Below are 288,358 nucleotides of genomic sequence, written 5' to 3'. Positions count from 1 at the left end.
GTGGATAGGAGATGCTGGAAGCAAAATACAGCAGTGCACTCAATTGGCAAACCCAGGCCTCTCTGTACTGCAGAAGCCTGTTCCTCAGGAGGAAGGCTGCCAACTCCTTTGCCTGTGCTTTGAGGACCCAGTGCCCTGTGGAGTTTATAGGGACTCTTAGCAGCTATTCAGAGTCCAACAAACAAGAACAAATCAAGCCCCTGCCCTGGAGCATTCATCCAGCCTGGCACCTTCCCCAGGCCGGCACCCAGCCAGCTCCCTGAGCACACATTTTCCTACATGTCCAAGGTGTGAGAAAAGTAACACATTTGTTGTTGATCTTGTTGGAAAAGGCCTGGTTTTAAAAAGCAGTGTGTTTTGAATTTGTTATGAAGTACATTTTGTAATTCCTGACCAAAATACCAACTGATGTAAAAGAAGCTCCTTCACAGAAAAAAATATTTTGCTTGGAGATGGACCTCTGTATGTGCATGAGGACGAAGTGCCTCTTCCCCAAGCTGAAGCTGAGGGATATTCATCCTCCCACAGCCATGGAGTCAGCCTTGATTGCCTGGGCTACCGCCTCAGAAGGGGACAGGAGCAAAATGTCCAAAGAAAGCCACGGGGTATAAAACTCTTCCAAGCAAAAACAGAATTCAGTTTAGTGGCCAGTTAAAAAACAAATATACAAAACCTTGTGGTTTGCCAAACTTCCCAAAATAACTAACAAAATATATTGGGAAAAAGCTCCCATTCACAATTCAAAAAGAAATTAACAATCCTAGGAATAAACCAAACAAGGAAACACACAAGCACAGGAGACAGCAACTCTTAACTGGGAAATACAACTTATTTAGTCACTGGAAATATGTGACGTGCCTCTGGGTAGAAAGACATCCTATTGTCAAAAATGTGCATTTTCTAGCAAGAAATATTTGAAAAGAAAAACAGGTGGGTGGGGAAATGGGATTATCAGATATGAAAGCTAAAATCTTTTAAACATTGAATTCCTAATGCAAAAATGGAATGGAAAAGAATAGAAAATCTACATGTCAATCTGAAGTTATATAAACATTTCATATGTGAAAAGATGACCTTTCAAGTGAGTGGAGAAAACATGAACTTCTTTTCATAAACAGTTTAGGCAAATGGCCAACCCCTTGATATTAAATAAAGTTAGACTCCTATTTCTTGTTCTAGATGGATTAAAGATTCAAATGTAAAATGAAACCATAAAAACACTAGAAGCATATTTCAGTGAATACTTATGTAATATTAGGGTAAGGGAAAACTTAATAAACATGAAACCAAAGATTAAAACAATAGGAAAAGGTAAACAGATTTGACCAGGAAAGAAATTAAAACTTCACTGTGTCAATAAATGCAAATCTTCTCTTTAGATCCTCACATAAATAATTACAAATAAATGTGTGATTTCAAATGGTGATAGGAAGAAAATTTCCTGATTATAGGTGTCCTTGGAGAAGTCTTTTAAATTTTAATGATTTTCTGCCCTAGCTGGTGTGGCTCAGTTGATTGAGTGCTGACCTGTGAACCAAAGGGTCGCTGGTTCAATTCCCAGTATAGGGCACATGCCTGGGTTGCAGGCCAGGTCCCCAGGAGAGGATGCACAAAATGCAACCGCACATCAATGTTTCTCTCCCTCTCTCTCTCCCTCCTTTCCCCTCTCTAAAAATAAATAAATAAAATCTTCTAAAAATTAAATCAATTTTAATGGTTTTCTATTTATTTTAAGGCCTATTTGAAAAGCACCAGTTTTCCATTTATGGGAGGGCTGTGATATTTCCTTTTAAATAAACACATTTAAGTAAGTAGCTGATTTGAAGAGCAAGGTTGATGACATACTAATACAGCTAGTTCAAGTACATGGCAAAAATCATGACCTTGACCAGGGAAATGACTATAATTTGGGAGATGCTATTGTAGACAAGGGACAGCCATGGAGGGCTTTGTTGGGCTACATTTCAGCACTACCAGTGGAAAACATTAAGAGATTAAGGAATGCCCGTGAAGAGATGAACAAAATGGCAAGGCTTGAGCTGGGACAGGAGAGAAAATTGGTCACTCTGGAGGGACTGAGGGCTATCAAGGGAGTGGAAGTAGAGGATAAGAATGAAGACATCCAGGCTATGGAGAAAATCTTTAAAGGGAACCTCTTGGCCCCTAATTGGGCTTGAACAGGGCAGCAATTAGAGGCACAGGCTCTGATGCAGATGTGGGTTCAAATCCCTGCTCATCTTCCTAGAAAGGCACTGAATCTCTCTGTGCCTTTATTTGCCCAGGTATACAACAAGGATGATGGGAGTGCTCATCTCATAGGGCACTGACTATACTTCAACTTCCTCCCCTATGAAATAAAGTTACAAATAGCCCACACTCACAGGGGTGTGTAAGCATTGAGTGAATTCATAATGCGAAGTACACGTATTCCTGACACAGAGTCAGCACTTCATAGACATAAACTGTCATTCTTCCCATGCTTCCTATCCTGACTGCTATCCCATATGAGTATGGTGCATAAATACATTAGGTTGGTTATTCTGCATTTGCCCCTTTTTTCTGCCCCCACTCTGACCCTCTGGGTTCCAAGAGGTTACCTCTAAAACTCCATAGTCCTTCCACCAGGATTTGAGACACTGAAGCAGTGAGAAAACTGTACCAATGCCCTGCTCCTCTTACCACTCCTATGGGGGGAATGGCAACCACTCTCCAATGGACTGGTTAGATGTTGTCCAATAGTAAAGTAGAATTTACTTCACTGTGGGGTAAAACCAGACAGGAAGAACTTGAATGCTATGTTAACCCTGGAAGTAATGGGAAGTGCAGAAAGTATTTGAGCAAGGAAGGGTCAGGATGACCCTAAAGACAGGAGCCTGGTGACACATATAGTGTTTTTAAAAAGATCCATAGCCTGGTCACCCAATCTTTCTGTTCCCAACCAACCTCTGCCTAATCCTTTCCTTTTCTTTCCCTACCCTTTCTTCTCTCCTTCTCTCTCCCATCCTTCCTTGCTTCATTCTCTCCCTTCCTTCTCTTCCTTCCTTCCCTCCTTCCTTCCTTCCTTCCCCCCTTCCTTCTTTTCTGGATGTAATATGCTAGTGTTTTCTGTTTTAAAATAAATACAGTTTAATGCTACTATTAACTTCAGCAACTCATGACACAATCTCCCTACCCAGACATTGCAGAAGCAATGCTGTGAAACAAAGGAAAGTTTCAACAGTGCTGTAAATTAGAACTGTTGCTCAATGGCCCATCAGAACCTCTACAAGCCCCACTGTGTGAGTGCAGCTTGTAGGAGAGCCAGCTATATCTTTCCTTTCTCTTCCCCTACACCTATGCTCCATCCCCAGCACTAGCCAACATATGGAAGAGTCTTTTGACAAGTGTCATATGATATACCCATGAGAGCCAGGACATACAGAAACTTTGTGTCTTGGATTATAGTTGTCCTCCTGGCAAAAGAAGTCCTACAGATTGCTGAAAGCTGCAAACATACACTCATTCTTTTATAGGACAGCTAGACTACAGGATCAGAAAGCTCCACACTCTGGACAGCAGAGATCCACATAAGTAAAGCCTATATATAGGCCACCAGGAAGCTGGCAAGAAAGATTTTACTCAAGTAACCCTCCTCCGAGGAGTCAGAGAAAGAAGGAGGAGAGCCCATTCACTCTGTGTGCCAACAAGCACCAGACCAGATGGCTCTCTCTTCATTTAAGTGATAAATGGGGAGAAAGAGGCTTTTGCAAAGAGCAGAGAAGACTGAATATTGAAGAAATTAAGAAAGTTGTCAAAGAACTACACTCACAGGGGAAGATCATTTGTTGAAATGACCTACAAAAACAAAATATAAATTTCAGAAATGATTAGTGAAGCAATCTCAATAAAATTCTAGGAAGCTTGGGAATCCATGGAACAAGACATAAATGATAATAAGACAATAAACTGAGATTAAATGGGAGATTCTGAAGGACAGGCAGGGAAAAAAAGTACATAGATGGACATCTATGTAGAAATAATTTCAAAATTATAGAAAAAATTACAAGAATAAGAATAGCCCAATAAATAAGCATTTATTCTTTACCCAGAGTTACCTATTGTTAACACTTTGTCACATGTTAACACTTGGTTTGTCATTCTCTTTCTCTACTTCTCTTTCTCTCTAAACAGTAAGTGACAGAGTCTATAAAATGTGACATTGAATTCATGTGCTTCTCTCTCAAAAGAAAAAAATCATTCCACCCAAGATCACTGGGACATGGGGAAAAGGACTGCTGGCAGACAAGAGATGGCAACCTTTTAGAAGATGGAAGCAGGTACACCTGAGATCACTGAAGCCAGATTATTTCTGAATTTAGATTATGTCTTGTTTTAGATGGTATGATGATGCATATACCCTAAATTGTGTAGCTCCGTCCAGGGTTTGATGAGGCCCCTAATAATCAAGTGCATTAACATTCCTATGGTCATGATCATGAATAATCATACCAAATAGGATAAATCAAAATAAATAAATGGCTTCAGTCAGTTTCCATCAAGTTTGGCCACTAAATAAATTCAGGTCAGTTGAGGGTTTTCTGGAAAATAGTTATGAGCAGAATTTCCATTTTCAGAACTTTGTGGACATCAGAGATGAATTCAGGGGACTACAGCTTATCCTTGACAGAGCTAAAATTCCATGCTGAAATTAAGCATGAGGAAGAGAGCAAAGGGTGCTAACTTGCCCCCATAGAACCAGGCAGCCCAGCGGTGGGAGCGACCAGCACTCCCAGGGGGGAGTGTACTTCCTGGGCTAGAAACTAAAGGATTTCTTAAAAAGTTTCAGGCATCTCCGCTAGAGACATTTGTTGCCCTACTCCTCACTCCCATTGTGTAGTACTCCACCTGGAACATCTGGTTCTTATTCCTGGAAGAAAATGGAGGAACAACATTAAGGCATTAACCTGCTATCCAAGGGCCAGGTGGGAAGGGGGAAGCAAAGAACAGTGTGGCCCAAATGTAGATACCAGGTAGTGAGCAGGGTCATTTTAAAGATTCAGCGGGACTGTCCTCTGACTGTAAAAGTGTAATGAAAGCTGTTAGGATGTTTAGGTCCCAGAGTACCCTGATCTGACTTGCATTTTAAAGAGCTCACCCTTGGCCACTGTGTGGAAAGTGGAATGTGGGGGCCAGAGGGCTATCAGAAATCAGCTGGTGATTCCTGAAGCCAGTCAGGACAAGGGTGATCACTGAGGCCCCCAGGACCAGCTGGATGCACTCCAAGTGTCTGCTTCAGGTAACAGACATCACTCCTATCATAGAATGGTTCAGAGTCGGCCTCTGGTGTAGACTCACTGAGTTTGAGTCTACTTTTACTACCTGATGCTTAATCAAATAAGACAGTGTTTAAAAGAACCTGAAAAGGTCTTGACTAATGTGCCTCCGTGGGTTAGGCATCTTTCTGCAAACCAAAAGGTCGATCAGTTCGATTCTAGTTCCTGGTCAGGGCACATGCCTAGGTTGCAGGCCAGGTCCCTGGTTGGGGGCGTGGGAGAATCAATCTATCGTCTCTCTCTCTCTCTCTCTCTCTCCCCCCCCTCCTCTTTCCATTTCTCTAAAGATAAATAAATAAAAACCTTTAAATAAATAAATAAATTTCAAAAACCTGAAACCAATCCATATCTAAGAACCTCCTGTCCTCATAGGGCTAAAAGATTCTCCTCTGCTGAGATCCCTTGCCATGAGCATTCACGTGGGCCCCATATCTTCACATTCTGTACCAAAGTAAACAGTATATGCCTGCTGAAAATCCTTCAAAATTATTTTTTTTAAATCCCATGATGACAAAGATATCATTTTTACATAGATGATATTTGAAGGGTATTTTTTTTCCTATGGAATTTAAGACCACTTTATATATTCCAGATCTTAAAATACCTGCGTATGTCAAAATTATTTAACTATTTTTCACTTCAACATTTAACTTTTTTGTGAGGCCTTTTGCCATGTGGAAATTTTAGTTTTTATGTGGACATATCCATTCAACATCTTCTTTTCAGCTGGCTGAGAATAGCCTTCCCCAGCCAAGTTTGTAGAATTACTTTCCTATGTTTTCTTCCAATTACTTTGGGTTTTATTTTCACATCTTAATATTTAATTCTTTTGGAAGAAGTCTAAGTTTTAGGATTTCATCATTGAGCCCAATATTACTGACTAAATAATCAATTTAATTGACTTGCAATGCTATATTTATCATCTACTACAGGCCCAGGAATGCACAGGCTGGTTCTTGTTTCCATGTTTTCATTCATTTTTTTCTATCTGCCTTTTCCTGCATCTGGCAGGTGCTTTTAATCCCTGTATTTTTCAAATAGATTATTATATCTGACAGATAATTCCTATTGCCCTTTTTTATTTCACAAATATCAAGGCCATTCTCAAACATTTATTCCTTCTGAAGAAATTTAGAATCAATTTTTTAAATCTGAAAAAATACCACTAGCATTTTGAATGTGGCTGAAATGTCTTGGTAGATCAACTTAAAAGAAATTGCTATCTCCAAAATATTGTCTCCTTTTCTAGAAAAATCACTGCTTTTTGAGGTTTTTTATGTCCTTTGTTGACTTTTATTGTTATTGTTTTCTTCAAACGGGTCTTTGTAAACTTGATTTATTTTCATGGTAACAGCTTTATTGAGATATAATTTATGTATCATGCAATTCACTAATTTCAAGTGTACAATTATGTGGTTTTTAGTATAGTCACAAAGTTGTGCAGCTATTACCACATTCAATTTGAAAACATTTTCATCTCCTCAATAAGAAACTCTGTACCCTTTAGCCATTATCTACACTCTTTACCATCTATTATCCACCCCCCAGCCCTAGACAATAACTAATCTGCTTTCTGTATACATATTTACTAATTCTGGACATTTCATATAAATTAAATCATATAATATTTGGTCTTTTGTGATTAGTTTCTTTAACTTAGCATAATATTTTCAAAGTTCAATCTTGTCATAGAATATATCAGTACTTCATTCTTTTTCATCGTCAAATAAAATTTCATTCCACATTTTGTTTATTCATCTATCTTCATTTGATTGGCATTTAAGTTGTTCTTGCCATTTGGCTATTATAAATAATGCTTCTAAGAGCATTTGTATAGAAGTTTTTATGTGAACATATTTCAAGTCTCTTGAAAATGGAATTGCTGAGCCAAATGTTAAGCTGTGTTTAATCTTTTGACTTAATTTTTTGTTAAACTGTCAGACTGTTTTCAAAAGTGGCTGCTCCATATGACATTCTCACCAGCAGTATATGATGATTTCAATTTCTCCATATCTTTGCTAACACTTGTTATTATCTGACTTTTATTTGAGATATTCTAATAGATATTCTAATATGAAGTGGTATCTCATTGTGATGTCGATTTTCATTCCACTGAAGACCAATAAGGTTGAACATTTTTTCATGTGCTTATGAACCCTTCATACATCTTCTTTGGAGAAATATTCAGATCCTTTGCCCATTTTTTAATTGTGTTATTTGTCTCTTTGTTATTGAGTTGTAACTGTTCTTTATATATTCTACAAACAATTCCTTTATCAAATACATGATTTTCTAAATATTTTCTCCCATTCTGTAGGTTGTATTTTCACTTTCTTAAGAGTGTCCTTTGGCCAATCAAGATGGCAATGTAGATAAACACAGCTCGCCTCCTTGCACAACCACATCAAAATTACAACTAAATTGTAAAACAACCATCAATCAAAACCATTAGAAATTGAGCAGAATGAAAGTCCTACAACTACAGAATTAAAGAAGAAACCACATGGAGACTGGAAGGATGGTGGAGACACAGAACATGCTGGTCACACACCCACATGTGGTAGATAAAAATCAGGAGGGATACCTCAGGAGAGAAGGCTCCCAGACCCACACCAGGCCCTCCAGCTCAGGATTCCAGTGCCAGGAAGATAAATCCTCCTAACTTCTGGCTATAAAAACCAACAGGGATTAAGTCTGTGGAAGACAGAAACTTCTGGAGTCCCAGGCAGTGTTTTTTAAAGGGCCCATGCACTGACTTACCCAGACTCACTTCATCTGAGCTCCAGCTTGGAAGCATCAGATTGAAAAACATAAAGGAAGGAACTGAATTGTATGACATCAGGACAAGAGCTGGGGTGCAGTTTTCTTCCAGACAGAAGTGCTAGGAGAGGCCATTACTCCTTTTCTGAACCCTCCCCCAACAGAGTCACAGAGCTGGCAGGTAGGTACCACATCTGAGGCTTCATCAACCTGGTTCACACTGTTTTCCCCACCCTGGCAATTCCCTGAGGCCCTGCCTCACCCAACTTTCAGGCCCACTCAAGCTAATTCCAGTAGATTTTCTATATGAATGGCTTGTCTTGGCCCATGCTTCAGATTTTCCTAAAATATCTCAAATAAGCAACATCTAGCTTCAGTGAGCCCCATACTTCTTATTAAGTTTTCCCAGTCTTGGCACTAGCAGCAGCTGGCCTTGGTTAATAGCTTGGCCTTGCCAGGGCACAACCAAGCCCTGCATAAGTAGCAGCCATCTGCAGATTACTTTGTAGCTTATGCTGGGTGGCCCCAGAAAGAACACATGTAGTGGCTGCCCTTGATGCACCAACAGCAATCAAGGCTTAACTATAAGAGGAGGGTGTACACAGTCCACATGGTGGGTTCATTTTGAGTACCCTGCCTGGGTAATAGGGGAGGTTGTGCTACTGGACTCCACAGGACATCTACTACATTAGGCCACTCTACTAAGCCTGGGAAGTGTAGCAGATTTACCTAATACATATAAACAAAAACAGGGAGGCTGCTAAAATGAGAAGATAACGAAACATGACCCAAATTAAAGAACAGAACAAAATTCCAGGGGAAAAAAAAAAGAAGACAAGCAGTCTACTATATGCAGAATTCAAAGCACTTGTTATAAGGATGCTCAGTGAATTTGGTGAGAACCTCAACAGGATAAAAAAGATCCATTCAGAAATGAAGGATACACTAACTGAAATAAAGAACAATTTACAGGAATCAACAGAAGAGTGGGTGAAGGTAAGAATCAAATCAATGATTTGGAACATATGGAAGCAAAAAACAACCAATCAAGAAGATCGAGAAGAAAAAATAATTTCCAAAAATGAGGATAGTGAAAGGAACCTCAAGGACAACTTCAAGAGTACGAACATTTACATTATGGGGATGCTTGAAAGAGAAGAGAGAAAGCAAGGAACTGGAAACATATTGGAAGATATAATGACAGAAAATTTCCCTAACTTAGTGAAGGAAATAGATATACAGGTCCAGGATGTGAAGAGAATCCCAAACATGATGAACCCAAACAGGCCCATACCAAAACACATCATAATTAAAATGCCAAAGGTTAAATACAAAGAAAGAATCTTAAAAGCAACAAGAGAAAATCAATTAGTTACCTACAAGGGAGCTCCCATAAGAATGTCAGGTGATTTCTCAAAAGAAACTTTGCAGTCTAGAAGGGGTTGGCAGGAATATTTAAAGTAATAAAAAAGAAGGACCTACAACCAAAATTACTCTACCTAGCAAAGTTATAATTTAGAATCAAAAAAGAGTTAAAGAGCTTCCCAGACAAGAAAAGTCTAAAGGAGTTCATCACCACCAAACCAGTACTATGCAAAATGTTAAAGGGTCTTCTGAAGGAGGAAGAGGAGGAGGAGGAGAAAAAGAAGGAAGTCAAAAATATGAACAATAAAATGATGAAAAATATGTATCTATCAACAACTGATTCTAAAAAACAAAATAAAGATATTGAAATAACAAACTGATGGTAACCAGAGGAAAGGGAGAGGGGGATAGCAGGGAAAAGAAGGGGAAGGGTGGTCAAGAAACACACATAAAAGACCCATGGCAAAGCCAAAAGGCGTTAGGATTGAGGGTGGGAGGTGGGAGTCGGGAAGAGTGTTAGGTTGAAAAGGGAGAACTTGAACAACAATTTTTTTTAATGGTAAGTTAAACAAACAAGCAGAACAGAAACAGAACCATAGATACAGAGAGTTTTCTGATGGTTGCCAGATGGGAGGGGTTTAGGGAGATGAGTGAAAAAGATGAAGAGAGTAAATACAAATAGGTAGTTACAGAATAGTCATGGGGATGTAAAGTGCAATATAAGGAATTGAGTAGTCAAAGAACATATATGCCTGACCTATGGACATGGATAGTGGTGTGGGGATTGCCTGAGGGAGTGTAGGGTAAGGGACGGGAAACGGAAAAAAGGAAAAAATCAAGACTACTTTAATAACATAAATAATAAAATATAATTTTTTAAAAGTGTGTCATTTGAAGCACAAATATTTTTTTAATTTTGATGACGTACAATTTATATATTTTGTTGTCATTATTGCTTTTGGTGTTATATCTGAAAATCCACTGTCAAATCTAAGGTCATGAAGATTTACTCCTATTTTCTTCTAAGGGTTTCATAGTTTTGGCACTTACATTTAGGTCTTTGATCCATCTATAATTAATTAATATTGCATGATGTAAAGTACTAACTGCATTTTTTTGCATGAAGCTATCTAGCTGTCCCAGCATCATTTGTTGAACATATTGTTCTTCCCATTGAACTGACTTGGTACTCTTGTTGAAAATTAGGTAACCATAGATACACAGATTTGTTTCTAAACTCTTGATTCTGTTTCATTTGTATATGTATTTGTCCTCATGGCAGTACTACACAGTCTAACTTACTGTAGGTTTGTAAGTTTTTAAGTCAGGAAGTGCGTGTGAGTCCTCTAACTTTGTTCTTCTTTTTCAACATTGTTTTGCCTATTCTGAGCCACTTGAGTTCCACATTAATTTTAGGATCAGCTTGTCAATTTCTACAAAGAATCCAGGGACTGGCTTAAATCAGTAGACCAATGTGGAGAGTATTGCTATCTTAACTATATGAAATCTTCTAATCCATGACCATGGAATATCTTCCTATATATTTAGATCTTTAATTTCAATAGACCTTTGTAGTCTTCAGACTGTAAGCTTCACATTCTTTTTGTTAAATGTTGGCCTAAATATTTTATTCTTTTTGATGTTATTATAAATGGAATTATTTTCACAATTTTGTTTTCTTATTCTTCATTGAAGATATAGAGAAACATAATAAATTTTTGTGTATTCATCTTGCATTCTGCAACATTGTGGAACTTGTGTATTAGTTCTAATAGTTTTTTTTTTTTTTTGCAAACTTCTTAAGATTTTCTATGTATAATATCATGTTATATGCAAAAAAAGATAGTTTTACTTCTTCTCTGATCTGGATTTGAATCCAGAACTGAATGTATAACTCATGTGTTTACCCGGCTAAACCCCTTGTAATTTAGGGACCTTAAACCAAGGTCCATAGATAACCAAAGGCACACATATATGCTTTAGTATCTTTATACTAAAGATGATATTAAGTTGTATGTAATACTCCTTGGGCATCTTTTTGAGGTAATAAATGCTCATTTGGCCTAATAATCCAATGAATTACTTTAATGGATTCTGTAATGTTGCTTCATATCTACATTCCTTGGATAAATGCTTTTCTTTTGTCATGGTGGATTCTTTTCATGTTCTGCTACATTTGCTTTGCTAATTTTTCAATTGAAACTTCCATCTAAGTGAGATTTCTTCTCCTATGCTATCTTTTGTACATCTTGAATCACTTTTGTTACTTAAAATTTTCTTAGAAAATGATTCCTTGCTTCATAAGATTTTTAAGTGCATTAATTTAGCATTCTATAATTTATGTCTCACATTTTAAAAATTTATCTCTGGCCTAGTTTTTGTGGTACCTATGGCATATTTCCAATAGTATTAAGTTCCCTCATATGTTTATGACAGTGACCACTGTCAATTTGGAGTACTGGAGTAGGCCTTGGTTGGTGGTAGGAGACTGTGGTTGAAATCCTGGGTTCCAAGCCCAGAGTTGGAGGACCAGGAGGGTCTGAGCCTCTTGCTGGCTATGTGATTCTAACTAGTCTCCCTCCTTATTAGGTGCCTCTTTTCTCTTCTTAGTGTGAAGGAAAGAGTCTGAATGAGCACCCAACTCACTCACTTCCTTACCTTGAGGCTAGATCTCAAGATTAGGCCTGGGGGGAGAAAAAATCCCTATGAACTCAGGCTGACAGGCAGGGGTGTTAGAGTCCCATGCTCCCCAGGGGTCCAAGGAGGAAATGTTCTGAAGAGTCTCAACCCCTCCTAGACCACAATTCAGCAACAAAGGATCCCTGTTTTGGTGAGACAGGTCTAATTTCTCAACCAGCAAGCTGCTGTGTATGCATTCTACTTTACCTCAACCTTCATTTGGCTTAGCTCCTTCCCAGCTGTCCAGTATGGACACCCAGGAGCAACAAAAATAAGGACATTCCTGATTCAGAACCAAAGTGAACCCCAGCCCACTCTAGAACCCAGATTTTGCACTTAAGTCTCCATCACCAGGAGAATCTGTGGATGAGAATCTGCTGAAAAGGAACCCACAGGTCCCTAGACAAGATGGAATGAATTATTGCCCTAACAATTGCAGCACTGTGTTGGCTTGTTATTTTCACAAGAGGAGAATGACACCTCAAGGCTGAAATTCCTTCCTCTATCATTCTAGAGGTTGAGGCAAAACCAGGGCAAACACCAAAGCCTGTGGTCCCTGGCATCTCTCTGCCAGTATCTGACCAATACTGTCAGCTTCCTGCCAGTATTTTGCCCACCAATGGTAGACAAAAATGATTTGAGGTGGCAAATGAATAAGCCTGTCATATTTCAATAGTTATTTTCTAATATAATGTATATAGAAACACAGCTGAGATGTCAAAGCCATGCTTTCATAGGTATGATTGCTTAAAATGAGGCTAAAAAGAATATTTGAATGGTTAAAAGTAAGTTGATTGAAATAAATATTAAGAAATCAATCTATAGACAGATTCAGAAAGATGGTGGAGGAGTAAATGGAAATCACACTAATCTCCTCCCAGGACCAATCTGGAATTACAACTAGATTGTGGAGAAATCACCTGGAACAAACAACTGAAAAATAAGTGTGAGAGAAGCCTTGAACCTAGGGCAGACAGAAGAATCAGCTTCAGCACATGGTTGGTAAGGACTGTGATGAAACTTGAGAAGACTGGCTGGGCACCCATAGATGGAAGCACCAGAGAGATAATTAGGTGGCCAGTTGGATCGCCCTGGAAAGAATGAGGTCTGAACCCTAAACTGGGATCCCCTGCCTGGAGCACTGGAGCCCAAAAAAGACACAGATAGCAACCAGGGGTGAAAGGTGACATGGTTGCTCTCTGCCAGAGACTGAGGGCTGGATATGCAGAGCTGTTTGCAGGGCCAATGCACAAATTTTCAGTTGCAGCCACTTACCCTGCACTCCAGAAAATGTCGGGTCAGAGTGGACTACAGATGCCTAAGGAGAGACTGTGGGCAGAAGCTTTGGGGAGAGAACTGAGAGAGTAGACATTGGGATCCCAGTGCTGAGTCATCCCCCACACTGCAACAGCCATTTTTTTTTGCCAAACCATCCCTCTTTGAGTGGCAGCAGCCTGAGGGGAAACAATAGCTCAGACCCCAGAAGAGATCCTGCCCTGCCCTATGGTGTTTAGGCCTGACTTCTGAGTGCAGAGTGACTAGATTAACAACAGAAAGAGATAGCCACAGACAGTAGATCCCTGGGAGTCTCAAACAGGCTGCCTAAGGTCAGATGACATCAATATCTGACATCACCAGAGGCAGATCCAGAAAGGAAAAACTGGTGAATACTAGAGGCTACCAAAACAAACTCCACTGTGGTTTGCTCCATGATTTGTGATATTTTCTTAACTGCATAACTTTTAAACATTCATTTCTTGTCCATCAAGTTTGTGCTTATTCCACCTTCTTCATTCCCCTTTTTATTCACGATATAAACATTACTTTCTTTCTTTGCATTACTCCAACTCCCAACTCTTATTAGTACTCTTCCTTCTGCCTTCTGAAAATCATTTTCCTTTCAGTAGGTCATCTAATATTTGCTATCCTTTCTTATAATAGTCATAATCTCTTTACACCCTTATTAATACCGGTTCATTTGCTGTTGATAGTGGGATTGCTGGGGGGAGTTGTTTTGTGGTGTGGGTTTGTTCCCTGGGCTTTGTGATTTTGTTCTGGCACCAGCTTCACAACAGCATAAAAGGTGTGGTGGGCACAATAAACCTCAGTCAACCAGCTGGAGGGTAGGACCCACAAAAGAATGACCCAACAATCAAAACCCAACTACACCAAGAAAGCCAACATAAATGGCATAAAGGGCATTATAAAAGCATCAAGTTCAGGAGATCAAGGAGACTGCACCACTAAATCTCACAGGTATCCTCCCATAGAAGTTAACACCACAAAGTCAGGGAGTCAAACAGATCAATTCAAGAAGCAGAAGCAAACAACAAGAGTCTCACAAATAATGGAAGGACAAATATACAATTCCCAATCAAAAGGGAAAGAGGTATCCTCAGAAAGAGGGCTAAATGAAATAGAGGCAAGTAAACTATCAGATATTGAATTCAAAACAATGGTTTAAGGAAGCTCAGTGAGCTCAGTGAGAATTACCAAAAACCAGAGGGAAGCTTTGCGGAACTTACTGAAAACTATATCAGCGTGAAAAAGGACATAGAAACTATCAGCAAGATCTAAGAGGAAGTAAAGAATACAATTTCTGAATTGAAGAACACAGCAGAAAGAATCAAAAGCAGACTATGTGAAGCTGAGGATTGAATCAGTGAGCTGGAGGAAAAAGTAGAAAAAAGTTCCCAGAAAGGGAAAGAAAGGAAAAAAAGACTCACATATAACAAAGAAGGGTTAAGGGAAATGAATGACAACATGAAATGTAGTAATATCCTGGTATAATAGGAATACCAGAAGGAGAAGAAGAGGACAAAGGGATAGAAAACCTCTTTGAAAAAGAAATGATGGAAAACTTCCATAATTTGATGACAGAAAACATCATACAAGTCAAGGAAACACAGAGGGTTCCAATCAAGAGGTACCCAAAGAGGCACACTCCAAGACACATTATAATTGAAAAGGCAAATATCAAAGACCAAGAGAGAATCTTAAAGGCCACAAGGGAGAAAGAGGAAGTAATATACAAGGGACCCCCAGTAAGCCTAGCAGCTGACTTTTCAACAGAAACACTACAAGCCAGTAGGGAAGGGCAAGAAATATTCCATGTAATGAAAAACAAAGGCCTGCATCCAAGACTACTCTACCCAGCAAGGGTTTCAGTTAAAATGGAAGGCAAAATAAGGAGTTCGCAAGACAAAAGAAAGCTGAGAGAATACACCTCCACCAAACCAGCATTGAAAGATATGCACTGCTCTAAGAAGAGAAAGAAAAAGAGTGAGAGAGAGGATCACAGGTACAAAGGGGGTACAATGGAAATGAATAAGTACCTCTCAATAGTAACCGTAAATGGATTAAATGCTCCAATCAAAAGACATAGAGAAGCTGAATGGATAAGAAAACATGACCCGCATATATGCTGCCTACAAGAGACTCACCTCAGAACAAAAGACCTACACAGACTAAAAGTGAAGGATTGGAACAAATACTCCAAGCAAATGGACAGGAGAAAAAGATAAGGTAGCAATATTTATATCAGACACAATACACTTCAAAACAAAGGCCATAAAAAAGGGCCCAGAAGGACACTTAATAATACTCAAGGGAAGAAACCATCAAGAAGAGATAAATATTGTGAACACATCTGCACTCAACATAAGAAAAACCAACTACATAAGAAAGATCTTGGAGGACTTAAAAAAGATATAGACAGCAACACAATTATAGTAGAGGATTTTAACACCCCACTGTCAACAATGGATATATCTTTCAAACAAAATATCAACAAGGTTATTGTGGAACTTAATGACACACTAGATCACATGGACTTAACTGATATATATAGAACCTTCCATCTCAAAGAGGCAAAATACATATTCTTTTCAGATGTATATGGAACATTTTCAAAGATAGACCACATGATAGGCCACAAAACAAGCATCAACAAGTTGAAATATTGAAATCATATCAAGGATTTTCTCAGACCACAGGAGCTTGAAACTAGAAACCAACATCAAGGAAAAAACTCAAAAACATTCAAACTCATGGAGACTGAATAGCATGCTATTAAACAATGAATAAGTTAATAATGAGATCAAGGAAGGAATCAAAATATTTCTGGAAACAAATTAAAATGAACACACAACTGTCGAAGGCATTCCTGAGAGGGAAATTCATAGCAATACAGACCTACCTAAGAAAGACAGAAATCTTTCAAATAAACAACGTAACCCTATATCTACAAGAACTGGAGGAACAACAACAAGCAAAGTCCAGAGTAAATAGAAGAAATGAAATAATCAAGATCAGAGCAGAATTAAATGACTAGAGGCTAAATAGAACAATTTATATTGAATAAATAGAGGCTAAAAGAACAATTCAAAAGATCAATAAATCCAGGAGCTGGTTCTTTGAAAAGATAAACAAAATCAACAAGCCTTTAACCAGACTCATCAAGAAAGAAAAGAGGATCCAAATAAATAAAATCAGAAATGAAAGTGAATTACAACTGATACCACAGAAATACAAGATTGTAAGAAATTACTACAAATGACTATATGCCAAGAAATTTTAAAGCCTGGGTGAAAGGATAAATTTCTAGTAAAATAAAAACTCCCCAAACTGAATTAAGAAGAAGGAGGAGACCTGAACAGACCAATAGCAGCTGGTGAAATTGAAGCAGTAAACAAAAAAACTCCCAGCACAAAAAAGCCATGGAATGAACGGTTTCATAGGAGAATTTTAGAAAACATTTAACAAAGAGCTAACCCCTAACCTTCTCAGAATATTTGAAAAAATCAAAGAGGGAAGACTCCCAAATTTTTTTTTATGAGGCCAGCATCATCCTAATCCCAAAACCAGATAAAGACACAACCAAGAAATAAAACTTCAGGCCAAAATCATTGATGAACATAAATGCTAAAAATCCTCAACAAAATATTGGCAAACCATATCTGGCAATACATTAAAAAGATCATCCACCATAAACAAGTGGGATTCGTCCACAGGATAAAAAGATAGTACAATATTCACAAATCAATAAACATAATGCATAAACAAAAGGAAAGACAAAAGTCATATCATCATATCAATAGATACAGAAAAAACATTGATAATACCCATTTATGATAAAAGCACTCAGCAAAGTGAGAGTAAATAAGGCATACCTCAATATAATAAAGGCCATATATGAGAACCCTACAACAAACATCATACTCATCATAATGGGCAAAAACTAAAAACTTTCTCACTAAGATCAGGAACAAGACAAGGATGTCTGCTTTCACCACTTCCAGTCAACATAGTATTGAAAGTCCTAGCCACAGCAATCAGAGAAGAAAAAGAAATAAAAGGCATCCAAATGGGAAAGGAGGAAGTAAAACTGTCATGGTTTGCAGATGACATGATAGTGTACATAGAAAACTCTATAGACTCCACCCAAAAACTACTCGACCTAATAAATGAATTTTGCAAAACAGGGGGATACAAGGTCAATATTCACAAATTGAGGGCATTTTTGGACACCAACGATCAAATGTCAGAAACCAAAATCAGGGGAAAAAGTCACATTTGCAATAGCAACAGGAAAAATAAAGTACCTAGAAATAAACTTAACCAAGGAGGTAAAATACCTGTACTCAGAAAACTGCATAATACTGAAGAAAGAAATTAAGGAAGACACAAATAAATGGAAGCATATACTGTGTTCATGGATTGGAAGAATTAACATCATCAAAATGTCCATACTATCCAAAGCAATCTATAGATTCAATGCAATCCCTATCAAAAGACCAATATGTATTTCACAGATATAGAACAAACATTTACAAAATTTATATGGAACCATAAATACCCTGAATGGCTACAGCAATTTTTAGAAAGAAAAACAAAGCAGTTATCACAATACCAGATATAAAACTGCATTACAGGGCCACAGTAATCAAAACAGTCTGGTACTGGCATAAGAACAGATACATTTGATCAATGGAACAGAATGGAGAGCCCAGGAATAAACCCATGTCTCTACAGTCAATTAATATTTGACAGAGTGGGCAGAAGCATAAAATGAAGTAAAAATAGCCTCTTCAGAAAATGGTGTTGGGAGATCTGGACTGCTACATGCAAATAAATGAAACTTGACTACCAACTTACACCATTAAACTCAAGATGCATGAAAGACTTAAATATAAGTCGTGACACCATTAAAGTCCTGAAGGAGAACATAGGCAGGAAACTCTCAGATATCCCACGCAGCAATATTTTCACTGATATATCCCCTAGAGCAAGGGTCATAAAGGAAAGAATAAACAAATGGAACTTCATCAAAATGAGAAGCTTCTGCACAGCTAAAGAAAACATCAGCAAAATGAAAAGAGAACCAACCATATGGGAAAATATATTTGCCAATGATACCTCAGAAAGAGGTTTGATCTCCAAAATATATAAAGAACTCACACAACTCCACTCCAGGAAGACAAACAATCCAATTAAAAAATGGACAAAAGACCTGAACAGACACTTCTCCAAGGAGGACATACACAGGGCCCAGAGATGCATGAAAGGATGCTCAGCATCACTAGCCACCAGAGAGATGTAAATTAAAATCACAAAGAGATACCACTTCACACCTGTCAGAATGGCCATCATAAACAAATCATCAAACAGTAAGCACTGGCAAGTATGTGGAGAAAAGGGATTCCTAGTACATTGCTGGTGGGAATGCAGACTGGGGCAGCCACTGTGGAAAACAGTAGGGAATTTCTTCAGAAAACTGAAAATGGAGCTGTCTTTGACCTGGCAATTCCACTGCTGGGATTATACCCTATGAATCTTGAAACACCAATTCAAAACAACCTATACACCCCAATGTTCCTAGCAGCACAATTTACAATAGCCAAGTGCTAGAAGCAACCTAAGTATCCATTAGTAAATGAGTGGATCAAAAAACTATGGTACATTTACACTGGAATATTACACTGCAGAAAGAAAGAAAGAAGGGGCTCCTACCCTTCACTACAGTATGGAGGTAACTGGAGAGCATTAAGCTAAGTGAAATAAGGCAGGTGGTGAAAGACAAATACCATTTGATATCACCTATAGGTGGAACTTAATCAACAAAACAAACAAGCAAGCAAAATAGAGCCAGAGACAAGGAAATAAAGAAAAAACTGACAGTAACCAGAGGGGAGGCAAGAGGGGTATAACAGGGGAAAGAAAGGGATGGGTTGTCAAGGAATATGCAAAGGACCCATGGACAAAGCCAAATTTATGCCAGTAGGATTGAGGGTAGGAGATAGGGGTGGCTGGGACAGGAGAAAGTGGTGACAGGAAAATGGAGACAACTATACTTAAAAACAATAAAAAAAGAAAGAAGTAAATGAAAAAATGAAAAGGATTAAAAAATACTAAAGTAAACAAAGACCTAAACTGTAGAGAAGAAACCCAGAAAAAAGAAAGAAACCTAACAGAATAAGAAAAAAAAATTAATCTATAGAGACATAGCAAATGATGAAAAGGTAACATGAGAGCAACTGCTCTTCAAGTAGGTGGGTTTGAATTTATATGTGTACATGTAAAGACATAAGTAAACATTTCTTCAATAAACAAGACTAACTCAAGTCAATTATTGGCTGTGGGCAGATACCAAGGCTGAGTAGTATGCACACTTGTGCATCCTCTCCTTCCTCAGCCCTGCATGCACAGGGAAGACCAAGAGATTGGACTGAGAACTTGATTGGAAGCTATGCAGAGAGAGGAATCCAGAGGTCCAGCCACAGTGGCTCTTCCATTGGTCAACCCTCCCTCCCCAGCAATGCCCACACTAACCCCACCCACACCCAGCCCTTTCCACTTGCTACAGTTTGTCATTGTTCTCCATCATACTGGTGAGCATTGGAGGTTCCATTGTGCATGTAGTCTCCTCCCTGCTGGACAGAGCTAGAGGCTCACGGTACTGGACCAGTAGTCAATGCTAAACCAGCAAACCAATCATGCTGCTAACACTCCCCCAGCTTGACCCAAAGGCCTATGGACCTGACATCTTTGCATGGAGGAATATCTTGACACAATCTAAAAACAAACTGTTTAAAACTTTTTGCCCAAAATTAAAATGGCTTTTTTTTCTGCTTGAAAAATCTATAAATTCAGTACATTTTCAACCAAAGTTCCAACAGGACAATGAGACTTGAGGAGCTGATTTGAAAGTACATCTAAATAAGCCCTGGCTGGCATGGCTCAGAGTATTGAGTGCCAGCCTGAGAACCAGCAAACCAAAGGGTAGCTGGTTCAATTCTCAGTCAGGACACATGCCTGGGTTGTGGACCAGGTCCTAGTAGGGGGGCACTGGAGACGCAACCACACATTGAAGTTTCTCCTTTTTCTCCTTCTCTTCCCTTTTCTCTAAAAATAAATAAATAAAATCTTTTTTAAAAAAAGAAAATACATCTGAATGAGAAAATACTTAAGAATACATCAGGCATTTTGAAAAGCCTTCCAAAGACTTTGGTATTAATGCATAAAATTTAAAAACAGATTAATGTTTATGTGGAAATGTATTATGCTACAGGAGCAGCATTTCAACCAAAGCTGAAAGGATGAAGGGTCAACAAATGCTTTGGGTAAAACTCTCTAGCTTTTTAATTTAAATTACATTTGACATTCTATATTATTTTATATTAGCTTCAGGTTTTCAGCATACTGGTTAGACATTCATATAATTTCTGAAATAATCCACCAATAAGTCTAACATGCACCTGGCACCATACACAGTTATTACCTTATTGACTATATTCCCTACACTTCACCTTATATCCAGTGACTGTTTTCTAACTACAAATTTGTAGGTCTGAATCTCTTCACCTTTTTCACCCAGCCCCTGAACCCCCTCCCACCTGACAGCCCTCAGTTTTTTCTCTATATTTCAGTCTCTTTCTGTTTGTTTATGTCTTTATTTTGTACTTTAGATTCCACATATAAGTGAAATCATATGTTATTTGTCTTTCTATGTCTGACTAATTTCACTTAGCATAATAACCTCTAGGTTGATCCATGTTGTTGCAAATGGTAAGATTTCACTCCTTTTAATGGCTGAGTAATATTCCATTGCATATATGTACTACATCTTCTTTATCCAGTCATCCATTGATGGGCACTTAAGTTACTTCCATATATTGGCTATTGTAAATAACACTGCAATGAACATAGGGGCGCATATATCTTTTTAAATTAGTGTTTTGAATTTTTTCAGATAGATACCCAAAATTGGTTTTGCTGGGTCAGAAGGCAATTCCATTTTTAATTGTTTGAAAAACATCCATACTGTTTGCCATAGTGGCTGCACCAATGTGCAATCCCATCAACACTGCACAAGGGTTCTCTTTTCTCCACAGCCTCACCAACACTTATTTGTTGTTGATTTTTTGATGACTGTCGTTTTGACAGGTGTGAGGTGATATCTCATTGTAATTTTAATTTGTCTTTTTGTAATGATTAGTGATAATGATCATCTTCTCATACATCTATTTGCTATCTTTATGTTCTCTTTGGAGAATTGTCCTTTCAGGTTGTCTGCCCAGTTTTTAACAGGATTGCCTTTTTTTTGGGGGGGCGGTATTAAGTTGTATGAGTTCTTTATAAATTTTGGATATTAACCCCTTATGAGATGTATTGTTAGCAAATAACTTCTTCCATTCAGTAGACTGTCTTTTTGTTTTGTTGATGGTTTCCTTTCCTGTACAAAAATGTTTAGGTTGATAGAGTCCCATCTATTTATTTTTTTTCCTTTGTCCAAGAATATATGTAAAAAATATATTACTAAAAGAAATGTCAGAAACTTTACTACCTGTGTTCTCTTCTAGGGGTTCTATAGTTTGGGTCTTTAAAAAAATATATTTTATTTATTTATTTTTAGAGGAAGGTATGGAGAAAGAGAGGGAGAGAAACATCAATGTGTGATTGCCTTTTGAGTGCCCCCATCTGGGAACCTGGCCCACAACCCAGGCATGTGCCCTGATTGGAAATCAAACCAACAACCCTTTGGCTCATAGGTCGGCTCTCAATTCACTGAGCCACACCAGCCAGGGCTGGTTTTGGGTCTTACATATAAGTCTTTAATTCATTTTGAGTTTATTCTTGTATATGGTGTAAGAAAGTGTTCTAGTTTCATTTTTTGTATGTATCTCTTTAGTTTTCCCAGCGCCATTTATTGAAGAGATTGTCTTTATCCTATTGTATATTTTTACCTCCTTTGTCATAAATTAATTGACCATATTGGTATGGTTTAATTCTGGGATCTCTATTCTATTCCATTGATCAATGAGTCTGTTTTTATGCCAGTATCATGCCATTTTGACTTCTGTAACCTTGTAACATAGTTTGACATCAGGTAGCATAATACCTCTTATTTTGTCCTTCTTTCTCAAGATTGCTGAGACTATTCAGGGTTTTGAATGCATATAAATTTTAGGAGCATTTGTTCTAGCCCTGTGAAAAATGTCACTGGTATTTTGATAGTGATTGCATTGAATCTATAGATTGCTTTGGTTACGGACATTTTAACAATGTTAATTCTTCCTATCCATGAACACAATATGTGATCAGACACATAGACAGTCAGAACACTGGAGAGTCTTCCGCATTGGCGAGGATGGTGGCAGGGAGAGGTTCTTACACTGAGCACCCCAAATGCTAGAAGTATAAATGGATGAGCCTCCAAGCACACCAAAGGCCAGACAAATAATTGGATAGGAAAGAAAGCCCTCCCCTCTCTATCCCTATAAGAACCTCGCACTTGAGCAGTGAGATGACATGGTCTTTGAGATGGAAATCCACCATTCTCCTATGTTGCACAACACCTGAATAAAACTTCTTTGCTTTTGCACCAGCACCTGCTTCACAAGTATGGTTTTTGTTGTGGCAGGCAGCCAAACCTCTGTTTTGTTTGGTTACAGAAATGCTTCCTTTATTTAAATCTTCAATTTCTTCCTTTAATGTCTTATAATTTTCCTACTACATCCTTACTTAAGTTAATTCCTAGGCATTTTATTTTGACATATTTGTAAATGGCATTGTTTTCTTAATTTCTCTTTCTGATAGTTCACTATTGGTATATAAAAATGCAACTTATTTCTGAATATTTTGTACCCTGCTACTTTACTGAATTCACTTATCAGTTCTAATAGTTTTTTGGTAGAATCTTTAAGGTTCTTTTATATCACGTCATCTGCAAATAGTGACAGTTTTAGTTCTTCCTTCCCAGTCTGGATGCCTTTTATACCTTTTTCTTGTCTGATAGCTGTGGCTAGGATTTCTAATACAATGTTGAGTAAAAGTGGTGAGAGAAGACATCCTTACTCTTTCCTGATCTTAAGAAAAACACATTTAGCTTTTTCCAATTGAGTATGATGTTAGCTGTGGATGTGTCATATAAGCTCTTTATTATGTTGAGGTGTGTTCCCTCTAGCCCTATATTTGCTGAGAGTTTTAGTGATAAATGCATGCTGAATTTTATCAAATGCTTCTTCTGTTAATATGATCATATAATTTTTATTCTTTATCTTTTTATGTGGCATATCGTGGTAATTAATTTGTGGTAATTAAACCAACTTGCATCCAAGAAATAAACCTCACTCGATCATGGAATGTGATCTTTTTTATGTATTGCTGAATACGGTTAGCCAATATTTTGTTGGAGATATTTTGCATCTATGTTCATCAGGGATATTGGTCTTTAATTTTCCTCTCTTGTGATACCTGTCAACCAGTAGTCATTGGCACTAATTCAACACCAACAGGAAACTCTATTTAGGGTGCAGTGAAGAAAGAAACTTTATTCAGTACAAAGCAGCTCAATTGTGATACAGCACAGCTGTGAAAACAACACATCTGTGAGGCAGCCCTGGGGCCAGGTCCCTCTTCTGCTAGACAACTCTGCTATACTCCTCAGTGGTCTTCTCTTCAATGCTGTGCTTTGGTTTGCTCCATTATATGCCAGTCTACTCTGGACTGCACTGGTCTGCTCTGGCAATATGTCTGCTGTGTTTCACCTCAGCCAGGAAAACACAGTCTTCAGTCTTCAGTGGATAGGGAAGGTTCACTCCCAGAGCCAGAGGGGATCTGGCATATATAGACAGAAGTTCCCACACTAGGTCCCTTATTGGACTGTTTTATGCAAATAAAGACTCCAGATGCTTATAGTTTGATTGGTGCAAAAGACACTGCCCTGACTGGTCAGAATAGAGCTGGACTTGTTGTTCAGAATTCCACAGCTCCAACTGGATGGGAGAAAGCCTCAGTCTTATGAGTTGAAATAGGATTCTCTGAACTCCTTTGTAAGATCTGGCTGTGATGGTAGAAACACAGTGCAAGCAAGCAGTTTAGTGTGGAAACAGGCTGTTCAGTGCAGGTTTCTCCTTCAAGTGTAGTTTGGGTGAGAGGTCCCTGTGTAAAAATGGCTGGTAGGCTCTGTATTTTTGCTTTGTTTTGTTTTGTTGTTGTTGTTGTTGTTTTTAATTTGAACCCAGTTAGCCACCAGGAACCCTTCATAGTAGGTGTCTTCTTTTTCAGGGTTCATATGTCTTTGGTTTTAAAATCAAGGTAATACTGACCTAGTAAAATGACTTTCCCATATATTTGGGTTTTCATTTTCATTTGTCTTAGGGTATCTTTTTATTTCTTTCTTGATTGCATTGTTAATCCATTCATTGATAAGTAGCATGTTATTTAGCCTCTCTGTGTTTCTGTGCTTTTCGGTTTTCTTCTTGCAATTGATTTCTGGAATCATACCATTGTGATTGAATAAGATGCTTGATATGACTTCATTCTTCCTAAATTTAGTAAGACATTTTTTGTGGCCTAGCCTGTGGTCTACCCTGGAAAATGTGCCATTTGTAAACAATGTATATTTTGCTGCTTTGATGTGAAATGTCTTAAAAATATTAATTAAATCCACCTGGTTTAATATGTCATTTAAGACTACAGTTTCCCTGTTGATTTTCTATCTGAATGATCTATCCATTGATGTCAATGGAGTACTAAAGTCCCCTACTAATAATGTATTACTGTCAATCTCTCCCTTTATGTCCATCAATATTTGTTTTATAAATTTATATGCTCCTACATTGGATGCATAAATGTTATCAATGGTTATATATTTGGAGGGGCTGACCCTTTTATCTTTATGTAGTGTCCTTCTTTATCTTGTTATAGCCCTTGTTTTAAAGTCTATTTTGTCTGATATCTCACTAGTACCTCAGCTTTTTTGTCTCCATTTCTATGAAATATTTTTTCCATCTCTTTACTTTCAGTCTGTGTGTATCTCTTTCAATCTGAAGTGGGTCTCTTGTAGACAGCACATGTATAGGTCTTGTATTCTTCTCCATTCAGCCACCCTATGTCTGTTGACTGAAGCATTTAATCCACTTACATTAGAAATGATTATTAATAAACATATAGTTATTATTTTATTATTTATATTTATGTTATTTTTCCCTTCTCAAAGGAGTCCCTTTAACATTTTTTATGATACTGGTTTGGTAGTGATGAACTCCTTTTAGCTTTTCTCTGGGAAGCTCTTTATCTCTCCTTTGATTTTAAATGATAGCCTTTCTGGGTAGAGTAGTCTTGGTTGTAGGTCCTTGTTTTTCATCACTTTGAATATTTTCTGCCAATCCCTTCTGTCCTGAAATGTTTCTATTGACAAATCAGATGACAATCTTATGGGAGCACCCTTGAGAGTAACTAACTTCTTTTTTCTTGTTGCTTTTAAGATTCTCCCCTTGTCCTCAGCCTGTGGCATTTTATCCTGATGTGTCTAGGTGTGGGCCTCTTTGGGTTCAGCTTGTTTGGGACTCTTTTTGCTTCCTGAACTTGTATGTCTTTTTCCTTTACCAGGTTAGGAAATTTTCCAGTCATTATTTCTTCAAATAGTTTCTCAATCCCTTACTCTTTCTCTTGTCCTTCTGGTACCCCTGTGATACAAATATTGTTATACTTGATGTTGTCCCAGACGTCCATTTTTAAACTGTTCTAATTTTTAAAAAATTTTGCTGCTCTGATGTGTGTTTTTTGCTACATAGTCTTCTAAATCACTTATGCAGTCCTCTGCTTCATCTAATCTACTGTTGATTCCTTCTAGCATAGTCTTCATTTCAGTTATTGTATTCTTCATTTCTAACTGGGTATTTTTAAGGTTTCTGTGTCCTTCTTATGTTTCCAATATCTTTGTGAGAGTTCTAACTGAGTTGGTCTATTCTTCACCTAAATTCACTGAGCATCCTTATAACCAGTGTTTTGAAATCTGCATCTCATACATTGCTTGCCCCCATTTTGTTTATAGTTTTTTTTTCTGGAGTTTTCTCCTGTTCTTTAATTTAGGACATGTTTCTTTGTCTATTCATTTTGGCTGCCTCACTGTGTTTGTTTCTATGTATTAGGTCGGTCTGTTATATCTCCCAGTCTTGGTAGGGTGGCCTTATGTAGCCAGTGTCTGGTGAAGCCGCGTGGTGCAGTCTACCTGGTTACCTGAACTGAATGTTCCAAGAATGTCTTTGTGTGGGTTGTGTGTGCCCTCCTATTGTAACTGAGCATTGTTTCTTGTTGGCATGTCAGTCAGTTGACTTGACCCTCAGGCTGACTGGCTGTGAGGACTGGTCACAACCATAGTGGGCACTGACCCCATCGAGTGATATTTGCCCCCATGGGGCTTTGGTGCCTGCTGAGACTATCTTTTGGGTGTGCAATTTGTGGATCTAATAGGGTGGTGCTCTGTTGTATTCTACAGCAGGCCACCAGATGTTGGTTCTAGTTCCCTTTGGGAGGTGTTTTCATGAAGGCTCAGTTTAGCCACTGCTTGTACCCAACTCAAGGCAACCTAGTAGGGGCTACAAATCAATCTGCAGCTGGTGGTTGCCCCTGCTTGACCCAAAAGTGCATGAGAAAAACGATGCTGTGATGAGAGTCCACACTGTTACCCGAGTCCGACTGTCACCAGCACCGGGCCAGGGGCCGCTTAGCAAGAGACACAGGGCACTCTGAGGCCAGCTGTCACCTGCCTGGTGCTTGGAGAGTTTTTAAAAAAGTTCACATCAAGTGCTAAGTCTGTCTGTCCATGAGTCATAGCCACTGAAACAGCCAGGAGCAGTGTGCAAATTAGGTGGAACAAACCTCAGGGGTTCACCAGGGTGGGGTAAGCAGTGTTTACCAGGTTAATTCAGATTCATATTTGTAGTCTGCCTGCACCTACAGGCTGTTTGGGGAGTAGGGAGGGGGAGGGGTCAGCTTCACAAAGAGACCGTGGCAGCACTTGTCCTAAAGCCACATATTTCCATTCCTCCTGTGTATCTCAGGTAACTTTTGGTTTGCTGTCCCTTTGCTGGTGCTTAGGGTAAATGTTTGTGAATGATGAGTCTGTGCATGAGCCCTTTAAGAGGATGCCTGTATTTTCAGAAGCCCTCCTGTCACCCAGATATAGTCCCCATTGAGTTTGGTGGAGCAAGCCTCAAGGGGTCATCAGCGTGGGACAGGCAGAATTCCCAGGTTAATGCAGGTTCAGATTTGGCACCAGTCTACATCTGTAGGCTAGGAGAAAGGCGGACTCAACATAAAGACAATGGTGGCCCTTGTTCTGAAGCCACAAGATTCAATTCCTCCCCATATGTCTCTGGCACTTTTCAAGCTGCTGTTCCTGTGCTGGTGCTTAGGGTGAGTGATCATGAGTGAGTGAGTCTGTTTGCAGGCCCTTTAAAATGATGTCTGGGTTTTCAGCAGCCCTTTGTCTCATCTTGATGAAATCCCTCCTGATATTCACAGCCAGTTATTGTGAGGACGCCTCTCCCCAGCACTGGAGACCTGGTCTGGGGAGCTGGGTATTGGGGCTGGGACCTTTCACTCCTCAGGGGGAACCTCTGTAGCTGAGATATCCTTCTTGATTGTCAAATGTCATACAGTAGGTATAAGACTAGCCAGTTTCACACCTCCACCCCTCCTTCTGGTCTCAGTGCAGCTTCTTCTTTATATTCTTAGTCATGGGAATTCCACTCAGCTAGTCTCTATATGTTTCTCCAGGTTGATTGTTCTATAATTTGGTTGTAGTTTTGCTGTGGTCATGGAAGGAGGTAAACACAGCATTTACCTACTCTGCCATTTTAACTGGAAGCTTCTTTAGCCTTTTTGAAACAAATGTTTCACGCTTCTTCACACCATTTGGAAGAATAAATTCCAGATGTATTTAAGAGCTAAACATGAAAAAGTTTATAAAAGTTTTAGAAACAAATATTTTAAAAATTACATAGTGAAGGAGGCTTTAGTAAACAAGAAAGCAAGACTGGAAACAGAAGAAAAATGACTGACAGATTTTATATGTAACAATTAAATGAATGATGCCTTAAACAAATTAAAAAGCTAATTGTAAACAAAGGAATTGTTTACTATAGATTTAACGTGCAAATGGTTAATACTTATGTTGCATATGCATACCTTACAAATCAATAAGGAAACAGGTAATTGGGAAATGGGTAAAAGTCAGACAGGCAATTCACAGGGGAAAAAGTAAATGGGGTAACTAAACATGAAAATATGTTGAATCATTTGTCATCAAGAAAATAAATTTAATAGAAGATACTAGTTCTCACTTACTTGTTTCATTATGGTCATATTCTACTTGTGGTTTTACAGCCTGCATTTTTCAAATAACACAAGTACTGATTAATGATATCAGATGTATAGCATGTTAAAATCTTCTTTCTATGGATGTATAAGTAACTTCATTATTCCCTTCGTGACTGAAATTTGAATTTCTTTCTGCTTTATTTTTCTAAGCTCTGCTGCTGTGAGCTTCCCTATAACACAGCCTCAGACTAAACTCTCTCCTAGGGCAGAGGCTAGGCTACAGGGAAAGTACATGAGCATTTTGATGCACAAGGACAACCCCATTCTCCATGGGCCTGCACAGATAAAACTGCCACTTATATCCCAACCCCAACCCTGGAACTAAGAAAGCTTATCTGTCCCTTCTTGGTCCATTAGAGCTCTTCATTCTCCCCCTCCCACCCCAACCCCCCAGATTTAGTATTTAAACTAAATACTATGTTTACTATGTTTACTATGTATGTGGTATCAGTTGAGTGTCTATATGTAACTTTTTTTTTATTGTTGTTCAATAACTGTTGTCCCCGTCTTTTCCCCATTACTCTCCCCTGCCTTACTCATCTCCCACCTTCCACATTCAATTCTCCCCTCCATTGTCTTTCTCCATGGATCCTTTATACAAGTTCCTTGACTTGACCTTTCCCTTTCTTTCCCCCATTAACACCCTCCTCCATCTACTCTGGTGACTTTCATTCTCTTCCGTGTTTCCATGCTTCAGGTTTTGTTTTATTCGTTACTTTATTTTGTTCATTAGATTCCTCCTATAGGTGAAATCATATGGTATTTGTCTTTCACGGCCTGGCTTATTTCACTTAGCATAATACTCTCCAGTTCTGTCCATGCTGTTTCAAGGGTAGAAGTTCCTTCTTTCTTTCTGCTGTGTAGTACTCCATTGTATAAATGTACCAGTTTTTTGAGCCACTCATTTCCTGATGGGCACTTAGGCTGTTTCCAGAACTTGGCTATTGTAAGTAAAGCTGCTATAAATATTGTGGTGCATAGGTTCTTTTGAGTTAGTGTTTCAGGATTCTTAGGGTATAATCCCAGCAGTGTAATTGCCATGTCAAAAGACAATTCCATTTTTAGTTTTCTTAGGAAGTTCTATACTGTTTTCCACAGTGACTGCACCAGTCTGCATTCCTACCAACAGTATATTAGGTTCTCTTTTCTCTACAACCTGGCCGGCGCTCATTATTTGTTGATTTTCTTATGATGGCCATTCTGACCAGAGTGAAGTGGTATCTCATTGTGCTTTTAATACATTTCATTCTTTTAAAATTATTTCTTTTTTTTAATTTATTGATTATGCTATTTCAGTTGTTCCATTTTTTCCTTCACTTTATTCCCCTCCACCCTGCACTGCCCCTCCCTCCAGCATTCCGCCCCATCTTAGTTCCTGTCCATGGGTCATACATATAAATTCTTTAGCTTCTCCATTTCCTATATTATTCTTAACCTCCCCTTGCCTATTTTGTACCTACTATTTATGCTTCATATTCCTTGAACCTTTTCCCCATTCTTCCTTCTCCCTCTCCCCTCTGATCTCCGTTTCTGTGATTGTGTTCATGTTCTAGTTGTTTGCTTAGTTTATTTTTGTTTCTGTTTTAGGTTCAGTTGTTGATAGTTGTGAGTTTGTTGTCATTTTATTGTTCATCGTTTCTGATCTTCTTCTTTTTCTTAGATAAGTCCCTTTAACATTTCATATAATAAGGGCTTGGTGATGATGAACTCCTTTAACTTGACCTTATCTGGGAAGCACTTTATCTGCCTTTCCATTCTAAATGACAGCTTTACTGGATAGAGTAATCTTGGATGTAGGTCCTTGTCTTTCATGACTTTGAATACTTCTTGCCAGCCCCTTCTTGCCTGCAAGGTTTCTTTTGAGAAATCAGCTGGCTGTCATATGGGAACTCCTTTGTAGGTAACTGCCTCCTTTTCTCTTGCTGCTTTTAAGATTCTCTCCTTATCCTTAATCTTGGGTAACTTACTTATGATGTGCCTTGCTGTGTGCTTCCTTGGGTCCAACTTCTTTGGGACTCTCTGAGCTTCCTGGATCTCCTGGAAGTCTATTTCCTTGGCCAGATTGGGGGAGTTCTCCTTCATTATTTTTTCAAATAAGTTTTCAATTTCTTGCTCTTCCGCTTCTCCTTCTGGCACCCCTATGATTCGGATCTTGGAATGTTTAAAGTTGTCCCAGAGGTTCCTAAACCTCTCCTCACTTTTTTGAATTCTTGTTTCTTCATTCTGTTCTGGTTGAATGTTTATCTCTTCCTTCTGCTCCCAATCATTGATTTGAGTCCCAGTTTCCCACCCTTCACTGTTGGTTCCCTGTATATTTTTCTTTACTTCACTTTGCATAGCCTTTACTTTTTCCTCCATTCTGCCACCATACTCAACCAATTCAGTGAGTATCCACATTACCAGTGTTTTGAACTGTGCATCTGATAGGTTGGCTCTCTCTCTCTCTCTCTCTCTCTCTATCTTTATAGCTTAGTTCTATTTTTGGAGCTTTGATCTGTTCTTTTATTTGGGCCGTATTTCTTTGTCTCAGCATGCCTGTTATGTTGGAAGGGGTGGAGCCTTAGGTATTCACCAGGGTGGGGCAATCCAGGTTGCTGTGTTGTGACACTGTGTGTGGGGGAATGGTCCGAGAGAGAAAAATGCTGCTTGCTTGGCTCTTGGCTGGCTTTCAGTCACTTCCCCCACTTCCCACAAGCAAATTAGGCCTTTCTAGTGCTGATTCCTGGGTGGGTGGGTTTGTGTACATTCTAGGACCCCGTGGGTCTCTCCAACAGACTTTCCGGTGGGGCTGGGATTTTCTCCCTCTGCCAAAACTCCCATAGGTTTTTACCTCCAGTGGTCTTGAGGCTTTCCTTTCCAGCACTGGAACCCTGGATTGCACGGTCTGTCTCACACCCCAGCTGTTCTTCATGGTTTATCCGCACACAAATGTGGGACTGCCTGGTCTTCCAGCCGCCATCTTGCCTTCCTGATCCTCCATGCACTGCCCTGCTGCATATCCTCTCCACCCCAGCTGCCCATCTCCAACCCTCCTAACAGTCTGGATGAATGTTCCTTCTTTAGCTCCTTGTTTGTCTGACTTCCATACAGTTCAATTTTTTGGCAGTTCTGGTTATGTTTTGTTTTTAAATTTGTTGTTGTCCTTTTGAATGGGTGGAGAGGCAAAGTGTATCTACCTACACCTCCATGATGGCTGGAAATTCCCTTTTAAAATTATTTCTAATCACTTTGTAGCATATACAAATATTGAATCATTATGTTATGTACATGGAACGAATATGTTATATGTCAATTATATCTCAATAAAAATGATTTCTAAGCTGTACATACTGTTAGCTCATTTTTATATTAAGGTGCTGCTTTTTTTTTCTTTTGCTTATTTTTACTGACTTTAAGAATTGTTTTTAGCTTACCATTTGCCATTTTATGTAGTTGTGTCTATCAAACTTCTGCTTTATTTGTTTCTGCATTGTACTTAGGAAGTACTTCTTCCTTCTAAGGCTATGGCAAGCTATGGCAACATCCACCTAACTTTTATCTTGATGTGTCACAGGCCATGGTACTTTCCACTTTGGAAAAAGAATCACCAGGTTAGCTCAAAGCAGCTCTTCCTGCCCAGGTGTGGCACAGGGGTTTCTGGAAGGAAGGGGTAGTGATGTCTCCCAATATTGCTTGGTAATTTAAAAATATACACTATTTTTATATTTTAATATAGCCATTTTATAGAACTGCTTAAAAATTGTTATATAAAATTGGCCTCATCACATTCTTATAGTTCTCCCATTCTGTAGCTCTACAATTTTTTTAAAACAAGAACAAAACTTTACTTTTCTTCTTCCCCAGTTTCACCTGGTTAAGGGCCAGTTACTTCAGGGAGAATAAGATTGCTGTATCTGAAACATTTTTCCCACAACCCCAAAAATCTTAGCAATAACTACAAAGGAAAAGAAATTCAATTAAAATGTTCTAAATAAATGGAAGGATGGGTTGCTTCTCACCCTGGCAAAGCTTCCCCAAGAAAAAGAGCAGTGCTTGCAGCTCCTTCTGGTGGCTTCCCTACTCAGAGCACCAGGAGAGTTTGGCAGATGGCTAAAACCTACCATAGAAGAAATAAAGGAAGTTTTGAAACAAGACCAGGCCATGGTTTTTTAAAATGAGGGCATAAATATGAAACCTGTAAAAGATTCATTTATGTGGATAATCCCCAGAAACTGTAAATATTGAATTTACACCACCAAAGGAAGAAACACTTGAGACACATTTAGAACAAAGTAGGAAAAGAAGATAAAGGGGGAAAAAAGAGGAAAAAAACAGAGGAGACTACACAGAATAAATTATGAGGGGTAGAATTGGAAAGAAGTTTGCCAGTATCAAAAAGAACAGAAACAGGGTCTTGAGATAAATTAAAGAGTATTATTTTAACTTGTCAAAGCTTATAAGTAAACTGCATATGCATATTCCAAACCATAGCAGAAATACTGCGCACAGGATGGAAGGAAGCCCATGTCCACAGCTCTCCCAGGCAGTTGTTTCTTTTTCAGACTGTCATGACCATGGTCAAACCAGGTCCAAAGTCAGCTGATAGCTCACCATGCCTGGCTCCCTGGGAGTGCAGGGCTGAGATTTCTGCTCCAACATTAAGCTTTTCATTACAGGCAGTAAGAGTTCTGCTGTAGAAGGATTAAGGGGCTCCCAGGTGACCCCATGTAAGATGCATGTAGTTTCCCCTATATATTAGCAACAGGGTCAGTACATTGCTTCTAGAATCTTCCTACTCCAAAAACCCACTGGGGACTGCATCCCTTGCCAGACTGCTGCTGTGCCCTACGAGAAGGGAGAATCAAAGAAAGAAAGCAGCTAAGTGACTAATTGATTCAATGGGTGTGTCCTGAACCCCTACTGCAAGCCAGGTCTTATTTTAGATTTGGGAGATGACAAGAGAAAACATAAAGATTCATGCAGCCTGTCCTGTCATAGAGTAGATGTTCTAGAAGACCAAGGTTGGTAACTTCAGGAATCAATGAACAAGACAATTTCAAGCAGCCTTCAGATTAAAGACTATAAGGAAATAAGATGAGACAATGAGAGAAACAGCCTGAGCAAAGAGTGGGTTCTTTTGGACCACGCAGTGGGGGCGGCATCTCTGAAGAAGTACCCAGGGGTGGACACACAAAGGGAGGGGAATTTGTCTGTAAGGAAGAAGTTAACTCACTTTTCAACATCAATAATTAAGCCACACTGCAGTTGAAAGAGCATGGAACAGGAGGAAAAGCAAAGCCTGCGAGGACAAATGGTGGCCTGGGTCACTATTTAACTTAGCCATTCTCTCTGCTCACCTTGTGATCTTTTGTTGCTTTTATCCCCACCCCCACCCTGGCTGTGACTTATCTCTGCTGCTGAGTGTGAATGCTGTATGTACTTTGGCAGGGTCTCTCCACACAGCAAGATCTGCTTTCTTCTTTCATCTTCCAGATATCCTGCCCCTTTGAGGAAACCTCCCTTTCAGAGCCTCCTTTCTCTCACAGTCAAGAATACTGCCAGTGACTCCCTTTTGTAAACACACAGGTACATGCACACACATACACATGCATACATGAATACACATACAAATGAATACACACATCCATGAACATACATACATACATACATATGTATGTATATGTTCTGATTATAAATGTTGGATCATTTTTTTTAAAACAAAGAAAAGTAACGCAAGTGTCCATGAGTAGATGACTGGATAAAACAACTCTGGGATATTTGCACAATGGAATACTACTTGGCCATAAAAAAGAAGAAAATTTTACCCTTGTGATAGTATGGATGGACCTGGAAAACATTATGCTAACTGAAATAAGCCAGTCAGAGAAAGACAAATACCATATGATGTTACACATATGTGGAATCTAATGAACAAAGAGAACTAACAAGGAAAATAGAGACAGACTCATAGAGAGCAGGATGACAGCTTGAGGGGAGGTTAGGGGGTGGGGGTATTGAGCAAAAAGGAAAAAGACTCATGGATAGGGACAACAGGGTGGTGATTGCAGAAGGAGGGGATATAAGGGAGATAAGTGGTAATAGGAAAAATACAATAAAAAAATGAAGCAAGGGGGAAAAAAGACAATAACAATAGCTTTTTTTCCTACGGCTTTTTCTATAGCTCAGTTAGTTCTTAGAACTTTAAGAGCAGATGCTATTTTTTTGAAGAGATATATTTTTTATTGACTTTAGAGAGAAAGAGAAAGGGAGATGGAGCACGGAAGAGAGAAAAACATCAATTTGTTGTTCTACTTGTTTATGCATTCTAGGAACTTTAACCAGGAGTCAAACCCACAACCTGGGGGTATAAGGATGATGCTCTAACCAGCTCAGGTACCCAGCCAGGGCAAGAGCAGATACTATTATTATCTTACTAAAGGGTTAAAAAACAGGTAAAGAAACTGCAGCTTCTGTAGCCCAAGGCCACATTTCTAGTGAGTGGTAAGTCTGGGAGCCAAATACAGGCCTTTTGACCCAAGGTCTATGCCCTGCTCTGAAAATTAATCCTGGAGTAGGTTTGGTCAAAAGTTGTCCATCTATGTGTTTCTGATGCCCGTGGGCTGATCAGTACCTACTTCTCCCCACTCTCTCTCCTCCCATCCAAAAAGCTTGTCAGCTTCACATGGTCACCAACAGTAATTGAGGCTGCCTTTTCTCACAGCTTTATCACTCTTGTGTTTGTCAGCCTGATGGGCTTTAAAGATCTTAGCATTTTTTAAATGCATGTTAAATTTGTATAAATTCACACTTAATTTGCACTGAATATCAAAGTTTCTAATTTCTTAGCAATTTAGATATTTGCTCTTGACTTTCCATGTATAACTTGCAGCATAGAGGTTAGTGCTCTGCAGATCGGAGGCTGATACTTTGGTTCCACCATCTCTGAGGGTGACTTTGGTGGTCCTGAGGGAGATTAATTATATTCTATAAACTTCTTAATTTCCAAACCATAGAAAATGTAGCACCTACTCCAAAACCTTGTTCTGAGGAGAATACAGATTAATCCATTAAGGGAGTTGACACCTCAAATAGTAAAAGTTGGTTGTCTTTATTGCCCATTATTTTCAGGGGGTGTTCATCTTTTTTCTTACTGGTTTGTAAAAACTCTTTATGTACTATGGGTATAAACTTTCTGAACAAACATTTAGTTTTTCTGATTGATTATCTACTTTTTTTGTGGTGATTAATCTTAAAATTAATTTCTAAAAATTTTTATTGTATTTTTGCCATTACCATTTAGTCCCCTTAAATACCCCTTTCCCTCTGTAGTCACTACACTGTTGCCCACATCCATGAGTCCTTTTTCTTTTTTGCTCAATCCCTCTACCCTCTAAACTTCCCCTGCCCTTAGCTGTCATTCTGCTCTCTATACATAAGTCTATCTCTATTTTCCTTGTTAGTTCAGTTTGTTCATTAGATTCCACATATGAATGAAATGATGTGGTATTTGTCTTTCTCTGAATGACTTATTTCACTTAGCATAATTAGTCATAGTAATGTTTTCTTTTTGGTTTCTGACTTTTATGTTATGCTTATAAAGCTTTGCCCTGTTTTATATTTATTAAAAGAGTCACTTAATTGTTTTTTATAGATTTTATTTATTTATTTTAGACAGAAGGGAAGGGAAGAAGAAAGAGAAAGAAAGACGTATCAATGTGTGGTTGCTTCATGTGTGCCTCCTACTGGGGACCTGGCCCACAACCCAGGCATGTGCCCGGACTGGAAATTGAACAAGTGGCCCTTTGGTTGACAGGCCGGCACTCAATCCACTGAGCCACACCAGCCAGGGCTTGCTTCTTCTTCTTTCTTTCTTTCTTTTTTTTTTTTTTTTTTCAGTAAAAATGTCCTTTATGACATTTTTTCCAGAATAGGGAACTTCTATCTGAATTAAAAATTTGTTCAGACAAATTGCCTTTCTTCTCAATGATTTTCTTAATGGCATCTAGAAACGCATCTCTTGGTCAGCAGAAGCTGCTTCTCCGGTTATCTTGACATTTTTAAGCCAAACTCTTTCTAAAATGATCAAACTATTCTTTACTGTCATTGAATTCTCCAGCTTCAAATCCTTCACCTTCCTTTTGTTTTTAGGTTGTCATATAGTGACTTCACATTTTCTTGAATCACATTAGAATCTAGGGTTATACATTTCTTATAGCAATCTTGCACCCACATAAAAGCTGCATTTTCAATATGAGATTTAAAAAACCCAGTATTTTATAGAGTATAAGTTCTTTTCACCTGGTAGTATAGTTATAGTGACAGCTTCATCAATTTTCTTTTCCTTTTTTACTGTGGTCCTTCCCCTGGATTCACGTATCTTGAAATGGAGGGCAACCACAGCTGCAGACTCCAGTCTACTGTGCATACCAAGGAATGCAACCTTTGCTCACAATATCATGACTTTTCTCTGATTCCAGCACCACTGGTTGCATTTTGTATGGGTCCTATAGTATTATTCAAGGTTTACAGTATTGCACTAAACATGATGAAAAATATGTGAGAACCACCAGAGATCACTTTTTACTTCCATATCAAATTTACTAGAGAAATGAACTGCTCTTACAGAGATGATTAGTGTCATGCAATGTTTTAAAGGGATTCTCACAACACTTGAGCTCACTGTAATAGCAAAAGAAAGTGACTGCACAATTACTTCAGTAGTACAGATTGTATTTTTATGTAGTTATGATTGAAAACTATCTTTACATCTATTTACATTTCTCTCAACTATATGGCCCCATGTATGGTCTATAAGTGTCTGTGTGCATAGTTTTAATAAATTCGAACTTTCACAACACAGCAACCTGGATTGCCCCACCCTGGTGAATACCTAAGGCTCCACCCCTTCCAACATAACAGGCATGCTGAGACAAAGAAATACGGCCCAAATAAAAGAACAGATCAAAGCTCCAAAAATAGAACTAAGCTATAAAGATAGAGAGAGAGAGAGAGAGAGAGAGCCAACCTATCAGATGCACAGTTCAAAACACTGGTAATGTGGATACTCACTGAATTGGTTGAGTATGGTGGCAGAATGGAGGAAAAAGTAAAGGCTATGCAAAGTGAAGTAAAGAAAAATATACAGGGAACCAACAGTGAAGGGTGGGAAACTGGGACTCAAATCAATGATTGGGAGCAGAAGGAAGAGATAAACATTCAACCAGAACAGAATGAAGAAACAAGAATTCAAAAAAGTGAGGAGAGGTTTAGGAACCTCCGGGACAACTTTAAACATTCCAAGATCCGAATCATAGGGGTGCCAGAAGGAGAAGCGGAAGAGCAAGAAATTGAAAACTTATTTGAAAAAATAATGAAGGAGAACTCCCCCAATCTGGCCAAGGAAATAGACTTCCAGGAGATCCAGGAAGCTCAGAGAGTCCCAAAGAAGTTGGACCCAAGGAAGCACACAGCAAGGCACATCATAAGTAAGTTACCCAAGATTAAGGATAAGGAGAGAATCTTAAAAGCAGCAAGAGAAAAGGAGGCAGTTACCTACAAAGGAGTTCCCATATGACAGCCAGCTGATTTCTCAAAAGAAACCTTGCAGGCAAGAAGGGGCTGGCAAGAAGTATTCAAAGTCATGAAAGACAAGGACCTACATCCAAGATTACTCTATCCAGTAAAGCTGTCATTTAGAATGGAAAGGCAGATAAAGTGCTTCCCAGATAAGGTCAAGTTAAAGGAGTTCATCATCACCAAGCCCTTATTATATGAAATGTTAAAGGGACTTATCTAAGAAAAAGAAGAAGATCAGAAACGATGAACAATAAAATGACAACAAACTCACAACTATCAACAACTGAACCTAAAACAGAAACAAAAATAAACTAAGCAAACAACTAGAACATGAACACAATCACAGAAACGGAGATCAGAGGGGAGAGGGAGAAGGAAGAATGGGGAAAAGGTTCAAGGAATATGAAGCATAAATAGTAGGTACAAATAAATAAATAAACAAATTTTAACTTTTTAGTATCGGTTTGTTTATATTTATGGTAGCAAATGATAAAATAGACGTATTTACATATATTTTATGCATTCATGACATACCTTTTTCTTTTTCTTTTATAAATGCATTTCTAGTTTAACAGTTTATCTGCAAGTTTTTTCAAATTTTCACAAATTTCCAAAAATTTTTCCGAATATTTATTGAAAAAAGTCCAATTATAAGTGGCCTTGCCCAGTTCAAACCCATATTGTTAAAAGGTCAACTGTATAATTGTTTTAATGCCCTGGCCTGATCATTTTAATATTTTTGTCAGATCTAGATTGATTTTGATTTGCCAATAGTTTTTTTCTTTTTTAAATGCCTGATAATCTTTTATTGGGTACCAGACACCATGAATTTTTTCATGTTATTGCTGGCTATCATTGTATTCTAAAATTTTTCTTAAACTTTGTTCTATTATTGAGTTAATTTACTTGGAAACAGTTTGATCATTTCAGATTTGTGAAGTGGAACAAAAGCAGCATTTACTTTACTGTAGCAAGACCACCCTGGGTATGGCAGCTAGTGCTCCATGAATTATTAGGCTTTCCAGTCTGGTTGGTAGAAATAGGCACTAATCCCAGATCTTTAGGAGCACCAGGCACTGTTCCCTCTACTCCTTTCTTTTGGTTCTCCCCCTACCTTTAGTTTCCTAACATGAATGCACTGACAAATTTATTACTGAGCACTGGCAAAGACCCTCCGCCAGTCCTCAGGGTTCTCCTCTTTGTGGCCCTCTGTCGGAGTGCTTCCTTTCAGCATTGCTGCTCAGAAACTCTCTCAAGTCAGTAAACTGTCCTTATTTCATTTGTCTCTCATCTTTTAGGAATTACTGTCTTTAGTGACTTGATATTCAGTGTCTTGAATACCATTGTATTTTTATATTTTGTCTGTGTTTGTTAATCATTTCATGTAGAAGGATAAATTAGGTCCCTGTTACTCCATCTTGGTTGGACAAGAAGTCTGAGAAATGTTTTTAAAATGTCTGTCCTTCCATTTATTGAGTATAAGCTAAGAATACTAGTAGCTGTAAAAATGTGATTATGCCTAAACCATTTACTGTTTACCCATGAGATAGAATTGCTAGTCATTCCCCAATATCTTTTTCTCCCTTCCCTTCTCAGTGTGGAACTCACTGAGTTCTATAGTTGAACATATTACTTTTCTCAGTCCCCCAGGTACTATGTTTGGTCATGTGACTAAGTTCTGACAAATTTACTGAAATGAAAGTGGTGTTTATTGCACTCATAACATTTATACATCTAGAATCAAGTCAAATTCTATTAAAAGTAATCCACTTAGGATTTGTTCTGGAACTGCATTGAATTCTACAGACTAATATGACAAAAAGTGGAATCTTTACAATGCTGAGACTCCTGTGTAGGAAAAATGGTAGGCAACTCTTCTCAGCTCACTTATTTAGTCTTTTTCATGTTTTCCGTTAAAGTTTTATCATATTCTTATATATTTTTAATGTTTACTGCCATGTTGCCTGTGATTTTTCTTGCTGTCATGAAGAACTGTGTTTACTGTTACAGCTTTTTTATGGCATTTTTGGCCCCAGTGATGGCCCCTCCATTTATCCATGCCATGTGACTTTACAGTGCTCTCACTGAGGTAGGATAACCTATCCCACCCAAACCCAACACTGTGCTTGGTCATGTGACTTGCTTTGGCCACTGGGCTTGGTTATATGACCTGCTTTGGCCAATGGGACAGACAAAATGCAAGCAGAGGTTCAAAATAGGCTTGCACAGGTGCTTGTTTTCCTACCCTCACTGTAGTTAGTAGCCACCATGGTTAAGAGTCACCATGTGGGATTCAGCTCTGTCATTATTATGATATGCCCCAGCTGTCCCAAGTTAGAGCAGAACCCCCAGCTGAGTCACAGATATATGGTGAATCCAGCCTAGATCAGCAACTCCCAGTCAGTCCACAGATGCATAAGCTAAAATATTAAATTATTATTGCTTTAGAACACTGAGTTTTGAGGTGGGCCATTATGCAGCAACTGCTGACACAATAATATGTAAATAACCCAATTCCAAATGCTTACCTTGTACCTGCCCATTGACTGAGCAGAGATAAATTCTGATAAATTTTCAGTTGATCTTTTCTGACTTTCTGGATAGTCACATCACAAACACTAAAGGTCATTTTGTCCCTTTCTTTCCTGTGGTTGTCCCTCATTTTTTTCCTGTTGCATTAAATTGGCAAAAGCTTCACAAACAATACCAAGGCTATATTTATGTCTGTGTGTGTGCCAGCAGTGTGCTGCTGTTTGTGGATATATGTGCACTTGTGGGACCCAGTGTTTCCAGCCGCCGGAAAACATCTCTCTGGACACAATGAATTTGTCCAGAATCCCTCTTAGGAGCAGCAGGGAGGTGAGGCAGCGCTGGTAGTAGAAGTCAGATGTGAATTGACATTGATGGACTTCAGGAGGCAATGTGCCCCTACCCACAGGAGACCAATGGCAACACGGTGGCAGTGGTAGCAGGGAAAGAAAACAGGCTCATAAGATATCCCCTCACCTTTAAGTTCATGGGCACAAACTCAGGTGTCACCAACACCTACCATGGGGTACTCAGGGTATCCACTTGGCATTTTTAAGTGAGACTCAAATGTCCAGTTGATCAAGGGTACAATCGTGTGCACGCGCGCGCACACACACACACACTCACTCACTCACTCACTCACTGAGACAGGTGCCTGATCTCAGGCCTTTGACTCCTCAAGACTGGGGCATATACAAGTATTTTGGTGTCATTTTTACGGCCACAAGGGCTGTGACTCTTGGAAGTATGTGGAAACAGTGACAGTGTTAACAAATTCAGTCTCAAATAGAATTCCCAAGTGTCAGGTATTAAATGGGACAGTCCAATGGGTAGCTTCCTAGCTAGGAAATAATGCAAATAAAACTTGTGAGGCATACATAGCCTTTTAAAACCATTATAGTTTCCAACTCAGTTTATCTTGTTTTTTGCCTGACACTTAATCAACAGTGGCTTGAACATACTGGGTGGGGCAAAAATACATTTACAGTTGTTTATATGGAAAATAACACAATAATAAATAACACAAAAATAAACTCTGTTTTGTGTAATCACAACTGTAAACCTACTTTTGTCCCACCTTGTATTGGCTTCTAGTTCTCCTTACTGATAAGTATTTAATGATCTGTGAATGAACACTGAGAAGATGTTTCAATCCTTTCGTAGAAGGAATGGGTTTGCCCTTGAAGAGAATCGTCTGCCAGCAATATGTCCAGGTATGGAGAGTGTTTGACCCCATAAAGTGTGTGTTGGAAGAGTACTGTGTTCATATAGCAGAAATGTCTTGTTATACCTCTTGCGATGAAAGGGGTGGGGAAACTGAGGTAGTGCTCAAGTAACAATGGGTAGTAATAAAAATACCACCAACAATAACAGCTTTTACTACCTGCCACACATTGTTTTAAGAGTATTTCATATGTTCATTCATTTAATCCACATACTGACCTTATGAGGAAAGTACCATTATCATCCTGTACAAATGAGGAAATCGATGCAGGGAGAGGTTATGTCAACCCATGGAGTCTGACTTTAATTTTCCTGTGTATTGAAAACGTCAGGGAATTTGAAGTTCCAAGAAGAAGAGGAAAATGCTTGCAAGGTGACAGAGGGGACAGACACAAAAAGTAAGTCCCTGAATGACTCACAGAGAAGGTAGTGGTTAGATGTAGTTATAATCTTTACTTATAGAATATATAATATAGTTCTATTATTTAAATTATAAATAACAGACTTGACCAATGTTGCTCAGTTGGTTGGGCATCATCCTGCAAAGCAAAATGTCATGGGTTTGATTCCCAGACATGGCACATAGCTGGGTTGTGGGTTAGGTCCCTGGTCAGGGCACTTAGGAGAGGCAACCAATGGATGTTTCTCTCACACACTGATGTTTCTCTCCATCTCTCCCTCCCTTCCCCTCTCTTTAAAAATTAATAAATAAAATCTTTTTAAAAATAAACAAAGTATAAATAACAGTATGTAACATAGATGTGTAATTTAAACTCTATATGTGTGTATGTAGTTTATGTTATTTAGCTATAGTTATATATTATATTATTGTATTATAATTAGTATATGTTACATATTTTATGTTCTGTCTAGTATAGGTGTATGTTATATTATGTAAATATTAGCTCAGCTCAGAGTTGAGGTCCAGTTCAAGAACCAGATATTGGAAACAGATGGAGACAGCAATACTGATGTGTCCTCACATCTTCAAGGCTCCCAGAATTGGAGCAGATGAGCCAAGATGAGAAAGGGCCAATGGTGGTTGAAAGTTTACATGTTCTCAGTCTAGACCCCACTCCATGAGGGGTTCCTTCTTGCAAGGTCCCCAGGTGTCCCTTCCCACCTAGGCCTGACCTTTGGAGGTGTGAGCTGCCCTTGAGCTTTCATGTCTTTATCGTAGATGTGGTTCTCTAGCAGGAGGCTCTTCTTTAGTTTTCACATTTTCCTCCTTTCTGCCTCATCACTGTGGCCTCTTATTCTTCATGCAATGGGTTTGCTATTTTAAATATGCTAACTTACTTCCTCTTCACAAGGCCTGGGGAATCAGCGTAGTCACACTGGTTTCACATAAGTGCTCTGAAGTTCAGAGAGGCCAACAGAGCTCATGTGCGCTCAGTTCCAAGCTTCTGCCTCCAGGACCCATCTGCTATGTTCTCCTGCACTGATAGGGTATTTTCCCAGTCCTCTACTTACATCATGTGTGTATATGGTTATATATTATTTAATTATATATAGTTATAATTGTATTTGTATATGTTTTCTATTAATAGGTTATATTACATATTAGTATATATGTTACATACTCATATATTTTATGTTACATATTAGCATGTTATATGTTAAATACTGGTGTGTTGTGTGTTGGTATGATATATGTTACATATTAACATATTTTTATATGTTACATATTAGTATGTTATATATAATCTGCAATATTAGTACATATGCTATTTTTTCTGGAGTCTGATCCAGAACCCGCAGTATCTAGCCCTTGGTTTTATGTTTCCAGCCCTCCATACCTATCTGTCCCATTTTCATCCTTCCTTCCTCGCTGGGTTCTGGGATCCACATGAATTGGTACACCACGGCAGCCCTCAGAAGCCTGCCTTACCTCCCCCCTGTTGCTCTCTCCAAGGCATATTTTAATTCTGCTGTTGCAATTTTTGTTCCCTTGTGATACTCCCTCATCCCTTCCAACTCTCTCTGTTCCCCATCCTGTTTCTCATCTATTTCAGCCATGGCTCCTCTGTGGCCTCCCAGGAGCTTTAACCTGTTGAAAATAACAGGAAATTTCCAAAGATGCTTTTCTGGGTCCTGTAGTGGACCTATGAGTTGTACACTTTCTTTGCATCTTCTGCATGCTGCTCCTTTTGCCTCCACCTTCAATCTTTTAACAGGCCCTGTGGTATTAGTCATCTTTGCCTAACGTCAAATAAAGCAAGGTCTGTTCAGACTTGGTGTTCATTACAGAAACAACTAACTTTGTCCCCATGATTGGTCCTCTTGTGTGATGTTCCAAGACCCTCATCAAGAGCAGCATAACATGCCCATTCCCAGCAGTTTCTCCCTATACCCGCTGCCTAAGTCTTTGATGCTTTGAACAAATGAAGCATTAAAAATAGGTGGTTTCCAGCCTTGGCTGGTATGGTTCAGTGGATTGAATGATAGTCTGTGAATCAAAGGGTTGCTGGTTTGATTCCCAGTCAGGGCACATGCCTAGGTTGTGGGCCAGGTCCCCAGTTGGGGTTATGTGAGAGGAAACTGACTGGTGTTTCTTTCCCTCTCTTTCTTACTCCCTTCCCCTCTCTATAAAAGTAAATAAATATTAAAAAAAAAAAAAAAAAAGAAGTTACAGTTCTCTAGAAGCCCTCTGTCCCCTTAACCTCTATGACACTTTAGAGATTCTGGAACCTATTGAATGGTAGACACTGGTGACTTTCTAAGGGTTTTTCTGGGGGTTTACTTTTGTCCCTATGAGTCAGGATTCTATCATTTGCAGTCTTTGCTTGTCAACCAAAGCACCGGAGTTCCTCTGTTCCCACAGGATTTCCCTTCATGACACACTGCTTGATAGTTGGCTCCATACCTGCTGGTAACACCTATTCTGAGAATGTGGACAAAGCCATGGGTGGGCTGAACCCACGCACTCTACTACGCCTTATGCATGCTGCAGGGAAGGGTTTTGAGAGGTGAACAGAATGCTGTGTGCATGGCACCAGGCTCAACACCAAACCACGGCAGTTGTGTTTGCAGTGAAAACTCAACACCTACTCTCCCCTCCTTTCTACTGTAATAGAACACCCAAATTTTAGCTGTGCCCATAATAACCTCCATATTGAGACTACATTTTCCAGCTTTCCTTGCAGCAGATGAGGCTGTGTGACTAAGTTCTGGCAAATGGGACATGAGTGATCAGGACTGTGCAAATACCAGCCTTTGACCTTGCAGGAAAAGAGGGGACACATAGCCCCTTGCTGGCTTTCTGCAGGCTGGCCCAGTACCCCAGTGAGCCATCTTGTACCAATACCATAGGTCCAAGCATGGAAGGCAACCAGATAGAGGCCAAGTGCCCCACACTGGAACTGCCACCATATTAGCCTGGACTGCTTACTTTCAGAATGTTTACAGAGAGAAAAATAAACTTCTGCATTATGTAAGTGACAATGTTTGGAGTAGGGCTTCTTTGTTATAGCAGGCTAACCAGTAAAGTTGACCAGTGCTCAATAAATAGTATTTCCTCCACTCTGTGTACCTTTGGGAAGTAATATCGTGCAAGGTGGGGTACCAGGGGGTTAAAGCTTCCAGACTGCTCCGCTATTACAAACCAATTGTGGGCACATTGGCTCACATCTCCATCTGCTTCTTGGCTGGCAGACCAAGACAAATACTCCTCTTCCAGTGGCAAAAGTGGTGGCATGGGAGTCTCCCAGGGGCAGGAGACAAGCTAGGTGCCTCAACAGAACTCCCAATGCTCCCATGCGTCATGCTGCAGTGGCATTGGCTGCAGTACAAGACCAGAGCCCTGCCTCCCCAGGCTCTCCATGTGATCTGAGGTAGGCTCACAACCTAGAAAGGGTCCTTGTTACTGTTCAAAGTCACACATGCACTCTCCTTTACCCCTCCCCACCATGCTGTGACCTGAGGACTTTCATCCCCTTTCTGCAGGGTGAAGAAGCTGAAACCTAGAGAAGTTTAAGAAACCCACCCAAAGTAGGGGGAGTGAAGATCAAGAAGCAGTCCCCTTCCCTCCGTGCCCAGTTCACACTGCTGTGCTGCCCACCCACGGTGCATGACATGGGTGCAAACCCACACATTGTATGAGTCTGGAGCCAGACTGAGGATGATGGCTTGGACCATCCCAGCACACATGACCCACCTAGCTTTGGAGTAAGCAGGCAGTTGGGGACATCCAGTGAGATGAGAGGAGTGAGGTCCTGGGTCAATGCCCCACATCATGGATTCATGTGTACACAGACTGCTCCAAAGTGACTGTCCTGCCCTCTGGTGTCCCTCCTATCCGGGCTGCATTGCTTGTTATGGATGAAGAAAGGCTATGTTAATGTGCCTGGACAGCAATGCCTCACTTCCCCAGAGCATGTTTGTCCACAGAGGGTATATCTGGTCAGGAGCCAAGGGCAAAAGTCATAGATTGAGTCCTTTCCCCAGGCACAGGGTTAGTCTCTGGGGACGTCACTGAGACACACTTCCCCTGACTTGCATCAGTGTCCTGGGTAGACGTCACCTCTGGAAGGTCCTCACCTCCTGATTCACATGACAGAAGAACTGTGGCCAGAGTCTGGTCTTTCCTACCTACCTCACTAGCTCATGGCCTTTCCTTCTTCCTCGGTCCCTATCATCGCTGACCCCAGCCTGCCAGCATGTGTCCAAACCCCAACTGTGCATGTGCTCAAAGAGACCTGAAGCATCTAGAGGAGTTTGGGAAGTTTAGTCTCCTCAGAGCTCTAAGCGGCTGGGGAGGATGGAGGTGGTGGCTGAACTCCATACACCAGCCCTCTGTCTGGTCAAGTCTCCTAATCCATTCACTGTCACCCATGTGTGTGAGAATATGCTATTTCCTAGGGGAGTCCAGGAGGGGAAATGATCCGCCACCCACTTTTGCCCAGTATATACAGTAGGTGCCCAATAAATGTTTCATGGACTTCACAGTGCATAGAAAGTATAAAGTGCCAAGCAAGAGTCTCCAATAGTAAATAAGAGGAGTAGTGACCCCTGTGGGCCTGGCCTGGCCTGCAGTGGCTTCCCATGTGTGACACATGGAGAGGATTTGGATTTGAGGTTGTACAGAGAAGAGGAGAGGCAGCTCCTGGCCCTCTGGGTAACTGCAATAAGCAAAAAACAAACAGCCAGCTCAAAAGTGGAGCTGTGTGGAAACTCTGCACCATTGGACCAGGGGCTTGACCCCAAAGGTGCCTTTGTATACTTTTTGGGTACAAACCTCAAGGTACCCTGAGACTTGGCCCCTGGAATCACCCCCCATTTCCTGGCAGACCAGAAACAGTGCATGAATATCATCAAGTTACTTGTTACTGAGTTCCTTTTTCTTTTTATTGGCAAAGTAAATATATTTTTATGAAGGACCAAAGAAAATATACATAATTGTAACATATATACACTAGCTTTATAGATTTTTAAAATTCCAAATTTACACAAATGCTGATGTTATTAAAACATATTTTATGTAGATGTACCTATATACAGTTTATTTACATACATTCATAGGATGTGAAATAAACCTGTCAAAACAAGCTAGTTCATTTGATATTAATTTCTAGACAAAATAAGGAATGCATTTCTAATTCAGGATTGGGGGCTCTATCTGCTTCTTCTACATGCTATGGAGCCTGTTCCCCTCTCCTTCTGAAAGGTGACCCTAGAGGCTGCTGTCCAGAAACAGGATGAGGGAACGAGCCACACTGGGTACAGATGCTCTGGGGCTAGCCTGCATCTGTCTGCCTGCCCTGCACATTTAACTGAAGCACATGCACTGTCAGCCCACCCCCAAAAAGGGGCCTTATCACTCCAATCCCACAGCCACCAGGAGGCCAGGTCCTTCACCCCTAACAGCCTCACCCATACTTTGTGGTGGTCAGGCTGAGCGAAGGATCTTGGATAAAGCCACCTGCACGCCACAGTGCAACCCAGGACTTTTGGCCTACTTCCTTTTTCCCAGTGTGGCTCCCTGTGGGAACTGACATTTCAAAACTGAGCATTTCATCTTCCTGGGCAATAAAGTGTTGGCCCTGGCCCAGGCAGAGAGCCCAGTGGGAGAAGGGCCAGGCCCCCAAACACTGCAGCTGAGGCCTGTGCAGCAGCGCAGGAAGGCACGAAGGCACAAAGGCACAAAGGCCGGCCTCCAGGTCAGGGGCTGGGTCTCCCCAGGAAAGGCAGCAGGTGGGGGACTCCGGGTTCCTGCCTCCCCGGCCAACCCTCTCTTCCCATACCAACCCTAGCTCCTGGGTTGGTAACATGGTCATGTCCCTCTGAAGAAGGCAAATAAATTATTGCTACAAAATATCTGGGCAATCCCAGTGATGGGGAGCGGTGGACGGCAGTGGTAATGGTTGTGTGGGTGGGTGGGGATGGGGGCGGGGGTCAGTTGGCGGCGCGTACTGAGCGGCTGCTCCGAGGGAAGCGGTGCACCTTGATGTGCTTGGACAGGTGGTCACTCCGCGCAAACTTCTTCTCACACACGGGGCACTGGTAGGGTTTCACGCCTGAATGTGAACGCCGGTGGCGAGACAGTTCATCTGAGCGGGAGAACCTACAGGGAAACAGCAGTCAGCAAGGCAGGCTGGCCCGCACCTGACCCCGTAAACACACACACACACACACACACACACACACACGCACGCACGCACGCACGCGCGCGCGCCCCTCCCCCCCAGCCCGCCGCAGTCCCCCCAATCCAGGCCAGCAGGGGTTCCCCAGGGCTCCACCAGCTGGGCAGGGCAGCCCCCCCACAGTGTTTCAGCAAGCCAAGTGCTTTGGAATTCACTGGCAAAAATCCACTGTCCCAAGTCCATCTCCCCAGGTCCCTGTAGGCCCTCCAGGATGGCAAGAGTTGCGAACAAAAGGCTCTACCAGCACAGCAGGCCATTCTCAAGAATCTGGGCCTGAGAGGGGCTATTAAATATTAGCAATAGCACATGCTTTCAAGCCTACCAGAGACCTGACTTACTCCACACTCCCAACCTAAATCACCACCCCACCCCCAGTGTGCTGTGGGATCACCTTGCCCTGACTAGGCTGTGCCTCATACTCTCCCCTTACACCAGAACTTGGGGCTTCTGTGGAGGTCTGCACCAGGAAGCACATCTAGAGGAGAAAGTGAGGCTGGGGAGAGATGTCTCTTTACCCAGCTCAGTAGGGAGATCTTGGCTCCTTTCTCTAGCCTCTATTAAAGAGCCCTGCCCCACTTCTAGACCCTTCTTTCCTGAAAGCTGAGCCCCCTAAGGTGCCCCCAAACAAAATGGCACCCCTGCAAGACACTTCTTAAATAGTTTAAATGATTCCCCTTCCACTTCCCTCTCTTGGCCCCAACCTGCCCAGGAGTAAGTGCTCCCACAGCCCACAGGCCCACATGGGAAGGAGCAGTTGCTAATGGGAGAGGACTGAGCTGGACCACACAGCTGTCACTGACTTCAGGGATTTGATATTCTCTCCTGGTCCTGGCAATGAGACCCCATTCCCCAAACACACATATTCTCTTCCCCTGTGCTCCACTTACATTGACCTGTCCTTGTTCCCTTGCCATAGGTCAAGTACACATACTGCTTTCTCTATCCAAAATACTTGTCCTTCCCTTCTTGCTCCTTCTCACCCGTCCCTTAGAGCCCAGTTCAAATGTCACTTCCTCAGGAAAGCCCTCCAGGACTACATCATTTTAGGCTCTCACAGCACAATGTACCTCTCATTCCTAGCACCTGCCACAGTTGTTGCAATTTTAAATTAATTTTCAACTTTTTGACTAATGTCAGTCTGTGCCACTAGACCATCAGCTAGCTCCATGAGGAAAGACATGTCTACATAGTTGCATGGTAGCTGCTCCATACGTGCATTTACATGAAAGAGTAGACACAATGGGCACCCACAGGAGGATGGAGAACTATCATAAGGACAGTCCTCTCAAGCCCTAGTGCATCCATGCACCCACATGCATGCACATACCACACACATGTGCATGAACATTATGTGCATGTGTATGCCACAGACCTGGATGCACTGCACAGATGTGCACTCACACATACATGCATGTCACCAACTCCACACCTGTGTGCACAGGTATGCACATACACACATCACACATAGGGATGTGTGTGTACCTACATGAACACATACATGCACACACACAGGAGTGCCACGCCAAACATCCCCATTCCTAGACCTGGGGCCACAAACTGAGAGGTAGGTTAGGTGGTAACCCTGGAACAGCTGTCCTCAGCCTTGCTTATGAGTAGGTGGTGATGACCCACCTCTGGTCTAACCCTGTGGGTGGAAGTCTTGATTCCATAGCCTGCCAAGCTGAAGGAGGACCCAGCAGGACAAGTCCTGGAGAAGGCTCAAGTGGGCAGCAGGAGGGCTTGAGAAGAGATGGGGAGTCAGGCCCAGATGCAGGGAAGACAAGTGCCTCAGCCTGGCTCAGCCACCCCTTGGTGCACAGGGCCCTGCCCCTAGAGCCTGACCAGGTTTCTTCTACCCTCATCCCAAAGCACCAATTGTTGCAGGCACACAGCAGTGCTTTCTATGTGTTTTCAGAATAAAGGAAGACCACCTGGCCCGTTTGCCAGGTGAGGAAACTGAGACTCAAAAGTGATGAGGGCCTGATCCAGGGTCACAGGAAAGGACAAAGCTGCCAAGGCCTGAGCAAAGGTCCTGGTACAGGTCTCTGTTGTATCCTGCCCATCCTGGTGGCCACAGAGGGCCTGACCACATCCACAAAGCCTGGCTGGGCAGTATGTGCCACTAGTGCCCTGTGCCAGGGAGGAAGCATTATCAACAGGCCCTGACAGTCAGAGGCTGGACCTGTGCTTCTGGGCCAGGGCCATGTGGCCCCAGCTGGAGTTGGACACACAGCTTCTGAGCAAGTGGGCCAGTCCAAGGCATAGGCTAGCAGAAAGCTTCAGGAAATGCCATTGACAGAGCTAGAGCCTTCCCAGGCACCAGGCACTGGGAGCACCTGCACCTTCCAGGGAGCCAGGATCAGCCCCATCAGACTGACAATACCACAGTAAAGGCCCAAAGAGGACAAGAGACGTGCCAGGGTCACACAGCAGCAGAAGAGCAGGATCTGCTCAGGTCTCCTTCTGACTGGGAGCCCTGCATGGTCCTGAGCAAACTTAAGAACCATCTTAGACCTCAGTTTTCTCATTCATCCAGTGAAAACCTTGGTATTCTTGTCCACCTTCCAGAACTTGTCTTAGAGGCCAAAGGCAGTGACACAGGGCCACAGGGCCCCCATCATCATGGGGACACCAAAGGAAAGTCAGGCCTGAGAAGAAGCTGTTCCCACCTGCAAGCCCTCTCTCTACTGCCTAAAAGGGTCCTATGTTCTGATGAGTCCCGTCCCTGGGAATTGAACACTCAGGAGATCCCTGCCTAACAGCCTTACCCACAATGTCCCAAAGAGCAGCACCGGTGAGACCTGGGGGCTACAGAGAGGGAGGGATCAGGGGGCTGAGATGCAGCTTTTGTAGGCACATACTGACTAGCAATCTGGGTAAATTGGCAAGCTCCCCTAGGCTCAGTTTCCCCACCTAAAAACAGGTAGTGACATGGACAGATCTGCCTCAGAGGACTGTAAAAGACAACAAGTGTTTACAGCAGTGCTTGGCAGATGGCAATCATCCAACAATTGTGAACTCTTGTTACTAGCAAGGAGCTTAGCACAGGGCGTGGACTCTGGTAAGGCCCTGGAGTGTGGGGGTGGTTACTCTTGATTTGTGTTGCTGAGGTGCAGGTCAGGGAAGCAGAGAGGTCCAGGTGGCTCTCCTGAGCAGCTTGTAACATCAACACCACCACTGGTACACAGAGCACCTTTATGTGAAGGCACCCCTTCCATCAGCCAGAAAGCCATGACTGGAAAGTCAGGTCTCAAGGATCCCAGTAAGAATGGCACCCCCTAGAGTTGTGCAGTGCACAACCTGTCCAACCACACTTGGGCACTCTGCTGACTGCAGGGATGGGGTCAGAAAATGCCTCATCAAGTAGGGTCAGCAGCGACACAGACCAAGAGAGCAGGCCAGCAGCCAGACCACTGGGCTTGACTCCTGTCCCTGTTACCTCCTGGCTCTGTGGCCTCAGGCCTGCAGCTCCCCTTTTCTGGGCCTGCTGTATCTGCTGGGGATGACAATAGTACCTATCACATAGGGCTGCTGAAAGTTATTAATATTCATATTCGCTGTAGCAGGAAGGGATTCTTTCTGGACAGAACTGCTTGACCGTGCTGGAACAGGATGTTCTACTGCAGGGAACAAAGAAGACCTGTGTTTGAGAGTGAAGCAAGGAAACTTCTAGGAAGGCAGGCAAGCAGCCACTTCCCAGACAGCTAGCTCAGAATAGGGAAAGTCTGGTTTCAGCCCTGTCAAGGGTGCCAGCCAGAACCATGACACAAGAGGAAAAGGGACAGGGAACACTGGATTCAGGACCAAGGGTAGAAGGAAGTAGGCAAGTGACAATAGGGAGGGGGTTGCAGGGAGAGACACTGTTCATCACACAAAGGTGCAAAGGGTAGGGCACAGGACAGAGTGCCAGGGTCATAACCAGCCTGGTAGGAGGAAGAGGTCTGCTCACCAGGACCAGCAGGAACAAGAGAGGCAACGTTGAGATTGCAGTGATCCCTACATGGGGAGGCAAGCAAGAGTGCAGGGGTGCCACCCTGAAGACCAGCTGCAGGTGGAGGTCCTCTCAACACTCTAGCAGGCCACACCCACCTGGAAGCTTGCAAAAGGGGCTGCAGAGAGGTTCTTATTTGGGATGTGGGGAGTTGGGGGGCAGAAAGCCCAAGGTGAACTCTTGACTCTGCCACTCACTAGTTGTGTAACGCGGAGAACTTACTTAAATGTTCTGTGCCTCATATCCTCCTCTGTAAAATGGGGACAACATATTGATGCACATCTCATGGACTTTTTTGGAGCATTACATGAGTTACTGCATTTGGTGCATTCAGAGCAGTGCCTAGCACACATGAGGAGCTACTTCTATCATTATTGCTGCTGTTGTTCGCTCTTTTCCCCTCACCCATGACATCTGAAAAGGCTGATGGCACTGTGGTGAAGAGAAGACACTAGCCATTATAGTACCAGGTGCACAGAGAGAGAAGATGAGGGAAAAGTCAGTTCATGGCTCCAAGTGTCTCCAGGTGGGAGAAGCATACCTGCCATACCACTTGAAGGCCAGGGTGGGGCTGAGGCACTGCCTGGGTGTACACCCAGAACCACACTCACTAGCTCTGTCCCTGCAGGCTTTTTGGGCCTCCATTTCCCCTCTGTAAAATGCAGGTTGGTGCTTTATATGTCCCAAGGCTATTGTGAGGACTTAGTGAGCTAATGATTGTGACATATGCTGAACAAAGCAGAGACCGTCATAAGACCAACTATAGCTACCTCTGTGAGAAAAGCATTGCAGACAGAGGGCACAGAGAGGGCCAATGCCCAAGTGGGAGCCTGCGGGGAGGTCAGCAAGCAGATTATGTAGGCCTGTGGGCCAGAATGAGAAGTTTGGATAGAAGCTTAAATGTACCAAAATATGCAAAAAGGCTAGAGTAGCCTCATGAGGTAATGAGTTCCCCATGGCAAGAGGTATGCAAGCAAGGTTACCTTGAGGAGGGGACTCCAGTTCTTAGAACTTTAGAATAGTGTCTAGCATACAGTAAGTGGTCAGCAAATATGACACCTCATCATCATCATCATTTCTCCTGTTCTGTCCAGACCAAGCTGCCTCAAAGCCAGGTCTGTTCTCCTACCTAACTGCTACAAGGGCTCTCTCTACCCTTGACCCTCTGTTGAAGGCTATGACCACATATAAGGGACATGCATGTGGGACATGCATGGGGATTTGAGAGTCCCCAGTTGGTCTTCAGGGATTCTGATTTCCCCAAGGGATCAGAATCCCTGAAGGCCAACTGGGGACTCTCAAATCCTCAGAGACACAGCCCTCGCAAGAGGTGGGCACCCTAGCCTCCCAATGCTTCTGCCATGTGTGAATCTACCAAGGCCAGACCCCGCTTTGGGAAACCTTTGGAGAAGCTGAAAATGCCCTTTGAAGTTCTAGGAGTGGCTGGAGGCAGGGATGGCTCCAGGGTCAACTCTGCAGGGACCTCACCATGCCAGGCACCCACCATGCCTTTCCCTGTCAAGTGAATCCTGAGCAAGATGACCAATGCCAAGGCTTAGACAGAGCTGAATTCCCTCCATAATTCCCACTCTTGTTTGCACACCTCCTGCCATGGATAACTTACTATCCCCTAAGGATACCATGCTGGGGCTGAGATCTGCCTCTCTAAGATGCACTTTGGGCTAAGGGTCCATTCTGCTTTCTGAGACAGGCTGGAAGAAGGCAGATTCCGCTTCCTGGGGGAGTGGGCCAATTGGGCAGCCTTGACCAAAGACCACACCCTTCCTCTCTGTGGCCCCACCTAGTCCTATCCCAACTGGAGGGGCCACTTGCAAACACTCATCAGCAGCCAGGGGACGATTCCTAGGAAGATAAGCCCAACGTGAGAGTCAGAGCAGTGCTCTGCCAAGCTAACTACCTAACCTCTCTCTAGCCCTGCTCCTCACCAACAGAAAAATGCATCCAAGAGGAGTTCCTGTGAGTCTGGGGGTGCCACTGAGCTGCAGTACCTCCTGCATTGAAGGCCAGGCAGCAAACCTGCCCTTCTCAGGCTCTGACCCTGTATGAGTGTGACACCACCACTGATAAGGGTGCTTCTGAGCACCCCTGCATCCAAGGTAGTAAGTAGACCCTCCACTTTACAAATGAGGAAACTGAGGCTTGGGCAGGGGGACTACCCCAAAGGCATAAAGCAAGTTGGAGACTGACCAGGGCTGGGGCTTCCAACCACTGCAGCCAGCTGTCTCCCACCCAAGGCATCTCAATGCCTTTCCCTTCTGCAGTAGAGCACCTGCTTCTGAAGCCCCATGTCTCTGACCTCTTCCCTGCCCTAAGCTCTAACTACCCAACGCTCCCTACAAGCTGCCTCACCAGGCCTCACAAGCTGCCCTGAACATACACCTGTTACCCAAGGGCCTACTTGGTAAACTGCAGTACAAGGCTCAGAGAGGCATGCAACACCAGCACTGACATTCAGAGCTGAGGGGTTGGAGCACGGCCTCCCACTGAAGCTCTGTGGGTCTGCTGATTGGCACCTTTGGGGTATTGGGGGTTGGGGATGCCTACACCCAGGAAGGGCCTCCATAACCCAAGATGCTGTTGGGACAAATCCCTTCCCTGGTCAGTTCTGGGCTCCCATGGAAAGGGGTTGCCAGCATCACAGCAAACATTCCAGCCATAGCTCCTGTCCTGGGCTAGCCAGGACTCCAGAAGTGGCACCTTCCACCTTGGGACTGACTCTCACAAGCTCTCAGACAAGAGACTGGTCAAACAAACAAAAGCTGCAAACTGTTTCCTGTGAGCCACACCAGCATGGATGCACACAGCACAGACAGGGTGCACAGATATATATGGTCATGGAGCACACAGAGACACACAAAAGCCAAGACGCATACACACATGTTCACTTATAAGATCCTATTCTGGACAAAAATGAGTGTGCCACAGCGCTCTCATACACTCACACATGTAGCATGAGGCACAGCAGTAAAGCCCAGGAATGGGCCAGTAGCACAGCCGCCTTCCCAAGTAGGCCAGATACCAGTGGACTGGTCATCCTAAACGGGGGAAAGCCCAGCTGTGGCGCCCCTAAGCATTCAAGCTCCAGGCTGAGCTCCTGGCCAAGCTCCTGGCTATCTACTTTTAAGGAAAGGTGGACATGCCCTCCCAAAGAAGGTGAGTGGCACCTGGGGCCCAGGGGGGGAGATCCATGGGGTCCCATCCAGCGAAGCTGCCTAAGTGCTGGATAACCCTGAAAAGAGCCCTGTCCTTTAAGAGTTTGTTTCTCCCACTGTGCCACACACACTTTAGCCTGGAAATGGTCTTCTACCTTTGGGTCAGGACACCCAGCTGGGTCCTCCCTTGTGGTTGTCCTTTGTGGCTTCTCCAACACACCTCTAGGTCCCCCAGGGAAGCATGGGCTGGGCCCAGCCCATGTGCCCAGAGATGGCTATAAGGGAAGCTGTTCCCTCTGGTTGGGAAACAGCATTTTCAGGATGTGACTACTCTGATAATAACCTCTTGGATTCAAACCCCATTTACAAAGCTGCGTGACCTTGGGCAAGTTATGTAGCTGATCCGATCCTCAGTGTGCTCAACAGTAAGATGGGAGTAAGGGTGGTACTTACTTTTTGGCATGCTGTGAGGCAGAGGGAGCCATGCACACACAGTTGAAGCCCCTCTGGCACATAACCCTTGCCCCATCACTCTCAACTGTCCATGTTATGACTATGAAAGCCCTCCTTCCCTGGCTCAGCCTCCTCACTCTAAGCGCAAGGTCCAGCAACCTTACCCGGAGACCGGTTGTTTCCTGGCTTTAGTGGTCAGGAGGAATAAGGAAACCTCTGAGCAGCCATGCTAGCTCTGGCCCTGCCCCCTGCCTACCCTTAGCCCCTTCCTAGACAGTCTTATCTAATGGTGAACAACTCAGCCTTGCCTGCACACTCAAAGGAACAAAGATAAGGGGCAGTGTTCACCACCAGCCTGTCACCTAACATACTGACCTCCAGCCACAGCCCGGCCAGGTGCAGGCAAAGGGCTTCTCGCCTGTGTGCCGTCGCAAGTGGGCCTTGAGGTGGCTGCTTTTGGTGTACATCTTGCTGCAGCCAGGGAAAGTACATTTGTGCATTTTGATGAGTTCTGCTGCTGGGTTCTTGGGAAACTTCTGGCCCATGAGGAGGCCAGTGGGACCAGGCCCCAGGGATCCGGATCCAATGGGCTTGGCAGCAATGGGCACAGGGGCGATGCGCACGAACTTGGAGGACATGTTCAAGTTCGAGGAGGGCACCACCTGGGGCAGGAGCGCAAAGGTCTGCCCCTGGATGTTGACCAGGAGCTGCGCTACCTTGACGCTCTCCAAGGTCTGCCCAGGGGAGGAGGGCTCTGTGCCTGATTCCTGCTTCACCTGCACAGGCTGAATCTGCAGCAGCAAGGGGATAGGGCCATCAGGTGCAGGACCCCCACCTGGGCCCTGAGTGTCACCCACACCGGCACCACCTGGTTGGGGAGCACAGCGTTCTCTCCCACCAGACCCAGGATGGAGGTGGCTCCTGTGTGGCCCAGCTGAGAGCTGACCGCAGGCCTCCAAGTCCTTGTTGTTCTCTGGGGCCTCCTTCACCCCCAGCTCCATATTCTCCTCCAGAAATTCTTCAATCTCCTCCAGGGTGGGCTGGAAGGGCCTTGGGACATCATCGGGGTCACCTACAGGAAACTCCGGGAAACAGAAATGGTCTCCCTTCACAGGTGCTGGTGCTCTTCGCCAGGTCTCCCAGGCCACAGGACCATTGCTGGCCCCAATGCCACCACTGGCACCACTGCCCAGAGTAGCCTGCGATAGCAGGAAGTCCAAGATGTTGTCCTGGCCTTCAGTGCCCAGGCCACTGCTGTAGCAGGAGCAGAGAGCTTGCGAGTCAGGGCTGGCACAGGAGCAGAGGCTAGAGGCGTCACTGTCGTCTTCTGAGAGGGGTGAGGGCAGCATGTGGTACCCCCTCCCACCTACCAGCCTATCTCCCAGATAACCAACTGGGCACTTTGGCGACGAGAAGTTCTCGTCCACTGGAAGCAAGTGGTCCACCATGCTGGCCTGGCCGTGCCACTGGTGGCTGTGGAGAGGAACAACGAAGGGCCAATCAGGAGGACATCACATTCACCTGCCACCTCGTGGGCCTGTGCCTCACCACCACCACCACCACCTACCCATCATCTCCCATTGCCAAATGCCTGGACCCTGCCGCCATCCATACCCTGGGATAACTTTCTCTCCAAGAGTGTTTTCCGAAATTGCACCACCTGTTTGCAAGAGTGCTCTCCAAGCCCATTGCACAACCTGGGGCACTTTTGCTTTCAAACAGATTTTCCAGAACAATTCTGGGAAAGAACATGTGTGTCTGTGAATGAGTATGAGTGCATGTGAGCAAGAAAGTCGGTATGTGAAGGGGTTCTCTGCACCTCGGAACAGCCAAGTTTGGGAAACCCTGTCCAGTTAATCAGAGTTGCTACTTTTCTAGGGACATCTGACCTCACCTTCATTCCTGCTGAGTCACTAGAGGGGGGAGAAAAATAGTCTTTTGCCCTTTGACCCTTGTGTTGTTGGGGTTTGGGTAGGGTTGCCAGATTGAGCAAATAAAAATACAAGCTGCCAAGTTAAATTTGAATTTCAGATTTTAAAAAATTACCAACTTTGAAATTTTAATATAAGTATATCCCAAATATTGGATAGGGCTTAATTAAAATATTATATGTGAAATTCAAATTTAATTGGACAGTGTGTAATTTAATTAGTTTGTGGCAAAAAAACATAAATAAATAAACACCCATTGCACCAGCCCTCACCGGCCCTGTTTCCTCTTCTGAACGGGCAGTTCATCCACCCTCCAGCTTCCGGACACTTCTGAGCTTGCTACCTCCTCTATGAAAGGAGGGAAGAGGGACAAGCCTGAAAAATCAGATGTTTTACTGAGGCCCTACCACTAAGAGGACAAGGCCCTAGTCACTGGGAGAACTCACAGGAGCAGAGGTGGACCCAAAGCACTGGGACAGATCTTACCTCATGTGACTTCACAACACCTAATGGGCCCATAGAGAAAACACCCTTGGCCTGCACCCATAGAGCACTCACAACCTCGAAGAGATCCAGCTAACTCCTGTCTCCCGACTAGACCTCACTCTCCATGATAGCAGGCTGGGTTGTAGGGTAGCTGCTGTGTCCCCAGTTCCCAGTGTGGCAGCTGGTGCCCAGGAGGAGCTCAGAGAATGTCAACAGAGAGGAGAGGGGAAAGTTGTGTCCTCTGAAGGCCATGCTAGGTCCGGTGTCCAAGGAGAGTCAACAGTGTCAGTCTGTGACAGGGCCAGTTCTGAGGACCTTTGTTCCCACCCAGTGACCACGACTAGGTGTTTATTGAGGTTGGGGATATTCTGCACCTGAAGCCAGAGATTCCCTGCTGCCTGGCATTGCCTCTGCACCCACACCCATGCTCTATCTCCAGGACCACAACTGGGACTGGCACCTAGACTGCCCAAAGCTCAAGAGGCCCAGTCCTGGGCAGAGAAATTGCAGGGCCAGTCATCATTAGTTGTGACCTTGAGCAAGTCCTGGCTTTCCCCAAATCTCAGGGTCCCCATCTGTTCCATGCCCCCAGTAACCCCAGGACCTTTGACCTCAGTTCTCCACTCATCTGGGAAGCTTCACAGAGCTCCAGGAAACAAGGCAAGGTGGATGCCCTTGGCAAGTCTGTACTCCTGGGCAATTTTGCCAGGACATTTGGCTTTTGGTTAAAATACTCAGCTTAGAACTTAAAACTGCGTGTTTTAAAATACATACTATTCACCAAATCACATGCTAAGAAGGAATAAAAGCACCAAATAATGTAAAGGACAATGAGGCTGGGCAAAACCCACACCTGATCCTAGGCTTCCCTTACCCATTACCCACTGTCTGAGCAGAGGGCTCAGCTCCTACCTCTGCAGCTATCAGCTGGGTGGATGATCTCGGGCAGGTGGCACAATGTCTCTCTGTCTGTCTTAGTCTATTGGGGATGCTGCCAACAGTGCTTAGTTCCCAGGTTGTTTTGAATCCAATGAGCTAATATATGCTGAGCAGTTACTATAGGGGTGGCACACACACAGGGCTGGTCAGTACCAGCCGTTAGGATTAGCCTCCAAATAGGGGAGCATATGGTCTTTCTACCCCTCTGCTGTGATGGTAAGGAATCCAGAGGACTCCAGCCTTCCTGGAACCTGGAATGAGGCCATCACTGGTGGGAACGAGCAGATCAGACCATCTTCCTGACCACTTAAAATTCTCCCCAAAATGTGATCACCAGCTGAATATTCCATAATATCAAGGAATTACAGCTAATATTTTTAAGTGTGATGATGGTATTATAATTGGTACATTCTTTTTAAAGGAGACCCTCCTTTTCCAGATATAAACTGAGATATTCACAGATGAAATGATATAAAAAGAAAAAGTAAGGGAAATAACTAAGTACAGTAGGGTAAGGTGGGAGGAAACCTTCAACAGTTTCCCAAGGAAATGTGACTCAGCCTCCTCCCAGCACCCAGCACCTGGGCCCTGCTCATCTCTCCCATATCTCACCTCCATCTGCTTCACTCCACACTAGCTGTGCACCAAACTCACCAGCTTCATGGGCCTCAGGACACTACCCCCTGGCTGCCCTCTCTGTGGATTCCTCCTCCCACAGCACCCAAGTAGGAGTACCTTACTTATTTCCAAGTCAGCTCAGAAGTCACTCCCAGCAGGGGACTCCCCTGACCATTCACTATTACATCATCCCATACTATATTCTTATTAACAGTTGCCATGATGGGAAGCTATCTTAGTTATGTGTTTGTGTACTTTATTTTCTGTCTACCTCCCCACCAGAATATAAGCTGCTCTGACTGTTCATTCTACCTCTGTATCCCAGAGTCTAAAACAGGACCTGACAAACTTTGCTGATGGAGTGACTGAAAGGCGCTGCTGTGGGAAGTCAGAAAGTGGTCGAAGTGGGGTTCTGGGGGATAGAATGAGATCTGTTGCAGAACCGCCAGGGTCAAGCAGCAGCGTTGCAAATGAAGGGCTGAGCAGCCTGGGCTGGACGCTGAGGCACTTACAGACTAGAAGGGACTCTGGATTTGCCCTGGGCTATGTTGTTTGAGAGGGCGCACGCCAGGGTGGGGCTCCAGCCACTAAAACACAGCAGCACGTGGCATGGCCAGGGAGGCCAGGGGCGCAGGCCGCGTGCAGGGGGAGGGGACGCACTGTTCCGGGCACCGTCCAGGCAGGCAACACGGACTCCGGCCCCCCCACCCCCGCCACTACTCCCCCCCTGCCCCGCCAGGCCTGCTGTTTATCCTCCCGGGGACACAGTGGCTGCAGGAACAACATGTAATTGATAACAAGCCCAGCGCTGGCCAAGGGCTTGCCATTGGGTCAGCGTGCAAATCACGGGGGTGGCAGGAGGGGGCCGCTCTTCAAAATAAGAGTCTCTGCTACCCGCGCAGCCAGCAGGACCAAAAGTCGCCGAGCCCTCCCCACCCCCATCGCCACACCAACCCTCCCCCCACCTGTAGGGTGGCCCCACCAGCTACGTCCTTAGCCCAGGTGGTGATTTGAGGGCTTTGGGCATTTGGTAGTTTTGTCATCCCCCCCACACACACCCCGGGATTGGGCGAGAAACAGTTCTTTGCTCAAGAGTGCTGGCGGGGAGAGGGCAGGGGTTCCATAGGGAATACAACAGTGAGGAGGGAAAAGGGAACATGGCCCAGGAAGGGTAGGGGTGACCTCATATCTGCCCCCGTCACCGCCATTCCTCGGGGATTGTTCTGCAAATGTTCAGTTGAACTGGCCAGGAGACTGAGTGGGTAGTCGGAGTTAAGAGGTGTTCGATCAGTGAGTGTACACGATGGGGTGTTAAGTTCATGTCTTGTGACTGTGCGTGTGCGGGCGTGGTGCATGGCAGCCGGTGTGCCTATGTACGAGTGTGTCCGCGACGTACTCGCGCGTGGAGACAGCGTGGGTGCCCGCGCGTGCGCGCGCGCCCGTGTGTGTCTGTGTGTGTGTGTGAACGCGTGTGGGAAAGGGAGGGGTTGGGGAGCCCGCTTAGACCCCTCGACGGAGCCTCAGAGCGTTGCCTGCTGGGCACCATGCCCTCGGCCTGAGCCCCCACCCTACCAGGCCCCGGCTGCTGACCGACAGTAACCCCTCCGCCACAAGCCCCTCCGTCTCCCATCCCCCCAGGCCCGGGTTGTCCGGTATGTCCGCCTACCCGGTCCTCTCGCCAGGCTCCGCCGAGTGCCCGCCATATGGAAGGGCAGGCCTGCAAGGCGAGCGCAGACAGGAGGGGCCAGGCGCTGTGGCGGTGACCCGGACCTCCGCCGGAAAATTGCCAGTGGGCAACTGAGAGTCACTCTCCCACCGGATTGTCAGACCCCCACAGACCAAGCGGAGGGCCAGCCCGCTCCTCCGACATTTCCTGGGACGCTCTCGCGGAGCCTGGGACAAGGGCGCGGGCGCCCGGCCATACGCCCACAAGCGAGCCAGGGCCCACCCCCTCCGCGTCCCGGTCAGCACCCTGAACGCCTGGGGCCGCGTCCACGCGGCCGTCCGGCCTCGCCGCGCCTCTCCCACCTGAACTTGGCTCACGCCCGGCCGGTGGCCCGGCCCCGGCAGTCCTGAGGCCCAGCGAGCTAGGCTGTGGGCAGCGGTCTGGCTCCGGGTCCGGCGGCGGCCGCGGGCCGAGCCGCCGATCGGACTCTCACTCACTCGCCCGCTGACCCGCGAGTAGCTGCGGCGGACCACTAGTCAGCCGCTGCTCGCTGGACGCTCACTCCCCTCGGCTCACGTGACGCCGCGAGTGCTGAGAAGGCTCGCAGGAGGCTCGGCCTCGGGCGCGCGCGCCATTGGCCCGCGTCGCGCGTCACGCGCTCCGGCCCCGCCTCCGGCCCCACCCCTGGCTTCACGGCACCCAGCGCAGCCTGCGCGCTTTGCGTTCTCGAGCCCTCCGCTCCGCGCGCTCCGCAATTGCGTGGTAGGGCCCTGGTATCCATCCCCACCGCCACGTCCTGGCTCCCCATCCCTGGTGGTGGACTAGCAGAGCTTCTAAAGTTCAGTCCCCAAGCGAGAAGGTGAGACAGGCCTCGGGACCTGCGAAAACCCTGATAAAGCCCGGAAGTGCAGGAAGAGCGGGGTTGGACGCCGGGAGGGGAGTACTGGGAGAGGGGGTAACCATGAACCCTGGCCAGGTCTGCCCTCCACCCAACTCCCACCAGCAGCCCAGGACTGGCCGCATTGTCTCCCTGTTGAACGCCGGTAAAGAAGGGCATCTGCCTTTGGGGAGTGTATTGTTGGAGAAATACGGTACAGGCTTTCCGCTGAGGAATCACAGTTACCCCGGAAAAGTGTGCGCTCGCTGCGCTACCTCTGGAATGGTCTGAGAAATTTGAGGAGGTCCGCTGGTCCCTGCGTCAAATCTATGACACCCGACTCTGGGGCACTTTCCTGAAGACAGAGCAGTTCTCCACGGTCTTCTGTACTCCGCAGCAATCCCGGGACGCGTTCGCATTCAATTCAGAGATAGGAAGACGGAGGCTCAGGGTGACTTGCCCCAGAGAAACACATGAACTGAAGGTGCCAAGCACCCTGCTATGCACTTTAACCCACACTACTGTTGGATCCTCAGCGAAGCATTTTACAAATGAAGAAACAGACTCTCAGAAACCAAAATATCATCCCAGGTCACACAGCTGGTAAGGAGAGAAGAGACGGTGAGGCAGGGAGGGCATCTTCCAGACAACCCAGCGACTGGCAGAGAGCTCACATCCTGTCCCCTTCTGGCCTGGAAGGTGGAGAGCCTTTCCCCTGCTGCTCTTTGAGGACCCTGCTAGAGCTGGAACTCATACCTAGGACTCTCTGGAATGCTGTGGGTCTTGGCTCCTAAGTCCATGCCCCTGCTGGTCCCCTGGATCCTGGGGCCATCCCTGTGCACCCTCTCAGTGCCAGGGATGCAGCTCCTACTGGCACCAGGACCCAGACCCAGGCTTGGCCCGGATTTAGAGGAGACTTGTCTTGAGGATGAAGATGGTGATGAGATGCTCTGCACTGTCTGAACCTATGTGACAACTCTGACCAGCATTGGCAAAACAGGTGGACTTCAACAGTTTTTATACACAGGTCTGGAGGGTTCAGTGACTCATCGTCTTCTCTCTGTGAATATGGGAGCCCAGCACATTCATAGCATTTATCCATCTGTCTGCATATTATCCATCCTTTCACTCCTCACACACTCCAGCCCAATGTTCCCCATCCTCTGAGTGAAAACCACACCAAAATGTCAGAAGCAGCTCCAAAACAAAGATACATCCATAGCAGCTTCAGCACACAAGGAAGCTTTGGCACACAGCTGGTCCAAAACTAGTGATCAAAGAAAGATAAATACTGAATTATCTTACTTATATGTGGAATCTAAAAAAACAACAATAAACTCATAAGGAAAAAACAGATCATATTTGTGGCTACCACAAGTGGGAGATGGCGGATGGTGGGGGGGCCGGGGGGTGGGGGGAATTAGAGGAAATTGGCCAAAAGATACAAACTTCCAGATATAAGATACGTAAGTACTAGGGATGTAATGAACAACAAAGGATGGCTACAGCTAACACTGCTGTATGGTATATAGGAATGTTGTTAAATCCTAAGAGTTTTTATCACAAAGAAAAAATTGTTTTGTTTTTGCTTTTTATTTTTTCTATGTGAGATGATGAATGCTAACTTATTGTGGTAATCATTTAATGATATACATAAGTCAAGTCGTTATATACTTTAAAATGATACAAGGGTATGTGTTAAATATACCTTAATGAAACTGGGGCCGGGGCGGGGGGTGCCTGAAGAACAGCCAAGATGCTCCTTTACAACCTGAATCAGATCATGTCCCTTCTTGACTCAGATTTCACTGGCTCCCACCTCACCACAGCCTGCAATGCCCTACCTACAGGCTCTGGTCCCCCATTATTACATCTCTGAACTTAACCTCCATTCCTCTACCCCTTTGTTCACATCCTTTCAGTCACACTGGCCACTTTGTGGCTCTTTGGACATACCAGGCACAATCTCACCTCAGGGTCTTTGCACTAGTTCTTCCTGGCTATATAATCTCTTCCCTGCAAATTACATGGCTCCATCACCTCCTTCAGGGTTTTATTAAATGTTAAATTAACTGTTAAAATTTATGACAGAGACCTTACCTGGACAGAAATCAGGAAGAGCTGTGAGAAGAGCTATCACACCTATGTCATTGTGAGAGCCATACAGGAAGAACTCTATGTTTACAACAGAGCTCTATGGTTGTTAACAAACTCTCCCCTAAACTCCCTCTTCCTCTCTATAAAGTAATTCTTCTATTTTTGTACACATGGCTTATCATGTATGCATGTACCAGTTTGCAATCCTTTTTTTTCCTGAATAAATCCTTTTGGTGACAGAGTACCTAGTCAACTTTGTTTCATGGTCAACCTTTTGGAGGCCCATAGGGATTCTAGAGAATTAACTTTAGGAGCTTCAGGGAAGGTGAACAACCAGGAGCTGGTGCCCCACAGAGCCACTTCAGCTCACTGCTTTCTACCTTGGAGGCTTAGGCTTGGTCTTCTGGGACCTGGCTTCTGATGTTGTGTTCTAGGGCTCTCTGGGCTTTATTCAGGAACTCTTCAGAGCACTGTTGTTGTTGTTGTTAAAGGGCTTTGTTTGTTTGTTTGTTTTGTCCATTTATGAACTCAGTTGACACTTTGGCCTGACAGCCTAGAGGCAACAGCCTGCTTCCCGGAACTGCACTAGCTTTCTGACAGATTCCATCTGAAACTGGGTTGTTTCCACAGAAACTGAGGCTAGGCTCTGGTCTGATTCTGTCTGGACCCAGACTGCTCCAATGAAAGCTGTGTCTCATCAGTCTTTGACTTATCTCTTGAGATCAAACTGTTCTACTACAACTGGCTTTTTAATTTTGGCCTGATGCCTCGGTGATCAAGGTGTTCTAGTGTTAGACTGGCCAGTATCTAACCTGCAGGTTGGTCAAGCTATTCAAGCTGTTTGGGGCCCTTACTGTAGAGAAAGGTCTCTGGAAAATGGGATCTCAGTTATTTAAATATTACAAGACTGTCCCTCCTCCAGGGACTTCTGTTGAAATCATGTTTAAAAGCCATGGTCATTCTTCATGTGCACATCTAACTAACAAGCATATCTGACCAAATGTCATTTACAGTATCAATGGCCACCATGAACAACCTTTGAGATTGCCACACTTACTTTTCTTAAAACCTAATTACACAATATTAACATTAAAACTGGCAAAGATGAATGGAATACCTATTTCAAGTGATATTTTGAGGCTTCCAGATGGTACCAAGAATCAGAGGTTACCTCTTTGCAAAATAAACTTGTAGAACTAACTGGAACTACTAAACTTTTAAAGAGAGAAAAGATGGTTTCCAAAGCCATCTTCACCTCCATGACCTTCACCTCCAGTGCTGTCTTGCCCTTCCCCTCAGCTCCTTTGTTTCAAGCTCCACCTCTAAAGCCCTCCAGCTTGGCTTTCTGCAGACTGGCTTTCCTGCTGTGCCTCTGGTGTTATCTTCCTCTGAACTTTCTCATTTCCTCTTCCTCTAAACATATCAGTACCTGTCCTTTTAAAGTTAAGCCCTGTGAGGATCCTAATATACCTCAAGTTACGTGTGTCCCCTGAACGAAATCTGAATTACAAGCCATTGTTAAAAGAATTACGTAAGGGAACTGAGAATCCTTACAGATTTGTTGAAGAGTTAGATTCGGTTATTCAGACCAATCAGCCTGGGTTTTCTGATTTATAGCAGCTAATTCATATGCTAGTTGGTGAAGGCCAGCCTTGATACTGGATAGGAATTGTCCAATGGAAACATCCTGGGAGGGATTTAGAATAACAAACCTCTGAGTTTTGGAAAGAAGCTACAGGACTCACTCAAGAATTTGCCAAGCAGTTACAGTAGCTTTTTAAAAGTCTGTTGATTGGAGCAAAATTCAGACTTGCCCACAAAAATCTGACAAATGTGTTCATGATTATTGTACTTGACTTCAGATCATTTATAACAAAACTTCTGGTCTCCCTTGAGATGTTGATTTCACTTAAGTACCTTTAAAAAGCCTTTGTTTGTGAAGGGACTGAACTAATACTTTTCCCTTTTAGATCGAAAAGTAAGATTGGCAGGATGTTTAATTTTTTGACCTGGCATATGAAGGCTCCTATATGAAATCAAAGTCTCATAGCTTCTGCTATCACTGCAAAAAGCAATAACATTGGGAAAGGGATTATGGCAAATTTCAGCACTTCAGACATTTTCAGTCTTCTCACCAGCCTTCCTACGATCTCCTAATCCCCAGTGATGGATCTTCATGGAACAACGGGCTTTTCCCAACACTCTCTCTTAATCCAATTTGGATACCAACCAGATTCTCAAATTGGTAATGAGTCTGTCTCTGTCCTTATGACACCAGCCTCTGCCTTGGAGTACTAAAACAGTTCAAATAGTAGGGATTTGAAATAAACTTTGACAGGTTTCTGTCTCTGAAACTATCCCTCTTTGCTTAGGCCCTTTGAGAGACTCTTTCTCCTTAGTTTTTCTGCCCTAGTCATTTATTAGGCCAAGATTTCCTACAGAAGTATTGTCCCTGAATTTCTTTCTCCAAAAAGGAGGAAATAACCCTAGAATTTGACAGTAGCTATGAAAATAGACACTCAAGTGAACTAAATAACTTCTCAACATCTTTTATTTGTTCCATCTTTGAAGACATTATAGCTGAATTTGAGAACGCCAATCAGCTGTCCCTACTGGATCAACTGTTATCCTTTTTCTGGACAAAATCTTCAACCTATATTGCCAAAATCCATAGTGTACCACCACCTCCAATCAATATTCAAATAGATTTTTCAAAATCCTTTCTCACAATTGATTGTTATTCCATAAGTAAAGAGACTCTTCCAGGTATAAAACCTATAATATATTAATTCAGTCCCTCTAACACTCTCCTTTTATGTGTGAGAAAGCCAAAGAGAGGTGGGTGGAGGTTTCTTTCAGAGCAATAAAGCACATTATTATGCTTCAAAACCCTGTTTTTCCTAACCCTTATATACTAGCATCCATTCCAACTGGAAGTAAGTTTTTACTGTAACTGATTCATGCAGTGCATTCTTTAATACTCCAGTTGACGAAGCTAGCCAATACCTTTTTTGTCTTTTCTTGGGAATGAAAATGATTCACCTAGACAGTAATGCCTCAGGTCTTTACTGAGAGCCTTTCTTAATTGCTCACAAATTCTGAAGACTGATTTAGATCATATAATTTCCCCTAACGTTTCTACTTTGCTGCAATAAGTGGACAACCTGCTTCTCTGCTCTTCCTCCAAGGTCTCCTCACAGGAAGACAGCCTCTACCTGTTAGAACTTTTGGCTTTCAAGGAGCATAAAGTCTCTTAAAGAAAAATTGTAGTTTGTCCAAACTCAGGTTTAATATTTGGGACATCTGATATTGGAACAAGGACTGCAACTGGATCCAGAAACTTAGGCTTTGTGTGTCCTAAGTTTCCCAAGGCCTAAAATTAAGTGTCAGCTCCAAGGCTTTCCTGGGCTAGTTGCCTATAGCCAAAATTGGACCCCAAATCTCTCTCCTATTAAAAACCTCTAGATGTTTTACTAAAGAATGACAGGCCTGACCCAACTATATTGGAAGAATAGGACAGCATAACCTTTAAAGTCTTAAAGGAGAGTTTAACAAGTCTACCTGTTTGGGGGCATCTCAATTATCAGATTCATTCTCTCTCTCTCTACACACACTCACACACACACACATACAACTAATTTATAAAGAAAAGGAAGGGGATGCCCTTGGGTTACTCACCCAAAAACATGAGGACCACCATAGTCCCTTACGGTACTACAGTCAACAACTGGAACATGCGGCATGGGGATACACCCTTTGCCCAAAGAGCCATTACTGCCACTGTCCTCTGTGGTCAAGGCCACAAAGGAAATATTTGCAGGATCCTCTTTAATCATCTGTGCACCCCATGCAGTACAAAGAATTTCTCCTGAATTTCTTATCACACAGGATCTTCAGTTAGTTTTCTGCCTTCCTATAAAGTCCTTTTGTTAACTGCTTCTCACATCACTCTTTAATGTTGTAATTACTACTATTTTCCCCTGTGATACTCACAAAGCTCCTCATGACTACTTGATGCTGATGGATCACCTACTGCCCACTTGTCATGATCTGCAAGAGACTCCTCTGAGTGAAGCTGATTTCTTGTGGTTTACAGATAGTTCAGATTTTAAAAATAAAATGGAAAGTGCTGTGCTGGTTATGCTGTTCTATCCCCTCTTGAAGTCATCAAGGCAGCATCTTTACCTTTGGCTACTTCAGCCCAGCAGGCTGAATTATATACTTTCAGCCTGGCTTGTATATAGCCAAGGGCAAAACTGCCATTGTTTGTAATGACAGTAGATATACCTTTATGTAGTTCATGACTTTGTAATGTTATAGAACAACATAGCTTTCTTGCATCCAGTGGAAATTAAATATAAAATTGCCTGGACATTCAGGAGTTATTCATGCTATACTTTTACCTGCTGCTGTAGCTATTATTAAGACCCCAGAGCATTCTAGCCTGACCCTCTGGGAGCTAAAGGAAACCACCCTGCTGACATTTCTGCAAGAAATGCTGCCTTTAGAGGAACAAGCAGCAGTCAAAAATTTCATGGTCCAAAGTGATATTTCACCAGCTGATAAATTAGAAAAACTGGTCAGTGAAGCCCAACAATTTCACCAGCTGATAACTTAGAAAAACTGGTCAGGAAAGGACTGGGTTGTTGTTTGGCCTTTCTCTTTTTATGAAACCAACAATTGACTCAAGAAAAAAAAGCAAGATTGAAAATCCAACAATTGTTGTTTTCATAAAAAGAGAAAGGCCAAATAACAGCCCAGTCCTACCTAAGACTCTAAAGTGTCTACACCTAACTACTGTACATGCATTAAACCATTGGTCTACTGACAAAATAATAGCATTTGTGAAAGAATATTGGTGGGGAAATATTAATAAGGCTATGAAAAGTGCCTACCTCACTTGTCCCACTTGTCCAAAGGACAATCCAGGGAAGTCTATTTGCATGGCACCAAGACACTTTAAATTGCCTAACGGACCATTCAAATTGATAAAGAAGTTTTATACAGCTTCTTCCATCTCATGGAAATAAATGTTTTAGTCATGACCTGTGTGTTTTCTCACTGGACTAAAGATGTCCCTTGTACACAGGCTACTGCCTATTCTGTGACTAAAGTCCTGTTAGAAAATATTCCCCTCAGAGGAGCCCCTCTCAAACTCCATAGCAACGGAAGAACCCATTTTACTGGTCAGCTTTGACAAGTCTGTGCTGTTTGGCCAGTTTTACATTTTCACTGTGCTAATGACCCTCAATTCTCAGATTTAGTCAAGCACACTAACTGCATTATTAAGATTTAATTGGCAAAATTTATAGAGATCCTCTAAATACCATGGCTGAAAGCATTGCAACTGGTCGTTTTGAATCTCAGATTCACCTCTTTTGAGTGGAAGAGATAATAATAATAATAATTCCCTCTAGCTGTGCTGGAAGGGCCCCTGTTAGGTACTGTTGATGAACCCCTGTGCTACAAAACTTCAGGGGGTAGACTCTTGATACATGTGTCACATTTAAATAAGGCACCAAAACCTCATTGAAATTGAACACAGACTTGTGATCTGAAATTAAAGCTGTCAAAAATTGAAGGAAATGGTCACCTGAAATTAAAACTGTCAAAAATTGAAGCAAATGTTTCCCAGAACAACTAGATGACATCTGTAAAAATCTTTTCTTTACTGTTGCTTCTTACTTTAGTTCTCTCTTTCTTGGAAGGAAAATATCCTTGTTTACATTTCCTCAACTAATGTGAAAGGGAAAACTTCTTGTTATTGGATATGACATCAAGAACTTTAATCCATTCAAAACAAGAATGACCTTTATTTTATTACATACAGGTCTGAGCTCCTGATTTAGAATCACCATTTAGTCTGTTTATTATGTTCTTTTAAATTTTGTGTTGTATAGCCCCACTCCCAGGAGGACTCAGCCCTGGCCTGGTAGTGCTAAAGCCTGACTGCTGAGTACAGAGTGGCAGCCACAGATAGTAGATCCTTAGCTAAAGGGCGTGCATAGTGGTCTACAGACATGAGGAGTAACTGGAGATGGAGGCTTTAGGGAGAGAAAAAGAGAGTAGCTGGCGAGATCCTGGTGCTGACTCCTCCCCCATGCAGCAACAGCCATCTTGCTCAGGCTGACCACTCCCCTGAGTGGCAGCAGCATGAGAGGACTCAATAACCACACCCTCAGGAGGGACTCTGCCCTGCCCTGTGGTGTCTAAGCTGGCCTGCTGAGTGCAGAGTGACTAGATTAACAACTGAAGGATACAGCCACAGACAGTAGATTCCTGAAAGTCTCCAACAGACTGCCTAAGGTCAGACAGGGTCAACATCTGATGTCATCAGAGGCAGATCCAGAAAGAAAAAAACAGTGGTCTCCTTCCATAGAAGCTCACACTACAAAGTCAGGAAATCAAGACAGATCAATTTAAGAAGCAGAAGCAAAACAGAAGTCTCACAAAAAACAGGAAGACAAAGAAACACCCCCTAGTCAAAGGGAAAGGGGGATTCCCCAGAAAGAGAACTAAATGAAAAAGAGGCAAGTAAACTGTCAAATATAGAGTTCCAAACAACGGTTCGAAGGAAGCTCAATGAGCTCAATGAGCTCAGAGAGAATTATTAAAAACTACAGGGAAAACTACAAGGAACTTACTGCAAAATATATAAGCTTGAAAAAGGACATAGAAACTATCAATAAGAGACAAGAGAAAAAGAAGAATACAATTTCTGAATTGAAGATCACAGTAGAAGGAATCAAAAGCAGGCTACATGAAGCAGAGGATCAAATCAGCGAGCTGGAGGATAGGGTAGAAAAAGCTCCCAAAAAGAGTAAGAAAGGAAAAAAGACTCAAAAAGAATGAAGAGACATCTAGGGAAATTCAGGACAACCTGAAACATAAGAATACCCATATAATAGGGATACCAGAAGGAGAAGAAGAGGAGGAAGGGATAGAGAACCTGTTTGAAAAAATAATGATGGAAAACTTCCCTCATTTGAGGAGAGAGAAGTCTCACAAGTCCAGACCAGAAAGTACAGAGTATCCCATTCAAGAGGACCCCAATGAGGTCCACTCCAAGACACATCATAATTAAAAGGGCAAATATCAAAGACAAACAGAGAATCCTAAAGGAAGCAAGGGGGAAATAGGTAGTAACATACAAGGGAGCCCCAGTATGGCTCGCAGCTGACTTCTCAATAAAAACACTACAAGCCAGAAGAGAGTGGCAAGAACTATTCCAAGCCATGTAAATCAAAGACCTGCAACCAAGGTTACTGTGCTCTGCAAGGCTCTCAATAACATGGAAGATGAAACAAGGAGTTTCCCAGACAAAAGAAAGCTAAAAAATATACACCTCCACCAAACCAGCATTGCAAGATATGCTAAAGGGACTGATTTAAGAAGATAAAGAAAAAAAGTATATGAATACCCAGTTCCTTTCAGAGTTGCCAATACTTGATATTACCAATATTTTTAATACTTATTAATCTGATCATGACAATGATGTGTTATTTTAATTGTTACTTTATTATTTGTTGAAACTAAATGTTTTGTATATTTCTTGCCTATTTCTATTATTTTTAAAAAGCTTTAAATGACTTTTTAGTATTCTTTATCCATTTTTGGATTAAAGGTTTGTAGAATTTTTTCCCTACCAAAACAAAAAAACTATTAACCCTTTTTTAGATGTGTTGCAAATACTTTCCTATTGTATTACTTGTCCTTTAACTATTTTATATGTATATTACTATATAGTCTTAAATGTTTAATATAGTCATATTGTCAACATTTTACTTTATAGCTTCTTGGTTTGAATATTTTACTTCAAGATAAGAAAAATATATTAGTTTGTATTTTCTCCTAACACTCCTTAGATTCTACATATTGATTTTTAACTTACCTGAATTTTTTTTGTATAATGTGTGAAATAGGGTTCTATATTTGTTTTATTTCAAATAATAGTGGTCCATGCAGCTTTTGTAGAATAAGCCTTATTTTCCCCCATTGATCTGAAGTATCAGTTTTATTATATATTACATTGTTAGATAGATATATATCTTTGTTTCTAGGATGCTCATTTTATTTCATTGATCTACTTGATTATTTCTGTGCTGGTGTCATGTTGTTTTAATTGCTGAGACTTTAAAATGGTTTTAAATTTTTTAATACTTTATAATGGATCTTGACATTCTAAAAAATAAATAAATAAAATAAATCTTAATTAAAAAAAAGAAATAAGGAAGGAACTCCTACCTTTTGAGACACCGTGGATGGAACCGGAGAATATTATGCTAAGTGAAATAAGCCAGTCGGTGAAAGGCAAATATCATATGATCTCACCTATAAGTGGAATCTATTCAACAAAATAAACTAACGAACACAATAAACTACAGACATGGAAACATAGAATGGACTGAAAGTGACCAGAGGGAATGGGGAAAGAGGACAATAGTGGAAAGAAGGGGAAGGGACTAGACAAAGAACATGTATGAATGACCATGGACATGGACAACAGAGTGGGAATTGACTGTGGGAGCAGGGGGTGGGAGTGGGGTGGGAGAAGGGGGGAAGGGGGGAAAATTGAGACAACTGTAATAGAATAATCATGATTTTTAAATTAAAAAAATAAATAAATATTATAGAAGAAAAATAAATAAATAAATAAATTTTCTGTTGTATTCTTCTTGTTATTAAGCTTTGTACCTGTTGTTCATTAATCCTGGAAATGGGCTGTTTTCAATTAATGTACCGTCCCCTCTGACATAAGACATGACACCCAGAGGAGGTCCTTCTGGACATGGGACAAAAGGCTACTAAAATTGGAAGATCTGACTGTTGACCAGCGATACTTTCAGAGAAATATTTAATCAAAAAGGGAGAAATTAATACAGAGACTTTCACCTGGACAGAAATCAGGAAGAGCTGTGAGACGAGCTATCACATCTATGTCATTGTGAGAGCCGTACAGGAAGAACTCTATGTTTACAACAGAGCTCTATGGTTGTAACAGCCTCTCCCATAAACTCCCTCTTCCCCTCTATAAAGTAATTCCTCCATTGTTGTACATGTGGCTCATCATGTCTGCATGTACCAGATTGCAATCCTTTCTTTTTCCTGAATAAATCCTTTTGGTGACAGAATATCTAGTTGAAATTTGTTTAATAGTAGATATCACCTTCTCAGGGAGCTCTGCTTTAATCATGCAATTGAAATGTTAACACTTTCACAAATATTTCCTCTTTCCCTAACCTGTTTATTTTTTCTTCTTTGTGCTTATTCTCTGCTAATGTATTATATATTTTATATTTTAATTTATTTGATTTTTGTCTCATCCAATAGGATGTAAGCTCCACCACAGCAGTTATTTCTGTTCGTTTGCTCCCTTCAACCTCCACTAACAAGCAAGCAGTTAAGTGCTCACTTTTTACATTAATGAATTTCTGAGACTTGAAGCAAACAGAGTCCACTTAAGAGAAATTAAGACTTTAAGCAAACAGAGTTCACTTAAGGGCTGAGGAACCTACCCCAAACAGATAAAGGGATTAGTCACTGGAGAAAATAGAAGATCAGTTTTCCCAAAAAAGATCCAGAACACTCCCAAGCTAGTCCCAGAGACTGCCTTTGTACAGGGTGCCACCTGATTCATTTTCCTTCTCCCTCCATTACCCATGTTGGCCTGGTTAACTGTTGGGGATCACTTTGAGTGGTATCAGAAGATGCAGTCCCATACAAGCTGGGACCTGAGAGAGTCTCCGTATGTTCTTGGCCAGAAAACCAGTAATGTAGTTGATAGACAGCAACTGATAATAGCTCCAAGGGCCCTCGGTGGAAATCAGGCCTAGAAGTAAATTACACTCCTTGAAGCATGCTTTGTTTCTCCCTCAAGCTGTGATAACTGGCTCACTCTGGGAAGGAAATTTACATTATTCATGGACCCTGACCCTAAACCATTCGTGCTCTTCTGTTTACTCATCTCAGACCCATGCAAATCGGTGTGTTCCTGCCATTTGTCTTCTTCAAACATCACCTACTCTCTGTAAACGTAAAATACTGATGTAATTAGATTACCTATACATTCCTGCTATCTAGTCCCCCACTCAATAGAAGCCATTGAGCACAGGGCTAGGGCCATTCCCCACTAAAGGAAATTGCCATCGCCTGTCCTTGACAGGCAACCAGTGCCTGAAACGATTCTTCCATCCACAACAAATCTGGAAACTTCATGGGCCAAAGTCCCCCTCAGTTAACTCCACTCATCCTTCATAAATCATCTCATACTTGACTTTTCTGGGGACATAGTCTCATATGAACCTTATTTCCCCCCTCCAGGATAGACAGATCAGGCTTCACATGCCTGTCCATGCATAGTGCCTGAGCTATAGCAGGGACTCCATATACTCGTGTTGAGTAAATAAATAAGTGAAGACACTGGCAGCCTAAGTAGATGAAGGTGCACCTGAGCATCTAGACACAGCATTTACCCAGGCCATACCCACAGAGAAAAAACACTCCAATATAGTGGAGAGAATCTTTTAATGGAATTCCTTGCCAAGAAGAGAAAGAGGACAGGTGGTGCTCTTCAAAACAGAGATCACAAAGAAAATGAAACATTTCTTTTTAGTGGTAAAAACTTCTAACATACTTTACTTTCAAATTAATTTCTTCCCTGCTTCTATGATGCCATGCATAGAAAAGAGCCTTAAAAGTTCCAGACAAGAGCACTGAAGGAGTTCACCACCACCAAACCAGTATTACAAGAAATGATAAAGGGACTTCTTGAAGAAGGAGGAGGAAGAAGAGGAAGAGATGAAAAAGAAGAAGAAAACGGAGAAGGAGAAGAAGAAAACGGAGAAGGAGAGGAAGGAGGAGGAAGAAGAGAGGATGAGGGGAAGGAAGGAGCAGGGGGAGAGAAAGGAAGTGGGAGGCAAGAAAAGGAAGAAAAAGAAATAAAAAATATGAATAATAAAATGGTGATAACTACCGACCTGTCAATAATTACTTTAAATTCAAATGGATTATGCTTCAGTCAAAAGGCAGGGTGGCTGAATGGATAAGAAAACCAGATCCATACATATACTGCCTACAAGAGAGGCACTGCAGACCAAAAGACACACACGAATGAGAGTAAAAAAATGAAAAATGATTTTATGCAAATTGAAATCAAAAGAAATATGAAGTAGCAATATTTATATCAGACGTATAGACTTTAAAATAAAGGCTATAACTAGAGACAAAGAAGGACCCAGCAATTCTATTTCTGGGTATTTATCCAAAGAAACCCAAAACACTAATGTGATAAGACATTCCTTTTTTTTTTTTTTTTTGCAGCATCATTTACAATATCCAAGATATGTAAGAAACCTAAATGTCCATTGATAGGTGATTGGATAAAGAATATGTGGTACATACATATAATGCAACATCATTTAGCCATAAAAAAATAAAGTAAAATCTTTCCATTTTAAACAATGTGAATGGACCTAGAGTGTATTCTGCATGAAATAAGTTAGAAAGAGAAACTCAAATACCATATGATTTTACTTATATCTGGAATCTAAAAAACCAAATGAACAAACAAAATAGAAACAGACTTGTAAATACAAAAAATATTATGATGGTTGTCAGATGGGAAAGGTAGTTGGGGAATGGGTGAAGAGGGGTAAGGGAGTAAGATGTCCAAATTGACAGTTGTACAAAACAGGTACGAAGACAAAAAGTACAGCATAGGGAATATAGTCAATAATATTGTAATAACTACATATGGTGTCATGTGGGTACTAGACTTAGCAGGTTGATCATTTGTAGATTATATAAATGTCTAACCACTATGTTGTACACCTGAAACTAATATAATATTGAATTTAAACTATAATGGAAAAGTAGAAAATTATTTTTAAAAAAAAGAAAGAATAGAGCCTTGTAAGGATATGTTGTTTAAATATTTATGACATTCCCTTTAAGACCATTTGGGCCCTTATTTCCCACATTTTACCACAATGCTTCTAACTCTGGGCTTGTCTCTGCCTTATTTCTGCTTTATGCTTGATATATCCTTTTAATCTGAAAACTCAAGTCTTTCTTCAGTTAAGGGAAATTTTCTTCCATCATTTCTTCTCCTTTGCCCCTAGATATCTGCATGGCTTGCTCAGTCACTTAATCAGGCCTCTGTTCAAATGCCACCTTACCATAGATGCCCTCCTGGACCACCCCATTTAAAACAGCACTTCCACCACTGTCTGTTCCCTGGTCTTGTTTAATTTTATTTTGTGGTCCTGATTTTATATTCTTCACTTACTTGTTTGTTTATTGCCTATGTCTCCTATTAGCTGACAAGCCCCTTAAGAATATGGGCTTGGATTTTTTTCTTCACTGCTATATCCCCAGAACACAGGACACTCAAGAAGTACCTTTCCAGTGAACAAAGAGATTGTTTCTGCTCTCCCCATTGATAATGAATGTTTAAAGAAGTTCCTGGAGGACTGTCATTGTCCCACAGCACTGTAGTAAGCAATTTTGGTCTCATTGTATCCCAAACCCATACTCACACCCTCCCAACTGCCCCTGGTAACCTGAGTCCTTCAAGTCACACCTGGCCCAAGATCTGAGCATAGGCTGCCCTCAGGGCCCCATTCAGTGGTTCAGTGGTCTGGGCAAAAAGGAACCACCTGAGACTATTCAGCTATGTTGACCTACTGCAGTAACAGAATTCTCCTGCCCCTTCCAGGTAGGAAGCAACAAATCCTTCCACCTTCAGCTCCTGTGTCTCTCACCTGAACCTCAGGAGTTGCTGGCCAGTGTCTGTATCTTCTGATCAGTGATGGTCTAGGATGTTGAGGAGACCCCATTGGTTGTGGACTCAGGAACTAGGTTTGAGGTATGAGCTAGGAGTGAATAGGCACAAAGAGAAGGCCATGGAGGTGGTCTTGCTGGGTAAAAAATACACTGCAGCAGGGTCCACAGGCGCAGGCCTAAACACTTTCTCCATCAAGCAAGACTTTGGAGTTTATGTTCAGGCAGAGGCCAGTTTTGTCCCTGCTTTGGAGAGAGCAGCTAATGCCCAGGTCCTAGGCCCCTACCCTGGGCACACAGCTCTGAGGGACATTAGCCCAAAGCCATGGGGACCTGACTGTCAATAAGAAAACAGAGCAGGGCCTGAGTCCAGGAAGCCTGTCTCCCCAGCCCAGACTAGTGGCAAAGACCCCAGGGACAGAAGTATGGCTAACTCTGGGGCAAGAACACCAGCATTCCCTGCTTCCAAGCTATGCACACAGGAGCAGCTCCAGGGGAAGAGGGCCCTCAGCTTTCCTCTTTATCTCTGCCATGAATGGTGGTCTCTGGCACCTGCCAGAATTTTTGGACAGAGGGAAGCCTGATTCCCGGCCCAGTGGGGTTATGTGTATGGCAGCCTGGACTCTGGTCCTTGGTCCCTCTAGCCAGCAGAGTAGCATTGAGCAAGTCAGTTTGCCTGCCAGAGCCTCAGTTTCCTCATCATAAAATGAGTGCCAAGATCCCTGTCCTACTTGCCTCATAAGGCTGTTTGAGGATCAAATAAAGTAATAGATAGGAGAAGGCACTGGAAAATACAGAGACTTTGGGAGAGGTTATTATCACTCTTTCCAGAATTTATTCAGCACTCCTTGACCCTACCCTGCCCTGGCCTGGTGCTGGGCAATGCTGAGGAATGGGAACCCTGGCACACAGCACTGGGGGCAACAGAATGGTGGTAGTGCAGGGGGCAAATAACTCAGATGAGGCAACTAGTGGGAAAATGCAAGAAGCCCAGGAAATGATGACTACTTTGTCCTCCATGGGACCAAAGGTATCTTTGTCTCCTGCAGGTTCAAGCCCAAGCCTCTCAGAGGCCATTAATTTGAGTAATTCCTTTAAAAATAACACCTCTACATTGTTGTAAAGTTCAAACACTACAGAAAGTTATGGAATGAAAAGTAATTTAGTCCCACTCAGCATTTGTGGGGTTTTTTTCCTATTACGAAATTCTAAATAACATGCTTATCTCTTTGGTGTCTATAGAGGAGTTGTACGGCCCCCACTCTGTGTGCTGCGTTCTGTATTTGCCCCTGAATCTCTCTCTCCACCTTTCTTCACCTGTTCTGCGCTCCCAAAGGCCCATCTGCAGAGGCCACAAACAATGGGTTTGCACAATGGAAGGCAACAGACTGGTAACAGACTAGAGGATGTGAGGAATGTGAAGTTCAATGTGTCCCCTGCAGGTCACTGATAGCTGGTTGTGTCCCTCTAACCAATGGCCAGAGGTCCTATCAAGCCCCTTAGCAGGACTTTCTGATACTCCTCCTTTCTTTGTTCTTTGCCTAGAATGACGCTACCTTGTAATGTCCCCACCCTTGTGCCAAATAATCCCTCCACAGGCCCATCGGGGCAACCCTTCTCTGTGCATCTCCAACTTTCAGGTTCATAATAATGGGAGCACCCTTAATACACTTCACAGATACTCTCTCTTATCTTCACAACAGCCTGAGAGGTCAGCATTATAGATAAGGAGATGCTTCTCAGAAAAAGAATGTCATTCTGAGGGACCATATATAGGGTCCAATGACATGATTATGGTGGGGCCTGGAAGGTTTTGTCCCTCAGACATGTACCAGCACTGCCCTGGTGGGCTCCTGAGGCCTGGGTGACAGGCCTTAAACACACAGCTAGGCCCACAGCAGGGCCCAAGGACACCCACAGACAGGCTGGCTTGGACAAGACACATGTTTGTGCAGGGCCTGTCCTGAGTGTGTTCACAGACATCAGCAATTCTGCCACTGCTGCTCCACCAGCTGGGCCCTATTAGTTGCTGCATAAACTGTATCCATGAGCCACAGTGTGTCTGCAGCCCTGATGCCCAACCCCGCCCAGCCCCAACCTCTGACTCTTCCCCAGACAACCCCCCTTGAGCATCTCACAGGCACCGCAAAGCAGAAGTGTTCCAAGTTGAACTCATCAAGACTGCCCCCCTCTGCCCTGGTGTATTAGTCAGCTTGGGCTACCATAAGAAATACCATGGACAGAGCCACTTAAACAGCAGATATATTTCCTCAAAGTTTTGGAGGTCAGGAGTCAGAGATCAAGGTGTCAGCAGGGTGGGTTTCTTCTAGGGATGGCTGTCTTCTCACAGTGTCTTCACATGGTCATCCCTTCGTATGTCTGTGTCCTAATATCTTCTTATAAGGACACCAGCCCTATTAGATGAGGGCCACCCGAGTGACCTCATTTCACCTTTATTGCCTCTTTTAAGGCCCTACTCCAAACACAGTCACATTTGAAATACTGGATTTAGGACTTCAGCATATGAATTTGGGGTTGGGGCACAATGACGTCATAACACCCTGAAGTGTCTCGGCTCAGTCAACAACACCTTACACCTGCCTCATCCAGAGTCACGCCCAGAAGCAACCACCTAGTTATCTGTGGGATCACTTGGTGGTGCCCATCTCACTGCATTGTCCTTACTCTATCTCCTTTGCCCTCCCACGGTGGGATGCAGGTGGCCAGCCAGAAAGGTCTCCTGGCTGGACGCCCACTGTAGCTCCTTGTGGCCACAGTAAAAGGCCCATGCCCTAACTTACCCTGGCATTAAAGGCTCTGGATGACAGGCCCTTGCCAACTGTCGTCTTGCTCCTAATTTTCCTATCCCAAGAGGGACACTTATCTTGGACAACTCCATATCTGTCAGAGCAAGGACTCTGAACCAATCTGCCTATACTCAAATACTGCTTTTGTCACTTCTCAAGCCATTCAATACTAGGCAAGTTATCTCCCCTTTTTTACCACTGTTCCCCATCTATAAAATGGCACAATAAACATAATGCTTCTTCAAGTGTTGTTGTGGGGAGCACTGCTGGCTGAAAGCCTCCAAAAGCCACATCTCCAGATCCAGGCCAAGAACCAAGCTCAGTGGGTACTGGCCCTGCCACTCTAGCTCAACCTAGGCCCCCCAAAAGCTTTCTGGACTCTGGGCTCCCCATGAGCATGACCAAGGTGTCTCCGGGATGCACTGTAGTCTGAAGCTTTTCCTCCCAACCCTCCCTCCCTCCCCCTCTCCTTTTCCAGGTGTCAGCCCTGCAACCCAGCCAGAAACTCTCCCACTACTCCTGCTCCCACTTCTTCTCCTCATCCTCCATGGGCATTTCCCCTCTAAGCCTCTTGCATGTCCCATTCCACCTGCTTCTCTGAAGACAAGATCTGGCACAGGCAGCTACCTCCTAGGTTGTTCAAAGATTAAATGAATTAATACATACAGAACCTTAGAAAAGTGCCAAGAATAGAATATACATCTTTGACTCACAGTCTCATGGGGCTCCTTCCTTCAGGTTATCCTCAGGTGAGTCACCGGCCTATCCTGGGGAAGACTCCTGGGTTTTTGTGTATGCAATGCTCCCTCTGACCACAGAGCATTGCACCCCTTTGCTGAGGACAGCCTCACCATTCTTTCCCATCAGTTCCTACTCATTCTCTATATCACATCCCAAATGTCACTTCAGGGGAGTTTTCTCAGCCTCCTTTGCATGTTCTCCTAACACCATGTAACCGTCCTCCAAAATATTCCCCAGAATTACCCATTTACATGTATGTTCACTCCCCTCATGTTTGTCTCTCCATGGCAAAGATTGCTAGTCTTCAGATATGCTTTCTCCCCTTCCCAGAACTCCCAGTTTTTAGCAGAGCACAGAGATGTTCTGAAGAAAGCTTACATTTCCCTTGTAGCTGGCCAACGGGAAGTGTGCAGAAGTGCTGGCTATGGGTGCTGAATTCCTGGTGAAGGGAGGGCAATTCCCTCCTGTACTTGTTGCACTGCAAGCAAGAGGACAGAGGGTAGTGCTATCAGGATGGGAGAGAGGGAGACAAGGTAGAAGGAACACAGATGCAGACAGCCTCCCAGAGCAAAACTGCCTCACCAGCATGCACCATCCAGGACAGGAAAAATATATATATAGGGTGTTTAAACCAATATTGCTTTGAGCCTATGCTATGGCAGAGGATTCTCCATCTACTGGACAGGAAGTTCTGTAATGACAGGGAGCATGTCTGTCTTGGTTTCACAACATCCTACATGATTGAGATCTTTGGGGTCTGGGCTATTTCTTAGCCATCTTTGTAATTCCTGCAACACCCAGCCTGTGGAGTGAAGAAGGGTTGACTAAAATTCTGCAGAAGCGCTGTCCAGTAGAACTTCCTGCGATGAAGGAAATGTCTCCTATATCCCTGCACCCATACTGGACAGTGCCTGTCAGAGCAAGAATACAGTTTAGGGAGGATGTGATGCAATGTTACCCTCTCCTCCAACAGAGGAATTAGCAGTCCACTGAGATAAGATGGATGTTTGCTCCATCCCTGACACATAAGCCAGGCTGCCGAGCAGAAGAGGGATTTGAGCCTCTGCTTGCAGCCTCCTCAGTGAGGTTCACATTAGGGAATCATGTTATAACAATGCCAATCACAGTGTCAGCTCTTTCTAGACATCACTTCCTGCTAATGCCCACCACCACAGGTAAGGGAAGAAGACCATATCTGCTTCATAGTAGGCATCTTGAGCAGCTTGTCCAGTCTTCAGTTGCTGAAAAGATAGGCATAAAAAGGTGTTAGACTCAATATGTGCCAAGCCTATGGCTGGGCATCTCACAGCCACACACCCTGAGACAGAAGAAGGGCAGGGCCCATTGTGTGTCATGCCCAGCACCATGGCATGCCAGACAGCCAGGTACGCCTTGACCCTTTCCACTTTACAGAAAAGAAAACTGAGGCCAGAGAGGTGAAGTGACTCGCCCAAGCTCACATAGCAAATGCAGTAGCAAAATCATAACTAGAACTCAGACCTCTTTACTTCAGGGGTCATTCTCTTCCCTTATTACCTGGCTGCTGAACTCAGCTCCAGACATGGCACCCACTCCTGCTCCACCCCTCAGATCCTCCCAATCAAACTGCACCCATGTCACCCACAGATGACCTCCCCCTAAAGAGTAAGGATAGAGCTGGGAAAGTTGGATGCAGTAAAGATGGAGCCCCACTCTAGCCTCATCCCTCCTGTAGTTCTGATCAGACCACCAGAACAACTATATCACAGGAAGAGGGAGTATTGAGTGTCATTGTCAAAAACTATCTACTAGCCCTGCAAGTTACTAGAAGAGGAAGGATTCTTCTTGGGAACACTCTGCAATTTTGTGTCAGAAAGAACTTGAGGATTGGGAAGAACAGGAGCCTCCGGGCAAAGGTTAAGTGGGCAAGAGGAGGGCTGGGAAGTATGCCCAGTGTTTTGTTAAGATCTTTAAACAGAGAAGTCTATTTAATCTCCATAACTCCTCTCCTACTGTGTCCATGTGGGAACAGAAACATGGAGAGGCCACTTCCTCAGAATCAGCCAGCAGGAGGTGTTGCTGGGGTTCCAACCCAGAGAACAACAAAGTAATATGAATTTGGGAGGTATTTGCTGCTTCCTCGAGAAGGCTGTGAAAGACTGGAAGGGAATGATCTAGAGAAAGGTCCTCCACAAAGTGGAGGTGGAAACTTGTAGGGGAAGGATTGGGGCATGTGGGCACCAAATAATTCCTGGGGCAGGAAATGGCTGAAGCACAGCTAGGGCAGTGCGTCTGGCATTCCTCTGTCCAGTATCTCCTGTCACTTGGTCCTTACCTTTACACCCACACCTCTGGAAGACTCTGTTGCACCCCAGCCTGGAGGACCAAAGAACAAATGTCACAGCTCTGGAGGTCCAAGCAGTGACCAACAGCCTAGTGGGCACAAGTGGGATTGAGCCAAGCATGCCAGCCCACTGTGAGGGGTCAGGACAAAGATGTCAGTGCTGGTTCAGACTCACAATAACAGTATCGTAAATAAGAGAGGAGTCTGTCACATACCTGCCTGCCAGTCCAAGCCGCTGACTCTCAGGCTGCTATGGTGCATCCCAATGCCCAGAGCCCAGACTCCTTCCATGCTGAACACTGCCTGCTTCCACTTGACAACTCATAGCCACATACAGGCCCCAGCCCTATGGCTAGGGGAAAGAGGATGAAAGCATGTGCCCCCACCCTTCATGAAACCACCATAACTGTGAGAAAACAAGAGTTTGGGCATGAGGTTTGTGGCCAGGTTTGTGTCTCTTTGCCAGTGGATCTGGGGACCCAGATACCTGGTGTCTGGTTCCATCTCTAACTGGCTGCAGAAATCAGAGCAAGTCTCCACATTCCATGCGTCTTTTTTCTCCTCTGCACCAACAGTTTAGCTAAAAAAGCCCCTGACGGTCCTGAGTGGAAGACTGAACCACAGGCCTTCAGAGGCAGTTGAGGCAAAGCCTTGGGGAAGGAAAGGATGCAATCAGACTATGTGCTCCTCCCTCAACTGTGTAGTGAGGCCGAGGCAAGCAAGGCGTCCCAGGTCTTTGGCACAGTCCCAGAGCTTCCAAGCTTTCTTGGAAAAACTTCTGTGAACTACTGGCTAGTACAGTAGATAACTGTATTAAGTGCTGAGCTGCATATGAGACATGGAGCTAAGACTAACATTTATGAGTATTTACTACATGCCAGGCATTGTTTTAGGTGCTTTATAATGTTCACATCCTTGAACCACACAATTCCCCTGTGATGTAGGCCCTTTTGTGATCACCATAGGGATAGGAATCCATAAAACCAACCACTATAAAAAAGGAGCACTTAGAGAACAAGAAAGAATTCTTGAAAACTTAATACTGAATAATATTCACGAAACCCAACTAAGACTGAATAAGCAGAATAGATATACTTGAGAACAAAATCAAAATGACAGATGGAAATCATAGGAGAAAAAATTTACGACATCTACTGGAAGAAACTGAATTCACATTCAGAAATGAAGACTGATCAAAATCTCTCTGTGAAAGTGAAATCTAGCCCTTCCTCAGCTTGAGCAGATCGGTGTTGATGGGTGACAGGGAGTTAATGAGTCACTCCTACCTGGTTAAAGTCCTCAAAGTTTAACACATATTTTTCAGACCCACCTCAAGCCTAAAGTTTCCATCCCTTTTCCCCAAGGAGCCTATCCTGTGAGTTGGGGAATTGCTGGCTGTCACTTGGCTCTGAGCAAACCTCAAGGAACCAGGGTAGGTGGGAAGTCACTGTTGATCACACACGCAGGGCAGGCTTTACACATAATCAATGGTCTGTTCAGGAGTCCTAGACATATTGGAAGTCATGAGGCACACTGTACTGGCACCACCTCCCCAGCCTGACACTAACCACTTGCCAGATTCAAGGAGGAATCCCTCATTGCTTCAAAACGGAGTAAGGAAAACACTGACCCAGGTGGAAAAAAAGATGCAAATAGAACATGCAAAAGGCCAGTGCATGCACTAACCTTGCCACTAATCAAAGAAATACAAATTAAAACATGATATCCTTCTCATCCAGTTGACAAGAATATTTTAATGTTATAACGCTGTTGGAAAGTGGTTAAACTGGTACATTTCCAGAAGGCAGCCTTGTAATATATCCATTGTTTTTGAGTTGGTAAGTCTGCTCTTAGAAACTGATCACAAAAAAATGATCAGATTTGCAGTCAGGTTTATATATAAATTTGTTCTAATATTATTTATTAGAAAATTAGAAACCAATTGTGGTCCAACAAAAAGAAAACTGATAATGAATTATGTCCCATCTGTGCAGTGAAATATCATTTATCTACTTAAGTCAACTTTTGAAAAGACTTTTTGATGAAAGTTAAAGTGAAAAAAGCAGGGTGCAAAACTCTATATAGGAATTATTCTACATATAAGTAGGTAAAAATATTCATAGAAATATTAGCAATATAGAAGTATTTATATTGATATTTTAAAGTGTCTGCTTTTAAAGTGTCTGCTGTAATGGAATCACAAGTGATCTCTTTTTTAGCATTAAATTTTTCACTTCTCCAGATTTTCTACAATGAATATATATTTCTTTAATATCCAGAAAAAGTACGGTTTTGTATTATGTCTGTTTTGACTGTGAAAATTAGTGTTATTTTTGAGATAGTTTTTTATTAATATAAATGTAAATGTTCTCACTGCACAAAATATCAGGATATACAGACTAGTATAAAAAAGAAAAAACTCACTTTAATTACATCACAGTTAACATTTCCTTGTTATTTTACAAAGTTAGAAAATTATATATATATTGCTTTGGCATCTTTTTTAAACAAAAAGATGGCTTCATTTTACCATCTTAATCATTTAAGTACACAGTTCAATAGTGTTAAGTATGTTCACATTGTTGTGCAACCATCACCATTGTCTATTTCCAAAATTTTCATCTTCCTAAATGGAAACTCTATACTCATTCAACACTAATTCCCTATCCCCTGGAAACCACCATCCTACTGTCTTTATGATTTTGACTCCTCTAGGCATCTCATATAAGTGAAATCATATGATATTTCAAGAGGACAAGTATTGTCCTCTTGAAAGTGGCTTATTTCACTTACAGAATGCCCTCAAGATTCATCCATGCTGTAAAATGACTCAGAATTTCCTTCCTCTTAAAAGCTGAATTACATTCCATTGTATGGATAGACCACATTTTGTTTATCTATCCACCAATCAATAGACATGGGGTGCTTCTGGAGCCTTTTTTTTTTAATTTTTATTGTTGTTCAATTACAGTTGTCCCCAGTTTTTCCCTATTGCTCTCCCCTGCCCTGCCCATTCCCCATCTCCCAAGGTCAATCCTCCCCTCCCCCCATCATCCTTGTCCATGGGCCTTTTATAAATGTTCTTTGACCACCCTTCCCTTTCTTTCCCTCATTAATGCCCTCTGCCCTCTCCTCTGATCACTGTTAATTTGCTTTTTATTTCCATGTCTCTGGTTCTGTTTTGCTCATTTGCTTGTTTTATTGATTAGGTTACGCTTATAGGTGAGATCATATGGTATTTGTCTTTCACTGACTGGCTTATTTCATTTAGCATAATGCTCTCCAGTTCCATCCATGGTGTCATGAAGGGTAGGAGTCCCTTCTTTCTTTCTTTCTGCTGTGTCATATTCCATTGTGTAAATGTACCACACTTTTTTGATCCCCTCATTGACTGATGGGGACTTAGGCTGTTTCCAGAACTTAGCTATTGTAAGTTGTGCTGCTATGAACATTGGGGTGCATAGGTTCTTTTGAATTAGTGTTTTGGAATTCTTAGGGTATAATCCCAGCAGTGGAATCTCTGGGTCAAAAGGCAGTTCCATTTTTAGTTTTTTGAGGAAATTCCATACTGTTTTCTACAGTGGCTGCCCCAGTCTGCATTCCCACCAACAGTGTACAAGGGTTCCCTTTTCTCCACAACCTCGCCAGCACTTGTTGTTTGTTGATTTGTTTATGATGGCCATTCTGACAGGTGTGAAGTGGTATCTCATTGTGGTTTTAATGTGCATCTATCTCTCTGATGGCTAGTGATGCTGAGCATCCTTTCCTATGTGTCTGGGCCCTCTGTATGTCCTCCTTGGGGAAGTGTTCGTTTAAGTCCTTTGCCCATTTTTTCATTGGATTGTTTGTCTTCCTGATGTGGAGTCATGTGAGTTCTTTATATATTTTGGATATCAAACTCTTGTCCAAGGTATCATTGGCAAATATAGTTTCCCATTCAACTGGTTCCTATTTCATTTTGCTGATGCAGAAGAATGTATTGTGGACTTTTTCTATGCCAATAATAATAGATTGATAGCAGTCATTGTTAGAAGCTGCCTAGTATTCCACAGAGGGAGTCGCATCATAATCTCTTTAGCGAATCCATTCTTGAGAGACATTTATGCTGTTTCCAACTTTTCACTTTCATATACAAACTGCAATAAACCTCCCCAGTGCACACGTCTTTGTATGCCTATCCTACTATTTCTAAAAGACAAATTTGAAAAGTGAAATTTCTGACTCAAGGGATTTATAGAATTGTTGTTTGTAACCAACCCATCCTTCAGAAATTATATTAACTTAGGTCCCTGCCATCAATATATCCCAATCCCCATTTCCCATGTCCTCGTCAACACTGAGGATTGTCACTTTATAAAAAGTGACCTTTTTGTCAGTTTTTGCCAGTGCAACAGGTTAAAAAAAAAGTGCCATTGTTACAACTTGTATCTCTTGGATTATTGATGCAGTTGAATGTTTTTTCATGCTTGTTTATATTTTACCAGTGGTTGTTTCTTTTGTGGAGTGCCTGTTTACAATGTCTGCTTGGTGTAGTGATGTCTTCCTGACCTTCTCCTTCCTGATGTGTCTGAACTCCTACAGAAGAAGAAGACTTGAATGTGGGACATCCCAGATATGTTTTTTGAGTTTCAAGATTCATTTATGTTTATGTAGCCAAATGCAGTTATGGATTCTGCCTTTGGTGTCATGTTTATAAAACTCCCTTCTTTCAGGATTATCTATGGATTTAGTCACATTTTTATGCCATTGCATAGATTACACACCACCTTCTAGAATTATCATAGTTCAGTGTTTTCATTACTGTCTTTCATCCAGCTGGAATTTATTCTGATGGGTGTGTGTTGAGATGAGGACCTCATCTATATCTAAAGGCTAAGGCTGGACCAGCCATGGATGCCTGTCCTTTCCTTCCCCCATCACTTTCTCCTATAATATGTTGGCTTTCTACATGACCCTCACCAGCAAGAACACAAAAACTCTCCTGCTCCAAAGGTTGAGCCCTATTGCACAGACTTTCCCAGATGCATTTACTGTTCAGAAGAGGATTTGGGAGAGGCTATCAGGTGAAGGAGTCCAGACAGTGGTATTTTGGGTACTGCTACCATCCCACACAATGGACAAGCCATTGTGGAACAAAGAGCTTCTCTCACTGGTCAACCAGTATGTATGCACTCTGTCCAGGATTAGGATGGTTGATTATCAGTGTCAACTGCGTATCAGCCTTTCAGTAGGTTGACTGCATAGAACATGGCCTCATTCAATCCTCACAATAGATACTATTATCTTGATTTCTCAGCTGAGGGGCTGAGCTACAAAGACAGATGAGTCTGATGACAATCCACAAATGGCAGAGGCAGAAGGCTGTCCTGGTGCTCATTTGCAAGCTTTCTGCTAGTGAACAGACCTGTCATCTGGAGCAGGGAGTTGGAGGGACCTCTAACTGTCAAATCAGGCAAAGTTGGACCCTACAAGCTGTAGGGGCTGACAAGGGTGGAGGGACAGGTAGGACACACACAGGACCAAGGGCAGGTAGGGGCCCTCAGCTGTCCCCACTCCAACATACTCCTCTGCATCCCAGCCCTTACCCAGGGTTGCCAAGTGTGCAAGGCACCCTGAGAAAGTTCTTTCCTGAAATCAATGTGCTCCCAGCAAAAGAGTTTATTCACTCATTCACTCAACAGGCATTTATTGAGCACTTACTCTGTGCAGGATAGTGGTCAGCAATTAACAAGAGAGGTGAGGGCCTACCTTCTGGGAGCGTCTACTCTAGGGAGGATAAACAAGGAGAAAAGTAAGTGAACATGATAACTACTAATGATAATGAGTGCTAAGAATAAGTGCTAATACTCTTCATCCAGCCACTCTTTATTTTCTCTTGGGGATACTAATAAAACAATGTCCCATGGAAGAGAATAGAAAGATGGAGAGAAGCTGCTTCAGGTAGGCCAACAAGGAGGGCCTCTCTGAGGAGGTGATATTGGAGTAAGAAGGAGTCTTGAGGGAAGACCAGGGGGAATGGAAATCTAGGCCTAGGGAACAGCAAGTACAAAAACTCCAAGGTGGGAAATAGCCAGCATACTTGAGGCACTGACAGGAGGCTAAGGCTGCAAGTCAGATGGATGTAGAGGGTAATGGGGGAGCTGTGAAGATGGTCAAGGGGAGGCCAGGGATTCCCAGCATTTGGTACCACAGCCCACAGTGAGATATCACCTCTGACTCAGCCACACAGCCCCTTAACCCAGGCTCTGGCAGTAAGCACTGATGCTCTCTATTCCTTCCCCTTCTACTCTGCTCAAGTGTCCTTGGAAGAAGGAGGGGAAACAAAGAAAGGAAAGAAATACAACCCATCAATTAGCCTCCTGATCTCTTAAAGGAATGCAATTGGCAATGTAACCAACACTATTATAGATGGTAATAAAGATTTTTGTTTGTATTATCAGAGCAATAGGAGTCCACTGAAGTGTTAAGTCAAGGGAAAGACTGATTTAGATTTTTATGAAGACTGTTCTGCTATTGTATGCAAAAAGGGTTGTCAGGGAACATCAGTCAGCCAGCATCCCATAAGGAGAAGACAATGCACTCAATTGGGCTGGAAAATGAATTAAAAACAGCTCTTGACAGAGGTGGGGCAGGTGAGGGGCAATGCAGCAACAAGTTACTCCCACCAGAGACAAGAAGAAGCTGGGAATTGGAGTGTGGAGATGGGATACCAGTAACAATGCCAGAACCTTGGCAGGAGTGGGGGAGATCCTGACCTCTCTCTGTTCCCACCGCTCCCCCATTGTTTGCCTTCCAGGACCTCCTATTGGTCAAACAAAACCAGACACCCAGATTGAGACCAAAGCAGCCTCCAGGACACAGCAGAAGACAGAGAAGGGAATGGCAACTGGAAATGTAAGTGGCCTTGACAATATGGTCGGCAGAAGCTCAGAACTAGCCAGTGGCTTGGACATGAGTGAGGAAAAGATTTTTACTCCCTCCATGTCGGGTGGCTCTTTGGAAAAAACAAGATGCAAAGCTGTGGTGAAGAAAAAGACAAGATGGGGATATCAGGTTCCAAGATACCCAGGTCTGGAGCCAAACTTTGATCCAGTACAGATGTGTGGGCAGGAATGACATTCAAAATACCTACACATTAGAAGGGTACAGTCCCCTCCGATCAGACCAATGAAGCAGGGCTGGCAGTGTGAGGTGCCCCCTTCCATTACTGGGTTTCAGGGCTGGGCCCAGAGCAGTGGAATGGTTGGAAATAGGGGGCCCTTAGGTGGGGGCTGGGGAACAATGGGACAGGGCTCTTTACCCAGAGTTGAATATTTCCCTAGCTGGTCCATCTGTGCCAGGTCATCGTGGGTTTGTCACCTCTCAGATGTGTCATTTGGGATGATGTTGGAATATTCTGAAGACAAAAGCAGAAAACCAGAGCTCAGCCTGGGATGGCATTTGGGGTGAGAGACCAGCTCAACCCAGCAGGATGGAGAAAGGCATGCGAGACTTGTCTCCTCGCCAGCCCCAGCATGCTCAGGGAAGGGATGTGGGGCAGGGGCTCTGCCAGTCCTGGATGACACACTTTCATAACAGTCATTTGCCAGATCTCTTTACTGATATTGTGAGCTGCAAGTTTTAACTTAGTAGTGGGTCCTGGAATCCTTTTAATAAACTACAATCATCATTGTTTTAAAAAATCAAAGGAAAGGATAAAATCAAAAAGGAAAGGAACTATCAGAATCATAGCAGATGGCAAGGTAAGTACTCTTCTGTGAAACTTTCCTTTCAGACTTGCCCTAGACAATGGATTCCTTAACTTTGGTTACACACAAGAGAATCAGGGAGTCAGTGTGTTTGCCAGCTAGTATCCTTGCTTCTCTTCTCCACTTGCATATCACAGCCCAGATGGACAGCTCCTTTGGCTGTCTGGTCCCATCCCCTGGGACCTGTGCAAACTTTCCTCCCTCTCTCACTTTTCCCATCCTCTGGCTCAATGCATCATCTTTGCCTGTTTTTTCCTCCATTTTACTGATAAGGATCCTGAAGTCCAGGAGTGGATAATGGCCTGCCCAGGGTCACCTGGCAGGACATCAAAGCCCCTTGCACTGCCTGAGCACATAGGCATGGTCCCCAGGGACACCTCTGTGCACCAGAGTCAGAGGGAGGAAGGAGCATTATGAAGGAGGCATACTCTTGGGGAAGTGAGAGTGGATCAGAGCCTTGAGAGGACTTACACCACCCCTTGGGCTCTGGAGCCATGAGGACAAGTGTAAAAGGGCAAGGAAGGGCATCAAGAAGACACCAAGTATTACCAAGACTCTGTTCTGGGTCCTGGGCAGAGGGCCATGAGCAAAATCAACAAAGTCCCTGCTACCTGACAGTGTATAAATAACTTTCAGGAAGAGAACTTTCTTGTAACATGAATGGAGAAAACCAGTCTGAGAATAAGAGGGGGAAGCTGGATGCATAATTAGACTGGAATGTCAAGACAGGTATCTTTCAGGAGGACATTTGAGTGGAGGCCTGAAGAATGATAGGGCCTAGCAAGACCAAGAGTCACAGGAGAACATTCCTGGCTGAGAGCTGGGCATGAGCAAAGGCCCTGAGATGAGACAGACTGAGAAAAGGCCAGTATGTCCAAAGCATAGTCTGTCAAATGGCCGAGAGTGCAGTGGAGGTCATCAGGTCAAAGGAAGAAGAGCTTGCTTCCAGCTAAGGGGGAGATTGTGCAAGGCTCTTTGCTATACCCTGCCATCAACCCCAGATCCACGGTCCTGGACCCACCGTGGTCCAGGGCAGCCATGCTCTCTCACATTCTGCTTCCCAGTGGCTCATAGGTCAGCTCTACCCAATTAGAAACAGACTACACTATGTACGCCAGCCCTGTGCAGAGCCCTGGGGGTCGGGGGGCAGAAGGGTGGCACTAAGAGAATAAGAGTCTGCTCTGTGTATGAACACCCCACCAGTATGCCCACTGCTGGAGCAGTGACCATATGGATTTGTTTACAGTGTAACAGGCTTTTCTGTATAATTTGTGCACATAGCAAATAAGCCAAGTGGTAAGAAAGGACATTCAATGAAGAGCCAGTGTCCCTCCTACTGAGCACCACTTCCCACAACACCCATTCCCTGTGGTCACTTCCATAGATACGCTAAGCAAAACAAAGCATCTCACTCTTAAAACACAAAATGGATTCCAAATGCACACGCACACTTACTCCCTCTGAGGAGACCATATGGGTACTGGAGACCTTCCCTGACCCCTCAGGAAGTTCCATTTTGCAGAACATTCATCATTCATGCCCTTCCAAAGAAGATTCCCTCTGCCACCACAACTGCAGCAATTGCCCCTGTGACTGCCTTTGCTCACCAGGGTAGTCTGTCTGTAGTATAATAAAGGTGGGGTGGGAGGGAGTGGACAGGAGGATTAGATCAAGAATATTTGCATTTTTAAAGTTGGAATGGATGTGAGGATCCACAGAGGCAGGGTTGGTAATTGACTCCCAGCCCCTTTGCCCCAGTAGTGCCTGGCATACGTGCGGCCTTGCTCCAGCCCCCATTCCTCTGGCAGGGCTGGAGAGATCATTGTCTAGCCTCTGCAGGCCCCCTTTTCTGCTTGGGGTAACTGAAGGCCTCCTCTGAGGCAAGGCTCACCCTCATTCTCTGGGCCTGCCCAGTTCTATGGATCTTGTTGCTTCTTCTTCTCTCCCTTTCCCCCACCCAGCCTCTGGCTCTTCTCCTTCTTCAAGGCTAAGACCTCTTCAGCTGCCTAGAAATGGGCTTTATCTGGTCCTGGTCCTGGTTGGGACTTTTAGCCATGCTTCTGGCAAAGGAAAATGTTTCTCATACAGCAATGGGCATATTGCCAGTGTCAGAGAGGCCAGGAAAATTCAGGAGCTTGATCAGCTAGGGCCCAAGAGTCAGATGTGGTCTGCAGTCTGAGCCCTGGACCCTGGGGCATGGGGCAGTCAGCCAGCTCAGGGTCTGAGGTGCAGGCTTCCTGCTTCCATGCAGTGACTCTCCAACATGGGCCTGCATCAGATCCAACATGGGGGAGGTTGGGAAGGGAAGTGACTGGCACAGGACCTGGAGCCCCACCTCCAGAGAGGCTGATTTTGGGCCCAGGAATCTGCAGTTACAGGGACCTCCCAGATGATTACAAAATCCACAGTTCAGTCAGCATTACTCAGAGCCACTGCTACATGTTAGGAGCTGTTTAGGCATTTAAGTCCCAGCAAAGAATATTCAGTACAGGCAAATATATCTGCCCTCGAGGTCTTATAGTGTATCAAGGGAAGATGGAAAACCAATAATAGACAGATTCAGACAGCAAATGATAAGGAAGGTCAGAAGGGAGGTACACTCTAGAGAAATGGGAAGTGAAGCAGAGCAATGACGCTCTGGAGTCCCAGGCAAGAGACAAGAAGCAGGCCTCATCAAGAAGTTGATAGCCTCTTAAAGTTGAAAGGAAGAAGAAACAGACAATGCAAAGGTTCTGGCACAGCTAGCCTGGTGTAGTTGAGAAATAAAGGATGCCAGAGTGGCCGCAGCAGCACATAGAGAGTCAAAGGACAGGGGCAGGACTGGGTAAGAGAGAAGCCAAGAGGCCAGTTAAAGACTCTGTCAGTAATCTGGGTGAGGGTGTCTGAGGCAGAGTGGCAGCTGCCAGGAGAATCCTTAACAGGACTCTCTGCAAAACCAACAGCTTAGCCCAGGCCTGGCTTTGTTGCAAGTACTTTGTCAGTATTAACTCATTTAATGCTCACACAGCCCTATGGAGCAGGTAACCTTATGGTCCTACTGTCTAAAGAAGGCTACTGAGACACAGAGGACTGAAAGAACTCACTCTAGGTCACATAGTTTGAAGGTGGCAGAGCCTAAGTTTGAACCCAGGTTATCTGAAGCCAGAGCCCAGGCTCTTGAAGACCACGCTTTTGGACAGAAAATTCACAATCCCCACCCTGAGGGAAGTGGTTTGTAAAAAAAACAGAACTGGGCCCTCATTAGAGAGATGGGCCAACAGAGAAAAACCATCAGGCTCCTGTCTGACCACTAGGTAGTCCTGCTGCACCTTGTCTGGAAGTGGGAGATCAAGCAAGCCCCTCAAGCTCCCCAAATCTCCATTTCATCTTGCGGGAAATTGGGGGCCAGACAATAGTACCTGCCAGGATGCTGCAGAGGTTCAAACATTAAGAGATATTACGTTGACATCCACAAGGGATTGCAAAAATAGCATAACCGAGTGGGCAGGTTGGGCTAGGGATGGTATTACAGTCAGGAGAAGTCTGGGCAGCAGGACCTGGGAGCAGCCCTTGGCAAGCAGGAGCCCAAAATAATGGTCACAAGCGGGATTCTTGATGACAGATATGGACCTGCCTTAAGGGTCTCTAAGGGATACTGACCAGAGTGAAGCAGGAAATGATGCCCCAGACACACAGACCCAGCTCAGAGTCTCACCAGCAGTGTACCCTCAATATGTTTGACTTCTCTGGGCCCCAGTTTCCTCGTTGTAAAACGGAGAAGAAAAACACCAGCTCCACTAGAAACCCTCTTGGTTGGCATGCTCTCAACAACTATAAATCTGAGGAGCTCATTCAGCGGATTGTGAAATCCTTTTGTCTTATTCTTTCCTTACCCCTGAGGGTTTCTGTCACTCTGAGGCTATTTCTTGAGGATAAATCTAAGCTCAATTCTTTCAAAATAATTTCTATTTCTGCCAGAAGCTTTTGGGGGTTCAGTGATTTATTTCGAAATATAGAAAAATCAGCAGCTATACACTGGGGGTGAGTTTTCATGTTCATTTTACTTAGATCATTGGTGGGTGTATTCTAATCCATTCTTTCTTCTTTCTTCTTTCTTTTCTAACTTTTCCCCACTCTGGGACCTTGGCTTATAAATTACAACCATTTCTTTTGCCCTGAAAAGGAACCTGTATTAACTGTAACTGGCTGACCATCTTTTCATCCAGTGGACCATTCTCGTCTGCACTCTGGATTCTTGTCAAGTTCATCACCCAGTTTCCGAGGTCCAATCATTATTCCAATATTATGGCTCAACTTTGATCTTCCCTGCCATGTGTTATAGATTTGAGACCTTTTCAAAAAGCTCAGTAAGTAATGAAATCAGCTATTTTCTGATATTTACTTCTGTTTCAAGTAGCATATATATTCAAAGGGGAAAATTTACTTCCCTTGCTGCCATTGAATCATTTATTCAACAAACACTCACATACTGGTACTGTATTATGCTCTGGGACAGGGCTTTTCCAAGTTATTTCAACAGTGTTTGTGCCTTCTCTTCTATTGTTTTGCCAGTGACTTCCAAATTTCTGTCTCCTGCCCTGAATCCCAATCTTTTGCATTCAGCTACCTGTCTGTCATCTCTATGTGGGTGCCTCTCAGACACAGCAAAACCTCAGGTACTAGTCCCCCCAACCCCAGCAGCTCACCCTTAATACTTGTGGAATCCAGAGCACCTCCTCTCACTCCACCCTGGCTTTATCCAGAGCTGTGGGGCCTCACTCAAACATGCATGACATTCAGGGCCAAGTCCAAGCTCTGTAACACCTCCCCTTGCAAACAGCACACATCCATGGCACAGACTCCCTTGGGAGGGTCAGGCCTGGGGGCAGGCTCCCAGTTATCTGGGAAGGGAACTCTGAGGTGCAGAAACCTAAGAAGTCACCCCCAACAATAACTCCTCATGGCTCCAGCAGCAGCCTGGAGGCCTATTGCCTAGACCAGCAGATTTTTTTTCTGCCTTTCCCCTCTCCAGTCCCTGGGGCGCGGTCCAAGTCACCACCCTCTCATCCTAGGACAGAGCAGCACCTCCTCCCACACCTACTCCTATCTACTTCAATCTCTCCAGTTTTTGAAAATGTTTAATTAGAGAAGTCTTTCCCACTTAAGCAGTTTCCCCTTGCATTTGGAACCATATGAAGACTCCAACCCCTACAGCCACATCACACCCCTCCTACCTCTCAGCTCCAGCCCACTGGCCACAGTGGATTCAGCACTGCTACCATCCCCGCAATTCCTCCTGTCCAAACATGGAGACTGCTCCTTCCTCCCTTGAGTCTGGGTTGGCCTGTGACTCACCTTGGTCCACAGAAAGCAGCAGCAATGACATTGTGCTGCTCTGAGCCTGGGGCTCACCAGGTCTTGCAGCTTCCTCTCCCTGCCCTGTTCAGCTGCTGTGGGACAGGCTCAGGCTAGCTCTCAGGGAGCAGAGACAAACCCTCTAATCCAAGGCCTCCAGGGAACCCCAGCTCCGGCCCACCTGTCCATTGACTTCAGGCATGCCAGTGCACTTAGCCAGGCCCAGCCAGAGAACCACTTGGCAGAACAAAGCCCAAACTGTTGATCCACAAAATTTTGAGCAAAACCAGTAGTCATAGTTTTAAGCACTTCATTTTGGGGTGGTCTGTTACAGAGTAACAACTGACTGACACTGTGGTGTAGTTCCTCAAGCTGGCCAAGGTCTTCCCAACCTCTGGGCCGTCACACAGGCTTTGCTCACCTGGGTCCAGCTTCACATTGATCATGTCAGGTCAGTTCAGCTCAGCCTTTACACCTTTGTAAAAATGCCTCTCTGACCTCCCTCTGTGTAAGCTCCCTGTTGTCCCTGTCCTTGCCCTTTCTGTTCCTTTGCAGCCCCATCTTCCCTGTTACTGCACACACCTCTACCTTCTCGTCCTTGTCCTTTCCAGGCCCATACTGACTGTAGGTGAAATATGGAGAGACTCCCGCCTGGTGCCGCCTATTTCCTCCACAGTAAGGGCAAAGCCAACAAATCCAGAAAAGCCAGGTCCCCAGTTAGGGGAGTGTGAGGGCCTCCACTGTGTTTCATTCATTTGTCAGATTAACCTCCCTCTCCCCTGTTGGGCTATAGCTCTTTAGGGACAGAGACCATGTCACATCCCCAGTTCCTGTCATATGTCTGGCACATAGTAGGAGCTGAATAAACATATGCTAAGTGAATAAATGACTGAACAAATGCTCTAGATCTGAGTCCTCAACATGGGAACACATGGGTGAGCTGGAGTCCTGCTGAGCGACAAGCAGGCCCTGGTGGCCTGGAAACGAGAGTGTTCTCATCACATTCTCTGTTCTTTCCTATGTGCTCAGGCCAAAATCTCCAAGGCCCTCAGAGGCTCCACTGCCTCATGACCTACACCCAGCGAGTCACTCACGATGTAGCTAGGACTTGTTCATTTTTTACCACATACACTGCTACCATCCTGCTTCAAGGTCATTATCCTCTTTCTCCTGAACCGTAGCCTCCTAAAGGCCACCCAAGAAAAGTTCCATGTGCCTTGGCTGGTGTTGCTCAGTGGATTGAGTGCATGTCTGCAAGCCAAAAGGTCACCAGTTCAATTTCCAGTCAGGCTCATGCCTGGGTTGTGGACCAGGTCCCCAGTTAGGGGCATGTGAGAGGCAACCAGTCAATGTTTCTCTCTCTCTCAGTCTCTCTCTCTTCCTCTCTCTCTAAAAATAAATAAATAAAATCTTTAAAAAAAAAAAAGAAGTTTCATGACATGGCATTGTCTAAATAGCAGGTCACAGGAAAGTGTGGAGCAGATGATCCAATTAGTGAAAAAATGCAAGTCCAGCTGCAAAGCTGAGGGTTGTGGAGAGAGAGTGGGCAGATGGACACAGTGGTTGGCAAAGGGGGACATCCGTGTTTGACCACCTTCAATTGTCATTGGAATTTTTATACCCACAAAGTGACTATGAGTTCATGGTTGGATGTGGAGTTGGTTCAGATTAGGGTTGGGTTAGGTTTTATTGCTATTAGTTTAAGAGATACTATGACTAGAGTTAGAAGATTGGGGTTCAGGGTTAGGAAAAGCATTTGCACTAAAAGGCCCAGCAGAGTAAGAGTAAAGATGCCTTGAGTTGGTTAGTGTTTGGGGAGGATGGGGTTCAAAACGTGAGCCTGAGTTAAGATTTTAAATAAATTCAAATTCTGATGGAGCCAATGCTTGGAAAGGGTGGGATGGGGTTGGATTTTGAGATAGGATGTAGATTTCTCAATTAAATTTTAAAATCAGGCAGGTTAGGGTGTGAGGGTATATGCCTTTGGCCAAAGGACTGTAGTCTTTGAGACACTCCCACCCTTAACCCCACCAACATCTCCCTGTGGCTTTGGGCCTTAGTTCAAGGGAGAGGACTTCGGAATCCACTGACAGGACACTGGTGACTGAGTCTTTGCCTCCAGTCGGGCAGGAGCAGCGACAAGGACTCCTGACACCGCCTCCGTGTGTCCCCCAACAGACGCCGGCAAGCTAGGAACGGCGGAACACTGGCCGCTGGCGAACAGAGCTAAGGTCGTGGCAACGCTGTTTGCGCAGTCTCGCATTGACGTGGGATAACTGCGTAGCGTCTTTTCAACTTGTTTACAAGTCTGCGTCACCGGGGAACATTTCACCGCTGCCTAGGACAAAAGGTTCCTCTTTTTAAGTCCATTTTGGTCAGAAAGGGCATTCACCAGAGCCCAGTACTCAAACTAGTGCAGGGCGACACCCCGTGGTGGATTCAAACAGTGCGGACCCACCCACTCACTCCTCCCATTCCTGCATCTGTACTCTACCCACACCTATAACCTACCCACCATACATCATCTAAGCATAACATCCTTTGCACACTGACACATCCATCCACCACATATAACTCAGCCATACATAGATTTTCTCTCCATCCATTCATCCCTCTACTGGAATTTTCATCCTTTTATGTAAATATTTATCTTCCCAGTCACTATTGATTCACCATCCACTATCCATTGACTCATTTAACAAAGTATCTATGGAACACCTTCTGTGTGCTAGGCCCCTGAAAAACACTGGGGTCAAGGAATTAGAGGACATTTCCTGTCCTTATGGGACTTGCAAGGCAGCAGAGGAGGCATACCCACAAAGGCCCCTATGAAATGGCCCATAGTGCTCACAGAGCATTCTGTGGACGCATCAGCCCAGACTTGGGGGCCAAGGATGACTAAGTGAGAAATATCCAAGTTGAGATTTAAAGAGTCACTGGGATGAGCCAGACAAAGAGGAGGAGGCCAGAGGCCAGAGGCCAGTCCCCTCCCAGAGTTCACCTCAGAGTGGACTCAGAGCAGAGTATGTGAAGGAGCCAAGGGAAGAGAGGGCAGACCCTATCAGCCTCTTAGAGGCCACTATCAGACTCTCAGAGGGCTTTGGTGTCACCCCAGGAAGCTATGCCACAGGTGTTTTTCCTGCTTTTAAACTATTTTATTTTTTACAGAAATAATACAGTTCTATAATTTGTTGTACCAAATAGAGATCAGTAGGGAAAAAATAATAACTCATAATCATACCATGCAGAGCTAAAATTTGGTGTATGTGCATATATAGAGATCTACTGTGCATTGATGGGGCAGCCTGTGCTGTGCTCCTCAGTGCTAGATGGTAGGGTGACAATGAGCAAGGCCACAGCCCCTGCCTCAAGGCCTTACAGACACCCCACTATGAGGATGCCTTGAAGTGGAGAGGTATGCGTATAGCAGACGCCATTGGAGACCAATACATTGTGTCCATTCAAATCACCCCATCACCTTGTTAACACAATTGATGGTGCCCAAGCACCTGCCCTTGTCCTTGGGGCCATATTCTCTAAGGCATGGTCTCCCACAGAGCTCCCATCTCCATGTCTGCATTAGTTTAGGCCTGCATAAAAAATATTTTTGCTAAGCAAACATGACAAGAAGTGCTCTAAGGGGTTTCTCATTATATGAGGTGATATTGCCTTATCATTTAAGTCAGCTTTGTATATCTACTAAGCTTTTTTGCCAAATGACTGGATTATTTGCGTTTTCATTGCTGAGTTGTAGAAATTAATTATATATTCTAGGTACAAGTCCCTTATTAGATATATATCTTGCAAATATTTTCTCCCCTTCTTTTCACTTTCTTGATGGTACTTTTTACAGCACAAATGATTTTAATTGTGTTGGAAGCCTGATAGATCTTTTTCATTTGTCACTTGTGCTTTTGATGTCAGTGCTGCAGGAGCAACCTGAGACCTGGTGCAGGGGAGAACAGACACGAGCTACTTGTCCTACTGGTAGACCACCTGCACTTCTGAATAAGTTTCCTGGGTTTGGAGGAATCACCACTCCCACTGTAGAAGCTCTGTTTCCTACCTCCCTTGCAGTGAGAATGGAGGCAAGGACTCTTAAGCTCCTAACTATAAAACATAAGGTGCAGGCAGGTGACCCATGTTCTGACATTCAGAATTACACAGCCAGACCAAGAATCACAGCCACAGTGTCTCTACAAGGACACACATGCAGCTGACTTCAGGATCAACTCCTGGCTACACCATCTCCCAACCTGATTTCCCATCCCCCTGCAGATTCTGTGAGCCTCCATATCCTTTCTTCCTTTAACTAGCTGTATCTGATTTCTGCTGTCTGTTCCCAACAACCCCAAATGATATACCTTCTTCAAGGAGGAAAATAAGAAATCATAAAAACAAATTTCCCCCTTTAAGAAAATCCTCAGCATTTCTTCCAAACATTTTATTATGAAATTTTTTAAACTTCAAACATACAGAAATATTGAAAGAATTTTGTAGTGAATACCCACATTCCCACTGTTTGGATTCTACAATTAGCACATCACACAGCTACCCATCTATCTATGTATTCATCAAGCCATCTTTTGTCAAAAATTAGCTTTTAATCTGTAAATTGTGTTGCTAATTAGATTTGTTAGGCTAAGATTACAAGTTCCAAAGTAGGACACATTTTCTAGACAGGTTTCTTTCTAACCCTCTAAATTACTGACAGCCAAAACAAAGACAAAAGCACAAACATGGACCAGAGAACTTATTATGAAGTACACCTTTGGACTTCTTGGGCTTTTTTCAGAGTGTAGGCATAAAATCAAAGAACAATTCCTGGTGAGAGGCAGTATGTATATGGTTAAGAACAAAAATGAACTCCCCTTCCTGCAAGTCCTGTCTATGGCATCCCTGGCTCTTCTGGGCATATTTGCCAACTTCACAGAGACCCTGTCTCCTCCTTCATGTGAAGGCTGGGGTAATAACAGGACCTACTTCCTTAGGTGGTCTGCATTAAATGAGCACAGAGAACAGTGCCTGGCATGCAGAAACACTCTGTAAAGTTTCACAGAAAATTCATGATGGTCCATAAACTCCCTGTTGTTAACAGTAAGTTGGAAGTATGTCCGCTAGCTTTTCTCTCCTTGGGTCCCCTATTTTCTAGATTCCTAAAAGTCTATTTAAAACCCCTGGTGCTTAAGATAAATCATTTCAAAACTGTTTGCTTTCCTACCTGAGTCACTAGTTAACAAAATGCTTGCTGAAACCTAACCCCAGTGCACAGCTTTCTGTTCTGCTAGTCTGTGACAGTTAGTAAGGAGGTAAGGCTGCAGAGACAGGAAGAGACTAGATCACTTAGAACTTTGAGTGACAATGTAAGGGGCTTCTGTCTTGGGGGTAGGGGAGCCACTTGTCTGTTTAGGGTATTTAACGCTGGCTGCTGTAACAAACACTCCCCAACACACATATGCATGCACGAGTGCACATGCACAAATCACATATATGGCTTAACACGATAAAAACTTCCTTCCCTCGTGTACACAGCCCATTATGGAACTGTCAGTGGAATGCTGTCGCTGCCAGTAGGATACTGTCCTCCAGTGGTGATTCAGACATCCCTCTGCTCCTTCCACCTCCAGAAGCCCCTCCATACTCCTACTCTTGGCTCTCCCAGAGTTCCTGAAGTGGGACTGGTCTCCCCACCCGCTACACCCTCAAGCAGAGCTAGGAGCTGCTAGCATTCTCGCTGGCACCATATTACTAGCCTGCAGAGCGTTCCAGAATCCCTAAATGTCCTCGAAAAGACAAAGCCCTGACTGTGTCCCCAACTCCAAACAGCCTTTGTCTATCCATAAATCCCCTAGATGCATGGGAAAATCTGGTGACCCTGGTCAAAACTCAAGAAGAGGTCTCCTGCTGCTCTGTGGGGCATGGGCCCAGAGTTTCCAGGAAAGAAGGCAGACTAGTGCCTGTGGCCACAACAGCTGGTGAATTTGGGTGATATAAACTGGATCCCAGCTCTTTTTCTGCTCACCCCTCAGCCCCTCAGCTCTGCTTATTGATAGAATGTGTTTCTCTGCCTTTATTCTTTTTCTTATGCACCCTCTGGAGCAGTAGTTCTCAGCCTCAACCAGCATGGGAACCATAGGGAAGGCTAGCTGCAACTCAGATTGTCGGCTCTGCCACCGCAGAGTTTCTGCTATAGGAGCAGGCAGAACGTTTGCTTTTCTAATGAGTTCCCAAGCATATCTGAAGCTCCAGGTCCCGGGACTACACTTGAAAAACTGCTCCTCCCAGAAACCGAGGTCCACTCTGCAGAAAGGACCAACCACATGCAATCGAAGTCACACTTTAAATCAATGAATTAGGGACTGAAAAAGAGTTAGAAGAGAGTGAATAAAATGAATGAGGGAGGAAGGAAATTCTTGTTGACCAGACCCCCTTCTGGGCGGACTCTGGGCGGGTCGCTGTTGAGTGGCGCTCCTGGAATTGAAGTAGTGGAATTCTGGGCCTCCAGCCACTCCACCCAGCTGCCCCTAGGCCCCACCCCAAAGCGGCTTTTGTGACGTCACGGCCCTGGAAGTCAGGAGAATGGTTGCCATGGCGACGTAAAACAAAGGCCCTGGCGCGTTGAGCCTGGAACAGCGGTACCGAAGCTTCGGAGCAAGCCCAGGTGCGCGGGACTGGAAGGTGCACAGGGCTGGAGGGCGTGCACGAGGTTGTGGCGAGAAGGGAGGGGGGCGCTGGGCAGGCGAGGTCGGGGTGCGCTCTGGGCTGAAGTGCGAGGCCCTTTTGCAAAGCTCCCTGCCCTCCCTCTCGTGTCACTATACTTGCTTTATCACTCACCCAGCCTGTAACAAGGCCCCGACCGCTTGTCCCGCCTAGCCGGGGATGAGGAGGCCAGACCCTGCTAACCTGCGTACCTCTGGTACCCAGATCCCTGTCCGTGGGACTGTAGCAGGAATGTGTCTGGAAGGACGCGCAAGCTGTGGAGTCAAGGAATTTTAGGCTGGAATCCCAGTTTGGTCTCCCCTGGTTGTGTGACTTTGTACATCTCCCTGAATCTCTTTCTTTCGTCCTTTGCAAAGTGAAAAGACACTAAATGTTAAAGATGAGCCAGACTCTTCGATAAGTGCATGAGCTACAAACCAGAAAAGACCCCTGTTCTCATGGAGCTTATATTCAAGGAGGAAATAGACAATAAACTGATTTTTTTCAAACTATAATTAGACAGTGGCTAATTGCAGAGAGGAAAATAAAGTGAAGTCATTGGAGTGGGGGTAAAGAACCCACTTTAGATGGGGTGATAAGGGAAGGCTTCTCTGAAGGGATGACCACTGAGTTCATATCTAAAGAGAGAGTGTGGGAACTGGGTATGGGAGAACATTTTTGTCTGAGGAGGAAGCAAATGCAAAGGCCCTGAAGCAGACCATAGTTGATGTGACCTAGCAACAGATTAGACAGGGAATCTAGAACCAAGTCAGGGAGGCGAGAGAGAATGGGGTTCAGGACAGGGGAAAGGCAGGGAGCTGCAGGTGTTGGCCGCATGATGAACCCTCAGGAAATTCCAGCTGTTCTCAGCCACTCAAGGGGAGGGGAGCTGTGGGCCTGCAGACCATCTGGCTCAAGCACTATATCACTCCCCAGGTTGGAACCTCCTTTAACCGAAGTCAAGTTTTGCAGCAATTTCCTCTGCCAGGATATCAAAGATCCTATCTACTATGACCTCCAAGAACATGATGCGCAAGAGTAAGTATCCAGCTGGTGTGGGCTCTTTCGAAGATCAAAGACAACATTGGGAGCCAGGGACAGTGAGGTCTAGACTTAATCCAGGATTCAGATGACTCTAAATCAAGCCACGAGGCAGAAATCACATTCTGCCAGGCTTCCTAGAAACCCCATGTATTAGTGTCCTAAGGTTGCTAGAACAAAGTATCACCACCGACTGGTGTTCTAAACAACAGAGATTCATTGTTTCATGGTTTGGGAGCTGGAAGTCCAAGATCAAAGTGGTAGGAGAATCTATTCCATGCCTCTCTCCTAGCTTCTGTTCACATGGTATGGTATTCTGTCTGGATGTGTGTATGTTACAAAGTCCTGAATTAGGCACCCACGCTACTCCAGCATGACCACATTTTAGTTACATCTGCAATCACCCTATTTCCAATAAAGGTCACATTCTGAGGTGCTAGCAGTTAGGATGTCAAATATTTTAAAAAATTAATTTGAGGAGTGACACAATTCACCGTATAACAGACCTTGAGGAAGGTGCCATAGTGGAAGTGAGTCTCTCTCAGCTTTCCTACAGCCATGGACACTGGACTGAGCCCAGAGAAGGTACCAGCTGGCCCCAGGGCCTTGTGTGAAACATCTGCCTCCCCAGACTCATACACGGGCTGCCTGGCATTCCCCACTTGTAGAGTGGGCCACAGAGAGAGACTGCTCAGGCACACCTGGGGCTGCCTGGGTTGAGGTGGGCAGACCAGGCAATACCCAATCTACTGTCATGTACTCTAAATCACCTTCAGCTTTTAATTTAATTTGGTTTTGAATAGGTAAAATATTACTATAGTTCAAAATTCAGAAGTGTGTTCAAAACCCTGTCTTGCAAAAAGTCTGGCCCCACCTGTCCCCCAGGGTCCCCTCCTCAAAGATGGCCAGTGTCAGCAATGTCTCTCACTTCTGTCCAAGTGAGCTCCATGTACGTGCTCTGTGCACATACAGCTAAAGGTTTCCTTATCCTGTTATTGTTTTGAGCAGAATAGCAATCCTGTAGTGTGAATGTATCCTAATTTGTTTAGCTAGCCCTCTGTTCATTATTTCAAAAAGTGTGTTACTATTAACAGTTGTCCCCACCAACAGACTTAGGTGCTCACTCAGTCTCACTCATGCTGCTCCACAGGAAACTGAAAAATGAAGAAAGGCTGACATAGGGTTACCCCCCACCAAAAAAAAGATAGTTTTGGAATTTACAGATAAAAAACTAATTCTAAAACACACACACACACAGTCCTGGCTGGTGTGGCTCAGTGGATTGAGTGCTGGCCTGTGAACCAAAGAGTTGCTGGTTTGATTCCCAGTCAGTGCATGTGCCTAGGTTGCAGGCCAGGTCCCCACTGAGGGGCGCGCAAGATACAACCACACACTGATGTTTTTCTCCCTCTTTCTCCCTCCCTTACCCCCTCTAAAAATAAATAAATAAATTCTTTTTAAAAGATCACACACAAAACAATGCAACATGATGGCACTATCACAAGACAATTGAAGGCTCTATAAACTATATTGATCATCCAGTGGTATCAAGGGGCGGTGATAGGGGGTACCCTGTGACTCTCAAGATTGGGTATATCACCTTAGGAGGTGACATGTAAAGAGGAAGCTTCTCTGAGCTGAGTAGCCTGGTCTGAGTTGAGGGTCTGTGCATTTGAGAGGAAACCAGTCCAGCACTACTAAGCTGTGGTCATACACAGAGTTTTGACAGACCAGGCCAGGCAAGGCCACCAAACTAGGCAGCCAGGTGAAGTCCACCTGTAGGGGGGAGCACACCAACCAGGGTCTTAAGCCAGGAGGATTGCTGAGCCTGATGTTCTGGGTTCAGCCACAGGTGCTGGGGACAAAGGTGGGGACCGGTAGACTCCTAACCTCTGTGGGATGAGGGACTTGTAGACACTGAGCTCTAAGTCTGGGCCAGGAACAGATAGGGTGTCTGGACTGCGGTCTCAGACAGAGGGCCAAGGGCAGAGGGGTGGATCTGGGCAAAGACTTAGCTTAAATTTGACTCAGAGGGAGAGCTCTGGGTTTGTTCTTTATTCACAAATACTTAAGTGCAAGCTGTATGCAGGCATGTGTTCTAGGCACTGGAGGTTCAAGGGTGAGTAAAATGGATGGAAATCCTCCTGATGGGAGTTAAAAAAACATACACACACACACGATCAGTTTATATTTACAACAGCCAAAAGGTGGAGAAAGGAAAAACAACTGGAAGCTTTGAACAGGTGACAGGGATAATTTAAAAGGGGAAAGGTGATGGGGAAGGCCTCTGGGAAGGGGTGACATTTCATACCTATCATTAACAACCCTAAAGGATGAAAGAGAAGAGTAGCTCTGCTGAGATAACTGGAATGGTTTAAGCAGGGAGAATGCCCAGTTTCTGGTTTTTATGAATTTTATGACTAAAGGAACCATTCCCTATGACACAGGCAGTGGGGCTTGTTTGCCCTCAACCTCCCTCAAGACACCTTGGCAAGGCCTTGTCCCTGATGCATAAAACAGAGGACACTTGATAGAGACTTTGACCAGGCAGAAGAGCCAGGGAAAGCCCAGAGCAGATCCTAAGGCTTCCCAGTCAGAGCTGGTGTGTGCAGGGGCTACAGGACATGCCCCCAACTCTGGCCCCCATACCCTCCATACCCTACCCCAATTCAGAACCACTTCAGGAAGACTCTGCCTGCAGCTGGCCCCTCCATCTCTGGGGTTCCTGACATTTAGGCTGGAACCCACTCTGAGCCTCACAGGGGCAGAGTGGGGAGTGGTCTTCATTAAGTGGCTGAGACCAGGCTATGGATATTGGAGTGGGGATGTGGTTAAGGGTCATCCCTGCTTAAAAGGACTCTCTCATCAGGTGCAGATGCTGAACAGACATATGTGCTGCCCCTCAAGTGCACATTCCCCATGCTGGAAGCATCTACAAAGAATGTAGGGTCTAGAGAGACTTCTTTAACCATAGAGATGCTCAGGCCTTCCCTCTGTGTGACTGTAGTGATGGGGGAGGGCTAGATACAGAAGTTATAATTGGCAATTTTAATAATTATGGTTTTAAGTAATCCAAACTTTTAGTGGGAGAGCTGCAGCACTGGGCTAGCTGAAGCCCACGCTGGTGGACCACATGAACTATGTGTTAGACACTGTTGCCAGGCCACTGTTATTTACTCATTTGACTGATGTTAATTGAGCATCTACGATGTTTCTGACACTGTATTATGCTGGGGATGAAGAGGTCAATGAGACAGAGGAAGCGGTCGGAGAGAGAGGTGGCCTGCTCTCAGAGTTAGCAGAGATGAACAATAAACAGCTCTCTCCACTGTGCTCACTCCACTCTTGTCACTCTGGTCACCTGTGTTCCTTGGACAGTCCAAGCATACTCCCCTCAGCATGTTGGCACTTCTGTTCTCTCTGCCAAGAATGCCCTATCCCTGGATTTCCTTGTGGCTCCATCCTTCTTTCTCTTCCCTTGGGAGTTTATTCAAAAATCACCTTTTGGTGAGGCCTTCCCTGAATATCCTCTTTAAAACCTGAAGTATCCCACACCCTTTCTTTACTTCCCTTGGCTCTTCCCTGATTTACTTTTCTGATCAGCCTTTTCCACTGTCAACCTACCTCACCTTTCCTTGCTTTCCTTGTTTCTCTATCCCAGTAGAATGTAAACTCCCTAGGGCAGGAGTATTTGTCTTGTGTGCTGCTATCTCCCCAGAACCTGGCACATAATAAGCCTTCAGTAGAATTCTGTTAGCATGAAAGCCTTCTCTAGAGATCAGGAATAAGAGACAGAAGTCTGCTATTCAACACTGTGCTGGGAGTAGTAGCCAGAGCATTTAGACAAGGAAAAGACATAAAAGGCATCCAAACTGGAAAGGAAAAAGTGACACTATCTCTGACCACAGGTGGCATGATCCTATAGACAAATATCCCAAAGGATTCACAAGAAAGCTACTAGAGCTAATAAATGAATTCAGCAAAGTTGTGGAGTACAAGATCAACACGCAAAGATTAGTTTTCTTTCTATATACCAGCAATAAACAGTCCAAAATGGAAATTAAGAAAACAATTCTACTTACAATTGCATCTAAAAGAGTATATCAAGGGTGACATCATGGGAGATGGGAGAGTAGTAAGATTCAGGAATCAGTCTCCCCCGCAAAACAAATATTGAGCTGTCAGGAACTCTCAGAATACAAAATAGGAACTCTAGAGTTTAGTTAACACTCAGTTTCCAGCGGAGAGTTGATGAAGAGACTGGGAGATTTTGGTGAATTTTGGCATTTTGTGAAGAGGGTACTAGCCTCTAGACCATCTTCAGTGGTGAGGGTGACCACATTCCTCGTGTGGCTTGCTGGTGCCTTGTCCTCCCCAAATTGGGGCTATATGTTTGATTGCTGAGGGATCTGCACCAAAAACTGCATTGACTACCATGCCACATCTGTCAACAGGGATTTAAAGAGATAGGAACTTCCCTCCCCACCCTTTTGGGAGCCAGACATTTAAAAAAATCTTTTGTAAGATACCAACATCCAGAATATATAAAGAACACCTCAAACTCAACAACAATCAAAACCAAACACCTCAACTCAAAAATGGGCAAAGAATTTAAATAGACATTTTTCCAAAAATATACACTAGTCAATAAGTGCATGACAAGATGCTTAATATCGAGGACTTCTGGCCAAGATAAAGGCATAGGTAGATGCGCTTTGCTTCCTCACACAACCAAAAGAAGAACAACAACAAATTTAAAAACAAAAAGCAGCCAGAACTGCAAGAAAATTGAACTGTATGGAAGTCCAACAACCAAGGAGTTAAAGAAGAAACATTCATCCAGACTGGAAGGAGGGGCAGAGATTGGCAGCTGGGGCAGAGAAGAAGTGCAGCAAAGGAGGGGGCCTGGCAATCCAACATTCACATGCAGACAAGGTGGGAGGTACGCTGGGGAGCGAGAGACCACGCAGCCCAAAGTTCTAGTGCAGGAAACCAAAGCCTCAAAACCTCTGGCAGTAAAAACCTGTGGTGGTAGCAGTGGCAGAAGAAACTCCCAGTCTCGCAGGAGAGTTCATTGGAAAGACCCACGGTATCCTAGAATGTATCCAAATCCACCCACCCAGGAATAAGCACCAAAAGGGCCCAATTTGTTTGCGAGAAGCAGGAGAAAGGACTGAAAGCAAGGTGAGAGCCGAGCAAGTGGCATTGTTTCCTCTCTGACCCCTCCCCTCCATACAGCTCCACAATGCAACAACATTGGTTGCCTCCCCACCCCCCCGGAGAATACATAAGGCTCTGCCTTTCACAATGTAACAGGTGCACTGAGGCAAAGAAATACGGCCCAAGTGAAAGAACAAATCAAAACTCCAGAAAAAGAACTAAGCAATGAGGAGATAGCCAACCTATCAGATGCAGAGTTCAAAACACTGGTAATCAGGATGCTAACAGAAATGATTGAGTATGGACACAAAATGAAGGAAGAAGTGAAGGCTATGCAAAATGAAATAAAGAAAAATATACAGGGAACCAACAGTGAAGGGACAGAAACCAGGACTCAAATCAACAATTTGGAACAGAAGGAAGAAATAAATATTCAACCGGAACAGAATGAAGAAACAAGAATCAAAAAAATTAGGGGAGGCTTAGGAACCTCTGGGACAAGTTTAAATGATCCAACATCCAAATCATAGGTGTGCCAGAAGGAGAAGAGGAAGAGCAAGAAATTGAAAACTTATTTGAAAAAATAATGAAGGAGAACTTCTCCAATCTGCCCAAAGAAATAGACTTCCAGGAGATGCAGGAAGCTCAGAAAGTCCCAAAGAAGTTGGACCCAAGGAAGCACACACCAAGACACAACATAATTACATTACCCAAGATTAAAGACAAAGAATCTTAAAAGCAGCAAGAGAAAAGGAGGCAGTTCTCTACAGAGGAGTTCCCATTAGACTATCAGCTGATTTCTCTAAAGAAAGCTTGCAGGCTAAAAGGGGCTAGAAAGAAATATTCAAAGTCATGAAAGGAAGGGACCTAGACTCAAGATTACTCGATCCAGCAAAGCTATAATTTTGAATGGATGGGCAGATAAAGTGCTTCCCAGAGAAGGTCAAGTTAAAGGAGTTCATCATCACCAAACCCTTATTTCATGAAATGTTAAAGGGACTTATCTAAGAAAAAGAAGACCAAAACTATGAACAGTAAAATGACAACAAAAACAACTATCAATAACTGAACCTAAAATAATAATAATAATAATAATTAATAAATTAATAATAAAAAACAAACTAGAACAAGAAGATAATCACAGAAATGGAGATCACACAGGAGGTTATCAGTGAGGAGGGAGAGGGGGAAGAATAGGGGAAAAGGTACAGGAAATGAGAAGCATAATTTGATAGGTACAAAATAGACAGGGAGAGGTTAAGAATAGCATAGGAAATTGAGAAGCCAAAGAACTTAAATGTACAACCCATGAACATGAACTAAGGAGGGGGAATGCTGGTGGGAGGTGGGGTACAGGGCAGAGGGAAATAAAGGGGAGAAAAAAATGGGACAACTGTAATAACATAATAAAATATACTTAAAAATTTTTTAAAGATGCTTAATATAATTAGTTATTAGAGAGATGCAAATCAAAACCATGATGATATATCACTTCACAACTACTAGGATGGTTATAACAAAAGAGAGAAAAACAAGTATTAGTGAGAATGTAGAAAATCTGGAACTCTTCCCGCATGGCTCATGAGAATGTAAAATGGTGTGGCTGCTGTGGTAAACAGCAGTTCTCAAAAAATTATACATAGAATTACCATATATATAATCCCGCAATTCTACTTCTATACTGAAAGCAGAAGCTCAAACAGACATTTGCACATCCATGCCTATAGCAGCATTCTTCACAATGGGCAAAATGTGGAAACAACTCAAATACCTATTAACAGATGAACTGATAGACAAATGTGGCATATCCATATAATGGAACACTATTTTGCCCTTAAAAAGAAGGAAATTTTTCTGACACATGCTACAACATGCTTGATCTTGAGAACAGAACTCTGAGGGGCATGGGATGGGTGCATTTGTCCATCACAAGCCACCAAGAGTACCAAGCAGAAGAATAGGCTTATATCACCAGCAGTGCTTAGGTGGAGCCACACAAATACAAGCAGAAGATGTGAGTGGGGTGGCTGTGGGCACACATATGTGTGTATGTGTATATACAAATGTCTGTGTGATCTGTATGTCATGGTGTGGTTTATGGTGGGCGGTAGTATCTCCTCTCTCCATACTCACCCAAGAAAGAAGACAGCATAGTGTTTCTGAGACTCTGAGGGAGATTTACCAGAGAGGCTCAGAAAGGGAGGAAGAGAGGCCAGTGTTTGGCTTTGAGGAGGTCAGGTTCCCCGAGTAGGAGGGAAGGGAAGGGGAGGGCAGAGGGAACAAAGGGGAGGGGTGCCATGCCCAGCTCCTCACTCCTGGCTAGCTTCCTGCTTCCTTCCATTTATGCAAATAGGCATTGCTGGAATTTCAGCAGCAAGCAGCATGATTCAAGCCCTGCTCCCACCTTATGCTAAGCCCAAGATTGAGGGGAAGTTAAGGGACTGGGATTGAGCTGCCTGCAGGTATAGGGTAGGCATCCAAGCATAGACATAAAGGCTTGTGACATTTCCTGCACCCAAGGGCTGTGAAGGAATATTCACACCATTCCCTGTACATGTTCGTTTTTGCCAAATCATCAAGTTTTTCAAATCGGTACCAGGGACGCTGTTGGCATGGCTATGAACAAAAGTACTCTCATGAGGTTTAGATTCTAGGGGTAGGAGACAGAAAATGAGCAATGCCCAGATGATTCAGATACCTTCAGATAAAGTGATATGAGAAGTGAAATAAAGTGTTTATTTCACTTCTCATATCACTTTATCTGAAGGTATGGGGGTGTCTTCATTGGGTGTCAGGTAAGACTCTTCTGTGCATGCAGCAAATAAGAGTGACAAAGCCCTCTGTGCAAATGGCCTGAAGGAAGTGCCCTGGCAGAGCAGCCAATGGAAAGGTCCTGGGCAGGATTTGTGGGGCCTGTGTGAGGACCTCAAGGAGGCTGAGTGGCCAGAGCAGAGGGAGGGAGGAGAAGGTGATAGAGGAGATGGCAGAGAGATCTCAGCAAGTACATCTTGTAGGGCGTCCGGGCCCTGGGGAGAGTCAGGTTTAATCTGTGCCAATGCCCTCATGTGTTGTGAGGACAAGTTTCTTTGTTTAATTCTAGGTATTGGAGATCATTTACTGTCCGCACACATTCATACTCCATGCTTTTCAAAGATTGCAGAGATGCCCATTTTGTGACATAGCAGCATTCACTTTGTTTCAGAAACAAACCCCCCACTCCAGGGTCTTTTTGCCATGTGGTTCATCTTTGCCTGCTGCCATGTTAGGAATTGTGGCTCTCAATGCCAGAGTTTGGTTAAAAGGAAAGGAACTATTTGTTTAAAAGTTATACAGGTTCAGATTAATGGCAGAATGTCACCATTAAATCCCAAAGTCCGTTTAAAACATCCACAAACACATGCACAGTCCTGCCTCCCCTTGCCCACCCAGGCCAGTCAGCGGTACTGTATTTCAGGAAAAGAAAATAGAAGTCCGTAGCTCAGCTAGGCTCCCATTCTTAATCCAAAACCATATCCTCATGGCGAGAAGGATTCCCTAATCCTTCTCCATCCTTTCAAACCATTAAGAGAGAGCTCTACATGGCTGCTACCTCTTGCTTTCCTGCTTCCTAAGCCATGTGGTCAAGAGAGCCCCCTCTCTGCTCCCAAAACTGTGATTAAGCCCCAGCGTGGCTGCTGCACCTGAGTTTAAATCCCAAAGTGGATCTTCCTCCATAACCGCATTTCTGATTCCTCCCACAATCTGCTACACATGTCAGTAATCTGGTTTCTTCTGCCGTTCTCAGCTGCCTTTGTTAGTCTGGGCAGGAGTGGCCCCATGGCATAAAAACCACCTCCAAGCTTCCAAGCTGCTCTCACAGGTGCAGGAAGCCCCTCTGGCTACATTGCATCATAGGTTAGACTCACACCCATCTCCCTGGCTCTGTGCAGGCACAGATTTTAATATTATTAAAACACTGACCAAGTTACCTTGTTACAACTGGACCTCCCTCTGCTGTGGGCTAATTCTGGCTTCAGTATTTGCTTTTCCCAACAGTCCTACAGTAGACACCCTGTACAAGCTTTTCCCCCTACCCCCACTCCACGTTTCTGGGATGAAACACAAGAGGTATCACTGGGCCAAAGGATCTCGAAGTCTTTTATTTGCACAGTTGCTGTCTAGTGAGACTGTGCATCAGAACTAAGGCCAGCTACTCAGAACAGTGCCCAGAAAGCAGGACTTACACAGAGCTCAGGGTGGCAGCCAAGACTGGTCTGTCATTCTGCTGCTCTGCTGACCTTATGGTGCTCTCCTTAAGGACCTCTGCCCATCTCCAGACTTAGTCACATGGGCAAACAGAGTTGGAGGAGTCCAGGAATGCAGTCCTTACATCCCTGTTGTGTCAGAAGGGAAAGGATGGAAATGGCTCTCTGAGGCCAAACCCTGGTGGTGCCTGCTCCCTGCAGAGCCCCATCCTAAGGCCAGACCCAAACCTTTCTCTTCTGATACCTACAACACCTGGTTTCCAGGGCAGCACTCCCAGTGGTTAGGGACAGTCAGGGTGCTGGATCCCAGCTCCACCTCAGGTAACACTGAACACTTTGAGTCTCAATTTTCTCATTTTTCTCTGTTCCTGAGACGGGAGGAGGATGCAGCACGTATAGAACTTAGCACATGGTAGTGTGAGCTCCTGTTGTCCTGCAGGAGGGCTTTCCTGTGGAGCCAGGCTGACAGCTAGATTTGAGCTGGTGGAGAGGGGAAGAGATACTCTGGGAAGAACTTCAGGCAAACAGACAAAGGTTGGCTTGTGGGGGAGGGACACACTGTTAGATAGAAAGGTAAGTTGAGGACAATAACAGAGGGCCCAGGCTGTGCCTCAGTGGGCAGTGAGCAAGGCACTGAAGGTTTGCAAGCAAAGCATTGCCGTGATTGGTGAGAGGAGGGCAAGTAGATGAAGATCCAAAGCAGCTGCCACGGGGGAGGCTAGTGAGGGGCTGGAGGTGAGGGGCAGCAGGGAGGCTCTCTGGGGATGGTGGAGCAGGTTTGGGCATAGCTTACAGCACCATTATGCCTGCTGGACCATTGGTGCTTCAGGGGAACTCTGCAACACTGATTTGAGAGTCATCTAAATACGAAAATGACCAACTTGTGACAGCCACGCCACCTCCACCTACTCAAGGTGCTTCTACCCCTCATCTTTCAAGCAGCCACACTTCCTACCTGCCTCTGCTCTCTACCCGTTCTCAGCCTTCCCTACAGACTCCTGCACAGCTAACTGATCCTAACCCACAAATTCCCTAGTGCTGAGTCTTAAGACTCTAAATGACCTGCATTATTTTATAGGTCACTAGAAACGAAAAATGTGACCAAACAGTGATTCAGTACTGCCTTAGAATTTTAGACTTACTTAGACAGGGGTTTATAGCATATATCACACATGTGTATACATAAAAAAATAACTCATTTCTATTGGTTAAAGTATTCCAGAAGCTTCTTTGCATGCCTATTCAAACATTCAGGAGTCACCTGTGACCTCAGGTGTGAGATTTAACATGTAAGTGCCCTCTGGTCCATTGAGCCCTCTGGTCAAAGGGCAGGGATGTTCAGCCCAGACACCCACTCTGTACATTTGATACATGTGCACAGCACAACCAACTACATCCCAGCTCAACCTGACCCAAAGTGGCTTTAGGAGGCTTCCCAATCTCAGTAATTCAAAAATGTTGATGCCCCAGTTCCAATATCCAACCTGACCCCTCCCTTGAACTCCACACTCATACCTGGCTGCCTACTTTACTACCCCCTGAGTGTTCAGAGGCAGAGCGAACTTACCACAAACTTCTATCCCTCCCTGCCCCATCACCAGGCACCCATCACAAACTGTTACTCAAGTGTTCAAGTCAATAACTTGGAGTCTTCCTTCTTCCTCTTTGGAGTCTTCCTTCCTCCTCTCTGTCCCCTTCTACATCCAAGGCCCAGAAATCTACATCCCCATCAACTGCTACCAGCCTATCCCAGCTATGACTGCTTCCAGGCTCTTAAAAATCACACCTTGAGTCTTGTCATTCCCCTGCTCAAACCCTTTATGTGACTTCACATTGCTCTTACAATGAAATCCAAGGTTCCTCCATAGCTCATGGGGCCCCAGCCACCTCTCTAACCTCATCTCCCCACCCTTTCTAAGCTCACACCACACCATCCAGAAAAGGGATGACCACACCACCCCATCTGTTTTCTTTGGCCTCAGTTACCCCATGCCAACATCCCTCAGGTCTCTATGGAAATGTCGCACCTCTCTGAAGCTCCCTGACTACCCTATTTACTGGAACATCTCTCTCACTTGCCTTTTACCCTACTTTATTTTTCTGTATAACGTATCACTGCCCAGCTCTCTATCTTATTTTTGTCTGTTACCTGTTTTGAATTTTGGCTCCCAGAGACATCACAGCATCTGCATCAGCACAGTCACTTAGAAAGTGACTATAAACATTGGCTGGGTGGAGGCTGAGTGAGCTATTGCCATACCCTGTCCCATTAGAGTTGGCCAGAGTCCCTCAGCAGCACACTCCACAGGGAGAGTGCACAAAGGGCTGACTGGCCTCTTGATATAACTGGTCAGGTGCTGGGAGATCATAATGGAAGAAATAAGTGTGGTTCCTATTGTTTTAACATGTAGATTTCATTACTATTCAGGTTTAAGGAGGCCAACAGGTCAGGAAGACAGAGTGGGGCACACCACACAGGGCCATGCAGAGAAGCACCAGGGTGCTCAAGAAGCAGAGGGGGTAGGAAACTCAGGACAGAGACTTGATTGTGTTTTTCCTGGTAAGGAATGAATGAGGCAGGATGAGCCAGTTTAGGATTGGCTGGTTTAAAGGATGTTGGAGCTCTGGGGCATAAGACTCTCCCTCGTAGAGAACCATCTGACACGATAGCTACCACAAGGGATGCAAACATGTGATTAGATTTGTGAATTGTGTTTTTAAATGATTTTCCTGGAGTGGGGGGGTCAAGACTTGATGTGGAATTGGCTGAGGAGAGGAAATCACAGAAAACGACAGTGGCTTAGATAAAGGCTGGAGTAGTTGAGGTGGGAGGGATGCGGATAGGATGGAATCCGTCCTTTTTATAAGAGAGTCCCAGGACTGGGTGCCTTATTAAATAGGAGCATGGGAGAGAAGGGAGTGTCAAAGTGACACCATTTCTTAGGTAAGAATATTTGTGTATCATGTGCTTTTTGCTGAGATAGCAGAGAGTAGGGGAGGACTGGGTCTATGGATAGCTCAAATGGATGTGTTCAGTTCAGGCACCTGTGGGAATAACCAAGTGGAAACTCAGAAGAAGCTGCTGTTGATGGAAGCCTGAGGGTTAGAATAATAGAGGTGAGGTGTGTCAGTGTTGTCAGCAAATAGACGGAAACTGAAGCTGTGGTCCTGAGAGAGAGAGAAAGAATGGCCTGGACGTAGCCTGAAGAACCCTGACATTCGGAGAAAATTTCAATGAAGGCAAAGAGAGTTGGACAGGCCAGAGGAAAGCCAGAGCCAGGGAAGGAGGAGGAGCATGTTGGAGGGGCAAGTACCCTAGGAGGTAACCTCTTTTGCTGCCTACTGCACAGTGAGTGGAGTAGATGAGGTGAGGGGTGGTAACAAACAGACCAGAAGCCAGAATTCCTGGCATGGGGGTCGGTATCAAAAGGAGACTAGTGGAGATGGTGAGCTTGGACAGCCCTTAGAGGGTGGCTATGAATGAGGAGTGACACAGTTGTCAGAAAGGGTCCACACAGCTGGAGAAAAGCCATCACCAAAATGCCAGCAGGACACAGGAGGTCCACATAAGTGGAGTAATTTAATGTTCATAGCAGCACAATTTACAATAGCCAAGTGTTGGAAGCAACCTCAATGCCCATCAGTAGATGATTGGATCAAAAAATAATGGTACATATACACAATGGAATATGACGCAGCAGAAAGGAAAAAAGAACTACTAAACTTCGCAACAGCATGGATGGAACTGGAGAGCATTATGCTAAGCGAAATAAGCCAGGGGGCGAAAGACAAATACCATATGATCTCACCTATAAGCGGAACCCAACCAACAATACAAAGATGCAAGGAAAATAAGACCAGCAACACTGAAAAGAAAAGAAATCAACAGAGACAAAGAGGAAGAAGGGGAGGGGGGAAGGAAGGGAAGGGGAAAGTCAAGGAACATATGGCAAGGACTCATGGACAAAACCAAAGGGGAAGAGCTGAGGGAGGGAAGGAGGGAGGGGGCAAGGGAAAGTGGTGGGGGGGGAGGCAGAGACAAATGTATTTGAAAAAATAAATTTAAATAAAAATAAAATAAAATAAAATTTGAAGAAAAAAAAAAGAAAGAAAGAAAGAAATGCTGTGTGCCGGTCTCAGCTATTGATCATGTTAACCTAAAAACAAAACCTAAAAACTTTCAAAGTGAGAGGCCACAAGCCTTCATTGAGATGAATAAGAATATCTCTTCAGGTTTACCAATTCAGGCAGAAGCTGAAACAGTTTCAATGAGGAGACAAAAGCAATGGATATTCATGACAAAGGGAAGGGTAATAATAACACCAATATGAGGAAGGCATTTCTATTGGCGCAGATAACATAATACGCTGATATTAATTCTAAACAGTTTTTAATATTCAGTCCGGTAGTTATACTATCTGCTTTCTTGTTATCTTTGAAAATAGTTTTTTGGGCACAATGTTGCTTAGCCCCAGCCCAAAGTTAATCTGCCCTGTTTTTAACATTCCAAAGTTTTGAGGTGTAAAACATGCGACGCATTTCCTCTGGGATGGCAGGTCTGACTTCATTTTAAAGTGGCTTTGTTTATTTATTTATTTATTTATTTTACAATAATTAATGTTTTTGACAATGGATCAGCTTTTGTGATTCTTCTGTTGCAAGACGCCCTTCAGAAATAACCATCAGGAAACTTTGGAGAAAAAAAGTTTTATTACTTAGAGGACCTGAAAATCACACTGCACACCTGGGACCACAGAGCCACAACAAGGAGAGAAAGAAGGAGGAGGAAAGAGAGCATGCCTAGCACTTTCCCATAAAGGCCTGCGATTTTGCTTTCTTTGGGGTTGAGGGTGAAAGCCTAAGGTTTGAGAGCTCAATCTTTAAAGGTCAATTTAAAAGATAAGAGCAGGAATTTAAAGGGATGGAAGATAAACAAGTAGCCTAAATTGTCAGTTATTAAAATCAACCAAAATCTCTGAGGAGCCTCAGTGGGGAAGGCGCCTGGCTCTAGTCTTGTTGCCTGCAAAGTGTTTGGGATATAGCCATCTATGAAGGGGATGCCTCTTTGAAATTGATACCTAGACAAAAAGGAAAAAACAACTGTCAGCACTTATGTTACAGGAGCCCTAAGGAAGGGGCTATTGAGGGGCAAGGAAGCACTGAGGGGTAGGCTTGCTCAGAGAGCTGGCAGTCTTTGGTTTCCTCTGTGAGCAGCAGAACCCACATTGTGCTGTGCTGGTGATTCGGGAGGTGTGAGGACCTTCAGATACCCAGAGCTCACACCAGATCTCCCATTGTGCAGAGTGTGTGTGTGTTTTATAACTTTTTATGAGGACATTTTTCACCCAGTTCACCTTTTCCTGTTTCTCCTGGAGAATTATTCTAAAAGTAGGCTTATGTTTTTAGAACTTTTTAACTTAAAAATTTTAATTTTGTTAAAGCACTAGAAAAAACACAGGAATATTTTACAACATATTTTACCTTCAGATTCAGAATGCCTTTTTAAGCAGGACACAACACTCTAAAGCATTTCACTAAGCAAACATTAACATGTCCTGTAAAGAAAAGATATGATAAACAGTCCAAAGATAATTGACAAATCATCTAAAGGGAAAATATTTTCAGCAGCTCTGACAAACAAATGAGCTACTGTCCTTTAGTAGATACAAGTTCTCAAGAATCATTTAAAAACTACAACAACCAATAGAAAAATGGGCAAAGGATACTAACAGAGAGAAGCAAATGGATAATTAACATCTGAAAAGACAACACAGTCTCATTCGTAACTGAAAAATGGAAATTAAAACTGAGATGACATTTTATTAGATTGACAAAGTTCCAGGTGTTTAGGAAATAGTCCAGCTCAGCTTAGTAATGGAGAGTGACTATTGCAGAAATTTGGAAATAACCTCAGGGTCCACTAGGGGTAGCAATGAGGCTTGTGCATGAGCAGATGTATTTTTTTTAACTTTCTAAAATTGTGGTAAGATACACTTAAAATTTAAGCATTTTTATATTTAAACATTTAAAGCTTTTTCACACATCCAGCACATTAAGCACATTCACATTGTTGTATAACCATCACCACCACCACCTCAAGAATTATCTTTATCTTGACTCCACATCCATTAAACATTAACTCCCCCTCCCCCTTTCCCCAGCCCCTGCCACCCACTATTCTAATTTCTGTCTCTATGAATTTGATTCCTTTAGTGACCTTATATAAGTGGAGTCATACAGTAGTTGCCCTTTTGTGATTTCTTTCACTTCATATGATGTCCTCAAGGTTTATCAATATCTTAGCATGTAAGCAGATGCCTTTTTAGTGAAAGAGCAAGTAACATCTAAGTAAGCTTATGCATAAAATACCTCTGTGTAGATATACAAAAAAGTAAGGGTTTTTAGGTAGTGATTTATCATCATAGAAACACACCATATCAATACATCATTATGGCAATACATCAAACCTGCGTTGTTAGAAAACTTGCTATGTATGTGCATTGCTTTTTCAATTAATAAAAAATTAAATTTCATTAAGATTTTGGCTTGCTTTTGGTTTGAGTCTATTTAAATTACAGTAGTATCTTCTGATTTTTATGATATGGTTAGATAAAGTTTACTACCTGGACATTTAATCACATAGTCACTAAGAAAGACTGTTAGAAAATAATAAAGATTCAGCAACCTGTACCCTTGAGTTCTTCACAGGTCTCACCACTCCCTACAGCCTCCTTCCTCTTTACCACTATATATGCTGCATGTTCCTGGAAACATTTATGTTTTCAGCCCCAGGTCCTGACCTTTCTGCCAGTCCCACAATACTATTCTCTTCTTCAGTCTTCCCATATCTTGTGACACATCTGCTCAGGGTATGGCCCTTGGAAGTATACCCCCTCAGCTCCAGGCCTTCACTTTTCCTTCCTCATCCCAGGTCACCCTTCCCCACACTGGTCCAAGAGGATCAGCTCCTTGAGCTTTCCACCAAAGCACACCTCCATGCTCTCCAGCAGCCCCCACCCCATGTGCCCTTTAAGCTGGCTGCCCTCTCAGGCTGGCAGAGACTGGGATCTCCAAGCTACAAAAGATTCTTGAGTTGGAGCTGGAGGAGGTATGGGGCCAAATGCCTGCTCCCCTGTGGGTATCAGTTGAAGAAAGAGCAAGGAAATGGAAGTCTCTGAGTCTGTGGGTCCAACCCTGATGGAAGAACCTGGGAAGCTGGCAGCAAAAGTGCTGGCAGGGCAGGAGGAAGAAGCTTAGTGCCCATGACCTCCCTGTATAATCCTGCACTGCTCTTCAGGAATAAATTGAAGAATATGAAAGAGAAGGCACAAAAAAAAAAAAACCCCACTTTGTGTGCCAGGTACATGTGCTAGGACATTTTGTGGCCATTTTCTTGAACAATCCTTACAACTTCCTGGCAAAGTCATCATGATTATCTCAGATGTGGAAACTGAGGCTCAGAGGAGTTGAGTGACTTGCCAAACCCACTCAGCAGGCAGGTGAGAGGACTGGGGCCAGAGCCCTATAATGTGTCTGAGTCTCTCCCCAACCTCACACTGCCTTCACAGCTCTTACAAAATAAGTCATTTGCTGTGGCCCTCACTTTTGTATCTCCACAGAGAACAGCCTGGAATCCTCAGACGACCATTCTCCTTCAATCATGGAAGAAAAAAAGAAACATAGGAAAAAAGGCAAAGGTATCTACAGAGCAGGGAGCTGAAGTCCCAGGTAGTGGAGACTTTCACTTTCTCTCTCAGCTCCAGATGCCTTCAGACCTAGTCTCCAGTGCGAAAAGCAGGGGGAAATGTTTCTGTTTCCATTAGGAAATGAGTTACTGAAACCTGAAATAACAGGAACATAAACAAAGTAGGATCTCTTTCCTTCAATAATGGGAAATGTGGGAGGCAGCCCATGACTTCATGAGGCTCCACCAATAGCAATTCTACAAAATCATCCAGGTGACCATATTCTAAGTCTTTCTCTTCTACTACCTTTAACTGTGGGACTTTCAAACACAAAGGTGCCATATGGTCACAAAATGGCTGTTGCAGCTCCAGCTATCACATCTCATTACAGACAGGGAGAAAAGCCAAAGAGAGGAGCAAAACTGCCCACCTGCCTGGAAAAATATCCTTTCCATAAGCTCCACCCAATAATTTCTGATTATATTTTATTTGTCACAGGGTCATCAGTGTCTGCAAGGCAGGCTGAGAACTATAGCTTTTCAGCTAGGCATGTGGCAGCCACCTATTAGGAAGAAGAAGGGTAGGCAGATAGCTGCATGGAGTTCATCCTCTGCGCTCCTGTTGCGTCACTCCACATCCTGGCTTCCTGGACTTCCTCCTGGTTTCTGCACTGCCCCGAAACACTCCCAACACCCCTGGGCTTACAGGCCAGCCTGGTCCTTCTGCGGAGGTGTGGAGATGTGAGAATATTCCCTGTGCCTGTCCTTCACAAGCCAAGCTCCTTCCTCTCAGCCTACCCTGCCCCCCATTCCCATTTCTTTTGATTATTAAAATTCAAACCTGCCCAGAGGTAGAGACTAAAGTCCAGTGAACTCACATGAACTGAAACGCCTAGTACCAGACTGGACAGTAAACAAGATTTTGCCCCATTCACTTCATCTATCCCTTTTCTCTTTGGTTTTTACCAAAATATTTTAAAGTTAATTCCAGAAGTGTCATTTCATCCCTATATACATCAATGTGCATTTTTAAAAATAGGGACATTTTCTTACAAGCCCACAATGAAGTTAACTAGATCATCATCAGAATTACTTAATTAGGAAATGTCTTCCTCCAAGAAGATCTGTTTTAATCAAGATTCAAAGGAGATAGAAACATCTCCTGTCTCTATTAATATAGCACAGCCACATCCCCACATCCTTTCATCTTCTGTGCCTTGAGTTTTTAGAAAAATGGTGTTAATTATCCTGTAGAATGTCCTTTGTGATGTTTCTGCTTCCTGGTGTTGTCATTATAACCGTTTCTCTGTTCTCCATATTTCCTCTACTTGGACACTAGATGTTTGATAGAATGGATCCATGTTCTGCTTTCAGTGTGCTTCCTACTACCTTTCATAAGAAGCTCACACATCCAGCTGCCTCAATGTTGGCCATGCTGCAATGGTAGTTCAAATGGTAGCCACCTTCCTTACCCTCCATCACAAATCCTCATCAGCCATTCACCCAATACTTTCTTCTACCCATAGGTGCTTGTGCTGAGCTGATTGTTAAACTAAGCACATGGGATCTGGGTTTTGGATTTGTTTTGTTTCTTCTGCTTTCAGTGTGCTTCCTACTACCTTTCATAAGAAGCTCACACATCCAGCTGCCTCAATGTTGGCCATGCTGCAATGGTAGTTCAAATGGTAGCCACCTTCCTTACCCTCCATCACAAATCCTCATCAGCCATTCACCCAATACATTCTTCTACCCATAGGTGCTTGTGCTGAGCTGATTGTAAACTAAGCACATGGGATCTGGGTTTTGGATTTGTTTTGTTTCTTCACTAGACATGCCATATACAATGAAAAGAACAAATCTCAAGTATACAATTTTGACAAGTGAATAAAACTTATCCTCCATCCATTCACCATCTAGAACATTTCTATCTGCTCAGAAGTTCTCTTTCCCCAAAAGATGGTCAATGTTCTGCTATCATAGAATCATTTCATTCATTCTTGAACCTATGTAATCACTTCGTGCTCTTTTGATCTGGCTTCCTTCACTTGACATCACATCTGTGAGATACATGTAACAGGAGTCCTCTCTCTGTTGTTGATGAATATTTGGGTTGTTTCTGGTTGCTAGCTATCACAAATAACAGTGCTATGGATACTCTTGCACATGCTATTTTGGAGACATGAGCACTCATTTCCCCAGATATATATGAAAGAGAGGAATTTCTGGTCATATGTTTAACTTCAGGAGATACAGCTGGACAGTTTTCCAGGGCAATCATACCAATTCACAATTCCACTAACAGGTGTGAATTCTAATTGTTCCACATCCTCTCCAACACTTGGCACTTTGTTGATCCTTTTAATATTATCCGGTCATGGGGCTATGTATTAATATCTTATACTCCCTGGTTATCAACTAGGGTGACTACCTGTTTATGGGCCATTGATGATTCTGTGTTGTGATATGCCTGTTTCTGTTTACTGCCCACTTTTCTATGGGGTTGTCTGTCTTATTTTAATGACTTCTAGGAGCTCTTTACATATTTTGAATATAAGTCATTCACTAGTTCTAGGCATCGCCAATGACTTTCCCTACTCTATGTCTTGTGCTTTCACTCTCTTGATGGTGCCTTTTAGTGAACAAGAGTTACTAACTTTAATGTAGTTCAATTTAATATTTTCTCATGGTTAGTACTTTTTGTGTTCTGTTATAAAGGCATAAAGATCTCTACTTATTATATCTTCTATAAGTTTTAATTCCATAATTAAGATCTACAAATCATTCTAATTGATCTAATTGTAAACATTTTGTTTGTAGATTTTTTTATTTTCTGCTATACAATTATGTCACTTTGAATTACATGATTTTCCCTTCCTTTCCAATCCTATACCTTTTATTGTTTGTTCTAACCTTGCTGCAACATTGAGTAGAAAGAAATGCAAAGATAGGCATCCATGCCTTATTCCTGATCTTGGGGTGGTGGGGACACTCAATATTTCACCGAGGGCTTTCTTATACATACCTATATTTATTTCCTATTGCTGCTGTAACAAATTACCACAAATTCAATAGCTTAAAACAACACAAATATATTATCTAACAACTTTGAAGGTCAGAAGTCGGAAAGGAATCTTACAGGGTTAACAGTATGTCCCAGGGCTGCGTTTCTACTGGAGATTCTGAGGGAGAATCCCTTTTCTTGCCTTTTCCAGCTGTCTGCACTCCTTAGCTTGTGGCCCCTTTCTACATCTCCAAAGCCAGCAGTGTAGGTAGCATCTTCCAATCTCCATGACATCACTTCAACCTCTGTTTCTCTTGCCACACCTCCTCCTCTTGCTTCTGACCCTCCTGCCTCCATCTTATAAGGACCCTTGTGTTTATATTGAGCATGTCATCTGGATAATCCTAGATCATCTCCCCATCTCCAGGTCCTTAATCACATCTGCAAAGTTCCCTTTACCATATAAGGGAACATAGTCACAGGCTCAGGAATTCAGATACAGACGCATCTGGGGGCCACTCCACTTCCCTATATCAGACTGAGGAGGTCTCTACTCCTAGTTTTCTAAGACTTTTATTCAAAATAAGTTTTTAATTTTATGAAATACTTGTCCTGCCTCTATTGAAATTATCATATAATTTTCTCTTTCTTCCTGTTATGGGGTATCCTACATTGATTGGTTTATAAATGTTAAACTAACTTTGCACTTCTGAGAGGACTTGCTTCAAATGATTGCCATTCTTGGTTGAGAGTTTATCTTCACAATAATACACTGATTGTCTTCACCTTAATACTAAACATTCCCCTATTCATTTAACTGCAAATGCAAACTCTGTTTTCAGAGGCAGTCTCCATATAGTATATAGCTACATAGCTCTGGGTGAGCTTCTTACCTTTCTGTGCCTCAGTTTCCTCATTACGGGTAACAATAATTACCATCTCATAGGTTGTTATGAAAGTTAAGTCAGGTAACATCCTCATTCTGGCCAAGGGTAATGCTCAGTGCTTGTTAACTATCATAATAGTCTCTCTGATGGAGACTGGGAGGCGCAGCCCATATGTGCTGCTACTGAATTTGGGAATACAAAGACTCTTAGTTGCCCCCCGACTATGACCCAAGATCAGTCTTTACTGTCCTGAATTTAGGGCAAATGCCTCTGCCTTGGGTTCCTGGCCAGGAATGGGGCTGGGGAGGGGAGAGAGAGATTGAGATTGGGGTGCAGGCTGAGGAAGAGAATGGCTGTGGCAATTCCGTTCAGGCCCCTCTTACCCCTTTCTGCTGCCAAGAGCCATTCTACCCTCCATGCCCTCCTCCTGGGGCTGTATTGGACTGCACTTCCTCCTACTTAACCCCACCCTATTTGCCTTCCATTCCTCTAAGCTCCCTATTAGCTTTTGCTCCCCAGTGTCACCTTCTTGTTGTCCAAAGCTGTCTACCATTTCTAAATTTGTTATGGCATTTCTGGGGGTTCAGAGGGGCCTACTGTGGGGGGAAGTCAAGTGCATGGTTCACCATCTCCATCTACCTTCCTAGACTCCTCAGGCTGACAGGCCCTTTGGAAGTCTCTCTTGGAGTCTGTCAGAATCAGTCAGTGTACAAAAGAAAGTCACGAATAGACATGGAACAGGAACCACACTTCAAGCCAAATCTGCACAAGCTCCTATAATGGTCTCCTGTCCTCCATAATTCCCCCCATCCCACCCTGTCTTTCATGAGTCTCTGTCCCATTTCTGTGCCTCCTGTTCAGAGGTCCCTGATCGGCCTCCAGCCAACACTCTGCTCCTGTGCCCCTTCCTGTTGTAGGCCATCTTCTGCCACAGTAAAGGCTCTGCTCCCTCCTCACCAGCCACATCAAGAACTGCCTGGAGGCCCTTCCTTCCAACTTCCTCCCAGCTGCTGGGCCAAGGAAGAGATAATCTTCATTCTTCTCATTCTGAGCATAACTCAATTTTTTAAACTTGTGTTTTGACAGGGTTTAAATCTTACAGAAAAGGTGAAAGAATAGCACAAAGATACTGTAGAATGCCTATTACTTTGGGCTTCTCCAACCCCTCCTCAGGATGAACTACAGATGAAGCATCCCAGGCAGGAATGTCTGAGTGATGCACTGGGTTCCCCTTGGAGATAGTGACAACTTTTCTCTCTCCAATGTCCACTTTGGTTGCTTGAGTGACACAGAGTCTGCCAGCCTTCTCCACTGTAAAGCTCCTTTTATCTTGGTAAATAATAAGTATCTTGTGCACAGGTATTTTGAGGTCATCATAACTTTGAATCCCTTTAACAGTGCCCTCTTTCTGCTCATGAGACAGACCTCTGGAAGGCAGGTCAGCAAGTCTCTGAAGCCTGGAAACTGCCCACAGCCCTTGGCCTCTAGTCTCCCTTTGGAAAATCAGTTCCCAAAAACCAGTCAGTAGTAGCTGGCAGTGTCCTCAGGATGTCCAAGTACTATGGACTGCTATCCACATCATGGTGAATGCACCCTGATGACATAGTGTGTCGCTGCAGCCCTTAATGTTTGCGTACAAGGTCCACAAAGGATTAGTCATTTCAGAAGGAACTGCTGATGGTAAAGTATCTTTTTAAGGAATATATGGAATTAATTAAAAGGTGTGTTGAAAAGTACTAGAAGAAAATATCCCCAAAAATGTTACCAGCAAATGATTCAAAGCAAAGACTTTTTTTTAAATCACATTCTCTCACTTTCAATAATTCTTTGTTTTGCTTTATTTTGTTTCCAATGAACCTTGTGTCTTTTAAATCAAGGATAGGGGGGGAAAGCAACCATATTTTTAAGCCCTTAATTGGTGCTTTTTGGCTTCAGTCTTCTCTGACACCTGAGCTGTGGGAATCTCTCTCCAAGCCCTAGGGGTGGGAGGTAGCAAAATTGGGGTCCTGGGTAGTCCCCACCTCCCAAATTCTTGCGCTGCCTCCCCAGGCCTCAGGCATATTGCCCTCACCCATCCCCAAGCTCAGTCTTTTCCTTGGGAGGCTGGTAGAGACTCCTGCAAAAACAAGGCATATTCACATAAAGTGCCTACTTCCCACTTTCAGGAAAGCCCCTCACCTCTGGAGTCAGCAAGCTCTCCCTTCATTCCTCTACAGAGCAAGGGTTCATGAGGCTTTATTTTTTTTTTTATTGAAGTTACTAGAATGACATTGGTTAACAAAACATCATCTGCATACTGCATTGTGTGCTCATCACCCAAAGCAAAATCTCTTCCTGTCCCTTTTTGTCCACCTCCACCTATCCACACACTCCGCAGAGCCTTTAAATAGGAGGAGACAGAGGGCCTGAGACTTAGCAGATGTCTGAGACACTGGATGGGCCGTGTTCACAGTCTCTTTTAGAAGTCTGGGGCAAACACCCAACTCCAAATAGGTTAAACGACACAGGTCAGTTTATGGAGTTGGAAGGTCCAGGGGTGGACTTTAGGCACAGCTAGACCCAAGAGAACATTTACCAGTTGCGCATGCTTTCACACAATGCTGTGCTGGGCTAGGAGGGCCCCAGGACCCCAGGGGCACAGACCGCAGCTTGAAAAATCTGGCTTGTCTCTCCAATGAGGTATATCCTTCCACAGAGTCTGTGATTGCTCCTGACTGTTCAGCTAATCCTTTCCACGTGTCTGGGGACGAAGATTTCTTCCTGCTCAGAAATCAGGAGAGGAGTAAGTCTCGCTCAGTGAGTACCCAGGACCAAGATCTGCCCCAGCTTTTTTTTCCTTCACAAGCAGCAGCCAGATTTCCAAAGAGCACTTTCCTCCTTCGCATCCCGAAGCCTGCCCAGGCTAAGTGCACACCACCTCAAGTCCCAGCGCAACCCTAGAACCTGGCAACGTAGAGGGGAGGGGATTGGATAGGGCCGGGGTGGAGTGTGGTGGGCTGGCCTTGGGGGACCCCCGCCTGACCTGTGCCACAGGAGCAGCAGCAGAAGACAACGCTGAGGGTGCATGAGAAGATGACCTACTCGTCCAAAGAGTCGGCCAAGCACAACAGCTTGCGGCGCGAACTGCAGCTGGAGGACGAGATCGAGGACCAGGAGGTGCGTGCTGAGGCCGAGCAGCTGCGTTTCTTCCACGACCACACCGCCTGGAAGCTTTCTGTGACCAAAGGTGCTGCTTCAACCTGCCAAAGTTGGATTTGAGTCCCGTGAGAGGGCGGTGTTTTAAAAGCGCTTTGAGAGGTGGGGCTTCAGTGCAGTGGGAAAGAATTCCAGGGATCAACTCCAGGTGGAGTCAAGCCTAAAGCCTTGCAATCCCAGTATTCCTTGCATTCTGAGTGTTGACTATTCACAGTGAACGCAGGCTGTATCTTACCCTGGCCAGGTGCCTCAGTTAGTTAGAGCATCGTTCCATACACGAAAAGATTATTGGGTTCTATTCCCAGTCAGAGCACATACCTGGGTTGCAGGATCGATTCCAGTCAGGGTGATACGGGAAGCAGCCAATCGATGTTTCTCTCACATTTGATGTTTTTCTCCAGCTCTTTTTCTCTGCCTTCCTCTATTTAAAAATAAATAAAAAATAAAAATAAAAAATATGTCCTCAGGCCAGGATACATGTATATGCACTTAACGCAGAGATAAAGAGAGTCAATGTAGAACTAGATTGCCTGGGATCAGATCTCAGCTTCAGCTTTTAATGGCTGCATCATGTTGGGCAAGTTAACTAACTTCTTTGCACAGTAGGGCAGTTTCCTCTCCTGGCTGATGATATTAACCATATCGTGGTTGTGGGATTCAGTGCTGCCAGGCATTGCATGTAATGAGAAAGAGCTGTGTGTGTGCACTCGTACTGCTATTTTTCTGGCCCAGTAGGAAATGTTAAGTAATGAAAATGCATTAATATTCTACCAACCCAGATGATAAAGTATGTCACTAAACTAGAAAGAAGTAGCTTGGGATCAGAGAATCCTGGAACCCCCAGTGACTACAAGTGTACTGAATGTGAATATAAACATAAGGAGATTCCCAGCCTCCACCCTGATGCCTGTGGCTTGTTCTTTTTAATAAGAAGCCTTGACCTTGCGTTGACAGTTGTGTGCCAAGCTCTGCATGGGGGAAGCAGCACAACATGTGTTTCCTTTCTGCCTCTATCCTCCATTCCTAAGACCTAGAAGAGGTAGATGACACTTTAATAGGGAAGGTTGGACCCAGCAAGTTTAGACACAAGACTCATCAATGTTACAGCTTTGGTTTCCAGTGAAAAGCTGGGTTTCCTTGAGGCCAGAGACTTCCCCCAGGGTAGACCAGGGAGACAGTGGCCTAGTGGACTCACTGCCAGGCATCTAGACTTAATATAGGACTGCTGCACCAGCTTCTTCTGGAAAAGAGAAGATTTGAGAGGCAAGACAGAGAGTCACATAGTTCTGCAGTCATTTCCACAGTCTCTGAGGCCTCCAAAGCTGGGGAGTATCTAGGTCTTCATTTGCAGAAAGGCCAGGAAAGAGGCTCCCACATCCTTGGTCCCACTGTGCTGCCTCTGTGCTTATGTTCTGGAAGGCCATCCAGATGCCCACCTTAACATCCTCTTGCCTAGCTTAAACTTTGGCAGTGTAGACTTAGCTGCTGCTCAAATTGGGCCCTTGGGGACTTAGGGTACACCAAGTAGAGATCATGGTGCCCCATTTTTCTCTCTCAGGTCCTGGGCAATAGACCATTTGCTATGAAGTCCAGCTGGGTGAGACTTCCTGGGCAGGGTGTTCAGAGTCTCATTCCAGGTGAGAGGAGTGCAAGAGAGGCTCTCCTACCTGGACCTGTCTCTAGGCATGGAGATATATCAGCAGAGCCTTCTCTCCTTTTGCTGGAGAAAGGGCTTGCTGTCCCACAGTCCCCGTAATAACCTGGACCTTGCAGCACAGCACTGCACCAGTAGCAGCTGACTGGCTCTCCACTTCTGTCTGTGTACCCATCCTTCAGCCAAGAACCTGGGTCTCTCTTCCACTACCCGCCCCATCCCCCAGATGCCTCCCTTCTCTTATTGCAGAAAAGAAAGGGGAATCTGATAACATCAACAAGTACATCAACCAGAAACGACAAATGTTCCTCATCCAGGTAGGACCATCTCCTCCTCTGAAGGGGACCCGGGTGGGCTGTCGCATTGAGGAACATGATTCTTGCTCTGGTGGCCCTCAGTATGCCCTGGATATGAAGCGGAGTGAGATCCAGCGGCTGGAGATGCTGGCAACTAAGGAGGAGGCAGAGCTGGAGCAGGCTGAGAAGTCCCTGGAGAAGGATTCAGCCCTGTTCGATGAGTTCCTCAGGGAGAATGACCGCAGTTCGGTGCAGGCCCTGAGAGTGTGAGCCTGTGGCCAGAGGGGCTGGCTGGCCATGCACCATCCCTCCAGAGTCCCCTAGTCTTGTGCACACCAACCTAACTTTGCCAGGACCCAGCCCCAGCCCCTGTCTCCACCCCATCCCTGCCCTCTGACCCCTCCTCAACCCTGACCCCAACCCAACCCCCTGGTAGCACCCTCACCTCCAGCCCTGCCTGAGGGCAGTGTGGATACCCCTCTTTAACAGTCTGAGATTGCCTCTCTGCCCCAATCCCATCCTCCAGAGCAGAGAAGGAAACCAAAGTAAAGATGGAGAAGATCACTGAAATCCGAGATCTGACCACCCAGATCATGAACATCAAAAGGTGAGGTCAGAGGCAAACTGGGCTTGGGCTGGCCTGCCCACATTTTCCTCCATCACTTCTCCTCTAACCAAAGAGAGCCCTCTGCAATGCAAACCTCATCATTTTAACACTGAACTCTAAACATGTCAGGAATTTGAAGCCCTGCAGGCTGCTATCCATCTTACAGATGAGGTGACTGAGGCCAGGAGAGGTTCAGTGACTTTCCACACCACCAGGACACAGGGCCCACATGGCTCTGAGGCCCTCAGGTTCCACCCTGAGAGGGCAGGCAGAGTCTCTGAGGACTGTCGCTCTGGGAGGTATAACCCACATTGGCCTGCAGGGTGGATGTCCTCTCCCTGGCACAACACTGTTTCTGTGCCTGCCTTTCTTGACCAGGAAGCAAAAAAAAAAAAAAAAAAAGCTCCTTTGGGGGAGCTTCCCAGTAGGCAGAGCCTGACCTCACCTGTTCCCTTCCCTGGTTTAGTGAAATCTCCAAATTTGAAGACACTCTGCAACATTACAAGGTCTACAAGGATTTCCTGTATAAACTGTCACCCAAGGAGTGGTTGGAAGAACAAGAGAAGAAGCACTTGGCTCTCAAACAGGCTGAGGAGGTTGAGGTCGCTGAGACCTCCAAAGAGAACACTCTGTTCTCCACACAAGGGGACAAAGGTAACAGTAAAGAGAATACCAGGCCCTGGGTCTACTTACACCCTATGTCCAGCCAACAGAGGCCTTGGAGGTGTACGGGCCACGGACTTGGCTCTCTCCATACTCTACAGAGCTCCAGTTGGAGCAGCAGCCTCCCCTTACCTACTGGTGGCTCAACCCAAGCACTTGCTTGGGGAAGTAGGGCTGGATCTCAACTCAAACCTAAGGGGCTTTCTTCCTATGCACCTTCCTCCTTCTGCTACTGAGGGATCCCAGGGAACCTTGTGCCCCCAAGCAGTGTTCCTGCTAGCCTGATTCTAGCCAAGGCCATCTGGGACTCCTCCCTTGCTTCCTGTAGGACCAGGGATCAAGGGCAAGACAGGCTCCAGAGGTATGTGGCTGCCCCAGGCTGGAGGGCCCGCATACTGGGTTGGGGGCACATAGAAACTATTCCTGTTTCCTCCAGAAGGGCAGGGTGCAAGGAAGCCCCGGAAAGTGCTGCAGGTGGTGCAGGCAAGGCAGATCCTGTCCAGCACCATCAGCCTCCAGCAGGACAGTCAGCCCAGTATGAGTGGTGGGCTGGACCCCAAAGGGTAAGTGGACTTGGGGGAGCTGCAAAGGTGGCTGAGGCCTGATGGGGGGTGCTCCCCAATGGTTATAGGCCAGGGGTACCCTGGATGGGCCCAGACTCCCTGAAGGAGAGAATGTGAGGAGGGGCTCTTTCCAAACCAGAGGGTATAAAAGTATAGTCTGATTTAAGCCGGGAAATCAAGAGGTTTTCTCAAGAAAGGTTTGCTTCTGCTTGATTCAGTAAACTAGAGCCTGGGGTGGCCCACTCAGGTGCTAGTAGACTAGTCAAGTGTGAACAGATGAGGGCAGCCAGGTGGGCAGAATGAACAGGATGGCACTTGCCCCCTGCTGGCCCTCTGTGACCTGGGCGTGCTGGCTTAAGGGACAGAGCTCCAGAGCTGATCAAGAGAAGCCAGAAGACTAGGCTTTATAAAATCACCCAGATTTAAGTGTGACAGTTACTTTCAAATCTTCTAAAAGGCACGATGATGGACAGATGGTAACCCCAAACAGGTCCATGGGTCAGTGCAAATCTGTCCCTCCACTCCTTCACCTCCAAGGCCAGAGCTGAACTCCACCCACCCCACCTGATTCACAGGATGGGCCTATGTTTAGTTGTTGGGTCACCCAGTCACTCCTCTCTCACTGAAACATTCACAAAAATCATAACTCTATAGAAGGTGTAAAAGCTGAAAAGTCTTAAACCCTCAGTCCCTGTGTACCTCCTTCCAGGCTGTTGGCCCAGGAGGCCACAGGCAGTGCTGCAATGAGTTTTATTAGTTCCTGCATGTCCTTTCTGCCAATTTTGAACAGATAGTACATTGAACCATACGTAGGTCAAGAAAGTACTGGCATGTCCTTATTCAACCTAAATACAAGCAAAAATGATTTTCTTATGCCCACCCTTCCTTTCACAAGGGAGCTGACTTGCACATCTATTTCTCCATTAGCGATATTGCCAAGGTAGGTTCAAAGGCAGTCCTTTTTAGGCGGGGTTCAAGCTTCCCTGGTGGCCTGTCTTGTCCCTGGTATCTTGATGCTGGCTAAAATAAAGTTCACAAGATGTGACTGCGGTGTGGGGCACTGGCCACAGCATCAAATGCCTGACCGGCATTTACCTTCACAGTGCCAGGGCCACTGCCAGGATGCTCACCTCTCCCATGGATTCTGGGCCACTTTGGGTCAGAGAGATGAGGGCCTGGAGAGCCATGTGGGGAGCCTGAACAAGTGACCCGTATGCCTGGAGCCAGGGAAAAGAGAATTTAATTGGCTGATACAATTGAGGAGCTGGCAAGTCCACACTCTGCAGGCAGGCCAGCAGGCTACAAACCTAAGGAAGCAGAGCTGCTGCTATCGCTTGGGTCCAAAGGCATTGGGGTGGCAGAATTCTTTTTTTTTGGAGGTCAGTCTTCTTCTATTGAAGCCTTCAACTGACTGGGTGAGGCTCACCTATATCATAGGGCATTAGCTGCTTTACTCAATCTACTGATTCAATGATGGAGAGCAGGATGACAGCTGGGGGCGGGAGGGATGAGGAGATGGAGGAATTGAGCAAAAGGGAAAAACGACCCATGGGCATGGACAACAGTATGGTGACTACTGGGGGGAGGGGAGTATAAGGGGACTAAAGGGTAATGGGAAAAAAATGAAGATTAAATTTTTAAAAACACAAAATATAAAACATTGTTCATATTGATAAAAATATAGCAAATGTATCGAGACAATTTAAAGGTTATAAAAATTATCTCTTCTAAAAAACACCTCCACAGATACATCTAGAATAATGTTTGACCTAGCCAAACTGACACATAAAATCATCACGGGGGCTCAAAGCTGGGTCTGCTAACCAAGCAGAATCATGCTCATGTCTGACGGCTTCATCAGTTATCCAGGAGGTTCCAGTTGAAGGCCAGGCCTCCTCCTGGGGAAGTTCCAGTTCCAGTGACTCTGTCTTGTATGTAGTTCCTCCAGCTCCCACCTCTAGGACTGCCAAGCGCCTCTCAGAAACCTCCTGGACTTCTTCCTGCTGTGCTCTCCAGCAGTGACCAGTGATCACAGGATAGATCTCCTCCTGCCCCACTCCCAACCTCCTCCCTCCCCAACCAGCCCTTACACATCCTCACACTACCCCATCCTCACACCACCCCCCCGCAAGGTGCCCCTGTCCCCTTGTTTCTACAGCTCAGCTGTTCCAAACTCTAGTACCTTCTGGAGAGCCACCCACATGAAAGGTGAGGAAACTGAGGCACAGAGCTGCCAGATAGAATTGGAACCCTGGGCTCCATAGTCCACCTTTGGGTCCAGGGCCTGCAGACACCATAAAGTTTCTGCAAAGCAGTGACATGATCAGATTTCGGTCTTTACTTTTCCTTTTATATTGAAGTGTTATTGACATCACAAAATGAACAAATCTTAAGTGAACATTTGGCTTTTTACCCATGTGACCATACCCAGATCCAGATAGAAAACAATCCCACTGCTGGTAACTCCCTGGTGCACTCTCCTGGTGAGAACCCACACCAGAAATTAACCAGTTTTGATGTCCATCACTCTGGGTCACTTTCCGTTCTTGAACTTGATGCACGTGGAACACCGCTGCTCTCTGGGTGTGGCTCTTTTGATTCCACACTCACCTAGCTTTGTGCAGTCACAGGGTGCTCTTCACTCCTGCTGGTTTGTATCTCACTGTGGGGGGTAGGGGACAAAAAAAAAAAGGCCCTTCTGTCTTGGTCTACTCTTCCACTGGTGGCCAACTGGGTTATCATCAATCCTCGACTGCTTTGATTAAAGCTACTATAAACATTCTTGCACTCTTCCATCCGAGGACTATTCTATACATGAGCAATACTTCTGTGGAAATACGGGTGGAATTGTTGGTTCATAGGGTGGACATGTGCTTAGCTTTAGTAGCTTCTGCTTGCACGCGTGAATTTCAGCTTCCCCACTTCCTCATCAAATTGTTGTATTGTCAGTCCTTCTCATTCTACGTATTCTGGCAGGGTTGTTTTAAAATAGAGTGTATTGAGAGGAAATTTGAAGTTCCGTAAGGCCAACAGATCAGGAGGTGATTACCACTGTAAAGATAGTTTGTTACTCAACAGTTCCCAGAGGTGGCGCATGCCAAGCCCTGGGAGCCACCTGGGGAAGCACCAGGGTGGTCAGGAGGCAAAGGGAGCAAACTGCAAATAGTAGCCTTTATTGTGGTTTCAGCAGGCAGGAATGGGTGAGGCAGGGTAAGCAAGTTTAAACTGGCTGCTTTGAATAAATTCAGGGCTCTCAGGCATACTGACTGTCCCTGGTTTTCTGGTACCTGGCCCTGGTAATGAGGCAGGGATATAATGCCTCCAGTGTGAGAGCCCAGGATATGGGCACTGGATTGGTTGCTTTGTATTTGAAAAGCACATTCCAGGGTGTTCATCCTTCAGTCAACATGGTCTCAGATATCAAAATATCAGAACACAGAAAATCAAAGAGTTAATACAGGGGTCAGGTATTATATATCAGGTGATATATAATACAGGGGTTTGAATATTTTTATGATGAGAATCATGATAGCCATTCAGATATTCTTTGTGAAAAGTGTTCAATTTTTGTACATTTTTATTGGATTTCTGGCCTCTCTTCTAGTTTTCTATTATTACTTTGTATATTCTGCATGCCAGTCCTTTATGTAGTAAGTCTACTATAAGTATCTTCATCTAGTCTCTCTTGCCTTATTAATGTTATCTTTTGAGTCCAGTTTACCAATCTCTGCTTTTATAATTGGTGCATGTTGTGTCCTACTTAAGAAATCTTTGCCAACCCCACAATCACTAAAATAGCCTCCTATGCTTTCTTGTGGAAGCTTCATGGTTTATCAGTTTGGATGAAGGTGGTGGTAGTGGGGATAGGGAGAATGGGGCTCAAGGACCTCTCCTTCACTCTGCTTCTTGGGGTATCTTCTGCTCATCCATTTATATGCTGTCCTCTGTCCCTCCTTCTCTACAGTAGCCTGGTCACCCCCCCTCATGGTTGTCCTCCCCTTAGCTATTTCCTACACTCAACCTCCCATATCCCAAACTGATACTTCTCCAGCGGGAAGGTGACCCAAGTGCTACCAATTTGCAAGCTCACATTCATCTTTATGAATCATGGTCATGCCTTATGGAGAAGAGTAGCCACCATTGGTGGGCCAGGTGCATGCCCTGGTTTACTCTGATCCCTGTAACCCCTGCTGGTGGGGGCTGTTATTTACAGTTCAGTGTTGAATGGAAGCTCCAAGAGGTTAGATATGTATGTTTCCTCTGACTAGGTTGCCCCTCAGCCCCAAAGCTACCACTGTAAGGTCCTGTATTGGGGCAGTCCCTGAGAATAGAGGTCTGGGATTACTCTGTCCTGATTTGCATCTGGGCCTATCCATGTATTAGCCATGTGGCCAGGCCTCTGACTACAGCTGGGCAGGGTGTGACTGCACAAGGTGTTTAGCCAAGAGGTTGAGTGGATACAAGTCTGGCCCACACCTCAGGCTGTTTCCAGATTTTTTTTTTTTTTCTAGCATTTTATACAACTCTAAAAGTAAGGAATTTTTAACATGCCAGTAGAGGTTGCCTACATTGTATCCGGATTCTTAAAAACGTACCTTATGGGCCAGAAATGTCCTGCAGGTGACCTTGGGCAGGTGACTAGATCTCTGAGCTTCATGTTCCTCATTTGCCAAATGGGCATTGATGTGTACACAATGAGGCACAGGCCCAGTGAGTGCTTAGTAACTCTCCCACAGGGCCTTGCGTTTTTCACCTTTCCACTGTAAGCAGGTCAGGGCCTGGTGTCTCAGTCCTCAGCCCAGGTTTCTCTGGCCATTCTTCAGCCAGCAGAACCTGCAAATCCTTGGTGGGGGCCAAGGCTGGAGCAGGTGAGAAGGGTGATAAAAGCAGGTCTAGGTGTCGGGTGAGATTGGAAAGCCTTCCAGGGCCCCACACTGAGTGCTCCCAGCCCACACAGCCTTTCCTGCACTCCTGTGGGCTGACCCCGATGGTCTCCGCCTCTGTGGGGTGCTCAGGGTCAGCTGAAGGCGGCTCTGTCACAGGACAGTTATGAGGGCCATCAAGGCCAAATCTAGATAAGGGAGATGGGCAGAAAAGGCCCTGAAAGTGGCTTTTAAAAAAAGGATGGTAAATAGAGAGGAGCAGCTCCCACAGTGGGAGCTGCAGGTGCTAAGGCCCTGAGGCAAGGTTGGCTCCTGAAGAGACAGGAAGGGAGCTTGCAGGGCAGGAGCAGAATGACCTTGGGCAATGGGGGAGGCAAGGGTTGGGAGGGCAGCACAGCTCCCACAGGTCCTTGATGGAGGCCAAGTTTTATCTAACTGGAGTGAGATGAGTTAACTGAATTTTAAAACTATAGTCCCCCTGGTTGCTGTGTGACAGTTGAGGGACCAAGAGGGAACTGATGCCACCACCTGGGCAGCTTGTGCAGTCGACAAGGAGGACAAGGGGATTGTGCGTGGAGAGATGCTGTGTAAATGTCAGGAGTCTACACCACTGGGGTGGGGCACAATATCATAGGTTGGGCCCTGGTGCCCTGAACCCACATTTCTCCACAGGTCCTGCTCTGCCCTCCCGGTGCAAGAGGACCCAGACAGTGATGGGGAGGTCAGTGGTCCCACTCCTGGCAGGGCCTGAGGAAACCAGCACCCCCCCCCCCACACACACGCACACGCGCGCGCACACACACACACACACACACTTGTTGCAGGAGCTGGAGCTGTTCTTCACGGAGCCCCAGCAGCTCCTGGACGTCTTCACAAAGCTGGAGGAGCAGAACCTCTCGCTGATCCAGAACACACAGGAGATGGAGGAGACCTTGGAGGAGCTGAGCTTCACCCTGAAAAACACCCAGATCCGCATGTAAGTCTCAAGTGGGGCTTCCCAGGCCAGTGAGGGGTGAGCTCTGTCACTGGCTGTCATCTTGGGACCCCCATAGCCACTGGGAGCTTGTCTGTATGCACCTCCCTCGTACCCTACCTGTCCATAGCCCTGGCCCTTCGCTGACTTGTTTTTTGGAAAGCTCCATTTGAAGGCTGTGACTGGCTCTGGTGAGATGTGTCATACTGGGCAGGGAAGCCGAGGGTCATGGCGATCCACGAGTGTTCTGGGATTAAGTCATGTGGATGGGGCTGCACCAGACTGGTCCATCACCACTCTAGAGGGGGGACAGCCGAAGGACCTTTCACCCCAGGTACATTCTGCTGATGCCAGGCCCAGGAAGGTGGGCTGGGCAGGGTCAGGCTGGGGCACTAGGTAAAGTCTGTTGGGAGCAAGGAATTCACTCCCAAATACACACTGAGCACCTATTCTGGGTCAAGCCTGGATCTAGGCCATCCAAGGATAAGGTAAGGCCCTGACTCATGGAGATGACATTCCATGGGGGCAGACAACACACAGGCCCACATATTTTATTTGTAGATACTGACGCATCCTAGGAAGAAAATTAAAAGAATGATATGAGGGCTAAAGTGGAGACTGGCACAGACTGATGAGGGCAGTGGAGGCTTCCAGGGGAAGATGTCGTTTGAGCCAGGCACTTCTTGAGTGATAGGAAGCCAAATGGTTATCTGGGAAGAGGGTGCCAGGCAGAGGGAAAGTAAGTGCAAAGGCCTTGAGGTGGGAGCCAGCCCAAGGCTTCAATGTCCCACAGGGAAAATATGTTCCTGAATATCCGTATCTTGTTGGCCCATGTCCTGCCATGGGGAATCTCCTGCTGGGAATCTCCAGTTATGTGAAATCACCAGCTTTCAGGCAAGACTGTGTTTTCTAGAAAGCTGAGAGGTAGCAGAGACACACAAAAACAGATGAGCTGGGGAGAGGCAGGCAGCCTACCAGATTCCAAGAACCTGGTGAAAGGACAGACACATGCACATATACACCTCATAGAATCCAGGAAGTGTTGTCCAGTAACTGGGCTTAAGCCAGCTGAGCCACTTCAACATCTGAGCCATACTAAGAGCACCAACACTTTGTTTCCAGGGGAGTCACAGCCCACATATATTTAACTTCCATGAACTCAACTACCCTTCCTCAGGAAAAAAACAAAAAGCAAACAAACAAAAAATACAACAAATAAACCATATGAACAAGCCTATCTATTAAGGAAGTTTTATATCTATTAAAAATGCTGTTTCTGCATATGAGAACAAAAATTCTCAATAAATTAGGAATAGAGGGGAACTGTCTGAGCATGATAAAGGACATCTACAAAAAACCTTACAGTTAACATCATACTTAAAGCTTTCCTTCTATGATCAGAAACAAGGAAAGGATGTCCTTTCTTTACATTCCCTTTTGACATAATACTGGGTGTCCTGGCTAATGCAATAAGACAAGTAAATGAAATAAAAGGTATACAGGTTGGGAAGGAAGAAATAAAGTTGTCTTTGTTTGCAGATGACATGATTATCTATAGAAAATCTGAAAGAATCAACAACAAAAACCCCTCCTAAAACTACTAAGCCACTGCAGCAAGATTACAGAATTCAAAGTTAATATACAAAATCATTCACTTTCCTATATATCAGCAATGAACAACTGAGATTTGAAGTTGAAAATAAAATGACATTTACATTAGCACCCCAGAAAATGAATTAGGTATAAATCTAACAAAAATGGGTAAGAGATCTATATGAGGCAAACTACAAAATCCTGATGAATGCTATCAAAGAACTAAATATATAAAGAGCTATTCCATGTTCATGGATAGGAAGACTTAATATTGTCAAGATATTAGTTCTTTCCAAATTGATCTATACATTCTATGCAATCCCAGTCAAAATCCCAGCGAGTTATTTTGTAGATATTGACAAAATGATTTTAAAGTTTATATGGAGAGGCAGAACACCCAGAACAACCAACACTATACTTACTGAAGGAGAAGAACAAAGTTGGAGGACTGACACTACTCAACCTGAAGGCTTATTATAAAGTTACAGTAATCATGATGTGTAGTATTGGTAAAAAGAATAGACAAATAGATCAGTGCAACAGAACGGAAGCCCAGAAAAAGACTCACACAAATATAGTCAATGAGCTTTGACAAAAGAGCAAAGGTAATACAGGTATGCCCGCTTTCTAAAAGTTCGAGTTATACCACTTTGCTTTTATGAAAGTCCTACATTATTACCTGTGGTTTTCTCTGAATGAAACCTAAAGAAGATTTTCACTTTTATGAAAAAAGCTGTTACTATACTAACATAGATGTTTCATAAAAGAGAAGTGGCAGACCGCAAACTTTAGGAAAGCGGAGTATACTCCTTGCTTTGTGTTATTTTAGCTTACATTCCTGTGAAAAGGTTTCACAGGAATGCTCTATTTTCAGATAACAAGGAAAACCTGTATAATGAAAACCTTTTTAAGAAACACTGCTGGAACAACTGGACATCCACATAAAAAAAAAAAAAAATCTAGACACAGACTTTAAATCCTTCACAAAACTAACTCAAGCCCTGACCAGTGTGGCTTGGTTGGTTGGGCATCATCCCTCAAAGTCATTGGTCGCTGGTTCAGTTCTCAGTCAGGGCACATGCCTGGGTTGTAGGTTCAATCCCCTGTCGGGGCGTATAGAAGAGGCAGTTGATCAGTGTTTCCCCCTTGCATCGATGTTTCTCTCTCTTTCTCCCTCCCTTCCTCTCTTTCTAAAAATAATAAAATCTTTTAAAAAAAAACACCCTCAAAATGGATCATAGACCTAAATGTACAATGCAAAACTATAAAACTCCTAGAAGACAGCACAGAAGAAAATCTAGACCTTAGGTGTGGTGATGACTTTTTAGCTATAGCTCCAAAGCAAAATTCACTAAAGAAAGAATTGATAAGCTGGACTTCATTAAGATTAAAAACTTCTTCTCTTTAAAAAGCAGTGACAAGAAAATGAGAAAATAGCCACAGGCTGGGAGAAAAATATTTGCAAAACATATATCTGATAAAGATATGTGTTATCCAAAATAAACAGACAACTCTTAAAATTCAACAAGAAAATGAACAATACAATTGAAAAAAGGGCCAAAAACCGTAACAGACACCTCATCAAAGAACACATACATATGGATGGCAAATAAGCAAAGGAAGAGATGTTCAACAGCAGATGTCATGAGGGAACTGCAAATTAAAATGAGATAATACTACTACACACATACTAAAGTGGCCAAAGTCCAAAACTGACACCAACACATGGTGGTAAGGATATGGAACAACAGGAATTCTTATTTATCACTGGGGGAAATGCAAACTGGCAGTCACTTTGGAAAAGTTTGGCAGTTTCTTAGAAAATGAAACATACTCTAACCATATGATCCAGTAATCGTGTTCCTTGGTATTTACCTAAAGGAATAGAAAACTTATGTCTACTCAAAAACCTGCACATGGCCCTGGCTAGTGTGGCTTAGCGGATTGAGTGCTGGCCTGTGAAACAAAGGGTTGCTGATTGATTTCCTTGTCTAGGGCACAGGCCTGGTTTGCATCCCACGTCCCCAGTAGGGGGCGCGCAAGAGGCAACAACCACATATTGGTGTTTCTCTACTTTCTTTCATCCTTCCCCTCTCTGGTAACATCTTTAACAAAAGAAAAGGGAAAAAAAAAAAAAAGGACCTGCACATGGATGTTTATGGCAGCTTTAATCATACTTGCCAAAATTTTGAAGCAACCAAGATGTCCTTCCATGGGGGAATAGATAAACTGTGGTATATCCAGATAAAATATTAGTCATCACTAAAAAAGAAATGAATTCTCATGGCATGAAAAGACATGATGGGGGAACTTTAAATGTATATTGCTAAGTGAAAGAAACCAATCTGAAAAGGCTACATACTATATTGATTTGAACTATTGGACTATCCTGCAAAAGGCATAAATTATGGAAACAGTATAAGGATCAGTGGTTGTCAAGAGTTATGGCAAAGTACATATGAATAGGTGACAGACAGGATTTTTAGGGCAGTGAAACTATTCTCTATAATATGTAACTGTGGATATATGTTATTACATATTTTTCAAAACCCATAGAACGTACACCACCAATAGCGAACCTCAAGTACACTATGGACTTCGGGTGATAATGACGTATCAGTGTAGGTTTATCGATTGCCATGAGTGCACCTCTTTGATACAGGATGTTAATAGTGGGAGAGGTTGGGGGGGGTGCAGAGGATAGTTGGGAAATCTCTGTATCTTCTGCTTTTAATTTTGTTTTGAACCAAAAACTGCTTTAAAAATAAAGTCTCTGTTTAAATAATATGTACAACAGTAAATGATTAGTCTATTCCAACAATGGAACAAAGGGTGGCTGTTACAGTGTACCAAAAAAAAAAAAAATCTCAGGAATGTTCACAGCAGTTATTTCTAATAGCCAAGAACTGAAAACAATCCACATGTCCATCAGTAGGTGAGTGGATAAACAAAATGTGGTCTATCCATACCATGCCCATTAAATTTTTCTAAACATAATATACAGGGTCCAGGAGAAGTAGCACCTGCTTGAGTGTGGCTGGTAGGGTAATAATATGGGTGTAATAATTTATAGTTTTAATTTGAACATTTCACCTAAAATGTCATACTGTGTGTTGGGGTGTGATATTGTTTTGTTACAGAATTATATGCTTATGATTTTGTAATAAAAGATTTTATAATTAAAAGGGGCATTTTTTGTGTGCCAGACCCTGTATATTTTTATTTTTAAATTACAGTTCAGGTGTACAACATAGTGATTAAGTCATATTTATAACTTACAAAGTGACCACCCCAATAAATCTAGTATTCATCTGCCATCATACATAGTTATTACAATATTGACTACATTCCTTATGCTGTACTTTACATCCCCATGACTCTTTTTGTAACTGGCAATTTGTACATCTTAATCCCTTTCCCTTTTTCACCCAATCCCCACCCCCTCCCACCTAGCAGGCAATCATCAAAATATTCTCTGTATCTATGAGTTTGTTTTTGATCTGTTTGTCCACTTATTTTTTAAGATTCTACATATAAATGAAATCACATGGTATATGTTTCTGACTTATTTCACTTCGCATAATACCCTAGAGGTCCATCCACGGTGTTGCAGATGGCAAAATTTCACCTACTATGGCTGAGTAATATTCCACTCATCTACTCATGGGCACTTAGGTTGCTTCTGTATCTTGGCTATTATAAATATGCTGCAATGAACATAGGGATGCATGGTTCTTTTCAAACTAGTGTTTTGGGTTTCTTTTGATAAATACTCAGATGTGGAATTGCTAGATCCTTCTTTGTCTCTTGTTATAGCCTTTGTTTTAAAGTCTGTATTTTCTAATATAAGTATTGCCATTCTACTTTTCTTCTTTTCCATGTTTTAAAGCCTATATTGTCTAACATAAGTATTGCCATTCCATTTTCATTTCCATTTCCATTCGCATGAAATATCTTTTCCCATACATTTCCTTTCAGTTTTTCAATCTGAAGTGGGTCTCTTGTAGGCATGTAATACATGATCTTGTTTTCTTATCCATTCAGCCACTGTCATTTGATAAAAGCATACAATCCTTTAAAGTATTGATAATTATGTCGTTATTGCCATTTTTTATTTGTATTTTTATTTTTCCCCCTTCTTACAGTCCCCTTTAACATTTCTTGTAATACTGGTTTCATAATGATGAAGTCCTTTATATCTTTTTTTCTTTTTTCTGGGAAGTATTTTCTTCTTTTTGATGTTATAAATGTAATGGTTTTTGTTTTCCTTTTAGGATTGTTCATTATTTGTGTATAAAAATGAACTGTTATCCTTGTATCCTGCTATTTTGCTGAGTTAATTAATTCTAACAGATTTGTTGTGGAGTCTTTTTTTAATGAAAGCATTTTTTAAAGATTTCATTTATTATTTTCCAGAGGAGGGAAGCAGGGGAGAGAGGGAAACATTGATGTCCAAGAGTAACATCAACCAGTCACCCCTTCGCACACCCCTGACTGGGGACCTGGCCCAAAACTCAAGCACATGCCCTGAAGGGGAAATCAAACCTGCGACCTTTCTGTTCACAGGGAAGCACCCAACTGACTGAGCCACACCAGCTAGGGCTGTTGTGGAGTCTTTAGTGTTTTCTATATGTAAGATCATTATATTGGATAAGCAGAGACAATTTTATTTCTTCTTTTCCAATTTAGATGCTTTTTTTTTCTCCTTACCTAATTGCTCTGGATAGACTTCCAGTGCTATCGAATAGAAGTGGTAAAAGTGAGCATCCTTACCTGTTCCTGATCCAGGTGACCTACTTGTACCCAAGCTGAATGTGGCCTCTCAGTCTTTCACTACTGAGTATGTTTACAGTAGGTTTCTCATATACAGCTTTTATTATGTGGAGGTAGTTTCCTCCTATTCCTATTTTGTTGTGTTTTTTCATGAAATGACATTAAATTTTGTCCTTTCTGCATCAATTGGGATGATCTTGTGGTATTTTCCCTTCATTCTGTTAATGTGGTATACTACAATTATTGGTTTTCATATTTTGAACGATCCTTGCATTCCAGGAGTAAGTCCCACTTAGTTGTACTTGTATAATCCTCTTAATATACTGAATTCTGTATGCTAATATTTTGTTGAAGTTTTTGAATGCATGTTCATAAGGCATATTAGTTCGTAGTTTATTTTCTGGTAGTGTCTTTGACTTTGGCATTATAGTTATTCTGGTGTCATAGTCAGGAGGTTGTTCCCTTCTCTCAACTCTTTGAAAGTGTTTAAGAAGGACTGGAATTAGATTTAGGTTACTGATTCAATCTCCTCATTAATTATAGGTCTATTCAGATTTTCTATTTCTACACTATTTAGACTGTAGATTTTGTTTCTAGTGATTTATCAATTTAAGTTATCCAATTTGGGGGTATACAATTGTTCATAGTACCCTTATCCTTTTCATTTCTGTAGAATCAGTAATGTCCACTTTCATTTCCGATTTTAGTAATTTTTGTGTTTTTCCTCAGTCTATCTAAGGTAAAATTTTGATCTTTTTAAAGAACCAATTGTTTTCCTATTCCTTTTGTTTTTCTTCCAATCCTTATTATTCCCTCTGCTAGCTTTAAGTTTAGAATGTGTTTAAATAAGTTATTTAAGTTGTAAAGTTAGACTGATTTCAGATCTTTCTTGGGTTTTTAAAATGTGTTTATAGCTATAAATTTCCCCCTAAGCACCACTTCTGTGCCCCATAAATTTTGGTATGGTTGCATTTTTTTTTAATTTCTAAATTTTTTATTTCCCTCCACTTTTGTTTATCTGGGAATGTCTTAACTTCTCCCTCACTTTTAAAGGACAACTTTGCCAGATACAGAATTCTTCGTTGACATTTTTTCCCCCCTTTGAGTAGTTTGAATATATTGGCCTACTGTCTTCCGGCCTCCAAAGTTTCTGATGAGCAACCTGCAGGTAACTTATTGAAGACCTTTTATTGTGAGGATTTGCTTTTCTCTTGCTGCTTTCCAGATGCTTTGGCTTTTAATTATCCTGTGATAGTCTGATTATAACATGTCTCAGTGTGGGTCACTGATTTCCTTTTATGTGGGAGTTCTCTGTGCTTCTTGGATATTTATATTCATGTCTTTTATCTAATTTGGGAAGTTTGCAGCCATTATTTCTTCAAATATTTTCTCTGTACTTTCCTCTCTCCTCCTTCAACAATCAAGATGCATATATTGGTCTTCTTCATGGTGTTCCAATTCCTTAGGTTCTGTTCTCAATTTTTTTCTTTCTGTTCCTCAGCCTTGATAGTTTCCATTGTCCTCTCTAAAAGATTGCTGATTCTTTTTTCTCCCTATCAAATCTGCCTTTGGATCACTCTAGTGAATTTTTCATTTCAATTACTGTACATTTAGTCTCTAGAATTTTAAAGGCTATTTCTTTATTAATATTTCCATTTTACATTGTTTTCTTGACTTCCTCCACATCTTCCTTTAGTTATTTGATCCTCTTTTTAAGTCAATTGTTTTCTTGACTTCCTCCACATCTTCCTTTAGTTATTTGATCCTCTTTTTAAGTCAATTGTTTTAGTCTTTGTAGTATATCTGCCATCAGGTTTTCTTAGAAACAAGTTCTGTTGGGGTTTTTTCCCCATCTGAGTAGACCATACTTTGTGCTTTTGTGTGCCTTGTGATTTTTGTTTTTGAACACTTAACATTTGAATCTAATAATGTGGTAACCCTGGAAATCAGATTCTCTCCCCACCCCAGGGATTTTGTTGTTACTGTTTTTATTTGTAGATTGCAGGCTGCCTCCTTGCTGAGCCTGAGGTGTAAACTTAAGGTCTTTTAGGTCTTCTCTGAGCCTTTCCCTGGGCATGCACTGTCACTTTCTAGTTTTCCCTATATAATTGCCTTGAATGTCCTTGCTCTTTAGTGTCTGTCTTTGAAAGGGGAAAAAGCAAAAAACTGAAAGGAGGGAGGTGCCCTAACCCTTTAAATCCCTCAGAAGTCACTTCAGCCAAGAATGAGGAACTTGTAACAATGCCAGGAGGAGCACAAAAATGGCTGTATGTCTGTCCCTCTGTGATCAGAAGCACCAATCAGTAATCAGGGCACAAATAACCAATATTTGGAGGACAGAGTCCTTTTTGCCCACACTAGCCTCCACAGGCTATTCAAGCTGCCCCAAGAAACTTACTTAGCTGTCTGCCACTTGGCTGGGAGTGGTGACTGGGTAGCTGTTATGTCAGAGTTGAAATTGACTGAAATTAACTGTAATTACTATCCAGGCTTCCCCTGGAAGTTGTCAGCTTCAATACTCCAGAATTCCAAAATAGTTTTATTCAGACACATTCTGCCAGTGCAATTATTGTCTAGGTGGGGAGACAGATTCCTAGGGCTTCCTACTGTGCCATCTTCCTCTATTTTAAAATATTTTATTGTGTTTTTATTCTTTTTTCACTGCTATTTCTGCAGAAATATGGTAACTCTCTTTTGTTTGGTCTTTTCAATGATTTATTTACATCTGTTGGTGCTTGGTGTTTTTTTTTTATTTACTACCTGTCTAGTCAACTGTCTGGTTATATGTCCCCAGGTATTTATAAAGGAATCCTCTTTTTTGTTACCTTAACAAAAAAAAACAAAATCCATAACCAACTTCTTGTAACTCCTCCAACTCAGCACAGTAATTCTAAGAAAATTTCAAATATACAAACATATATATGAGAGAATAGTATAACAAGTCTCCAGTCCCATCGCCAGCTTCAATAGTGCTCAACTCATAGCCAATATCCTTTTACCTAGACCCCACCCACATTCCCATCTTCCTTATTATTTATAAGCAAATTGCAAGCATTGTATCATTTCACCTATAAATATTAGAGAAGCTATTTCTTACACAATAGGGCTCTTTAACATAACCTGAATAACATCATCCTATCTTTAAAAAACCAGCAATCGTTATTTAATCTCCATAATCCACACGACTGCATCTTAAACTGTGAGATTGAATTAGAATCCAAATTAAGATAACACTCCTCAATGGGCTGTCTTTAAATCCATTTTGATCTATAGGTTCCCTTACCATTTTATAGTCTCCCTCCAGTCCAGTTGTTGAAGAAACCGAGTAACTTCTGGCAGCAAAGTGCTCCTCAGACTGTGTGTGCATTGGACTCCCCATGGAAATCTTGTAAAATGAATTCTCACTCGGTAGGTCCTGATCAAGGCCTACACTCTGCATTTTTGACAAACACACAGGTGACACACATGCCAGTCTGAGGACCAACAAAGGGCAGTGAGTCCCTTGTGCCTCTGCATTTCCTATAAATTGGAGGTGGGATCCAGTTAAGAAAAAAATATCGTGACCCAACAATTTTACATTTAAAGAGAACGAGTAGGGGCCAATGATCCCAATCACCTGAAGAAAACCAACAAACCACCACCATCACCACCACCACCACATCCACATAACAAATGAGAGCAGAGGTGAAGCAGCACAGTGCCAGCTACAGGATATGTAGGATAGTACACCGGCCAGTTAAGGGATGGGGAAGTGAAAGAAGCAAAAGAAACCAGATTAAAGCCAAATGCAATCATGTGTCCTTTAGGAGACATATCACTGGTCCCCAAAGCACCTCCTCCTACAAGGGGTGCTCATAGATGGAGGGAAATAGGGACTGATGTCAGGAGGTACTGGGGTCACCCCAGGAGTTTGCTTGCACCTAAGCTGTATGTGGTCTCTCTGGCCACCACCTCTGAGACTCAGCCCAGAACAAGCCAGACCAGCTCAATACCCTTCAGTCATAGTCTTCTGGACTCAGTCCTTGGCCCCACAGCTGGAATGCAGCCTCGGGGGCTGCTATGGAGCTGTGGCCCTGTGGTGATGCATGTGACAGAGCATGGGACCCCTGGTGGGCAAAAGACATTTTGCTTAATATGGGAGAAAATGTCAGAAAGTTTTATCAACAGAGAGACAGCCATGAAATCATCATGGCATAGGGGGTCACCCCTGGGCCTCCCAGGCACTGCTGGGGGAGTGGCCTAATGTGCATGCAGTCACTCTGACCAGGACTTGCATGTAGCTGCCTGAACTGGTGAAGCCATGGCGGCCATAAGAGCTGAGATTCCAGCTTGGGAAACACACCAACATATAAGGGTCAGTGCCTGCCATGCTTGTGAAATATTTTCATAATTTTTTAAAAAATTGTATCATTTAAAAGTTGATGGTTGCAATTCCATTCTTAAATATATACCCAAGAGAGCTGAAGGCAGTCCTCACAAAAACCTGTCTGTGAATGTTCACAGCAGCTTTATTCCCAAGAGTCAAGAGGCGGAAAGCCACATGTACTTCAACGGATCAGTGGGTCAGCAAAGTTCAGTCCGTCCACACAATGGGCTATTATGTGGTCATAGGAACAAAGTTCTGACACATGCCAGATGTGGATGAACCTTGAAAACACTGAACTGAATGAAAGAGCCAGACACAAAAGACTGCATGTACATGGGTTCACGTTTTTAAAATGTCAAGAAGAGACATAAAGAATGGCAAGTGACTACAAATGGGTACTGGGTTTCTCTCTGGGTGACGAAAATGTTCTAAAATTGGATTATGGCAATAATTTTACAACTGTGTGAATACATTAAAAACTTTTTTTAACATGCCAATTGTTAAAAATTTTTTAAATTTTACTCCTGCATCTCACAGCTCCTCTGACCCCTAAACAGGCAGATACTTTGCAGTCATGGTCCCTGAGCCCCCGGGACAGCAGAGAAAGCAGTTAGGCTCCAAGAGATGAAGTGCCCAAGGGTCACACACTGAGTGAGCAGGGCCCTGTTGGTCACCCATTCAGGGATAAGGAGGTCAACCAGCTGAAGCAGTGGATCACCACATTGATGATGGCCATTACCAAGGAGGAGGAGACAGCTGCTGAGCTGGAGCTCAAAGCCCGAGTCTTCCATTTCGGCGAGTACAAGGGCGCTCAGGAGGTAGGCCTCTGGATGGCAACCAGCAGGCGGTAGGCAAGGAAGGAGTTCAGGTGACCACAGGCTGGCAGTAGGGGGCAGGGATCCTAAGGATTCCAGGCACCTCAGGAGGGGGTCCGGTGCCTGGAGCTATAACAGCAGGAAAGCAACGCCCAAGGTTCAGCTGCATTCTTGGGCTGCCATGGCCCCTTGCCATTCTCTAAGCTCAGTGGTCCGGGCCAAGGGGCACTGGCTTGAGAAGGCTCTTGGTTTCCAAACCCAAAGCACCCTGTGTGATTCTGTTCCATGGCTGTTCGGCTTCTCAAACCACCTCCTCCATGCCTTCTTTTATCCAACAAATACAGCTGCTTCTTAAACTTGTACCCTGTACCCAGAAGGTGACCCTGCTGGGAGGAAGTCAGGCACTTACAAAGGCCAAGCTATGTGAGAATTCTGAAGGCACAGAAGGCCAGGAATGTTCCAGGAAGCAGGACCAGGATTTGACACACACCTTTCTTGATAACACCCCCAGTTTCCTAATTCTTCCAAATTCCTACTGCAGGCACTGGGCCGGGTACACTGGATGCCACAATGAGCAGGCCAGTGGATCTCCCGCCTCCTGCTAGTTGTCACTGGGTACCAGCTGTGCCCTGTGCCTGGCTTAAGGTTTTCTACCTGCTGTTAATCATTTAGTCTTCAGGCCCACTTGTGTCAGAGGAGTGGTTAACTTTTTTCTGAATGTCAGAACAAGCTCAGAGATTGGGGGGTCGGGGATGTTCATTGGGCCAGGGCCTCACAGAAAGTAGATCATAGGATGTGGTCCTGAGGGGAGCTGAGGTCAGTGTAGGGGCAGTAGAGAGAGGGCTCTCAGAAGGAGGGGACTGGCCCTTGGTGGACACAATGAGGCAGCTGAGGAAGGGGCTGAGGCACAGGCAGCCCCATTGGGGACTGGAACCCAAGATTTGGCTGACTACAAAAGAGCAAGGGGATCACAGCTCTGGCCAAGGTAAATCCAGGTGTCCGAGTTCTGTCTTCCCAAGTGCTCGCCCCTGCCAAACAGGGCCCTGGGAGGTCCACCATGCCAGTGAGGGCAGACGATGAGGTGGCGGGCAGACACAAGCCAGAGTGACCTCGCTGATGGACTGCCCACCTCACAGGACAGGCTGTTGGAGAGCCTCAACCACAAGGTTCTGGATGTGTACCAGCACTGTGTCGGTGTCCAGCAGGAGTCCAACCTGGGCACTGTGCAGATGCTGACCATCATCGAGCACCAGATGGATGAACTGCTCGAGAACCTGGAACATGTGCCCCAGGTCAAGGTTGAACGGGCTGAGAAGGCCAAGGAGAAGGAGCGGCGCCAGAGGTGAGAGCCTAACTGCCCTCCTGGGCTGGCCCTGTTGTCCTGCCTCCAAGAACTCCCAAACCAAGGGGACAGGGCCTTGGTTCTCCATGCTAGGAGAGCCAGCAGCCAGAGCTCGGGGAGGGGGGCGGGGGGAGGAAATGGAGGGGACACCAAGCTCAACCCCAGTGAGGAAAGCCCTTTTTGTGGAGAGCGGGACATTGTGGAATCAGGGAGCCAAAGGGAGGTTTGGCTAGCATAGCCTTGCTTCTGAGGACAAGGGACATTTTCCTGGCTGGATTGGAGAAGAGGCTGGCACTGCCAGAGCCCAGGTGAGGAAATGAGAAGGGACTCCAGCAGCAGCTAGGAGGAAGCCCAGGATTTATAGTGTCAGGGGCAGAAAGGTGGAGTTGGCGCTGTCAGAACACTGGATACAGGTGGCATGGGCCAGTCCTCCGAGGGGAGGTCTGGGGAACTCCCCAAAGGCCTAGTGGGGTGCAGCTGAGTTCTGGAGGCCATTACTCCATTGGATGTGGGCTCCTGGTTCATTCACTCCTATGCAGAGCCCTTAGACACAGCCATGTGCGCCTCCCATGAGCACAGGGGCTCTTTCTCTGGTACCCTGCTCAGGGTAGACACTGGGCAAAGGTCTGAGAAGTACAAACAGGAAGGAGACAAGGCTACTAACTTTGCTGGGTTCTGGGCCTTCAAGAGTGATAACGGGGAAGACCTTGACACATGAATCAGTGACCAGGGTATGAGGATCTAGGAACCTGGGCTTCCTGAGGGTACGAGATGATGGCCCTTAGATTATCTCCCTGAGCTGGGATGGCCCTGGAGGAGCAAGAGCAGAACCAAGGCCCTGCCCTAGAAGCAAAGGGTAGACAGGAGTGGGAATTCTTCTCAGAAGGCGGGCCATGGCCTGAGGGATGTGTATGAAGGAACTGGGAAGGGAATTTGGCAGCTTCCTCTGGCCCCTCTAGTCTTTAATCCATTTCTTGCTGTCACTACCACCCAGACTCCGGGAAGAGAAAGCTAAGATGCAGAAGCAGCTTCAAGAGGAGCGTCTGCAACGAGCCCAAGCCAGGGCCCAGGCTGAGATCAAGAAGAAGGTGGGCAGGGTGGCCCTGGGGAGCTACTGCTGGGAAAGGGTCCCTCAGCCAGGTACAGTGGGGCTGGGAGGAAAAGAGGGCCTGCATCTAAGCCAGATTCACCAAACCCTTTGCAGATGCTATTGCAGGGATCCTGGGGGCGTAAGAGCAAGACATGAGTAGAGTAGGGTCTCCCATTCCTGGGCCTACTACCCCTCAGGGCTGCCGTCCCCTTCCTCCAGAAGCCTTCCCCAGGACACACTCCTGGTCCATGACTGGCCTGGTCATGCCCTCCCGGCCATGCCCAGGTGTAGGCCCTAAGCTCAGAGATCTAGCACAAGATCTCAGCTGTCCAGAGTCCCACTACACAACCTACACCTCAGGCCAAGCTCATCACTTGTCACTAGGGTCCCTCTGATGCTGTGTCCCAAGGTCTTCAACCCCACAGGGAATGGGTAGAACTAGCCACATGCCTCTGGCCCTAGCACAGGGGGCATGGTCTCTAATGCAAACCCAAACCTGAACATGGCCAATAACAGACAAACAAGGCTGATGGGCTTTCCCTGGAATACACCAGCACTCTCCACTCTCTCCCATGGAGAATGGCAGACACTACAGGGTTCCCCCCATAACCCCCACAGCACGCTACTTCCCATCTGTGTTTCCAGGTATCTCCCCCTCAACCACCCCCACATATCTAGGGTCTGGCAACCCAGGGATTAGGCTTTAGTGCCAGACGGACACACTCCTGAGCCAGCTCAATTACTGCAGCCCCTGGCCTGCAGCTGACCAGGAGTGGCCAGAGGCTGGGACAGCTCACAGGGCCCCACAGCCCCAGCTCCCCAGCCTCCTGGCAGGGATGTGACCTCTCAGCATCTAGATAGCACCTCTGGTGTACTGAAGCCACCAGAAGAGGGTCACTGAGTCTGCTACTTCTGCAGAGAGGCAGAAGGCTGGTGTGCCGCTCCCAGCCCCCGGTCCTGAAAACCAAGGAAGAGCCCGAGCATGAGCTGCTGGACAAGGAAAAGGAGGAGCAACTGTTCTTCTTCACCTAGCCTTTGAGGGCGCTGGTCTGGCTGACAGCACAGGAAAGATGGCAGCAGGAAGTAAACAAGTCTGTGTCACAGCCTGGATGCAGCCATTGCTGAGCCCCTTGTGGTCTCCTCCTGTACGTTTCCTTACTCATATGAAATAAATCCCAAGACTCTTTGGTGTCTAAGATCTGTTTAAGGAGGTAGACCCTATTTCCAAATGCCAGTGTTTTAATCATTTAACCCTAAGCAAATGCTTGAGGGAAGGAGCTCATCTTGGCTTCCGTCTAAAACAAATGCTTTGAAAGACAAGAGCCAATTCCATGCCGGGCTGTAGTGTGAGGCTAGCCCCGACACAAAGACAAGAAAAAGCAGCAAGCTGGGCAGACGGAAAGGTTATTACTACTGACTGGAGGAACAAGTGATTTCAACACTACACACACAATTTCTTAATTTAAGCCAGGTGAAACCTTCAGTGTGTAACTATACAAAAACTTTTATTCATTTGTACTGGGAGTTAGGTCCATTGCCAACAGGGAAGCTCAGTGCCCTGAATACCGACAGCCAGTACCAGTTACTTTGTAGTGGACATTCACTGGGGACGTGCGGAAGGAAAGGTCCAGCAATACATGCTCTTTTGGGAAACCAGTGCAGTGTGACTACCCTTGGCAGACAGGCCTGGCTCCTTGGAGAGGGAGGGGATTTCTGGAGGACCTGGAAGCTGAGCCTAATGGGCACAGAACTTTAGTTTGTGACGCAGCACAGAGTTCTGTATGAACCATTTATAAATAGGGCCTAAATTCCTTTGGGTGGGGAAGCACTGAGCAGGCGCAGATGGCACCTCAGAACCGGACAGAGAGAAATCACATTGGGTCACTCCCAAAAGTCCAAGTCCAAATACTCAAGAAACAAAGAAAACAAAGAATGTGCAGAGCTTGGATGATTCCAAGTCTGAGAACCAAAATAGCATCTGAAAAAACACACAGTTCAAAAGGCACAAGGCAAACACAGCATTTCTGAGTGACCATGTCCAGTATACTAACTGATTAACAAATAAGTATGTGCAAGGTTATCCGTTCGTCTCCTCCTGCAATACAGAACTTACTCTATAAAAATATACGATGACATATGATAGCACATCTTCAATCTCAACAAAAACATGTACATGCCATCATTACAATCCTGCACATAATTTATAGTATTCAGAACAATACTTTATAAACCATTGTCAAATTACTATTAAATGCGAGTACCCAAATACAGAATTTAGAAAAATTATTTTGAATGTTCCAACTCTACCATTCCCAAACTATGAGCTCAAAATTCAGGCTACACAGAGGGCTCGCTAACAGAGGCCCCAATGTGCCCACTTCACCCTCAATATTTTCCTCTCACACGAGCAGCCTGCCTGGTCTGCCAGAACATGGATTAAAATTTGGCTTCCTGTAACAGCAAGCCTACTTTTGCCTCAGTGTGACAAAACCCACCTAGGAACACTGTCCAAGAGGTTGGGAAACAGCCTGTTACACAGCTCTGAGAGAGGGAAAAATGGGTTTTTTAGATCTCTCTCAGGCAAATGCTGAAACACCAAAGCTGAAAGACCCCATCTGGTTTTACTACAGATAAGCTGTATTTGACTAGGGAACTTGTACACAATTTCCTGCACAAGTCTTTTTTTTAAATGCAACTGGTGCTCCATGGCTCAGATCAAATAGGACAAGGGATGTGCACACATAGACAAGTACAGAAGAGGTGCATGCTTTGCCAGGAAGGCAATCCTTGCATCACTGAAGCACTCTGTTTGGACAAGGCAGTTTCAAATGGTATGCCTCAAACTGGTTCTTGATAGATGTAATAAAAACATTTTCAATAAATGTACCCAAAAGTCTCTGAAGAACTAGGCTGGCCTTCTAAGCATAAAGCAAGTGGGTTCTCACCCAGGCCTGCAAGACCACGTAACAAGAGTCTTGCAGGGACACAGACTGGAGGCGTCGCCCGTGGGTCCCCCAGGTAGTGGGCTGCTTTCACTGCAGGTCCTGCAGATTGATTGTGCTGCCTGTGCAGTGCGTATCCTCAGGCCCAGCAGCCCCTCCGGCTGCAGGAAGCACCTCCTGCAAAACCAAGCAGAGTAATGAGGGAGACAGAGCAGAGAGCTGAGGTGGTGCAGGACCACCTCATAGAAGGCAACCTCACTGCCGCTCACTGACTGGCAGCATAACCTGCAGGGCCAACCAGTAGGGTGCTCCTGACTTCTCTCAATTAAAAAGAACTTGTTTTCCCCTTATGTTTAAATACATGTTCCTTGAAGAAATTTAAATATAAACAAAAATAAGGATAAATAAAACTCAATACTGTGTTATAGGTTTTCTCAAAAATAAGACTGTCCTTATTGAACCTATAACCTTCTTTCCCCTACTTAATATGTGGGAAGCACCTTGCTAGTTACTAGGTGTCCATCTGTGTCATCAGTGGCTGACCAGACCTCCAGCTGCACCATCATCACCCATCTAATACACGTCTTCTTGCTAGAGAAACATTCCTACATCACTAGGGAGGCCACGATGACCAGCTTTTGGCTACTTGTATCCTACCTGATTTCTTTAGGAGTGATCTCATGAGTAGGCTTACCAGGCAGAAGGCAGTAGACACTAATGAGGCTTTCTGGATAAATGGTACCAAACCACCCTCCAATTTACCCCCACTCTAGTACTCTGGGAACTCCCACCCCCATCACCACCTCATACCAGCACTTTATTCACTATTTATTTTTGACATTAAGGAAAATGTTTAATAGGCCAATTTGAATAAAACAAAACTAAAATTACTATTTGTATGGACTTTTAAATATATATATTTAAGCTTAATATTAGAAATTTAATAAGCTGGATACTTTCATTATTTTATATCCAAATTATCCACAGCCACCTATACCCAGCTTACCCACTTACTTAAGGAAACTCTATAATTGGTCTGGGTATATTTCCCACAGGTTAAAAACTAACTCCCCACAGAAGAAAGTAACTAGAATTTCTATATATGGGTATTTTCACCTTATTTACAAGTAGGAGCCACAATGACAGCAAATTTGAGCTTTAGTCTTACTTTGTCTTTACTTCTTGGCCATTTACCACCTTTTCTAGAAAGCTGGCAACCAACTCAATGAATCTCTACCCAAAGCCCACTGCCATGACCAGCCTCAGAAGCTGGACACTTCATGGTAGTCTTACTAACAAACCCAAAGAGCTGTAAGGCATCAGACCTGGAGGACATAGACAGGCAAACCAATGGTGAACAGGGGCTGGCATGTAGAAGGCTGTGGGCTGAGCACCAACGGCAAGACTGCTTCACCTGAGGGGTCATCCTGGGGAGGCAAGAGCACATGTTTTATTAACCAGGCATGACAGCATTTCTTCCCTCAGCCTGAGATCTCTCAGTATGGTATGTAGAAGAACCAATCCCACCCACTGTATTCTAAGTAAGGCACCACCTGGACCCAGGTGAAGCCTTGAGAACTCAGCAATAATTGGCACTGGGGCTGGGAGCTGCTTGCCCCTCCTGCTGGTCCTCATTGTCTCACCTGGATCCCAGCACAAAGCCCAGTGGGTAAGTAGGGCCTGAACCATCTGCCAATTGGCTGCTCCTTCCCAGACCCAAGCCCTTCTGGAACTTTCCCGTACTCTCCCACACTCAAATTCCTCCCCTCAGTCCAAATGCCAATTTGTCTCTTGTGGATTGTTCTTGAACTCTAGCAGACTACTGGCATCCCTCCCTGTGTCTCACTGCTCCCTGGCAGCCTTCTCAGACCACACAGGTAGGTGCATCTCTGCCCTGAATCCAGCCCTCAATCAGGCTGGAAAGGGACTAGAGAGATGGAAGGTCTTTTCAAGATGGGGAGGTTACCAGGCCCCTAATCGCCCAATTCACAAAATGGACACTGCTTAACACTTCACCTTTCATCTGTACATTCAGCCCACAGCCATCCATAGCCCTCACCACTCAATTCCTGGCCCACCACCATTATTAGCATCTCTCATTCTTTCCACAGCCTCAAGAACCTTTTGTGTCAAGCGCTGAGCACTATTGTTCCCATTTTACATATGATAAAACAGAGTCCCGAAGTGCTTAACTTGCCTAAGACTACACTAGCCACTAAGGGAAAAATAAAGAATTAAAAAACCCAGGTTTCTCTACCTCAAAGCTGACATCTTTATTTGGGTGTCTCTTAGAAAAATAGCTACTGCTTTCCACAGTGCTGCACCAATCGGCCACAAAAAAAGAAGAAAATTTTACCCTTTGCAACAGCATGAATGAACCTGGAGAATATTATGCTAAGTGAAATAAGCCAGCCAGAGAAAGACAAACACCATATGACTTTACTCATCTGTGGAATCTATTTGGCAAAAAAGCAAAACAGAAACTGACTCATAGAGAGCAAGCTGGCAGACAACTGTGGGGGACAGTGTCAGAGAGTGGAGGGATTGAGCAAAAAGGAAAAAGTACTAATGGGCATGGACAACAGTGTGGTGACTGCAGTGGGGATGGGATATAAGGGGGATATATGGTAACAGAAAAAATACAACTAAAAAAAAATTTTTTTTTTAAACAAAAATAGCCACTACTTTTCCAACTAGCTCCTGTTCTGCCAGTGGTACCAGCTTCTCTGCAGTTTCTGTTTCAGAAACTTGAGTCGTGCCTTCTTCACTTCTGACCTACCAGCCTTGACTAGGCTCAGAAGGTTAGGGCCAGTCCCCCCTCACACACCCAACTTCCACTACCTCCATCTTGGGAGAATCTTTCATCTCTCCACAGACAAGTCCCACCCCACAAAGTTCTCAACGTCAGCGTCTGGTTTATGACAGCATGGCCATTCACTGGACCCATCTTCCAAGCCCTCCCCAGGCTCTGCCCAGGCTGTTCCTGTCCTCATTTATCTGAACCCTACAGACTCTTCACAGCCAAAGTAGTCCTATCTCCTTCATGAACCTGTCCCAGAACTACAGACCCCACAGATGGTACTATTTTCCTCCCTCTTCCAGATCAGCTCAGGACGCAGATGTCCTGACATCTCTTAATTGTGCCACCCTGGCCACATGGCACTCTTTGGCACCAGAGTACCCAGGACACAGAAGATTGCTCAGTGAAGAGGCAGCATGTGATCAGGTCAGGTCAGAGTGAGGTATCCTCATCTTTTTAAATCTCTGCTGTCCTAAAACCCAAATTACCTTACCTCCCTATTCTGGCCTCTCATATGTAAGACTGGAGCCCTGGCTGGTGTGGCCCAGTGGACTGAGTGCCAGCCTGCGAATCGAAGGGTCGCTGGTTCAATTCCCAGTCTAGGGCTCATGCCTTGGTTGCAGGTCAAGTACCCAGTATGGGGCAGGTAAGGGGCAACCACACATTGATGTTTCTCTCCCTCCTTCTCTCCCTTCCCCTAAAAATGAATAAATAAAATCTTTTAAAAAAAAAACTGGAAGTAAAAGTGTACGCAGAAGTATGGAGGTAAATGTGTCCAGTGAGTGTTCATGGAGTGGCTGTCAGCTGCAGACAATCTACTGGACCCTGGGCACAATCTAACAGGTAGCTGGTCCTGTACTTGAGAGGCTTAATTTTGGTAAAAATAAGAAAACAAGAAAAAAAAACTAGCAAGTTTAATATATAGAGGCTATATCCTCTGGTGTGCTACACGTAGTCCCCAGAGATGGGGGTGACAATGCAGCCTAAAGAATCCCCTTCACCCCAGCCCTGAAAAGAGAAGTAGGGCCTGGGAAAGGGCAGGCAACACAAGGAGCCAGGTACCATAAGGCATCTGCAGCAATGTAGTGCCTGAGTGGGGCCAGCCTTAAGCAGCCCAAGCAGCTGCAAGACAGCTACAGGGGCCCTTGGGATGGAGCAGGCACATTTCTATATCCCACAGGACTCCCAACAAAGTAAGGAAGACGGATCACATGGGGAATGGGGAGGACCAGACACATAAGGAAAGTTTTGACACTGATGCATCGATCTTAATGAAGACAAAAGCTTGAACAAATGTAGTATGATGGATGGGAAGAAATGAGAAGCTGGGGTTATGAATATTTAGGATATAAAACAGGACTTGAAACAATTCAGAAGCAGGGGGGGCTGGGAGGGCCACTGAGAGGAAAGTGCACTCAGAGACATAAGGCCTGAGGCCTTGCTCACGGCTCTTATCTGGACACCTCTGTTGCCTGTTTCTTCCCAGCTTGATGGCACTTACCTGCAGTAATTGGGCCTGAACACACTGCACTCCAGCTGCTGGAGCTGGTCCTGGTAAACCTCCACCAGGCACCACCAGGTTCCCACACAACCAACCACTCTGGCTTGCGTACAAGTGAGTAGGGCTGACTTTGCCACCTTTCATTTTCTTCTGAGTAGACCCTGAGGCTCCTAAAATGACACAAACCAACAATGCACTGTACATTGTACTGTCCAGGCCCCTGCCTTCATGGAGGCCACATGCTGGTGGAGACAGCCTTCCCATTACCTGTCACTCTGCATAGACCTATAGAATTAAAATTACTGAACAGGGACTGCCACGAGGTAAGAGGTGAAAAAAAAATACTGATCATGTGTGTCTTTTGGACAGACAGCAATCATATCCCAATTGCCCATTTCTTAGGGCAGAAACTGCCTTACCCTCCAACTCCAACAGCTCCAGGCATGCAGATCTCTGGGCAAAACCAACCACTCGGAGCAACAGAATCACAGAAAAAGGAGGAAAGAATGCAGGTCATTGCATCCTCGCCTTGGGCACCTTGGCACCTGCTAAATGGCTGCCATATCCTTCAGGTTATTCCTGTCCAGCTTCCTTTCCAAAACTCATCACTTAATTGGTTTCATAAAGGCTTTTTAAAAAATGAAGTACAAAGAAGAAAGAAAAATCCTGACACTCAGAAAGGGTTTTTTTTTCTTTTCAGACATTCATATGGTTTATGAGCAGTAGGAAATCCCAGAAGCAGAAACCAACAGTCTATATTCAATGTCTGGCTCCACAACTAACCTGACATTGGACAAGTAACCTAAGCTCTAGTCTCAGTGTTTTGTACCTATAAAATGGGAATAACAGCCCCTACCTCAAAATAAATAAATATGTGTAAGAGTTTAAAACTGTGCTTGGTTCATAATGAGTGCCAAGGAATTTTAGGTGCTATTACTGCTGTGTCCAGACATAGCTGGACACAAGTACATGGATGGCTTCATAAAGACAATTTTATAATGAATAGCATACAAGTTCTGAATAAAAATATTCGATTTAATTTTGTTGAATTTAACAAAATGAAAAGAAACAAAAACTGAAGGACTTGCTAAACTTCTAGAAAACTATTTCTTCATGGAAATTTAATCTAAATTTAAAGAAAAAAATGGAAAATAGGAGAGGCTGCACTTTTTCTGGAACTTTCGTTTCTGTTTTAAACAGCAATGGTTGACTCTGCGATACAGGATGAACTGTCTTTGTTACAGCAGATTTTACCTTAAGGTTTTGATGTCACATGAGTCCATGGGTCCCAGGTCCAGAGCTGCACTATCTCCTCTCCGTAAGCATGGTGCCTGCTGCTTCCTGAACCTGCTCCTCTCCTGAGTGTCTGGATCTCATTCCAATTGTTTCCCATATCTCTCATGGTCCCACATGTCCTAAGAGCTTTCCTGCCCTCTGTATTTGCCAGCCACCATGGCTGGTATGAAACTCCTGGATCACATCTTCCTGCCCTCAGTGCTTAGTACTCATAGCTCCGGGGTGAGGGGCAGTGCTAACTGCAGCACATCTTCCTGCACACAGTCTACTATTTTCTTCCTGGGTGCCAGAGGAATGTCTGCAAGTGCAATTAATAAGGACTTCAGATGGCAAGTCTCATTATTCAGGAAGCAGATTCAGTGCCTCTTTTGCTACAGGAAAATACAATTCCATTATACCTTTGAGCACTTCCTTTTCTGTTCTCTGCTTCAGTTTACCAAATAACCCCCACTGGATGAGCTCTGGCTAATCTCCCTGTTTCTCTAAATTGCTCTTCTGGCTTTCAGACAACAGAGCAGGGCTGGGACTAGGGTGAGGAAGTGAGGTGACGTGTTAGAGAATAAAATTCACTCACTCTTCTGTAATAGTCAGAACTTCTAATCACTCCCTATTCTTCTGGAATGTGTATGTTAATTCTACTCACCTCTGGAATTTTACCTGAATGTGTTGTTTGAAGCCTTTTATCACCCTGCCATTATTTCCTTACAGTAAAAATCTGTACATTAATTTAAATTTTATTTATTTTTAAAATGTATTTAAGTATATTTTCAAGAGTTAAAGTTCTTCATATGAAAAACTGAATTCCCACTGAAATTCTTAGTAATGCAAACTAAATCCAAGTAACATATAAAAACTCTGATAATTATAAAAATAAAAGCAAAACTGTACTGAAAATGCATCAAGAAGGTGAGTCTGACTGCTTGTTTTGCACACAGACTTTCACTGGGCATCACCAGGTTCCCACACAACCAACCACTCCATCTAGGGTACATGTGTCTGTGTGTTAACTATTACTTATTGCTAGACTGAGACATGGTCAGCATGTATTTTTGTCAATTAAAAAAATATTTTTAAGCCCTAGCTGGTGTGACTCAGTGGACTGAGCACCAGCCTGTGTCACTGATTTGATTCCCAGAGTAGGGCACATGCCTAGGTTGCAGGCCAGGTCCCCAGCAGGGGGCACACATTGATGTTTCTCTTCCTCTTTTTCCCTCCCTTCCCTTGTCTAAAAATAAATAAAATCTTTAAAAAATATATTTTTAAAAATAAAATGCTAGTGTGCATTAAATACTATTTCATTAGCCCTGGCTGATATGGCTTAAGTGGACTGAGCACTCGTCTACGAACCAACAGGTGGCCAGCTTGATTTCCAGTCAGGGCACATGCCTGGGTTGCGGACCACATCCCCAGATGGGGATGAGAAGCAACCAACTGATGTTTCTCTCCCTTTCTGTCTCCCTCCCTTCCCACTCTCTAAATATAAATAAGTAAAATCTTTAAAAATAAATAAACATAATTTCATCATAACTTTGCAGCTGCAGACTCAGCTCATTCAATGTAGGGGTATGGTGTGTCACAAAGCCCAAGCAATGTAGTTAAGTCATCACTATCAGGACAGTTGGCCTATTTCTGATAAAAGGTCCAACTTCATTTTTTAACTCAAATAAACATATTAAAACATGTTTCAAGGAATGTTATGGGATAAATTAAAAGAAGACATCAAATAATGTACTTTCAACTTATTTTTAGAAGCAGGCAAAATTTACATGATTCATATGTAATTATCCTCTAGTTCTGTAACAAAAAAACAAAATAAACCTTATCCATTTCTCATTTATTTTGTAATGATTCAATGCTAACTGCATGGGTCACAGTCTAAGTCTATGAAGCATGAGACAATGATCAATGCCTGCATTCCTTCACTAAATGTGTGCTACCATGTATGCTATTCAACTATGAGGAAATTTAGTAAAAAAATCATGTGTACAAAACCAGAAATAAGTTCCACTAATTTTGCTAGACACCATGATTAAACATTTCCTTTATATTTAATGAAAGCCAAATGTGCACTGCTAAAAAACTAGTAACTAGAATATGATTGTAAAGGCATTAATTTTATAAAGGCAGTAGGACTGACTGTAACTAGAATATTTTATGATATATCAAAAGCTAAATTGATTTTAATTACTGTCAATATGCAATCTGAAAATCATAGAAATTCTCTTTTCAGAATGTACCTTCAATCCAGTGTCTGAAAATCTGGTAATCCTGCAGACACCATAGGGACATTTAAAAGAATCACTGCCACTAACTTAAACTGTTCAAGTACCAGGTTACTTTTCTTTCCAGTAAATAACTCATTCCAGGAATGAAGTATAAATAGCTGAAAAATGTGAATAGCTGAATGCTGTTGCTTTCATGGGACTTTCTCCTTAAAAAGCAGTTCATTTTATGACAACAGTAGAGGATTAGAAATGGTAAGGGCTTTAAATGAAAGTTGCTCACCCCGCCCAAGACCCCCTATACAATATATCTCCATTCAGAACATCTCCACATTCATTCCTAAAAAACTCTCCGCACAAGAAAGGGCAAGCTGGACCTAAAATCAGCATTCTGAGGCATCCTGGGTTTGGTGCTCTGGGAAATTATTCTATTTTTATCCACACCCTACATCATGTACACTTGTAAAAGCCTGGTTGAGACGTGCCTAATTTTTTGGAAAGCAGAAGGGCAATTGTAAAAGGAAAGGTGGACAAGAGAACCTATAGAACTCCTGGGCTCAAATGCACTCTCTCTCAGGCAATTCAATTTTAGGTACAATTACATTTGGAAGATGACAATCTGAAAGCTGATTCCTTTAAAACTATCCATGCCTGCCTCCCCCTGGAAAGTGCCCCTATACACCCAAGGTCCTGGAAACCAGGGTGAACACTGCCCATCAGCTCCCATGTGAGGCTGCAAGGAAAGAAGACAGGGCAAGGAGAAGGGGAATCTGATCCCCATGGCGCACCAAGCATCCATCTGCCCAGCAGGCGGCTTCTAGTCTCCCTGCTCAAGAGAAGAAAAAACACTTTTATTGTGGAAGCCATCAGGGCAGGGTATTTTGTTACGTGATTGCAAATGATACACCTTGCCATCTGGAATCGCGTCATCAACATTTAAGATGAGTAAAAGTTAATTATACACTTCCTGAGTTAGTTAAGCAAGCCCCTCTATCTATGGATGCTTGAAGGCATGCTAAAGCAAACAGGTAGTCCCTACATGGAACCCCACTTATGACCACACAGCAGAGTCATGATACTAAATGCAACATGACCCAGCTAATTAATAAACCAATCACAAGAAAAATTAAAAAGTCCTTTCTTATGGTGGAAATTCCCAGACCTATATAGAGCAATGTAATCTTAACACTGAAATGAATTCTGCTTTTATGTTAACATTTCTCCAAAACGTTGATTTGTGCTAGATAACTTTAAAAGGTAGGGAAAGAAGTACAAATCATACCACCAAGGAAATTTCTGTTAAGTAGATCAAAAAAGATAATCCAATGGATATTAAATAGCAAAGTTAGCTGGACCATGCAGCTATGTGATCTGAGCTTCCACAGACTCCTCCAGGAATGTATGTATGGCAGGGTATCACCTCACAGAGCCATATTATAAGAATTAAGTGAGACCAGTGGGACAGAGTCTGGCTCAGATGAAGTGCTGCACGGACACCAGCCCAACCGCTGTGGAGACCTCCTGAAGATGCCCCTATGCTGACAACTACAGGGGAATTCAGTGCCAACGCAATTACTCATTATCCTCACCCTCAGGGAGAGATGTGTACGGAAGATGGTTCAGGCCTCAAAAGCACTTAGTCAGCCCTCTACCCTACACACCACTGGTTCAGATGCATCCCTTTCTCTGATCTGGTGTCAGGGTGGAGAAGGCAGTGTCTGATAACTTTGCCATTATGCACAGTTTCTCTACTGGGCTCCTCATTGAACTACGGAACACAGCAAACTACTTGAATAACTCCCCAATTCTGAGGATGGGAGATTTGACTCATTACATATCATGGATGGCAGAGTACTGAGGCTTAATTCTCTCAGTTTCTGATGCATTCGGTCCTACACAGTTATTTTATTTTTTATTTATTGATTTTAGAGAGAGGAAGAGCAGGATGGGAGGGGGGATGAGAGGGGGAGTGAGAAACAGAGAGAAATGGAGGGAAGGATGGATTTGTTGTTCTATTTATTTACGCATTCACTGATTGATTCTTGTATGTGCCCACACCAGGGATCAAACCCACAATATTGGCACGTCAGGACGACACTCTAACCAACTGAGCTACCTGATCAGGAGTAGCTACACAGCTATTAAAAAGATGTACTATCAAATATATTTATTCACATTGAAAAATATTCATATTAATAGTAAAAAGCAGAAAAAAACGTGTGTCATTTCTTCAAAATTAAGTAACAGGTATAGTTTATATACATAGTAAAATGTTTAACATCAATACATTGCAAGTGGTTTTCTCTAGGTGGTGGAGCTATGGGAGAAAGTGTGTAAAAAATGAACCTTTATTTTCTCCAAACAGTAAACCAACATCCTAAGAACCATTTACCGAACACTGGTCCTCTGCTTAATGACTTATCCACCCCACTCCAGCTGTCTGTGTTTGTCCTGCTGACCAGCTCTCCTCCAGGGCACCAGCCAGGCTTTCATCACCAACACTCCTCGGCATGCCTAGATCACAGCACAGCAGTCTTGCCACCTCACCGTTTCTCTTTTTCAAAGCCTGCATGGAGATTCTCACTACATTATTCTTCCAGATGAACTTAAAACTGACAGGTTTTTTTTTTAGTTCCTTTTGGATTTTAAAGGAATTGAACAAAGATGTAAATTAATAAGAACTGAGTATTTCCATCCAACGTACATGGTAGGCCTTAAGCAGGACATCATCCAGGTCCAGTATACATTTGTCACTGGTGATCTCAAGCAGCTTTATTTTTATTGCCATTATGGGATCTATTTTTCATTTCTTTTCCTGATTAAGAGAAAAGCTACTGATGTGATACTTGCAAATATTCATTATACAATTAGCTGCCTATTTATCTTTATTTATACTTGAGTCAATTCCCTTAGGTTTTCTAAGCCTGATCATTGTCACTGATAATCACTGCTTCCTTTCTATTTGATTCCCTATTTTTCTCTAACCTTTCTATAAAAGTGTCGAATATTAGAGCATTGTTCGTTTGGTCGCCCCTTCTCCAGACTGTAATGTAAACACTTCTCCCCACGGACACTATTAGTCTGACTTGCTCTCCATTATTAGGGAAATGTTTTTGGTTCGTGGTTGGTTAAGGTTTATGATTTTAAAAAATCAGCAGTGATGAGATTTATTGGCTGTTTTTGGTATTGGGGAAGAGAATGTGGTTCTCTTCTGGTTTTCTGATGTGGTAGATCATGCTGATAGCTGTCTAACCCCACCCACCCAGAACCCTGGACAAGCCCTAATGACCCAGAGTCCAACTGCTAGTTTATTTACTTGGGGGCTCCATGTCCACTTCATTTGAAGGTGACAGTTTCCATGTGTGTTGCACAGCTAACAACTCTAAGCCAGTCTGCCCGGCGTCCAACTGCTGATCTGGACAGCCACTAGCTATGCAGTTCCCATCAAGTTAATCTCTCTGTGCCTCAGGTTCCTCATCCAAACAATGGGGTACTGGCATTTTGAGGACTACAGATGCTAAGAGATGGAAGGAACTCAGAACAATACTGGATACAATGATCTAAGGTTTAGCACTGGAGTGTGCCAACTGAATGGCTTTTATTTGAATGTGTCCAGTTACCTGTTAATGTTCTTTCTTTATAAATACTGACTGAATATTCACTACATCATATACTGTGCTAATAGTGATGAGCCTTACCATGGAGCTTCCAATGGCTAGTGTGTTCTAGGTGCAGATATGTATGTTTTTCAGGAAAATAAAGAAAAACTCGCAATCGAAATACAATGATGATGGAATACAGGGTACACTAGGAACCCTGAAGGGGTTACTGCCAAGAGACCTGAGCAAGGTTTGGGGATACTGTAGTGCCATAATGTAATCAACTGCCCTTGATAAACTGTTCTAGTTAGGGTACCCATTAGGGTCCCATCAGGATCCCAGGAACACTCTAGTTTATTGCACCCAGGGGGACTTCAGGCACACAGTGGGGTACATCAGTGATAGTGTACTAAGGAGCAAGTGAATAGCCAGATGGGCACAGCAGGAAGGCAACACCATACCAGAGTCCAGAAAGAGGGACAGTACACAAGATCTAGAATTACATCAGGGGTATTCCAGCAAGAAATGAAATCACAGGCGACATGGGCATTATCACAAAAGTCCTACCAAAGCAGAGCACGAACAAGGGCCTGGTTCCCCGTCTTCCCTCTGCTTAGTCCCCTGTCAATGTTCTCACTGGTCAACCCTGGCTGAGAGCCTGTGGAGGAGTCTCCAAGGATGGGAAAGTCAAACGGCACATAGAAAGGCTTAACAGGAGCTCCGAGAGTGACAGAGAAACTGAGGCAGGCTGCAGGATCAAGTGTGTCTGAGCACTGTCAGCAGCTCAGGAACACCAGAGCTCATGACAGGCAGAGAATGGCCAGGCTCCAGGGAGCAAGGAGGGCATGCCTACACGGAGTAGGGAGAACTGCCCAAGGTCACAGTACCTAATTTTGTCAGCTGAGCTCTTAGGGCCGGGACCTAAAAGCACATACACACAAAGCCCTGCCACTCTCTTCCTTGTTCTGCTCCAAAAAAAATGTTAAATGTATGTATAGAAATGAATGTAAGGAAGGAGATGTGATAAGTAAAATATATATTTAATTAAAGCTATCGCTGGGGCTCTCATCAGTCCTAGATCGAATGTTTTGCAAGAATCCTTGCATATGACTCTCACAACCACTTGGAATGGCAGCTCCCATATTGTCCCTCTTTCACAGAGAAGGATGCTGCAGCCAGAGGCTGAACACTTGCCCAAGGCCACTGCAACCAGGAACAGACCTCAGCCCCCATTCCTAACTCCAGATTTAGTGCTCTGAATTCCTAGACACTGCCACTTGGCACAGCCATCATGAGTCATATCACCAGATCGACCTTGAGAGCATAGTTCTTATATGTGTAGCAAAGCTGATCGCATTTTTTGGTTAAACAGAGGCCTCCTCTGTACAAGAGTTAAAGATCTGCTAAAGAGGGCTTTTGACTAGACACCTCGACTCAGCCCGTTCCAGAGGAGCCACAATTCTCCACTTCCACAACAGGAAGGTCACTGCCACCAAACCCTTTCACCATGCTTTGTGAAATCTCCAGCTATGCCAGCCTTCAAAACCACAGCTCTAGTCCAGGGACAGAACAAACCTTGGCCCCGGGGGAGCAATGACCAGAGAGGAATGTGGTCTTGCCCATGAGCATACCACAAGAGGCTCATTCTCTGAGTAGCTTTCCAAAGCACACATGTGTGCTTACCTAACCTGAAGGGCTCCAAGCTCAGGAAAGTGAAGTCAGCACAGGGAACTACTATGGACAGGTGGAGCAAACACATCCCTAATCTAAAGAAAAGTCCAGAGCAGAAGCCCCTCACCTATGTTAGAAACAGTCCGAAATCCACTTTCCTCCCCTATCATAGACTGCATCTGTCCTAGGGTGCCTAAATGGGGCCCACAGGGTGTGAAAAGCCCCCTGAGCGATCCTGACACATTTCGCTCCACACCACCAGGGCACTGTTTCTTGAGCTGTAATGAAGATTCCTCACCCATACCCACGGGGAGGGTGGGGGAGGGTTGCTTCATGACACTACTCATGTTCACAAACCACACTGGCCTTTAGGTCCAATGTCCATATGAAGGTTACTAGAATTCTCTTTTGGAAAAAAGTCACAATTGCTTGTTGTGTCCATGTGAAGGTTACTAGAATTCTCTTTTGGAAAAAAGTCACAAGTGCTTGTAACTCCCTAGTTAACTGACAGCTGCACCAAGACATTTCTCCTGTCCTCCTCAGTGTGGCCCTGCTCTCATCACAGTAGCAACAGCAGAAAGAAAAGGAGCAACTTTGTAACTCATGTGTGCCCAAAGGTTTCTGTTTGGATGTGAAAAAATCACATGTATATATTTTAAAAATTAGATCACTAACTTAATTTCAGGGCTCATTTCAACCCAACTATTCACTCCAATATCCCAGCTATGTGGACTGACCAGTGGCACCAAGCACAGCAGTCTCACCTTGCCCTCTGTCCATCTTCCAGCATAGGAAAAGCTGACCTGTGCTAAAGTCAAGGAGCCACAGGGCTGCCCCGACCCACAATGCCAGACCCTTGCCTGTTCCTACTATTCTCACCCCCACTCCCTTCTAGGAAGGGAAACTGATTCTAGACCACACATCTCAGTTTATAGGTGAGACATCTGGGGAGGCCCTCTAAGTGCCCCAAGTACAACTTAAGAAATTTCCACTGTGTGCTTCACTTGGGGCACGGATGTTCTAGTTCTCAGTATTTAAATGGAGCAGGGGGATTAATACTCATTTTTAAATTACATAATTACTATATTTTTAAGTAAAATTAAAATGATTTGAAAACCCATAAACTTGAGTCAAAAAACCACTATCCCTGCACTAACATTAATTCTACCATTTTTATTTCATACAAATACATATACCAACATGTCTATCAACATACCCAGCTTTTCTTACAAACGTGGGCTTAGCAAAAATATACACAAAGTGTGCAGCTTTACTGGACATTTGAGTTAAAATATTTAATGCACAGTTCTGCACAGAGCTGCAGCTGACCCATGTATGGTACAATTACCTGAATATTTCCTTGAAATAAATTACAAAAATGCTATTCCAAGACTGAACATTATGCATTATTCTCTGACTCTTGAAAACATTATAAAGTGACCCCCCCCCAGCACAGTAATGTCACACTGTATCCCGAATTAGGCTCTCACCAGCAAAGTATGAGAATTTGCTTCCTGCACACCTGTGCAAACTCTGGGTTTCCTCCCTCACCTCTGAGGGCCAAGCACCCTCTGCTGACTTATGGATGAGACATTTCCATTTGTCAGCAGCATTCTGCACAGCACTAGCTCATATCCTCTACCGGTTTTTCACAGGAGCGGTTATCTTTCTTATCAGTTCAGTTTCTGTTCATTTAGAAACCTTTCATGTTAATTGATCTTCAAGGCCCATGCCTCTGCTTCCCTATGGACATCTGTACCCTCTGAGCACTGAGTGAGCTGCGGAGAGTGGCCTTGGTGGCCAATTTCAGAAAGGTCCAGTAATAATAGTCTTAACTTGTAAGATTATATTTGAGGATTCAATATGAGCTAATACACATAAAGCACATAGAAGAGAACAAAGTGTTGGCTATTATTACAGCTTTCCATGTTTTTTTTAAAAAAAAAAAAAAAAACCTTACACTTTTCATTTTCATTCATCTTGTAAAGAATTTTCATATTTTTTTCCCAGAAGATCATCCACATTTGTTAATAATTGGAAGAGGCACCTTTATACACACAAAGAGGTGTGTGGTCTTAGGCCTGTGTCTCAGTGTGTCACTCTGGTGTCCTGTCTGCCAACAGGGCACCAGCACCACCAGTTTTAATTGTTGTAGCTTGTGAGATGCCCTAACAAGCACAGTTCAAATTCTCTAGGCTCGTTTCTCCATGTTTCCTTAGGAATCCTTGCCTACAGTTTCTTATACAATTGTTCTGAAACCTCTCAGGAATTTCAAATGGAATTACATTAAAATGCCATGGAAAGAGTTAGCATGTCTGCAATGACTTTTCTCGCAAAGCCCACAGCTGTCAGCACAACACTGATCTCAGCTGCCCTCATTTCTTGCTGGAGGGCTACAAGAAACCTCTACCTGCTCTGCCTTTATTTTCCCCCCAGAAGAGCAGCCAAACGATACCTTAAAAAATATCATGCCACTTTCCTAATTATGCCTCTGTTTTCCCATCTGACTCTGAGTGAGAGCCCAAGTTCATACAATGACCTTGAGGCCCTAAACAGCCTCCCACCAGCTCTCTGACCACTTCCCAAAAACTCTCCCCTGGGCTGACTGGCTCTGCCAACAAAGGCCTGTCCACTGACAGCACCCTTCAGCCTCAGGTGCTCACCAGGAGTCCTTCACGCAGATCTGTCCACGCGCTCCCTTCCTCACCTCCTCCATGTGTCACCTTCTGCAAGGCCTGTCTACCTTTTTAAAACTGGAAACCATCACAGACCTCTTTTCTTGTTTTATTCACATTTACCATCTGATTTACTGTTTTTCTTATCAAATGCTCCAACCCCACCCCCCAATCAGAATGCAAGCAGTGGTATCTGTGTTGTTTCAGGCCCCCAAGAGGAATATGTATCAGAAGGAAGGAGTTGCCCTGTCTCCTTTTCTCAGTCAAGTTTTATGTCTTCTCCACTCAGGTCCTGCTCACTTGTGAAATTTCCTCCTAGTTATTTTGTAATTTTTGTTGCTATTGTGCATGAGGTATCTTCCCCATTGTATATCCTAATTAGCTCCTGGTGCCAGAGAGGACACTCCAGATGTTTACTCATTTATTTTATAACTGGCCACTTAAATTTATCTTTTAAGTTCTAATCATTTTTTGAGTTGATTCTTTTGAATTTTCTAATAAACAATCAAATAATATCCAAATATTGTATGTCTCCTCCTTATGTTTTTATTTCTCTTTCTTGCTTTATTTCAATGGCAAGAACCTCCAGAACAAAATTAAGTAACAAGGGTAATAATGGTAACAAAAGTAATTCTTGCATGCATGTAGAATGCCTGTTAACTCACCATCAAGTATGGCTCTTGGTTTGGGATTTAGAATTTTTATTACATTCTATTTTTATCAGTAATGGATATCCATTTTTAAAATACATACAGAATCTATTGAGAAAAATAATAAAGTTCTTCACCCACTTACTGTGATAAACTGAGTGACAACATTTAAATCCTCCTCAAGCTATGGATCTAAACTCCACTCATCAGAATATTAGATAAAATTTATTGCCAGATCCTATGTGTGTTTTGAGAACATTTCCATCAATTTCCATAACTATCAATTGCAGCTCTCCTTTCACGGGGTATCCCTTGCCAGGCTTTGTACCCAAATCATGGGGAGTTTCCTATTTTCCACAAAAGTACCAGAGGAGCAGCTACTACACATACACCATGGACAAACAGAAGCTGTATAACCAAAAGGTAAGCATGAGGCTCTGAAACACTAACTTCATCCACAGTTGTTAATTATTTTTAAATAATAATAATTTCTGTTTTCCTGGAAAATGTGCATTTTGTTGCAAGCATTCCAATTTATTATAGAGTTTCAATGATACTTATTTTCTTTTGAATCTATGAAATTCACTTATGCTTTTCTTTTTTCTTAGTGAAATTGTTCAGAGGTAGAAACTGACAAGCTAGGGGCTATATCCACATACAGATGTTTTGTTTGGCCCACACTGAATAGGCTGTCACACTTCAGGATCAAAATCCAGATTTCTGATACTTCTTAGATTTGTTATTCCACCTTGAAATAAGTTTATCCCACTTAACTTCCTCTCTCTAACTTATTAGGAAGGCATGCATTGCATAAACTTGTCTCTGGCTTTAGCTACATCCCCTACCTTTCATCCTTAACTGTAAGTAGCTGAGATCTGGAGTGCTTGTAAGCACTTTACCTGTATTATCTCATTAACCCCCTCAAGAATCCAATATAGCTGCTTTTATTGCTGTTTTACAAAAGAGACAACTGAAGTATATAGAAGCTGCTTGCTCAAGAGTTCAAAATTGTAACCACATGGCTACCCACTTCCTCTATAAGCATTTGGAATTAGCTTTTACTTCTTCTTTTATCCTAGAATTTGGTAGGTTTTCTTTTGTTTTCCAAGTAATTTTTACTTTCTATTTTGTCAAATTATGGTCAAATATATACACCATCACGCTGGGGGTTTTTTGCCTGAGGACTTTGTAATGTTTTTCCTGATGGCCTAATTTGTTCAGTTTAATATTAAATAATCCATAGTCATGGAATAGGATCTGCTGAATCAATTTTATTTATACCATTGTAAACATCTTTTATATCTTTTTCTGCTTGATTTGCAAATGAGTTATTTAACCACCTCGGATACTGCTAGGTTTTTATTTAGCTAACCCTAGATTTCCATCAGTTTTACTTTCTATTGTTTGATAGTATAAGCCTTCATATAAATATTCACATAAATGGTCACAAGTATTATAGTTATGCTGTTTTGATTACATGTGAACAGCAACCAAAAAACAGGGAAAGTCTTCCCTCCCCAAGTTATCTTGTTTAAATTGTATGCTTTTAATGCTAGTAGTATTGCCCTCACTGGTGTGGCTCAGTTGGCTGGAGCACTGTCCCACAAACCAGCCGTGGCCAGCAGTTTGTGGTCACAGGTTCAATTCGTGGTCATGGCACATGCCTACGTTTCAGGTTCAGTCCCAGTCGTGAAGCATACAACAGGCAACCAAACAATGTTTCTCTCCCTCTCTTTCTTTCTTCCTTCCTTCTTCCCCTCTATCTAAAATCAATAAGCATATCATCAGGTGAGGATAAAAAAAAAGTAATACTAATAGTATGAACCCCTGCTTTGTGATTTTGGTTTGTTTTTCTTTTGTTTTCTTACCTTAAATTTTAACATTCCTAAATATTTACATCCAAAATGTGTCTCTTCTGGACAACACAGAGTTGGGATTTTGCTCTTTGACTCAGTCAAAAAAATAAAATCAGAGGACTCATACTTGTTTATACTTTTACTGTATGACTCACCTAACGTGTTTTGCTGTTTACTGTCTCTTCCAGTAAGCACTGTATTTTCTTTCCTTTCCCCTACCGTTAGCAGGAAAATAGACATCAGTTTATAGTTCTGAAATTGGCTACATTTTTTTTTAAAGCTTATTGTGCTATCAGCTTCAAGAATAAAAATTTCTCTTTACATTTTACACTGAGAAAATATTCTTGATTTATTTTGGGGGGGGCCCCTCAATATTGAAGACAAAGAAATGGCACAATTTTATTTTCTACACTCATCAGCAACCCAATGGGAAGGGTCTTAGGCTTTAGACCCTATACCTTATTTTTAAAATCATTCAGACTGCATATTATTCTAAGAATCAGCATGTGCATTTTGGACTTCACTACAATGACAATGTGAAGTCCTGACTATGTTTAAATTACTTCTATTAATAATCCTGTTAACATGCAACCTCATTCTTCTTGGACTTACTACATCAAAATCCCAAGACCCAGAAAGCTCCAAAATCTACATTTCCCCTCTTAAACTTGATGCCAAAAAATAATTTAGCAGTAATACCTGTGAAGCTATTTATAGTCTTAGTTGATCCCATTTTAGTGAATATATTTTACTAAAGTGCCAATGTAGTAACTAGGCATGTTAACAAATACAGAACCTATGTACCATATTTCCATTCTAAAATGCGAATACTCTGTTAAAGCACAGCTAAGTGTAGGTTAATATCCTCTATTGATATACATAACATAATAATACTGGGTTGGCCAAAAAGTCCATTTAGTTTTTTTCCATAACTAAAGTTTATGGAAAACTTTAAGTTTTCCATAAAAGACACATTTTTCATTTTCACAAATAACAATTGATTTGGATATTTTGAGTATGTTGGCTATCTCCTGCTATTGCCTTCTAGTGGGTAGAGGCCAGGGGTGCTGCTAAACATCTTCCAATGCATAAGACAGCTCCCAGCAAAGAATTATTTGGCCAAAATGTCAGTACTACCAAGAACTTTGCGAACCACTTTTGACACATTTGATCGGTCAACAGCACTTTCTCCATACACTGCACAAAGCTTTTTTTGCATTTCAGTTGTATTTTTACCTTTCTTGAATAAAGAAGATGTCAAAAATGTTCTGTATTTTCTTCCATCTTCAATTAAAATGGATGCACAAAAATGCATCAATTTTGGTAATTTTTTTAAAATGAACACTACTACAACACAATACAATCTAACAAAATTGTTTGGAATGAAGTTAAAGACAACTAAGCACTATCAGAGCCATTGTATGGAAAAATTAAAAGAACTTTTTGGCCAACCCAATGTAAAATATAAATACACTTTCTAGCAGTGTCTGCTGAGAGCTTAGTTGCAATGATGCCCTGGTAGCAGAGATCAACTAGCACACCCAGAGCCGGGACTTCAGTTTTGGGTATCACTCTCCACTAAAAGGGACAGGGCTCCTTAGAGTGTGACAGACTCCCAGGCTAAGCCAGGGATAATAAGAGACAAGTCTGGTGGTACCAGAAAGTAAGGAAGTGTCCCCTGAAAACAGCAGGAAGGGACTTGTCAAAAGGACACAAGAATCCAACCAAAATTGCTCCCGGTGGCCAAAGCTGGAACAATTTTAGCATCAAAATAAATACTGATAATATTAATTATAATATAATATTAATTATAATAACCTAAAGGATAAAATAAATACTTTTGTATCCATATTGATATAACTGAATAAATAAATGGGAGGAAAAGGACAGCTTTTCCTTACAGGAGAATTCTAATTAATAAATGTGTAAGAAATGAAGGAAACGGAAAATCACCTTTAGAATACCACAGTAATAATACCACAGACAAATCCACCCTTTAGTGTTGACTTAGTGAGAGGCTGAAGGAGAAACAAGGTATCTGCACAACATGTGGGAATGGATTAAACTTGCCCAAGGTAATGTATAGCCTTCACTCCAGGTTCCTGGGAATGAATCTCATGGTCCTTGGAACGTCCTTTCTGCTAGGTGTGCTTGTTTATCTGGGGGCCCTGAGCCACTCCAGATGGTCTAACAGTGTGAGTTATGGTGGAGGCCTTGGGGCACTGAAGAACAGCTGTAGAGCAAGACTCAGGTGAATTCCCCTGGCTGGCAATACCCTATGTGCTGACACAGTGGGAAAAGTTAGCACTGCCCACAACTCCAAGGAGATGTCAACTGGAAGCTTTACTCTAGGAACTGTCCTACACCCTGCCCTATGCCCCTATTTCCTTGGCTGACTTTATCCTGTGTTCTTTCACTGCAATAAACCCTAACTGTGAGTTCTGAGCCCTTCTAGAAAATTACGGAACCTAAGAGTGGCCTTGCAGCTTGTTCAACTTGCAGTAGGGTATGAGAAATGAGGGTGATCTTACAGACCCTTGAGATCTGCACACCATCTCAAAGTATCTACCTCAAAATAAATATTAATTACAAGGGTAAATGGTAACTTCACAATGGGAAAACCTGGCAGGTAATACCTTAACCCAGTGATCAAGGTTAGTATCATCTATTATATGTTGATTATATGTACTTTCATATGATGCAATGAGGACACCTCACTTTGGCTTCAAAAGGTCCATAACTTCAGTCAAATCAAAAGAAAGCATCAGACCCAATGGAGGGACATTCCAGACTACAAGATTCAGCACTCTTCACAGGCACCATGAAATGCAAGGAAGGGTTGAGGAAAACAGACAGACTGGAGGAGGCTAAGGTATCATGACAAACAAATGCAATGCAGGATCCCAAAAGGGATCTTGGAACAGAAAAGACACTAGTGGGAAAACTGGTCAAATCCAAATAAAGCCTGCAGTCCATGTAATGGAATGACAGCCATGATCATGAGTTAGGTACACACACTGTGATCATGGGATATGTTAATATGAGGGGAGGCTGGGTGAAGGACACCACAGATGGAGGACACAAATAGGTGACAATACATGTGGAATATTGCCAACAAGGAAAGCATTTAACAGCAGGGGTGGGGGTGGGGTGGAAACACAGCTAGTCCCAAGGGTTTTGGAAAAGGAACTGTGGGCCTACATTTTCATTCCTCTATCTCTCAGCTGGTTATACTACTTCAAGAGGACTTTTCAAGGATGGTACATGGATGGCACTTACAGGAAAGTTCTTCTGCTTTCAACATATGAAGCCTGAACACTGGGCAGGTTTCAGATTTGTTTCCCATAAAAATCTGTAAAATGTTTATCAACGAGTGCATAAAAAATTTTGACCACTACTGGAAGGTGCTAAGAAACTAACTCATTCTTTTGCAAGGAATGATAGAATATCATTTTTCTGAAACCCCTAATCAATCCAGTCACTACTGGTAATCAATGGCTGCTAACAATGCAGGACAGACATCAGGGACCCCTGGAAGAGCCTCACACCACCTGCAAAACAGTTTTGCTAACCCCTGCCTCCAACAATCCAATTTCAATCAAATCGAGCCTATAGATGTAATTACTAATTTATAGGAAACATAGAAGACAGGAACATGTTCAACTACACCACAGTGACACAATCAGCAAAATCCACACTGGCCAGGTTCTCTAACAAACACACAGAAGAGAGATGGAAGGAGAAGCCTACGGATGTAAAAGAAACTTAAGAAATGTGTCAACCCATAGTCATAAATGAGCCTTATTGGGATACTGATTCAAACAGTTACAAAAAACATTTATGGGATTTGAAACAATCAAAATTCGAACACTTGCTACATATTGACATTAAGAAAATGGTGTTAATTTTTAATGAAGTAATGCTAGTATAATTAATATGTACCTATGTATTTTCAATGTCCCGATTTTTAAAAAACAATGCTGAGATATTAAAAAAACAATAATATAAAACCACATCTACAGATGCAACTCCAAAGCAATGCAATGGATATAACATGTGCTATATACCTGAATGTTCATAGTATTTTTTTCTTCCTTCAAGCTGAGATTACTATCAGGTTAAATAAAGGCATTTGGTTTCCTTCATCAACTTTGCATAATATGTGCTGAATTTCATTCTATAGATCACCAGCACCACACTTTCTTTTATTATTACCGTCTCTAAAAGTCCTATCTGGGCATTCTGTGAACTGTAGAGGCAAGCCTTCCTCAGTCACAATGAGCACTGACATGTACAACATTCCTTATAGGGCAGTATTTGCGTTAAGAACTGATCAACAGAAAAAAAGGAGTTAATATTATTATTTTAAAGAAAAAGCCCTACACAATTACGAACAGAAAGATACTAAAATTGGTAATCCTCCATACCCTCTGAAATTTTAAAAACACATTTTAGATAAATATAAAAGGCAAATAAAATGTACAAAATAACATTAAAAATGATTCAATGTTACCTTTACAAAAGAATTTACCGTAGTGTCCTGTAAACACTGTGTCCCATTATTCCATTTTCAGGATGGATGGATGGACAGACACATAAGGCCATAAATTAGCAGGTCTTGCTGTATCTACTTAGTGTTTTTTAAAAAATCAAAAAAGTTGCTAACATTTTAAAATTATATTTCAACATTACTCTGAACTAGGTACCCATAATGCCTCATGTCACCTAAGGGCTGGCTCTGCGGACAGCAGCAGCTGTCATCAGGGTCTTCCCAAAAGCCAAGCTCAAGGGTCAGCAGCCATTTATCATCAGATTTCCACCTCTACTTTTCTGACTCCTGGTCTCCTTTGCTCTCTACCTTGCAGCCTACCAGGTAACAAACACTGAAATTTGCAATCACTGACTTTCACTCAGCTTTTTTTTTTAGTTAAATAAAACATGTCCACACTGATGGTAGGAATTTTGTAACTTTTTTTCTTTAAATTCATATAAAAACTAAGGAGTTTATAAAAGGGCATTCTGAACATAAAAGTAACACAAAGAACATAAAAAAATACCCATTCGATGTCTTTCTTCTGTCCCTATTTAAGCCCCAAGCTAACTATCAGAACCCTCACTCCCCCAGCACTGCAGCACCCACAGCCTCACCTGCATTGCTCCCAGTTCCTTTCTGCTTTTTTTTCTTGACTAGTTGAATGGCTCGGGAATCAGTTCTTGCTGAGCCCCCACTTTCCTGAGATCAAAGAAAAGTGTGTCAGTCACTTGACCCAAACAGCAAAGGGAGGGTAGCACGGGAACTACCGAAATGTAATAAGCCTGCTTCCTGAACAGGGTGGAGTCCAATACTCTTTGAGAATCTCCAGCAAAGGCTCACTGAGAATCACATACTACATACAATTATAGCGATAGCTAAACGAAATCAGAGTTGGAACCATATACATAATTTTATTACCCAGAGATTCAAAGTTTATTCCTCCAAAGTCTAAAACATTAAAATATTTTATACAGAAACTGTTAAAAAATGAATTACATACTTCTCTGCTGTCTGAAACAAATAATCAGTCTTCCCTCAATGATTCAGGATTAATTTACTGCAGCACTTCCCAACATTTTTCAGAGCATGCCACATAATACTTATACGACAGACCTGTGGAGGTCCTATTTCATATGCCCACTGCAGAGGCCACGCTGGTGGCAGGTGCTCAACTCCAGTGTCTTACAGACCAAAACAATAATTGGTTATGAATTCAGGAAGTTTACTGAGGGAGTCAAATGGTATTACAGCATTTAAATAAGACTTCAACTGAATTTGTGAATGTTTTATAACAAATATATTTTAATACTTATCACTGCAAAAAGAAAAAGAACCACCCTAAACAGCTCATGGCATACCTGTAACCCATTCACCACACACCATCTGTGCTCAGAAAATCGAGGCAGCCCAACGTCACTCAGCTAGCGAGAAAATGAACAAGGAGTCAGGATCAAGGTCATGGTGGCTCCTCCTGCCTGCACCCACAGTTAGGCCTCTGATGATGCAATGGCACCAGAGAACTACTGTTTCCCAAGGCACCCAGGCCCTGCACTCAGGCAGTGACACACCACAAATCTGAGCCTCAGCCATGCTCCCCTTCAGGCCCAGGCACCTGCACACCTGGCAAGTGCTGCAGCTGCCAAAGCAGAGATTAGCACATATAGAGATGCCTCACAACAAACAAGACACCAGAAGAGGCTAGACAGAGACAGAGCTTCTCTCTAAGGCTTAAAAGCTGGCTCCATGGTGGATGAGTTATCACGTCCCTCAAAATTGATCCTAATTCATCAAAGAATTAAACTTATTTTAGGAGTTATGGTAAGATTTAACATTTTGATCAATATCACTATCAAATTTAACCTGTGCCACAAAGGAAAAAACCTATTTAATCATTCCCACCTGAACCTGATGAAAAAAATCAAATCAGGTTTCTCCATGAATCTTTAATTATTTTTAAATTATATTAAATGTAAAACTGATATAAAGTATATTAACTCTGAAGCCTCAAACTTGGAGAACTACTCATAACCCTCCAGAAACAAAGGTTCACAAACCACTCCCATTTTCCCCCTTAATACTAATGCTTCAAAATAAAAGTTGTTTTGCATGATTTTAAAGTTTCCATTAAAACTCTAAAAGCTGATAACGAGATTCCTTTCTCTGGTTATTAGTAAGTCTAAGAACTTGTTATTATGTGAAAAGCACAAAGGTAGACTATTTCAACATTATGAAATACTACCAACTTTTTTCAAGAAAAGTAACACATTATCAAGCAATCACAGCACTAAAAAGGACTTTAGAAATCATCTAGGCAATCCCCCTCATTTTAGCAATGAGACTTTAAGGCTCAGACAAGTTAAGTGATTTGCTCAAGGTTGTAAAACCTAATCAGTTCAGGCTCAGGATCAGAATTCAGATTCCCAATCTTGTCCAGGACTCCATTCTTTCACAAAAAGTAAGAAATGTGTGCACATAAATGATTAATCTAGAACAACCTCAAAATTGAGTGTAACAGAAGTGAGCTACGTGGTAGTGACTGAATATAGCACTTCATACCAAATAAAAGTTGCCAGTCCCTGCACTGAGCCCTGTGTCTTTCTGAGGACTGTGCTTTTCTGAAGGGCTGGAGAACACAGGCGGGGGCACCTCTCTGCTTTGTTCTTGCTGCATGACAGCTTCAGGGCCAGGAGGTAAGTCTGGTTCCACTTTGATTGAAGCCAGAAGTTCCGGGACACTGGAGTTTCCTGGGGGGTTGCTTGAAGAGGTTAGAGTGGTGGTGTTCACTGCTATACTGCTGCTGGAGGTCAAAGCCTGTGGGTCCTGACTCAAGTTCTTGACAGGCAGAGCTACCAGACAGCCTAATCCTCCTGCATTTACAGTCTGCACATCATCCATATTGAAGCTGTTTTGCTGAAGAACTGTGGCTGTTGTCCCAAGAACAAGAGGGCTGTCCAGGCTTGGAGGAATGTCATTGTGGGCCACCAAGACCAGCGGGTCCACTGGCCCTAAGGAACTGTTATTAGGGAGGTTCCCTCCAAGAGAAGAGCTCACAGAAGTTACATCAATAGTCAGGATTCCAGGGGTCAGCGCCTCGTCCGAGGCCCCTGGTGCACTACCACCATCAGCAGGTACATCAGAGAAGAGCACTGCCAGATCTATATTGTTGAGCTCACTTTGGCCTGGACTGCCAAGTTCACTGAGTGGGAGGGAACTTGGAGCTCCTAGCTGAGGGAAGAGATCTGAAAAGGAATAAACACTCCAGTTATTTTATGTCCTTAAAAGACTAAGAAGTTTTATTTATACACAAGATGTTACGCAAGCCATCAAGGCAACACCTACTGCCTACTTCCTGACCATGCTGCCTGGCACATCAAAAGTGGCCACACACTGAACAAAGGAAGCCTGATGACATGTCAGGCATTTTACGTAAGTTGTCTCAAATCCTAGTGCTGACAGGGATTTCTCCACATGGAGGAAATAACTCAAGAGTCCAAATAATATTTTCTGAAATCACATTAACAGGTGACAGAACTTGAAGCCATGTCTTTCTGGCTTTAAACCCTGTATTCTTTCTGCTGTACCACAACAGCTGCCCCTGAGAAAACTGTAAAACTTTCCATAGTACCCAAATCTTCTGAAGTCAGACCTAAGGTAAACTCTGGTTCTGAGAATATTTTTGGAATTAGCCTGTATCAGCTCATGTCTCATCAAACTCTATGCCTCACTCTCACAACTAGCTGCCATACCAAAATAGAGCTCAGTCACCTGGAGATGTTCAATGGGAAAAAAATTGGACTGTGGGCCCCAGCTCTAGGGACCTGCAGAGAACTCAAAGGTCTGGTCCCTCAGGGACTCTAGAGGTGGAATCCCTTCCCCTTACTACCTTTGTACCCTCAGCCTCTAATACTCCACCTGCCACCTGCTACAATCATCTGGAGCATGCAGTCTGTCTGAGCATCTCTGTGCCTCAGCACCAGGCAGAATGCCTGCTGGCCTTTAAGCAGGATTTAATAATTACACATAGAAACAATTCTAGTAGATTCCTCTTCATTCAGTATTACTGGTCCCAATACTCTAATCATTTGGTTATTTGTTATCCAATTAAGTAACCTAAATAATCAGAACACCCCTGGAGAAACAACAAACACTGGCATAATTTTTTAAAATTTCAATGAACATTCAAGTTAGGGGTTTATACACAAGTACACTCAACCATCCCAAATCTGGAGCCAGACAGGGACCTGATGTTATTCTTAAGAAATTCCTACCTGCATCTTCTAGAATGTGCCAGGGCCCAGCCAGAAGAAAAAGGGTCTCAGTTCTAGGCTCTATTCCTCCCATACCAACCACTAGCTAATCCCAAACTCACACTTTCTGGTTGTGGACACCAGGTCAGAGTCCCTGTTATATTTCTCATGCAAACCTATGAACAAATCTACTCTAGACAGCCCCCAAAATAAATTTTAAAATAACCAAATTCAGAATATATCTTCTTTGTCATATTACTTCAAAGTTCAAAAGTAGGATCAATATACCATTGCTTAAGTATCTCTTATTACCAATGAAACATTCTGAAAGAAAATGGCAGTGATTCTTTGAAGAAATTAAAAGTGAAAACTATCTTTTTTTCAAAACTTCCCCAAACTTCCCTTGACAATTTTGAGGAATCAGTTCCCTATGTAAAGATTAAGAATAATAATCTTAGTACAGATTGTCCAAAAATTTCCTATTTAGCAATTCTACTTTTACTGGAGACCTTCTATGTACAGAACCAGGTATTCAAAAATCATTAAATGTTAATTAACAGAGCATCTAGCATAAGATTACAATCATGGCCTTACTCCAGCCCTTCTTTGTCTATATGACCTCCAGGAAATCCTTCTCGTTTCCATCTCAATTTTTTTGTCAGTGACAGAGTGGTAAGGACCCCCCTATCCTAGAACCACTGTGAGGAGAAATTAAAAAAGCTAATCTGGGGCAGCCCCTGGCAAAGTCGGTCCACAATAAATGGATGTTCCCAAGCACCTATTTCTCATGAGGCAAGCACTGGGCCGACACCTGGTCATCTACCCACCTGTAACTTGTGGCAGGGGAGAATGACATGAGTAAGTCAATGTCACGTCAGAAATGCAGAGCCTGGAAAATAGGCATTACAGAAGCACCTGAGTAGGTCTCACATCCAGAGAATAAGCAGTGCTGTTGCTGACTTTTGAATTAACCAGGTTAGGAAAAGGGAAGGAGCAGAGAGGCCAGGTGCATGATATCACAGACCACCAGCTCACAGCTGCGCAGATAAGTTTTTGAGACAGAGGCAGGAACCTGATCAATCACTGAGGGCCTCTGAACACCAGAGTAAAGCACTTGACTGGCCTCTGTGAACCAAGGTAACAGCCTCTAACATGAGTCCTCAAGACACCTACCTAGTGTCTAGAAGGGCAGCATCATTAAATATAAAGCTGAAAAGCAGTCATTGTTACAGCCAAAGGAAGGAAGAAGTGACCACACTAAATGGGATCAGAGAAAGCTACAAGAAGAGCAACATTCACTGAACTAAATTACTCATCAAGCCCTGCTCTAGGTACTTTAAGAAGACACTTCATTCTGAGAACCACTCAAATTCCATGTCTGAAAGATGGACAAACAAGGGCTGGCAGACCTGTTCCCTGCCCAAGATCACACAGCTGGGAAGTGGCTGCACCCCAAGGCTGGTGTTGCCTATCATACAAGTGGCAATGAGCAGGACCTGGTTAGCAACATGCTCAGGTAACTCGATAGCTAGCCAGGATTTCACCAGCTAGGACCCGCCTGGTGCAACAACCCCACCATGCCCCAGAGAGAACAGTGATGTGAGTGCTCTAGGGGAGGCAGCCACGTGGCCACCCAGACCCCTCAACTTCCTGACAACAGAACTGTACATGTGGCTTCAAGAGGCAAGATTATAAGTTCCATGCCACCATGTGACATGATGGCCCTCTTGTGTCCAGAAACATCCCCTGGAGAACTTTCATGGTTCCCTCTCTGCGCTCACATCCCTGTCCCCATCCACATCCTGAAACACGACTCTGTTCTCATCTTCAAGGACTTTCCTCAGCAGTGGGATGGAGGAGACAGAAGGTTGCACTCAGAAAGAACCAATGGGACTTAGAAAGATGAGCTGAAGATGACAGAAATGGTAGAGGAGCAGTCTCAGAATTTAGGTCACAAGGGGGATACAAATTTAGGAGGCATATGCTAGAAAAGCCAACAAAGTGGAAGACTGAATGTTCTTCCAGGTAAGCACTTCAGACAAGGAAGGATCAGAGAAGCAGAGGCATGAAGTGGCAGGAGAATCCAAAAGAGGCCACCAGGCTTGGAAGCCATGGTCCCTAGACTGGTAAGACCTCACTGCACTAGATTAACTTAACTGAGATTCAGCCAGCATCTGAGAGGAGCTAAGGAAGAAATGACATGCTTTTGCTTCTCTGACACAGGTTGACCTTACACATCTTTGTAGTCCTTTAAGAGGGACAAAAATCAAGCAGACCTGGGTGCTGGCTGTGCTGCCTGACCACATGTGCCTTCATGCTGTGCTTGGAGGTGAACAGTCTATTACAGCTGGAGACTGGGCAACGGCTTTTTGGAACACCCACGTCCTGAAGGTGTTTCTTGGAGTGAATGTAGAGACTGCTACGAGCAGAGAACCTGGCACAGCACCCTGGAACAAAAACAATGGTGAGTGTTAAACCTGTGCATTACCAAGGAACCAATGCTGACATTTTCTCATCCTATCAGAATCATGTCCATGCTTTGCCTACTGGCAAGAGATATACACTGAAGACTTCTTGGAGCAGCAGCGTAAGAAATTAAATATGAAAACTACTTTTAAAAGGAGATTTGAACCCCACATTATTTATGTAAAAGATGTGTGACCTTGGACAAGTTAACTCTGAGCCCATTTCTTCACCCATTACACAGGGCTGCTGGAAAGATTAAGTTAAATTAAATGTTAAACAATTCCTTAAACATTCAATTGTTAAAAATTTATACTAATCATCTCTATTAAGCTATGACTATATAACCATAATCATATGACATTTAAAGTTAGAAGCTATCTCAACAGATCACCAAGGCCAATTCTTCTCACTTTACCACCGAGAAACTAATGTCCAGCAGGACCAAACAAATGGCCCTAAGTCAGGGGCATGAGCAGAGTCTGGAGCTGGCACTGCCCTGCTGACGACTCAATTGCTTAGCCAGTCAGTAAGACCGCAGACTTGCACACAGGTCAGAGGGAAAACGAGAGAGATTAAAAAATACAGCCACCTTCCTTCATGCCCTGATTTTCTACTGTGGGAGGTCTGCACCACAGGGACAGAAGGGGAAAAAGGGTTCTTGGAGCTTGTGACCTTGTGGGGACTTGTAAACAATCAGGTGTCATAACAAACAGCAGAATAAAACCAGCTCTAGTGCCATGATGTATGCTGGAAGCAAAGGAAACAGCACACCTCAAGAGGACAGAAAACAGGCTTCAGAAGGCAGCTACCATCTAAGGTGACTGGGCCCCCAAAAGTGGCAGGGGCCAGCCAGAGCAGAGCAAGGGCATCCAGGCCAAGGGATCTGCCCAGCTAAGGCATGGACACCATGAAGGACAGCAAGGCTAGGTGGGCAGATCCTGCTCTGGAGCTAACATGACTGGATGCCAACTCTAGCTCAGCTCTCTAGAGTGTATGGCTTTTTTTATCCTTTTGGAATCTCCTTTCTTCCCCTGTAAAGTAGAAATGACACCAACCTCACAAGAATTATGAGGACTACAGTGTACAATTCCAACCTACAGAGTGCCTAACCAAGTAGAAATGAGCATCTTTACACTGCGACAAATTTTGGGGTAGTAAGGTGAAGCTGCTGGAGTCCAAGGCCAGGAGAAGGGCTATTTTAGGAAAAGAGGCTATAAAGATAGGATATGGCCAGATGAGTAAAGATTTTGGCTGCCTCTGAGGAGTTGTGGACTTATTTCATTTTCAAACAAAGCTTCAAACTTGTTTACCAGTCAGACTGATAACAGTACGTTTTGAAAACACCACAGAGAGAACAAACACTGTAGGTCTCACCCTCAGGCAGCTTGTCTATGATTCATGCTGTGTTCCCCCAGTACATGGCAAAGCCCACCATCTTCCATGTTTCTGACCCCTTTTTCCAGCTGGGAGTACTCAGCACAAACTTCTAGAGGCAGCTCACAGAGCAGAGGTGCTGAATACACTTTTTAATCAAGCTGCTTTCCCAAAGAAAAAGATGAATCACAATAGGGAGGTCTGCTACACACACTTTGCCAGCAAGGAGTTTCCATTTTTTTAAATATTTGCTAATTCAACAGGAAACAAAATATATTTCATTTTAATTTTTATTTCCTTTGATGGCCAGGAGTATGATCATTTTTTCATGTGTTAACAGTGTTCTTTTCTAATTACAACATTGTATGTTAAGACTTGTGTCATTTCTTTACAAATCAAAGATATTAATAAACAGCAACCCAACTTTATACCAAGTCACCACACCCAGGGGAAGGGCAAAGCAATCCCTCAATGACAAGCTTCCCTCCAAATCCCTAACTCCACGGACATCTGCTCAGCTTGCATCCTCATCTGCAGAGTGACCACGCAAACATCTACCAAGCTTGACTCCCTGTGAGACATTCTGCAACATACTAGAGAAACCATCACATGTGCCCTGGAGAAGCTCCCATCCAATACATGCTGTTCTCAGTCCCCCATCTATCCTTCCTTACACATGCTCCCTGATGATGGGCCTCTATTCTCTCCTCCTCCTCCAGCCACTATGGAAAAGGCAGGTAGTGGTTGTTTTTAACTTTTTACTGTGGAATATCTACAAAAGCAGAGAAAATGGCATAATCACCCAGACCCAAGAATGAGCAACTCTTTTCCAATTCGACAACAGGCTCTGAGATCCCTCCACCACGCTCCTACCTTCACCACCACTCCTGACAGTCAAGAAGAGCACTTTCAACCAGCCAATGCTTTATCACCCCTCTCTCCATTATCTGCATCCAACTCTACCGTAGCTAGCAACTGCCCTTTCCTCTTTCCTTTACAACGTCTAGAAGCATCTCCAGCCCCACCTTAGCCCTCCTCTCAGGTACTAGAGCAGAGTTCTGCCCCACCTACTCCAATGAACCTCAAACCTCGCTTAGTAAACGAGGAGACCCAATGACCCTGCCTTGCAGAGGAGCCCCTGCACATTCTTCACCAACCCACCTCAGGACTCCCCTCCTTTCCCAAACATCCTCCTCTTGGCCTCAGTGCCACAAACTCTACCACTCCCACCGTTCCTTCTTAGGCTTCCCTCAAAGGTCCCTTCTACTTTTTCACCTGAATTTGTGGCAGTCCCCAGGGTTTTGTCCTAGGCATTCTTGTTAATAGAAATTTTAACAACAGCAGTTAAGTGACCTTTTCTGATGGTTTATATGTGGCTTAATTAAACTTATTAACTAATCAAACCCTCAGAATAACCCTATGAGGTTTTATTTACCACTTTACAGATGATGAAAAGCAGCACAGAAAGCCTGAGCTGCTTAACCAAGGTCACAGAGCTACTTAAGGGCAGACCTGGGATTTGAATCCAGGCAGTCTGACTCTAGCATTTACGCTCTTAACCACTACACTGCCTCTCTTCAATTTACAGTTAACCCTTAAACAATGCAGGAGTTAGGTGGGCTGATGTCTTGCTGTCAAAAATCTATGTATGACTACAGTCAGCCCTCCAAGTACTCCTATTTCCAACCACAGAGTTGACCCTTGAACAACATGGGTTTGAACTGTGTTGATCAACTGAACTGCAGTCAATTGAAAAAATGTGCATGTAAGTGGACTCACACAGTTCAAATCCATGTTGCTCAAAGGTCAACTGTATGCTGTTCCTTGAGAATTAGTCCATTTCCATGGCTTAAATATTTACTGGTGTGCTGCCTGCCTCACTCCAGCACACCTACTCATCAAGCCCCAGCAATACAGCTCCCTGCCCTCTACACATCTCAATTTGGAAAGTCCATGGGTACCTAAAAATGCAGCATGTCCAAACCAAACTCCTCTTCCTCCAAATACTGCCCTGTGTCCCCCTCCAAACTGAGATACTGACCCCCAACTACTGCCTCTCCCACAACCCCAGTCTTCCAAATCGGTCACCAAGCACTGTTAATTTTAACTGCTACCTCTTCTGCCTATGCCTTCTCTCCCTTCCCACTACCAAACCTCAGTCCAGGCACTGGACTGTCTCCCCAGGAAACCAGACTGAGCCTCAACTCAAATATGATCCCACTGCTCCCCTGCCCCAAGCACTCAAGAGCCTGCTCTTCTTACAGCACTGGAAGACCTCCCTACTCCAGCCTTTCTGCTACCCCAACACCTGGCTAGCTTTTCCTCACTCTTTAGCTGACTGGGAGGCCATTCCCATGCCCTAGAAACAGTTTGGGTGACCTTCTTTGTGCCTCCAGAGCACTCTGCATGTTACCTGTCTATATGTCATATCCAAACTGAGCTCCAGTGATGAGAACTGAGTGTTGGTTATATCATCTGTATTACATTCATGACCTTGTAGGAAATGGCCTTAGTTTAAGTGGGACTTTTTTAACCACAGAAGCTTGCCTGAGGTCACCAAGTTAGAGGAAGGTAGAGCAAGGATTCAAGTTCACAACTGTAGAATGACCTGGCTCTGCCACCCCCCAGTGCCTCTGCAGCACTAGAATAAAGCCAGCACAGCCAAATCACACTTCTGGTGAATGAATTATACCTTCAGTGTTTTAGAGGGAAAAAAAAATCCCTAGCATCTTTCTAAAAAGCCAGTCTAGTTTTACTGCTGTCCAGTCACAGCATGAGCAGCATCCATTTACTGAGTCCATGATATGCGCCAAATGCCAAATCTGGCATTTTTCACATTATTTCACTTAATCGCCACGACCACCAAATAAAGCAGGTAACTAACTAGAGTCATAGATCTAGTGAGTGAACTGCAGGGCCAAAAGTCAAACCAGGTCTTATTCTGAAGTCTGTTCTTTCCAATACATTCCTCCCAAGATAGAGCAATTAACTAAAAACCAAGTAAACCTAATGCTATAACTTACACTCACCTGGCTTTAAGCAATTAAAACTTACCTTTCAACAGCTAAAAATTACAACATCAGTGTGGACATGGTGCTAGTTTACAGCTAAAGTAACATGAAACTCTACCTTCCACGGGACACTCAAATGGTTTTGTGCCCAAGTGGGTGATACTGTGGCCTTTCAGATGCTCTGCTCTCGTGAATGACTTCCCACAGCCTTCAACAGAGCAGGTAAACCTCCGGTCGTCATCGTGTTTCCTGCCAGAACAGAAAAACAGGACACTTATTATTCATACAACCTGGAGGCACCAAGCCTCAGAGATGATCTTTTGTTTAAAATTCTGCAAAATATACCAAATGACAAACACTTTGCATTTTTAAAAAAATAACCAGTACATTTCAGAAAATCTTAATTGTCTCTAGCCCACATGGGCATATTTGCAGTTTAGCCACCCTGTAATGAGAAATTCTACTTTAATGACCTAGCTGAGCCCAGAATCAGTCACAAAACAATCAATGCTGCTTTAATCTAGAAACAGCTGAGTCCCCAGCGTATTGATAGCGCTACTTCCACTGTTAAAGAATCTCGATAATAAACAAGCTTTTCAACCCACAGAGGGCAATGGTAATTGCACAGAAAATCCACCGTAATGCTAAAATGACCTTCTCAAGACCCTGCATAAATACTCTTTTCAAGAAATATTTTTATATCAAACGCTCAAACCCTAACTGTGCAAGCTTGGACAAACCACCCAACCTCTTGAGTCCCAATGCAAAACAGGGAGAATAAGAACATCAGAGTCAGAGTTATGAAGACTAAAAGGGATAGACATGCAAAGTGCTAAACATCACCTTCATGTAGGCTAAGCCCTCCAAGGTCATCATTACCACCATGGAAAGTTTGTACTGTACGTGGAAAGCTTATTCCACATGTTAATTTTCTTTTTTCTTTTTTAAGATTTTATTTATTTATTTTTAGAGACAGGAAGGGAGTGAGAAAGAGAGGGAGAGAAACATCAATGGGTGGTTGCCTCTCAAACACCCTGTACTGGGGACCTGGCCGGCAACCCAGGCATGCGCCCTGACTGGGAATCAAACCAGCAATCTTTTGATTCACAAGGCAGCACTCAACCCACTGAGCCACATCAGCCAGGGCTAATTTTCTTAAAAATACAGAAATGTAAATAAAGGGTGCCAATTAAGTTTAAAAACAAGTATACACAGAAAAAAGCTGACTTTAGGTGATTAGATTTTCAGTGATTTTTCTTCTTATAGTTTTCCGCATTTTCCAAGTTATCTACATTCAACTCTTCTTATAACTTAAAAAAAAAACCCGACACATTTCATTCATAGGCTTCTGCTACTAAGAAACCATTCATTCATTTTCAAAACTTGTAATTCAACCAAAATGTATAAATTACCTTTTGTGCCTCAGGAGTTTAGACATGCTGGTAAAGGTCCAGCCACAACTGTCAGAGTCGCAAATAAAAGGTCGTTCACCTTAGAAAAGAAAAAGTTACGCCACATAATTATAAATGCAAGCTACTACAAAGACAAATCTTGGGTCCAAGTGACATTGCATTCTCTAGCTCATTACCTGTATGACTTCTCAGGTGAATTTTCAGGCGGCAGGCTTTGTCATACTGTTTGCTGCAGCCAGGAAAGGAGCAGGAAAAGAGCTCCTGTTCTCTGAAGTGGGCACGGTTATGGGAAAACAGAGCACTCACTGTGATGAAGGTCTTCTCACAGCCTGAACAACAGAAACACAGTGCTGCTCACTGGTGTGGCAAAAATCACAAACACAGCTGCACTAGCCAACACCCAGGACACTGCTGGCCTTGACTGAAGCAGACAAGGAATAAAATGATTCAGAAGTACCTCTGGAAAGTTACTACCATCGACATCTGGCTTTGTAATAGCTAAAGTAAGGGTAGCTAAGGGCAGTCAACAGGCCCACACAAGCAACTTGTTTTGATGTGACTTAGAGATGAAAGACCTGATGAAGGGAAAGTCCTTCAATCACAACCATCTGCTCCCAGTTCTGTGGCACAGATCTTGCATACATTTTATGAACTCAAGTGTCAATGCTGCCAGTGTGAGACCCAAGAAAATCCAATGAGAAAAATCAGACTAAGGAACAAGATTTTCTCTGCTAGGGTTGAGCTTGGAAGGGCCACAAATCACTGTACCAAATGAAACTTTCTGACCCCTTGGGTTGATGCTCCATCCTCTATAATCATAAAGGTCCTCCCTGACATCCTCTGTAATTGGCATCCCCCAACACTGTCATCTGGCGTCTCTTTTTCCTTTTGCCCATTTGCTCAGGGTTCCCTGCTCTGTCAAAGGAGGTTACTGGAGCCATCTTCACTCACATGGTCTCTTCCATCACCTCCATCTTCAGCCCCCTGTTGAGACACCAACCAAAGGAGCCTACCTAAGCAATTCCCATACTTTCCATACAAATAGTGCTCTGTTGAGAAAAACATTCAGTGCTCAAATGGGTGGAAGATATCAGGCTACAAGATGCTTATCAGGTGTCCTACTTGCAGGTCTTCTCATAGCTTTTAACATTCTACCATAGTGCCTGTAAACCACCCAGCAGATATACACTGCACAGTACCACATACCACATAAAAGTACTGGCCCAAGGTGCCCTGTTCTTCGTGGCAACACTGAACTGGGAAAACCTACCTCTCTAAATGCCCTACAATCATCCTCTTTGCCATCAGTCTGCTCCTCTCTCCCCCATTTCCCTATTTTGGGCTTTGGTGTAGTCAATCTGAGCACAGTGAAACTGGAACATTTCTTCAGGGGCTTCACTGAACCGTCTCCTTCTCCTACCATCTCAAACACTAACACCCCCATAGATCATCTAGCTCAAACCCCTCAGAAGACCTCATGCTCTTAAGCAGGGTAGGGCCCTGATTTTCCTAGTATTATACTCAGAATCATGCTGTGTATTTTACTAGGAAACAGTCTTTAAGCCACTGTCAGAGTCCCGGAGTGTGTGACTGAAACGTTTCCAATCAGTGGCCTAAAGCCATGTTCTTCATGAAGGGGGACACACAAAACAATCTACAGCATATGGGAAGCAAACACTAAAACTTGTTAGCATTTGTTGTTCACTTCACTTTTTCAAAGTCCCTGTATTTGAGTATATTTTATAACATGTCAACACACTCGTGGCTCATGCTAGGTTCAAGTTTGCAAATCCTCTGCTTGGCCATCCCACACCGTCACCACAGCTCACATATTCTTCCTTGGCTCTAAAGTTTTACCCACCAGCCACCTTCCCCTAAGCCAACTTCTTCCCAGGAAGGAATCTCCTCTTACTCCCAGAAGGCACTGCGCCTATTTTAGAGCAATTAAACCCCCTATCCTGATGAAGAGGTCACCGTGTTGAAGCCTTATCTCCCACCACCGCAAGCAATCACAGTGGAGAAAAAACCTCCACTGGATTTTTTTCCCCCAATTGATCGGCTTCAGTTGCTTCATTTGTAAAATGAGGATAATTTTAAGAACGTCACAAAACCGTTAAGTCCAAAGAAAAGTATGAAAGGTACAAAAATCTGTGCTACACCATTTTAGGGTCTTACATCTGGCCACTCATCTGTTTTCCTCCGGCATCGAATGTGTGTCCCATAAATATCTGAGGAGTATTTCTAAATGATGACACCGAGGAAAATAAAGACCTGTGTCATAACAAATCTCTTTCATTAACCAGAAGCACCCTCAGAAAGATGTGCTGCCTCTGCCATGGGGAATGACAACTGATTATTTGTGGCACCTCGCTGTCGAAATCCCCGCAGCAATGCAGGGTTCAGGTGACCTGGGAAGAACTAGAACAAAAGCTCCAAACACCGCAGCGCTTCCGTTCCCACCTCTCATACCTGGCCCCCAGAGTTTAAATACTGCTCAACCCAGCAGCCGGAGGTAGGGCGCCACCGCACCCATTCTGAGCGACTGAATTTGGACCTGGGTCCCGAGAGCCACCCCGCATCCCGCCCGCAGGCCCTGGGTTACCGGGAAAGTCACACTTGTAGGGCCGCTCGGGCTCGAAGTGGCTGCGCTGGTGAGAGTTGAGTTTGGACTGCGTGGGGAAGCGCTCCGCGCACACCTCACACTTGAACAAGTTCTCCTGCTCGTGGCCCTTCATGTGTGCCTTCAAGTTGTACACAGTAGTGAACTTCTTGCCGCAGCCACCCACCGGGCAGCCGAAAGGTCGCAGCTTGTCGTGCGACTGCAGATGCCGCTTGAGTTTATAGGAGGTGGTGAAGGCCCAGCCGCAGCCGTCCAGGGGGCACTTAAAGGGTCGCCGGCCCTGGCTACTTCCGTGTGTCAGCAGGTGCACCTTAAGCTGATGCTTTTTGGCGAAGGAAAGCGCGCACTGCGGCTCAGGGCAGCAGTAGCCAAGCGCGCCGGGACCCGGGGGTCCGCGGCGGCCCTCGGCCAGGCTCGCAGCCTCCTCGCCTGGCTGCGGGGGCGGGCCACGGGACGACGGGTCCGGTGGCGGCGGCTGCGCGGCGGCCAGCGTGAAGACGCCGTGGTCGAAGCGCACCAGCAAATCCTGGCTGCTGATGGTGACGGTATTCGTGAGGGCCGCGCCGGGCCCGGGGATGGCAACCGCGCCGCTGGAGCCCTGCTGAGGGTGGCCGGCAGGACCCGCGCAGGCGCCGGACTCAGCCTCTCGCTGTCCAGAGATCTCGGCCGCGGCGCCGCGCGGAACTTCCAGCAGCACCACGAAGGAGTCGCCGCCATCCTCGAGGGTTGGCGGGCTCGGCCCGGAGCCCGCCGCCGCCGCCGCCGCCCGAGCCTCCCATCGCCGCGGTCCCGACCCGCCGTCTTCGGGACCCCGCAGCAGCAGCAGGTGGCGGCGCGCGGGGCCAGGGCTGGGCGGCGGTCCCGGACCTCGGCGGAGTGGGCCGGGGCCGCCGCCGCCATGTTGGACACCGCGCGGAGTCGGGGCGGCGAGCAGCGCTGGGAGATCCATCTTGGACCCAGCAGGAGCGTCGTAGCCGCCTCTCCGTGGAAGCGCCCTCTGCCCCGCCCAAGCGTGCGCGACGCCGTGCGGCTGCTCCGACAAGTCGGCGCCAAAACCTGGGGCGGAGCGCGGCCCGGAGCTGCGGCTGCGCGTGAGCTGCGGCGCGGTGCGTATGGCGTAGTGGGTCGTGCGACGTGGTTCCCTGCTTTGAAAGCAGCGGTTTGATTCCCTACAGGGAAAGGAGGGCTGCCTGACTTACAGAAATCCTCTATTATCTGGGTAGTGGGTTAATAATTGCAGCTGCTAACCTCATTCACAAGTTTGAGGAAGCTGAGCATAGAGAGCCCGAATTCCCTTGCCGGAGATCGCACAGGCCTGAACACCTTCCTCAGGAAGCTAGGCAAATTGGAGTCCTTCCTGCCGCTGGCTTCTGGCCACAGGCCTCGCTTCAGAACCCCCAGATCCTTTCCTGGCACGTAGGTCCTCCCAGACGAGACCGCTGCTTACACTTCCGATTGCATTTACCAGTAATCTTAACACATTCACCCTCAATTCAGCCCTTGCCCTGTCTCCTTCCCCTAACTCCTGGCATTTCCATATTCAATCCGGAGTCTCCACTTTTCATGTCTCTGCACCCGGATCCAAACCCCTATTTCAGCCCTGAATTCTTAGGACAATAACTCCATATCTCGTCTTCATCCTCCATCCACCACTCCCTCAATTCAATCTATTGTCTATAGGGCAGACTTTCGTGACCTTACAAAAATGCAAATCTAATTATGCTCACTTCTGTGCTCCCCATTTCTCTTATGGCCTTGCTGGTATCCCCCGAAAGACACACCTCTTTGCCCTTTTTTGACCACGTTAGCTCTATACAATCTCACTGTCCCCATCTTTTTCCCAGTTTTTCCTGCAGGCCAAGCAATTTCAGCCTCAAAGATTTTGCACAACTGGTCTTTGATTCCTCTGGGAAATCTTAGGTGGCCTTCTGTTCGAAGTCCACTTTCACCCAGACCCTTATCTCCAAAGAAGTCCACTTTCATCCAAACCCTTATCTCCAACTCCCCCTTTGTTTATCATTATAGCTCTTATTTGCAATTGTTTTTATTTGCCCCTTTCCCTGATAATCCATTGTCTGTGTTCCCTCTAGAATGGAGACTCCCTGAGGCCAGAAACTGTGTCAGTTCCCTTCGTTTCTGTATGCCCAGAGTCTAGCAGCAAAGATTCTCAGTAAATACATATGAATAGATGAATGTTTTACTATGAAAAGTACTTAAAAGTAATGAACATCAATAGTATTGAAAGAAGGAAACGTTTTTATAAATATGAATGTATGCCAAAAATATATTTTTCCAAGGCCATTCAAAGTAGGAAAGAATAACCTTTTCAACAAATGCTACTTACAAAACTGGATATCCACATGTAAAAAAAATTAACGTGGATCTCCTACCTCACACCATACACAAAAAGTAATTCAAAATGGATCAAAAACCTAAATGTAAAAGTTAATACTATTAGAAAAAAACCTAAGTAAAATCTGTGTGATCTAGGATTAGGAAACAGTTTTGTAACAGGGAGTTGAGCTGAAGGTCCCCCAAAATGGAGAAAACCCCCATAACTATCACTTGAGGAATGAGGGAAGCAGAGCAGGGCCCTTGAGAGCTACTTTGCATATCTAAAGAACTTGTACCTGCTCAAGCCAGAAGGATGGGGGTGACTCTAATCCGGGATGCAATGTAGCTGGAAGGGTTTACTGCAGCTGAGAGAGCAGCTTGGAGCTGGTTCCCTGGGCCAGGCTTCCCCAGACTAACAACAGCAGCTGAGAAAGGCAGAAGAAACCAGACTACCGGCAGAAGTAACCCAGTGTGGGAGGAGTCAGAAATGGAGTTATGGAGGTAGATCCATGTTGGGATTTAAACCCAGGCACAGCAGCCACGCTGGGGCTTAACCATGTGTTTTGGGAGCAGAGAGAGGGCACCCTTGACCACGTGGCTTAGAAAACAGGAAAGCAAGATGTAGCAGCCATGAGGAGCTCTCTTGGCCACTAGGTTTGATACGACACAGAAGGATTCCCTGGCTCACCATGAGGATGCAGTTTAGGATTAAGAACAGGAACCGAGCTACGGACTTCTATTTACCTTTCCTGAGATACAGTACCCCTGACTGACCTGGTTTGGCAAGGAGAGGCAGGATTGTGCATGTGTTTGTGGGTGTTTTAAAAGGGACTTTGGGATTTAACAGCAATATCCCTCCATTACCCTAACCCATGTAACTTTTGGATAAATAGTTCCTTTTCTTTTTACCAAACTGGCATTGAGAGCCACAATTCCTACCAGCAGCAGGCAAAAAGAACCAAGGGCAGAAAGCTTCTGGGGGGAAGGGGGGTGGTTTCTGTAACAGTTTCTCAGATTTAAAGCCAAAAGTGCAAGTACTGAAGTAAACATATTTGGCTTCATTAAAATTAAAAACTCTTTTGGGCCCTGGTGGGATGGCTCAGTTGGTTGGAACGTTGTCCTGTACACCAGAAAGGTTGCAGCTTCCATCCCTAGTCAGGACACATACCTAGGTTGTAGGTAGGTTGTAGGTTTGCTCTCTAGTCGGAAGGCAACCAATTAATGCTTCTCTCTACCCCCTCTACTCTCCCTTTTCCTTTCTCTCTAAAATCAATAAAATATATCCTTGGGTGAAGAGTAAAAGAAAAAACTTTTGGGTCAAAGAACACCAACAGTGAAATGAAAAAACAGCCCACAGAATGGAAGAAAAATTTGCAAATCATATCTGATAAGGATCCTCTATCCAGAATATATTTTTAAAACTCCTTCAACTCAAAAAACAAAAAGACAAATTTGAAAAGAGACAAAGGATTTGAATAGACATTTCTCCAAATAAAAAGTAGAAATTGCCAATAAGCACCTGACAGGGTGCTCAACATAATTAGTCATTAGGAAAATGCAAATTAAAACCACAATAAGATATACCACTTCACACCCATTAAGATAGCTATTATTTTTTTTAAGTGAAAAAGAAAGAGTACTGGTGAGGCTGTGGATAAATTGGAACCCTCATACATTTTTGGTGGGAATGTAAAATGGTGAAGCTACTGTGGAAAAAATCTTGGCAGCTCCTCAAAGAATTAAGTATAGAATTTCCACATGACCCAGCAATTATACACTTAGGCATATACCCAAGGGAAATGAAAACATATCCACATAAAAACTTGTGTGTGAATGTTTAAAGCCACATTATTAGTAACCTACACAATATAAAGTGGAAACAACTGTCTATCAACAGATGAATGGGTAAACACAATGTGGTCTATCCACACAATGGAATATTATTCAGCCATAAAAAAGAATGAAGTACAGCCCTGGCTGGTGTGGCTCAGTGGATTGAGTGCTGGCCTCAAGCTGAAAGGTTGCCAGTTCAATTCCCAGTCGGCACATCCTTGGGCTGTGGGCAGGGTTCCCATTTGGGGGTGTGGAAGTGTGCAAGAGGCAACTGATTGATATATCTCTCACATATTGATGGTTCCCTACATCTCCCTTCCCTTTTCTCTAAAAATAAATAAATTAAATATCCATTTAAAAAGGATGAAGTACAGATGCCGACTACAATATAAATGAACTTGAAAACATGCTAAGAGAAATAAACCAAACACAAAAGACCGCACGCATTGAATGATTTGATTTACAATAAATGTCCAGAATAAGTAAATGCAAAAAAGCAGAAAATAGTGGTTGCCTAGGGATGGGAGAGAGGTAAAATTAAGTCAGACTCATGGACATGGACATGGACAACAGAGTGGGAATTGATTGTGGGAGCAGGGGCGGGGGCAGTAGGATGGGTGGAAGGGGGTAAAGGGGTAAAAATTGAGACAACTGTAATAGAATAAACGATTCATAAATTTAAATAAAAAAGAATGTCAAAAAGTAAAATTAAAACGGACTGCTATTAGCTGCAGGTTGGGACAATGGAAATGTCCTGGAATTTAATGGTGATGGTACACAACACAGTGAGTATGCACACTTTAAAGTATTCTGTATTTTTTTACATGCTGTATGTCTCCACTAAAATATATTGTTAGGAAAAATCAATGTAGAACATTCTTTAGGAGGATCTGTTTGTATAGAAGGGAAACTATATGTATGTTCATGTGTTTGTATACCCTTAGAATGTTTCTACAAAGATACACTGCTAATATCTGTGGCTACTTATAAAGTGGGGTGGACAAAGGGTACTTTCACTTCCAATGGCACTATTTGATTTTGTTTAAGAGTATAAGTGTTTTTCAAGTAATTTTTCTAATTAAATTTTTTTTCTATTATAGAAAACAGTATGGCAGTTCCTCAAAAAACTAAACCTAGAATTACCATATGACCCAGCAACTCCACTTCTGGGTATATTCCCCCCCAAAAAAGAAAAGCAGGGACTCTAACAGATATCTGTACATCCATACTTAAAACAGCACTATTCACAACAGTTAAAAGATGAAAGCAACCCAAGTGTACATTGACAGATGAGTAGATTAGCAAAATGTGGTCTATCCCATAGAGTGAAATATGATTCAGCCTTAAAAAGGAAGAAAATTCTGACACTTGACAACATAAATTTTGAGGACATTATGCCAAGTGAAAGTACCCAGCATTTGTTTGCATTTGGGGAGAAATTGCCCAGCACCTCTGACAGGCTGAAAGACATTACTACAGACTTAGCATTACCAACTAAGTGTTACAGGACTTTCCAAGTTCTAGCAGGATTGGGGATGGGCTGGGGTCAGGAATTCCAATTTGTATTTTTTTCCCCAATACCAGGAAACAATTAAGTCAATTCTGACACTATCTACCTGGAATAGAATCAGATCCCATAGGTTAAGGGCTCAGTGCTACAAAGATTCCATCCCCCACTTCAGACACCAGTCACAAGTCCACGTTGTCACCTGTGCTTCTGCCTTACTGGCAATAAATTGGTTGCCATGACCCTCTTCTTGGGTTTGATTAATTTATTAGAGCTCCTCACAGAACTCAGAGGAGCATTTTACTTACTAGATTACCAGTTTATTATGTGAAATGTTGGCGAAGTGGATCCATTTGAAAATGGTGTCAGGATAGCTATTCCAGAGGAACTGCCTTGTTACTTGAACCTTTGGGATGTTTGAACTTTGCAAAATAACTTTCATGTGTATGTTACATGCTGTTGCATTGGCTCTGACTCCTGGTGACTCTGTGAATGAGTGATGTCCACAACGTCCTGTCCTCAACAGCCCCGCTCAGCTCCTGTAGACTCATGCCTATGGCTTCTTTTATGGAATCAATTCATCTCATAGTTGGTCTTCCTTTTTTCCTGCTGCCTTCCATTTTTCCCAGCATTATTGCCTTTTCCAAACCCTGCCTTCTCACGATGTGCTCAAAGTAGGACAGCTTTAGTTTATTCATTTTGCCTCCAGCAACGTTTCAGGATTACTTGCCCTAGGACGCACACTTGTTTATCTTTCTAGAGGCTCAGAGTATCTTTAGAGCTCTCCTTCAAATAAATGTTTGTTACCTCTCACTTTGGCTTTTTATTTTTAGGTTTATCATTATAATAGCCAGATGGAAGTGGCGCATAAGGCAAAGTATGGGGAAAGGACCCGGAGCTTCCATGCTCTCTCCATGAACATCACTCTTCCCAACCTTCCAGAGTTCTCCAACCTGGAAGCTCTCCAAACCCTATCCTTTTGGTTTTTTAGAGTAACTTCATTACACAGGCATGAATGATTAAACCATTGGCCATGGGCAACTGATCCAAACTCCAGCTCCTTTCCCCACTACCCAAAATCACCTGACTAACATAAACTCAGGTGTGTTTGAAAGGAGTTTGTTATGACTATCAAAACACCTTTATCACTCATCACTTAGGAAACTCCAGGGTTTTAGAAGCTGTGCCAGGTATGGGAAGAAAGACCAAATATATATTTCTTATTGCAAGTTGTGTCTGGAAATAGTCCAGCCATTATTTATATAATAAGAACAATTTGAGCAACATTGATGTAACCTGGCAGCCAAGGAGAGTGGACTGGAATGCATATGCGTGAACAATGACAACTTCACTGTACTAGTCAGTGGGGGCAGACACCATTGAGTGAGAATATATACTGTGTGGCCCTCGCATTCAAAATGACTGAGGAAGTAGAGCAATGAATCTGCATCACATTTTGCATTAAGCTTGAACATTCCTCTGTGAAACTATTCAGATGATTCAGTGATGATGCAATGAGTGCAGCATAAATTAAAGTTTGGCACAAATGCTTCAAAGATGCTCAAGAATCTGTTGAAAGTGATCCATGTTCTGGAAGACCTGCAACAAGCAGAACACCTGATAATGTTAGACGTGTACAGACTGCAATCAACAAAGATCAGTGCTGACAGTATGAGAACTAGAAGGTGATCCAGGGATTCCAAAAACTACTATGTCTAAGATTTTGGTGCAGGATCTTGGCATGAAACGTGCCCTGGCAAAATTCGTTCCACAGCTTTTGCTACCAGAGCAGAAGGAGCATCGTGCTTCAGGCACAAATGACTTGATTCAGACCTGTACCAATGAACCAGATCTGCAAAAAGGTAAAAACCAGAGATGAATCCTGGGTCTATGGCTATGATCTGGAAACAAAGGCCCAGTCATCCCAGTAAAAGTCATCTGGTTCTCCAGACCTGAAGAAGGTGTGGCAAAGTCTCAACAAGATCAAGACCATGTTAACTGTGTTTTTTGATTGGGAAGGTGTCCATCACGAGTATGCCTCTCCAGGCCAAACAATTAGTAAGGAGTTCATCAGTGGTTGAAATATGCAATACAACAAAAATGGCCACAGCTATGGGCAACTGGTGACTGACAGCTTCATCACAACAATGAGCCTGCTTATGCGTCACATCTTGTGAAGAGTTTTTTTGTGAAACATCAAATCACCCAGGTGACTCAGCCCCCCTACAGCTCAGATTTGGCACCATGCAACCTCTGGCTTTTCCCAAAACTAAAATCACCTTTAAAAGGGAAGAGATTTCAGATTGTCAGTGAGATTCAGGAAAATCCAATAGGGCAGCTGATGGCAATTCCAACAAAGGATTTTGGAGAGTGTTTAATGGGGAGAAGAGACACTGGGAGAGACGCTGAGAGAACTGTGTGAGGTCCCAAAATGCCTACTTTGAAGGGGACTGAGGTGTCATTGTCCTATGTACAATGTTTCTTGTATCTTGTATCTTCTTCAGTAATGTCTCTATTTTTCACAGTACATGGCTGGATGCTTTCTGAGCAGACCTCATAGAACATCACAGAGTGAAAGAAAACTTTTCTAGCAAGGATCCTAGTGATTAATTTTACGTGTCAATTTCAGTGGCCACTTTAAATATGTTTCTCTGTATGTCTGAGGGTATTTCCAGATGAGATTAGCATTTGAATGAATGCTAATTTTATTCATAAAATAAGTGACCCTCTGCAAAGCAAAGTAATTAGGTGGCCATTACAAGGCCGAAGAGGGAGGGATTCATCCCCTTTTCCTTGCCTCACTGATTAAGCTGTGCTCATCTCATCTTCCCCTGCCCTAGAACTTGGATTTATACCATCAGTTTCCCTGGTTCTGAGGCCTTCAGGCTCAGACTAAATCATGCCAATGGCTTTACTGAGTCTCCAACTTATAGATGGCAGATCATGGGACTGCCACTATACATATATCATTTCTATCTATCTATAAATATCTATATACATATATTATATGACATTGTTATTAGTCATGGTAGGGATTGGTAGAGACTGTAGGAAATTGGAGGAAAAAAAAAAAAGCCCAGCCCTGAAAGGCCTCCAGCTGATTGATATCACTGAGGCAGTAAGGGCACAGTGTGATCTAATCTACTGATTTCTTCAAGTAAACACAAAGTCTGAAGTTTTAAGTGAAATGTCCCAATCTGTAAAAACTGGTAACAAAGTCTTTTAAAGGGAAAGCCAAACAACATGCAACTACAGGTCAAGTCCAACCCCCAGCTCCCAATGTAGTGATCTACTCTGGAAAGACACGGGCGAGAGAGCGCACCATTCAGCCAAGCCCTCCTGGGCTGGCCTAAACTGGCCAGCAAGGAAAGCATCTGGTTCTAAGGAAGCTCCAGTTTCACAGGGAGCAGAGATTGCCCAGGGAGAGGCTCTGAGACATTCACAACCTCAAATTTTCAAGGCAACTTAAGCCTACGCCCATCACAGCCAACTGGTTTCTATTTTAGTCATTTTGGTAAAAACATTTCTAAGTGGACTACACATCTCTGCTGTTAAACAAAAACCTTTACTGCTAAAAGCTTGTCTGAAAGAAAGGGTTTATTGATCCATATGCTAGCCAATAAAAGGACCAGGTCCTGGATATGCAGTTTAAACCACCAGCAGCCAGACTACAGTAAATGGGGAAGACAAACATGTCAACTGTCCTGGAACTGATGAAGCTCTTTTAAAGACATTGTTCTGCAAAAATTTACATTGGCTATAAATAAAGGGGACGGTGGCAAAAGGTGAAGCATAAACATTTCTAGGATAGGTACACAGTCCATAAGGAAAAAATGTTTTCTACTTTTTATTGATTATAGGCAACAGTCCAGAAAGTTCATGCATAAGCAGGATGCAGTGGTGTCTGGCAGTCAGCTGTTTCTTTTTAGATAGCAACCTGGAAGCTGATTCAAAGCTCCAACATACAAGTACATTCAGGAATATAAGCAATCTTTTGTTAGTTGGCCCACAGCTATTAACTGGTTAATCACCCTTGTCTCTCCACTAGCAATAATTTCATTTATGACATCTCAGAACTTTTTCTTGTCACTACTTTTTTAAAGCTAAAACTGAACTGTACACACTGAACAGCTAGTCTGTTCCATTCACTCCACAGCTACTGAAGCTGTGGTCAGATGTCCCAACTCCCCAGTGAGCCTCGTGGTGGCCCCATTCTGGATGTCAGCTGCCCCTTCTCCTTGCTGGCAGCATGCTGATATGTAGTGGCCCGGTGAAATAGCCTACTCACTAGCATGGCTTGGTATGGAGCCAAGAGGGGTTCTGAACTCCTTGTTTGTGAGTAGAAGCCACCTGAGAACTAGGCCCAGAGCTGGCCATTGAGCTCTACCTGTCCTTAATAAATGAAGGTATTGGGTGGGAAAAGGAGGGCCTGGTCTTAACATTGAACATATCTTCTTGGTTTCTCCCTAGAAACAGGGAATGTTCACACAGCTATATGCATGATGGTACTTTCCATGGAATCTTGTTGACAGACACTATGATGATTAGATGTTGTGCTTGCTTGTGGAATAGAAGCCCTGCTAGGATGGCTTTAACAGATGAGGACCAAGGAATCTGGGGAAGGGCAGGATGATGCTGGAATGACAGCTTTATGTGCTGCCAAGAACCCAGGCACCTGTGCCATTTCATATACCTTTCCTATGCCTCTGTGGACTTCATGGTCACAGCATGGTTGCTGTGCTTCCAGCACAATGCTGGAGGTCCTAGCAGGAAGAAGGGGCAAAAGCAAAGAGCAATCCAGCCACATCTGTACATTTTCATTAGAAAAATAAGTGCTTTCCCAGAAGTCCTACCCAGCAGATTTCCACCTCATCTCATGGGCCTAGGTCTGTGATCAGTCTTAATTGCAAGGAAGGCTGGGAAATCAACTACTTCTACTGACTATATTGCTTCCCAGAGAAAACTGGGGTTTTGTAAGTATGGGAAAAGAGATGACCACTGGCAGAGGAGGTGAACAGTATTGAGTGATTAAGGATTCAGAATCAGGTAGATTGGCCCCATCTCTGCAGACATGGAGGAGGAGTTGTAAAAAGTTTTCTGTGGCTCCTTGTAGACCCATCCTTCAATCTCTCTCTTAATTCTTTGTTTAGGATGAGTCATTTTTAAGATTCTCATGGGTCCAGCTGGGGGCTAAGCTAAGGCCAGAAACTAATAAGAATACTATACATGGTCAAAGCTGCTCTGCTTTGCATAGCAGGGTCATGGGGGCATCCTAGTGTGAAGAGTCAGCAAGTGTGGTGCCACCATGGAGGCCTGCTCTAGGGGCAGTGTCTCCCTGATTCCCTGCATGGCCGTATATGTTTACAGTAAAGGGAGCAGGACCCAGTATCAGTTGGTGGGGCAGGAAGGGTGAAAGAATACAAGCAGGGAACTCATCTCTCCATTGGCTTCTTTTTATAACTGGGGGATGAATAAAGCAGAACCACCATTACCCCTTAAAAAAAGAAGCACCTACTTCAAAACGATGGCCTGGAAAAACATGGCCATGTAATCCATTTCGCCTGGGTCATCTTCACAGAGGCTAGGCTCTGGGATCTGGCAGGGGTGGGGTATACACAAGAATGCAGCCTCAGGTCCCACACAGTTCCCTACAGGACACCTGGTCCTCAACAGGGCTCCCGAGCAGATTTCTATCATAAATGACCAGCCATGGATAGTACTGCTGCTCTCTACTTTTATTCATACCAAAGTATCAATATCCTTTAGGTCAGAGCCTTGCCAGCCCCCATCCAACCACCCTGCATCCACCCTACCCATGCCACCTATTTTCCTATCTTCCTCCCTGGACCCCTCCAAGCCCAGGGCCTGGTCAGTATTCCTTTGTGCCCAGAGCCAGGAACATGGAGGTACAGAAGGCACCCACATAGACAAATGAACAACCTAGCAGATGGAAATAGAGCTGTGTGGATGACTGGAAGGTGGACTGGAGACAGAGAGGCAGATAAAAACCTGGCTGGAAAGCCTGCCTCCTTGGTAGGAGAAGAAATAGCAAGAAGCTTAGAAGGTGCTTGGTTGATTGCCAGGACAGCCAGTATTCATGACACACACCTACTCCCAAAGCTTCCAGAGTCCACTTCATGGCAAGCTTGAGGATGTAGCCCCAAACAAGACTTTCACTGCTTTCCCAGGTTCCCAGGGGAATTATGTGGTCATGGAAAAGTGACTCCACCTCTCTGGCCCTCAGCTGGCTAATCTGTGGAATGGGAATGGCAATAGCCCACCCTCTAGGGTGCAGTGAGGCCAAATGAGGGCATGGGTGTGGAGCTGCTGACCTAGGAGAAGGATGTGTGCACTGGAAGGCATGGTATTGTGTGAGGGCAAGGACAGGGACCAGGGGGACCAAGGAACCACGGCAGGCTCTTGAACTCCTGCTCATGGCCACAAGGCCTGCTGGAGCACATGCTCGTCTGCCACCTCGTGTGGGAGTGTCACCACCAAGCCCTTGTTCTCCTGCATTGTCTCGCAGATAATTTCGTAGGCCTTCCGGTTCCCAGACCAACAGCGACGGGCCACCTGTCAGTAGGGTATGAAGAGAGTTGTGCAGCAGCTGGTGCCAACATCACCAGGTTCCCAACAAGGCATTCTGGACACATTGGGGCTGGACTCAAACCCCCTGGGGGATCCTCTGCTATTGGTGGGGTCTGTCTATCCAAGTCCTATTTGATGGTCAGGCCTCCTCTCTTGGCCCAATTACTATTTACCTGCCTCTCTGATCTGAAACGGGCCATCCTTCTGCTCAGCCTCTCCTTTCCACGCAGGGGCACAGACCAGGAACCCAGGAGTCATCCTCAGCACCCCTCTTCACTGGCCTCATAGAATGGACACCCACCTCAGCTCTGCCTTAAAATCTCTTTCCATCCACTTTCTTCTCTCTATCTCCATTATCAGGGCTCCCTGGATGACTATCATGGCACCTCCCCCTGCTCCGTGCTGCCATTCTTGCCAAACACCCCACCCCCACACTGTCCACTGCCCCCCTATGCCTCCCCCAGTCCATTCTCTCACTGCTTCACTGCCTTCAGAATGAAGATTCTCCCTCTGCTGGGGGCTCCCAAGAAGTTGGACCCTCCAAGAACCTCTTCACTTCCATTGTCACATTTACTGCCTGAGCCACCCAATGTCAAACTCTCTGGGCTCTTGTGCTCAGCTCCTTATTTGGCTCATGGCTGCACATATGCTTCCCCATTATTACCTGACTTTCTGTTTATTCTGCCTTCCCTGTGATGTTGTCCCAGGGAGGATGGATCCCCCACCACACACGCACACACATTCTGATTAGCCCACCCTGGATCACAGCAAAGCTAATCATAGCTGCACAGCCAGAGGCTGTATAGATTCTGCACTCTGACCCACCTCGGAGATGGTGGAAATGTAAGGTTTTAAAAGGAGGCCTCTCCTACCAGCAGTGGGGCTGCTCTCACTGGCAGGGCAGGGTCAGATGCTAGGGGTCCCCTGTGTGAATAAAGGCTGGACTGGAGGGTAAGGCCCGAGGCTGGGAGATGGAAAAGAACCTCTGGAAACAGCCCCAGAGAGATGTGGGCAGCTGATGAAGAGAGACACGAATGAGCAAGAATGGCAGGATGTGTTCCTGACCATTTCTGGAGTAAAAGGGGTAGAAGTCTGTCTCAGGTCCGCAGTTGGAAGGGGCAGAGTCACCGATGGAAAGAGAAGGCAGGGGAGAGACTTGGGGTGACTTACTCCATTGGAGACATCCCAACTGAGCATCATCTTGGCTTTCTGCTCAGCCTCCTGGGTCCCATCTAACACAAGGCCAAACCCACCATTGATCACCTCACCCCTGCAAAAGACAAAAGAATTTCCAGGTCATTTCAGAGCCTGACCCTCCCAGAGCAGGAAGAAATGTATGTGAGTTTTGGAATGTTCTGGAAGTGTTGTTTGAGGGTGTGTTGTGTTTGGCCCCTGGGGTCAGAGTCTGTGTCCTCTTGACAACCTATAGATGCAGGAGCCTCACAGTTCTGTGCTGCCCATTCATGCCTCTATGCTTTACCCCATGACCCTGAGCCCACCTTCAGGACCCACTCACGTGTCATATCTTGCTTGATGTCTGGTCTCCTGAGTGTGACATGAACTCCTTTTCCTATGGTTCCTTGGGGGTATGTATGCTTCCTGGGTGTGGGGGAGGGTCTCTCGTATCACTCAGTTTTCATTCTTCCTGATTTTCTCTTTATGCTCCTTGTCTTCCTTACCTCTTCTTTCTACTTGTTTTAGACATATTTTGGGGTCCTGATTACTTGATTTGAAAGCTGAGTGCCCTTATTTTCAGCATTTTTTTGTTTTCTAATTAATGCATTTCTCTAAGTTCTGTTTTGACCACTTTCTCTCACAGGTGTGATAAGTTCTTGTGTTCATTTGTTTCTTGATAGATGTCATTTGAATTTTACTTGAGTATGTTAATGTTATTCCACTATCCACATTTGCTCTTCTGCTTTCTCCATCAGTCATGAGGACTCCATCCTTTCTGGCATCCCTGGACTTCCACCCTCATCCTTGACATCATTACCAATGGCTGTTAGACACACCAAAGTTACTACTCAACTCACATCACTATACTCCATGTGTCCTCTTCAGGTACACACTCAGAAAACATGGACCTTGCCAATAACCCAAGGCTCTACTGCCAAACACGGATGCCTGGAACCACAACATAGAGCTGCTTTTTGCTACCCAATGCCAGTAAATTTGCTCTTTTTCCTTCCCACACCCAGAAGGTGCATCTAGTTTCTCTAGTCTCAGATACTCCAGGACTGTCAGTTCTTACCTTCTCTGTCCAACCTGGATCCTACTTACAGTTTCAATCAGCTCCCACCAAGAAGGTGCAGAGCCCTCTGTCCCAGGAGCCACCAGTGCTCCCATTCCAGGCACAGAAGCTGCCCCTGCCTGACCCTCAAGTCTGTTGTTGATGCCTCCCTGCACCTGGCCAATCCTGTGCCTTTGACGAGGCTCCCAGCATGTCTCCCACCAGCCTCTAGTGTGGGATACTCTGACTAGATTTAAGATCATGACCATTCAACTGTCAGAGGCCGATGCTGGCTATCAGAGAAGAAGGCAGAAGATAGCAAAAGTCACCAGATGAAAACTCCCATATATCCGTTAACCATAGTGGTCTTTCTGAGTTTAGGACTACACCTTTCATATTAGGATCTGGAAGCTCAGATGGTCAGAGACCAAAGCTGCTCAGCTTCAGGTGTCCTCTGCAAACCTTGCCCACAGAGGAACCCTGACCATACTGAGCCCAGGAAAATGGGGTCCTAAAGACAGCATTGCTATCATTGCAGCATTTGAGGTTACTCACAAATGGTGTTTGAATAACTAATCCTTTGAGAAAAACATAAAAGTAGAACCCTATATCACACACAAAGAAAGACAAAATCCAGATGTTACTAAGGAAGGAAATATCTAAAATTACAAGATGAATAAAGAGAGTTTACGAGAACTTTCTTTTAAAGTCAAGAGTGGGGGAAGTTTTTTAAAGAGACATTTAAAAAAATGGACAATCAGAAGAAAATCCACTGGATAAAGATGTAAAACTCCCTTGTGAGGAGATGGAGCCTGCCCAGTACCCCTTCCAGAAAGCCCAGCTGTGAGGAGGGTGGTTACTCACTGCCCCCAACAATAACTCCTTACGGTCCTACTTGGGGCAGAAATTGAGAAATACCATGGCATGGGACCTGCCCATTTCTGCCTGAAGTGGTTCTTAGGATGGCTATCTGGGCTCTAGAGCTCCCTGCCAGTCTCAAGACTGTCAGGTCTGCATGGAAACAGAGGGCTCCCCCACCCAATCATTCTGCCTTATATCCACTTTCCCCAACTCTTCCTATCCCAGGTGGTCCTCCCCAATAACCCTTTTGCACTTCCCCAATCCCACCTTAGCATCTGTCTCCTGGAGAACCCAGTAAGCACAGATATTTAAAACAAAGTTCAAAAACAAGTGACATGAACACAATGCATCAATCTTATATCTAAAATAAATTAAAAATGCCTGGAAACTGATAAGAAAAAAGCACACAACTCAAAACCAAAAACCTCAGACCAGCCCTGGCTAGATGGCTCAGTTGGTTGGAGCACTGTCCCATACACCAAAAGGTTTGGGGTTGATCCTTGTGTCAGGGCATGTACAGGAGGCAACCAATCGATGTTTCTCACATTGATGTTTGTCTGTCTGTCTGTCTGTCTGTCTCTCTCACCCTTGTCTTCTTCTCTAAAAAAAAAATCAAAACATATTCTTGGGTGAGGATTAAAAACAACAACAACAAAACACCTCAGAGCTGTCAATTCAAATCAAAACAAGAATTTGTTACTTCTTCCCTTCCAGGCTGGTAATTCCCATGTTGACATCCAGTGAGTGATCACATTTAGTGTTGATAAGGTTATGCAAACAGGAATTTTTATATCAGGAAATTTGGTGGTAGCTATCAAAGCTTAAAACTCCCATTTTTTTGAACCAGAGATTGCAAATAGCATGCACATGACAGAGGTTTACATTTATGGGAGGTATGCGATGTGCCAAGTCCTTTTCTGGCTCTTTACAAGAGATTTGTGGTAGATTGGCACATGCATTTGTGGAGGCCTCCTGTAACCCCAACTCACTGTGACACCTGGGGAAAGATGTTTATCTCTTCTGGGTAGCACTTATTTCTTAGATGGGTGTGTTATGGCAGTTAGATGAGCTAGAATGCAAATTTCTTAGATCTCGAATATGTTATGCACTACATAAGCTTTGGCTATTATTAATTCATTTAATCTTCACCATTAACCTACAAAGTAGTTGCCATTATTACGAACATTTTATGGATGAGAAACAAAGCTCAACAGTTTAACTCGTATAGACAAATCAACTTCAGAATTCATGCTGTTAATTTTGCAACAAAACTGTACATACAAAGATGCTCCCTGCTGCACTGGGGGTGGGAGAGGTGAAAAAGGTCTGTGTGCACAGATGGTGGGAGCCCTCAATGCCTTTGCTACTTAGAGTGCTTTGGGCCAGCAGAAGCAGCATCATGGGAGCTCGTTAGAATGGCTGAATCTCACCCTCCCACCAGACCTCTCTAGTCAGATCTCCATTTTAACAAGCTCCCCAAGGATTCTTGTGCATGTTCAAGTTTGAGATGTCCTCTAAGAGGAAAAAATGTCAGTATCTGGATAAAGATGGTTGATCAAATATGTCAATTTAATCCTCAAAGACATAGGCTCTGGGGCTGGATCTGGGTGTGAAGACAGAAAGCACATCAGAAGATGAGACAGTGAACATGAAACACAACGAATGAGGAGAAGTCTCAACACCCAACAGTGAGGCCCTCCTCCTTCCACCCAGGTCCTAGAACTGACCACACCCTTCCTACAAGGGCAGGAAAACCAACCAGGCCTATCTAAAGGAGCAGACAGACAGCAAGGGCAGCTAGACAGACAACAAAAGGACAGACACCAAGTGAACAATAACAAAGAGAGGCTCCAAGAAAACAGAGTCAAGAAAGGAAGCAGAAAATGGCACAGAGCTAACATTGATCATCAGGAAACATAAAATATAAAAATGAGGCCAATGAACAATTCACAAAACTAAAAGCAAATCAAGCAATAGCAAGGTAAGCTTATAACTTAGAAACATGGATTTCCATACAACAAAGAAAAAAAAATAAAGCTGGAGTTGGAAGTGGTTTCCTCCTGGAATAGGAATGGTGGTGGGACAGATTGTTTTTCCTGCTGATCTTTGCAGACAGCTTTGCAGGAGTATCTGACAGATTAAATTATAAACTTGTGAGCCTAATGAACTCCAACAGGAATCTGAAGGCTCCTAAAAGAGCCCTCAAAAACAGCCAGGATACAAGGTGTTGATGCTCTCATCTTGCCAGCTTGCATCCCTGTCCACAGAGCCTAGGGGCAGCCTTGGGGCTGGGAGCAACTGGGGAATTTGCATTCTCTGTTCTGGGAGTCCAGAGTACAGTGGGTTAGACTAAGAAGTGTCCTGCCTGAATTCTGGTTCAGCTGTCTCCTACTCTTAGGCCCTCATGTTGTTGACTCTCAGCTGCTTTGCTCTTCTTGCCCTCTGTTGTCCCATTGGCAATGATGAGTGCATCCTGGGAGGCAACCGATCTGGGTCCAGATCCCAGCTCTACCACCAGTTCTGCGGCCTTGGGTAAGTTACTCCCTGTTCAGAGTTGCTCTTTACCTCCAGAACCCTCTCAGTAAATCCAGTGTCAAAAGGCCAGGTATGCAATAACCAGGCACTCTTCTTGTGTCCTGGTATTCTCCATCCTTTGTATCAGAAAGGAGATGCATTCCGGTTACACTTTCCATTAATTAGAGCCACCCCATTGAGCTGTAGCTTGAAATTCAAGCCAACCCGGCCCATCAGAATGCCCTGGGAAACTCTGGAGTGCAAGGCCAGCCTTGATCTGGGTGGCCAAAATGGGCTCAGAGGTCAGTCCAAAGATAGCCAGGCCCAGGAGATGCCTCCTTTTCTAAAGCCTCCATTCCCTCTGCTGCTTTGGGTAGTCAGGAATTCAGCTTGTCCTGGGAGCTTCCCCAAGTGATTCCACAGAGGCAGACCCTATGCAAGTGCAGTTCCTACAGCATCTTAACCTCTTGGTGTCTCAGTTTTCTCATCTGTAAAATGTGTTTTCCCTCTAAAATTAGGTGAAAGAGTGGATTCAGAGTCTAGAAAATGCTTGCCACAGTGTCAATTGGCATAAGTATTAGTTATTTATTATTAACAGCAGAGATGATATTGTAATTTATAATAAGAAATACATATTTGGTCTTCATCCCATTTGTGGCGCAGAACTCCTAAAACCCTTGGAATTCCTAAGTGTGGAGAACAACAAAGATGTATTTTGTTATCTTAATGAGGTGACTTGTGGACCCCATACCTAAGGGTGAGGGTTGGTTGCCAGGGGAACCAACTGGGAATAGAGTGAAGGAACTTTCAGTCCCACCCCTAGACTTCCAGGGATGGGGGACAGGCTGGAGGTTGAATTGATCACCAATGGCCAGTGATTTAATCAATCATGCCTAATGATGATGCCTCCATAAAAACCAAAGAAGATTGGGGTTCAGACAGCTTCCAGGTTGGGGAAACAGAATGCTTCTACATGCCACTGTGTGGGCCCCAAATTCTGTAAAGACAGAAACTCCCTTGTTGGGACCTTGCCCTTTGTTTCTCTTCATTGGACTGTTGCTTTGCATCCTTAAATCTCTTTCGTAATAAATCAACAATCTAGTTAGTAAACAGGTTTCCTGAGTTCCGTGAGCCACTCAAGGAGGGGGCCTTAGGACCCTCCAATCTGTAGAAGATCAGTCAGAAGTAGGCAACAACCTGGGCTTGCAATTTTAAGTGGAATAAGAACCTGTGGGATCTGAGGTTATCTCCAGGTAGGTAGTGTCAGAATTGAGTTGAATTTTAGGTGTTGGAGAAAATTGCTGGGTGGTGTGAGAAAACCTCCACATGTTGGAAGTAGAATTATATTGGACATCTTCAGCCAAAATGAGGTCCTCCCAGAAACCACAAATTTCCTAATAGTGCAGACTAGAAGCAGGACTGGCCAGGGCAGAGCCCTCAGCCAGCAACCCAAGGGAGATGAGAACTCAGGTCTCCTGCCTCCTTGCCCATCTGACCTGGGAATCTTGGGTGGAATAAAAAGACAGCCCTGTGAGGATTTCTGAGGAAATATCTATGAATACAAAGTGAAAACTGATGTAAAAAGGGCAGTCATTATTCTTACAGTTTTTGTGTCCTGGTTGAGGGGTGAGACCCCGAAAGGAAGAGTGGTTTGTTCAAGACACTCTCCCACCCATCCCCCTCAATGTTCTGTTCCTCCAACTTCCAGCTTATAGGAGGAAAATATCACAGCAAAGCTCTCAGCAAAAGAAGCTTGGGGGAGGCAGGGCCCAGGACCCTCAAAGGAATCCCTGAGCCTTCCACAGGAGCTTGCATCCCCACCACCATTTTCCAAATCTTTCTTACCAGCCCACGCCCCCACCGTTGTGAAGAGCGACCCAGGTGGCTCCTCGAAAGGCATCACCCACGAAGTTCTGCACGGCCATGTCTGTGGGAATAAAAGCCACAACCTGTCATTCCCTGAATGAGGTGGGCCAGGGCCAGGGCCAGACCAGGCTCTGGCCAGTGGATAAGTGGGCCCCATTGACTGAGCCAGCGTCATTCAGGCCGGAAGGATAGATAGGGAACTAGGGACAGATGACTCTAGAAACAGCAGTAATTTATCTTTGCAAAGCTGAGCAAAAGCAAAGAAATTGACAAATGCTCACTCACCCACTATTATCCTTCCCTATACTTATGCTCTCTAGTACTGAATGCCAGATAAAGTGCCCCAGAAGCAGAAAGAATTAAAAAGCAGGTGGTAGTGTTTTTAGCTTAGAAAAGTAGAAAGACAAAGAGTATCCCTCCCATCCTTAAAACAAACAAAAGAATGGGAGAGGGGTTATAAACCACAAATTAATGATTTATCTTGACCGTATCAGAGAACCAAGGTACCAGGGCAACTAACTAATTTGAAATATGGAGAGAGGTAAGAATTTGCACAGAGAAACAGAGCCCAACCTGGTCACCTTACAAGTGTTTAATAAAGTGCTGAAGGATAAGCATGAGCCCTAGGACTATGAAGCCCCATGGACATTGATATAAGGGGGTTTGTACTCTCTGGCAGGCTCTTCCTCCAAAAATATCACTGGGTGCTCACAGAGAAGATCACAGAGAATTCTGACAATGCTTTTTTCTTGGTGTTGGCCTATGAAGATTAGAAAGTGCCATGAGCCAAGATATCCAAGAACTGCAGGTCTAGAAGCTGGAAAAGGCCAGAAAACAGATTCTGTCCTAGAGCATCCTACAATGTCATAGTCTGGCCAATGCCTTGACTTTGGCCTATTAAAATTGACTTCAGGGTTCTGGCTTCAGAAGTGTAGGAGAGTACATCTGGGTTATTTTATCCACTAAGTTTGTGGTAATTTATTAGAGCAGCCCTCGGATACAAATATAAATTATGTTAACAGCAGAGAATTTCAGAACCAGGCATATTATCAAAAATAAAGGGGGACATTACATAATAATAAAGAGGTCAATTCTCCAAAAAGATATAATGAACCTAAATGAATGTACACCCAACAACATAGCTTTAAAATATGAACCAAAATGGATAAGAACTGAAAGGAGAAATAGAAGAATCCACAAATAGAGTTGAAAACTTCACCACTCCTCCCTCAGTAATTTATAGAATAGACAGAAAATCAGTAAAGATAAGTGTCCTGAACAGCATTACCAACCAACCTGATCTAATCGACATTTTAAGAACAATTCCCCAAATAGCAGCAGAATACACATTGTCAAGTGCCCCAAGATAGAAAACATGCTGGCCATAAAATCCTGAACAAATTTAAAAGAACAGAAATGATACACAGTGACTTCTTAGACCGTAATGAAATTAAGTTAGAAGTTAGTAACAGAAAGATATCTGAAAAATTCCCCCAAACTTGAAAATTAAAAAACATACTTCTAAATAACCCAGAAATCAAAGAGGAAGTTCCAAAGGAAATTTTAAAATATTTTGAACTGGGTGAAAATGAAAATATATCATATAAAAATTTGTAGGATGCAGCTAAAGCAGTGTTTAGAGATAAATTTATAGCATTAAATACTTATATTAGAAAAGAAAGAGGTATCAAAGCAGTAACCCCAGCTTCCTTGCAGAAAGTAGAGCAAATTAAATTCAAAGCAAGCAGAAGGAAGGACATACTAAAGATTAGAGCACAAATCAATAAATTTGGAAGCAGAGAAGCAAATGAAAGAAAATCAAATAAACTAAAAGTTCTCCTTTGAGAAAATCAATAAAAGTGATAAACTTATAGCCAAACTGCCCCCCTCCAAAAAAAAGAAGACACAAATGACCAATATGAGGAGTGACAGAGAGGACATCACAACTGACCCCATGGACAGCAAAAAACTAATAAAGGAATATAACTCTATACCATACATTTGATAACTTTGAAGAAATGGACCAATTCCTTGAAAAAAAGATGGTGTTCTTGAGTATCTGCCTCCTTCTCTTGGGAACCTGTCCATAATCAAAGGAGCCCTCATGTGCCAGGAATGAGAAAGTTACCCCTGGAATAGAACTTGTTAGCCTATGTGATGGCGATAATATAGCAGTTGTACTAGTTGTATCAGTGATGAAAGCAGCAGAAGCTAACTGTCACCAAACACTGGCTATGGGACCTTGATATAACACTAGATATTTGTATATTCATTTCATTCTTCACAACAAACCTTTGAAATATGTACTATTGTTATTTCCATTTTACAGATGAGGACATTGAGGTTCAAAGACTTAAGTACCTTGCTGAAGGTCACCCAGCAATTAATGGGGCCAGAAGCATACCCAAGACTAGGGCATCCAACTGTCCTAGCTTGCCTAACTCTAGCCCAATTTTAAAACTAGAGATCCTTGTCCCAGAATCCCCTCTCTCTGTCCTGGGTTGGTCACTCTATGTCATGTCTCTCAAATTCCAGCACATTTTTTTGTAACATCACGACTAACTAAATGAATCAACTGATTTTTAAATATAATCCAAATCCAACATTAAAATTAAAAAAAAATTTTTTTTGTTCTCCTCACCTGCACAGAAGGCAGAGCCATCATAAATGTTGGAGGTCTCCCTAAAGGGACTGTCTGTGCCACTCACATCATGGTGGTCTCGGCTCAGGACTACCGGCGCCTGCAGTGTGCAAGGATATGAGATGTCAGCTTGGAGAAGGCCACACCAGAAGCTCTTCAGACACTTCCCCCTGGAAAACAGACCTTTAGCAAGAGGAAGCATGGATGTTTTTGATGTCTTCCTGCAGCTACGAATAGATTCTTCTTATTTTGACCCTTTCTATTGTAAAAGCCCAGGAACCCCCACATACTATGCATGTGTTAGTTCACTGAGTCATCTCAATAACCTTATCTAGGCAGGCATGACTGTTATGCCCATTTTATAGAACAGAAGACTGATGCCCATAGACGATAAGACACTTGCCCAATGTCACAGAGCTGGTAAGTGGGTAGGCTGGGATTTAAAGCCACACATGACATACCATAGTCTGGGCTCTCCCCTCAGGCAGGCTGGCCCCTGAGTCTGTGACACTACTGGGTGTCAGTTTTGCCAGCCCTCCTCAATATTCATGAGCTCCCCATGTAGGAGGAGGTAGATTGCCAAAAGGGTAACTCCCCATTGCTCTGAATCAAGAAGACCTCCTCTCCCTTCCTTGGACAGACCAAGTTTGCTTTCACCTCTCTACCTTTGCCTTGGAACCACCTGCCCCAGATATTCTGGCACCTTATGGATATTCAGGCCTCAGTTCTACACCAGCAACTCAGAAAGGCCTGCCATGGCCACCCCATCTAAAGTCACTGCTCACCCCACCCCATTACACCCACCTTGTGACCGCAACTCATTTTCTTCAACAAAATTCATCACTATCTAAAATTCTCCCTGAATTTACACCTTTAGTTAAAATACATTGTTAGTTTCTCTTTGCTAGTAAATAGGTCGAGGCAAACACTTAGAACAAGCCTGGCATAGAGGAAGTGTTCAATCAATTGACAGATAAAAAAATTAGGGAAGGAAGTTAGGGAGAATTAAAACACCCAGCTCTCAGTGCTGATCTCTAACCCCAGCCTGGGTGTGAGTATGCCAAGAGGGACACACTCAGCCAAGCTATGCTGACTTTCCTCATGAGCACCATGAGTTTTCAAGAAGTATCGAGCAGTGGTACCCTCCGGTGCTCCCTGAGAAAGGCCGAGGCTGCTAGCCTTGTTGCCAGTGCTACCCAGAACCATCCATAGGGACAGCCTTCACTTTCATCTATTTTGATTTCCTTTTCATGTCTGTTCATGAATAGTCCTGATGTTTCTAAATAGAGGGCTGTCATAAGAACTCTGCATGTGAGCCTACAAAATATAGTGAGAGACCCCTCTGAACGAGTATGTCCAGGTTTCCATGTTCTCCAAGGTTGGCAGGACTGACTCAGAGGAAGATAGGAAGTTTATCATGATTTAAAAAAGATAATTCAACAAAGATATATAAAATACTAATGTGGAAACCAACTCATCTAATCCTCACATCCATGCTTTGAGGTTAATATGATTCTCTTTTAACAGGAGGGAAACTGGAGCTCAGAGAGGGCACTTGACTTGCCCAAAGTTTCAAAGGGACCAGAGGGAGAGCCTGGGTTTGAGGGCAGACCTCATCTCTCCCTTCCGCCAGCTATTGACCATCAGCTAACATACACAGATGATGGGGCCTTGCGGCAGTGTTAGTGCTGACAGAAAGGAGCCAAAGGGAGGCCCCCACCAGCAGCACAGGAAATGTCACCTTGATCTTCCCATGGGCAATGGCTTGGTTAAAGGCCACAGCAATGGCCACACGACCTTTTTGGTCTGAGTACAGGATCCTTGCCTGGGAGCCCACCACCTGCAGAGAGAAAGGTAAAAAGGAAACACGTCAGTGACGTGGTGATATGGGAGAAACTTAAGTTATACATCCCACCAACAGCCAGATGGTTCCTGGAGGACCCCTTAGATATGTGGTAGCCCTAAAATTGGTGGGCCTGAGGCAAGCCCTCACACCTAGCCTACCAGACAGCCACACCAACTCCTCGCATGTCCACCTGCAGTCCACCTCTGAGACCCTAACTCACCCATCTCCAGGGATGTTATCTATTATGAGCATTACCCTGTTCAGGTCTCTCCAGTAATAATATTAATACCATCTAATGCAGTTTTTCATTTTGCCTGGTACAATTTCAAGAACTTTATATAGGTCTTCATTTGTGAGTTTTATGAGGAACATGTAATTATCCTAACTGTAGGCTCTATTTATTGATGAGGAAACTGAGGCCCAAAGAGGTGAGCAACCTGCCCATGGTTACCCAGCCTGTGGGTGGCATGCTGAGTACCTACACACTAAGCCACCAAGATGCAGCACCTTTGGGGAGAAAGGAATGGGAGTGCTGTTCTTTAAGGGGCACAGGGTTTTAGTTTGGGGTGATAAAAAAGTTTTGGAGATGATGGTGGTAATGATTGCACAACAATATGAATGTACGTAATGCCACTGAGTTGCACCTAAAAAATGGTTGAAATAGTAAAATTTATGTTAATGCATATTTTACCAGAATTGAAAAAAAAATCATCTGAAACCAGACGTCTGTAGTGCTGAGGCTGAGAAACCCTGGATTCTTCAAACAGAATGCAGGTGTTTCCCTCAGCTGTTTGGCCAACCTGTCCAGGAATGGACAAAAGGTGGGAGGAGCCAGCAATGGGCTAACCTTGCACCTGCCCATGAGCCTTAAATGCAGAGTTCAGTCTTCGCCGCTTTGCTTGCAACCAGCCTAGTGCTTCTTCATTCCTCTTGACTTTCTATCCAATGGCCTTACTTTAATCTTACCAGTTGCCTTAAATCCTTATTGGGGAAACTATACTATAAATAAAATATTCATATAAACAGCCAACAGCCTTGGACATCTTGGACTCTGGCTAGTCACAGAGACTCCTGTCTGCACAAGGGGTTTTGTGGCCAAAACATGCATACAAACCACTGGGCAAGGAGACAGCAGCTTAAATGGACATCGTTGGACTACAGAAGCACAGGAAAGGGAGCAGTGCTCCTCCTGGTCATGTGACCCTCAAGCCAAGGTCCCACTAGTCCAGATGTGGTGGAAATATCTGGCCACTGGGGGCTGTGCCAAAGGCATGTGAACCAAATGCCCACTTTTTATTTTGTCCTTTGTACACCAAGTCTGCTGCCACATCAGGGCTTGTGCTTTGGTGGGTCCCTCTGCCTCCCCTGACTATCATATGGCTACTCCTTCACTCCCCCCAACTTCCAGCATTTAGATCTGAACTCACAAGTCAGTTACTCAGAGATACCTTCATGATCCATCAATATAAAGCAGTTCCTACCTCACATTATGTTCATGTTCACACTTACATGAGCATAGTCACAGTCACAGAAATGAAGCCAGGGCAACCCTGGACCTTTTGACACCTCATGCACTAACTGCCATAGAGGGCCCGCCCCAAGCACACCACCATAGCCAGGTGCACTTGTCATCACCAGCATCTCCACTGTACAGATGAGACACCAGGTTCAGAGAGGCCAAGACACTCACCCAAGTCACACAGCTGAGAAGCCAGGAGGCCTGCCTCTTGGGCCCTTCAGAGGCAGCTTCTCAAGAAAACTATTTGTAGAGTAACTGGGTGAACAGTGACTTGACTAGCCCTGGTCACTGTCCCAGGCCACCTTTTGAAGGGCCCCCAACTTCTCTGCCCAGCTGGTCCCTGGATGAGGTAGCTGCTGACTCTAGTGGGTCTGCCACCTATTCAGTCTCATGTGGGTATGCTGGGCACCCTCTTGGGTCTGTCATCTACTAGCCAGGCGGGCAGTCTTGTGGCCCACGTCTGCCCTCTACCAGGTTAAGCCCTCACCAGCCGGTGCTTGGCAGCCTCCCGGATCCAGCGAATGTTGTCCTCATATTGCAGCTTCACAGCTGGGTTCACTGCAGGGAGAGAAGGGGAGGAATGTCACAGGCACCTGAAGCCCCTGACTTGAGGTGAGGTGCATACCCTCTCTCTTGCAGGTTGCTCAGCATAGGTAACTGTTCTTCACCCATCACTGGAATCTAGACTTGGGGCCAAGGAGACTCTCCTCAGCGCCACACTAGGCTATCTGATTTTTGAAACCAGCAATGCCAATAGTCATGTCAGTTAATGAACAAAAGTGTGCAGTCCCCTGTGTGATACATTTATTCCCTTAACAAACATTGAGTGCCATGCCAAGCACTGGGAAGATAGTTACAGACTAGGAAGAAAATAAGAAAGTGGTGAAGTAGTCACTAGATTGGTGGGTCAGGAGGGCTAAAGTCCTCTCTGAGGAGGTAATGGTCAAGCTATGTCCTAAATGTTAAGGAGGACCAGCTATTGTGCATAAAGATTTGAGGAAACACCCCTCTAGGCAGAGAGAACAGCAAGTGCAAACACCCTGAGGTAATAAAAAGCTTGCCCATCCAAGTAAGACAGGTCAGTTGGCTAAAGTATGGAGGGTGTACAGAGGAGGGTAGTAGCCCTGGAGCTCAGGTGCTGCTCCTACTAGCTCAGGAGAGAAGACTGTTAAATCTCCAGGAATTGTTTGAGCCAGTGGTTAACACAGACATCATTAAATTTCAATTAAATGAGCTCACACTTTAAAAAAGATTATTAAAAAATATGATAATGCTCGTAAGTCATTACTACTTAATTTACCACCATTTAGGAGGATCTATGCTCTCAAGGTTATCTGCCTAGTGTAAATACTGCAACTGTTCCAATTGGAGCCCCACTTGAAATAAGCAACCCTGACAGTATTCAAACCTTGGCCATCAACAGATGCAACAGCTCAGGGCTTCTTCCTGCAGGGCTGATTGTTGAACATCCATCAGCCACCTGAGGGCTGTTCAGTTGTCCTCACACCAGGAGGCCTCAGGAGGCCTCTGACCTGAAGATTCCCAAGACAAGGCCCCTGCTTCCCTTTTTTTTTTCCTCCTGAGGCCTCCCCCTGCCTGGTTCTTCCCATATAGGTGGCCCCACCCACTCTCAGCCTAGTTCCAGCACTGGATACCTGTAACCCAGTTTGCACCCACCCCCTAGAACCCAGATGTGGATAGCAGGGAGAAAATGGCCCCTGGGGATTTAAAACAAGTGGCAAAGACTGAACAACCCATACAGGAAACCACCTGGAGAGATGGCCATCTCTGGACCTGTAGAAAAGCTGTAGAGAATTGAGGATAGGAGCTCTGACAGCTGAGTAAATTTCATAAAATAACTGCCTTCTCTTCTTCAGGTCATAAACGACATGTTAAATCCACAACACAAGAAGGGACTATGGTTAAACAACCTCCTCCATCCATGTGAAAAGGCAGAACCAAGGCTCCATATCAGAAAAACCATAGATTGATTGGAGAGGCTCTGGTACGAAGAGGCATGAAATAAGCAGAGTGGGCCCGGTAGATGTAGAAAGCCAAAGGCTCCGAGGGGGCACAGGGGCACAGGAGGCAGCTACAAAGAACCAGAAGCACTATTGACAAGCACAAACTGGAAGCTGAGTACCCATTTGCCCACAAGGGCCAGGGAGGGAATGAGGAGAGTGGGTGGAGGAAGGGCTGCCCTGCAATACCAGGCAGGCTTGTTAGGGACATTTTGGGGGCCACCCACCCTTGAGCATGTCCAACCTGACAGCCTTACCTCCACCAGCAATGGCCTCCTCCAGCACAGATGTGGCCAGCTGATCAGTGACTGCCAGGTCCTGAGGGTCTCCAGATGTGCATACCCAGCGGAAAGGCCCAAATCCCTGGGAGAATATATCCCTGCAAGGACAAAATGCCTAGTCACGTTCTCAAGCTGGCTGCACTCACCTGCGGGACCATGATCCAAGGAGGGGAAGCCTACATGTATTCCAGAACTGAGAAGGAGGTGAAGGCTGTGTGTGAGCTGGGGTGTGTATTAGGGGGCATTGTGTGTGGGATGTGTAATAAATTGGGAGAGGTGGCTTCAATGTCCAGAATTGTTGCTGGAAGCCCCTAAGTCACTACCTGGACAGGAAGTTTCAGAAGCCCTGCCTCCTCTAGTCCCCCTCCATCCTCTCAGTCCCCCTCCCCCTCAGTCCTTCTCTCTCCCCTTCAGTTCCTTTCCCTCCTTGTCCACCTTTCTCCCCTTCTGCCTCTTCCTCTCAGCTCCCTCCCTCCTCCACCAGAATCCCCCTCAGTTTTCCTCCCTCTCCCTTACTCCCCTTCAGTGTCCACTTCCATTTCCTGCACCCTCCTACTTCTTTATCCTCCACCCCCTTCTTACCCCTCAGTCTTCATCTGTCCCCTCCTTCCCTCTACCTCTCTGTCTCCCTTCTCAGACCTGCAGGGGCAGGGAGCTGCAACACAGACAAGCAGAAATTCCTTAAGCTGCTGTTATTGACAAACCAACAATCAAAACTAAATAATTGGGAGAAAGAGAAATTGTGGGGACTTGGCCAAATTCGCCTTAGGTAAACTGACCTTCCTATGTGAACATCATGCACTGAGAGACAACAGCCTATTCCTTTCCTGGGCTCCCACACTAACCCAGCCCTCTGCCCTCCTACTTCCCTCCCCAGAGAGGACAGTGGCCCAGCCCACTCTGGCTCTGCCCCCACCCACAGTGAACCTCAGAAGGAGATGTTTGCCTTCTTACCTCCTTCCTTTTCTGGTCCTGTCTTGCCACACTAGGAGCTGGCACTCTTCTAAAAACATCCTGAGGCCTTCCCTCCCCTGCCCCTGTATTGCTTGAGCCCAAACTCCTGGTCTTAGCCTCTAAGCCTCTACCCTCAGTGAGTCTCCCTCTGGGTACATCCCACTCCTCCCTACTTGTCATGGGCCACTGGCTTCCCCAGACCTGCCTGGTACAGCCAGGTAGGCACAGGGTCTACAAGGAACAGCAGGTCTTGCCCTCCATGGATCAAACTATCAGCCACCCACTTGGGCCCACGGCCATGGCTATGGGAAGGAGAGCAGTTAGGATTGTGGGTACTAAAGACTGAGGAGTTCACCAGAAAGTAACCTCAGCTCTAGGCCCCTGAAACCTCCTTGTCCTCTCATTGAAGCCCTGTACAAGGTCTCTCATGACTTCAATTTCTCTTTACCTGCATTTTGTGGTGGAATCCCATGACCTGGTGTGGTTGCCACTCTGTGGCCTCAGCAGTAGTTAGAGGACAGGCTTTTCTGACTGGAATGTTCAGGACCCAGACACTGGAAGGGGCCTCATCACTTACCCCATAATATGCTGGACATATGAGGGGTAGCGGAACTCAGTCCTTTCAGCACCTTTCTTTTCCACATCAGCTCCTGTAGACAGAGCACCCACACAGAATTACCTGGAGGGGGCTGAGGGCCCAAGGTGAGGACATACACCACAATCCAGATGACAATTTAAACATAGCCCAGGGAAAGACTGTGGAAGCACTCTGTCCAGAAAGTGAACTATCGCCAGGTGTCTTTTCAGACGAGATTGGGCGCGTTCAGGGTGGTATGGCCGTAGACCCCAGTTGTCTTTTCAGATAAAAGAAGAGAAAGCAAGTGCAGGCTGGAGCCCATAGGCTCTTGGTATGGAGCAGGGCAGCAGGTACACATGCTGTTGCATGTGTATCCAGACAGGCATCCCAGAGCCTGCAGACTCTGGGGTAGGGGAGAGTTGGTGCCAGAGATGGGGCTGAGAAGGAGATTTTCCAATGAATCTTTTGTACCGTCTGAACTTCACAATCCATGAATGAATCACCTATTTTACAGAAAGAAGTTTCCTTCACAAAAAAGTAAAGCTGCAATTTTTTTCAATGGAGCCTATACCTAAACATTGTACCCATTCTCTTTATGGTGCTTTATATTTTTAAGGCAAATGGAGAAACTGAGGTCAAAGAGGTCAAGCTGGCAGGACCAGCCCCCAGAAGGCCAGGCAGGGGCACAATGAAACCTGCATGCCCTGGCCCCTGCTTGCCCCAGATCCCTGCCAGGACAGCCCTGGCTGAGGGGAGTGGGCCTACTGCTTGCCTAGGGAGGATGGGTTCCTCAGCAAGCCACCCTTCTCTCACCTGCTCTCTGGGCTTCCAAGAGGAAAGCATTGCCATAGTCCCAGAAGAAGAAGTTTTCCTTGGCCAGCCGGTTGATGGCTGAGACTTGCCTCCTCAGGCTGTAACAGGGCAGCAATCAGCTTTCAGTTCTAGCCACTGGTAAGACTCTGAAATGGGCCCTCTCTGCCCCGTGACTGTCATCCCCAGCCTTACCCCATGGAGGTCAGCCATCTCTGCTGACTTCCATCCAATCTGACAGAGGACACAGAAGCTCAGAGAGGTTAAGGGTGCTACCCAAGGCCACATAGCTGGCCACTAGAGAACCAGGTAGAGGCCATAGCTGCTTAGTCCAAAAGCTCCTTCCAGTGTGCAGCCCTCCCACACTGTGCCCCTGCCTCACACCCCAAGCAGCCCTGGGACCTACATCACCTTTCCTGGACCAGGCCCTTGAATGTGGCAGGATCAGAGGCCATGAGGCTCTGGGCCTCTGCAAAGCCAAGCTGCACAGGATAATAACCACCATTGAATGGGTTGTGGCAGGATGTCTGGTCTGACCCCAGATCCACCAAGAGCTCCCCCGTCATGTCCAATTCATGGACCAGGCGCTCCCTGGAGAAAGATGTGGGCTAAGTCAATGCAGACCAGCACCTGCCCAGGGCATGAGCAGGCAGAAACTGGGGCCCAAGTTTAGGGCCTACCCAGGAGGAGTTGTTGCATATTTTCCAGCCCACACATCCAGTAGCCAGAGACTGAAGCTAATCCTATATCCTTCCCCATACTCCTCTCCCCGCAAAGAACACCTGCAGGAAGGCTACTGTGAGCTCAGGCCAGGATATAGGCTGTGAAACCTGAAAGCAGAGCCTCAAGTCAATACTTGAAGCTATGTTCCAGGAACACCTGGCCACTATTGGGACATTGGCTGGAGGGAGAGGTTCACTTGGGGTCCCCAAGGCTGCTGACTCCCATCCCTGGACTTACCAAAGATCCACCACATTGCCATGGTAACCAAGGCTGAGTACCTCCTTTTTTTCCTTTGCTTCCCTACAGGGCAAAAGAGCAACACAAATAGCTCCATCACACTTGTCCATAGATGTCCACCCTGGCCAACACCTAGGGGACACCCAGATGGCTAGAATGCAGAAGACCCAAGAGGCCACCAAAAGTATCATGTGCAAGTGTAGGGCCTGAGACTCAGCGATGTATGATGTGTGTCTTTTGAGAACCCATACCATAAGGGAAATGGCAGACTTGAAAACCCCAGACAGGATAACTGAGGTGACAATAGTAACAACCCTTCCTGAGGCAATACTTAGAATTAAGGTTATCGCTGTTAGAACTCTAATAAGGATGATCCTAGAACTCTCTCAGGGTGATCCTCAAATCATCAAAAGTCACTGAAGTTGATTCAAAACATTAGTTGGAAAAATGAAAGTACAAAAAAGAGTGTATTTTGGGAAACAGAAAATGTGAATATATAAAGCCTGTCACAAATATGAGAGGTATCAAAAAGCAACAGTAAGTGGGGCAGTGTGGCACCCACTCAAAGATGCAGACTGACTGAAGTCTTTGTTTAGCAGAGATGCTAGCAGGGGCCAGACATGCTCCTCTCAGGTACACCAGGATAACAAAACAGGAAAAGGACACATGGTCCCAGAGTACTAAGGGACACTGGAGAAGGAGGACTGCATTTCAGCCTAAGGGCCAGAATGGTACTGTGAGTTCCCCGAGGATAACTCCATTCCTATCTGTGTCTTCTGTAGCTCAGGGAGCAGAAATGTGATGAGAAAGGCTGCTTGTGGCAGTTTGTTAAACTGATTTTAAATGATTGTGTGTGTGTGGCTGTAGAAATTAAGAAATTAATCTGGCCCAAACTTTGTGTGAGTGAAAAGAAAGAAAAGGCAAATGGAAGAGGTATATTTAGGTATGGCAAGAATATAAGAGTGGTTGGGAGTGTGCCTGAGTGCGTATGTAATGTTCATGTTTCCCCAATAGATTCAGTGAGCATCTACTATGTGCAAGGCTCTGGACTGAGCACTGAGGTCACAAGAGTGAGAAACACAGACACATTCTTTGCAAAACTATGGCTGAATAGCCCTGACTGGTGTGGCTCTGTTGGTTGGGCATTGTCCCACAAAGCAACAGTCAGGGCACATGCCTGGGTTGTGGGTTCAGTCCCCAGTTGGGATACATATGAAAAGCAACCAATCAGTGTTTCTCTCTCACACTGATGTTTCTCTCCCTCTCTTTCTCCCTCCCTTTCCCTCTCTCTAAAAATAAGTAATAAAATCTTTTTTAAAAACCTATTTCTGAATATTGGGGGAAAGCAAGGGCATAATTGAAAATCTGTTAGAACCAAGAGCCTGACCACCAATGTATGCAAGCTCAGGGGTTTCCTACACATCAGCAAGAAATAGACATTCCTGCTATACTGTCTCTGAGTGGTAACTTGGTGTGGTGGCCACCTGTGGCCAGGTGTCAGGCATTGAACAGGTCTATGGAGAGCAATCCAGCCTGTGGGCCCCTTCCCATGGTCTTCCCACTTTCAACGCTCACTTCTAGGATGTTGTACCTGAGTCTTTCAATGCACTGGTCCAAGTTGTCAGTCACTTCCATCAGCCAACCTTGCTGGTGGCGTTTTGTAAGAGCTGCTTTATCCACCTGTGACCAAGAAACACAAGCCACCTAGTCTCAAATTATCCCAGGGTGTGTCACCCTCCACTAGGAAGGTGCATCCTCCAATGTAAATCACCCAGTTTTATAACAGTGTCAGGGCAGACAACTACCAATATTCATTCTCCCTCCTGCCTTTTTAATCAATATGACCTGGGTTGTGTTTAGGGTAACACTGTGCTCAGCCCCAGGGGATGAGCCATGTCCACGCTAATCACAAATATCCTTTCCACTGTCTCCAGCTCCCTTGTAGATAAGAATATCCATTTGATCCAATACTGACCAGAGTTTTGAGACATTATTTTTTGGCTGAAATAGATTCAGCCATAGCCGCTACTTCTCTTTCTCCTTTCTTCCTTCCTTTACTATAGATGGGATGGCTGGAGCTGTGGCAGCCATTTTGTACCCACAAAGGAAGACCAAAAGAATGTAGAGAGATTGGCCCTGAGTTGCTGAACCAATGCCAACATTGTTGGTTACATGAGAAAAATAAAACCTTATTTATGTGAACTGCCATAGCTTGGTTTTCTGTTACCTGTAGACAAATGGGCGTCTAATAAGTACAGGTATGCACATCACAGGTTTAGTATCAACTAAGTGCAAATCACACTGGTGTGTATCACCAAGGCTTTTCTTAGAGCCACTCACCTTCTCTTCCAATTTCCTTGCCTGTCCTTGGCACTACCAAAGAAAGCTGTGACAGCCACTGGGTAAAAGCTTCTGTACTCCCCTCTAATGATGGGCAGTTCATCTGCTCCCTACACCTGACTGCCAACTGTCTGAGTCAGGCATGCCTATTTATTCATAACTACTTATCATCTCCTAGCTATATTCCAGGTTTACAGTGTGGTAACAGAAGCTTACCCTACAGAAGGTCAGTTTCATGGGACAGCATCAACAGGCATTGACCATGGAAAATGATGGGCACTTTGAAGGCAGAAGGGGTATACGCCCTGGGAACCCTCCATGGAAGGCTTTGTGGAGGGGATGAGGGAGGGAGCAAGGGAAGAGAGTGGTGTGAATGTGAGTGATTCTTGAATGAGGAAGGATGGAGGTGGACAAGGACGAGGACTCAGTGCTCCCAGCATGTTCACCTCTGCTATTACACCAATGCATCCCACGATGACTGAGGCTTTGGCCTGGGCCCCACTCATTCCGCCCAGTCCAGAGGTGACAAAGACTTTCCCAGCAAGGTCATTGATACCCAGGTACCGACGACCAGCATTCAACAAGGTGAGCTGCAGGGAGAGGAGTTGGGAACTCAGTGTCCACTTTGGGCATGGTTCACCTCCCATCCCCTGACGCCAAGGATAACCCCCGTCTCTTACCACTGTGCCATGGACGATTCCCTGGGGACCGATGTAGCAATAACTGCCTGCTGTCATCTGGCCATACCTGACCACAGGGAAAGCAAGCAAGGGGTGAGCCCAGGGCCAGCCCCCCACTTTTGGTGGTTTAAAATTCATTTTTAATTACCCCCACATGCATTAATACATTCTCCTTTAAAAAAAAGAAAATATTTCAGAAAAGGTTACAGTCCCCCATTTTTGGTCTCCTCTGGCCTCTGAAGTCTCTAATAAACAGATTTCATTCTCTTAAAAACTGTAATGTTATTGGTAAAATCACACTGGAGAATATTTAGCCATATTGACAAAAGTTGAACATGACCCCAGCACTTCCACTTTCCATGCCTATGCCAATACAAAAACATTCACACAATTGTTCATAGCAATTTGATTTGCAATGGCCAAACCTTTAAATAGATGAAATGCCCATCACCAGGAGGAATGAACTGCAGTATATGAACACAATGGAACTCTATACTGAAAAAAGAAAGAATATGGCCCTCCTGTGTGTGATGGGCCTAGCATCAGAGCCAGCCGTGAAAGAATACATTCTGCAGGATTCCATTCATTTAGTGACCTTCATCTGAAAACTTCATCTGATGCAAGGAGGGCTGGGAGCTGTGGGAGGGAGGGATGGGGCTTGGTCTCCAGCAAGAGGTGCTGATGCAAACATGCACACTCCAGATTTGCACACTGTGCTGTATGTTAGACTTTGATGAACCCATTTAGAGTGCTATTTTGCATGAGGAGTTATTATTATCAGTATTAGTTACATAAATGGCCTCATTCTGTAGGTGTTGTTTCTATAGCTATAGTTTTTCTCTTACACACAAGGACTATGGGGTTCTTTCCACATCAGCACTCACAGATCCTGCTCACTCCTCTGGTGGCTCCAAGTATGCAGTATCAGAAGCTACAGAATGTTCTCTCCCTTATTGATCATCAATTGATAAGGGATTGCTACAATTTCGCCACAGGAACAATGCTGCAGTGAGCCACCTCCTATCTTCCTCCCTGGGTAGAAACCAGGAAGCAGGAGTGCAAAATCTTCAGGTGCAAACATTTAAAATATTAACAGATATTGTCAGGTTCCAAAGTGACTGTCACCAACAATGCATGACCATGCCTGTTTGCATCCCTTGTTAATTATCTAACATTTGAATTGCTGGCAATGTAATGGGGAAATGACAACATTTTGCTGTTGCCTTGATTGTACTCTTCTCGAGGTAAAGAAGGTCTCAAAGTCTTACTACCATTTACTTTTCTCCCTTGTAAATTTTAAGTCTGTATCTCTTTTCTATTGGATTTTTGTTGCCCAGCAATTTCCCCTTCTCTCTTCTGGATCAGGAGCGGATCCTGATTCTCACAGATCTGTGTGTAAATACCAAGCTTATTCTATAATTTAGGCAAAGCACTGGACCACGGAACCTCTGTTTCCTCTTTCAAAAAATGGGGATATAGTACCCTTACCTTGAAAGGCCATATGAATATTATACAACATAAGAGAATAGTGCTAATATGATAAACATCCATCCAAGGAGACAGGTGAAACCATCAGAATCCACCCCATCCCCAGGGTAGCATGGGTTCCTTACCCCCAGCATGGGTGTGCTCCTTAGTGGTCCTGCATCCATTCAAGCAGAATGCCCAAGGGTCCCCTTTGTGCCGTGTGCTAAGGGTGTCACCTTTATCATTTAATTAATTTCGCACTCATTACTATACCCTCTTTACAGACAGGATCCAAGTTCCAAGGTTATACTAGGACACATAGCAAGCTGGCTCGATGCTTTGTGCTTAAGTGATCTGCTGCATGCTACTCCCAAGATAACTCTTGTAAGTAAAATTGTGGGGTCAAAGCTTCTTTACCCCAGTCCCTAGATGTAGCCCTCTCAGCTACCTCCAGCCTCCTGTACTAAACTAGACCCCACCCACAATCTGTGATTGCCTGTTTTCTTACATCTTCCCCAGCAGTGAGTATTATTTTTGTTTTATTTTTGTCAGCACAAGAGTGAAAAGGCTTTGCTTTAGTTAGTAGTTCTCAGGGTTTTTTAATACAGTATATTTAAACCTTTTCCTGTCTCCACTAGTGAGTTGCATCTTTTCTTTAGTTAAGTGCCCACAGCACCTGGGGCCAACAACCAGCATTCAACAGGCAGGTAAACCAGGCAGGTCTGACTTTGTAGCTCCACCCTCTTTAAACTTCCATCCTGTATCTATGAAACAGAAGCACAGTGACTCACTGGAGGTCACAAGAGACAGGGGAGCCAGGAGTGGATCTCATCCTTCTGACTCCGTGGCTGCTTCCATTGGTACAGCAGAGGTCTTTAGGCCTCGTAGTAATAATAAGAGCAACCGTGACTACTAATGACTAACAAAAGAAGTAACTGGGTTTCTGATCCTCAGTTTCTTCCTCCACAAAATTGGGTAATAAGAATATCTATGTCAGAGGATTCTGTAGAGGATTAAACCTATAAATCCTAGGACAACAAATGGTAGTGACCATTATATTATAAAGTATTAGTCTGAGGCCTGGTTGATTGGGTCCCAGTATTACAAACTTGATTATATTTTACATGGTCATTATCACTCCCAGAGATACACGAAGATGTACATATGAGGATAGTCACTGTAGCATTCTTTATAATCCCAAAGAACTGCAAACAAACCAAATCAGGAGGCAAGTGAGCTAAATGAATTATGGTGCATTTGAATACTGCAAGTAAAACAGGAATAAATTAGACCCATGTTTCCTGAAATGGAACAATGTCCAAGCTATACTTTCAAAGGGGGAAAGCAAGTGCAGAGGCATCATATCACCTAATTGTCTATATTTGTAGCCACACACGTAAGAAATTTGTTTGAAAGGACACAGGGGAAACTGTGAACTGGGGAGTCTAGGGCTGAAGAAGGATTTCCTTTATATTGTAGCTACCTTTTATAATGTCTGAGGGAAGTTTTCAACGCAGAGCATGCATTAATTTTATAACAAATGAAACGGCAGTACTCTACATCTTTATGGGGTTTGAGTTGCTCATAGGCATGCATTTGTTAGAACTCATTGAATGGTACATGTAAGATGTATGGCTTTCATTATGTGTAAATCTCACTTCAAAAGAAAAAGCTATAGACAAATATTGAATTCCAGACCATAATATTTACAGTTTACTTTGAAATGCATCAAAACCCAATTGGACAGATGGATGGATAAAGGGAGAGACAGAAAGACATGGATAAAGTGAGTTTAATAGTACATTAATCACAGAAGTTTTGGTGTTTATTGTTAATTCTTTCAATTTTCTGTATGTTTGAAATTGTTCATAATAAAATGTTAGAAAAAAGCAGGATTCAAATTGTATGTCAACTTGCTTATAAGTATATAAAAATTGTAGACATTCATAAAAACTGCTAGGAAATATGTAAATATGAAATTGCTAGAGTGCTGTGATTGCATTTTTTAAAATTCTATTTAATATCGCTACATTGTTTTATAGTAAAAGTGGAAATATATGGTATTTACTGGAATGATATGATGTAAACTGAAAGAGACTTACATTGTAACCCCCATGGCAAAGAGCTTCTCATACTCTGTTCTAGAAGAGTAGTTGGGAATGACCTGGAAAAGATGGACGCGAGTCCAGGGCTAAGGGCAGCACAGGGCCCTTGGAAATGATGGGTAGGCAGGTGTCAGGGACATCTGGTTTTCCCCACTGCCCCTGGGCCAACACTGCGCCCAGCTGCCCCAGGACCCACCATCCCATTGGTAATGACCAGCCTCGGGGCGCCAGGGCTGCTTGGGAAGAGGCCCAAAGGGTGTCCACTGTACATGACCAGTGTCTGCTCCTCTGTCATCTGCGACAAGTAAGACATCGTCAGCCAGAACTGCAGGGGAAAGCAAAACATGGAGGTCTCCGTAAGTGGGGAACCCACAGGGGGCCCCAAGGCACCTCCAGGCTCCAAGAGCTCCCCAGACCTCAGTGGTCCTGCTCAGCGCCCTGTCCCTCCAGGACTTCGTTATACTCTAGTGGCTCCTAGTCCCTCGAATTAGGCCACTCCTGCCCATAAAACCTTCCACATTCTCAACTTGGGTCCAGTGCTGTGATCTCAGGCATCAGGTAGGCAGAGACCTGAGTCCTAAGCCCTGAATTTGTAAACTCCTTCCAGGCTAGAGGACATGGTTGTGGAGAAGGCCTGACATTGGGGCTAGGCCTCATAGGCCAGCTTACCTGAGCCCAGTTGCTAAACACCTGTCCGTTTCCACCATAGGTCACAAGCTCCTGGGGAAACTGAAAAAGACAAAGTGTCATTTGTGATGGCAGCCTGGGAAGGGAGGGTGCCCACCTGTGCACTGGGCTCTATGGGGCCAGGTGGCCAAGGGTCCTTTGAGAAGGAGTGGTGGAGACAAGGGGAGAAGCCAGAGGGGTGTGGCCCACCTGTGACTGGGGTAAGGATTCAGCTTGGGGTAAGGGACAGCGCTAGGTGTGGGGTCACTTTGAGAACTCAGCCTGGGGTCAATGTCAGAGATACATTTGTGATCTGGTTTTAGGGCCAAGGCCAGAACTGAGGAAGCTCTCACCACTAGGCAGGGTGGTCAAATTCTAGGACCATATCACCCTCAAGTATAATACTTAAGAGATTCACCTCGCGAAGCCTATCCTTTCTCAAACATGGGATCTGATGTACAGATTGGCTCTCAAGGAGGCCCATGACAGGCACATGTGGCCATCCACTCATGGCTATTGAGCACTTGAATCGTGGTTTGTCTGACATGCTCTAAATATAAAACACATTCCAGATTTAGACTTAGAAAAATTTTAAAATAGCTCAATAATTTTTTATTGATTACATGTTAAAATGATAATATTTCAGATATATCGGGATAAACAAAATACAGTATGAAATCTTTTTTAATTTTTCATGTGGCTATTAGAAAAATTAAATTTACATGTGTTTCTACCATACCAATATTGATGTCCTGATGTTGGTGCTGTGCTATAGTTACTGGGAATCTATCATTATTTCTAAATAAAAAGCTTAAACACATTACATGTGTGTCTCACATTATAATTCTATTGGACAGCCCTGGTCCCTGTGCTTCAGTTTCCCTAGCCATTACCTGGGCCACGGCAGGATCCAGGTTGTTCATGATCATGTGCATGATGGCTGCTGCGGCTTTTGTCCGGCAGGGGTACTGCTTCATTGGGTAGGCCCTGCAAGGGGAATCCAGCTGCTAAGTATGACGATGGGAGGGCACACAGGTGTGAACAGTGAGACCCAACATCCTGCTGCATAAGTCACTTGGGAGCTCCCAGCAGGAATCAAAGCCAATTGGCTCTGGTGCTTTCCTTGTGCTTTGTGCCCCCCACCCTTCCAGGTACGGGGAGTTTGGTCCCTGCTCCACCCCACGCCACCCTTCCTCCCACCTCAGCAGGCTCCAACTGAGAGAATGCTGACTTTGAAACAAAACTAATGTCTACTTTCCAGAAATATCTACTTTGGGTGCAGTTTATTCTTTCCTTCACACTACCAGTGCTCCTGGGCTCCAATTCTATAGCAAGTTCAGGGCAGCAGGCCCCAATACGAATGAGGAGATGTGGTTCCTGCTTTACAGGGTTCAGGCCATTCCTCATCCCAGACAAGTCTGGGCTTTTGGCATATCCAAGAACAAGGATACTCCGTGCAGTATCTGGATGGGGCAGCAGCATCTGGGAACTGTGAAAGGCAGATCCTTCCTCCCCATTCTAGAACTGCTGACTGTGCAATGTGGGGTGAGGCCCAGCCATCCACAGTTTCACAAGGCCTCCAGTATCAATCACAATTCAGTGTCTGAACCTTGATGGGAAGCCTGAGCTATCTGAAGACACTGGCAGAGCATCCTCTAAACCTCTCCTTGCCCTCTGGCAAGACAACAAAACATGGGGTTTAGAAAGGGATTTTGCATACAGTTTGGCTTCAAAATTGCACAGGGCCCAGGACAGTGAGCCAGAGAGACCCATCTGATAAGGATCATTCCATCTTCTGGTCAGTCTTTTGGGCTTCAGCCAGCTCTAGATTGCAGACTCCCACAAGATGATAACACTGCCCACTACCTCTATCTACGTGAAGGACGACTCAGCATGCCACATCCATGGGCTTCCTAGTGTGGACAGGCTTAATTTCCCCTTCCCTGCTCACTGTGGGGTTCCTGACCTCCATCATGATCCATCCTACTTCCCTCCCTTCCCACTCTGGGCCTCCTTGAAGCTGGGCCTACCAGTACTCACCTCATTTCAATGCGGGGACAGAACCGGTACATATAGATGTGCCCATATAGCCGCAGCTCCTGCGCAAACTCAGGGGCCAGCAGCTCCTGCACATCCGGGGGGAAGTAGCGCAGGGCATTCCTCAGTGCCAGCTGCAGAAGGAGAGCAGTGAAGGGCAGCAGTGGCAGGAGCTCAGGGCCAAGCATCTTGTGGCTTCCATCATAGGCCATCCTTCCCCACTTGGATTTGCCCTTGCTTTACTCAGAAACCTATGGTTCCACCCAGAGACTGCTTAGTTTTTACCCTGGGCCCACTTACAGCGACATCTCCTGGATGGAGCCTTCCCAAGAAGACTTTCTCACTGAGGACCAGGCTGCTTAACTCTAGGCAAGGACCAGAATGGGTCTTGCCCTGAGGCTTGTGGCTACATGGGAGATGCAGAATCAAGAGGAGTGAGAATAGACCTATAAGCAGGAGTTCTTAGGCCCCTTGTACAAGTGCAGAGAAACACTCGCCACCACTGCCCACTTTAGCAAGTAACCTTAGGCTACACCTGCAGCTCTGGGACTGAGATGCTGCCAGATCTGGGAGGCCCAGGATGGAGCCTAAAGCCAGAGACAGAACAAACCTTCTAAGGGCTCATTATCCAACTAGGGAAAGCAGTCCAAACTCCCATGCCACCCCAATGTTATCACTCTTCTCCATATATTCCTGATGTTCCTGGTCCTACCTCAAGATCTTTGCACTTACATTCCCTCTGCCTAAACTCCCTTCCCCAATCTGCCTACTCTTGGAAGGTACCTCCCTTCATTCTAATTTCAGTCCGGTTGCCCACTCCTCAGAGGTCTGCCTGACATCGCCTTCTTAACTCCCAGCCTCTCTTCCCAACTTTGTTTCCTTCTGGAGCTTTTTTTTTTTTGTTTTTATCACAAAAACTCTGTGATTTGTTTGTTTCCTTCCTTGCTTATAATTTGTCTTGTTAAGATCAAGGAGGGCCAGAGTCCTGGCAGACTCTTTCATAGCTCTCTTCCTTCTGACACCCAGACTGGAGCCTGAGGGTAGAGACAGGCAAAGTGGGGGAGGTTACTAGGGTGACAGCCTGGTGTCTAGACAGACATTGAAGCGATTTATTCATCCAATGGCCATGGAAAACAAACCACTTTGTGGGCGAAGGGAGATGAGGATGTGGATGTGGTAAATTTATTCACTCATTCATTGAAAGCATGTCTACTGAGGGGAGAGGTGGTATGGACTTGAAAAAGAGAGGTGGCTTTGACACTAGAAGGCAGGAGGTAACAGGAGAAGAAACAAGGGCCTAGGAATGGGCCTAAGGACACCAACTTTTGGGCAGGAGCAAACGTACCAGCTAGGAAGATCTGGAGCTGGGAACCCAGCCAGGAGCACAGATGCTCTGGAGGCCAACGAAAGAGGTCTAGGGAAGAAAGGACAGTATGTCCAGTGTGCCCAGACATCAAACACAGTGGGCTAAGATGTGCCCTGGGGAATGAATGACAGGAGTGTCACTGGGGCCTCAGGGGTAGGTGGGGTGGGAGGGAGAGAAAGAAGGGGACAATTCAGGAGGGAACAGAGGGCCAGAGCAGGCAAGGGAGAAAATGCCAGTTCAAGCTATTTCGGAAACTTGAAGGTTTGTAGAGCCATTCCCTCATTTAATTTTCATGTGGAATAAAAGCACACAAAACCCTTCTTTCCTGGGGAAAAAAATGATCAGAAATATGAGTTTCTCCTAAACAGTGGCTAAGAATGTGCACCTACAGGAGTCTCTCAAGGCCAGCAGACATCACAATCACTCAGAGTGCTGGGCCCACCCCCCAAGCCTCCATCTGCATTTCTGACAAGGTTCCGGATGATGATACTGCTGGTCTGGGGACCCCACTCTCAGGACCACAGTGGGCAGTAAGGAGGATGATACAATCTAGCAGTTGGGATGACTCTGCCACCTTCATGTTGAGTGAAGAAGAGACACAGAAAATGTACTGCATAATGTACTTATCCTTGGACACAAAGTTCAAGAGCAGGTGTGGCTAAGATACGCTATGAAAAGTTAGGACAGTGGTCACCCCTCAAAGTCAGAGCTCATTCTCTCACCTGCGCACATGGTGTTTGGGCTACTTTCTGTGAGTTTTACACCTCAGCACAAAGGTTACTTTTTTATTTGGTTTTATTTTTTGTACTGGCACATGTCTTCTAATCAGAGCTTGCCAGAGAAAGTGAACATTAAGAAAAAAGCTTGAAAAGTAATATAAATTACACACACACACACCCCCCCCATGCACACACGCTCCACACAACACTTAACCTTACTACAAGGGTCCTAATATATTCTATCCTAGTCTAACTTCTTTTATTTAATTTTCTAATGAATATTGGTTGCAACCCCCGTGATTGACTTCACAACCTGCTAAGAGGTGGCAGCTGCAGTCTGAAACCATTGTATTCACTGTTCTCACAGAAATAAATGTAGGCTTCATTACTGGGGCTAAACTTGATATTTTACCAAGGTGCAAGAGAAGAAAGCAGGTTTAACTGTCAAATGCTTTTGCAAAATTTTGTTCCAATAATCAGGTAGCTCAAAAACACAACAAATGTTCCTGTCAAATTTAATGATTTTTAAATTGTGTCAGTTGATAGAAATGACTCAGCCATTCTATAAAATGTATTTAAAGACAATGAAATTCTATCTGTTCTAAAATGAAGTGTTCATGCATGTGTGCCATAAATGTAAAGAGAATTCTGTCAATTTCCCGAATCATAAATGCAGCACAAAAGCTATTTGCCTATTTTTTCCTTGTATAAGATTTCCATTTTATTACCATTCAATTTTTCATTATTATGTAATTTGGCCTAGATATTTCTTAATGTCAACTATTCTACATCAAGTTTTTTTTTCTTTCAAGGATAAACTATGTCTTTTTATCTGCAATTTCATGTTTGTACTTAGGAAAGTACAATGTCTGTAGTTCAGGAAAGTTGTCCTCTATTTCATTTTTGTTCGATAACTTTATTCACCATGTCTAGAGTTACATAACTGGCATGTGATAATTATTTTTTGAATGAAAAAATAAAAAAGCAGTAGCTCTGTTTGCTGGTCTGGATTCAATACTCCAAGTTTCTGGTAGATGATAGTTCTCAGCATTAAAATGAAAAATGGTGCTCAGACAGGTTATGTGAGTTACCCACAGTCCTGCAATAGGCCTAGACTGGCCTTGGGGGTAGCTCAGGTTCCCATGGATCCTGGAAACCTCAGTAGGGAAGGAGGCTTAGCAAGGACAGGCTGGGTGGAGTGATGGGGTCAGTCATTTCCTTATGAGCACAGGGCAGTAGGCACAGTTGAGTCTGGTCCTGGCCCTGCTAACTACTAGCTGTGTGGACTTGGGCAAGTCACCCCTGTCCCAGTTCCCTCATCTGTTAGCACGGCCTGTGCAGCTGCATAGGTGAAAGGATTGGTAGAGATAATGTGCTCTACCCAGCATACAGTGCCAGGCATCTACCCACCTGTTCTTTAAAAAACAAAGTCAGAACTGGGGGAGGATTTCTTGCTTCCTGCCCATCTTCACCTTTGCAACTTCCTTATTGCAGGTCTTCGGTTTAATATCAAGTGCCATAGTGGAGAGCCAGTAGGAGCCCTGCTTGGGAATTCACACACTCGGTGGTCAGCTGACATACTAATCACACAGTGCTACAGTAAGTTCTTCAGCTCTCCCCATCTCAGTCTACACCAGAGGGTATGCTATGCAGCACATAGATTAGCAGAGATGAATTTCCACTGGTGAGATTGGGGCCCATTAATGTGTAATACATGGGACAAGTGTGTTCTCATTAACAAAACCAGATGTATTCAAAACACATAAATTGGACAGAAGATTCTAGACACCCTGAACTCCCCAACTTGCCTAATAAGCTCAGTGACCTGTACTCTTAGGGGCAGAGAACTAATTCATAAAAGGTCTTGTGTTCAGCCATTAGATCAGAGGGTTCTGGGCATAGGTTGTCTTGGGGAACCAACTGAACTGACATGTCTAGAACAGTGTCTGGCACATATACATGCTGTGTGAGCCCCAGCTATCAGAATGATCATCTTGCATACTCAAGGCCCTCTGCACTGCCAGTTACTCCCTCCAGCCCACCTGCCCACCTCTAGCAACTCTGTAAAACTAATTCATAAAAGGTCTTGTGTTCAGCCATTAGATCAGAGGATTCTGGGCACAGAGGATTCTGTGGTATGCAGAATAATGTCCACATCCTAACCCTTGGAACCTGTGAACATGTTATATTACCTGGCAAATGAGACTTTACAAATAAGACTAATTTAATGCTTCGGAGATGGTAAAGCCTCCTGCATTATACACTGGCCCCAATGTAATCATAAGAGTTATTATAAGAAGCAAGCACGGGGGCAGAGTCAGAAATACAGATTTCAATTCGCTGTGCTGCTGGCTATGAGGATGGAGAAAGAGGTCATGAGCCAAGAAACACAGAAGTCCAGATGGTCTGGGTGCTCTAGAAGCTCAAGCAAGGAAACAGATTTCCCTTAGAGCCTCCAGTTGAACACAGCCATGCTGCATTTATTTTTTTAACTTGATATTTTATAATATGTGTAATGGTACTAAGAGTATACTTTGAACTTTTGAAACATGTAAACATATACCAGGACAATCTATGTCACATTTGTGCCCCCAAAATGAGAGTCATGATACTCAATAAAAGAGGAAAAAAACAAATATGATTCCAGTATCAGTGTATTTGCACTAATATTTCTCATTTTTAGCCCACTGAAACCCTTTCAGATTTCTTACACTCAGAGTTACAAAAGATTTGTTTTATCTTAAGCCACTATGTTTGCAGTGATTGGTTACAACAGCCCTAGGAATCTAAGAAGACAGAGACATAATCCTGTCTTGGACGTAATGCTACTTTTGCCTAGACCAAATCTTTCTTGCGGGACAGCTGACCACCTATAAGGATAACAGCCTATAACTCTGTTTGACCTATGCGTTACTTTTTTCATCTAACCTAGCAGTGATCCTATGGGGCAAACCTCACCTGCTTGGAAGTTTTTTACTTACAAATTCTGCCAAAATGATAGCCATGATCCAATTGGCTCAACCTTGTTTGAATCACCCCCATCCCTGCACCCTTCTAACCCAGCCGCATTTGGACCCTCAACCAACTCTGGCCCAAACGCGGGCCAGACTTCCTGGGTCCAAACTGTGGCTCAAGCTTTTCCAGCTCAGGGCATAAAGCCTCTCCATGGGCTGCTGCTTCTATGCGCCTCCTCTCCAGGCTGCAGTCTGCACCAGAGCATCTGCTATACAGCACATGCACATGTCCCCTCTCTGAGCTTCCAATGCCTCTCTGAAAAATCAGTGTGATGATAGCACACATCTCATAGGGTTGTCTTGGGGACCAACTGAACTGACATGCCGAGAACAGTGTCTGGCACATATACATGCCATGTGAGCCCCAGCTATCAGAATAATCATCTCACATTCTCAAGGCCCTCTGTGCTGCCAATTGTTCCCTCCAGCCCATCTGCCTCCTCTAGCAACTCTGTAGAAACCTCTACATTCTCTGGGAGGGTACAGAAACCTTCATAGGGTCCCCATTACTCACCTGATAAAGTCCACACTACTCTTGGCATTCTGGGTCCTCTATAATCAGGCTGGGCTTGGCTCTCTAATCTCTGCATTCGGTTCAGATTTACAAGGGGCCTCATCCAGTCCTAATATACTCTGGAAAGGTCGGCCTTTCCATCTTCACTCACTGCCTCCCATTGTCTCTAAAAGACCTTCTCAGATTTTCCAGCCTAAGGATCTTGTCTATGTTGCTACGACTGCCTCCTCCAAGAAGCCCAGCCGTGTTTCTCCTGCCTGCTTAACTCTTGTAGGATGTTTGTTTGGGTATTTAGCATATACTCTTGTCCACACATTCAACAAACAAACAATTTCTGGTGTCACTGAAGGCCTGAAATGAGCCCCAAAGAGCCCTACACTCAAGAAACTCAAGATAGTGTGTTAGTAGTGATAGGAACCTGGATACATGTGGGAGGTCTTCAGATCTGCTATCTGAAGCCCAGCAGAGCCCCTTTAGATAGGCATAATTTGGGGAAAAGGTCAGTAAGAGAAATTGCATATGGCGGGGGGAGGATGCTGAAGCCATTTTTAATACAGAAACTGGCCATAGTATATGACTAAATTTTCTCTGCACTGTAGTTGTACTGTGCTCATGCTGAGAATACAATGGCTAAGATGTTATACATAGAGCATACTCTATATTAAGCAGAGAAATCTACTTATAGAAGAACAAAGAGTGAAACACATTTTAGTTCATCCAAATGAAATACTATGAGTCAGTTAAAAGAATGGGGCAACTTTAAATACACCAATAATGAACAATCTCAAAAAAACTCCTAACATACATAAAATGCTTCCACTTATATTTTCAAGGGTTCACACATAAAATGTACCTAAAAGGATACACACACACACACACACACACACACACACACACACACACACATCAACAACAACAACAACAACCAAAAACAAATTGTGACTTGGGGAGGTGAAGTGGGAAACTTACACTTTCATATTTAACTTGTTTCTCTCATAAAACTACCTTTAAATTTTATATTAAAAGTCAAAGAAACAAGTTTAAATAAAAATATAGAAAACAAGCCAAAAGAAAAGTATATAGTGAGCTGCTGATGAAGCTGTTATTGGGTTTGGAAACTGCCTAGGAAAACATTCTTGTGTTGTTCCTCTATAAGAGAAACTGTTCTCACATAGAACCTTCTGTGACCAGATGTGCAAATTTTTCCCACACTGACTGTCTCTGACACCAGCTGGGTGTCCTACATTTCAGCTCAATTCTGACAATGTCTACGTGGAGTCAGTCCAGACTCCACAGGGTTAAGGGTTCAAGCCCACATGACTGTCCCTTCCCACACACACTTCAGATGTTTATTGCAAGTCCAGGTTGTCACCTAACATTTGACCAACCAGCCATAAATCGGGGTTCCCAAGACCCCTTCCAAGAGTTGGGTAATTTGCTAGGAGCGATTCACAGAACTCAGAGAAACACTATGTTTATTGGTTTATTATATTAAGAAAAGGAATATGATAAAGGACACAGATGAAAAACCAGATGAAAACACACAGAGGTCAAGGTCTGGGGAAGGGTTGCAGAGCTTCAGCATCCTCTCCAAACCATCCCCCCTCACTCCCCAGATAAGAGATTTTTATTGAGGCTTCAGCACATAGTTATGATTAAAATTATTAATTCATTCTCCAGTCCCTCTCCTCTCTCTGAACTATGTGGGGTAAGACCGAAAGTTCCAAACTTTTCTAATCATGGCCTGGTCTTTCTGGTCACCAGCGCTCATCCAGGAGCCTACCTACAGCGGCATCCTTAGAACAAAAGATGCTTCTAACTCCTATCACCTGGGAAATTCCAACTAATTTAGGAACTCTGTGTCAGAAACTGGGATCTAAACCCAAATATTAGCAGGATAGGGATAGGGAGGCAGATATAAATGCACATATATTTCTTAATACTTCACAGGCACCATCTGAAGGCTGACACACAGACAGATTTAGCCCCTTCGAAAGCTCAAACTCCCCAGACCAGCAAGTCACCCCTACTCAAGGGCTTCATGACCTTCAAGCAGATGGCAACATTCAGGCAAAGCTAAGGTAGCTCCTGCTCCTCTGGCTCCCTGGTGTCCTCCTCTCAGCGCAAGACACCATGGAAGCTTATTACTAGCATAAAACCATAAAAGTGTCATCTGAGATGTGCAGGTGGTGGAGTCCTTCAGTCCCTCTTAGTCAAAGGTCAAGGCACTGGCAGCCAGCAGGGAGGCAACTGAGTAGGAGAAAACATGAACCTTTGCTTTCACATAGCTGAGCTGGGCCAGATAGACCAAGCAACGGTGATGACAGATGGGGGGTGGGAGGGGCAAAGTTCCCTGCCCCTTGTTTCCCCAAGGCCTGCTCCTCTCAGCCCCACCTGCAACACCCCACCTCCAGTGCCCACCAGCCCTGGCTACTACCATTCCCCAGTGCCCCCCAGTGCCCCGTTTCCCCCTTTGTGGGAGGCACTCAGAAGAAAGTGGAGAGGGCAGTTCCCCTAAGGGTAGCAGTCTTCATTCAGGGTGTGGTGGTAGGATTTCTCTCTTAATCTTTGTGCTTAGGATTTTCTACTTTCAATCTACTGTTCCTGAAATTCCTGAGTAATTTTGAGTAAAGAAGACATAGGGGAAAATTATTTATATAACCATGTACTTTATTTGATCTGGTTTCCTTTACTACCCTGTGGTGTAATTATTTTCCTCCCCAGCTTACAGAGGAGACAAGTGGGATTCCCAGTCAGTGACTTGCCTGAAGTGCTGGCTGGAGGGACTGTGGGAGATCAAGTAGGGGTGCCTGGCCTCCCAGCCAGCTCTCACCAGTAACTTCCCCATAAATGAAAACAAGAGCTGACCTACTACAGGGTAAAACTTCAAAGTTACATGCGTGTCTGGCTCAGGAAGGTACATATTTTGTTGTTGTGTGTTTGGGGCACTTCACACTGGCTCCAGTCCTCCTTGGAATGGAGGCAGTCACGGCACCACCACTTATTAGCTGGGTGACCTTGAGCCTCAAGGTCCTTGTAAATGGGGACCATAATCCCACACCCAAGGGTGACCATTGGGGAGAGAGCGAGGAATATGGGATGTTATGGAGTCTGACACACATGGAGTCCCCTATCCCACTGGGATACCCCCACCCCACTGGGAGCTCTGGGAGACCTCGGGCCTCAGCTCCTTCAGAGAGAGTAGGAAATAGGGAATACCCACCAAGAACCACCCAGAGGGTAAAGGGTCACAGGAGGAATAGGGCTTAGCTTCTTACCTGCTCCTCTGCAGGGTTGAGGCCAGGGGTCCTGATAGGGGCATGGGGCACCCCAGCCCAGCGTCCCTGGTTCTCTGGGAGGGGACGCAGGGGCAGGCCAGAGCACAGCGCCTGGAGGCTAGACATGTCTGTCTGAGACCAAGGAAGAGGCTGGCTCAGTGGAGAAGTCAGAGAGAGACTGGGCAATCAAGGTCTAGCTGGGAGGGAAGCTCCAGCCCAAGCCACCTCCTCCAGCCCCTCATTGGTCCCAGGGCCTGTAGAAGCCATGTGTAGGTCATAGGGTCACTGGCCGCTAGGCTGATTAGAGGGGAGAGGGTCAGTGTTCTAGGGAGAGGCAGGCTTCATACAGGGGAGATGGCTAGGTACAGGTTCATTCGTCCTGTAGTGGGGCTTGAGAGGGTTGTGATTTTAGGATATGACTTTGGGGGCTAGTGGGGCTCTAATGGGTGTCATACCAGGGAGACAATTTTGGGGTTTGAGTCTTGATGATAGGGAGACATATGATACTGAACCTGGCACAGAGAGAGAATGTGTATATAAAACAGGCAGTGCCTCTTATACCCCTTCTCCCTGCCACCTGTTTGTGTGTGTGTGTGGAGGGGTGACAAATCTGGCAGTGGCCCACCCAGCAGCAGGTGTACCCTCCTTGGCTTCCATTCCAGTGCACGCTGTCTCATCCCTTTCCAAAGCTCTGAAGATGGCTCTCATCCCCAATCCCATTAATGACTCTGGGAGAAAGTGCTCCTCCTTAGTGCTGTGCTGTGGACAGGAAAGTAAGGCCCGGTCTCATTCACATAGCCAGGATATGAGTTTATTCGAATCTCGTTGGTCCTGGGAAGCAGCGCACCTGGGTGTGAACTTAGCTCAGCTCCTGACCAGTCCTGTGGCCTTGGGACTAGTCCCAATCTAAACAAATGGGTGGTAATTAACAACCCAAGCCGCGGGAGGTACGAATTGGTTATGTAAGCACCCAGCTCAGGGCCTGCACCAGAAGGTGAAAAGATCAGCTAACACCTTCCAAGTACTCACACTTCTGAGCACACCACGTGAGCCAGTTTACTTTGCCCTCCCATGGCCTGTGGGCTTCACTGTCCCATTTTATGGATGTGGAAACTGCAATCTAGAGAGGTGGTAGGATTTGTCCAAGGCCACACAGCTAGTAATGAGTAGAGCTAGGATTTAAACCCTTGCATCTCAGATCTGGCTGCAGCCCTTCTCTAGGCCTCTCCTACTCTGGCTGGCACAGTGAGCCTGTGGTTGTTGGGGTCCTCACCATCAAAGAGGCTGCTCTGAAGGGCAAGCAAGCAGAAATACGCTCTTGTTTGCTTCCCAGCATTCATCCATTCACTCTGTCTTTAAAATATGATTGACAGAGCACCTTCCTGTGCCAGGCACTGCTGATGTTCTCAGCAGTTCTTGGCTGCTCTTCACCCCACCCCTTGTGGCATGCGTTGTACACATCTTGACTGCCAGTGGCCAGCACTTGCATCTCTCTGTTGGAGGGATGCTTTTGGTGATTTAGGGCCTGCTTATCTATCTCAGAGTTGGGCTTGAAGGGCTAGAGAAAAAACAACCCTTCCCCAGCTGCTGAGGGAGTAGGCCGCAGTCAGTGACAGGGAAAAAGGGGGTAAGTGGATAAATATCCCAGTTCCCTTGGCTCTCCCCCGGGTGTGTAAGTGGGTGGGTGGTAAGTCTGGGGAGTGTTCTGTACTGTCTCCAGTCTCCCAGTAGGACTGGGCTGAGTCTCTCCACTCCCAGTACCACACCCTTGGCTGGTGACTTTCCCTTCCTGGCCCAACCTATTGAGTAAACAGCCTTCAACAAATTAGCTGTACTTAAACTTCCCCTCAGGACTTGCTTCTGGGGCGGCATTTTCATCTGATGGCTCAAGAGAAGCCAACAATCTAACAGTTCTTGTGAAATCTCCTGACTTTTAAATGTTTGCAACCAATGAAAAAAAAATTTTAGACTTTGTATTGAATAAGGTGAATGGAATGTATCAATGCCACTGTCTTGGCTGTGATACCGTACTATACAGTCTTAAGATGTTATCACTGGGGAAACAGTGCACATGGGATCTCTGTATTATTTCTTATAATTGCATGTTAATCTGTAAGTATTCCAAAATGAAGAGTTTAATTTTTTTAAAAATTGTACAAGCCATTTAAAAGAATGAGGATCTTACAGATGGTAACTCTGGCCAACTGGTAGGTTCAAACCCTGGCTATACCATTCACTCACTTGTGTGTCCATAGGTAAGTTACTTAGCCTATCTGCATTGGTTTCCTCATTTGCAAACTGAAAGCAAGAACAGTTCCTACCTCATGGTATGCATCTGAGGATTAAATGAGATAATATATGTGAAGATCAGAATAGTGACTGGCACAGAACAAGTACCAGATAAGAGTAAGGTATTGTTATTTTCTAATTGTTGCCACTATCAAAAAAGCAAGCAAGAGAAGTGCCTGTAGTACAAAATGTACAGGAAAGAAAAAAACTGTATATATATTTATCTCTGAGGGATACACAGGAACTGGAGAGAGATGAGGAGGGAAGATTTTCACTGTAAAACTCTTTGGTATTTTCAACATTGTCAATGTGTTAAATAACACAGAAATGTACATTTCAAAATTATTAATTTTGTTATGTGAATATGACCTCAATTAAAAAAACCTGCTGTTTTTAAAGTTTGAGCCTTGGATAAACCAAATAAACCTGTAAAACCAATAAATAAGGAAGGATTAAAGAAAGGCAGGCAGGCCAACCCCCAGTGCCCAGGACCCCAGGCTACTCAGATAACTGACCACTGAGCTCCAGTGTGAAAGGGCGTCCTCAAGGAAAGCCAGTGCAGGCCAGCCCAGTCCCAACTGCCCTTCATCTGCAGCAGGATGAGACCCCTAGTGGGAAGCACCCAACTAATCCCCTTTCCAATTCCTGACCCACAAAACTGTGAGCTAAATGTGAAAAGGTTGTTTTAAGCTGCTAAATTTTAGGGCAGTTTGTTACTTAGCAACAGCAGTGGATCTCTGCCTTAGGGCCCCCACAAAGGCCATTGCTCTGCCTGGAAAGCTCCTCGTTGCTGCCCCCATGTCTGCATGGTCCTCCTTGCCTGATTCACATCTCTGCTCAGTGTCACGTCCCTGAAGCCTGACACTACCACGCTGGTGTGTGCAACATACACACTTCCCATTCTTTTATTCTGCTTTTATTTCCTTCACAGTACCATTTACCACCTGTCATAATTTTATATATTTATTCTTATTTTCTATGCCCTCTCCCATATATCCTCTCTGCCCAAGGCAAGAGAGGTACCTGAAGAGCTACAAGAGAGTGTACCTGCCTTGTTCTCGACCCTGGAGCCTTAGCAGAGTGGGTATTCAATATCTGATGAATGAATGAATGAGTGAATACATATGAGCCCCTGTGAGAGGGCAGAGGCTGCAGAGGGCTTTTTCTTAGGTAAGCTACTTAGGCCCTGGGTTTCTGGCAGGGCATATTCACCCTCCTACCTTAAGACCCAAGACTAAGGCTCGACCAAGGCGTTCCAAGGAATTTTCTGGACAAGGATGGGCTGAGATGTTGTTCTGAACTTTGGCCACCAGGTGGCAGCCCAGGAAGCCAAGACTCTTGGTCTAAGGACCCCAGGGTCTGGGACTTCTTACAGGTAATGCCTGTCTAGGGGGAGGCTCAGGAATGCGGTTGTAGATTAGACTGGGGGCCTGCAGAGGGTGCGGATGATCTGGAATCCCTGGGTCCTGGGACCAGAGTAGTAGCAGCCCTGGAGGAGTTAGACACTCCCCAAGGCTCTCTCTGTCCAAGTCCCCTGGAAAGCCATAATAAAGAACTTCTGTATTTATTTGAGAGCTGGATTTCCCATCCCTCTGAGATTTGAGACCTATCATCACCGTTTGGTGCCATATCTTTAAGCCAGAAAAAACAAACAAACAAACAAAAAACCCTACTATTTACTTGACGAACTTCCTTAAATAGACCTTTAAAACTTAAATAAAGGTAATAGGAAGGAATTTTTATATCACCACTGTAACTTGTCAGAAACAGGCAGTAACTATAAAAGTTAATAATCCCTAAGATAGAGTACTTAGAAGGCACTCACTGAGTGCCAGATGTTGTTCCAAATATGTCCTATATCTCATTTAGTCCTTACAAGACCGCGAGATGTGTCCTAGTACTATCCCACTGTACAGGGAACTGGGGTAATAACAGAGAGGTTATTAGGCTATTTTCCTCATCTCACACAGACCCAGCAGGGTTTGGAATTACCAGATTTTTCAAGAGCTGTTTAAAAACTGGATTTTACTGAAGCAATCTTTCCCACACACTCACATGGCTAAGTTTTGGCTCAAGTGCACATGGACATATATGTGCACATAGCACCAGCTGCAGCTTCCTGTCCCATGTTAGCCTGCCCTCTGGGCAGCAAGACCCTGGGGTCAGTCCTGGTCTCCTCACCCCACAAGGCTAGCTGGATGGCTAGCCTTTCCAGAGCTGGACTTTACTCTCATCTTCTGACACACAGGAGCCCTCAGCTCTGAGGAGTTCTGAGTGCTCACCGGGAGTCAGGAGCAGTTGTGAATGACCAAGTGAGGCACAACAGTCCTGTTGCCCACGGGAGACATGAACTGAGACGTGAACCTCTCCTTCCCAAGTCTGGTTGGGACCTGTAAGAGCCAGAATCCAGGCAAGACCTGGAGACACCTGTGGAAAACAAGGCTACATGGTGGCCTTGGGGGGAAGGAAAGGACATACTTAGGTCTGATCCTGGGAATGGGGGCTCCGGGGTAGTCCTTTACAGTGCCTGGCCTGTACAGCTAAAAGAGGGACGACAGAGCTCCCTCCACCTAGGCTTCATTGTTCGCACCCTGGACGGCTGCCTTACTTGATTGTGTGTGGGAGGGTGGAGACTAGACAAAGCCCGCCGATCCGCCCTCGCCCACCTCTCCAGTCTCCAGAGCGTAGCGCCGCATCGCCGCTGCCCCTGAGACCCTCGCGACTCCCGCGAAAAGGCCCTCTCACCCCTGCGCCGCGCGATTTGGTACGGGCCGCCTGGAGGGCGGGGAGGCTCTTGGGCCGGCGCCACCGCCCCTCCGGACACCCGGACTGCTGCGCTGCGCGCTGACACAGGATGGGCAGGCACTGCTGGCGGCGGCTAGTGCTGGTGGCTGCATGTCTGAGCGCTGCACTCCTGCTTCTGGGTGCCGCGACCCGCAGCCTGCTCCTGGGTGAGTGCCAGGGGTCGTGGGCCTCCCCACCGGTGGCCAGACCCCTCGACAGGGTAGTGGCACCTGTAGTCTGCTCCCGGGCTGGGGGATAGGGATGGGTGAGCCCACAAAGACTTTAGATGCCCCGCCTGTGCCCAGCTCCCCACAAGGTCTTGCACCCCTCGGGAGTTGGTCTCACAAAGCCCGGGAGCAGGGATCCTTCGATCCTCACAACCTCTGCGTGGGGACCTGGGTCAGTGATGGGTGGTGGAGTGCGTTTGCGTTTGGCCCAACTGGGAAGGCAGCTTCCTTTACCTCGCCCCATACCCTTACCGTAAGGAGCCCCCGCTGGGTCAACCATGCACGCGTGGGAGAGAGCTTGATGTTCCTACGACCTCATGGTGATCCCTCTGTGCGACTGGTGTTGCAGCCTGAAGCGCCCTGCTCCACCCTGAAGTTCACACTGACAAGGACTTGGGGCTTCTTTGCATCTACCCCATGGTCTGGTAGAGGAAACTGAGTCAGCCAGTCAAAACTCCGCAGTGTTGAGTACCTGCTCCGAGCTGAGCATGTGCTGAGACTCCACTGGCGTCATCTCCTCTGACGCTTTCACAAATCCATTTCACAAAGGAGGAGCAGGCGGGAGAAGTGAAGGGATGGGTGTGGATGGCTAACCTGCTGGCTGTACAGTCTCCTTCTACTCTTCTCAACTGCGCTGTGTAACATTGTTGACCACGTATTTGCTGGACACCTGCTGGTGCCAGGCCTCTGGATAGGGCTGGAAACATTTTATAATATCCCTGCCCTCATAGAGTTTATGTTTTTCATATTAAAATCTACATCTCCAGTCTGCATAATCTGCCCCTGAGGCACACCCAAGGAGCGCCACTGTGCTGCTACATTAGATCCTCCACCAGCTAGCTAGTCTACAGGGCCTTGTGGGGAATGCTGCAGCCTACCCCCACCCCCATCTCACCCTGTTCTGACCTTCCATCCCCTTCCTAGCTTCTCAGGGCTTGAGCATCTTTCCTGATGTTGGAAGTAATGGTGGTTTTTCTTGAGCCTTGCTGGCCTCTGTCCACTCCCAGAGAAACTTAAGGTTGGGGGTGTAGAAGTAAGGGTGTGAAAGGAGGTCGAGGGGGAGAAAAGGACTTGTTCCCCGGTGAGCCTACCGCCTCCCTTCCAGGCTGGATTGCTGTCCTCCCATTCTTCCAGGCCATAGCTGTTCTCTTATAGTCCAGAGCTTCCTGTCTGAAATTCAAGGGTGATGTGTGTTAATAGGTGGGAACCCTGGCCCTGTCTCCCAATCTCCTTCCTCTTCCCTCTCCACACTCCTAAACCCTCTGGCACCACAGCACTTGGAGACAATACTGACAGACAGCTGCAGGCCAGGCACAAGGTCCATGACGGTCCCAGCATTGCCACGGTTGTGCAGCACTGTGGCCCTATAGGCCTCTAATGTTTATAATGAAATACCAGTATTTTGGTCCTATGCAGAATAAATGCAGAAGTGCCCAATGAGTACTGGGAGCCAAGGTGCCAGAGCTGAGGAGGGAGGGTGAGGACTGAGATTGGCTTGGCTTAGGAGCCAAACAGGGCCCCTTGAGGTCTCAGCAGCAGGCTCTCTGTGCAGAGGTCAGGGGCCATTTCTGGGGCAGCGGGAGGCCTGAGCAGACCTGCCTTGCAGTGAGCCACCTGCAGGAGCCTCAATGCCTTGCTTAGGGCTCCCACAGTGCACTAGTCTGTACACCCTGACTCCTTCCCCAGTTCTGGTCACTGGTTACTCACAGGCAAGAGAGGAATGAGAAACTGGGAGACACCCAGAAGACTGTGTCTCACTGAGGACAACCCAGCTCAGACCCATTTAAGCCAGAAGTGGTTGCCTTTAGGCATGGATGGATCCAGGGTCTCAAACCATGTCTCCAGCTCTAAATTTGACTTTTCTCTATAGTGGTTTTACACTCAGTCCCCGTAGCCAAAAAGAGGGCTCTTACCAACAATTTCAGCCAAAGTCCCAAAGATGTGTCCCATTGGGTTACATTGGGTCACATGATGCCCACTGTTGAGATAGTTGCTGTGACAGAAAGGGATGGATGCTCTGAATGGTCAGACCTTGTCACATACCCATTCCAGCAAGTATGGGAAAAGGGCAGCCTACCAGAGCCACATGGACTGAGTATAAGTGGATTTGCTCCTGGAGGGAGATAGGTAGGCTAGCAAAAGGAAAAGGAGAGGCTGCTGGAAGGCCAATCAATAGATGCTCATCATCCTGCTGTCCATTCCCAGGTACCGTCAGAGTGTCCAGAGCCCAGAGGTACCTTCCAGGCCTTCAGAGGGTACTGTGAGAAAAGGCAGACTGGCAAGATGGATGGCTCACCAGAGTGGGGATTGGTAGTCCCATTTGTAGAGGACAAAACTTAGATCAGAAGAAATGAAGTCCTTTGCTCAAGGTAACTTAGCTAGGAAGTGTGGGACCAGGATAAATCCTAGTCTAAATCCTAAATCCTTGTGCTTTCTACTCTGCAGGACTCTATTTCTCTCCCCACCACCAAAAATAGGCAGAGTTGCATTTTACTTATAAAAGGCTTGTGAATGTTTTCTTGCTCAGCCTGATCACCAAAGTGAATGTCCCTGACCCACAGGCACAAAGGTCACCCCTGAAGGCCTAGCTTACCAGGGAAACTGAATGGGTTAGGGCAGACTCCAGCAGCAAGGCCTGGGACTCCTGCCTGTCTGATATTGCAACACTAGCCCAGCTAGAACTTATTAACCAGAAACCATGTGTCGTAATCTTTGCTTTGATGATGATTATTGTTTCCCCAAAATGGTGATGCTTCAAATCCCCCATTCAACAAATTCCACCTCATCCCTACAAGGAGAGATTGAATTTTTCCTTGGGGGTGAGCATGCAAGAACAATTTGTCTGGTTTCTCTGTGTGGGGTTTCACCCACCAGCCTATGGGTGCTGTAAGGATGGGTATGTGCAAGGCAGAGTGGGTGCTTGCGGGTCAGAATAGCATGGCTTGCATTAGGAGTGCCTATATGCTGTTGCCTGGGGTAAAGTCCTGTTTCTGGCCTTTACTTGCTGGGAGTCCTCAGGTATGTTTCTTTGCCTCTTTGATCCTCAGTTTCCCAATCTGTTAGGTGGGGGTAATAAGAGTTTCTACCCAATAGGAGAAAGCATCAATGTACACAAATCAGAGTTCAGTACATGGTGCCCGCCTGGAATTTTATGGGCTTGGTTCCCCTCACCAGGCCAAAGCCTGGCCTTCTTTGCTGACTGCTGCAATCCTAGGAGCTTACGACCCACAGCAGCAGGCATTGCACAGTTGTTGGACTGATCCTCACGCTGACCCACTGGGCTGGAACCACAGCCTATCTGCAAGTCTGGGCTGCATGGTATCAGTGGCCTGGACCCCATGGGCATGGGCTCCTGGCTCTCCCAGACCACTGGAAGCTCATTCCCCATTTTTAGTTGTCTGTCTGAGCCATTTCAAAACCATTCTGATAAAAGTCGTAGAGGAGCACATTGGCAGGAAACTCTCAGATATCCCACGCAGCAATTTTTTCACTGATATGTCTCCTAAAGCAAGGGACATAAAGGAAAGAATAAACAAGTGGGACCTCCTCAAAATAAGAAGCTTCTGCACGGCTAAAGAAAACATCAGCAAAATGAAAAGGGAGCCAACCGTATGGGAAAATATATTCGCTAATGATACATCAGATAGGGGTTTGATCTCCAAGATATATAAAGAACTCACTCGACTCCACTCCAAGAAGGCAAACGATCCAATCCAAAAATGGGCAAAGGACCTGGGCAGATGCTTTTCCAAGGAGGAGATACAGAGGGCCCAGAGGCATTTGAAAGGATGCTCAGCATCACTAGCCATCAGAGAAATGCAGATCAAAACCAGCATGAGGTACCACCTCACACCGGTCAGAATGGCCATCATAAACAGATCCACAAACAACAGGTGCTGGCGAGGCTGTGTACACTGTTGGTGGGCATGCAGACTGGTGCAGCCACTGTGGAAAACAGTGTGGAATTTCCTCAAAAAGCTGAAAATGGAACTGCCTTTTGATCCAGTGATTCCCCCTGCTGGACTATACCCTGAGAATCCCAAAACACCAATTCAGAAGAACCTATGCACCCCAATGTTCATAGAAGCACGATTTACAATAGCCAAGTGTTGGAAGCAACCTAAATGTCCATAAGTAGATGATTGGATCAAAAAATGCTGGTACATATACACAATTTACCTAGAGGGTAGTGTGCTGAATGAAATAAGTCAAAGAAAGAAAAATTCCAGATGACTTCATGTATATCTGGAATCTAAAAACAAAATAAATGAACAAGGAAAACTGAAAGAGACTAATAAATACAAAGGACATTTTGATGGTTATCAGCTGTGAGGCGGGGGTATGGGTGAAAAAGGGGAAGGGATTAAGTACAAATTGGTAGTTACGAAATAGCTATGAAGAATTTAGTCAATAATATTGTAGTAACTAGTGAGTACTAGATTTATTGGGGTGATCACTTCATAAATTATATAAATGTCTGATCACACTGTTGCACACTTGAAAGTAATATAATGACTCAGCAATCCTTATTCTGGGCGCCTACCAAAAAACTCAAAAACATTTATTTGCAATGATGTATGCACCCCTATGTTCATTGTAGTATTATTTACACTGGCCAAGACATGGAGTCAACGAAAGTGTCCTTCAATAGAGGACTGGATAAAGAAGATATGGCACATATATACTATGGAATACTACTCAGCCATGAGGAAAGATGAAATACCACCATTTGCAACAACATGAATGCACCTTGGAAATATTATGCTAAGTGAAATAAGTCAGTCAGAAAAAGCTAAGAACTATATGATTTCACTCATGCAGGATATAAAACTGAAACTCAGAGACACAAAGAGATGACAGTATGGTGGTTTCCAGAGGGAACGCAGTGGGGGGTGTGTTTAAAGGGTAAAGGGGACGAAATAAATGGTGACAGAAGATGATTTGACTTCAGGTGGTAGGCATACAATTAAATGTGCAGATCATGTATCATAAAAATATACATTTGAAATCTATATGACCCTACTGACCAATACAATCTCAATAATTTTTTTAAAACAACATAATATTATCGTCAATTATAATTGAAAAGTAATAAATTATTTTTTAAAATATTACATGTCATGCCCAAGTGGGATTTATTCCTTGTATGCTTGCAAAGAGGATTCACCATGTGAAAAATCAATCACTATAGCTCACTGCATTAACAGAATAAAGGGAAAAAAACATATTATCATCTCAATTGATGCCAAAAAGCATTTGACAAAATCCTATACCCTTTTATGGTAAAAACACTTAAAAATAAGGAATAGAAGGAAACTACCACAACATAATAAAAGTCATATATGGAAAACTCACAGTGAACATCATAACCAATGGTAAAAGACTAAATCTTGTATTCTAATATCAGGAACATGATAACAATGTCCACTTTCACCATTTCTATTCAATATTCTAGTCAGAGTGACTAGGCAAGGAAAAGAAATAAAAGACATCTAAACTTGAAGGAAGTAGTAAAATGCTCTGTGTTTGCAAATAATACAATCTTATATGTTGAAAACCCTAAGGATTCCAGAAAATAAAAAAACTGTGAGAACTAATAAATGAGATCACCAAATTAGGAGGCTAGAAATGAACACAGAAAAATCATTTGCATTTCTGTATACAAACAATGAACAATTTGAAGAGGAAATTACAAAAACAATTACATTTACAATAGTATCAAAAAGAATAATTAGGAATAAACATAACTGAGTATGTAAAAGATCAATATGAGGAAAACTACAAAAAACTTTAAAAAAATTAAAGAAGACATAAATGGAAACACACTCCATGTTCATGGATTAGAAGACTTAATACTGTTAAATATCAATACTACCAAAATGATCTACATATTTGATGCAATCTCTATCAAAATCCCAATGACACTTTGTGCAGAAATAGAAAAACCCATCCTAATATTCGTATGGAATCTCAAGGGACCTCTAATAGCCAAAAGAAAAGGAAAAAAATTTGAGGACTCACGCTTCCTGATTTCAAAAATTACTACAAAGCTACAGTGAAACAAACAGTATTACACTGGTATAAAGACAAAAATACACACCAATGAAATAGAATAGAGAGACCAGAAATAAAGATTCACATATATGTAATTTTCGACAAAGGTGCCAAGAACAGTCTTTTCAACAAATGGTGCCTGGAAAACTGGATATCCACATGCAAAATAATAAAGTTGGACCCTTACCTAATATCATATACAAAAAATAACTCAAAATGGATCAAAGTCCTAAATGTAAAACCTAAAATAATAATATTCTTAGATGATAACATGGGACAGAAGCCTTAGGATGCTGGGTTTAGGAATGATTTCTTTGATATGACATCAAAGCCACAGAAGAAAAAATAGATAAACTGGACTTTATGAAAATTAAAAAATTTTTTCATCAAAAAACACTATCCACAGAGTAAAAAGGCAACCCATAGAACAGGAGAAAATGTTTTCAAATCATGTATCTGGTAAAGAATGTATAGCGAACCCTTAAAACTCAACAATCTAAAAACACAATTTGATTCAAAACTGGGCACAAGACTTGAATACACATTTCTCCAAAGAATATATGGCCAATAAGTACAGGAAAAGATGCTCAACATCACCAATAATTAAGGAAATACAAGTCAAAACTATAATGAGATACTACCTCACATTGATTACTACGGCTTCTAGTAAAATAATAGAAAACAAAGTGTGTTGGCATGGATGTGGAGAAATTGGAATTCTTGTGCATTGTTGGTAGGAGTGCAAAATGATACAGCCAATGTGGAAAACAGTATAAAGTTTTCTCAAAAAATTAAGAATAGAATTACCATATAGCCCAGCAATTCCACTTTTGAGTATATACCCCAAAGAAGTGAAAGCAGATCTCACAGAAATATTTGTACACCCATGTTCATTGCAGCATTGTTCACAATAGCTAAAATGTGGAAGCGATCCAAGTTTCCATCAACAGATGATGATAAAATGTGATCTATACACACAACTCATACAATAGAATATTATCCAGCTTTGAAGAGAAAGGAAATTCTGACACAGGCTACACGTGGTTGAACCTTGAGGACATTATGCTACGTGAAATAAACTCTTCATGAAAAGAAAAACATCGTATGATTCCTCTTACGTGAGTACTTTGAGTAGTCAAATTCACAGAGACACAAAGCATTGTAGATTAGTGGTTGCCAGGGATTGGGGGTGGGTGGGCACTGGGAAAAAGGAAAGAAACTGATAATGGCGGTGTATGTTCTGGAATTATACAGTGGTGATATCACACAACTTTCAATATGCTAAAAACCACTGAATCATATACTTTAAAATAGTGAGTTTTATGGAATGAGACATATCTCAATGAAAATAAATAAAAATATTGATCATAAGAAAGAACATATCCAAGAACATTTTATGTGAATGTAGTTTTTAAAAAATATTTAAGATTTTGTTTATTTATTTTTAGAGAGAGGGATAGGGAAAGAGAAAGTGTAGAGAAACATCAATCGGTTTCCTCTCTCACACACCCCAGCTGGGGCCTGGGCTTGCAAACCTGGTGTGTTCCCTGACCAGGAATTGAATTGGCAACCTTTCACTTCGCAGGATGATGCTCAACCATCTGAACCATTCTAGATGGGGTTAAAAATTTAAATATATTCAATGGCTATCTTAATATATTCTTGAATTCATAAGAATACTGAATATTCATAAGAAGAATATCTTCAAGAATTTGGAAATATATGAAAAAAGAATGTATTCATAAGAAGAATGAATGCATCCATGACCCTTGGTTTCAACATAATGAAGTGTTTAAAATGCTACTAAGAAGAATACATTCATTGAAAAGATGCAAGAGTTTTCCTTATGATGTTTTTGGTGAACAAATAAACTCAGATAATTTGGTAAACTGATCTGTTTGCAAACTGACCATGAGCAATGGGTCTCAAACTTTAGCATGCATGGGTCCTGTTACAACACAGGTTGTCAGACCTCATGCCCAGAGTTTCTAGCCCAGTAAGTCTGGAGCAGGGCCCAAGAATCTGAATTTCTACAGTTCCCAGGCAATGCTGCTGGGGAGCTGGAGCGCAGACTGAGAACTGCTGTACTACAGCCATGCCTGGTTGGTAGAATGGTGCCTAAACAGAGGGTGTGCTCCATAAAGAGAGGCTGGTTGAATGAATGAATAACAGCCAGACTGGACCTACCCTGCCTCTGAACCCTCTGTGTGCATCTGAAGCCCACTGTCTAGGGCTGCCACCACATTTCTGACAGGCCCTGGTCCTCTGCTGCCTTAGTGTTCCCAGGGCACATGGAAGAGGTGAGGCCCCCAGGACCTGCGTGTGTCTTGGGGTTCATCAGTGGTCCCAAGGCTTGAAATTCTGTCTCTAAACCCAGGCCAGAGATCTCTGTGGAAGTTGGACATGTCCCAAGAATGCCACTGTCATCACAAAATGAGCTGACAGGAGAGGATAGAATGTTGACCAGTCACTCTGAGTAAGGGAGGCTAGGGGCTAGTGGGCCTCGCCACCACTGCTGGCATATGTGCAGCAGCAGTCACTAGGGGCAGCTGGTACCAAAGTGACACAGCAGTTCTCACAGGCCTGAGTGGAGCAGAGAAACTTTCCTACCATTTTGTAGATGGCAAAGTGGAGGCTCCAAGAGGTGTTACTTCTTGCACGAGGTCACACAGTGACGAGGTCCTCTTGGGGCTACAGCTGAGGACTGAGGAAGGGCTGGTGCCCAATGGGTTGTGGGAGGATGAACCCCAAGTGACAGAGAAGAGACTTAGGCCTGTCTCTACTGCAGGACGCCATAACTTGGAGCCTTCCAGAAACACTAGCCTGTGGGTAAGGCCTGTCATTTCCTGGGCAGACCACAACCCGCAGGAGAGTGGGTCCCATTCCACACCCAGAGGCCAGTGGGTGGAGGGAAAGAGGAAGTGGGAACCAGAGAGAGGCCCAGAGTAGCTGTGGTCAGTAATTACAGGGCTGGGCTATCCCCACTCAGCCCCACCACACAGATCAGAGGAACCCAGGTCTACTGGGATAGGCAGGCTGGCCGTAGAGAGAGAAAGATGGGTCTAGGGTGTCAAAGGGGAATGCCTTGAAGATCACAGGATCCAGACCCCTACTCTGGACAGCTAGAGGCTAGGGTTCTAGGGTAGGGACTGGCCCCAAACAGGGCCACCCTGAGGCCTCCCCTAACTTCTACTCCCCTAACTTCCATTATTCAAGCCCCACCCCACCTTGGCCTCTTTCTCTTCCCCTCAGCTCTTCCATTGGGCTCCAGGTCCCAGGCCCCCTGCCCAGGGCACTGTGGAGAAGACAGGCCAGGGAGATCCAGGTGGGCAGGCCCCAGTCTCATGGTCAGGGAAAGGCCTGGCCCTAAGCTGAGGAACTCAGCCAGCCCAGAGCCACCACAGGCAAAATCACATGGGGGTTCTGCTTTAGAAAAAGGAAACAAAAATAGCAGGAGGTTATGGAGAGAGGAGGAGAGAGAAGAGGGAGAAGACAATAGGAGGGAGGAAAAAAGAGACTGGGTGCCAAAGACACAGACAGAGATAGAGACAAAGACAGAGAGAGAACTACACAAAATGACAGGGTCAGAGGCTGGGAGAAAAAGAAACAGAATAAGAGAGAAAACGGCAGTGAAACAGAATTTTTTTTTTTAGATTAGAGCTGATAACGCATTTTTTAAAAAAATAATTAATTTATTTTTTCAAATACATTTGTCTCTGCCTACCTCCCACCACTTTCCCTTGCCCCCTCCCTCAACTCTTCCCCTTTGGTTTTGTCCATGAGTCCTTGCTATATGTTCCTTGACATTCCCCTTCCCTTCCTTTTCCCCCGCCCCCCCTTCCCTCTTGTCTCTTTTGGTTTCTTTTCCTTTCAGAGTTGCTGGTCTTATTTTCCTTGCATCTTTGTATTGTTGGTTAGATTCCACTTATAGGTGAGATCATATGGTATTTGTCTTTCGCCCCCTGGCTTGTTTCGCTTAGCATAATGCTCTCGAGTTCCATCCATGCTTTTTTCTTTCTGCTGCGTAGTATTCCATTGTGTATATGTACCAGCATTTTTTGATCCAATCATCTACTTATGGACATTTAGGTTGCTTCCAACACTTGGCTATTGTAAATCGTGCTTCTATGAACATTGGGGTGCATAGGTTCTTCTGAATTGGTGTTTTGGGATTCTCAGGGTATAGTCCAGCAGGGGAATCACTGGATCAAAAGGCAGTTCCATTTTCAGCTTTTTGAGGAAATTCCACACTGTTTTCCACAGTGGCTGCACCAGTCTGCATGCCCACCAACAGTGTACACAGCCTCGCCAGCACCTGTTGTTTGTGGATCTGTTTATGATGGCCATTCTGACCGGTGTGAGGTGGTACCTCATGCTGGTTTTGATCTGCATTTCTCTGATGGCTAGTGATGCTGAGCATCCTTTCAAATGCCTCTGGGCCCTCTGTATCTCCTCCTTGGAAAAGCATCTGCCCAGGTCCTTTGCCCATTTTTGGATTGGATCGTTTGCCTTCTTGGAGTGGAGTCGAGTGAGTTCTTTATATATCTTGGAGATCAAACCCCTATCTGATGTATCATTAGCGAATATATTTTCCCATACGGTTGGCTCCCTTTTCATTTTGCTGATGTTTTCTTTAGCCGTGCAGAAGCTTCTTATTTTGAGGAGGTCCCACTTGTTTATTCTTTCCTTTATGTCCCTTGCTTTAGGAGACATATCAGTGAAAAAATTGCTGCGTGGGATATCTGAGAGTTTCCTGCCAATGTGCTCCTCTAGGACCTTTTTGGTGTTGCGACTTATATTTAAGTCTTTTATCCATCTTGAGTTTATTTTTGTGTATGGTGTCAGCTGATGATACACTTTCAATTTTTGGCATGTAGCCATCCAGCTCTCCCAACACCATTTGTTGAAGAGGCTATTATGGCTCCATTTTATGCTTCTGACCCCTTTGTCAAATATTAGATGCCCATAGACCTGGGCTTATTTCTGGGCTTTCTATTCTGTTCCACTGGTCTATGGATCTGTTCTTGTGCCAGTACCAGATTATTTTGAATATAGTGGCTTTGTAGTAGAGTTTGATGTCCACTATTGTGATCCCTCCTACTTTGTGTTTCTTTCTCAAAATTGCTGAGGCTATTCGGGGTCGTTTATGGTCCCATATACATTTTTGAAATGTCTGTTCTATTTCTGTGAGATATGTCATTGGTATCTAAATAGGGGTTGTGTTTAATCTATAAATTGCTTTGGGTAGTATGGACATTTTGAGGATACTAATTCTTCCAATCCATGAGCACAATATCTGCTTCCATTTATTTGTGTCTTCCCTAATTTCTTTCTTCAATGTTGTATAGTTTTCTGCATACAGGTCTTTTACGTCTTTGGTTAAATTTATTCCTAGGTACTTTATTTTTCTTCTTGCTATATCGAATGGTTTTTTTTTTTTCTGATTTCTTCTATTTCATTGCTGGTGTACAAAAATGCCTTTGATTTCTGAATATTGATTTTGTATCCCTCTGTTTTGCCAAATTCACTTATTAAGGTGAGGAGTTTTTTGGTAGAGTCTATAGGGTTCTCTATGTACACTATCATGTCATCTGCAAACAATGATAGCTTTACTTCCTCCTTTCCTATTTGGATGCCTTTTATTTCTTTTTCTTGTCTGACCACTCTGGCTAGGACTTCCAATACGATGTTGAAAGAAGTGGTGAAAGCAGACATCCTTGTCATGTTTCTATTCCTAGTGGGAAGGATTTTAGTTTTTGCCTGTTGAGTATGATGTTGCCTGTAGGTTTTTCATATATGGTCTTTATTACGTTGAGGAATGCCCCATTTATTCCCATTTTGCTGAGTGTTTTGATCACAAATGGGTGCTGTACCTTATCGAATGCTTTTTCTGCGTCTATCGAGATGATCATGTGGTTTTTGTCTTTTCTTTTATTCATGTGATGTATCACGTTTATTGACTTGCGTATATTGAACCATCCCTGCATCCCTGGGATGAATCCCACTTGATCGTGGTGTATAATCTTTTGAATGTATTGCTGGATGCACTTTGCCAATATTTTGTTGAGGATTTTAGCATCTATGTTCATCAGCGAAATTGGCCCGTAGTTTGCTTTCTTTGTAGGGTCTTTATCTGGCTTTGGGATTAGGGTGATGCTGGCCTCATAAAAAGAGTCTGGGAGTCTTCCCTCCTCTTGGATTTTTTGGACTAGTCTGAGAAGGACAGGGGTCAGCTCTTCCTTAAACGTTTTGTAAAATCCTCCTGTGAAACCATCCGGCCCTGGGCTTTTGTGTGCCGGGAGTTTCTTGATGACTGCTTCAATTTCCCCCGCTGTTATCGGGCTGTTCAAGCTTTCTGTTTCTTCCTCCTTCAGTGTTGGAAGGTTATACTTTTCTAGAAATTTGTCCATTTCATCGAGGTTTTCCAATTTCTTGGCATATAATCGTTCATAGTAGTTTCTGACAATCCTTTGTATTTCTGTGGCATCAGTTGTTATTTCTCCTCTTTCGTTTCTGATATTATTAATTTGGGTCCTCTCCCTTTTTGTCTTGATGATTCTGCTTAAAGGCTTGTCAATTTTATTTATCTTTTCAAAAAACCAGCTTCTGGATTGGTTGATCCTTTGAATTGTTCTTTTTGTCTCTATGTCATTCAGTTCTGCTCTAATCTTGATTATTTCCTGCCTTCTGCTTGCTCTGGGATGTATTTGTTGTAGTTTCTCCGATTCTTGAAGTTGTAGTGTTAGGTCTTTTATTTGAAATGTTTCTATCTTTTTTAGGTAAGCCTGTATTGCTATGAACTTCCCTCTCAGAACTGCCTTTGCTGTGTCCCATTGGTTTTGGACTGTTGTCTGTTCATTTTCATTTGTTTCCAGAAATGTTTTGATTTCTTCTCTTGTCTCATTATTGACCCGTTCATTGTTTAATAGTCGACTGTTCAGTCTCCATGAGTTTGGAAGTGTTTGAAGTTTCTCTTTGAGGTTGATTTCCAGTTTCAAGCCCTTGTGGTCCAAGAAAAAGTTTGGTATTATTTCAATTTTCCTGAATTTGCTGTGGCTTGCTTTGTGTCCTATCATGTGGTCTATCTTTGAAAAGCTTCCATGAGCATTTGAAAAGAATGTATTTTTCTTCTTTGGGATGTAAGGTTCTATATATGTCAGTTAAGTCTATTAGATTCAGTGCATCATTCACTTCCACAATATCCTCATTGATGTTTTGTTTGGAAGATCTGTCCATTTTTGACAGTGGGGTGTTGAAATCCCCTACTATCAGTGTGTTGCTGTCTATACCTTTTTTGAAGTCATCCAACAATTTCCTTCTATACTTGGGGGCCCCTATGATGGGTGCATATAAGTTACAATGTTTATGTCTTCTTGATGGATCCTTCCTTTAAGTGTGATAAAGTACCCCTCTGGGTCTCTCTTTATGGCCTTTGTTTTGAAATCCATTTTGTCTGATACAAGTATAGCAACCCCAGCCTTTTTCTCTTGCCCATTTGCTTGGAATATTTTTTTCCATCCCTTTACTTTCAATCTGTGTAGGTCTTTGGCTCTGAGGTGGGTCTCTTGTAGGCAGCATATGTGTGGGTCATGTTTTCTTATCCATTCAGCTATCCTGTGTCTTTTGATTGGGGCAGTTAGTCCATTTACATTGAGAGTTATTACTGATAGAAACCTATTCATGTTTTCTCTTTGTACCTGTGTTTTTCTCCTTCTCAGTCTTTTCCTTCATCTTCTTAAACCAGTCCCTTTAGCATATCTTGGAGTGCTGGTTTGGTAGAGATGTATCCTTTTAGCGTTCTTTTGTCTGGGAAACTCCTTATTTCCCCTTCTATTTTAATTGAGAGCCTAGCTGGGTTTGAGAGCAGCCTTGGCTGTAGGCCCTTGCTTTTCATGACTTGGAATATTTGTTGGCATTCCCTTCTGGCTTGTCGTGTTTCTGTTGAGAAGTCAGCTCCTAGGCGTATCGGGGCCCCCTTGTATGCCACCTTCTCCTTCTCCCTTGCTGCCTTGTGGATTCTCTCTTTGTCTTTGATAGTTGCCATCTTAATGATGATGTGTTTGGAGTGGACCGCCTTGAGTCCCTCGAGTGGGGCCCTCTGTGCCTCCTGGATCCATGAGACCATTTCTCTCCTCAAATAAGGGAAATTTTCCATCATTACTTTTTCGAGGAGGTTCTCTATCCCTTGCTCCTCTTCTCCTTCTGGGATCCCTATTATGCCGTTTCAGGTTGTCCTGCATTTCCCTCAATGCCTCTTCATTCTTTTTGAGTCTTTTTTCCATTCCTTGTTCTTTCTGGGAGCTTTTTTCTACCTTATCCTCCATCTCACTGATTCGATCCTCAGCTTCATCCAGCCTGCTTTGGATTCCTTCTCCTGTGTTCTTCAATTCAGAAATGGTATTCTTCATATCCTCTTGTGTCTTCTTGATAGTTTCTATGTCCTTTTCCAGGTTGATATAGTTTGCTGTAAGATCCTGATAGCTTCTCTGCAGTTTCTGCTCGTTATCTTTGAGCTGGCTGAGCTCATTGAGCTTCCTTAGAGCCATTGTTTTGAATTCAATATCTGATAGTTCCCTTGCCTCTATTTCATTTAGCTCTCTCTGTGGGGATTCCCCTTTTCCACTCATTTGGGGGGAACTTCTTTTTCTTCCCATTTTTGTGAGAGTCTGTTAAGTAATTTACTTATTTATTTACTTTTTTTTTGCTTTCGCTTTAATTGGGCCATCTAGATTTCCTGACTTTGTGAATTAAACTTCTATGGTAGTAGGCGGGTCTTTTTTCATTTATTTATTTATTTTTTCCTTTACTTTTCTTTCTGAGCCTCCCTCTGATGATGTCAGTTTTGACCCTATATGATCTTGGGTCATTTGTTTGAGCCTTCCAGGAGTCTATTGTCTGTGTCTGACTCCTGCTTTGGGCAGCTCTGTGACACCTCCGGCCAAGGATCCACTATTTCTGCACTCTCACGCCTGCGCCTTGGGTGCACTCCCCGGCGTATCCCTCCCCCGACTGGGCTCCCACGTGCTTGCCCCAGCCTAGGGAGCTTATTCGCTACCTTGCATACCATCTGGCCCGCCCCCCCCCGCCCCCCGCAGGCCAGCAGGCATGCCAGCACTGGTCAGTTTAGGGTTTTCTATTGTGTGCTTTCCCCGCTTTTGGCTCTTTGGATTCGTTGCCTGCCCTCGCCAAATGGAGACTACGGAAATGGAAGGAAGTCAGCTCCAGGACTCTCCAGTTAATCCTGTTTCCAGTCTCTCCTCCAGGGACTCTGGGCAGTTCTGTGACCCCTTCGGCCCAGGATCCACTATTTCTGCGGACCGCTCTGCACTCGCAGGCCTAGGGGAGTTGATTTCTACCTGCCCTCTCCGGTCTGCGCACTCCCTCGCAGGCCCCATCAGTGCCAACCTGTGGGAGGCTTTGCCAGCCCGTTCGAGCCCTGGCCAGCCCGCGTGGGTCCACACACACTCTCACCAAACCTCGCCGGCCACTCTGTGCAAGTGTGTGCGCCTGCACTGGGTGGTTTTGGGTTCTCTATTGTGTGCTTTTCAGCTTTTGGCTCTTTGGAGGTGTGGCCTCTTCCCACGCAATGGAGACTAGGGAAAGGAGAAGGAGTCGGGACTCCCCGGTTCCTCCTCCCGTTCTTTCCCCAACACCTGTCTCCAGTCCCTCCCCAGGGGTCTCTGTGCAGTTCTGGGACCCCTTCTGCCAAGGAACCACCACCTGTGGGGACGGCGTTGCAATCACGGGCAGTCTGGTTCGTGCACGCCCTTCTTCTCCCTCTTCCGGGGTGCGCCCTGCCTGCCCAGAAATGAGACTACAGAATGGGGAGGGAGTTGGGACTCCCAGTTCCTCTTCCCGTTCTTTCCCCAATGCCTCTGTCTCCAGTCTCTCCTCAAGGTTCTCAATGCCGCTGTGTGACCCTTTTAGCCAGGGATCCTCTATTTCTTCCAGCCAGTCTGCACTTAGCCCCCCAGCTCACACACGCACAAGCTGTGTGCTGAGCACACAAAAGGCAGGTTAATTGATTTCCTTATGCCTGAGCGAGACAGTAGCTGCAGAGTGGGAGGTGCGTTATCACCGGGGCTCCACCAGCCGCTGTCTTAGTTCTCTTCACAAAGTCTTTCTCACCAATCTTTTCCCAGGCAGCAGCCTACTCTGCTGCTGCCTCTACCCAGAGATCAAGGAGGGCAGCTGCCACTGCAAATTTTTGCATTGGCCCTTTAAATGTCTCTTTGCATCCCCAGCCACCTGTCTCTGGCCGAGAGCACCCCTAAGCTTTTTGGGGTTGTGTTTTTTCTGTATTTTCCTGGTTTTAGCTGCTGTAGTTTAGAGGTCCCTGTTTATGATTCAGACCCTGTTCTTTTGGGGGGGAGCTAACTGGCCGTTTCAATGTCCCTCTGGTGCTAGTGCCCGTGGGTGCCCAGCCCACCCTCTGGGGCCTCCACCACACTTCTCACCCATTGGGATGTGTGAGAGTTGAATCTACTGTCTGTCTGCGGTTCCAAGGCTCCTCTCCCACTATAGTTCCATTGTTTTCCAGGCGATTACTCCACTATTTAGCCGCAATTCCAGTTTGGTCTTGGGACGAGGAGGTCAGCGTGACTCCCATGCAGTCCTCTGCCATCTTTCCCCCTCTTTCTGCTGTTCTGACTGGTCTTTCTCTGCTGCCTTATCTTTCAGATTGCTGATTTGATCCTCTGTTTCATTGAATGTGCTATTAATTCCCTCTAATATATTCTTTATTTCAGTTATTATATTCTTCATTTCTCACTGGTTCATTTTAATGTCTTAAGTCTCCATTTTTATGTTTCCTATGTTTTTGTAGAAGTTCTCACTGAGATCACTGAGCATTTTTATAACCAGTGTTTTGAACTCTACATTTGGTAGGTTGAGTGTCTCTGTTTTGTTTAGCTCTTTTTCTGGAGTTTTGTTCTGTTCTTTCATTTGGGACATGTTTCTTTGTCTCCTCATTTTGGCAGCCTCCCTGTGTTTGTTTCTGTGTATTAAATAGAGCTGCTGCATCTCCCAGGCTTGATAGAGTGGCCTTATTTATAGGGTTTCTGGCGGGGCCTGTGGTGCAGTTTCCTGCTCCCCTGAGCCAGGTGTTCCAGTTGTGTTTCTTGTGTGAGTTGTGTGTGTCCTCCTGTTGTACTTTAGACTGGGTTGCTGTTGGCACTTCAGTGGGAGGAACTGACCTTTAGGATGATTGGCTGTGACTATAGTAGAGGAGCTGTTGTGTAAGGGCTGACCCTACAGAGCAAGATTTACTTTAGTGGGGCTCTGGTGCCTGCTGAGTCTTCCCTTTGAGTATGTCAGTTGTGGGGGTGTTTGGGTGGTGCTCTTGTTTGATCTGAAGCTGGCCACTGGTTGGTGCTGGGGCCTCTTGGGATGTGCATGCCAAGGTCATCTTAGATCTGTAAATGGTTGCCGCTTTTGCTGGTCTTGAAGGTACCTGGGAAAGGCTAAGCTGTGAGCTGAAGCTGGTTGCAGCTAATGCCAGGCTTGGGGCTCCTTAGCAAGAGGTATGGGGTGTACTGAGGCAAATTGCTGGGTTTTGATTTTTTTTTTTTTTTTGCATTTGTGAACATTTAAGAGACTTTAGGAAGATCTGCATCATGAGCCCAAATAAGCTGCTTGTCTGGAAAAACCACTGAAAGAAGTTTGGGAAAACTTCTTTTAGAAATTTGGAAGGGGTTGGACCTTAGGGAATCACCAGGGTGAGGTGAACAGCTGCAGGGGGAGGGCTCGGCAAAGGCAAAATGACTTCTGCCAGCACTTCTGTCTGGGAGAAAGATCCCTCTTCAGCCCTTGCCCTGAAGCCAGACAATTTATTCCCTCTTTATATGTTCTTGGAGCCTTCTCCAGCACTGGAGCTCAGAGCAAGTGAGTCTATGAGCCAGTAAATCCATTTGTGAGCCCTTTAAGAACATCTAGACTCCATCAGCTCTCTATTCCCAGCCACAATCTCCACTGGTTTTCACAGCAAGAAGTTATGGCAGCTTCTTCTCCAAGCACTGGAACCCTGAACTGGGGAGCCTGGTGTAGGGATGGGACACTTGCTTCTCATTAGGAATCTCCACAGCTAAGATATCCTTCCTGATTTTTAACTTCTGCATGTGGGTGAGGGACCACCCTTTCTGTGTCTCTTCCTCTCTTGGTGTGGCTTATGTATATACTTATGGGACTTCTGTAGTTCTCAGTGACAGTTGTTGTTAGTTTAGTTGTAATTTTGATGTTGTTGTGGAAAGAGGCAAGTACAGTGTTTACTTACTATGCCATCTTGACCATAAGGCTTCAGTTGTGGCATATAATCTTTTTAATATGCTGCTGAATTTGATTTTCTATTATTTTGTGGAGAATTTTTAAATCAGTATTCATAAGGGAATCTGGTCTGTGGTTTTTGTTTTTTTTTTTTCTTATAGTGTCTTTGTTTGGCTTTTAAAATTAGGGTTATGCTGGCCTCATAGAATGAGTTAGGAAGTATTCTCTTTTCTTTAATTTTTTAAAAAGTTTGAAAAGGACTAATATTAGTTTTCTTTAAATGTTTGATAAAATTCAACAGTGAAGCCATCAGGTCCAAGGTTTTTATTTGTCAGGAGATTTTTATTGTTATTACTGATTCAATTCCCATACTAGTTATAAGTCTATTTAGGTTTTCTATTTCATTGTGATTTAGTCTTGGTATATTTTATGTTTCCAGAAATTTGTCAATTTCATCTAGCTTACCCAGTATATTAATGTACAATTACTTACAATACTCTTTTATAATTTCTTTTATTTTGTAGGGTCAGTTGTAACATCTACACTTTATGATTTTAGTAATTAAAGTCTTCTTTTATTCTTAGTCCATCTAGGTAAATGTTTGTCAATTTTATTGATTTTTTTGAAGACCCAACATTTAGTTTCATTAATTTTATTTATTTTAAGGTTTACTCTTATTTTACTTTATTTTTATTGTATTTCTTCATTATCATTTATCCCCCCATACCCTCTTCTACCTCCATGCACCCACCTCCCTTGACAATCACCACACTGTTGTCCATGTCCATAAGTTCTTTTTCCTTTTTTGCTCAATCCCTCTACCCCTCAATCATAGAGAGCTGTCAGCCTGCTCTCTCTGAGTCTGTCTCTGTATTGCTTGTTAGTTCAGTGTGTTCATTAGATTACACATGTCATTGAAATCGTATGGTATTTGTCTTTCTCTGACTGGCTTATTTTACTTAGAATAATGTTCTCCAGGTCCATCCATGCATCAAAAGGTAAAATTTTCTTCTTCTTTTTAGGACCAAGTAGTATTCCATAGTGTAAATGTAACAGCTGTTTTATCCACACATCTACTGCTGGACATTTGGGCTGCTTCCAAATCTTGGCTATTGTAAATAATGCTGCAATGAACAAAGGGTGCACATATATTTTCAAACTAGTGTTTCAGGTGTCTTTGGATAAATTCCCAAAAGCGTAATTTCTGGTTTTGTCTGGAATGTCATGTTTGACACATTAATAGGCTCGAATATGACCAGACAGCTTTAAGGAATTAAGATTGATTTTGGAAGCCAATAAAGGCCCCTTGAGAAAACAGCCTCATACCTTCCTTACATTGTTCATGATGTTTATTCCAGTTAAGAAGCAAAGGTTTCTCTTTTTTTTTGCCTCTTTTTAAAATTTTTTCAATCATGTTTATTCGATTACAGTTGTCTCAATCCTTCCCCCCTTTAATCCCCTCCACCCATCCCACCCACACCTCCTGCTCCCACAGTCAATTCCCACTCTGTTGTCCATGCCCATGGGTCATTCGTACATGATCTTTGTCTAGTCCCTTCCCCTTCTTTCCACCATTGTCCTCTTTCCCTATCCCCTCTGGTCACTTTCAGTCTGCTCCATGTTTCCTTGCCTGTGGTTTATTTTGTTCATTAGTTTATTTTGTTGAATAGATTTCACTTATAGGAGAGATCATATGGTATTTGTCTTTCACCAACTGGCTTATTTCACTTAGCTTAATATTCTCCACTCCCATCCATGTTGTCACAGAAGGCAGGAGTTTCTTCTTTCTTTATTTTTAAAATGCAGACTGATTTTATTTATTTTTAAATGTCAAAATCCATTATTAAATATTTAAAAATTTAAATCTATTAGAAAGCCTCCACAATTAAAAAAATGACACCAGAACAGAAATAATCAAGTAGATCAATGAAATGAAATGAGCATTCCAGAAGCAAATGTATATATCTGTCTAACAATGTAACATATGATTAAATTGATATTTCATATCAATGGGGAAAATAAGGCTTATTCAACAAATAAGGTGCAACAGCCACTATGATTTGAAATAAAACAAATATAGAGCCTTATTTCACACATTATACAAGAACTACGCAGGTGAGTTAAAAATCAACATGTAAAAATCTAAGGAGTTGTAGGAGAAAATACAAACTAATATTTTTCTTACCCTAAAGTGACTTATTCAAACCCAGAGGCTATAAAGTAAAATATTAACAATATGACTATATTAAACATTTAAGAGTATATAGTAATAGACATATAAAAAAGTTAAAGGACAAGTAATAGAATATGAAAGTATTTGCAACACATCTAAAAAAGGGTTAATAGTTATTTTGTTTTTTAGGGAAAAAGTTCTACAACATTTAATAAAAAAATGGATAAAGAATACCAAAAAATCATTTAAGTATAATAGAAATGGGCAAGATAGATACAAAAACAGGTTTAGTTTTAACAAATAATCAACACATGTATCAGGGCTCCCTTGTATGTTAGTACCTGTTTCTCCCTTGCTTCCTTTAGGATTCTCTGTTTGTGTTTGATATTTGCTATTTGAATGATGATGTGTCTTGCAGTGGACCTCATTGGGTTCCTCCTGAATGGGACCCTATGTGCTTCCTGGACTTGTGTGACTTTTTCTCTCATCAAATTAGGGAAGTGTTCCATCATTACTTTTTCACACAGGTTCTGTATCCCTTGCTCTTCTTCTTCTCCTTCTGGCATCCTATTGTATGGATATTGTGAGGTTTCAGGTTGCCCTGAATTATGCCTCTTTGTTCTTTTTGAGTCTTTTTTCATTTTCTTGTTCTTTCTGGGACTTTTATTCTACCTTATCCTCCAGCTTGCTGATTTGATCCTCTGCTTCATCTAACCTCCTTTTAATTCCTTCTGTGTTCTTCAATTCAGAAATTGTACTCTCCATTTCCTCTTGTCTCTTATTGATAGTTTCTCTGTCCTTTTTCATCCTGGTATAGTTTGCAGTAAGTTTCTCGTAGTTTCCCTGTAGTTTTTGGTAATTCTCTCTGAGATCACTGAGCTCACTGAAATTCCTTAGAACCATTGCTTTGAACTCAGTATCTGATAGTTTACTTGCCTCTATTCTATTTAGTTCTCCCTGTGGGGATTCCTTCTTTCTTTTCAACTGAGGGGTGTTTCTTTGTCCTCCCATTACTTGTGAGACTCTTCTGCTTCTGCTTCTTAAATTAATCTGTCTTGATTTCCTGACTTTGTGGTGTGAACTTCTATGGTAGGAGACTGCTGTTTTTTCTTTCTGTGTCTGCTGCCTCTGATGATGTCAGATGTTGTCCCTCTCTGACCTCTTGCAGTCTGTTCTGGTGTCATTTTTTTTAATTGTGGAGGCTTTCTAATAGATTTAAATTTTTAAATATTTAATAATGGATTTTGACATTTAAAAATAAATAAAATCAGTCTGCATTTTAAAAATAAAGAAAGAAGAAACTCCTGCCTTCTGTGACAACATGGATGGGAGTGGAGAATATTAAGCTAAGTGAAATAAGCCAGTTGGTGAAAGACAAATACCATATGATCTCTCCTATAAGTGAAATCTATTCAACAAAATAAACTAATGAACAAAATAAACCACAGGCAAGGAAACATGGAGCAGACTGAAAGTGACCAGAGGGGATAGGGAAAGAGGACAATGGTGGAAAGAAGGGGAAGGGACTAGACAAAGATCATGTACGAATGACCCATGGGCATGGACAACAGAGTGGGAATTGACTGTGGGAGCAGGAGGTGTGGGTGGGATGGGTGGAGGGGATTAAAGGGGGAAGGATTGAGACAACTGTAATCGAATAAACATGATTGAAAAAATTTTAAAAAGAGGCAAAAAAAAAGAGAAACCTTTGCTTCTTAACTGGAATAAACATCATGAACAATGTAAGGAAGGTATGAGGCTGTTTTCTCAAGGGGCCTTTATTGGCTTCCAAAATCAATCTTAATTCCTTAAAGCTGTCTGGTCATATTCGAGCCTATTAATGTGTCAAACATGACATTCCAGACAAAACCAGAAATTATGCTTTTGGGAATTTATCCAAAGACACCTGAAACACTAGTTTGAAAATATATGTGCACCCTTTGTTCATTGCAGCATTATTTACAATAGCCAAGATTTGGAAGCAGCCCAAATGTCCAGCAGTAGATGTGTGGATAAAACAGCTGTTACATTTACACTATGGAATACTACTTGGTCCTAAAAAGAAGAAGAAAATTTTACCTTTTGATGCATGGATGGACCTGGAGAACATTATTCTAAGTAAAATAAGCCAGTCAGAGAAAGACAAATACCATACGATTTCAATGACATGTGTAATCTAATGAACACACTGAACTAACAAGCAATACAGAGACAGACTCAGAGAGAGCAGGCTGACAGCTCTCTATGATTGAGGGGTAGAGGGATTGAGCAAAAAAGGAAAAAGAACTTATGGACATGGACAACAGTGTGGGAATTGACTGTGGGAGTAGGTGGTGGGGTGGGATGGCTGGGGGAGAACAAAGAGGGAAAAATAGAGACAACTGTAATAGAATAAATTTTTTTTAAATAAAAAAATTTTAAAAATAAGATAAAATGGACATTGATATTTTTATAATTTAAAAAAAAATAGGGAACAATGCTGTTTGCTTGGCTTTCAGCTGGCTTTTGGTCCCTTCTCCTGCTACCCACAAGTGTATTGGGCCCTTCTGTTGCTGATCCCCAGGTGGGTGGGTTTGTGCATGTTCTAGGATCCTGTGGTCTCTCAAACATGCTCTCCTGTGCGGCTGGGAGTTTCTCCCACTGCTGCATCCCCCACAGCATTTTACAGCCATAGGTTTTGAGGCTTTCTTTTCCCATGCTGGAACCCTGGATTGTGCGGTCCGTCTTGCTATCCCACTGTTCCTCTGAGTTTATCCACACGGAAATGTGGGACTGTCAAGTCTGCCAGCTGCCACCTTGCCCACCTGGTGCTCCAGCTGCTGCCTGTCTGCACGTCCTTTCCACCCCAGCTGCCTGTCTCCCCTCCTCTTACTGCTGTGGATGAATGTTTCTTCTTTAACTCCTTGGTTGTTGGACTCCATACAGTTCTATTTTCTGGCATTTCTGGTAATCTTTTTTTATTTTTAAATGTATTGTTGTCCTTCTTTTGGTTGTGCGAGGAGGCAAAGTATATCTACCTATACCTCCATCTTGGCTGGAAGTTTGTTTGTTGGTTTATTGATGATAGCCGTTCTGGCAGGCATGGTGTGATATTTCATTGTGGTTTTAACTTGCACTTTCCTGGTGATTAGTGATAATAAGCATCTTTTCTTATGTCTAATAGCCATCTGCATATCCTCTTTGGATACATGTGTATTCAGTTTATCCCCCAATTTTTTAATCGGATTGTTTGTTTTTTGGTGTTCAGTTGTATAAGTTTTTATGTTTTAGATACTAACCCCTTATCAGATGTATCATTGGCAAATATCTTCTTCTTTTTTTATTTTTTTTTAGAAAGGCAGACTGCCACGTGCAGCGCCTCATTTGGATGTGTCTGGAGTCTTGAAAGCTTGACTACCCTACGTTCTCCTACAAATGGACCTTGAGAGCTTGTTTGGAGGTTCTAGCAGGGGAGCGCAGCTGCTCGTATACCCTTGACCGAAGACCGGTCCTCTCCTCTAGTTGGGAAGGTCGTCCTCTTCGACTGAGCACGCAGCTTCGGGAGGGACGCACATGGATTGGTGAGGGAGGAAGGGGACACCCGCCTAGCCAGCCAGATCAGCCGAATCAACCCTGGCGATCAATGGGGTGACAGATGTCGCAGCCAGATCGCCCTCACATCCGGCAAATATCTTCTTGTATTCAGTAGGCTGGCTTTTATTTTTGATGATGGCTTTCTTTTGCTGCGCAAAATCTTTTTAGTTTGATGTAGTCCCATTTATTTTTCTGCTTCCCTTGCCCAAGGAAACATATCCCCAAAACCATTACTAAGAGCAATTTCGAAGAGTTTACTGACTATGTTTTCTTCTAGGTGTTTTATGGTTTCAAGCCTTACGTTTAAGTCTTCAATCCATTTTGAGTTTGTTATTGCATATGGTATAAGAAAGTGGTCATTTCATTTTTTTTGTATGTATTTGTACAGTTTTCTTAATACCATTTATTGAAGAGACTGTCTTTACACCATCGCATGTTCTTTCCTTCTTTGTCATAGATTTATTGACTATGTAGGTGTGGGTTTATTCTTGACTCTCTTTTCTGTTCCACTCATGTATGTGTCTTTTTTTATGCCAGTGCCATTGCTTTGATTACTATAGTCTTGTAGTATACTTTGACATCAGGTAGCATGATACCGCCAACTTTGTTCTTCTTTCCAAGATTGCTTTTGCTGCTCAGGATCTTTTGTGGATCCACACAAATTTTAGGATTATTTACGCTAGTTTTGTGAATAATGCCAATGGTGTTTTCTTAGGGATTGCATTGAATCTATAGATTGCATAGACATTTTAATGACATTAATGCTTTTTATCCATGAGCATGCTATATACTTCCATTAATTTGTATTTTCTTCAACTTCTTTCTTTAATGTCTTAAAGTTTTCAGAGTTCAGGTCTTTTACTTCCTTGGTTAAATTTACTCCTAGGTATTTTACTTTTTTGGTACAATTGTAGATGGAATTGTGTTCTTAATTTCTCTTTCCGATAGTTCGTTATTGGTGTATCAAATGCAACCGATCTCTGAAATTTATTTTGTATCCTGCTATTTTACTAAATTCATTTATCAGTTCTAGTAGTTTTGGGTGGAATTTTTAGGATTCTCTATATACAGTATCATGTAATCTGCAAATCATGACAGTTTTACATCTTCCTTTCCGGTTTGTATGCCTTTCATTTCTTTTTCTTCACTGACTTCCAATGGCTAAGACGTCCAATACTATTCTGAATAAAAGTGGTGAAAGTGGACATCATTGTCTTGTTTCTGTTCCTAAGGAATATGCTTTTAGCTTTATACCATTGAGGGTAACGTTAGCTGTAGGTTTGTCATATATGGTCTTTATTATGTTAAGGTACTTTCTTCTGTTCCCACTTCGCTGAGAGACTTCATAAAAAATGGGTGCTTGATTTTGTCAAATACTTATTCTGCATCTATTGATATGATCATATGATTTTTATTCTTCATTTTGTTTATGTAGTTTTTTGCATAAATTGATTTGTGGATGTTGAACTGATCTTGCACCCGGGAATAAAACCTACTTTATTGTGGTGTATGATCGTATTAATATATTGCTGAATTGGGTTTACTAATATATTGTTGAGGATTTTTACATCTATGTTCATCAGGGGCATTGTCTATAATTCTCTCTCTCTCTCTCTCTCTCTCTCTCTCTCTTTCTCCTTCTCTCTCTCTCTCTAAAGTCTTAGTCAGGTTTTACCATCAGAACAATGCTAGCCTCATATAATGAGCTTGGGAGCCTTCCCTCCTCTTCATTTTTGGGGAAAAGTTTGAGAAGGATATATGTTAATTTTTCTTTAAATATTTGGTAAAATTCACCTGTGAAGCCACCATCTGGTCAGGAGTATTGTTTGTTGGGAGATGTTTTGGTTACTGATTCTATTTTATTAGTAGTTATCTGTCTGTTCAGTGTTTCTGTTTCTTTTGACTCAGTCTTAGAAGTTTATATGTATCTGGAAATTTATCCATTTCTTCCAGGTTGTCTAGTCTGTTGGCATAAAATTGTTCAGAGTATTTTCTTATAATCCTTTGTAGTTCTGTGTTATCAGTTTTCTCTTCTGCTTCATTTCTGCTTAATTTATTTGGGCCCTTTATTTTCTTTAAGAGTCTGGTTATTGTTTATCTTTTCAAAGATTTTATTTTTGAAAATCTTTGATATAGTATATTTTATACTGCATTTCATTTATTTCTTTCAAGACCTTCCTTCTACCCTCTTTGGGCTTTGTTTGTTCTTTTTCTAGTTGCTTTAGGTGTAAGGATGGATTGCTTCTTTGAGATTTTTCTTGCTCCTTAAGGTATGCCTATATTCTATGAATTTCCCCCTTAGCACTGCTTTGGCTGTGTGGTATAGACTTGGGACCATTCTGTTTTCACTTTCATTTGTTCAAGGTATATTTTGATTTCTTCCTTGATCTCATCATTAACCCATTCATTGTTTAATAGCATGTTATTTAGCCTCCATGTGTTTTTGTGTTTTTAACTTTTCTTGTAATTGATTTCTAGTTTCATACTACTGTGATCAGAGAGGAGCTTAATATGATTTCAGTCTTCTTAAATGTTTTGTGTCTTGTTTTGTGGACTAACATGTTGTCTATCCTGGAAAATTTTCCATGAGCATTCGAAAAGAATGTATATTCTGCTGCATTGGGGTGTAATGTCCTAAAAATATCAATTAAATCCATTTGGTCCAGAAGGCTTCTCTTTCCTTGTTGATTTTTGGTGTGCATGATCTATCTATTGATGTCAATAGGGTGTAAAATTCCCCTACTATGACTGTATTACTGTTGATCTCTCCATTTATGTCAGTAGTTATTTGTTTTATATATTTAGGTTCTCCTATGTTGTTTTGTAAATGTTTACAAGTGTTATATTCTCTTGCCGGATTTATCCCTTTATCATTATGAAATTCTTTCTTTGTCTTTTGTTATAGCCTTTGTTTTAAAGTCTACTTTGTCTGATATAAATATTGCTACTGCAGCTTTTTTCATTTGCATTTGCATTTGCGTGAAATATCTTTTTCTGTGCATTTACTATCAGCCTTTGTGTGTCAATCAGAAGTGCAACATATGTATGGGTTTCTTATCCATTCAGCTTTATGTCTTTTGATTGGAGCATTTAATACTGTTACATAAGTAATTATTGATACGTATGTAGTGATTGCTATATTCTTATTTATATTGTGATTGTTTTTTCTTCTCAAACAAATTCCTTTACATTTCCTAGAATACTGGCTAGTGTCAATGAACTCCTTCAGCTTTTTCTTGTCTGGGAAGCTCTTTAACTCTCCTTCAATTTTAAACAATAGCCTTGCTTCTTAGAGTAATCTTGGTTGTAGGTGCTTGCTTTTCTTTACCTTGACTATTTCATGTCAAAACCTTCTGGCCTGTAAAGTTTCTGTTGAGAATTCTCTGACAGTCTTATGGGAGCTCCCTGTAGATAACTAGCTGCTTTTCTCTTGCTGCTTTTAAGATTCTCTCTTTCTTTAGCCTTATGCATTTTCATTATGATGTGTCTTGGTGTGGGACCCTTTGGGTTCATATTATTTGAGATTCTCTGTGCTTCCTGGACTTGTATGTCTATTTCTTTCACCAGGTTATGGAAGAAAGTTTTCAGTTGTTATTCCTTCAAATATGTTTTCAATACCTTGATCTCTCTCTCTTTACCTTCTGCTGCCCCTATGATGAAATATTGTTACAGTTGATGCTGTCCTAGAAGTCCCTTAAAGTATCCTCATTTAAAAAACATTCTTTTTTCTTTTTGGTGTTCTTATTGGGTGTTTTCTGCTACCTTATCTTCCCAATTGCTGGTTTGATCCTCTGCTTCATCTAATTTTTTGTTGATTGCCTCTAGTATATTCTTCATTTCAGTTATTGTATTCTTCATTTCTGACTGGTTCTTTTTAATGTTTTTCTATCTCCATTTTTATGTTTCCTGTCTTTTTGTAGAAGTTCTCACTGAAATCATTTAGCATCCTTATAACCAGTGTTGAGAATTCTGCATCTGGTAGACTGCTTGCTTCCTTTTGTTTAGCTCTTTTTCGAGAGTTTTGTTCTATTCTTTCATTTGGGACATGTATCTTTGTGTCTTCATTTTGGCCACCTCTATTTGTTTGTTTCTATGTAACAAGTAGAATACTACATCTCCTGGTCTTGGTAGAGTGACCTTATGTATAGGGCTTCCTTTGGGGACTACTGGTACAGTCTTCCTGGTCACCTAAACCAGGTGCTCCAGGTGTATCCCTTGTGTGGGCTCTGTGTGCCCTCCTGTTATAGTCAAGCCTTGATTGCTCTTTGGCACATCAGCAGGAGAGATTGACTCTTAGTCTGATAGGTTGTGAGGACTGACCTTGAGCTATTGTGTGGGGTCTGAACACATGGAGCAGGATACACTCTAGTGGGACTCTGGTGCTTGCCAAGTTCCCCTTTGGGTGTGTCATTTGTGGAGCTAAACTGGCTGGTGCTCTCTGTGTTCTGAAGCCAGCCACAAGGTGTGTTGGTTCTAGAGCCTTTTTGGAGGGGCTCCCACATATACCTAAATCAGCTGCTGCCTGTACCTGCCACAGGGCTGCCTGGTAGGAACCACTAGGTAGTCTTTGGTTGGTAGCTGCCTGTGCTTTGCTTGGAGGTGCCTGGGAAAGGCTATGGTAACTGAGGTTGGCTGCCACGGGTGCTAGGATTAGAATCATCTATCAAGAAGTACAAGGCATGCCAAGGACAGCCACTGCTTGTTTCAGGTTTTTGGATCTTTGAGATATTTTAGGAAAATTTTCAGCATAAGCCAAGGCCAGCAGCTTGTGAGGAACAGCAACTAAAATTGGCAGATGCTCTAGTTGGGTTGGCAGGGTCCCAGGGAATGACCAGGGTGGGGTAGTGGTGTTAGGCAGGTTGATGGAGACTCAGATTTTGCATCAGCCTGCCCTTGTAGGCTGGTGGGATTGTCATTAGGTCTCAACAAGAAACAATAGTGCCTGCCAGCATTTGCCAGCTGTGAACGTGGGAGGAGGGCTCTACAAAGTAACAACGGTGCCTGCCAGCACTGACCTGCCCCTCCAGCCTTCACCCTGAAGCCAGATAATTCATTTCTTCCCCATATGTTCCTGGTACATTTCTAGCTACTGTCCCTTCACTGGAACTTAGGGCCAGTGTTTATGAATGAGTGAGTTTGTGCTTGGGCCTTCTAAGAGGGTGCCTGGGTCTATAGAAGCCCTCTGTCTCACCCAGACAGAGTCCCCACTGATTTTCACAGCCACATGTTGTGGAAGCTGTTCTTCCTGATTAGGGCTGGGACCTTCTGACTCCTCACTCAGTACCTTTGCTGAGGTATCCCTCCTGATTCTTAACTTCCACACATGGGACCAGACCATTTTGCATCTCTGCCCATCCTTCTAGTCTCAACGGAGCTTCCTTTAAAAATTACTAATTCAATCTCTTTAGTTGTTATGCTGAAATTTCGTATTCTTGAGTCAATTTTAGGAATTTGTGCCTTTCTATGAATTTTCTATTTCATATATGAATTTTCTATTTCATGTACTCTTATATAGTTGTTTATATTATACTCTTAAAATCCTTTCTTATTTCTGTAAGGTCTAGTACTAATATATCTTCTTCCATTTCTGTTTTCAGTACTTTGAGTCTTCATTTTTTCTTCTTAGCTAAGCTAGTTAAAAATTTGCCAATTTTGGTGATTTTTTAAAGATTATGTTATACTTCATGAGTTTATTAATAAGTATAATCCTATTTAAGAAAAATATGGTGAAGGTCTTGAACCTTTCCACATCTGTATTGATTATACTACCAAGAATATATTTATATTAATTAAATTATGTTTAGGAATATAGCCCTTAAAACACATTTTGAGTGAATAATAAACTTAGCAAGCTGTGTTTTTGATAGTTTTAGGAAGATTGAGGAATTCAGCACTGTGACAGACAGATGCTATCTATGCCCTCACGGGCATCCAGTCTGAGAACAGCTAACGCTGTATTTACTATGAGGAAGCATGCACACTGCTAGGGAAAGTATAGGCTGCTGTAGGAGTTCATAGTGGGTCAGTAGGAGAGCCTGCAGTCTGGCTGCGCCACCTCTACCACTGCCCAGCCCTCTCTGGACAGACAAGTAGCTTCTTGAGCCACTCAGGACTCCTCGGTCATGGGGCTGGCTGGGGCAAGCTATGAGATGGGGGCAGATTAAGGAGGCTGAGGGTGGGTAAGGGCAGGCCTTTCTCAGAGTGCTATGGGCTGGGTACCACCTTTCCTCTCATCCCTTACTGCCTGGCACCCTCCAACTCTAAAGGGTAAGACATGGGAGCAGGAGTGACACCAAGCATGGATTTGGGACTCCATCAGTGTTTTCCCACACTCCACTGCCACCTCCATCCTGAGGCAGATGGGACAGGAGGGGAACTGAGTCTCAGAGATGGATCAGCTCTACCCTAGGTGAGTTGGTCAAGCCCTCTTCCCCAATGCTGAAGCCAGTTTGTCTGTGGGGTGATAACACCTCTCTATGCTCCACAGAATCTGAAAACAGAGTCCTGGGTTCTGGCTGGCTTGGTGGGAAGAGGAGGAGTCCCCTGAAGATGCTCTATGACCTGGACCAGGTAGGTGGACATACTTCACCCCAACCCTTTGCCTCCAGACATGGGAACCTGAGAGCCTCAGCGTAGGCCTGCTATCATGGGACTGGAACCCACTTAGACACAGAGAGTCATCCTCTGAAAATCCAGACTCTGTTCAGAGACTAGAATGCCTGGGGATGTGACCAGGGCAGATCTTGGGGGCAAGCTGAGAAATGGTGTCTCCACCCACCCCCAACCCTGTATCCATCATCCACTCAACAATAGACTGGGCCCGTCTGTGTCAGTTCATGTACTGTGGATATGGAAGAGAGTAAAACAGACACTGAACCTTCTTTCAGGGAGTTAACAGTGTAGTAGGGAGACAGTAATTAAATTTAGTACCACCTGCAATAGGGAAATGTGAAGGAGCCCCTGCCTCACCTGTTCTTTGGCAATGGACCAGGCAGCTTGCTGGTCTGTGAACCTCACTTCTGTTTTGGCCCCCTAGAACCATACACTGCCCCAAACACGCACACAGTTGAATCCCACTGCGAGCCACACCCCTGGGCTCACATATACCCAAATAGCCACACTCAGGGGCACCCATTCAGGCAGCATGTGCTGAGCACCTACTGTATGCAGACTGTGCTTAGGAACCCGTGGGTCCAGCCACAACCAGGTTGGCCGGTTCCCTGCTCTTGTGCAGCTATCAGTCCTGTCCTTTGGGAGGAAGACATTATTTGATCACTGCCTCCACTAACTTGTAACTGATTGGTGTCTAAAGGGAAAGTATGAGGTACAATGAAAGTTCTACCAGGAGATTCCTAGTTTAGATGGGGGTGTAGGACCCTCTCTAAGAAAGGGACATTGCAGCTGAGACCTTCAGAGGATGAGTTGAGAGGCAAACAGTAGTGGCCAAGTAGCTGGAGGTGAGCAAAAGACAGAAGAAGGTGTGCAGGGTGAGATGGGGTGGGGGGTGGGGACAGTGGCCCTGTATCGCCTGAAAGGTGGGGCAAAGACAGTAGGGAGCTACGAAGGATTTTAAGCCAGAGAGAATGATCATACTGGGTCTGGGAAATTGCTGGTCAATGAATTCCCAAGGACTGAGCCAAAGGGCCATGTGGAACTCATCTGTCTCATGGCCTTGGGTTGCAGGTAGGAGGCCTTTGTTCATAGAGGGTAACTGGCTTGCCCTGGGCCACACAGCAAGCTAAGGGAAGGCCAGGCTGTCATCAGGCCCTTGGTTCCACTAGCTGCAGACTTTGAGGCTTAGATAGGGTTGGCTCAGCCCCCTCATGGCCTAAGGACCCAGTGACCTTTGGTGTCAAGGCCCTGGAAGCATAGCACCTTGCCGTTAGAGAAATAATAATAATGAAAACAATCTGGCCAACAAGTGCTGACTGTGTACCAGGTTCTCTAGTTCTCTGAACTCACTTAGTCCCCACAGCAACCCTATAAGGTGGGGCTGTTGTTATCCCTGTTCACAGATAAGGAAACTGAAGCACAAGGAGGATAAGGACCTTGAGAATATCACAGAGGTCATAGGGACTAGAGCCAGGCTAAGGATCAAAGCAGCTGAGTATAGCTGGGCTGGGAAGGATGATAGTGTTGCAGCTGGATGGAGCTCCAGACTAGCAGGCATAGCTCTGGCTTCTGAGTCCCAAGGGACCTGAGCTGGAGCTTCCCTACCAGAGAGCTATAGACCACTAATTTTCTCTAAGCCTCAGTGTTCTAACCTGTAAAATGGAGATAGCATTGACTATCTGAGTATTCATGGGGCTGCAAACAACAGAAAAGCCAACTGAGACTACACTAAGCCACTAGGATAGTCAATGCGTACTCCCCACAAAACTCAGAAACCGGCATCCCCACATACAGCAGCAACATTCTGCCCTCTCACATCCTGTAGATGTTGGCTTCTGCCACAGCCTTATTGCCTCATGGCTGTAAGATGAATGCCAGGGCCCTTACATCTCACAGGAGAACATCCTAAGCGGAAGGGTAGAGGTGAAGCAAATGGTTTTCTTCCTTCAAGAGCTCTCACTTTTTCTCCTGAAGGAAAGTCTTTCCTGGGAGCCATCCCAGGGAAGCAGACTTCCCTTTACATCTCCTTGGCCAGAAACAGGCCACATGCCTACCTCTGGTCCCTTCACTTTAATGAAGGTATGATTGTTTCCTCCTAAGGTTGGCTACATGGCCTGACATAATTGAGGTTTGCTGCCAAGGAAGGAGGGAAACTGAGAAATGGGTGGAGGGCCAACATTCCCTGCCACAAGAAGCATGTTGGATTGTCTGGAAGCTGTACGCAGAGCTAGGCTGTGGAGCCCCTGATTACAGTCCTCTCCTAGCACCCATATGGAGCTTGGTTTCTGAGGCCAGTCCTATGAGTCAGTGCCTTACAGGGTGGGAATGCAGTCCTCTAAGTGCCCTCAGGCCCCCTACAGCCATGTCCGAACTTGGCAACCGCCCCCACAATGATATTTTTGAAAAAGTAATATAAGCACTATAGGGCATTCTACACTCCCAAAGAGTGTACTGTGGAAAGCACCTCTTTCCCAACACTGGCTTCCCATTACCCCTGCAATTGAAAAGTTCCCTGTGAGTCATTCCAGGCATGTTCTGGGCATGTATGCAGCATTGAGTGTTCTATCATATGCTTATGTTACTCTTTCAAAATCTCATTTACAGGTACATATGTCCTTGCTCTCTCAATTGTAACTTTTCATTTTGAAAAATTCAAACATATGTAGAAGTAGAGAGAATACTACAATGAACAACCACATTCCCATCATGCACTCTAAACAGTGATTGACTCCTAACCATTCTTGTTTCATCCTAACCCCCCAACTTGTACCTGGTATTACTGTGAGGCAGATCCCAGCCTTATTGATTCTGTGATTATTTCAGCATATATCTAAAAGAGAGACTACCCACAATTCATCCTTTTTGAAACATTTTTTTTGTTTCCTTCTCTACTCTTTAAAAAATATTAATTAATTTTAGACAGGAAAAGGGAGACAAAGAGAGAGAAACATTGATTTGTTGTTCCATTTATTTATGCATTCATTGATTGATTCTTGTAAGTGTTCTTACCGGGGATTGAACCCACAATGCTGGTGTATTAGAATAATGGTCTAACCAGCCTGGACACCTTCCCTATCTTTTTAAAATCCAACTGTGGCATGCTAAGTCATGTTCTTTCTTTAACTTTTTGCCCCTAAAGTGTATTGGATGTCTGCGGGATATTTTTAGAGGCACATACAGTCTGTCCCCCTTCCCCTACGATGTCAAGTACTCTCATGCAGGCACAGAGTGTATAGTGTCCTGCTATTTCAGATGCTTCTTTGGCTTCCTCTGAAATGGAAACATTCTGAAGGCTTTTTCTTGAGATATAGCTCACATACCACAGAATTCACTCTTCTAAAGTATACAATTCAGTGGTTTTAGTATAGTTACAAGGAAGCACAACCCTCACTATCCAATTTCAGAACATTTTCATTACCGCAAAAAGAAACCCAATATGCATAATAAGTCACTCCCCACTTTCTCCACTCCCTGCCCAACAACCCCAATTTACTTTCTCTCTCTACGGATCTATTCTGAACATTTTATATAAGTGGAATCATACTTGTGGCCTTTTATGTCTGGCTTCTTTTACTTAGTATACACAATGTTTTCAAGGTTCATCCATGTGTTAGCATGTACCAGAACTTCATTCCTTTTTATGGAATAATATTCATTGTATGGGTAGACCACATATATACTATTTATCTACCCACCAGTTGATGGACATTTGGGTTGTTTCCATTCTTTGGCTATTATGAATAATGTTGCTATAAACGTTTGTGTGCAAGTCTTTGTGTAACTTAAGTTTTCAGTTACTTTAGGTAGATCCTTAGAAGTGGAATTTCTGGATATGTTTACTTTTTTTGAGGAGCTCCGAATGGTTTTCCACAACATCTATACCATTTTCCTTTCTCACCAGCAATAAATGAAGGTTCTGCTTTCCCACATCTTCACCAGTACTTATGGTCTTATTATCTAAAGGCTTTTATTGCAATTTTTAGAAATTAAGAACACTTTCTTCTAAGAACCAAGACCCAAAAACCACCAAGAGAGGGGCAGGGGGTTTGGAGGGTTACTGTTTGAGGTGAAGACCCTGTTTAGGACAGAAAAAAACTTGAAGAAAGGAGGGGGAGTGCTGTAGGTAGTGGCCTGGGTGTTGGTATGGTTGAGGAGGGATAGGAAGGGGTGGACCCAAGTGACCTCCTTATATTACCCAACTCACCGAGTTGTAAAGGTCATAGCGAGATACCCGGTACACAATAAGTACGATATAAATGCTGAATGTTATTATTTCACAGAGGAGGAACAGGCTTAGAGAGGGCAGGCTTCCTGACCAAGTACTGAGAGTAGAATTTGTTGGGGCTGGGAGAGGACTGGGTGGGATAAAGACATCAAGAACCAAAGGAACATGCCAATTCATAAATATAGAATTAGCTAATTTTATTATTAAACAAATTATTCCAATAGCCTACAAGAGGCTGCATTTTCAATTCTATTTATATGGAATGAAAGTTGCCATTCTTGCACACTATACTACTTCTAGTAAACAGCAAGATACTCAGTTTGCATTCACAGTGAGTACTCTTGAAGTCATACTTCTTTACCATGCTTACTCTGACTATGTCATATTCGTTATCAGGAACTCCTCAGACCTGAAATGTCCAAGAGACTAATCATATCGTTTCACATACCTCTGCAAAGTTAGATTCATTGCCCCCCAACCCCCATCCAGGTTCCAGACAAATGCCTGGGCCCCTAATCATATACGGTGATCAGCGGCAGCGCTGGGGTCCCAATCCAGGACCCCTACCTGATGCCTGGAACTGGCTAACACACATCACTGGGCAGCAGCCCTGACCCCGACCCCTGTTGTCCACAGGGTCCAAGCTCAGCTCTGGCTGAGGTGCATCGGCAGCGGCGCAGTCTGCTGCACCGCGCCTGCAGCCGCCACACACGCCGGCAGCGCCTGCTACAGCCCGAGGATCTGCGCCACGTGCTGGTGGACGACGTACACGGCCTGCTTTACTGCTACGTGCCTAAGGTGGCCTGCACCAACTGGAAGCGTGTGCTGCTGGCACTGAGAAGCCCCGGGGGCCTGGACCCGCAAGCCATCCCCGCGCACGAGGCGCATGCGCCAGGCCGGCTGCCCTCTCTGGCCGACTTCAGCCCCACCGAGATCAACCGGCGCCTGCGCGACTACTTGGCCTTTCTCTTCGTGCGCGAGCCCTTTGAGCGCCTGGCCTCGGCCTACCGCAACAAGTTTGCGCGGCCCTACAGCGCCGCCTTCCAGCGGCATTATGGAACTCGCATCGTGCGGCGCCTGCGGCCCCGCCCACACCCCGATGCGCTGGCCCGTGGCCACGACGTGCGCTTCGCTGAGTTCCTGGCCTACCTGCTAGACCCGCGCACGCGCCGTGATGAACCTTTCAATGAGCACTGGGAGCGCGCTCACGCGCTCTGCCACCCGTGTCGCCTGCGCTACGATATCGTGGGCAAGTTTGAGACCCTGGCAGAGGATGCGGCCTTCGTTCTGGGCCTGGTAGGCACAGCCGGCCTGCACTTCCCCGCGCCACCACCCCTTACCAAGGCAGTCACTACGCACGACCAGGCTGTTCGCCTCTTCCAAGACATCAGCCCTTTCTACCAGCGCCGCCTCTTCGACCTCTACAAGATGGACTTTCTACTCTTCAACTACTCCACCCCCTCCTACCTGCAGCTGCACTAGCCTTCAGTGACCCTGAAGGGCCTGCAGAGGCTCTGAGGTCAACGCTGGGGGGTGGGGGACTTCGAGAATGTGAGTTTCTGATGCCTCCGGGGTACCCTACTCTCATCACCACTGCAGTTGAGCTGGCATCACACCTGGCTTAGTTTGGGTGTAACTTGCCTTAGGCACTGTGTGCTTGCTGCCTGTCCTGCCTGTCACTTGATGCTTGCTTCCTCTAATTCCTCTAGCTGGCAGATGCTTCCCTAGGATCCTTGGGTAGGTGAGGACTAAATGATAGCATTTTAAGTTGCAAAGGGGCTTTTTTTTTTTTTTTTTGTCAGCTCTGTCCCTGAACTTGTCCATGGTGAAACAGAGCAGAATGCTAGCTCTAGGCAGCCTGTGGCCCATCCCAGTACCCGCCCCCCCATCTCACCCATCCTGTTAAGAGCAACCCTGGCCAAGGAGAGAAGCCCTTCCCTGCAGGACTCAGGCTGGGTCCATCCTTATCCATGGGCATGGCACAGAGCCAGCTGTAAACTGCCTTCACTCTGCCAACCACAGAGCAGGGCCACCTTCCTTCTTGCTGGCTTGGCCCTAGCCCCACCCTTGGTCTTAGTCTGGCCAGACGCTAGACTAAGGTGTCCACAGAGCTCAAGGTGCAATATGATGGCAGGTTTTACAGAACTGTAGTGAGCTGGGGAGCTCATGTATCAATAATTGAAATAAATGTGTTTTGTTACTTTCTGACAGTTTGGTGTTTCCCCACTTCATTTTGCCATGTGCTCTCTGGGGCATGAGGCTGTCTGATCTTGGCATCTTACTGAGTCTCTGTCAGTTTCCCCTGTTACCAAATGGCCTAAGAATGCCAGGTGGTTATGAAAATCAGATGAGAGATTGCTTACCTTCACAGCAGCATGCAAGTGTGAGGGGCTACATGGGGTGTAGTGTATGGAGGGAGTGCATCATGTAGGGGGTACTAAATTGTAGAATTGGGGAGAAAACAGTCACGAACTGGAGAAAATCTAACCTTTCACTCTGCCTGGGCCAAAAGTTAAAGCCCAAACCAGCTCAGTGAAGCCTTGGGCTGCCTCCCATTCGTGTGCGAGCATGTGTGGTTTGCAGCATGTGTTGTGTACTTAGCAATGAGGACCCACCCTTCCAGCTTTGGGGGACAGCCAGCCATGGTGGTCGCTTAGGAGGGGCTGAATGTCTCCTTAGTGGCTAGTTGAATATATAATGTCCCTTCTCACTGTCTTTGAATGATAAGTGAAAATGCCCAAACTTTGGGAAGAAGAAGGCAGGGTGTGCTTGAGATTTTTGAAAAACAGGAATCAGAATACAATCAAGGAAGAGCAGCTTGGCAGCGATGAGACCAAACCAGCTGTGGTGCCTCCACACCCTACGGTCAGGACCCATGATGCTATGCTAGCCTGTGGGGGTCAGGCTGGTCAGGGACATACAGCTTAGCCACATTCATGCCCCAGCCTTTGCTACGGTGTTCCCCTGCTTACGATGCTGTCTTTCTCCAGGCTGGTCCTTTGTTCCATCCTTCTCAGGAGCCTGCCCAAGTCCTTTAGGATGACCCTCTCAGAGCTTCCCCACACTATGTCCACAGGTTCTCCCACTGTGGATCAGCAACAGCAATGCCTTTGGACCTGGGAAGAGGCTGTCACTGAGCTCCTCATGAAGCCTCACCCCCCTTGAGGGATGTAGAAAACCTGGGGCCTATACAATTACCAGGACACACTGGATCACAGCCCTACTGTGATGGACCTGTCCTGCAGAGTCCTCCGATTCACAGGGGATGAAATAATGAGTCTCCCAGACACTGAGTGCTGTCAAGAGAAGGGGAAGGCGGTTCCCTCTAGTGGAGAATGCCCCAGCCCTTTTCTAAAGTGGCTTTTATTGAGAACAGTATACAGCATGCTTGCAAAGCTTATCAATCAATGCCTGAAGGCTATATTTACAGAAAACAGATAGAGATCATAGATAACAATTTAAGGAACCCAGAGATTTGCCACAGGTCAGGGTCTGTTAGACATGCTGAAGTCAGATGGTGTTAAGGTATGGCTTCTGAATTTAGGAATTCACTTCTGTTTGGAACTTAAACATCTGGTTTTTCCTTACCAGGGCAGTGTAAAAGCAGAGCAAGCTTCAGGATACAATGCATTCTTTAGGCCAGATTTCCCAGGGAACCCTTGGTGTTAGCATCCGATCATGCCTGCCTCCAGCATTCCCCGTTTTCTGGTCGAGACTTACGGGCCCCTTTCAAGGCCTGGCTTGCGCGGGGCTACAATTCCCAATACCACACAAAGTGGTCCCCAACACCCTACCATACTGAGCTAGGCTTAAGGAGGGAGTGGCTGGTCCTGTAAGCACACCCAGGGCCTGCTGTCTTTCTCACAAATCCCTGTTACCCACATACTCCCTCAGAAGCTACATACACACCATGTTTGTTACATGCCATTTCATGCTCGGTTGTTACACATTTGCTTCCATAACACGTCTTTGTGCTGAGCTCACTCAGCACCCACACAACCTCTTATATGGCTTGTTTGCTGAAAATTAATTCCCATCCAGATGTCACACCCTAGATGCATCACGATTAGAAGTCACCTTTTACCATCACACCATCAGCTGTCATCCCTTCAGAGCCCCTTGAGTGCTGACACTTGTCACTCTATCATTTGGGGCAGGCATTCCGCAGCCTTGCCCTCATTGGATATCTCCTGTGCAATCTGAGTTTGTATGCATTCCCTGTCACACATTTAGCCAGATCTACCCCGACCACAATAGCCCTCACCTCTGCTGTGAGTGCAGGACCCACAGCCTGGGCCTGCACACACTGGAGGCACTTCTTGCTCCTCACCTCACCAGCCTTGGGACATTTCTTCTCTGGCCTTCCAGTGACCTGTGTCCCCTCTGGCTGCACCAGAATGTGTCTCTTCACAGACCACAGACTCACTGCCTGCCCTCAAATGGCATGGTCCTGGATGAGCCATGGGATGACCTGAGAAAGACAGGGTCTCACAAAAAGAGCTGGACAAGACATCAGGGTACTCAGGTGGTTTCATGAGAGGGAGAGAAATATCATGTGTGGTTGCCTCTCACACAACCCCTACGGGAGACCTGGCCTGCAACCCAGGCATGTGCTCTGACTGGGAATCAAACTGGCAACTCTGTGGTTTGCAGGCTGGCGCTCAATCCGTTGAGCCACACCAGACAGGGCTCATGCTACTTTTCTTGAAAGGATTGTAATACACCAACAATATGGTATTAGGTTCATGGACTAAAAATTTAGAAAGTAGTATGCCTCCCTCAGGCCTGTCCCCCAAGTTCCCCAGGCCTTCAACCAAAAGGTAATGATTGTCACCTGCTCCACACATATATGCACACATACCACACACATACATATATGCATGCAGTCACACACATGCATACATACTTCCACATATATACATACAAACATGGGTGCATAAACATTGAACATATGCACATGCACCCACACCTTTTTCTAATATACACAAGATGGTAGCATATTAGACACACACTTCTGCTGGGCTTGTTAAAAATATCTTAATATACTTCATAAATTGTCCCAGATCAGAGCCACTTCTTCATTTTAATGGATACTTAGTCTTTCAGGGTGCAGCGGTGGTATAATTTAACAGTTCTCTATTGATGGATATTTAAGTGGTTTCTATTCTTTGTTTTTATTTTTTATTTTTATTGAATTTATTTCAATGACATTGGTTAATAAAATTATATAGGTTTCAGGTGTACAATTCTATAATACATCATCTGTATATTGTATTGTGTGTTCACCACCCCAAGTCAAGTATCCTTTCATCACCTCAAGCTAGTGGCCCAACTTCTCTGTGCCTCAATGTCCCATCGGAAAGGGGCACATGAATCCTGCCTGTCCAGTACTCAGAACACTCCTGAGACCCATGAAAGCCCCATGAAACTAAGAACTGGCTAGGTCACACCTGGCCCACCTGCCTCCATGTATGCAAAAGGTGGTCTGAGCAGGTGATGAGAGCCTTCCCAGGTGAGGACCACTGCCTTG

General features: G+C 44.0%; 5 protein-coding genes across 13 annotated transcripts; 2 read left to right on the top strand and 3 right to left on the bottom strand.

Annotated features, from left to right (window-relative positions):
• Positions 1-47,413: 47,413 nt before the first annotated feature.
• Positions 47,414-128,543, bottom strand: KLF15 (KLF transcription factor 15). Of its 6 annotated transcripts, none has more exons than XM_054587301.1 (3): positions 128,436-128,543; positions 56,726-57,823; positions 47,414-48,654 (listed from the first exon to the last, which is right to left on the bottom strand). In XM_054587301.1, the coding sequence occupies exons 1-3, from the start codon at positions 128,477-128,479 to the stop codon at positions 48,486-48,488; spliced, it is 1,311 nt and encodes a 436-aa protein (XP_054443276.1). In that variant the 5' UTR covers positions 128,480-128,543; the 3' UTR covers positions 47,414-48,485. The 6 variants fall into 6 exon arrangements, with proteins under 6 accessions (XP_054443276.1, XP_054443281.1, XP_054443278.1 ...); XM_054587306.1 differs by lacking the exon at positions 128,436-128,543 and adding an exon at positions 63,143-63,286; XM_054587303.1 differs by lacking the exon at positions 128,436-128,543 and adding an exon at positions 62,353-62,553.
• Positions 103,277-153,258, top strand: CFAP100 (cilia and flagella associated protein 100). Its single transcript, XM_054587300.1, is given in 16 exon segments — positions 103,277-103,358; positions 121,461-121,538; positions 128,109-128,209; positions 128,447-128,639; positions 130,512-130,579; positions 130,661-130,824; positions 131,085-131,165; positions 131,632-131,819; positions 132,157-132,189; positions 132,265-132,391; positions 137,947-137,995; positions 138,099-138,250; positions 149,662-149,797; positions 150,931-151,136; positions 152,131-152,224; positions 153,145-153,258. Coding segments are annotated over 16 exon segments (1,866 nt in total).
• ZXDC (ZXD family zinc finger C) lies at positions 134,720-194,077 on the bottom strand. Of its 2 annotated transcripts, XM_054587297.1 has the most exons (14): positions 193,085-194,077; positions 190,659-190,811; positions 190,483-190,561; positions 189,189-189,319; positions 184,496-184,666; positions 180,529-181,211; positions 179,331-179,393; positions 178,587-178,671; positions 159,470-159,639; positions 156,494-156,595; positions 155,114-155,345; positions 138,090-138,227; positions 136,987-137,250; positions 134,720-135,053 (listed from the first exon to the last, which is right to left on the bottom strand). In XM_054587297.1, the coding sequence occupies exons 1-11, from the start codon at positions 194,049-194,051 to the stop codon at positions 155,259-155,261; spliced, it is 2,691 nt and encodes an 896-aa protein (XP_054443272.1). In that variant the 5' UTR covers positions 194,052-194,077; the 3' UTR covers positions 134,720-135,053; positions 136,987-137,250; positions 138,090-138,227; positions 155,114-155,258. The 2 variants fall into 2 exon arrangements, with proteins under 2 accessions (XP_054443272.1, XP_054443273.1); XM_054587298.1 differs by lacking the exons at positions 134,720-135,053; positions 136,987-137,250; positions 138,090-138,227; positions 155,114-155,345 and having other exon boundaries at positions 156,350-156,595.
• Positions 194,078-203,126: 9,049 nt separating this feature from the next.
• UROC1 (urocanate hydratase 1) lies at positions 203,127-242,821 on the bottom strand. Its single transcript, XM_054587296.1, has 20 exons — positions 242,631-242,821; positions 233,743-233,873; positions 232,596-232,689; positions 231,706-231,765; positions 231,233-231,361; positions 231,034-231,095; positions 227,465-227,531; positions 227,231-227,374; positions 226,036-226,124; positions 224,445-224,507; positions 223,896-224,075; positions 223,488-223,585; positions 222,675-222,747; positions 221,120-221,241; positions 219,329-219,399; positions 217,218-217,316; positions 215,477-215,576; positions 212,815-212,896; positions 206,535-206,634; positions 203,127-205,349 (listed from the first exon to the last, which is right to left on the bottom strand). The coding sequence occupies exons 1-20, from the start codon at positions 242,754-242,756 to the stop codon at positions 205,209-205,211; spliced, it is 2,031 nt and encodes a 676-aa protein (XP_054443271.1). The 5' UTR covers positions 242,757-242,821; the 3' UTR covers positions 203,127-205,208.
• Positions 242,822-247,751: 4,930 nt separating this feature from the next.
• CHST13 (carbohydrate sulfotransferase 13) lies at positions 247,752-285,008 on the top strand. Of its 3 annotated transcripts, XM_054587431.1 has the most exons (4): positions 265,252-265,291; positions 278,258-278,400; positions 278,479-278,561; positions 283,465-285,008. In XM_054587431.1, exons 3-4 carry the CDS (start codon positions 278,541-278,543, stop codon positions 284,308-284,310), a joined length of 867 nt encoding a protein of 288 aa, XP_054443406.1. In that variant the 5' UTR covers positions 265,252-265,291; positions 278,258-278,400; positions 278,479-278,540; the 3' UTR covers positions 284,311-285,008. The 3 variants fall into 3 exon arrangements, with proteins under 3 accessions (XP_054443404.1, XP_054443405.1, XP_054443406.1); XM_054587429.1 differs by lacking the exons at positions 265,252-265,291; positions 278,258-278,400 and adding an exon at positions 247,752-247,870; XM_054587430.1 differs by lacking the exons at positions 265,252-265,291; positions 278,258-278,400 and adding an exon at positions 250,268-250,299.
• Positions 285,009-288,358: the final 3,350 nt, after the last annotated feature.

Source organism: Pteronotus mesoamericanus, unplaced genomic scaffold, assembly GCF_021234165.1.
Source record: "Pteronotus mesoamericanus isolate MK-2021 breed Mesoamerican mustached bat unplaced genomic scaffold, CSHL_Meso_final scaffold_118, whole genome shotgun sequence".
Classification (NCBI taxonomy): domain Eukaryota; kingdom Metazoa; phylum Chordata; class Mammalia; order Chiroptera; family Mormoopidae; genus Pteronotus; species Pteronotus mesoamericanus.
The sequence above is the reverse complement of the archived record's forward strand: the minus strand, read 5'-3'. Positions and strand labels throughout refer to the sequence as shown.

Excerpts from the sequence above, each read along its gene's own strand:
- KLF15 (XM_054587301.1), bottom strand. The coding sequence starts at position 128,479 with ATGCACCCTCAGCGTTGTCTTCTGCTGCTGCTCCTGTGGCACAG. Across the intron at positions 57,824-128,435 it reads CTGCTGCTCCTGTGGCACAG|CCACCAGTGGCACGGCCAGG; the intron begins GTCAGGCGGGGG and ends TCCTCTCCACAG. Across the intron at positions 48,655-56,725 it reads TGGCCGGGCTGTGGCTGGAG|GTTCTCCCGCTCAGATGAAC; the intron begins GTCAGTATGTTA and ends GTTTCCCTGTAG.
- ZXDC (XM_054587297.1), bottom strand. The coding sequence starts at position 194,051 with ATGGATCTCCCAGCGCTGCTCGCCGCCCCGACTCCGCGCGGTGTCCAA. Across the intron at positions 190,562-190,658 it reads TCACCTGAGAAGTCATACAG|GTGAACGACCTTTTATTTGC; the intron begins GTAATGAGCTAG and ends TTCTTTTCTAAG. Across the intron at positions 179,394-180,528 it reads GGACTGGCAACTTTTATTTG|CTGAGTGACGTTGGGCTGCC; the intron begins GTATGAAGTGCT and ends TTTTCTCGCTAG.
- UROC1 (XM_054587296.1), bottom strand. The coding sequence starts at position 242,756 with ATGTCTAGCCTCCAGGCGCTGTGCTCTGGCCTGCCCCTGCGTCCCCTC. Across the intron at positions 233,874-242,630 it reads TCAACCCTGCAGAGGAGCAG|CTGGCACTGAGGAATGCCCT; the intron begins GTAAGAAGCTAA and ends CTCCTTCTGCAG. Across the intron at positions 217,317-219,328 it reads AGGCTGCCAAGCACCGGCTG|GTGGTGGGCTCCCAGGCAAG; the intron begins GTGAGGGCTTAA and ends TTCTCTCTGCAG.
- CHST13 (XM_054587429.1), top strand. The coding sequence starts at position 247,774 with ATGGGCAGGCACTGCTGGCGGCGGCTAGTGCTGGTGGCTGCATGTCTG. Across the intron at positions 247,871-278,478 it reads GACCCGCAGCCTGCTCCTGG|AATCTGAAAACAGAGTCCTG; the intron begins GTGAGTGCCAGG and ends TATGCTCCACAG. Across the intron at positions 278,562-283,464 it reads TGCTCTATGACCTGGACCAG|GGTCCAAGCTCAGCTCTGGC; the intron begins GTAGGTGGACAT and ends TGTTGTCCACAG.